The sequence below is a fragment of the Delphinus delphis genome, chromosome 14, assembly GCF_949987515.2.
Source record: "Delphinus delphis chromosome 14, mDelDel1.2, whole genome shotgun sequence".
Lineage (NCBI taxonomy): Eukaryota > Metazoa > Chordata > Mammalia > Artiodactyla > Delphinidae > Delphinus > Delphinus delphis.
Genome location: NC_082696.1, coordinates 27,708,876 through 27,976,598, shown reverse-complemented (window position 1 = coordinate 27,976,598; position 267,723 = coordinate 27,708,876). Strand labels below are relative to the sequence as shown.

General features: G+C 37.5%; 1 protein-coding gene across 1 annotated transcript; it reads right to left on the bottom strand.

Annotated features, from left to right (window-relative positions):
* Positions 1-46,669: 46,669 nt before the first annotated feature.
* On the bottom strand, positions 46,670-265,563 carry AHI1 (Abelson helper integration site 1). Its single transcript, XM_060029925.1, has 33 exons — positions 265,457-265,563; positions 265,013-265,075; positions 260,291-260,358; positions 258,279-258,403; positions 245,682-246,253; positions 242,220-242,398; positions 234,615-234,834; positions 233,461-233,653; positions 229,930-230,025; positions 225,389-225,574; positions 224,102-224,254; positions 220,190-220,322; positions 216,498-216,621; positions 212,332-212,561; positions 210,637-210,743; positions 207,963-208,081; positions 205,509-205,639; positions 203,846-203,986; positions 192,022-192,218; positions 188,007-188,033; positions 174,272-174,389; positions 161,021-161,077; positions 145,526-145,581; positions 113,067-113,229; positions 109,376-109,476; positions 81,154-81,203; positions 72,312-72,414; positions 58,089-58,261; positions 55,122-55,386; positions 53,795-53,875; positions 52,994-53,255; positions 48,539-48,773; positions 46,670-47,495 (listed from the first exon to the last, which is right to left on the bottom strand). The coding sequence occupies exons 3-28, from the start codon at positions 260,298-260,300 to the stop codon at positions 58,259-58,261; spliced, it is 3,594 nt and encodes a 1,197-aa protein (XP_059885908.1). The 5' UTR covers positions 260,301-260,358; positions 265,013-265,075; positions 265,457-265,563; the 3' UTR covers positions 46,670-47,495; positions 48,539-48,773; positions 52,994-53,255; positions 53,795-53,875; positions 55,122-55,386; positions 58,089-58,258.
* Between the last annotated feature and the right edge of the window lie 2,160 nt (positions 265,564-267,723).

Sequence of the window (267,723 nt, the reverse complement as noted above, 5' to 3'; positions counted from 1 at the left end):
GCATGATGCACTTGGTGTTCCTAGAGCCGAGGATTTGTTGCCCCTAATTATTAGTCTTTAAGATCGCTTAGTATTCTTTGATTGTCTTTCTAATAGATAATAACACATCTCAGTGTTAGGAAGCTTATTACATTCACACACCCGCAGAGTCTTTTCGAGGTGCTAATTCTGCCACTTGCTAGGAGCTTGAACTTGAACGAGTCATTAACCTCTCTGAGCCTTTTTTCTCCATCTGTAAAATGAGTTCATTCCTACAATGCACTTTTGTTAAATAATGCACTATACGAATGTTCGTTATTACATAAGCTGTCCATAATTAAGTGATGCATGCTGTGTGGTGTGTCAAATGTTCATCTCATCGATAATGTGCATTGCCAACTGCAGAGTTCAACTTAGGGGTCATTGAATATCTATTAAAATAAATTAATGGCAAGAGTGAATTCAGCATTATATAGAACCAAAATATTTACTTTCGAAATAAGCACATAACCTAATAACTAGAGACTAAGCACCTAAACTAATGAAAAGAAGTGTAAATTTAGGTTTTATGTATAAATACCTTAATGTAGCACCCATTTCACAAGCAACTCTAAAACCTTTATCTGTCCTGGACATTTTTTTAATCCTCCTGCTGTCTACCGCAGAGATTCCAGTACTAAAATAAATGGAAACAGCATTACTTACTACCCAAACAATGGTTGTCCTTTTGAGTCACTATGTGTAAAGTCTGAGTCCACATGTGCACATCCGGAGAATAGGAGAGACACAGAGAATATCCTAAACTGTCTCTCAGCCATTAATAGGGCTGATAATCCAAGGTGAATAAAATGTACAAGGAAGAACTTATTCTCTTTAGAAATTATACAACAGTAGAACTGCAAGGGACCTTTAACAACATGAGGGGCTTCCAATAAGAGGTTCTCCACACTGCTTTATTGAAAGAAAATCAGTTTTGGAGCCCAAACAGTCTTGTTTTAAGTTCAGACTCTGCCCTTTACCAGCTCTGTGACTTGGTAAGAGTTTTACTTAATCTCCCTAAACACTACTTTACTTATATTGGAGATAAAAATACATCTCAAGGTTGTGGGGTATTGTGAAGATTATATGAAATAGTAAATGCATTCTTGCGTCTTTGTGAAATGTTGTCATGCTTATTGATGACATAAGTCACTATAACGACTATCGTCAAAGAAAAAGCAGGTCTGTAACCTAGCAATGGAGAAGTAAGTACCACTGAGGCCCACATCCTTGATTGTGTGTTAAATCTACTCTTTGTATTAAAATTAACTTTAAATCTAAATTATATCTTTTCAAAATACTCCTAATCATTCAAAATATTCCTAAACATATTTAAATATATGTTTCTCCTTCTTGTACAACTGTATGTGGGAAATATGGGGCATATTTTCCTTAAACGCATGGGTTTCTAATTCGAAAAAGAAAACTATCTAGTAGATAAAATGTGACGGGCAGATCTGTTACACTGCACTTAAAATACTTACAAGTTTGGTGCTTATTTTTCTCCTTTAATCTTGCTATTATAAAATAAGGTCTTCCTTATTCATCATTTTTAGAGGGTAAAGGAAAGAAATCAGCCAAAAGGCAAAACCTCTTAAGAAATGAAGTGAAATTGTATACAATTATACGTAGTAACTTTGGGAATTACAGTAAGAGGAAGCTGAACTATAAATCTTAGGGAAATTAGCGTTTGGGCAACAAATAGGTTAGAATTCTTTTTAACTAACATTTGACACAAATGTTCTTGATGCTAATGTGGAAACTGGAGAGACTGATGTCTGCCTTATGGACCATGTTTCTCTTATTCAGCTAGTATATGTTCAGCACCTACTGTATGCTAAGTGCTGTGTTTGAAGTTGGGGTTAGAACTCAGAACAACATAGATTAAAAAATCCCGGGACTTTCCTGGTCGTCCAATGGTAAAGAATCTGCCTTACAATGCAGGGGACGTAGGTTCGATCCCTGGTCAGGGAACTAAGATCCCACATGCCCGGGGCAACTAAGCTCTGGAACCCGTGCACCACAACTAGAGAGAAGACCGTGCACCTCAATGAAGATCCTGCGAGCTGCAACTAAAACACGACCCTGCCAAAAATAAATTTAAAAATAAAATAAATAAAAATAAATAATAAATAAATCTAAAAAAAAATTCCCTGCCTTCTGTGAGCTTATGTTCTGATGGGAGAGACAGATGCATAAGTGGACAATTATGGTATGTTCATATAGGGGTAACAGTAACCACTGGAGAGGACCAGATCTAGACTTGGGGGAGCCACACAAGTTTCCATGGAAGAATCTAGCAGGACTGACAGACAAAGCCAATCTAAAGAGGGGGGCAGCAGGGTGAGGGTAGCAACTGAAGTTTACTGGAGAAAAACACCCAAATATAATGACTTGCCTTACTTTAAATTCATGATGACAAATTGCAAATGGACACTTAGGCAATGGTACTGCCTGGAGATATTCTCTAGTGTATTTTTCTTCCCTCCCTCTGGGCAACCATTTCACACCACTTTCTCTCAGCCCTCTCCATCCCATCTCCATCCAATTCCCAACTGATAACCTTGACTCATACACATCCATGACAAAATATAAGTATTCACCATCCCACACCAAAGCCACCCACAGACCAGCACATGTACTGACATCCTTGCCTTCCCTCTTGTTGGCATGGATGAACACTCCTGGCTGCAAACAAGGGCTGGCCCTTCCATTTGGCCTCTGCAACCTTTATATCCTCCAGGCCTCATCCTGCAGATACTATCTTTCTCCTTTATGCTAGTGTCTTCCTCTCTCCCAAATCATTCTTATCACATTAACATGGTCTACATCTCCCAGCAGTAAAAAGTAACACTCTCTTTATCCCATATCACCATCATAAAGCCCCATTTATCTGCTCCTCTTTTCAGCAAAACTGCTTAAGGGATCTTCTATGGTTTTGGTCACCACTTCCTCTTGTTGCCGTCCTCCCGCAGCCCATGCCACATGAACTTTCATCGCCCCTACTCCATCATGTTCACCCTCGTCATTGTCACCAATGGCCTCCATGTTGCCCAATCCGGTGGTTACTTCTTAAGCCTCATTTTACTTCACTCATTGGCAGCCTTCAACAGAATCGACACTCCCACTTTTTTTTGTTTTTGTTTTCGGTTTTTTTTGGCCGAGCGCCACGGCATGTGGGATCTTAGTTCCTGCGCCCCCTGCGCCCCCTGCATTGGAAGCACGGAGTCTTAAACACTGGACCACCAGGGAAGTCCCACTCCCACTTTCTTGAATCACTTTCCTCTCTTGGCTCCAGGGTACCCTCTTCTGGCTTTTTTCCCTTCCTCACTGGTTTCCTCTGCTTGCTACTCCTTCTCCCTTTGGCCTTGGAAGTGGTCCTTTCCACCTTCTCTCTACATCATTCTTTCCAAGGGATTTCAAGACTGCTGTTGCTTTAAGTACCATGTCTATCTTCAGCTCTAACCCTGTTCTGAAAGTCCAGACTCCTGTATCCTATTCCATGTTAACATCTCTCCCTCACCCATAGGTATCTTAAACTTAGTATGAACAAAACAAAACTTGCAATCACTCAGTGCTTCTTTTTTTCTCATTTGCAGTAATTAGGCCTAATTTTTAAATTAATTTCTTCATTTCTCAAGCCAGAAATTTAAGTATCATCCTTGATGTCTCACCCCTCTTACACCCAAGGGCTCAGAAAGACCTGACTACTATTACCTTGAAAATATATCTTAATGTGTCCACTTTTCTCCATTGTCAGTAATGAAATTATTAGCAATAATACAATATGTGTTAAGTGCTGACTACATGCTGGAGAAGAAAGGAGAAAGAGGGAAGGTTCCCAGCAGAGAGAAGAAGACTAGTGAGATCTGAGAGGTCAGAATGAGGAGAAACCGAATGGGAAACTTGGGGGAAAGACATGAGGCTGGAGAAGGAAGTCATATAAATATTCTGCAAGCATTTGGACTTAGTCCTTAGAGATATGGGGGGTCACTGAATGATTTTAGTTCAGGGAAATAAAATGATTAATTTACCCCTGATTTATAGAAATAATTGTGTTCAAATCCCTTTTTTATACATAATATAAACTTAAACCTCATGTTAGCAGGACCAAATGATTGCAGTCTGAATTTTATATCCAGTTAATTGGATTCTACACAGTGTATTTCCTACCTCTTCTTAATTTCAAAAGAATATGCTTTAACCCCAGAAAATCTTATTGAAAAATATCCTTTGATCTGAAGTATATCAAGGCTGTTTTCAGAGTTTATCTTAGGGCTTCCCTGGTGGCACAGTGGTTGAAAGTCCGCCTGCCGATGCAGGGGACACGGGTTCGTGCCCCGGTCCGCGAAGATCCCACATGCCATGGAGCGGCTGGGCCCGTGAGCCATGGCCGCTGAGCCTGCGCGTCCAGAGCCTGTGCTCCGCAACGGGAGAGGCCACAACAGTGAGAGGTCCGCGTACCGCAAAAAAAAAAAAAAAAAAACATAGTTTATCTTATATAAAGTAATTAGTTAAGGAAGAATTGTTTGGAAGAATCGTTTGCATAAAACACTCTTCCCCTTTAAGAGCAGAATATTTTAAACCAATAATTTATCTAAAATGCTCCTTGTTGTTTTCAAACACCAAATCTTCAACTGACTTTTTAAAATATGGCATAGTCCTTGATTTGCCTGGTGTTTTGCCTGTTAAGGAATCCTGCCAGTATTGCTCTCGAGGGTATCTTCAGTTACTTTAACATTTCTTTTATTACACTCCTTAATCTAGAACATATTCTTATATTCCAGTGGTTTTCAGACTTTGGGGGCATCAGAAACACACTGAGAACTTACTTAAAATGAAGATTCTTGACCTCGCCCACAGGGATCTGATTCATGAGTCAGGTGTAGACCTAGAAATATTTCAACAAGCTTCCAGGTGATTCCAAGGCAGGTGGTCTTAGGGGATCACACTAAGGCCTTAGGAAAAGCCTTCTAGTCCCCCAACCCTGTGCTTTCATTCTAACCCTCCCCATAGCGTTCAATTCCGGTGGAGCCCATAATTCTTCATTAAAATGCCCACGGGTCTATAGAATATTTGAAAAATATTAAGCCCATAACTATAACAAGAGTTTCTTAAATCCAGAGAATTACTATGTGACAGATATTGTTAATTAACGCTAACCTGGGCCTTCAGATCCACCTTTTGTTTGATTTTTACAAGATGTGGGGAAGCATAATTTTATACACCGTGTACCTGAATCTCTTTAATAGTATGATTCTATTGCACATGATCTATCAAAATGGATTTTAAGCTCAAGAAGTTTAGCATATTAACACAACAAAACAACACTATTTTAATCCAGAAGCCCCTGGTTCTAAACCAGTCTCTAATCAACTTACTGAAAATCCTTGTTCAAGTCACTTTACACCTCTGTGCTTTGGGATTTCTATTTAAATGGAGGAAGTATTTAATCCTGTATATAGTTACAAAGCACACAGAGGTCCTCAGATCAAAGACAAATGAAATTCAAAGAAAGCTTTAGTAACCCAAAGACACTGGAGTACTTAAGATTGTTAGGTTTTCCTGAAGGAAAACATCCTCTGAACTGAATTTGAAAATTAATAAATCACCCTTAGCCTGTGTTTGGGAGCAGATGTTAAGGACAGAGCTACGATTTTCTTTTATTCAACTAAAGAATGTAAATTCATCCACCTATTTTTTATTGGTCCCAATTACCTAATGATGGGAAGACTCTTTCACCTTCCCTTCCTTGGTCAATTTCTGAGTCAGTGCAAGCAGTGAACAATGACCAGCCTGAAGCACACTGGAAAGATGGTTATTGCATAAGGTCATAGCCACTTGGCTTTACTCAGATCATCCCAAATCCATTTCTCTCCCCTATTTCAAATCTTCCATAATGAAAAGACATTAGAAACATGCATTCTGGTTGAACATAGTGTATTGAAGACATGAATTAATGACACTCCATCAGGAAACTCCACCAAATGACAATGAGGAGACAAATAAGGGGCATAAATATACAAGTCAAAGAGAATAGAAAACAACAGGTAAGAGATATTTGCCAAGAATCTAAGTCACTTATCCAACAAATGTAATATTTGTTGAATATTTATTGAGCACTTCTCATGCAAGGCAGAGTTCAAAACTATACATAATCTGATATACATAAATTTCAAATAACTGGCAGAGCAATATGGTCTTGGATACCCCCAAGTACTAAGAAAATGGTCTATTTCACATTTTTCTCTAAATCTTCATAACCATAACCATATTTCTCCAAACCTAAAATGTCCTTTTTCATGTTTTAACATTTTACATCAGGATATGTCTTTAACATGGTCTGATTTTTTTCTTTCTTTGAAAATTGCTATTAAATCTGTACAGCCATAAAATTGATGATACCATAAAATAAAGGAAGAGCGTGGGATTCTTGGAAAGCCGGAATTTCAGAAAGAACTCCTCAGCTTTTTTCTTTTTTTTTTAAATTTAATTTTACTTTTTTTTTATACAGCAGGTTCTTATTAGTCATCCATTTTATACATCAGTGTATACATGTCAATCCCAATCTCCCAATTTATCACACCACCACTACCACCACCCCACTGCTTTCCCCCCTTGGTCCATATGTTTGTTCTCTACATCTGTGTCTCTATTTCTGTCCTGCAAACCGGTTCATCTGTACGATTTTCCTAGGTTCCACATATATGCATTAATATACGATATTTGTTTTTCTCTTTCTGACTTACTTCACTCTGTATGACAGTCTCTAGATTAATCCACGTCTCTACAAATGAGCCAATTTCATTCCTTTTTATGGCTGAGTAATATTCCATTGCATATATGTACCACATCTTCTTTATCCATTCGTCTGTCGATGGGCATTTAGGTTGCTTCCATGATCTGGCTATTGTAAATAGTGCTGCAATGAACATTGGGGTGCGTGTGTCTTTTTGAATTATGGTTTTCTCTGGGTATATGCCCAGTAGTGGGATTGCTGCGTCCTATGGTAATTCTATTTTTAGTTTTTTAAGGAACCTCTATACTGTTCTCCACAGTGGCTGTATCAATTTACATTCCCACCAACAGTGCAAGAGGGTTCCCTTTTCTCCACACCCTCTCCAGCATTTGTTGTTTGTAGATTTTCTGATGATGCCCATTTTAACTGGTGTGAGGTGATACGTCACTGTAGTTTTGATTTGCATTTCTCTAATAATTAGTGATGTTCAGCAGCTTTTTATGTGCCTCTTGGCCATGTGTATGTCTTCTTTGGAGAAATGTCAATTTAGGTCTTCTCTCCGTTTTTTGATTGAGTTGTTTGTGTTTTTAATATTGAGCTGCATGAGCTGTTCATATATTTTGGAGATTAATCCTTTGTTGATTCGTTTGGAAATATTTTCTCCCATTCTGAGGGTTTGGTCACCACTTCCTCTTGTTGCGTCCTCCCGCAGCCCATGCCACATGAGCTTTCATCGCCTGTACTCCATCATGTTCTTGTTTATACTTTCCCTTGCTGTGTAAAAGCTTTTAAGTTTCATTAGGCCCCATTTGTTTCTTTTTGGTTTTATTTCCATTACTCTAGGAGGTGGGTCAAAAAAGATCTTGCTGTGACTTATGTCAAAGAGTGTTATTCCTGTATTTTCCTCTAAAAGTTTTGTAGTGTCTGGTCTTACATTTAGGTCTTTAATCCATTTTGGGTTTATTTTTGTGTATGGTGCTAGGGAATGTTCTAATTTCATTCTTTTACATGTAGCTGTCCAGTCTTCCCAGCACCACTTACTGAAGATGCTGTCTTTTCTCCATTGTATATCTTTGCCTCCTTTGTCATAGATTAGTTGACCATAGGTGCGTGGGTTTATCTCTGGGCTTTCTACCTTGTTCCATGGATCTATATTTCTCTTTTTGTGCCAGTACCATATTGTCTTGATTATTGTAGCTTTGTAGTATAGTATGAAGTCAGGAAGTCTGATTCCTCCAGCTCCGTTTTTTTCCCTCAAGATGCTTTGGCTATTCGGGGTCTTTTGTGTCTCCATACAGATTTTAAGATTTTTTGTTCTAGTTCTGTAAAAAATGCCATTGGTAATTTGATAGGGATTGCATTGAATCTGTAGATTGCTTTGGGTAGTATAGTCATTTTCACAATATTGATTCTTCCAGTCCAAGAACATGGAATATCTCTCCATCTCTTGGTATTGTCTTTAATTTCTTTCAACAGTGTCTTATAGTTTTCTGCATACAGGTCTTTTGTCTCCCTAGGTAGGTTTATTCCTAGGTTTTATTCTTTTGTTGCAATGGTAAATGGGAGTGTTTCCTTAATTTCTCTTTCAGATTTTTCATCATTAATGTATAGGAATGCAAGAGATTTCTGTGCATTAATTTTGTATCCTGCAACTTTACCAAATTCATTGATTAGCTCTAGTAGTTTTCTGGTGGCATCTTTAGGATTCTCTATGTATAGTATCATGTCACCTGCAAACAATGACAGTTTTACTTCTTCTTTTCCATTTTGTATTCCTTTCATTTCTTTTTCTTCTCTGATTACCATGGCTAGGACTTCCAAAACTATGTTGAATAATAGTGGAGAGAGTGGACATCCTTTCCTTGTTCCTGATCTTAGAGGAAATGCTTTCAATTTTTCACCACTGAAAATGATGTTTGCTGTGGGTTTGTTGTATATGGCCTTTATTATGTTGAGATAGGTTCCCTCTATGCTCACTTGCTGGAGAGTTTTTATCATAAACGGGTGTTGAATTTTGTCAGAAGCTTTTTCTGCATCTATTGAGATGATCATATGGTTTTTCTTCTTCATTTGTTAATATGGTGTATCACGTTGATTTATTTGCATATATTGAATAATCCTTGCATGCCTGGGATAAATCCCACTTGATCATGTTGTATGATCCTTTTAATGTGTTGTTGAATTCTGTTTGCTAGTATTTTGTTGAGGATTTTTGCATCCATATTCATCAGTGATATTGGTCTGTAATTGTCTTTTTTTGTAGTATCTTTGTCTGGTTTTGGTATCAGGGTGATGGTGGTCTCATAGAATGAGTTTGGGAGTGTTCCTTCCTCTGAAATTCTTTGGAAGAATTTGAGAAGGATGGGTGTTAGCTCTTCTCTAAATGTTTGATAGAATTCACCTGTGAAGCCATCTGGTCCTGGACTTCTGTTTGTTGGAAGATTTTTAATCATAGTTTCAATTTCATTACATGTGATTGGTTTGTTCATATTTCCTATTTCTTCCTGGTTCAGTCTTGGAAGGTTATACCTTTCTAAGAATCTGTCCATTTCTTCCAGGTTGTCCATTTTATTGGCATAGAGTTGCTTGTAGTAGTCTCTTAGGATGCTTTGTATTTCTGCCATGTCTGCTGTAACTTATCCTTTTTCATTTCTAATTTTATTTTATTTATTTTATTTTTTAAAATTAATTTTATTTTATTATTATTATTTTTTGGCTGAGTTGGGTCTTCAATCCTGCATGCGGGCTTTCTCTAGTTGTGGCGAGCGGGGGCTACTCTTGTTGTGGTGCGCAGGCTTCTCATTGTTGTGGCTTCTCTTGTTGTGGAGCACGGGCTCTAGGCACACAGGCTTCGGTAGTTGTGGCACGAGGGCCCAGTATTTGTGGCTCATGGGCTCTAGAGCACAGGCTCAGTAGTTGTGGTGCATGGGCTTAGTGGCTCTGCGGCATGTGGGATCTTCCCAGACCAGAGCTTGAACCTGTGTCCCCTGCATTGGCAGGCTGATTCTTAACCACTGCACCACCAGGGAAGTCCATCTAATTTTATTGATTTGAGTCCTCTCCCTCTTTTTCTTGATGAGTCTGGCTAGTGTTTTATCAGTTTTGTTTATCTTCTCAAAGAACCAGCTTTTAGTTTTATTGATCTTTGCTATTGTTTTCTTTGTTTCTATTTCATTTATGTCTGCTCTGATTTCTTTCCTTCTGCTAACTTTGGGTTTTGCTTGTTCTTCTTTCTCTAGTTCCTTTAGGTGTAATGTTAGATTGTTTATTTGAGATTTTTCTTGAGGTAGGCTGTATAGCTATAAACTTCCCTCTTAGAACTGCTTTTGCTGCGTGCCACAGGTTTTGGATCATCGTGTTTTCACTGTCATTTGTCTCTAGGTATTTCTTGATTTCCTCTTTGATTTCTTCAGTGATCTCTTGGTTATTTAGTAACGTATTGTTTAGCTTCCATGTGTTTTTACGTTTTTTTCCCTGTAATTGATTTCTAATCTCATAGTGTTGTGGTCACAAAAGATGCTTGACATGACTTCAGTTTTCTTAAATTTCTTAAAGGCTTGATTTGTGACCCAAGATGTCATCTATCCTGGAGAATGTTTCGTGTGCACTTGAGAAGAAAGTGTAATCTGTGGTTTTTGGATGGAATGTCCTATAAATATCAATTAAATCTATCTGGTCTATTGTGTCATTTAAAGCTTGTGTTTCCTTATTAATTTTCTGTTTGGATGATCTGTCCATTGGTGTAAGTCAGGTGTTAAAGTCCCCCACTATTATTGTGTTACTGTTGATTTCCTCTTTTAGAGCTCTCAGCAGTTGCCTTATGTATTGAGGTGCTCCTATGTTGGGTGCATATATATTTATAATTGTTATATCTTCTTCTTGGATTGATCCCTTGATCAATAGGTAGTGTCCTCCCTTTTCTCTTGTAACATTCTTTATTTTAAAGTCTATATTACCTGATATGAGTGTTGCTACTCCAGCTTTCTTTTGATTTCCATTTGCATGGAATATCTTTTTCCATCCCCTCACTTTCAGTTTGAATGTGTCCCAAGGTCTGAAGTGGTCTCTTGTAGACAGCATACATATGGGTCTTATTTCTGTATCCATTCAGCAAGCCTGTGTCTTTTGGTTGGAGCATTTAATCCATTCACATTTAAGGTAATTATCACTATGTATGTTCCTATTACCATTTTCTTAATTGTTTTGGGTTTGTTTTGGTAGGTCCTTTTCTTCTCTTGTGTTTCCCACTTAGAGAAGTTCCTTAGCATTTGTTGTAGAGCTGGTTTGGTAGTGCTGAATTCTCTTAGCTTTTGCTTGTCTGTAAAGCTTTTGATTTCTCCATCGGATCTGAATGAGATCCTTGCTGGGTAGAGTAATCTTGGCTGTAGGTTCTTCCCTTTCATCACTTTAAGTATACATGCCACTCCCTTCTGGCTTGTAGAGTTTCTGCTGAGAAATCGGCTGTGAACCTTATGGGAGTTCCCTTGTATGTTATTTGCCATTTTTCCCTTGCTGCTTTCAATAATTTTTCTCTGTCTTTAATTTTTTGCCTATTTGATTACTATGTGTCTCGGCGTGTTTCTTCTCGGCGTGTTTATCCTGTATGGGACTCTCTGCACTTCCTGGACTTGGGTGGCTATTTCCTTTCCCATGTTAGGGAAGTTTTTGACTATAATCTCTTCAAATATTTTCTCTGGTCCTTTCTCTCTCTCTTCTCCTTCTGGGACCCCTATAATGCGAATGTTGTTGTGTTTAATGTTGTCCCAGAGGTCTCTTAGGCTGTCTTCATTTCTTTCCATTCTTTTTTCTTTATTCTGTTCTGCAGCAGTGAATTCCACCATTCTGTCTTCCAGGTCACTTATCCGTTCTTCTGCCTCAGTTATTCTGCTATTGATTCCTTCTAGTGTAGTTTTCATTTGTTATTGTGTTTTTCATCTCTGTTTGTTTGTTTTTTAATTCTTCTAGGTCTTTGTTAAACATTTCTTGCATCTTCTCGATCCTCGCCTCCATTCTTTTTCCGAGGTCCTGGATCATCTTCACTATCATTATTCTGAATTCTTTTTCTGGAAGGTTGCCTATCTCCACTTCATTTAGTTGTTTTTCTGGGGTTTTATCTTGTTCCTTCATCTGGTACATAGCCCTCTGCCTTTTCATCTTGTCTATCTTTCTGTGAATGTGGTTTTTGTTCCACAGGCTGCAGGATTGTAGTTCTTGCTTCTGCTGTCTGCCCTCTGGTAGATGAGGCTATCTAAGAGGCTTGTGCAAATTTCCTGATGGGAGGGACTGGTGGTGGGTAGAGCTGGCTGTTGCTTTGGTGGGCAGAGCTCAGTAAAACTTTAATCCACTTGTCTGCTGATGGGTGGGGCTGGGTTCCCTTCCTGTTGATTGTTTGTCCTGAGGCGGCCCAACACTGGAGTCTACCCGGGCTCTTTGGTGGGGCTAATGGCAGACTCTGGGCGGGCTCACGCCAAGGAATGCTTCCCAGAACTTCTTCTTCCAGTGTCCTTGTCCTCATGGTGACACACAGCCACCCCCCGCCTCTGCAGGAGACCCTCCAACACTAACAGGTAGGTCTGGTTCAGTCTCCTATGGGGTCACTGCTCCTTTCCCTGGGTCCAGATGAGCACACTACTTTGTCTGTGCCCTCCAAGAGTGGAGTCTCTGTTTCCCCCAGTCCTGTCGAAGTCCTGCAATCAAATCCCACTAGCCTTCAAAGTCTGATTCTCTAGGAATTCCTCCTCCCGTTGCCAGACCCCCAGATTGGGAAGTGTGATGTGAGGCTCAGAACTTTCACTCCAGTGGGTGGACTTCTGTGGTATAAGTGTTCTCCAATTTGTTGAGTCACCCACCCAGCAGTTATGGGATTTGATTTTATTGTGATTGCACCCCTTCTGCCATCTCATTGTGGCGTCTCCTTTGTCTTTGGATGTGGGGTACCTTTTTTGGTGAGTTCCAGTGTTTTCCTGTTGATGATTGTTCAGCAGTTAGTTGTGATTCTGGTGTTCTTGTAAGAGGGAGTGAGAGCACATCCTTCTACTCCACATCGTGAACCACTATCCTCCTCACCCTTTTATTAGTGATGAAACAACAGGTATTCAGCATCCCTACAAACTTTTTATACTTTTCCCATGCACATCAGCACCACATGCTTAACTATGGCCCATGGGTTGGTCCATGTCCAAACCACTCCAGGGCAGGAACCCCCTTTTATCTCTAGCATCTAACCCAATTCCAAACATGTGGTAGGTGCTCAATAAATACTTAGAAACTCCATAAAAGAACATGAATATCCCTGCAACATCTTACCCTTGCCCTATCGGTATGACTGTGGTCAACCACTTCATCTCTCTGGGTCTGTTTGCTCAGCTACAAAATGAGCTTTGGATGAGCTAAGCTGTAGACTCCTTCCAGCTCTAACCATCTCTGAGTAGGAGAGGTCATTCATTAAGATGTTGCAAAGGGAAACTACAGTGATTTTAGAGGACTTATTTGACGTGTGCATTGTTTATGAAGGTAATGCATTTAATAACTGTTATGGGCTGAATTTATACTCCCACCCCCATGTGTGTGTTGAAGTCCTAACTCCCAGTACCTCAGAATGTGTCTGTATTTGGAAATAAGACCTTTAAAGGGGTAATTAATGTTAAATGAGGTCATACCTGTAGATCCTAAGCCAATATGACAGGTGTCCCTACAAGAAGAAGAGATTAAGACACAGACACACACACACAGATCATGTGAAGACACAGGCAGAAGATGGCCATCTACAAGTCAAGGTCTTAGAAGGAACCAACCCTGCCAACATCTGGATCTCAGACTTCCAGCCTCCAGAACTGTGAGAAAATAAATTTCTGTTGTTTAATACAATCAGTCTGTGGTACTTTGTTATGGTAGCCCTAGCAGCCTAATACAATAATATCTGCTCAACATTAATTGTGTAAGAAGGGAAAAGGAGTTTCCACACTTTGGGACTCCTCCCATCTCTGTCCCCAAGGCTCACAATTGCTGCTTACATGGGAGTCCTTCTATTCCAAGGAACTCAACAATACTACAGCATATCACTTGAAAGCTACTTGACATATGGAAGCTCTCTTTGTGTCTTATGGCTGATTTGTATAACTTTACTTAAGTCAACTGGCAGCTGTTTCATCATGCAAAAGTCTTAGGCAACTCATATCTAGCACTCTTATGGAAAATTCATAATGTAGAACAGGGGTTGGCAAATTATGGTCCCTGGTCAAATCTGCCTGTTTTTGTAAATACAGTTTTATTGGAATACAGCCATGCCCTTTCATTTGCATATTGTTCTGGCTGGTTTCCTACTACAATGGCAGAGTTTAGTAGTGGCAAGAGACACCATGTGGCCTGCATATCCTAAAATATTTATTATCAGGCCCTTTGCAGAAAAGTTTGTGACCCCAGCCCTTGAGGAAAAGTAATCAAAAATCACAATAGCAGCTCTTTTTTTTGGGCTGTGCCACACAGCTTACGGAATTTTAGTTCCCCAGACCAGGGATCGAACCAGGACCCTGGCAGTGAAAGCACCCAGTCCTAACCACTGGGCCGCCAGGGAATTCCCAGCAGTTTCATTATTAGTGGTGAAGATAATGGATTTTGCTTCAGTTAAACAGATTGAGTTTATATAATTTCTTCATTTCTGGGCCCTTTTGTTGGCTATATGCCGTGACCGTTTTTGTTTGGGAGTTGAGAGCATCTTATATGTTAAATCATATATAACTGCCGACATTCGACAGAGTTTGATCTATAACTATGGTAACTTCATGTGACTCAATCTAATACTTCAGCCTCCTTCAGTGTGCTCAGTTTCCTTTTGTAGCCTTCCAACTATCTCAGTCGTTCTCAGTCTTGGCTACATATTAGAATCACCTGGAGAGCATTTAAAACATTAATGCCCAGGCCACAGTCAGAACTGATTGAAGCAGAACCTCCAGGAAAGGAACCCCACATTTGGTATTTTTAGAAAACACCCCAGGTGATTCCAATGTGCAATCGGGCTCGAGCAGTTCTGAGCTGAGCTTCTGGCAATACCCAGGTGATGTGTGTTAAGGACTCCCTCCACCGAGATAGCAGAATGAGGGCAATTGTAATGAACGACTGAGGTCATCACTACTGCAAACCTAAACCTGAGTTAAATCACCTGGAGGGCTTGTGAAAACACAGATGCTGGGCCTTATCCTCAGAGTTCTAGATTCTGTAGGTCTGGGGCCAAGCCCAAGAATTTGTATTTCTAACAGGGTCCCAGGTGATGTTGATGATTTTGCTTCAGGATCCACACTTTGAGAACCACTATACCATTACTATCTTCCATGGGCACAGTGCCTAGCTCAAAGTAAGTCTTTCATGAATGCTGTTAAACGAAAAATGGGAGAATTGTGACAGAAGGTACAGCTGGTGATTTTCTCTGTGCTAGGTGCTGGAGATACAGCAATGAACAAGACAAAAAGCCTCTGTCCGCATGGAGCTTATGCTCTAGGGAAAAATACAAAACTTTAAGGGTGAATATGAATACTACAAAAGGGAAACATGGAATACTGTAGCAGCACATAGAAATCCCCTGCCTAATGGTTCCTAGACCTCTGAAAAGCCCCTTTTAAATTACATGTTGCCAAGCTCTGTCATCACTAGGTCAGCTAGAATCCAAGAACACAACACTTACTTGGGAAAATGGATGGAGAGGGAGAGAGAGAAAGTCAGAGAAAGAGAGAAAAGAGAAAGAGAGAACAAGAATGAACGAGAGCCGGTTGATATATTTAAAAAAGAGCAAAAATGTATTTGATCAGGAGTCAGATCTAGGTTCCTATTTTGGTCTTGTTACCACTGCGTTAGTCAGCTCAAGCTGCCATAACAAAATACCACAGACTGTATGGCTTAAATGTATTTTGTCACAGTCTGGAGGCTGAAAATCTGAGATGAGGGTGCCAGCATGGTCAGGTTCTGGTAAAGCTTCTCTTCCAAGCCACCTTCTCACTGGATCCTTCTATGGTCTTTCCTCAGTATGTACATGTGGAGAAAGCAAGAGATCTCTCTTTCTCTTCCTCTTCTTAAAAGGCCACCAATCCCATCAGATTAGGACCCCACTGTATGACCCCATTTAACCTTAATTACCTCCTAAAAACCCTACCTTCAAATACAGTCACATCATGGCTTAGGGCTTCAACATATGAATTTTATATAAATTTTGAGTGGACACTCAATATTTTGTTAGTCAGTGGTTGAGTTCATAGCAACCACTGACTACAAACATAGGTTTATTTAATCAACTATAAAATTATATTGTTTCTAATATAGCTGAGATCCTAATACTTCCTAGGAGGAAAAACATGGAGGTGTGAGTAAAGATGAGATGGCTCATTTCTCTGCTTCTCTCACACGCACAGAGCTTCTGGAATGCTGGCACACCTTATATGAGAGAAAGTCATCATTTTCAGTTACTTGAGCTGCTTAAGACTATAAAGACCAAAGACATACTCAGACTCAGGAATGCAGAGAGCTAGATGGTTGTCTGGGATATCAAGGCAGTTGTGATGGCCCAATTGCCCCAACTAATCTTCCATTCTCATGGGTCAGTTGCTGTTCTCTCCCAGCCACTCTGGTTCTATAGCCCTTCTCACCATGAGTGCTCTCTCCAAGTCCTGGTCCATTTCTCTCAAAACAGATATAGCCTCATGTTATCTCCATAACCATAAAATGACACGACTGGCTTTGTCCTGGGCTTAATTTTTAAATTCTTTTTTGCAAACTGTTATCAGAAACCCTCATTTTTCAAGCAAAGTTCCAAGTAATCTTGTGCATAGGGAAACCCATAAGTAATGTACTACATCAATAATAGACTTAGGTCAAGTAGATTTTTTCCTTACCCTTCATACTGCAATACAGTTGTCTAAGTTCCTCCAGAATTCCCTCTTTCTATTCCTCTAAATGCTCCCCTCTGAGTGCTCTCCTGGTAAGCAGTGACGTTTTGTTTAACTGCATATCCCTGAACAGGATGGTTGTGGTTTTAGTAGCGGGAGGACTCAACGGGCTTCACTTACTGGAGAAATTCCCAGCAGCCAGGGCACGCAGCCACAGAACTTCCCACGTGATTTACAAAAACTCTCGGCATACACTGGAATTTCTGGGGCTCCCAAAGCCATAAATTTCAAATCCATTTGTAAGACTGGTTCTCTTTGGTTCAATACTTGTGTTTAGTGAATGGAATAAAGCATGAAGTAGCATGTTCCAGGGACAAAAAATCAGTTATCAGGCTATGTGGGCATTATGGTTTTAAAACAGTAGTAGATGGAATATTTCCAGGGCCCTTCCTCCAGACCCCTGGTAGCACGTATTGACCACTTTTCCTTAACATCTAGCTGTGTCACTCTTCTGGATTTGCCTTGCCTCTTCTCTCCATCATTGTATATGTTGTTTAGCTTTTTGTGTTCAGTGAACTTTACCCCTAATCTCAGGCACCTGGCCCCTTTGGCAGAGTCATAGGGTGTTCTCCTGTCCTTCTATATCCTGTGATTCCATGATTCCTTTCCCTGTCCTTTATTTTTGTTTATATCACTATTGAGAAGAAAGTCCCAAGGGTAAGAAGAAAGAAAGACAGAAAAGAAGGGCAAAAGGAAATAAAGGAAGAGAAAAGGGCCAACATATGACTCAGAATTAGAGCTGCAGTAAAGGAACATCCTCTAGGCCAGTGGGCAGGAGTTGCATTCTTGCCAACCCTTCCCATTAGCAGGCAGGCAATGCCTCCATTCAGACCATGTAAGTCATTTTGAAACTGATTGCAGCTGGAGCTTTTATTGGCATCCCTCTTTTGAAGTTGACTTTCAGATCATCAGTGGTTTTGTCTGCAGACCCTGGTGCCAAGGTGAGGTGACAAACCTTTGTCCACAAAGCAATGTTCTTAGCAGTGTTTTGTCCTGGGCTATGGAGCTGTCCGATTAAAGGTGAATATGAAAAGATTGGTTGGTGGATGGATAGGAAAGGATAAATGAGTAGGTGATATGATACAGCAAGTATTATAAAATGTTAATTATAGAATCAAGGCAGTGGGTGGATGCGTGATTGCTTTAAAATTGTGTCAACTTTTCTGGATGTTTAAAATATTCACAAATCAAATATTGCCGGGGAGGAGGGGAGATGAGCACAAAGCTAGCAGTGAGGTTAGTAGTAGACTATAAATACTTGAAAGCTGAGCCTGCAAGTAGGACTGTAGAGGTGCTTTTTTTTTTTAATTAAATGATATATTGTTATAATTAATCATTTCCCTACTCAGTATTTTCCAAATTAAAGACATGGGTGTTATGCAAGAAGAAAAGTTATTACCACTTTAAAGAACTTAAATGAAACATACTATCAAATTTCAAACAACTGATCATTCATTAACACAAAGAAAAACTATGGGTTTTGGTGTCAGCTGGTAATGGGAAAATGCCATGACTCTACCATTAAGTCAAGTGACAATCTCTCTGAGCCTTGGTATTCTTGCGTATAAAATGGGCTGGGAGGGCAGGAGTGAGGGATGATGCCCACGTCTTACAGTTAAAGAGTTATAAATGTTACTTAGAAAAAGAAATCAACTATTAGAATTACAAAGACTAAAAAGACTTTTATGTTATTCGGATGTTTCAGACCGTCCCACCCCACACTGCACCCACCAATTTGCCCAACGCTATCTAATAGCATTGCTGGAGCATTTTGAAAGCTTAAAAGTTCAGGAGACTCTCAATTAAACTTAACCTTTTTTCTTCTGAAGCACCTGGAACTCATAACACATTTAATGGTTTTTTTTCACTCAGAGAGAAAAAAATAGATGGAAATAAAATATTGTGACTTTTAACTGTAGTTCTTAAGTAATTACACAAAATCTATGTGTACCTATCACAGAAAGAAATTTTGCCCATTATTGAAACAAATGAAATACACTTGCAAAGTTCCTGTGAGAAATCTTTGTCCCAGGTCCCTATTTAATGTTGCTACTAAGGAATAGGGTGGGACTTGCCCGTTTAACCTCCCTCAGAAAAGAAATGGAACTGTGATAGTATAACAAAGCAACCCCAAACTTAGTGTCTTAAAATAACAGCCATTAACTTTTTCTTGGGAACCTACACTTCTGCTTATCTCAGCTGTGTTTCCTCAAGTACCTGAAATCCAGCTCTGCTTCTGGATTTGGCTGTATGGGGTGCTGGGTTTGTTTACCTGGTGGCTCCAGAGAGTTCCAAAAGAGCAGGCCGGCAGGCACAGTCTCTGCAGACCAGGCATGATGTCACATCTTTTGCATTCTGTTGGTCAAAGCAAGTCACAAGGTCAGTTGAGAGTCAAGGAGAGCAGAAATAGGCTCCCCCCACCTCTTGATGGGAAGAGCTATGAAGTCACATTGCAAAGGGAGCCAAATAATTGTAGCCATGTTTGCAGTCTATCAAAGCAATCACCACATTCATCACTGTTACCGGGAAAGATGCTGCTGAAAGTGTCAGCACATCCTCTTTAAAGCAATCGTGCAGTCGTGGACCAAATCCTCTGTTTCAGGACTGACCGTCAAAAGGTGAGAGGCCAGGCTTCCCTGGTGGCACAGTGGTTGAGAGTCCGCCTGCCGATGCAGGGGACACGGGTTCGTGCCCCGGTCCGGGAAGATCCCACATGCCGCGGAGCGGCTGCGCCCGTGAGCCATGGCCGCTGAGCCTGCGCGTCCGGAGCCTGTGCTCCGCAACAGGAGAGGCCACAACAGTGAGAGGCCCACGTATCGCAAAAAAAAAAAAAAAGGTGAGAGGCCTGAGCTATGAAAAACCAATGTGATTACACCTGCCAGAATGGCTATTGTCAAAAAGACAAGAAAACAAGTGTTGTCAAAAATGTGGAGAAAAGAGAACCCTCATGCACTATTAGTGGGAATGTAAATTGGTGAAGTCACTATAAAAAACAGTATGGAAGTTCCTCAAAAAATTAAAAATAGAACTACCATATGATCCAACAATTCCACTCTTGGGCATAAATCCCAAGAAAATGAAAACACTGATTTGAAGATACATGAACCCCAATATTCACAACAACATTACTTGCAACAGCCAAGATATGGAAGCAGCCAAACTGTCCATGAACAGATGAATGGATAGAGAAGATGTGGTGTACATATACAATGGCGTTTTACTCAACCATAAGAAAGAATGAAATTTTGCCATTTGCGACAACGTGGATGGACCTGGAGGGTATTACGCTTAGTAAAATAAGTCAGACAGAGAGAAACAAATACTGAATCTTTCTCACTTCTATGTAGAATCTAAAAAAATAAAACAAATGAACAAATATAACAAAACAGAAACAGACACAAAAATACAGAGAATAAACTAGCAGTTACCAGGGGGTAGAGGACTAGGGGGAGGGGTAGGATAGGTGAAGGGGATTAAGAGATACAAACTACTATGTATAAAATAAATAAGATACAAGGATGTAATGTATACCACAGAGAATATAGCCACTATTTTATCATAACATTATATGGAGTATAATCTATAAAAATATCAAATTACTCTGTTGTACACCTAAAACTAAGATAATACTGTAAGTCAACTATACTTCAATTTAAAACACCAAGGCGATAATATCTGAATCTTTTATAATATTACTTTGGACAGAGAATAAAAAGCAATTGATAACCTGATGGCTAGTCTCTGAGTCTCTTGATGTCAAGAAACTGATGTCTTGATGTTATGGTTTATCTTTAAATATCAAAATTAGACCTCACGCAGAAAACAGAGTTATACCTGCATTAGACACAAAAGTATCTTTAGTAGTTTACCAGCACATTAACATGCATGGTACAGAGGGCACTCCAGCAGGATCTTGAAAAATGGTTTTTCTCTAGATGAGACTGAAAGGCCTGGGATGCCTGTTTTCCACCGGTCTCACCTCAGGGGCTGTATTCCCATAGAATATTCTGGATTTCTTAGCTGGAAATAATCTTTCTCCCCTCTTACACAAAGCGTTTTATCTCTCTTTTAACGCTTAAACTTTCTCCATTATCTTTTATACACATAGCTCTTCTTCCTCCCAAGATTTGTTTGTCATATCTTCTTTTTTGTGTTCATCTTTGTGTCTCTCGTAGCACTTTATAAAGTGCCTCTTTGATATTGGAGCTAGCAGGGCCGCTCTTTAGTTGTACTGGGCATTCATGGCTGGTGTCCATTCTGATTGCTCAGTAGCCATGCTGTATCATTCGTAAGGACACACACACACACACTCTCTCTCTCTCTCTCTCTCTCATTTAATTAAAGAATCGGTGGGCATTGAATGCATCATTGTAGGGGATTATATACTCCAAAATGCCTTCCTATTACAACATAACGAGATCCTATACAAATTTCCACAAACATACTTTCTAAAGAATATTTTTTAGCCTCACAAGAAAGTAAAAGGAATCTCTAAACCCTCCACCCAACTCAACGAAGACAAAAATAAGATGATGAAGAAGTAGCAGACAACATCCAAACAGTAAGCAGCAAATAATTCCAAAAGCTGAAGTTACCCTAGGAGAAAATACTCACCCCAGCTATGGAATGGGGAGGCTTCCACATTAATCCAAGACCCTCAAGGGGTACTAAAATGCTTCTAAGTTGGTAGCCATGGTAGACAAAATTCTAAACATGACCCCTCCCACAAGATTCCTGTGCCCTAGTTATTCAGTCAAACACTCATCTAGGTGCTGCTCTGAAAGGATTGCAGATGTAATTACAGCCCCAAGTCAGAGATTCCATTGGTGGGCCTGAGCCAGACAGGTAAGCCCTATAAAAGCAGATAATTTTCTCCAGAAAGTAGCAAAAGAGGAAGTCAGAAAGCATCATGGGGATTCACGCCCATCGTTGGCTTTGAAGATAGAGGGGGCCTTGGGCCAGGACCAGAGAGAAGTCTCTAGAAGCTGAGAGTTGCCTCCACCTGACAGCCAGCAAGGAAATGAGGACCACAGAGAAGAGAATTCTGCCAACAGCCTGGACGTGCTTGGAAGCAGGCTCTTCCCCAGAACCTCCAGATAAGAGCTGAGTTCAGCCAGCACCTTCAGCCTGTGAGGCCCTAAGCAGAGAACCCAGCCAGACCTTCCGAAATTGCTCACCACATAACTGTGAGCTAATAATTAGGTGTTGCTTCAAGTTGCTAAGCCTGTGGTAATTTGTTATGCGGCAACATATGACTGCAGTTTAAAGGTGTGAAGTTTAAAGAGGAGAGGGAATATGAGTAGTCTATTCTTGAGAACTGGTCATAAGGAAAACTGTCATTAGGCAAAACCAAGTTTCAGTTAAGGCACAGAAGTGAGGGCAGCGTTAACGTTTGCCATGTGCTTGTCAAAATGAGAAGATGATGCGTTCAACAGAAAGATGCTGACAGATACCATTATCAAGTGTAGGGTCTGGCTTACTTTCTTTTCCTCTTTCTTATTTTTTCCTTTTGTCTTTCTTTCTTTTGTAAAATCAAGGGATAGCTAAATATAAAGTTACATTTTATAAAGACAGCTTTTCTTTTGTATCCTTTCAGTTTTATTGAGATATAATTGAAATACAGCACTAGGTTTAAGGTGTACAGTATAGTGATTTGAATTCCATACATCATGAAATGGTTACCACAATAAGTTTAGTGAATATCCATTGTCTCATATAGATACAAAAGAAAAGAAAAAGAAAAAAATATTTTTTCCTTATGATAAGAACTCTTAGGATTTACTCTCTTAATAATTTTCAACTATAACATATGGCATGTTATATTTAGCATGTTGTATGTTACATCCCTAGTACTTATTTATCTTATAACTGGAAGTTTGTACCTTTTGGCTACCTTCATCCCATTCACTCTCCCCCCACTCCCAAGATGGCTTTTCATAAAGCAGAAGATAACACAGTCAGAGGGAAATAAAGTTTCCCAGGTCTCAAAAAGTTCCCCAACGTCTGTTGACAGGGATGGAATTAACTACCTGAACCACAGCTTCTATCTCAACCACACCTTGGGGGTGTCCTGAGATGCCTCAAGGACAGCTGGAGGTGGGGACTGTAGCATTTCAGGGTTGTCTCCCCAGCTTTCTGTGGGTCAGCTTCAGACTCATCTTGACAAGCTTTCTACCTCCCAACTCCAGGAGTGAAAATCTCAGGGAGAGAAACTCATGGACCGTGCAGGAGTCAATGCTGGCTTGGGTCAGGTTTGCTAGGAGCAGAGCCTGTGAAGGGGCTATGTGTTCAAGTCATTTACAGTGAAAGTGCTCTCAGGAGAAAAGGAACGAGGGAGCAGGGACAGGCAAGGGGAAAGAAACCAAACAAGGGAGTGATTTCAAGCAAAATTCCAGCTTCAGCCTGATCCTACTGGGAGCTCTGGAATGCAAACGGCGCTCAAAGTTTGTCCAGATACAGGGCAAGTTTGTGGCACTTTTCAACCGACCAGCTGGTCATTGGCTAAAGGTCACCCCATTCCAGATGCTTCTGACTCTCTGCACTTGCTTGCAAATGTGTGAAAGCAAAGCATCTCCAGTAGCCCAAGACAGGCCTCAGAAGAGAGTCACAGATGCAAGCCCTTAGATACAAAGTACATCAAAGCCAGGACACAGGTACATAAAAATAGGTACCAGAGGGGATCGGTGCAAAACACCAAGAGTGTCTGTTACATGTGGCTTTCTCAGGATCAAGTGCTACGGTCAGTGCCTTGGAATTTGATGTAACTTCATTTGATTCAGGGACTTCCCTCTTGCACAGTCACAGTGGCCAAGTATATGAAGTTACATAAATGATGGCTGCTGCTATATAGATCTCATGATTAGAGATGGGGAAAGGAGAAGTTCCCCCAAAAGAAATATGATAGATAAAATATAATCTTTTGCCATAGCTACTCCCCAAAGATTAAGAAGAGTGAAGCACTTTCCACCAGAATTCTGCAGATAACTTTGAAGCTTCGAAGAATTTCGGTATTGAGGTCTAACACAAGGATACAGAATTATAAAGGATGCAACATTCTGTTCTTTATAATACTTGTTCCTTTAAATAATATTTACTTATGGAGATGTCATTTAAAATGAAGAGTTTCTAATGGAAAGAAAAAGCTCTGGAAAAGGTCAAAAAGCATTCATAAATAAAATGTATTTGCACTCATAACAATGTGTGAGTAAAGACTGATTTCTGGAGAACTGATCTGGCATATTATTTTCGTTATCTTGATCTACATTTCAGGAAATAGAACATACGTGAAATTTGTTGCTGAAAGTATTTTATTTCCTAGAAAACAATGTTTATAGCTAAGAGGGTATCACATGTCTTTCTGATTTTAAAAAAGGCAATTTTGAAGTTGGAAAATAAAGACAAATATTATGACTTACAGTTGATTTCAAAAGAGTACACATTTCAAAACAAAATATTGCAGAACATCACAAAGTAAATGTTCGCTTGGCTTACTCAAAAATCTGTAATAAGGAAACTGCAAAGGATTCATTGAGAATTTATGTAAGATTCCTGCAGAACACATCAAATAGTATGGAAATCTAACAGATGCTTGGATTTTATTGAGACAGTTTTCACAAGATTATAAGAGCTTCTTTCTAGTTTATAAAATGCATGGCCAGGCTCAGGATGACACTGCTAACACAAAGGGAAATTCAGTGGAATTCTAGAAAAGTACCAAGAAAAAACCAAGAGTTTGGTTAGGTCCCCATGGTTATGTTAAGTCCGTTTTCTGATTTATTCTTGCTCTCCTGGGTTCTAGATTTCCCAGTGCCCTTTCTACTTTTCAAGGCTAACTCACTCCCTGTGGCCCTGATTCTTTACATTTCCCTCAAATATGGATCTGGAAGCCTCTCCTTAGGTATACTTTATATTGGTCTCTTAGTTCATGTCTTCTTCAGGTTGTTCTGAGTAAAAATTCACCTAACCCAGTTTGGTTCAGGTCTTCTGTTGCTAAAATACCCCAGTCATGACATGCCGCCTTATCTTAAGGATTACAAGAAAGAATTTCTCAGGTGTAAAGAAATCCCAACAAGATGTTTTTAAATTCGATAATATGATTTTAAATTTTCTTTCAAAGAAGGAATAGGTAAAAATATCAAAGAATATTCTACAAAAGAAAAAGACTAAGAAGGGGAGCCAGTACTGCCTTATATTAGCCACAATAAATACATGTGTAGAGCTGGGCTGGGATAACTTCACAGTGATAAGAATTTAATATATCATAAGGCAAGCCTCATAAAATGACCAGGAAGAAAAGGGATAGTGGTTAGTGATTAATGACTGGAGCAGAAAATCCATGTATATCTGAACTGTACACTGTGTAACACAGTAAAAACCTAAATATTTTAACGTATAGAAAAAGTTTAATATTTATCAAATATCTAAATGCTGGATTGCTTTTGATTACCTTAGAAGTAAAAGACAGAATCTAAAAACTAGAAGTCTATAGATTTAGCTAAAGAGACTTTGCAAATCTTTACATCTCCATAAAAACATCTTCCTCAACCAAAGTAAACAGACATACAAAAGGCTGTGAAAAGATGGATAGAGCACATATGATAAAGACAGCACATTCTTTACGATTGAAAGACTTTATACAAATTGGTAAGAAAAAAAAAAATCCCAGTAGATAAATGAATGATTTGAACAAGAGGAAGCATAATTAGCAAACAAAAAGACTTAAAATTATGAACCTTGTTAAAAACTTAAAAGATACATAAAAATAACAATTAGGATTTTTGAACTACTTAAACATACTGTCAGAGGAGGCTTATGGAATTTGGTACACTCATCTACCACTGCTGGCAGTGGGAATTGCTACAAATATTTTGAAAAACAAGTTAGCACCATATATAAAGAACCATAAAAATCATCATTTGCCTTGACACAGTAATCGTATTTCCAGAAACTTGGCATAAAAAAGACAAAATAAATAAGAAACAGTGGGACTTGTGACGGGCAGAAAGGAAAGAAGAAAAGAGGGTAGGAAGTTAAGAAGTTGGAAGGAAGAAAAGAAGGAAGAAATAAAGGAAGAAAACACTAGGGCATTAATTAAATTGTGGAACAAGGCAGTTTATGACGTACTATGTAACCTACAAAAAGCAAGTAAAATGCTTACTATGCAATGTTCAGTAGAAGAAAGCAGGGTATATTCTTTGGCAGATACTAAACTAGCTATCATGCAAAACCTGAGCATGTGTATCATTAGCATTAGAAGCGAATTTTAAAAAGTGAAAGTAGTTGAGATTTGCTCTATCTTCCAAATTTTCTTTACTGTTACTTTATATTTCCTTAATAAAAGTAATAAAGCATAGGTAATGCTGAAGAGAAAGCTGATGCAGTTACCAACTTTTCATTGTTCAAAGAACAGCTTTTAATGGACCCTAGAAATTTCTGGAATAGGGATAACAAAGAAAAAAATAGGAAAAAAAATTTTTTTAAAATAGATTGATTTATTTACTTATTTTTTAAGCCAGGAGATGCGTCGACTTTCTATATATACATGAGAAAATTATTCAGGTTAATGATTGTTCTCATTTCCATGCAAGCTTCAAAAAATCCTCCAAATAGGGATTGAGTATTGAGTCACTTATTGGCACTTTGTTGTATGAATCATCACCATCAAATAATAAACTATTTATTTTTATAAATAATAGTTTATTTAAAAATAGTTTATTTATTATAATAGTTTATTTTTATAAATAATAGTTTATAATAAATAATTTATTTATTAGTCATTCCATTGTACATGCTACTTCACTGGCCTTTATCTGATAACTGTGCACTTTACCCTAGTTACAAAGATACTTTTTTCTAAGAATATGGGAAAATCTGACCTTTTGGATACGCTTTGTCCCACCTCTCAACCATTTTACACTTGTCTGATTGCTTTAGTTCCCCAGTTTGGTCAGAGGGGAGGGAGCAAAGGGATTGACTGCCCTGCTGTAGGTTTTTCCAACTGGTATCAGGGAACAGGCTTTCCTTTTTAAAGATTAATAATAACATGGTGGGATTTTTCTTTTGTTTGGTTGACATTTCTACACTTTCCATTGTTGTCAACCTGGCAGCCCCCAAAAACCCCTCGAACAACCCCGAAACCACTGCTCTGGCTTGGGATCAATAGGCAGCAGTGTTTCCAAGCTGACAACTTTAGGTGGAAGAGATGTCAGAGTCACAACCCACCTGCTTTTGCCTTCTCCACTGTGAAAACTACAAGTGCCCATCTCCGTTTAATACCAAAGTCCAAAACTACAACACAAGAAAGAGGTTTCTAGTTCCTGCCTCTTCCTCCTGTAGTGGCAAAACTGTCTTTCTGACGGGTTATTAAAATCTTTGAAGTTGAGATGTGGGGTTTTTTTTTGAAGTGCTCACATTCTTGGTTTTCGAATATCTTGAAAGACCAGGTACAACTGAGCTTTCTGAAGACAGCATAGCTCCAGCCCTGGTCTCCCAGAATGCCACTGAGCCCTGAGGTGGCGATTCTAGAAAGAAGCCCTGGAGAAAGCAGTGGCTGTTAGCTAGCAAGGTGTTACTGCAGTAAGAATTTCATAAAAATAACTACCTATGGCCTCAAAAATACTTTCAGTGCAGTTCTTACCCAAGACTGACAGATCATTTGCTCTTCTATATTACAGAGCTGATATGACGTGGCTCTTGGTTATTCACTCCCTTAACGAAACTGATATGGATAATAAACTTAGGGCAAGACACCTGACTGTCAATACAGTGCTGCGGCCAGGATCAATTAAAATCCATGTACACAACCGGTCAAAAAGATGCAAAATTGTGTTTCATATAAGGAATATTGGATGCAATTCCTTACCTGCCTCACCGAGGCCATTTTTTTTATACAGGTGCTTTTTTCCCATTATTTTAGTTTTTTTCCTTATCCCATTTGTAAACATATCACAACATACCAGGTACATCTAGGAAACAAGAAAAATTTCCAAATGGAATCATGACACTAAAGAGAATTAAAAGCAGTTTTAAGAAATCTTAATAAATATCGTTGCAATTTTAGAAAAAAGAAGTTCAGTTCCCTAGGACTGACCGCAGGATGTCCCTGTGACATCTTGGCAGGTTTTACTGGTGGCCTCTTCAGCAAGGGCTGGCCCATCTCATCTTCATTCGGGACCCTGAGAGTTGACACATGGGCTTTCCTGGCTCCAAACTCCCGTGCCCGGAGTCACTTCCACCAAGCTCTCCCTGAGGGAACGGCAGAGAAGAGGCCACAAAAGGCAGGAATCCCCTGGATCTTGAAATGTTAGGGCCTGTTTCATGATGGATTTATTTCTTTTCTTGTTTATGTGTTTTCCTTGATGTAGCTGGGCCTCAGTTTCCTCTTCTGTAAAACGGAGATAATAACTCTTCATGTGATGGCTTTGAGGAGTAAAGCGGTTCCGATGAATAAAGTACCTGGCACAGTTTATGGCCAATGCAAAGGACTAAACAAATGACAGATAAAAATAATGAAAAATTTAAACTATAAGCTGGTTGTGAATAAACAGTTCAGTGGGAAAATCTGCTTATTTCCTACATGCGATAGATACCATTATAGAAATCTTGACTCTTTTGCAGTAGGTTCCAATACATGAATTTATTTTTATTTCATCTACCTAAACCTAAGAGCCCTTGAATTAACATAAAGATGATGCAAAAATATCTTTTATTACCAGAGCCCAGATCTCTTTTTCTTTTTTAAAACTAGAGCTGCAGGATCCAGGAAAAGCTTAAAAAAAAACCACAGAAACCTATTCATTTACTCCCACATATATTCTATTTCTTCCAATTCCATCCCACAATAGTCATACAGCTTTTGTGTGAATAAAGGAATAAGGGAGCACCCTCCCTGATAATCTCCCTCATGTCTGGTCTTGGCTCTGAATTATGAGAGTTCTTTGCCAGTAAGTCTGACCTCTTTCCTCCCCTCTCATTTTTTTTTTTTTTTTTTTTTTGCGGTACGCGGGCCTCTCACTGTTGTGGCCTCTCCCGTTGTGGAGCACAGGCTCTGGATGCGCAGGCTCAGCGGCCATGGCTCACAGGCCCAGCCGCTCCACAGCATGTGGGATCTTCCTGGACCGGGGCACAAACCCGTGTCCCCTGCATCAGCAGGCGGACTCTCAACCACTGCACCACCAGGGAAGCCCCTCCCCTCTCATTTTGCTAACCAAAGCTTAGTCTCATATCCTCACTGATAATTTACAAATTTTACAGAGCCTCTGGCATTTAGAATATCTCATTCTTTGATGATCATCTTGCTATCAAAGCTAAGTTAGATTTAACATAAATAAATTTTGTAATTAGCAGTTCTGTGTTTTTAAACTCCTTTGGATATTTTATTTTCTCCAGAAAAGTATTCTTTGGTTCACTGTCATTACATCTGACTTTACATTCAAATTCTCTCAATAGTTAAAACTTAGCAGAGAGTAGGGCGAAGACTTACAGAATGTTGAGAAGTAATTTATTAAACGAATATTCTTATTTCATTGCGCTAGTTCTAGAAAGTAAAAAGGGGTTAATTTGTGTTCCCTCACATTTATGCAGGACCCACTGTAGGCAGAGTTCTATTTTGGTGACTGTGGGAAATCACCAAAAATGTGGAAAATATGAGCCCTGCGACTCATGTAAATTTTAAAAGATGGGAATTTTCAAGAGATCTATTTGTCCAGGTTCTCTGTTTCTAGGTATGTTTATGGTTGTGTCAATAAATAAGCAAATGTAGCTTAGTTTTCTCCTGTCTGTGGATTGGGGGATGCTAATATTCAATCACCACAGAGGGTTGTTCTAGAGTGAATTAAGAAGAGTAGTGTGTGTGTGTGTGTGTGTGTGTGTGTGTGTGTGTGTGTGTGTGACACTTAACCACGGGGCTACATAACTTCCAGCATCTTTCGCAAAGGAGCCTCATTCCACCTCTCTGGCCTCTGACCTTAGAATTATCTGTGTGCAGGCCTGCCTTGAATCAGGAGGTAGACACGCTAGGGAATTAAAGGATATGTTTGCCAATGTCTGACACATTGTGAAGAAATTTATCGGCTGGTGAAAAGGATTTGGTCTTCTAGGAGTTCCTTAGTGGGACCAGCAGGCCTATGCGGGTAGAACCTGCATAGCCAGTTCTGGCCATCAGGCCTGAGAATGAGGAGGGGGACACTCCCAGCAAATAAGGGAAGCCTCCCATAATGAAATGTGACAGTGTTCCCACTGGTGGGAGGCCGCGGGGGGTGGGGGGGGTGGGCCAAGGGAGTGCTGGTAGTTAGGGAGGGATTTGCATAATTACATTCACCTGAGGGACTCCATTTACCCAACAATGGGTCTCATTGTGGTAAAGCCAGCAGCTGGCCACACGGTTAGAACAATGTGAGCTGTGGCCTTGTTCTTCCAAAACAAATGCTTGGACTCTGAAAAATGACAATTAGCATTTGGAATGATACACAGTTATTAATAGTACAGATCTTAGCATGATGTGTAACAGTCCATATTATGAGGCATGTATTTATATGTGATACATGTATTACTCCATCCTATAGCAGAAGGATTACATAGCATTAATAATATCACATTTATGCCTATACTATCTACAGCTTCCATATACATATATATATATATGTATGTATATGTTTGAGACCTATGTGTTAAAGTACCCATGAACAGAGTGAGATGACTCTTCTAGTAGAAGTTTTCTCCTGATGTTTGTAAAAGAACGATGTATTGAAGGCTTTTCCTGTGTAAGGCAGGTACTGTTTTAAGTTCCGGTACAGTCTCTTTTGTTCTTTGACTCCGAAAGATTGCCATGGATTTGAGAGATGTTAATCAGAATTTACAGGGGAGGTGCCTGACGGTGGAAGGCTGCGGGGCTCACACACGGCTGAGCTCCGTGGCTGGGGGCATGTTTACCCAAGACTCCAAATAGAGGAGTGGAGATATGAAGACAGCAAATACTGTGCCCGGCTTGTTTCCTGGTATTGCCCACATGTACATTAAAAAGGGAGGTGCAGGGGGTGGAGGCTGGGTACATTTAGACATAATTCCTTTTATTATGCCCCGTAATTGTTCTGTCCCTCACATTTAGAGCACGGGATGCACTTCTAAGGGGAAAAGGAACCCCACAAAGGTTTGCCTTAAGACTCGGCTTTAATTAAGGACACATTTAAAATATCATTTTGTAAGAACAGCAGCATCCGCGTTTCTTTTCAGCATTTTACTAAAAAGTAGGGAAATACAGAAACCCTTTAATTAAGGAAGGAGCCAGGTTCCTCTTTTGAAACTCAAGCTGTGCCCAGCCTAATGCAAAAAGCAGGTATTTGCTTTAGCAATTTCCTGACTTTCTGATAAGATACAGAAACTAGAAGCTAGCAGGATCCCAAAGCCAGGAGTAGGTCTGTGTGGCCTTGACTCTGTCCCTGTCTTTCAGAGATGGCGTCCTGATGAAAGACAAACACGCCGCTCTTTATCTTCGTTCGACGACAGTGGGAATTCAAGTGAAGACACCTTGCTGCCAGGGAGAACGCTCACTCCCAGGGAGACGATGAGAATGCAAACCGGCAGGACGGATGGTGGGAGCATATACAGGGAGCCTCAGGAGGGCCATCACCAGGTCTCATGACCCGGCCTTCCACCCGGTCTCTGCCCCATCATTCCACCACCACCCTGCCACCAGACTGAGCTTTCTACAACAAAAACCACACTTCCTTGAAATGGTCCTGGTCCCCATAGTCTATGGCAGTGGTCTCCAAACCCGGTGCTCCATCAGAGCCATCTGGGCACGACCCCACCCCAAACCTTCAGAAACAGAATTCTCGGGGACAGACAGACACAGAAAGGAAATCTGTATTTATATTTTACTTTTCCTTCAGCCTTTCGGAATCAAAGAACTAATTCTAACCACCAGAAAGAACTCAATCTCCCATGATATATATTTCCATGGGAATTTCATTTTCCTTCTAAATGCCTCTGAGGATTCCTGGGTTAAAGGGAAAGAGATTCTGAGATTTTCCTTGTTTTTTCTTTTTCCTACTACCCCAGCTCCTGCCCTTTACTTTTTCCTTGATCAGTTTGGTGGTCTTGTAACAGGGAAGAGCCAAATCTGACTACATGTTGGATCTGTTTCTTTTACTTTTTTTTTTTTTTCGCGGTACACGGGCCTCTCACTGTTGTGGCCTCTCCCGTTGCGGAGCACAGGCTCCGGATGCGCAGGCTCAGCGGCCATGGCTCACGGGCCCAGCCACTCCACGGCATGTGGGATCTTCCCGGACCGGGGCACGAACCCATGTGCCCTGCATCGGCAGGTAGACTCTCAACCACTGCGCCACCAGGGAAGCCCCTCCTTGTCCTGTCTTTGTTTCAAATGATCCCCACCTCCCTACTTTCCCCAGGGTATCACCACCACCAGGCTGACACTAATTAGTGGATAATAAAGCTTACCTAATGACACAGGAAAGACTAAAGGCAGAATAGGAAACAAGGTAATATTCAATATGACACCACTTCTCCTAGAAGGACTTAACCCTTCCCACCATTAGAGGAGTAACAGGATGGTTATTGCTGTCTTTATGCCCTGACCTTATCTGCTCCCTGCCCCAGAGTGCCCTCTTCCCATCTTCTCTCTCCTCCCCTCCCCCAGGATCAGGTTCCTACCTGCTATCAAATGAATGCTTGTATTCCCCCCAAATTCACATGTTGAAGCCCTAACCTCCAAATGTGATGCATGTCTATTTGGAGGTGGGACCCTTGGGAGATGATTAGGTTTAGATGAGGTCATGAGAATGGAGCCCCACGATGGGATTAGTGCCCTTATAAAAAGAGGAGAGACCAGAGTTTCTCTCTGTCTCTCTCATGTGAGAACATAGCAAGGAGGTGGCTGTCTACAAACCAGGAAGACGGCCCTCACCAGGAACTGAATCCACTGGCACCTTCATTTTAGACTTCTCAGATTCCAGAGCTGTGAGAACTAAATGTTTGTTGTTTAAGCCACCCAGTCTACAGTACTCTTTAACAGCAGCCCAAGCTAATAAGTCACTGCCTCTCCTCTCCAACCCTCCAAAATCATCTCTTATTCTGGGTCTTCCTCTGGGAACAACCCAGAAGATGTCTGAATTGGAGGCATCTTCCTCAGCCTCTGAGAGGCCCACCTTTGGTTCACAGAGGAGGTTAGTCCTTTTTGCATCAGTCTCCCCCTCCAGCCAAGCTCCTGGGCCTTGTATTTAAAAAACAATATTAATGTGTGTCCACCCAAAAAAGAAAGAGCAGTGTTCTCTACAGATAAATTCTGTAATATTCCATACACTGTCAGATTTTTTTCATTGCAAATATCTCCTTTGCTGATACCTTAAAACTCTCTCCAGATGATTCTCCTGACCGTGTCTGGGAACTACGGCCTTCCCTTCTGTGGAAGATCCTTCTGGGAACCCTGTCCGTCTTGGGGATTCCTGCTAACGCCAGAAGACTCTCTCTGCCTTTTGCTCCCTGAAGCTTTCTGTAAGTCTGCCCAATGTAGCTTTTCTTTTTCTCACACTGCTATACTTTGCACCTATCAGTTTGAAATCATTCATCATGTGATAGTGAGGTTTGGGGGCTGTCACTTCAGACTTGCCTACTGATCTGAGAGCAACTTGAGGGCAAGTCTTGCTCATTATGGTGTTCTTGGTGTCACAGAGTGGAGTATTGTGTGTTTACTGAATAAAGTAAGAGGTGGATTGATAAGTATCAGTTGGATTAGGCAATTAAGAGGTCACTGATGACCGTGGGCTTCTGCCTATGGTTGTGCAGATGGGGACCTGCACACAAGTGCTTTACTGGTGGGGGTGGCTCGATGGAATCTTACCCACAGTCCACTCTCCTAGCAACACCCTCTGCCATGCATGCTTCCGCCCAGTGGAAGGATGTCATTTACTTATTAATCTACACAGAGATCATGTTTTTGCAGGTTGTCACCTAGAAGAGGCACTTTGTGAATTTACTCAGGGGCACTGAGCATGCAGTAGAGTCCCTGGGGCTGTGTGGCTCCCACCTCCTGAGATTAGAGTCCATGGTTGCAACCCCATTGAGTCATTTCATTCCTTTTTCTCTGTGAAGGGGGAAAACCTATCACAAAGTTAAATGAATACTTTACAATGGCCATCTTTGCCACATATTTGGAAAATGTTCAAAGAGCCCAAGATGTTTCCACAGGCACCTCAAACTCAACATGTACAAAACAGAAGTTATCACCTCTCCTGTGTTTCCTTCAATGGGTACATCTGATTGCCCAAGCTAAAAGCTTTCCTGCACCAACACTCTCCAGTCTACCCACAAGTCCTACTGGGTCAAACTCAAAAAGTGAATCTGATTCTCTACCCTCCCTTCTTTGGCCACTGCCCTGCCTCAGTCCCTCATCCTCTCTTGACTAGATTATGTCAGTGGCTTCTTGCCATCTCCTGTTATATCTGGTCTTTCCTCCCAAGTTCATCTGCCAGATATCTTTTTAAAACCAGGACCTTGTTCTCTTGCTAAAATCCTTGTAATGTCCTTGTTTTACTCTCAGCCCACTGGATGTGTTCAGATTCTTTAGCTTGGTATACAAGTCCATTCACTTCTGTGCCAACCTACCATTCTGCCCTTTTCCAGCTGCTCCACACTGTGCATTAGCCAGTTTCCTGAGGGCGCCATGTTCCATCACACTTCCTTGGCTTTGCACATGCTGTTCTCTAAGCCTGTGCCTTCCCACCTTGTCTGTCAAGTTTCTTCCTTAGATGAATCTAAATCTCCCTCTTGTTCTCTATCTCTTCTCAGTATAACTGTACACCCCTCATTGTAGAACTTTGTGTTCACATGAAATCATTTGTTTAATCTCTTCCACAGGACCTTGACTTCATCAAAGGTGATGCATTATTAATTTTTCTCTCCCCAGCATTTATCAAAGAGTCTAGCATTTATTTTGTGCAAAGTAAATCTTTGTTGAATTGACCGTCTATCAACAGAGACATCAAGAGCTCTACCATTAAATAATATACAACTACTAAGAAGAATGAGTTATATTTATGCATACTGATTATAATTTCAGAGTGATATGTATGGAACACCCCTATTATTTGTAAAAGGTAGACAGCAAATAACTCTTTGCATTTGTTTTTGTCTATCTGAATGTAGTGAAGTGGATGAAAGAAATCCTAGGTGCAATCCTCGGTTAACCCAGCAAGAGAGGTTGGAGAAAGGAGGGGAAGGGTGATTTTCTTTATAACTCCATTGTTTGACTTGTCACAAAGAGCAGATGTTGCTTTTGTAAAAATCAATTAAGAAAAATAAAGTAAATGGTTGATAAATGAGTAAATAGGCTTCAGGAAATATGTTTTCAGAAAAGAAGGGATAAGAAATTCTGAAGAAGAAATCAAAATCCCCAGAACCTACAATTAGGGTATTATTTTCACTCCCTGAAGGATTTTTCTCTCCTCTGAAAGAATCTCCACAGGCTTCTTTTTTAAATGGCAACTCCATTAAAGCTCTTATGCATTTGTTAATAGATCATTAACTGCAGTGGGGGACACAGGGGTGGGGCCTAGAAGGAGAAAGTTTTAGGAGTTGGTGCCAACTGAAGATCAATCAGAAATAAAGATAAGCTCCAGCGATATTATAATGTAATTATCAGGAAAATTATTACTTCGAAAAAATTCAAAGTTCACACAGTTTTTCTAGAGAAAGGGCAACGGGTAGCTCAGGTGGAAGAGGAAGGTGCCTGGCTTCTGGGAATGGGGAATGTGCAAGGTCAAGGCTGTAGTGAAAGCACTGTACCCATCCAGCAGGTACTGTATCCAAGTTCTACTTCTCACTAAGAAAGAAAATACTTTTCAAGTGTCTGCAATTTGTCAGAGAGGAGTGGGTGGTGGTGTGCAGAGTCTAAGAAAGCTTTTTTTTTAAAAAATAAAGGCATAAAAATTAGATAAAGTGACCCAGCAGTCACCATGAAAGTAGAAGAAACACCAAGAATGTTTCATCATGAAAATGGTGTGGCCCTGTAACGCAGAGGATGATGAGAGCGACCGACTCATTTTTAGTATTTGATTTAAAAAAAGTCAATCAGCATGCATTATTGATTTATCCCAAACTTGTCATTAAGGAATAATTTTAAAAAGAAATTTTCTACCAAAAGAAAGAAAATCCACAGGTCTCTTGGGCTCCCACCCACAACAGTTATATGATAAAAGCAAGTTAAAAATAATAAGCAAAAAAAAAAAAAAAATAATAATAATAAGCACATACAAATGAATCTATATACAAACAGAAACAGTCTTACAGACATAGAAAACAAACTTATAGTTACCAAAGGGGAGAGGAGGAAGAGGGAGGAGGGGAAGGATAAATTAGGAGTATGGGATTAACAGATACAAATTACTCTACATAAAATAGATAAGCAACAGGATTTACTGTATAGCACAGGGAACTATATTCAATATCTTATTATAACCTACAATAGAAAATAAACTGAAAAGAATACATATATATATAAAACTGAATCACTTTGCTGTACACCTGTAACTAAGATAATATTGTAAATCAACTATACTCCAATAAAAAAAAAATAAGCACAGCCTTGAGGGTGAGAGGAAGAGAAGACACTTTGTGTCAATACACTGACTCCTCTGGATCAGGTAAAATAGGGGTGGCAGTCTTTTTCTATAAAGGGCCAGATAGTAAATATTTTAGACTTTCTGGGCCAAAAGATAAAAATCAGAATTTTTATGACAAGAGTGAAAAATAATTTTCTACAACTGTTTTTGTTGACCAAATTCAAACTATTTATGGACAGTGAAATTTGAATTTCATATCATTTTCATGCTCTATAAAATAGTATTGTCTTTAAACATTTTTTCAACCATTCCAAAATGTAAAAAGCATTCTTAGCTCATGGGTTATACAACAACTGGTGGTAGGCTGGATTTGGCCTTGGGCTATAGTTTGATGACCCCAGACATAGAACATTTCTGGGTCATGACAGGGGTCCTTAATCAGTCAAGGCCCTACCGGCTCAACTTGAGCTTGGGCATGACTTCAGAATCCTTCTCAACACAGCAGTGCTGCCAGTGACAACCAGAGAAGTGGGGAAGGGCAGCCTGCCTGCCATGCAATGGCCATCTCCATAGTGAATGCTTGAAGAATAGTTATCCAAATATCAGCTGGATTCTTCCTGCCCTTTCAAGATGTGGGTACAACTGATTCAGTCCTCTATCCCCAATGTCAGGAAAGTCAAACTCCAAGATTCTGGTTATTCCCCAAGGAGCCTGCATGCTTGTGTTCAAGAGCAATTGCTTCTGCTACATTAGGTCAGTTTATGGATTTTCTTGCCCTTGTTTTCATTATTACTTCAACCAGAATGGGAAATTCAGTTATTAATATTTTAAATATTTTAATATCAAATTCATAGACTTTTAATTGAAGACTTGGGGACGCAATGATGATCTACATGGCAGCAGTAACAGCACCTGTTCAGCATTGCTGTTAACATCATCATCATAGCAACATTTCTAGACAACTGGCTTGTTTTGTCAGACATTTTTCATATATTATCTTATTTAATCCTTCAGTAGTCATTGGATATAGGCTTTTAAAAAAACAATTATTATCCTATTTTACACAAAAAATTGAAAATAAAAGAGGTTAAGGAACTTGCCAGTTGCAGAGCTAGTTAGTGGTAGAGCTGAATTTTGAACAGTCAGCAACCCGCAGCCAGAGTTCCTGAACACTATGCGTTCTGTCTCCAGCGCTTTAATTTAATAGCATACATTTCTGTTCTTGAATGTCCTTCCCCTACCTCCTTAGGAGTTCTCATTGGCCAGACGACCTCATGAAGTATCCAGGCTTCCAGTCATTCTCCTGGTCCTTCTCCTCACTGGTGCCTTTCTCACCTCTTCTCCCAGACTGCTCCTGTGAACTCCCACAATCTTGATACAATTATTTAGAGTAACTTAGTTTCGCCCGCTCATCTACCCAAACTGAGCTGTAGAAGAAGTCCTCTTTGGGAAGCAATGCCATTTCACAGGAAGAAAACCATGATTGGTCAACTGGATGTGGAAACATAGACAAGGTCTATAATGAGAGGGTGGAAGAAATGAAGTACATTAGAAAATTGAAGAATTTTCTTTCTGAGAGAGAGCAGGGCAGTGAACGGACAAGAAAGGATGAAATCAGGGAGACCTGAGCAGCATGGCAGAGAAGATACAGGATTTTTTTTTTTTTTTAAGAACTTGCTTACACTCAACTGTTCAGTAAGTTCTTCTGTGCATAAAAAGGCCTTGTGAGAATATGCAGAATGTGTGAAATCAAGAAGTGAGGAATTCAGCAGAGATGGAAGGTAGAAAATAAATGTAAGCTCCTTGAGAATTTAAAGAAATTTTATAGATTTTCAATATTGGATTTTTAACATCACACTTCCCAGATGATGTGCTAACGTTACCTAAATCTTTGGGAACAGGGTCAATCTATACAGTAAAGTGTGATGTGAGCTCACAGGGAAGAAGATAATTCTATCTCGGTGAAGAATAAAGAATGTAGAAAAATAAGTGCACAAGGAGGGTGAGTTGACAGTGATCTGAAAACCATACTAGAGAAGGCAGAGGAGAGATTAAAAAGGGGGACTGAATTAAGAACAGGATGGTAGCACTGGAAGGGACAGGATGAATATGTGAAGGATGATGGCATTGGTCGGGGTTCAGGTGCAAGAAGCAGTGACCTCTCTAGGTATTTCAACCAGAAAGGAACATAATATAGGGAATTTAGTTTTCTCCAAACTTTTTGGAAGGACAAGAGAAGCAGACTCTAGGTCAATCTCTAGGAATGAACACAATTGCAGAATGACCCATTTGGGAATTGTACCCCTGCCTCAATAAGAGAAGTGGGGAATCAAGAGGACACCTTCAGATTTCAGGAAGAGTTTCCCCTACCTGTGGCAGGAGCTGCTGTCACTGCAAGTAGTGGCTCTAGAGCTTTGCTGTGCTCGTTCCATCTGCAACAGCAAAATGTACATGCCCCAGCCCATACTTTGTAACCCTCATTACAGCAAGAGATGGCATGCTGGAGCACAATTAGACTTGCCAGCAGAGACTAGCATAGAAAGATAACTTCCACCTCATTTCTGCCTTCCAGGTATCACATGAGTGCATCTCACTGATGAAACCTAATTACATTAAGAACCAAGTACCATGCCAAGCCACACTGGGGACAAAGGCAAAAGACAACAGTAATATTGCATTATATTTTAATTTTTAAAAATACTTCATTAAGATTATTTATCTTGATTACTAAGGTTTTCAATACCCCCTTAAATATTGTGCCTGAGCTGCCTTACCTAGCTGCAAGGGAGTCATAGAAATATAATTTTTAGCTTTCCATCCTCTGCTGTCCTGAAAGCACCCCGGAGTAGGTTGGGATGGAGGCAGACAGTCATCTGTGACCATTCATTTTATGTGTCAACTTGACTAGGCTACGGTGCCCATTTTTTGGGTCAAAAACCAGTCTTGATGTTGCCGTGGAGGTATTTTTTAGATGTGACTAACATTTAAATCTTTGACTAAAGCAGATGACCGTCCGTAATGTAGGTAGCCTCATCCAATCAGTTAAAGGCTTTAAGAGAAAAGACTGGGGTCACCCGAAGAGGAAGGAATTCTGCCTCTACAATTTTGTGAGCCAATTCCTTAAAATAAATCTCTCTCATATATTTATAATATAAAAATATATTTATATACATACACATACACACACACAACAGCAATCTCTCTAGGTATTTCAGCCAGAAAGGGACATAGCGTAGGGAGGTGGGTTCTTTCAAATGTTTCTGGAATGGCAAGAGAAGCAGACTCTTACACATATGTACAACACATCCTATTGATCCTATTAGATCTGTTTCTCTGAGAAACTTGACTAATATACTTGGAGGAGGTGGGGATGGAGGCAGAGAGCAGGTTCACTAGCTCTACCACTACTGAAGTAGAAGAAACAATACTCAGTTGTAGTTTCACTGTAGAGGGAGGGAAAGAGAGAAGGGGGAGACTATGTTGATTCCAGGTTCCCAGTATGGGTGACCAGCTGGTGGCCCTGACCGTGATAAGGAAGATAGATACACCAGATAAGCCCATGAGAAAACAGAGCACATGCTCATCATCCTTAGAAGACACAGTTTAACATCTTCCAAATGTAGCCATGTTCCACCCCACTCCATGATCCACCCCATGCATGTCACAGGTGGCCTGGAACAGGTAATTTGGTTGTTTGATCACTTAATTGTTTCTTATTCCTTCAATAAATATTTAAGTGTCCACCAGTGTCAGGTACTATTCTAAGCTTTGGAGGTACAATGGTGAATGAGAGATGAGTTTACTTCTTTCATGATGTATTCATTCTAATTTAGGAAGAGGTGATAAACAAATACACAAATGAACAAAGGAAACAATTCCAGATAGTGACATATGCAGTGAGGACCATGAAACAGGGAAATGTGCTGGAGAGTGACAGGAAGCGGGGGTTACCCCGGACGTGGTTATTTAACTTGAATACACCTGGAACCCTTTGAAAGTAGGGACCAGACAGCCTCAGGATGAGGGGAGAGCTGAGCTGCTGTGTTCGTCTCCAAGCCAGAATGAAAGAAAAGAGCTCCAGGCCCATGTGATGAGTTATTACAGGGACCCAAACCACAACAAAAGTGTCTGTGATGCACTCTTTGGTTCCCCAATGCTGAAGAGGAGAAGATCGTAACTGAATGAGCCTGTGTAATGGAGATGCCAGCTGGATGGCAAGGCCTGGGCGCAGGGCTGGGTCTAAGAAGAGCAGCATGAGGATCCCCCTTGAGACCAGAGGCTCCCTAGGGTGAGGGTGATGCCTGGAGGTAGTTGTATTCCCAGACCTAGCACAGTGCTTGGCACATGGTAGGTGCTCTATAAATATTGGCTGATGAATCAAGGAATCCCTTGGCTGAAGAGGGAGGGAGTGACTACAGCAGAACCAGGGAGCCTTAGCATTCTGCCAGATCTGTTCCTTTTTATTTTTTCTAATATTTATTTATTTATTTGGCTGCGTTGGGTCTTAGTTGTGGCACACGAGATCATTGCGGCACGCGGGCTTCTCTAATTGTGGTGCGTGGGCTCTAGATCTCGTGGGCTTAGTTGCCCAGTGGCATGTGGGATCTTTGTTCCCTGACCAGAGATGGAACCCGCAACCTGTGTCCCCTGCATTGGAAAGCAGATTCTTAACCACTGGACCACCAGGGAAGTCCCTCTTCCAGAGTTCTTCACACTTGGGAGCAGTATTTGCCTCTCTCCATAAAACAAGTCCCAGAGTCTCCCAGGTGGGAAGTTAACTGGCCAATTGACTGCAATTTTGTCCCCTTGATTTCAGCCCTTGCTGTCCCCTAGGGGACTTGCTTTTAATGCTCCTGCCGAAGTATGGTCCCAAATCCTTTCCTTAGGTTTGTCACCTTGGCACAGCTGAGAATTCACAGGCCTGGGCATTCTTGAAGGTTCATTAAATGCTCTGGGAGTCATATGATGCATAGTTTTCTCATCTTTCTAACCTGCTGACTCTGGTGCCACATACTATGCAGAAAGGCTACTCAGTTCCAGTCCCGAAAGATGGGCACAGTTTCACAGATGACATAACCCAGCTCTAGGCCCAGCTCCCCAAACAGAGATGACTGAATCTTACTCTCCTTCCACAATGAAGCTAGTATTTGCCATTAAGATAGCATTGCCAGATTTAGCAAGTAAAATACGCCCAGTTAAATCTCAATTTCAGAGAAATACCATTTTTTAGTATGTTTCAAATATTGCATGAAACATACTTACAATTAAAATGATTTTTGTTGTTCATGTGAAATTCAGATTTGACTGGAGGATCTTATTTTATCTGGCAAAATAAGACCTACTTAAGACCGAGAAAGAGATTTTTAACTCTGTCACTTGCATAAGTTTTTTCCATTAGATCCTTTCTCTGGGTTCCAGCCCGAGGTCTCCACACCACCCTCAGGGCTGTGGTGGTGTTTTTACAACTGTGAGTTCTCCCTTTATCTGAGACCCTACCTACTTCCAATTCTACACACACAAGGGTCCTTGCCTGTCTGGACAGAATCACAATATCTGAACATACAATGAGTATATCAGCCACACAACAGAAAGTATACATTCTGTCACAGTTTTCTCTAGTCAGCATAGGAGAACTTTGTACTTTTCATTGGGTTAGTAAACTCAGTCTCCCAATGACCATGTCCCCCAAAATCCCGAGAAGAGTAAAGCTTCATGGACAGTTGGCAGATATGCAGACGAGAACGCTTCCATTTCTCGTACATATCAGGGGATTAAATAGTCAGCCAACCATATGACATGCCTAGGAGCTATTTTTAGCTCTGTTTTAACCTGTTGAACTCCGGATAGCAGCTTCTGTATTTTTATCTAATGTTATGCTTCCTTTGAGGCAACAAGTATAGGGCAGTGAGGTTAAAAAAAAAACAACAAACTAACAACGTTCAAGAAAACAATCTAAAATAAGCACCTGCGTAGTGATTATAAAAATATACAGATTTCCTTTCCTTCTACTGGTAATGTTGAAGCCCACACATCTGTGATGTGTCTGCATGTGATGCTCATCTAGGCACATGCTTCTTTTCCATTTAACCTTTTAGGTCGTATCTGTTAGATTTCTCCCCTCCCCCTGTCACGTGATCAGTGCAGGATTTGTTGCTTTCTCATGTTGAAGCACAGTAATAATTCTGTTTAACCCTTAATTCAAATATAAAGGGTAATGACCATAGGTGTCATAATGAAGTATGTCCAAAGATTAGCTGGAATTCCTGGTCCTGGTTCTCTTACTAAGTCAGGCTCGCCAGGCAATGCCTAAAAGTGCCCTTAGTCACTTTCTCCTCTGCTTAATGGGCATGACATTGTCGGTTCTTCAACTGATTGTAAGTTCAGTGAGGACTTGGACCTGGCTTTATTCACTACTGTAATCATCTGCTCAGCCGCCATAACGAAACACCACAGAGTGGGTGGCTCAAGCAACAGAAATTTGTTTTCCCAGAGTCCTGGGAGGCTGGAAGTCCAAGATCAAGGTGTCGGCAGGTTGGGTTTCTTCTAGGTCTCCCTGCTTTGCAAGCAGATGGCCATCCGCCTTCTCTCTGTCTCCTCACCTGGTCTTTCCTCGGTGTTTCCTTGTGGGTCCAAATTTCTTCTTCTTTTGAAGACACCAGTCAAATTGTATTAATGCCCACCCTAATGGCCTCATTTTAATCTAATTACCTCTTTAAAGGCTCTACCTCCAAATACAGTGCTGGGGGGTTAGGACTTCAACATATGAATTTTGGGGAGACACAATTCAGCTCGTAACAACCACTGTATGTCCAATAACTAATTTAGAACCTGGCACATGGTAGCAACAGGTGTTTGTTGAATTAATACAAGAACCTTGAGAATGTCTTTGGTGAGGCACATCACTTAAGCTTCTTGTATGGGTTAGTCCAGAGCATTCAATTTTTTTTTATTTTTTTTGCGGTATGCGGGCCTCTCACTGCTGTGGCCTCTCCCGTTGCGGAGCACAGGCCCTGGACGCGCAGGCTCAGCGGCCATGGCTCACGGGCCCAGCCGCTCCGCGTCACGTGGGATCCTCCCAGACTGGGGCATGAACCCGTGTCCCCTGCATCAGCAGGCGGACCCTCAACCACTGCGCCACCAGAGAAGCCCATAGAGCATTCAATTTTTAAGCTTCTTTTCTACCTACACATTTTGCTTGTCATTGATTGTGCAATGGAAAGTAATCCAACCCATGTAAGATTTGTGACATCCCGCTTCCATAGAGATGAGGCTGCACGGAAGCACAACTCTCCCACTGGCAGGCGCAGAGACTGTCACTTCCATGTCGCATTTGCCTGCTCCTTGTCAGGCTCACGATGGTGGCCGACTGTAAACGTAGTGGCGGTAACGAGACTTCCCCAGCTGTCATTCCCCAGCCCTCCTCCCAGCAGATGCTTAACCTCACCCTGTGGAGGCATGCATCTCTCTGCTTCTGTTAGTTTCTTCAAATTGGGAAGAAAAAAACTATAACCCACCAAAGATCTCCTGCTACTTCTCTGGGGAGAATGGGCTTCTCAACAACATGTCCATTGTCTGATCTGAGCTTTGCTCTACTAGTCTTTCAGGGAAAGAAAAAAAAAAAAGAGCCCCAAAACTTTGATCCCTGGGGAGGTGAAGCGGAAGTTGATCTTCACCATTAAATTTTTTTATAGATAGCAAAGTCCATGCTTCCACCTGCATCCAAAGCAGAGGCAGCTGGCAGAACAAAGCACCAGAGAAAAATAGCTGACCAGAATCTCTTAAATTGCCCATGTACAGGTGCAGCTTGTTTTTCATCTTGGTGGCAGTCACTAGTGATTGACAATGTTTTACCCAGAGGACTTAACCCCTTTTTCTCCTGAATGAACCAGAGTCAAGCCTTATGGTTTAGAAAACAATTCCTACCCCTACCCCTCTCTCTGTTCTAAAGAAGTTCAACACAAATGAATGGCAATAGTACTTCGATCCAATGTTAACCTTCAGTGAAAGAATGAAACAGTTTCAGACAGAAGTTTTGAAAAATTATCCCTAAGCCTTTCCAGCTTGGATGTCAAGGCTGAGACACTCCTTTTGTATCGATAGACCCTCAGAGACGGCGCTCCATGGACGCTCCTCCAGAATGGGGATGATACTGTGTGTTGGATTCTCTAGGTGTTCAGTAAGTCTTAAAGTACCTGACCTAGAAAACCAATTCCTGTTTGCCCTCAGCTTTTTTTCCATCACCATCAAACAAGTTATTTTAGAGACTGTGCAGCAGAGAGAAGAGATACTGAGACACAGCCCAATTTTAAAATTTCCAAAGATGGTGAACGGGGCAGCCTCGCCTCACCAGTTCTGTGCTGTTGTGTCTGTTTCCCCCAGAATAACTCGCACTGTACCTCACATGGAGTCACTTTCCATTCTTGTGCACAAGGACATTAGCCATTTGGGGAGTCCCCCAGGAGGGTTGAATTTGTGTAGAGTCCAGACAGCCATCTGCATGGTGCTCTCTCTGTCAGTCTTTGGAACTTGCATGGTGGATGGATTGAGGGGTCACATGGGGACAAGGGAGTCTTTAACAAACAGATGAGCAAGCATCAGCAGGGCTGCATGAATAGCTCTCAGAACCTCCACAAGAAGTTCTGAACATTTGGAATGAGGCCAAGTGCCAAAGAGAAATTACCTCCTAAACATTGAGCCCTCCTAGTGAGAAGGGAAGTTTATTACTGCTGATTATAAGTTCACATTTCAGGGGAAGGCTCCAGAGCCCGGGGGTGGACCCCTCTTGATCCTCAGCAGGGCCCTGAGCCAAGGGAAAGCGACTGTTAATAAAGTGATGGTATATGATGGATCACAGAGCTTCACGTTCTGGTAGTTGCATTATGAATCACCTCCTCTTAGCACAAGAAACCTCACAGATGAATATTCTTGATCATTTAAATGCCTGGAACACACGATAACATGAACACAGAGCATGCCCTCAATAACTCTCACAGCCATGGAGCAATAATGTGACTTCTGAATGGAAAAAATGACATGCAGACAAGTCTGGCACTTCCTTGAGGGTCTTAGTAAATTTCCAGTTATCACATGCCCAAGAGGCTTCCCACTCTGGGTCGTTCGCCTTTGAAATGAGTGAATGCTAGGTTAAGGGCATCTGTCCAGATGTTCAGGTCTCCATACTCAAGCCAGTTAATCTGGAAGTAAAATAATCAAAGGGAACTCTGGGGCCCGGGAAACCAATCTATCTCATTCATAAATCAAAACTTTTGTATGAGTCTTGATATGTCGATGTGGCCAAAAGCTACTGAGTTTAAAATTTTTGAATTTTCATTAATTGTTTTGATCTTAGACATGGATAACAGCTGCTAGCGATTGTGCATGAAATAGAACACCAAGATTATGCAGAAATTATAGCCTCAGCACCATGGAGATAATCTAATGAGGCAAAAGCTTGGATGCATGTCAACTTAATCGGAACAATAGGTGCTGTCAAGCAGACAGAGATACTGCAGGAAGTAATGCCTTGGAAATGGCCCAGTCTACAATCAGGCGGCCTAACTCCTCTCCTTGTGAGTTGATAGCGGGCACATGGAACATGCTGCTGTTTCAATCTAATTCACAGAAACTTCTGTGTCAGCGGTGAGAATAAACGCTAAATTCTACTTCATAATTTACTCCGTTCTTTTGGACTTACATCACCACTATAATCTGGAAGCAGAAACCACACAGGCCCAGAGTGATCCACGGGGCAGCTAAGCGCTGGTGACCATCTTTTCACTTTGGACATTCATTCCACGAGGGAGAAACTCTTTCTCATTGCCATACAGATTCTAACAGATTTACGCACAAGGGGTTACATAGAATGCTCTAGACTTTGGATATTCTTGGCCTTGGGAAAGAAAAAAAAATATCTTTTTTAAGTTTGTAAAGGTAATTACCATTATTTACAGTACTGAGGGCAAAGCCCCACCCTGGGCTTGAGGCCAAGGGATCTCAGACTAGAGTGTATTGAGGTGAGCCAACTCCAAGACAAAAGCACAACTATGCTCACATAAAAACCAACATTGGTGGTAGTGGGGTGAAGGAAACACCCACGCAAGGGGGAGGTGTGTGTAGGGAGGGGCTTGTTTTGAAGTTTTGCATAAATCTTATAAATTTTTTCCTCCATGGTCCTGGGAATGAAGATTCTGCAGAGGTTTTCATCCTGGGTCTCTTGTTAAGCTGTGCTACAAGGAAAGGGACTTCCTTCTTACTTGATTTGCTAATTTATAAAACTGAACTCTAAATAAAAGCATTTCGGTAGAAAACGGGAAATGTTGTGTAAGGTGTTCCGAAGCTTTCTTCATTTCTTGGCAGAAAGGAACTCAAGCAAATCGAAAGAAGATATCTTTATTTTTTAAGCCCACCTCACTTTACCCTCCTTTCTGATTCACATCCATTTGTCCACTTAGGAAAGCGTTAAAGCAGTGGGGTTAGAAACAGCATTGCCACAGTCTATCTGGTTCTCCAGTCAGAAAATAATTAGCGACTACCTAAACACTCACACACATTACCTTCTTGTTAAGCACGCCGTGTTATCTTTTTCTTCTTGCCAGATGATTATTTGGCTGATGCTGTAAATCAGTGACGAAGAAAGCCTGTGATGGCAGTTTAGACATGCCTCGAGGTCCACTGGCACTGCAAGGAAATGGGAAGCAGTGACGGGGAGAACTGAGACCCACCAGGCACCCACACCTGGCCTGGAATGGCTGAGCACCCTGGTCACCAGAAGGCAGGCTCCCTAGCTCGCCTGCTGCACACGCTAGTTCAGGAAGCTGGATTTTCGCCTTCAGTCCGGAGGAAAATGCTCTTTGGGAAATGGATGGGGACACGTGAGGTCCTCGGGCTGTGACCTCAGTGAAGCGCAGGCTGAAGACGTTTTGGAGGATCAGCCTGCCTCTTGCCACTGCACGTGCCAGAGGCTGACACCTGATAGAACTCGAGTCACCAGTTCTGCACACCCAGCTCTTGACTGCCTGGCAACCTTGAGGAAAGGGGAATTACAGGTGGGCTGGGCTTGAAACACTGCTATGGTCCCACCTGAGTTTCAGGTGCCCCAGGGAGTCCTTTCAACCACCTGGAATTGAGGCTGTTTCAAAGTACAGATGCAGTGTGTGTTTGTCTTGCTTTTGTTTGTGCCTGAATACAAGAGCCAGCTGGAAGTCAGGTGTGGGGCACTGCAAACAATTTTGGCTGTAAATAGAGAGAAAGTAAGAGTTTAAAAGCCAGGATGGGTGTGGAGGGGAGGGAGTGAGAGGGGAAAGGAAATAGATTTACTAGAGGAAATAGAAAAATACACAGAAATTTGGATTGGTGTAATACTGCTGCATAATTTCCATGATCTGTTAATATCCCTACCTACATTTCACCTCCAACTTATCGATATACAGAAAATAAGCCTTTGGACCTGTGATCTGCCTTGTTGAGTATTGAATGTGCCTATTATGCACCAGGCACTAAAGGTAACATTGGGAATAAATGATAAAAAGATATTGTCTCTCTGCAAACGGCAAGTTAACACTTATGAGATGGTTGCCATGATGATGTACACGGGCCATGATGACATAAAGGGCCAGCTATGTCTCCTGAGGGTGGTGAACGGAGACTAAAGAGGAACCACAAGAAGGAAGACCTTACACAACCCTCTTCTTCACCCCAAACGCAACCCTAATAGACACAATTCTTACAGGGATGTGAAATGCATTGGTGATGGTATTTTATTATTTATTTCTTTTAGACTAGGGTAACGTCTCCGTAGCACATAAAAATTGGAAAGAAAACATTTTTCTTAAATGCTAAATGTTGGTGTGACTATTTCAATATGAACCTTTGAGATTCCTTTTTTCATTTTACTTAAAAAAATTTTCGTTTTATGCTGGAGTACAGTTGATTTACAATGTTGTTCATTTCAGGTGGACAGCAAAGTGAGTCAGTTATACATATATCCATTCTTTTTTAGATTCTTTTCCCATATAGGTTATTACAGAATATTGAGTAGAGTTCCCTGTGCTATACAGTAGGTCCTTGTTGATTATCTATTTTATATATAGTAGTGTGTATATGCTAATCCCAAACTCCTAATTTATTCCTCCTCCCACCTTTCCCGTTTGGTAACCCTAAGTTTGTTTTCTATGTCTGTGAGTCTGTTTCTGTTTTGTAAATAAATTCATTCGTATCATTTTTTAAGATTCTACGAATAAGTTATATCATAGGATAGTTGTCTTTGTCTGACTTACTTCACTTAGTATGATAATCTCTAGGTCCATTCATGTTGTTGCAAATGGCATTATTTCATTCCTTATTATGGGCGACTAATATTCCATTGTGCATATGTACCACATCTTCTTTATCCATTCATCTGCTGGCGGACATTTAGGCTGCTCCATGTCTTGGATATTGTGAATAGTGCTGCAATGACTATTGGGGTGCGTGAGATTCATTTTTGATCAAACTATTTTGTTGAAGACTGTTCTGCAAAACACATTAGAAATTTGGAAAATATTAAATGTTTAACTTTCTTACGCATTTCTAAAATAACAGAAAGTCACTTTTTTCAACTGTGAGGGGAAGAAGCATTTTAAAAAGAAGCCATTTCATTTTAAAAGAACATACAGTCTGTAGTTTGGCAAACTCAAGGGCAGTAATTTAGTAATTAAGAGGGGAATTTTGGAGTCAGACAAACCAGAGATATAAATCCTGACATCCCGACTTACAAGCTGTGTGATCTCCGACATACAGTGTTACCTTTCTGAACTTCAGAGTTTTTGTTTTTAAACAGGAGTAATGATAATGGTATCTACCTTGTAAGCTTATTTTGAAAATTTAATGAGATAATTATGCACATAAAGCCCCTGACAAGGAGCCTAGTACCTACCCTGTGCTCAGCAAATGGTAGCTATTATTAAAATTAGTCTATAATCATGAATAATTATAATAATAAATACTTTCCCTTTCCCTGCTAAATTATGACTATGCATAGGACAAAGTGAATTGGAATAATGATCATTTTTTGTGAGTGAACTTAATGGCTACAGCCTACTAAAAAGGTTAAATAAGTTTTTGAGTGGAATGATCTGATAGTGCTGAAGAATGATTTATTTAAGAGGATAAATGTCAAAATCACATTTCCCTGGCTGTGTAGATGGCATGAGTGTCACAGCAGGGTTACCACAATGGCCTGCATTTCTCAAGAAGCTGACCAGATTAATGTTTATATTCAGGAGTAGCTGCACTAATCCTAAGGAGAAATAGAAGATCCAAAGTTGAAAGCACATGAGTAAAAGTTAAGGGTGTTCAATAACATCTGTAACATCAGTCCCACAGAAATCTGGATGCAAAGTGTCATGACTCTCAGCAGAACCCAAGCTGAGAACTGTCGAGCCTCATCCCTCTACACCAGGCAGCCAGGTCTATGTGTGAATCATAGACCTCTGCCTTGGGGGCTCTGGGCGGCTCCTGAAACTTTCTGTGTAAACACTGCTGGGCTGGATATTGGTCTTGCTTAAGACCAAATAAGGTCAAAGAATTGTTTGAAGTTTTTAGATATTCTTTAGGTGATAAAAATATAGGGGATGAAAATGACTAGATTCATTTACTGGCATAAACACATATAGCGTGAGGTGGTGAATTCTTACAATTAGATGCTTACACTCAGGCATTGTGATATCGTGGAATTTGTTTATGAATCTAGGAATCTTTTCTCCAGAAAATTATTGAAATTTTAAGAAAAAAGTGGTAAAGATATCAGATTCACAGGCAATGGGGTTAGATATACAAATTTTAGAAGGCTTCTGGAGGATTTTTACCCTCAGATGAATGGGAATGTAAAATATTATGCAAATCAGATAGATACTCTTCCAGATAGTTTGCCTCAATAAAAACAGTTAAAGACATGAAAGGAAGACTACATCCACATTTAAAGATTGTGTTTTTATGTAAATAAAGTGTTGCTCAGAGGGCACTGGGGGCTTGGATAGAGGTAGCCAAAGTCACTGTCAGGATGGATCCTCCATCTTGGATTCCCAGTTTCAGGAGCAGACTGAGATGGGTCAGTGATGGTTTAATGGGGAGTTCAGTGAATGCCACTGCTGATGTCAAGCAGAGAAGAAGGAAAAAGGGAGCCAGAAAAGAAGAAGAAAAGGGGAGCGTGTGAGAAAGAGAAGAGAGAATGAAAAAAGACAAGACAGTTGTGAAGGCGCGGTAGAATGACTAATGACATTTTCTTAGATTCCTTCCTAAATTCCCTAGTCTTACTGGGCATTCAAGATTTTTAAAAAGATTAAATTCCATTTGAGAATATCCTTTGATATTGAGCACAAGCACAGATTTATAAGAATATATATAAAACAACTATATATATATATATATATATATAAGAACTATACTTCAGTTTAAAAAAGCGTTATCTCAGGCACACAAGAAATGTTAAATAATACATTGATCAACAGACTGTCAGTTTCAATGTCATGTGCTAAGTAAGTGTCTTTATAGATATTAGGTATAGGACACTGTGAGAATACAATTATCCATGGTTAGTAATTAGAAAAGGAATCTTAGTGCATGTGTTATTTGAGATGAAACTTGAATGGAAATATACTTGGCAGAGGCTTTGGGAAAAAGGTGTCTTCAAGTCAAGAGAATAAGTCAAGGGCTTGAAGCAGCAATGGTCCCTGGAGGGCAGTAGTATGGTCTCGCTGCAGTGTGAACAGAGGCACCTCCACACGCAGTCATGACATGGATGAACAGAGGGGACAGATCAGGGAGGTCTGTGCTGTGCTCTGTGGTTTGGACTTTCAGATATCAACCAAGTTTCTTACTTTTGCTGTCACTTCCAAGGTGACTGAATTTCATTTGAGAGTTTCCTGTGATATCAGAGAGCACAGGACTGAATTTCTAGGAATAATTGTTAAGCAAATAGGAAAAACTCACTGGATTTAGTAAGAGTGGATGGGAGTACCAGTGAAGAGTTTTAAACGGGGTGTGACGTGGTCAGGTTTGCATTTAATGAAAGGTTCTGTGGTACCTCCAAGTTAGTTGATATAATGAAGTTTTACGTCAAATGGGAATTTACTGCCCTTTAATAGAAAATGTAATTTATTTGGTAACTTGAATAAAAACTATTTGGCTTCAATATACAATGCACAAAATGATTTTGTTTTACTTGATTTGTGAAAAGGTTTTGAAAAGGGATTCTGGCATTTTCTGCACATCTCCTTCTTACTCTGTCTACAAAATACAATAAAAAAATTTTTTTACATGTTTTTATTTGGCCTCTGTTACAACTTTACATTTTAAGTTCTTGTATTTAAAAATATATTTAAATATAGGATGGCAGCAAAAACAAACACTTTATAGCTGACTACAGGAAGAGATCATAAATTGATCCGAAAAGACCCACATCCAAATTAGTGTTATTATATAATGTTGCCTCTTGTACAGGGAACATATTGGCTTTCCATATAACTTATTTCCACAGTTTTCAGATGTCAGTGATGGGTTTTCCTGGTTGGAAAGAACACAGCCCTGGGAGGAGGACAGCTGGATGCTGATTAACAGTTATTGGGCAAGTCACTCAACCTCTTTGCGATTGGTTTGAAAAATGGGGGACTTTTCTGTTTAACAAAGATTGTCATGAGGCTCAAGTTTAGTAATGTATGTGGAAGTCCTCTGAAAACCACTGTGGGGTGATGGTGGCAGTAAACATGTGGCAATTTCAAGGTGAAACACAGAGTAGAAGAGTTGAGGCTCCTGGTTCAACTGTCCACTCAGCTCCTGCCCACTGCTTGACAAACAGGCTTTCAATAATCAGCTGGTGAATAAATTGAAAGCGATCATACACGCTTTGAAGAAACATGAAAAGTGTTAAAGTTATTGATGATCTTTAACTATAAGGATATATTTAGGCAAGCTATCAGTAACTCCAGCTATTGATACATAAATAGAATCAGTCCTTATCTGTATCCAATTGTCAACATAGTAAAAAACCAAAAATCAAAGAAAACGACCTCTTGTGCGTGCACCGAAATGTCTCTCTCTGGACTCTCTGCTATCACCTTATACTTTTCCTACTTTCAACCCTCACTCATTCAAATTCACCACTTATCACAACCTAGTGTTAAAGGGGAATTTACCTGAATGTAGACCTGAATGTAGACGCTCTATACGGGATGTTATTCTTAGTTGTGTAGGAGGTTGAAGAAGTTTAGGATTTTTCAAGAATTAGGATTGAATAATTCAGCTTTAAGGTAACTGAGAATGTTACCTAGTAAATAGCAGTAGGAGTAGGAGGTGGGGTCCTGGCCCTGGATTCTGTGACCCTGGACAAGTACGAAAAAGAAGGGTCTTCCTTTTTATGTTTTGATCTCTCTCTTCCATTTCCAGAGTTTTACATAGATGAGCTCTGAAGGGAGCTTTTCCAGTGGAGAGGAGTGGAAGGATACAAAAGCATTCTTACATGGTCTCTTGCTCACTTTTCCCCTTGGGTTATTCAGTTTGGGATTCTGTGGTTGCTTTTCTCTAAAACGTAAGCCCAAGCAACAAAGTTCTCTGGTCCTCTGAACAGAATACATTTTCAATAGCAAGGATAAAGGGAAAGACAATCACTGGAGAAAATACAAAGAGCATCAGGTGTTTACAGTTAGCCTTTGGCAACTGGGCTGAAACCACTGCCCCTTGCCTGCCTGGCTTCTCACCTCTGTTTCTGCTGAGCAAGACCCATCCTATTCTTTACCACCTGGAACCTTTCCCTTCTCATGAAAACTTCCAGATTCAAGGTTCCCACTCTCCCTTGTGTCCTCTTGTTTGTAGTCCGAGGAACTCCGACCTTCCAAAGGAAATGCGCGAGGCTGTGGACATTGATATGCTGATTTCATTTTTAGGGGCAGAATCTCCACTCCCCCAGCAAGAAGGAGGCTTGCTTACTAAGGTCCATCCTTAACACCAAACACTTAACACCTGTATTAAATTACACACATCAGGTAAAGAGAGGGTCATTCTTTCACATCGATATGAACTGACAAAGAACTTACTGTTATACAGGAAAATCTATTTTGGCAAAAAAAAATTTACATTTTTTTTCTTTCTCTGTGTTGCAGCAGGGATCATTTCTGTATTTATCTGTGCTCTAAGTTTGCAAGATGGCAGGATTATGGGTTCCAGGAGAGAATGACACACAGATGGAGAAGGTGGTCTTGTGAGTCTTGCTTACAGGGAGAGGATGTGTTCGAGAGAGAACTGACCTCAAATCTCCCAGGAGAGAATCCCATCATAGCTACAACAGGCATGCATGCCAACCTAACGATATCATCCCCTACCCAGGGCCGTCCCTCTTCAGGGAAAGACTGCGCAACACAGAGAATAGATTAAACACTCAGCTCAGGATCTTTTCTATATTCTAGACCTTCTTTATTTTGGAATTAAAAAGTGACAAATTTGTCCTTGGCTACGGGACACTCTAAACAGAGCTATATTCATGTTTGAAAGAAAAAAACTACCTTCACTTCATGGGACTGTAGGATTTGCAGCAACTCTAGTCTGTCTGTCGCAAGTGTATTGGATGTTTCAGTTTGCCAGACCTGTCATGAGAAATTAATTACAGGATGTTGCAGAAATGGCAAAGCTCCAGCAGCATCTTGCATAGTTTAATATAGCCCCGTTTCCCCATTTCAATGTATTTGTGGTTAGATAAATCCTCAGAAATTTACAGCTGCTATAGACTAGCTTATTATGTACTCTGCCTGCACACATGATAAGTATAAGAATTTGATGTTCTTAAAGTGCATAGATTTCACTGACATTTCTTTACCACGATGGAAATATTTAGTTGCTAAAAGTAGCATGGCAGATACTTCTGAACATTAACTTCTTCTGTATAACAGGCAGGGATGTTAAAAACATCACCGTGCTTAGCCATCTTCCACTTACTTTAAATCGAATAACTGTAGCTCCGGAAAAAGTTGTGTGGAGTGTTTACATAAAATGGTCCCATGAACAAATTAAACAGAAAAAAAATTAACTACTGATTCTCAGTTGAAATCACTGAAAAACTGAACCGTAGCGACCACGTTTTTCTCCAGGGAACCTTCTTCCTTTGGTCTAGCGACTGCTTTTTCACAAGCTTCAGTTGTTCATTTTTGCTCCAGCAACAAGCTATTTTCCTCGCCTTCTTGCCTTTTCCTCCTTTTGTATTTTTTTTTTCTTAACTATAATTGTTCCCTCTCAACAGTAAATCAGCTCGTTCCAAGCAACTTTAAAGATTGGCAATATATGTTTACTTATATAATTGCTGTATAAAAAAAAAAATCCTACATTTTCCTCTACCAAATTCTTTCACAATTCTTCACAAGGATCCAAGTGATCAGTTAAGAAAAAGTGAACTAGAATGAGTAAAAATCAGATTGTTTAGTACTTTTAGAGATGAATGACATTGAAGGATATATAGTTGGACCATTCTGACACAAGTAATAGAACATGTGTTATGCATGGTTATAGATGTACTTACTTATGACACCCTTCCCCTCTTTAGATTGTGAGTAGATAGTAAAACTGTAGATTCTTAGCAGCTTCATCCTCCCTAACTTTCTGAGACAATCAAAATAACCCATCCACAATCAGAATGAATTTGAGGTGTTAGAAGAGCAACTTTCGAAAACAGGGGGCTCACAACATATGCTTGATGTAGATGTGAAGAGATCATTAGAAAAAAAGCATTCTTTGTGTTTACAAAACAGATGTTTTTATGTTATCCAGTTCCCGCCTTAAGTTAAAGTATTCCCTATTCACTTTAATAATTAGAGCAGAAGGATATGATGAATGAAGTACCTCATTACCAAGTTTGCTTTCCGGGTCTCTGCAGAGAGTAGCTGTCTGCTTTTGCCTAGCTGGTCCATTGTTAACCCTAAATGATGCTGACATTCAGTTCGCCTGCAGATAATTGGGTCCATCCACAGACTGAGTTTGCCACTCAACAGAGCCTTTTGATTGACGTGACTCTTGATGTTTTTATTTTCTCTTATGTGACTGGGATACTGTTTCTTGAATAAAATGTTACTGTCCATGTGTTAGTTTGAGTCCACAGAATCGATTCCTTAAAAAAATGTAAGAATTAGAGTATGGAGTAAAGATTTTGCAAAACAAATATGGGGTAAAGACATTATCAGTTTTTTTAAAAAAAATTCACTCAGATATGGTATTTCATTTTATGTAGGTCACGGCTGCATGGAAGACATATGAGATGTTTCTAGTCTCTGAGTGTGGTTGTACGTTCATCAGGTTGCTTCCTTACTCTGTGTGGGCTGGAGACCAACTCTAGGTGCTATTGGCTCACTGCACCCAGCACCTGAGGTGGGTGGGGACCTTTGAGGTGCCCCAGTGGAGTATGACAAACCTCCATGGACAGCAAGCAACACACTGACTGACCGTGTGCACTTGGACAAGTTGCTTAACTTTCAAAGCCCCGGTTTCCTTATTTGCAGGGCAGGGTAGATTTTATCTTCCTCCTGGGTTTGAAGTGAGGACTGAATGAGGTCACGTACATAAAGTGAAGATTTGGGGAATCTCTTCTGTAGTCAAGTCCAATGAGGTAGAAATCAACAAATATAGAGCTTCAAAAGTTGGACTAGTGAAAAATGTTCCCATAATCTACTTAACAGATATGGACCTCAGATGGAAATCATTGAAATACGTATAAAAGTATAAGGTCATGAGTTTTTTATATAGTTTCTAGAACTTTCTAACCCTCTGAAAAATAGTTGTGAGTTAAATATATGACTAAAATAACATGACATATAAAGTTATAAAATGATAAGTTATTTCCCAGATAGTCTTGCTGAACTTCCTAAAGAGAAAATATCTTTCTCTAATAAAACTTTTCTGTAACTGAAAAATAAAATTAATGTCAAGTATCCATTTTTTTTGGAAAGAAACCTTACGAAAGGTTTCAAAAGTAGCAAGTGTTAACCATTTAAAACACTGATTTCATATTTAAAAGGTGCATCTTAAACATGAATTTGCATTCATGGTGTAAAATATTTCAAGTTTTAAATCTTTTTAAAACTTGCTTTTTATTCTAGCTTTGCAAATCCTATTCATTGTATAGTTTTGATACCGAAGAAACTCGAATCTTCAAGACAGAGTAGAATCAATAATTGGGAAATTAATTTGTAAGAATGACATTATTTATTATCTAGAAAAGATAGTGTCAAATTGCTACTTGTTTGTAGAAAAGAGACTATAAAATGGGATAGAATTCAATAATTTTAGGATAAAAATAAAACAAAGTTAATTTATTACTAAGTAAATAGTCTGATTTCTCTGCTTGATTATAATTTGGACTTATTACTTGGAGGGCACTCTTATGGTCTCCCCCACCCCATCTCATCTTAGAAGGTGGTGAAGATTATTAATTAATAATAATTAATCTATTCACAAACATAACCCAAATCTTGCTTTGTCAACAGGACAAAAAAGAAAAGAAATGGGCTTTGAGTAGAAACAACTTTTCCTGGTGTTTGCCTCAATTGTTTTGCCTTCAGTAGTTACAATATAAAAATAACCCTTTATTTTTCATATGAACATTGGGATTTCAGCAAATGTTTAGCTCCTCTGACATATTATTTTATTATTGTCTTGATTTAAAATCATTTTGCAACTTGCTGAAATTCTTTGTGATTAAAACCAAAATCAGAGAATCTACACACATCTCAAAACTATGAGCTGAAACTGCAGAGAGTCACATATTTTTATTTTTTTCATTATCAAGTGCATTAACAAGAAAGAAAAAACAAGCCTGTACAAGGGTGACTCAAGCTGGCTGGGTCCAGCTGTACCTGAAGCACAGACGTGTGCATCTAGAACAGGGGAGCTTGGTACTATCGGAACACATTTCTGTGCTAATGGCTGAGGGCTTCAGCAGTCATCAATGCCACTCACCACTTTCAAAAATACCCCCCTCCCCCCAAGTGCTACACAGCACGGGCAAGTTTACCAATTTTCATGCCTCTACAACATGTGCAGGGGTAAGAGTCAAATATATTTCTACTAGAAGATTTTTCACATCCGGTATACATCTGGGCAAAATTTACACCTCAATGCCCAACACTGTTTTTCTCACTTCTTACTTTAATGGAATCAATTGTCTAATTTGGTAAATAAGTTTTCTAATTTTATATTAGTTTTGACCTTCTTGAAGTTAAATATTTTATTGACAGACTTAAAATCACACAGTTTTAAGAAGAGTCAAGTGAGAAACAAAGAGATGAACTTTCCCATTTTATAACATCTCACTTCAAAATATATGGTCACATAGTAATGACACTGTTACTCTGGAACTAAAGAAATAAATAATTCAATGTAAAAATTTAAAAACAAATTAAAAAATTTAAAAACAAAAATTTAAAAACAAGGTAAACATTTGTTACCTTTTAATGCCTTTCTTACTTGGACCATTTTGAATACACAAAATCCTGAAGCTGCTTATCTTTATTTTAAATAAAGTTAAATTTAAATAGCAGATATTTCATATTCTGAGTATATCATCACACACAGAACCACATTACAGATATAATATTAAATGATTACTTTATGGACATCCTAACAATGCAAACACTTTTTCCTCATATTTGCTGTGTGGCAATTATGGTTTTTCTTTATTGATTTTTCCAAGAATGGTAATGTAATTTTGATGCAGTTACTAATAAATACAAGTACCAATACTTTGATCAACAGCAAACACAATGGTTTATAACAATTAAGCTTTTCAAAAGGCCACATTTATTTTTCCACCCATACCTTGCTTCTGATTTTTCTAGATTCTTTCATAAGGATAAGAAATAGTAGAGCCTTCCTTTCTTCCTGGCCATCTGAAATTTCTGAACTCTGAAGAGAAATTCCATTTGGTTTAATTTGTCATTTCATTTCTGTATATTTGGTTCCTTGCCCCTTCATTCTTCTTCAGCTCTTTACTAGAAGAAAATGACACAAAATGTACTAAATGAACTTAAACAATACCTTCTAGTTACAACAAATCTTGGCATGCCCAGGCAACAGCACAAGTAATAAAACACACACACACACACGACCAAAATACTAATTTGTCTTCTTGAACGTACTTCTAGTTTAACTTCTAGAATTAACTTCTAGCTTGCCTCTTGAACATACAGTTAAATTAACATCTTTTAGTGTCATCAGCAGTTGCTAAAGGCCTGATCCAGCACTGACTAGTTAACTTAAGCAAAAAAGAAATACATTTCTCAAATACAGACAATAAGCACTGCAAACCCTCAGTAACTTCCAGAAATTAAGTGCAGGCAATCAGAGTTTATAACATTCTTCATTCACTGGAAAAAAAATTGTCATGGAAGATGCTTCAGGTTAGTGACTGGAAAGCATATAGGCCATTTTATTAAATAGCACTCTTTCATTTAGTCTATGGCTATGTCTTCTTTCAGAAGTGAGTAAACTATTATAGCTTTTCAAATAAATCCAAAAAATGGTATGTGGCATTTTTGACTGACAAAGGTAGTGACGGTTAACTATGTATCTAGATGCAGCTTTGAAATAAAACAAATTATACCATGAATAAAAGTCAAGAACCAATAGGCAGATGAAACAAGATGTTGCTTCTTTAGAGACCATGTAGTAAGTACACCAAAACTAGAGGGTGATAAACTAGGGGTTGAGCCTGAAATTTTTTGATGCAATTATTTACATATCAGTGATGAGTATCTGGACTTACACAAAACTGTTGTTGTCCTTCTTCTGAACAGAAAGGGTTTAACATTTGGTTGCTCTTAGAAAACAACTTCACTCTAAGGATAATGGCAAGCTGATTAGGTGGTGGTCAATTCCATTGATCACTCCTGAGAAAAGTAGAGGCTAGAGCATCATGGCAAAAAAGGATGTGCTGATAACCATTCCCTAACCCTAAACCGGAAGGTTAGGGAACATCTGTGCCTTTAGGGACAGGCCCAATCTTTTACTTTTTAAATTTATTTTACTGAAGTACATTTGATTTACAATGTTGTGTTAATTTCTGCCGTACAGCAAAGTGATTCAGTTATACATATATTGTGTGTGTGTGTATACATATATATATATATGGATATATATATATATATATATTACACACACACATTCTTTTTCATATTCTTTTCTGCTATGGTTTATGGCCCAATCTTAAATAAATGGTTGTACTGCCTTTCCATATGAGGGAAAAAAAATCCTTTGTCAGTCCTTGTTTTCTGATTTTAAAATTTTTAAACCAGTATTATATAATATATAGAAGCCCCAAAATGTTTCAAGTGAACATGCTCACAAACGCAACTAAGGTAGACTATAAAATGGTACAGCTATGGTGAGGTAAGGTACAATCTCACCAGGGGCAAAAAAGGGCATCATACTGTCCTGGTGTGTATATAGGTACAGCATATAAAACTTGCCTCAAATTAGGGTCTGACAAAAGTGGGGAAGGAAAGGCTCAAATGGATGCTGAGCTCAAGTCCCCCAGAGACCCTATAAACGTCTGCAAGGAACAGCGAGGAAGGTAAAGGACCTCAGAGGAGTAATGAGACAAACAGGGTGAGAGGAGGAGTTTATGAGAGCGGTAGGACAAAACCAAGGAAGAAAAACAGAAAAGGGAGGGAGAGGAAGAGAACAGCTGGAAACGAGTGAGATGGATCCTGCACAAGACAGTAGGACAAGTTAAATCAATCAGACTGAGGCTGCATTGTGAGAAGTAAACACAGGAGCCAGGAGGACCCTCAAGAGGGGGAACCTGAAGAGAAACTTAACTGGAAAAAGCTAAAGTAGGCAGTAAAGATAACATATTTAAGGGAAATGACTCAGACTAAGAAGAGGAAGGAACACTGAATACAGAATGACAAAGACTATCTATGAAAGGGAGAAAGGGGACAGAATAAAAGGAAAAGGAGAAGAAACTTCCAAGTGCACACCTTGGACAAGGAACAGCCCCCTTCTGACAACAGGGAACGAGCAAGAGGGACACAGCAGCACGATGATGGCTGCTGACAGCACAGGGACCGAACACCTAAGAGGCAGCAGAGACTTGCTGACAAGGGAAGAGATGTCATCTAAGTAAGACACCAGCAGGAAAACAAACCCAGGTTTTCTCTGTGGTATCTCCTCATAAAGTATCCTCGTAACGTAACAGAGGGAGAGAGTAACAGAGTGAGGGCCGATAAAGGCAAATCATGTGAAAAGAGAAAGGAAAATCTCACAGCAGGATTTTGAAAATGAGTAAGAAACCAGGTTAGTGTTTGTGTGTATGGTATGTGTGAAAAATAAGACTCCTAAAAATACTGGGCCCTACTCCACAAGAAATTCAATCCAATGAGTATTCCCTGAAGTTTTACTATGTGGCCAGACACCAGGCTAAGTACTGGGGAGAGAAAATGTGAGCATGCTATAGCCCCCGCCCGGCAAGTACTTACCATTTAATCAGAGTTAAAAGGCAAAGCATGAGGGACCTTCAAGATGGCAGAGGAGTGAGACGTGGAGATCACCTTCCTCCCTACAAATATACCAGAAATACATCTACATGTGGAACAATCCCTACAGAACACCTACTGAACGCTGGCAGAAGACCTCAGACCTCCCAAAAGGCAATAAATTCCCCACGTACCTGGGTAGGGCAAAAGAAAAAAGAATAAACAGAGACAAAAGAATAGGGACGGGACCTGCCCCAGTGGGAGGGAGCTGTGAAGGAGGAAAGGTGTCCACACACCAGGAAGCCCCTTCGCGGGCGGAGACTGCGGGTGGCGGAGGGGGTACCTTCGGTGCCGCGGGGGAGAGTGCAGCCACAGGGGTGCAGAGGGCAAAGTGGACAGATTCCCACACAGAGGATCGGTGCCAACCGGCACTCACCAGCACGAGAGGCTTGTCTGCTCACCCGCTGGGGCGGGCGGGGGCTGGGAACTGACGACTGGGCTTGGGTCGGATCCCAGGGAGAAAACTGGGGTTGGCGGTGTGAACACAGCCTGAAGGGGTTAGTGCGCCACGGCTAGCCGGGAGGGAGTCTGGGAAAAGGTCTGGACCTGCTTAAGGGGCAAGAGACCACTGTTTCAGGGTGTGTGAGGAGAGGGGATTCAGAGAGCCACCTAAATGAGCTCCAGAGACGGGCGCGAGCCTCGGCTAACAGCGCGGACCCCAGAGACGGGCATGAGACGCTAAGGCTGCTGCTGCCGCCACCAAGAAGCCTGTGTGCAAGCACAGGTCACTATCCACACCCCCCTTCTGAGGAGCCTGTGCAGCCCGCCACTGCCAGGGTCACTGGATCCAGGGTCAACTCCTCCGGGAGAACGCACGGCGCGCCTCAGGCTGCAGCAACGTCACGCCGGCCTCTGCCTCCGCAGGCCCGCCCCGCACTCCGTGCCCCTCCCTCCCCCCCAGCCTGAGTGAGCCAGAGCCCCCGAATCAGCGGCTCCTTTAACCCCGTCCTGTCTGAGCAAAGAACAGACGCCCTCAGGTGACCTACACGCAGAGGCGGGGCCAAACCCAAAGCTGAGCCCCAGGAGCTGTGTGAACAAAGATGAGAAAGGGAAATCTCTCCCAGCAGCCTCAGGAGCAGCAGATTAAATCGCCACAATCAACTTGATGTACCCTGCATCTCTGGAATACCTGAATAGACAATGAATCATCCCAAAATTGAGGCGGTAGACTTTGGGAGCAACTGTAGACTTGGGGTTTGCTTTCTGCATCTAACTTGTTTCTGGTTTTATGTTTATATTAGTTTAGTATTTAGAGCTTATTATCATTGGTAGATATGTTTACTGATTTGGTTGCTCTCTTCCTTTTTTAAAATATATATAGACATATATATATATCTTTTCATTTTTCTCTTTTTGTGTGTATATGTATGCTTGTGTGATTTTGTCTGTATAGCTTTGCTTTTACCATTTGTCCTACGGTTCTGTCTGTCCGTTTTTTTTTTTCTTTTTTTTTGTATAGTTTTTGGCACTTGTTATCATTGGTGGATTTGTTTTTAGGTTTGGTGGCTCTCTTCTTTCTTTTTTTTTCTTTTGTGGTACGTGGGCCTCTCACTGTTGTGGCCTCTCCCGTTGCAGAGCACAGGCTCCGGACGCGCAGGCTCAGTGGCCATAACTCACGGGCCCAGCCGCTCCGCAGCATGTGGGATCTTCCCGGACCAGGGCACGAATCCGTATACCCTGCATTGGCAGGCAGACTCTCAACCACTGCGCCACCAGGGAAGCCCCTCTTTCTTTCATTTTTTTTAAATTACATTTTATTTTTTATTTTAGTAAATTTATTTTATTATATTTTCTTTTCTTCTTTCTTTCTTCCTTTCTATCCCTTCCTTCCTTCCTTCCTTTCTTCCTTCCTCCCTCCCTCCCTCCCTCCCTTCCTTTCTTTTCTTGTCTCCCTTTTCTTCTGAGCCGTGTGGCTGACAGAGTCTTGGTGCTCTGGCTGGGAGTCAGGCCTGAGGCTCTGAGGTGGGAGAGCCGACTTCAGGACACTGGTCCACAAGAGACCTCCTGGCTCCACGTAATATCAAACGACAAAAGCTCTCCCAGAGATCTCCATCTCAATGCTAAGACCCAGGTCTGCTCAATGACCAGCAAGCTACAGTGCTGAATACCCTATGCCAAACAACTAGCAAGACAGGAACACAACCACACCCAATAGCAGAGAGGCTGCCTAAAATCATAATAAGGCAACAGACAACCCAAAACATGCCACCAGACGTGGCCCTGCCCACCAGAAAGACAAGATCCAGCCTCATCCAGAAAAACACAGGCACTAGGCCCCTCCACCAGGAAGCCTACACAACTCACTGAACCAACCTTAGCCACTGGAGCAGAAACCAGAAACAATGGGAACTACAAACCTGCAGCCTGCAGAAAGGAGACCCCAAACACAGTAAGTTAAGCAAAATGAGAAGACAGAGAAATACACAGCAGATGAAGGACCAAGGTAAAAACCCACCAAACCAAACAAATGAAGAAGAAATAGGCAGTCTACCTGAAAAAGAATTCAGAGTAATGATAGTAAAGATGATCTAAAATCTTGAAAATAGAATGGAGAAAATACAAGAAATGTTTAACAAGGACCTAGAAGAAGTAAGGAGCGAACAAAGAATGATGAACAACATAATAAATGAAATTTAAAATTCTCTAGAAGGAATCAATAGCAGAACAACTGAGGCAGAAGAACAGATAAGTGACCTGGAAGATAAAGTAGTGGAAATAACTACTGCAGAGCAGAATAAAGAAGAAAGAATGGAAAGAATTGAGGACACTCTCAGAGACCTCTGGGACATTATATGTACCAACATTCAAATTATAGGGGTCCCAGAAGTAGAAGAGAAAAAGAAATGGACTGAGAAAATATTTGAAGGATTATAGTTGTAAACTTCCCTAATATGGGAAAGGAAATAGTCAATCAAGTCCAGGAAGTGCAGAGAGTCCCAAAAGGATAAATCCAAGGAGAAACACGCCAAGACACATATTAATCAAACTATGAAAAATTAAATACAAAGAACAACTACTAAAAGCAGCAAGGGAAAGGCAACAAATAACATACAAGGAAACTCCCATAAGATTAACAGCTGATCTTTGACCAGAAACTCTGCAAGCCAGAAGGGAGTGTCAGGACATATTTAAAGTGATGAAAGGCAAAAACCTATAACCAAGATTACTCTACCCAGCAAGGATCTCATTCAGATTAGACGGAGAAACTAAAACCTTTACAGATAAGCAAAAGCGAAGAGAATTCAGCACCACCAAACCAGCTTTACAACAAATGCTAAAGGAACTTCTCTAGGCAGGAAACACAAGAGAAGGAAAAGATCTACAATAACAAAGACAAAACAATTAAGAAAATGGTAACAGGAACATATAAATCGATAATTACCTTAAATGTAAATGGTTTAAATGCTCCAACCAAAAGACACAGACTGGCTGACTGGATTCAAAAACAAGACCCATATATATGCTGTCTACAAGAGAACAACTTCAGACCTAGGGATACAGACTGAAAGTGAGGGGATGAAAAAAGATATTCCTTGCAAATGGAAATCGAAAGAAAGGTAGAGTAGCAATTCTCATATCAGACAAAACAAACTTTAAAATAAAGACTATTACAAGAGACAAATGACACTACATAATGATCAAGGGATCAATCCAAGAAGATTGAACAACTGTAAATATTTATGCACCCAACATAGGAGCACCTCAATACATAAGGCAAATGCTAACAGCCATAAAAGGGGAAATCGACAGTAACACAATCATAGTAGGGGACTTTAACACCTCACTTTCACCAATGGACAGATCATCCAAAATGAAAATAAATAAGGAAACACAAGCTTTAAATGACACATTAAACAAGATGGACTTAATTGATATTTAAAGGACATTCCATCCAAAAACAACAGAATATACTTTCTTCTCAAGTGCTCATGGAACATTCTCCAGGATAGATCATATCTTGGGTCACAAATCAAGCCTTGGTAAACTTAAGAAAATTAAAATCGTACCAAGTATCTTTTCTGACCACAACACTATGAGACTGGATATCAATTACAGGAAAAAATCTGTAAAAAATACAAACACATGGAGGCTAAACAGTACTCTACCAAATAACCAAGAGATCACTAAAGAAATCGAAGAGGAAATCAAAAAATACCTAGAAACAAATGACAATGAAAACACGACGACCCAAAACCTATGGGATGCAGCAAAAGCAGTTCTAAGAGGGACGTTTATAGCAATACAATCCTACCTCAAGAAACAAGAAACATCTCAAATAAACAACCTAACTTTACACCTAAAGCAATTAGAGAAAGAAGAAGAAAAAACCCCCAAAGTTAGCAGAAGGAAAGAAATGATAAAGACCAGATCAGAAATAAATGAAAAAGAAATGAAGGAAATGATAGCAAAGATCAATAAAACTAAAAGCTGGTTCTTTGAGAAGATAAACAAAATTGATAAACCATTAGCCAGACTCATCAAGAAAAAAAGGGACAAGACTCAAATCAACAGACTTAGAAATGAAAACAGGAGAAGTAACAACTAACACTGAAGAAATACAGAGGATCATGAAAGATTACCACAAGCAACTATATGCCAATAAAATGGACCACCTGGGAGAAATGGAGGAATTCTTAGAAAGCACAACCTCTCCAGACTGCACCAGGAAGAAACAGAAAATATAAACAGACCAATCAAAGCACTGAAGTTGAGACTGTGATTAAAAAACTTCTAACAAACAAAAGCCCAGGACCAGATGGCTTCATAGGCGAATTCTATCAAACATTTAGAGAAGACCTAACACCTATCCTTCTCAAACTCGTCCAAAATATAGCAGGGGAGGAACACTCCCAAACTCCTTCTATGAAGCCACCATCACCCTGATACAAAAACAGACAAAGATGTCACAAAAAAAGACAACTACAGGCCAATATCACTGATGAACACAGATGCAAAAATCCTCCACAAAGTACTAGCAAACAGAATCCAACAGCACATTAAAAGGATCATACACCATGATAAGTGGGGTTTATCCCAGGAATGCAAGGATTCCTCAATACACGCAAATCAATCAATATGATGCACCATATGAAAATACTGAAGGAGAAAAACTATATGATCATCTCAATAGATGCAGAAAAAGCTTTCGACAAAATTCAACACCCACTTATGATAAAAACCTTCCAGAAAGTAGGCACAGAGGGAACGTACCTCAACATAATAAAGGCCATATAAGACAAACGCACAGCCAACATTGTTCTCAATGGTGAAAAACTGAAACCATTTCCACTAAGATCAGGAACAAGACAAGGTTGCCCACTCTCACCACCATTATTCAACATAGTTTTGGAAGTTTTAGCCACAGCAATCAGAGAAGAAAAAGAAATAACAGGAGTCCAAGTCAGAAAAAGATGAATTAAAACTGTCACTGTTTGCAGATGACATGGTACTATACACAGAGAATCCTAAAGATGCTACCAGAAAACCACTAGAGCTAATCAATGAATTTGGTAAAGTAACAGGATACAACATTAAGGCACAGAAATCTCTTGCATTCCTATACACTAATAATGAAAAATCAGAAAGAGAAAATAAGGAAACAGTCCCACTTACCACTGCAGCAAAAAGAATAAAATAACTGGGAATAAACCTACCTAAGGAGACAAAAGACCTATATGCAGAAAACTGTAAGACAATGATGAAAGAAATTAAAGATGATACAAACAGATAGATATACGATGTTCTTGGATTGGAAGAATCAACACTGTGAAAATGAGTATACTACCCAAAGCAATCTATATATTCATGCAATCTCTATCAAACTACCAATGGCATTTTTCACAGAACTAGTACAAAAAAATTTCACAATTTGTATGGAAACACAAAAAGACCCCAAAGAGCAAAAGCCATCTTGAGAAAGAAAAATGGAGCTGGAGGAATCAGGCTCCTGGACTTCAGACTATACTGCAAAGCTACAGTAATCAAGACAGTATGGTACTGGCACGAAAACAGCAATATGGATCAGTGGAACAGGATAGAAAGCCCAGAGATAATGCCACACACATATGGTCACCTTATCTTTGATAAAGGAGGCAAGAATATACTGTGGAGAAAAGAGAGCCTCTTCAATAAGTGGTGCTGGGAAAACTGGACAGCTACATGTAGAAGAATGAAAATTAGAACACTCCCTAACACGATACACAAAAATAAACTCAAAATGGATTAAAGACCTAAATGTAAAGCCGGATACTATAAAACTGTTAAAGGAAAACATGGGCAGAACACTCTATGACATAAATCACAGCAAGATCCTTTTTGACCCACATCCTAGCGAAATGGAAATAAAAACAAAAATAAACAAATGGGAATTAACAAAACTTAAAAGCTTTTGCACAGCAAAGGAAACTATAAAAAAGATGAAAAGACAACCCTCAGAATAGTTGCAAATGAAGAAACTGACAAAGGATTAATCTCCAAAATATACAAGCATCTCACACAGCTCAATATCAAAAAAACAAACATCCCAATCCAAAAATGGGCAGAAGACCTAAACAGACATTTCTCCAAAGAAGATATACAGATCACCAACAAACTCATGAAAGGATGCTCAACATCACTAATCATTAGAGAAATGCAAATCAAAACTACAATGAGGTATAACTTCACACCAGTCAGAATGGCCATCGTCAAAAAATCTACAAACAATAAATGCTGGAGAGGGTGTGGAGCAAAGGGAACTCTCTTGCACTGTTGGTGGGAATGTAAATTGATACAGCCACTATGCAGAACAGTATGGAGGTTCCTTAAAAAACTAAAAGTAGAACTACCATATGACCCAGCAATCACACTACTGGGCATATACCCTGAGAAGACCATAATTCAAAAAGCGTCATGTACCAAAACGTTCATTGCAGCTCTATTTACAATAGCCAGGACATGGTAGCAACCTAAGTGTCCACTGACAGATGAATGCATAAAGATGATGTGGCACATATATACAATGGAATATTACTCAGCCATAAAAAGAAATGAAACTGAGTTACTTGTAGTGATGTGGATGGACCTAGAGTCTGTCATACAGAGTGAAGTAAGTCAGAAAGAGAAAAACAAATACCGTATGCTAACACATATATATGGAAGCTAAAGGAAAAAAAAGAGTTTTGAAAAACCTAGGGGCAGGACAGGATAAAGACACAGACGTAGAGAATGGACTTGAGGAGATGGGGAGGGGGAAGGGTAAGCTGGGATGAAGTGAGAGAGTGGCATGGACAAATATACACTACCAAATGTAAAACAGACAGGTAATGGGAAGCAGCCACATAGCACAGGGAGATCAGCTTGGTGCTGTGTGACTACCTAGAGGGGTGGGATAGGGAGGTTGGGAGGGAGACACAAGAGGGAGGATATATGGGGATATATGTGCATGTATAGCTGATTCACTTTGTTATAAAGCAGAGACTAACACACCATGGTAAAGCAATCATACTGCAGTAAAGATGTTAAAAAAAAAGGGAAAAAGGCAAAGCATTTGTAACAGAAATAACTCTGAACTTGGAGCCAGAAGATCAAGTCCTAGTTCAGGCATTTTTTAACTCTGACTCTCAGACCTTGATTTCTTTAAATGCATAAAGAATGGGCTGTAGTAAAAAATTTCCAAAATTACTTTTGTTTTAAAAGAAATGATCAAGTATAAACAGATAGAGAGATATACCATGTTCTTGGATTGGAAGAATCAATATTGTGAAAATGACTATACTACCCAAAGCAATCTACAGATTCAGTGCAATCCCTATCAAATTGCCAATGGCATTTTTTACAGAGCTAGAACAAAAAATCTTAAAATCTGTAGGGAGACAGAAAAGATCCCTAATTGCCAAAGCAATCTTGAGGGAAAAAAACGGAGCTGGAGAAATCAGACTCTCTGACTTCAGATTATACTACAAAGCTACAGTAATCAAGACAGTATGGTACTGGCAAAAAAAAACAGAAATATACATCAATGGAACAGGATAGAAAACCCAGAGATAAACCCACACACCTATGGTCAACTAATCTATGACAAAGGAGCCAAGGATATACAATGGAGAAAAGACAGTCTCTTCAACAAGTGGTGCTGGGAAATCTGGACAGCTACATGTAAAAGAATGAAATTAGAACAATCCCTAACTGTATATACAAAAATAATCTCAAAGTGGATTAAATACCTAAATGTAAGACCAGATACTACAAAACTTTTAGAGGAAAATACAGGAATAACACTCTTTGACATAAGTCACAGCAAGATCTTTTTTGACCCACCTCCTAGAGTAATGTAAATTAAAAAAAAAAAGAAACAAATGGAGCCTAATGAAACTTAAAAGCTTTTACACAGCAAAGGAAAGTATAAACAAGACGAAAAGACAACCCTCAGAATGGGAGAAAATATTTGCAAACGAATCAACAAAGGATTAATCTCCAAAATATATGAACAGCTCATGCAGCTCAGTATTAAAAAAACAAACAACAATCAAAAAACGGAGAGAAGACCTAAATAGACATTTCTCCAAAGAAGACATACAGATGGCCAAGAGGCACATGAAAAGCTGCTCAACATCACTAATTATTAGAGAAATGCAAATCAAAACTACAGTGAAGTATCACCTCACACCGGTTAGCATGGGCATCATCAGAAAATTTACAAACAACAAATGCTGGAGAGGGTGTGGAGAAGAGGGAAGCTTCTTGCACTGTTGATGGGAATGTAAATTGATACAGCCACTATGGAGAACAGCATGCAGGTTTCTTAAAAAACTAAAAATAGAATTACCATATGATCCAGCAATCGCACTACTGGGCATCTACCCAGAGAAAACCATAATTTGAAAAGACATATGCACCCCAAAGTTCACTGCAGCACTATCTACAATAGCCAAGTCATGGAAGCAACCTAAATGCCCATCGGCAGACGAATAGATAAAGAAGATGTGGTACATATATACAAAGGAATATTACTCAGCCATAAAAAGAAACGAAATTGGGTCATTTGTAGAGACGTGGATGGACCTAGAGACTGTCATACAGAGTGAAGTTAGAGAAAAACAAATACCTTATATTAACGCATATATGTGAAATCTAGAAAAATGGTACAATGAACTGGTTTGCAAGGTAGAAACAGAGACACAGATGTGGAGAACAAACGTGTGGACACCAAGGGGGGAATGCGGGGGGCAGTGGTGGGATGAATTGGGAGATTGAGATTGCCATATATACACTAATATGTATAAAATAGATACGTAATAAGAATCTGCTGTATAAAAAATAAATAAAAAAACAAAAAGCAAAGAAAAAAAAGAAATGATCAAGTGTATATATATATATCAATATATGCTGAGTAGAAAAATTAGAAAATACACACAGTAAAATGAAGGAAAAAAAATCACTACAATTCCACCACTTAGTGATAACTACTGACATTTATTGATGTATATTGTTCCATATTTTATGCATATGTTATATAAAAACTATTTTATAATCATCCTCTTTTAACTTAAAAATTTTTCATCATTCCTTCCACATCTATGAACATACTCCTATAATATTTTCACTATTTGAAATAGTCACATGGTGTTCTCACATGGTGTTCTATTACATAAATGCTTCATAATTTAATCAATCCTGGGCTTCCCTCGTGGCACAGTGGTTAAGACTCCGCCTGCCAATGCAGGGGACACGGGTTTGAGCTCTGGTTCAGGAAGATCCCACATGTCGTGAAGCAACTAAGCCCGTGCGCCACAACTACTGAACCTGCGCTCTAGAGCCCGCAAGCCACAACTACTGAGCCCTCATGCCACAATTAACGAAGCCCGGATGCCTAGAGCCCGTGCTCCGCAACAAGAGAAGCCACTGCAATGAGAAGCCCGCGTACCACAACGGAGAGTAGCCCCCGCTCGCCACAACTAGAGAAAGCCTTGCACGCAGCAACAAAGACTCAACTCAGCCAAAAAAAAAATGATAATAAATAAATTTTTAAAAAGTAAGTTAATCAATCCTTTATTCATAGAAATTGAATTTTTTTCCTTCTATTTTTAAAACACTGCTTGAAGGAGTAGCCTTTTAACTGAATCTCCGCATGTATACTTAAACATTTTCCTACAGTAAATTCCTGGAAGTAGAATATTCAGGTCAAAAGACATGAACAATTTGAAAGCTTAAAATAAACAAGTATTACCAAGCTATACTCCACAAAGGATTGTTTTAATATATACTATTATCAGCAGCATATGAGGAAACCCACCTCCCCATACTCTCATCAACACAAGGTTGTATCAGTTTGAAGCCTGCTGCCATTTTCTGAGGGAAAAATACCATCTCATTTATTGTTTTAATTTCTATTAATTCGATCACTGTAATTGGACATTTTTCGTATGTTCACTGTTTTATATATATATATATATATATATATACACACACATATATCCCTTTAAGAACGTCCTGTGCACCCCGTTTGCCAGTTCTCCTACTGATATACTTCTTTTCCCTTTTGACTTTTTAGAGCTTTTTATAAGTTAAGGGTATTAACGCTTCGTCTGTCACATGTTTTGTGAAATTCTTCCTGATCCCAGCTTATTGGTTGTTTTTAGATTCTGCTTATGGCATTTTTTTCTCTCTGACATAAATGATTTTAAAGTTTCTATTATTTAGAGCTAAAAATCTGTTTCAAAATATGTTTTCCGATTTTGGTATCAGTGATAAAAAGTTATTCCTTAACACCCATGATTATAAAACTATTGATTTATAAACTTTCTGTATAATGAGATTTTATTTTTTGCCATCCAAATCTAAAAATACTTATGAAAAATTTGAATCTAATTCTCATTAAGTATCAATTTCATAAAAGTGTACGTGATAGAGCTTAACATTTTCACTGTCAGCAGACAAACTTCACTTCTAGTAATAGAGAAAACGGAGGCCGCCTTCTTTAGAAAGTCTTTTCCTGTCCTTCTTATACTTTATCTCTCACCAGAAAACATCATCATTCAAACTCATTTTGTCTCACTTACCTGTCTCAGTGGAGAAAGTAGCGCCACCTTCTTGTTTCAAATTCTACTCTTTTAATTATTCTCCTTATCCTACACCTTGACTGGCTCTTCTCAAGGGGCTCTTTGCTCTGGGGTTATAAATATTCCTGTCATTCCCTCCTGTATAAAGATCTTCCTTACATCCTGTGTTTTCCACTAGTTTCTGCACAGCTTTTTCTTTCCTTTGAAGTCCAACTTCTGGGAGAAGCAGCCTCTCCTGACAGGCCTTCTCTCTACGGGCTGGAGACAATCTGACTCATGCTTCCAGGACCCTCCATTCAAAACCATCTTCTCCCAGGTCACAAACAGCCTCTTGGTTGCAAATCCCAAAGGCATTTTTCAGCCCTTATATTACTTCTGCTGTCTTTGATACTTGTCCTTGTTGACCATGCCTTTCCTAAACCTTCCTGTTGACTCCGTGACATGACTGTCTCCTGGTTTCCTCTTACCTCTATGAGGGTGACTTTCCGGCCAGTTTGCTCGTTCTTCTTCCCCTGCACATCCATGATGTGTCTGTGGTCCTCAAGGCTCTGTTCTCTGCCCACCTCAGAACTGCAGGAGGGGAAGATTGGAGACAAGGAGCCAGTGAGAAAGCTGATGCAATAGCTCAGATGGGGCTCGGACTTAGGGAAGTGGCAGTGGGAATAAAAAGGGGAGATAAAGGGGAGGATCTGAGAGAAAAATATTCGACAGATGATATGAGCGATTATATATGTGGGTGGGCAGCAGGGAGTCACTGAAAATAACGTAGAGACAATAAACCTTAGCTGGTTTGGCTCCTTTTTACTGTATCAAGGGACAAGAATAAAATAGATTTTACTTCTTTCAGAAAAATATTAGCTGCCTGGGAAAAACCAGGAAGATTTTATCAAATTAAATAGAAGAAAGTGTGTGTGTGTGTGTGTGTGTGTGTGTGTGTGTGTGTGTAAAAGAGCAGGAGATTCCTTACTGACAAAGAAGGGGTGAAGGGGTGAAAGAAGGGGTGAAGTTTATGCATAAGAAAACAGTGATATCCTGACCTGTGAGATGGGGAATGCAGCTTTTCAAATGGTGTAACAGTAACATAGAAAACAAATATTTTGTGGATGAGTGTTTAGTAATTCAAGTTATGTTAGAAAAAAGAAAATACAAAAACAATGAAAAAAGGGAAATTCAGAGAATGGAAGGCAGTGTCCCCTTCCTAGGATGTCTAGGAATGGTGGGAGACATCACAACAGAGCTTGAAAAAGGTACAAGAATTTCAAAATCAGGCAATAAGAGGACTGAACAGTGACTGCTGTGGACTGAATTGTATTCCTTCCCAGGCTGAAGCCCTAACCCCCAAAGTGAATATATCTAGAGATCGGGCCTTTATGGAGGTAATTAAAATTAAAGGAGGTCATAAGGGTGAGACCCTAAGCTACAGGACTGGTGTCCTTATAAGAAGAGGAAGAGACACCAGAGAGCTCTTTCTCTCCACACATGCACAGAGGAAAGGCCATGTGAGGACACAGCAAGAAGCTGGCCACCTGCAAGGCAGGAAGAGAGGCCTCACCAGAAACCAGCCCTGCTGGAACCTTGATCTTGAATTTCCAGGCTCCAGAACTATGAAAATAATATTTACATTGTTTAAGCCACCCAGTTGGTGGTACTGTTACAGCAGCCCGAGAAGACTAATATGGAGATGTCTAAGTAAGTAAAATGAAGTCAGATGACTGAGAAGGAAAAGGCTCAGAAGCCACAAAGATGAAAGAACAAATAAAGTACGTCTAGAAAGGAGGAAAATGATGAGAGAGAAAGGAAAAGTTGAGTTCTGAAGCAAAAAGCATCGATAACTTACTGCCTATCTCCAGGGAACCTACAGCTTAGCATTAAAGTAAAAATTCAAATGTCTGTGGATGCCAGGGTGACAAGGAGAGCGAGGAAAGCAAGCCAGGAATAATACAGCAGGACCCTGGTAAACTGGAGAGTGGATGACTCATCTTAGGGAGGAGACCACTAACTCAGCTCCAGTGGATGGAAGCCAGCAAAGAATGTGGAACTGTGGTCCAGAACTTCAGAAGAAATAAGAAATCTACATTTATGTGAAATCTTTGTATTTGGGCAACTGGTAAGATTACAGACACAGTGGACCTGGACTGTATCTTGCTGGCAGGCCCAATTTAAAAAGTATATATATATTTTTGGTCTGTGCATTCCCCCACCCTGTAGAGTACCCTGCTAGTCTCAGGGTATTCCAGGCACTTTCATGCAATTGTGCCTTAGCTCCTGCCATACTTCTGACTTCTAGGTCCTTTTCTTTTTGTTCACACTGTCTCTACATGGTTTTTAAGACTTAAATGCTATCTTACAGCTTTGGCTTTCCCTGATCACTGTGGGAAAATCAGACCGTGTGATCCTCTCCACCTTTTCTTTCTCATAATGTACATATGATCTAACAGAAAGCTACCCTGAAAAATACAACATCTGGACTTTTGCTTGCATCCAAGAATAAGTAACAGGGACCAGATTTACTGCTCACCTAAAACAACCAAAAAAATTGGGCAAAACATATGAAATAATTTTCAAGACACTGAATCCTAAGCAACAAAGGAAAGTGATACCCAAGAAATGGAAAATAAATGAGATGAGCCCTATGACTGCCCAGCTTACTGCCTTGAGAGCTTCCAGGCCACAGCACAGGGGGATGGGGACTGTGTGGAGCCTGGTGGGCTCCCTGAGTGAGTGCTAGGAGTCTGAGGAGACCAGGTAGGCTATAGTTCACAGACTACCAGAGAGGAGACAGCTTCAGAGTGAAAGAACTTGGAGACTTGCAAAGGTTCTCTTCAAGTATTCAGCAGAGTACAGGTGAGAATATACAGCGGAGGAAATCTCCCGAGGCCAGGGACAGTACCTATTCCCATCAGCCAGGATGGAAAACCTCAAAACTCAGAACGCATTGGGTAGAATACCCAAAAGGGATTTGTATCAGTAGTGAGGAATAATTAGCCCTAGATTAAACACACTTCGAGTCCCACCTAACAAATCTAGAAAAAGAAGCACAAATTAAACCCCAAAGAAGCAGAAATAAAGATCAGAGTGGAAATCAATGAAACAAAATAAATAAACAATAAAGAGAAATCAACAAAACAAAGCTGTTCTTTTCAATAAAATTGATAAACCATTTGCCAGGCTGACTGAGGAAAACAGAGTAAAGAAATAAATGATCAACACTAGGAATTAAAGAGGCAACATTATTACAGATTCTTTCAATATTAAAAAGATAATGGGGGAATATTATGAACAACTTTATGTCAACAAATTCAACCACTTGGATGAAATGGACAAGTTCCTTGAAAGATACAAATTATCAATGCCTATATAAGAAGAAATAACTTTAATGGCTCTACTTCTATTAAACAAATTGAACTTGTAGTTAAAAATCTTCCATAAAAGAATACTTCAGGCCCATGTAGCTTTACTGGTGAGTCTACACAACATCTGAAGAAGAAATAGAGTGACATCAGTAAAAACGGTGGTATAAGGACTTCTGAAAAATGTCTGCTCCAAATAGGCTATGAGAAAACTGGCAAGTATAGTTAGAATCAACTTTTTTAGATTCTGGAAATTAGCCAAGAGCTTGTAGTAACCTGGAGAATGTTTATTCAAGAAGAATGGTTGACACTTGGTAAGAACAGTGAGCTTTGTGGCATTTTAACTTACCTTATCCCATCCCCACTGTCTGGCTCTGTGGGTACCTTGAAAAAGAAGAGCCTACGTTTATGGTGAAAGCCAGCAACCTGGCATCCACTGGAAGGAGCAGAACAGGGCTGGAGCTCTTTCAAATCCTCATTCCCAAGGAATTGTCATTATCTGACCTGTTTGGTGGTTTCCTGGAAGATACCACTTGTAAGGCTGTCTGCATTTGACTTATCTTAGAGCTTGCCTTTTCCCTGGGAGGCAATTACAATTAACTTCAGGGCTGCATGAGTGGTGGATAACAGTAGGCAAACAACAGACTAAAAACTTCAAAGGAAAAGCTGGGGGAATAAGCTGTCCGTGAGGGTTTTGAAAAGCTCAGACTTAGTCCTGGGAGTCTAGAAGGTCTTACACATGTGTAGGGCTGTGTGCATGCACAGGAAAGACCTGAGAAGGCCTTCAGCCCTCACCGCTGGCTGACCTTAACACTCTATGCTAACAGGAAGTGAAGGCTAAGACAGAGGTGTCAACTGCCTGGCTGGGTGTTGAAGGTGTGCACAGCACACACAGAGCCCCTACCTGGTAAGACTGGGGGACCTACTGGTTCCAGGTGTTTAAGGAAATCGGTTTCCAATTATTAGCTGATCACTAATCTAACTGAGCAAAGACTCCTGTGGACAAACACATTACAACTAAAGAATTAAAGAATTTGTTCAGAGACGTTAACAAGCAACGAACAACTACAATAAGTAGCAACAACAACAAACCCCGGGGAGGGGGAAAAATCTAATTTCCAGAGTTGTCACATTATAGCATTCAAAATATCCAGTTTTCAATAAAAGGTTACAAGGCATGCAAAGAAACAAGAAAGTACGCACCATACAAGGGAAAAAGCAATCAACTGAAATGGTCCCTTAGGAAGCCCAGACATTGGACTTTCTAGACAAAGACTTGAAATCCACTATTATAAATACATTCAAAGAACGCAAGAAAAACATACTTAACTAACGGGAAGTATGGGAACAACAGCTCATCAAATAGAGAATATCAATAAATAAATAGAAATTACAAAAGGAAAAAGTAATATCATATCCTCACAGACTCTTCCAGAAAACTGAAGAGGAGAGAATTCTTCTTAAGAATGGCATTCCATGAAGCCAGCTTACTCTGATAGCAAAACCAGACTAAGACAGTACAAGAAAATAAAACTACAGACCCATATTTCTCTTGAACAAAATACAAACAACTCTAAATAAAATTTTAGCAAATCACGTCCACCAATTTATAAAAAGGATAACACGCCATGACAAAGTGGGGTTTATTCAAAGAATGAAAAGTTGGTTTAACATTTGAAAACCAATGTAATTTACCATATTAGCACATTTAAAAAGAAAAATCATATGATTATCTTAGTAGGTGCAGAACAAGCATTTGACAAAAATCCAACATCCATTCCTGATACAAACTCTCAGCAAACTAGGAAATGAAGGAATAAAGGGCATTTATTAAAAAACCTATGATGATGTACTTAGTGGTGAAAGACTGAATGCTTTCCCACTCACTTCCCTTCAGGACAAAAGAAGATAAGAATATATACTCTCATCATTTCTATTCAACATTGTACTGGAGGTTCTAGCCAGTGCAGTAAGGAGGGAGGGAGGAAAGGCATCCAGATTGGAAAAGAAGAAGCTAAACTGGCTTTTATATGTATGACTGTCTATATAGAAAACCTGGTGAAGTCTACCAAAAAGTTATTAAAACTAACAAGATAGTTTAGTAAGGTAGCATGATACAAGATCAACATACAACAATCAGTAGTATTCCCATAAATTAGCAACAAACAATTGCAAATTGAAATTGAAAAATAGTACCATTTACCAATGAGATATACAGGAATAAATCAGCCAAGTATGTGCAGGACTTATACGCTGAAAACTAACAATCAGTGTTGAGAGAAATTGAAGAAGGCCTAAATAAATGGAGAAATATTTCATGTTAATGAGGCAGATGACTGAATATTGTCGACATGTCAGTTCTCCCCAAACTTATCTTTGGATTCAAGGCAATACAAGTTGGGATTCCAGAAGCCTATGTTGTGGAAACTGCAAAACTTATTCTAAATTGATGAGGACATACAAAGGACCCTGAATAGTTAAACCGACTTTAAAAAAGGACAAGACTGGAGGACCAATAATACCTGATTCCAAGACATATTATAAAACTAAAGTAATCAAGACCGTGTGTTACTAGTGTAAAGACAGAAGTAGATCAATGGATAAGAATATGTCCAGAAACAGACCTACCCTTATAATGACAATTGATTTTCAATGAAGGTGTAAAGACCATTCAGTTGAGACATGGCTATTTTTTCAACAAATGATGCTAGAACAACTGGATATCCAAATGCAAACAAAACAAAACAGAATCCTCTGATCCAAACCTCACATCATATACAAAAATGAACACAAAACAGATCATAGACTTAAATATGAAACCAATTTGAATTATAAAACTTTTACAAGAAAACATAGGAGAAAACCTTTGTAACTTTGGCAAAGGTTTCTTAGATACTATACTAAAGCATGACATATAAAAGAAAAAAATTGACAAATTGGACTTCATCAAAATAAAAAAAAGTTTGCTTTTCAAAAGCTACTGTTAAAAGAATGAAAAGGCGTAACAGAGACCGGGAGAAAATATCCGCAAATCATGTATCTGATAAAGAACATATTTAGAATATATAAGGAACTCTGTGATGTCACACTCCTGACAATGGATAATTCTGATTTCAGAAAGGGCGGGGAATGGGAGGAGGAGAAAAAGGCTGAAAAGTGAATAATCAAAAGAAGAAATTTAAAAAAAAAGTTGCAAGTAGTAGGGTATTTTAGGGGAAAAAGGTAAACTAATTTCTTCTCATGAAAAGAAGAAGAAATTGAAGAAGTCTGGAATAGGATTATTATAAAGATGGAAAAATATATAGTGGAGGAGAGATCGGATACTTGGAGTTAACACTTATGGCTGCACTACATTAAGAAGAGATTGCATTCATTCATTCATTCAGTTCACATATGAGTGTTCACAAATAAAGGCCTTTAATATTATTGACCATCTGAACTAACTTCTCTCTGACCAAACCTGTTAATGAAATAAAACATTCTATGTTTAAAAAAAAAAACCCAACGAACTCAAGATAAAATATATTAGTAACTAGGGAACACTAATACTAATACTAATGGATTATAACATATTTGTGGAAGCTTCGTTACAAACTCTGACTTGGGCAGCAGATCATAACATCATAGGGGCATGAGATATAAAAGGTAAAAGTTTAAGACTTTCAAGAAAATGCCTTTAAATTAACCTATAGAAGTTTCTTCTTGGTATCTTTTTAAGATAAGAGAGTGTAGCTTTATTAAAATGTGTAAAAACTGTTTGCACAGAAGTGATTGACATTTCTGAAAAAAATTAAAAAGTATAAATGAGACAAGAAATTCAAGTGGAAAGTGGTGAGAGGCAGTCCTATGTGGCTCATTTACAAAGTTTGGTCAACCAACTAATGAGCAGATGTTAGTAACTGAATGGCAAGGCTGCAAAGAAACAAAAAAATTAGCCTCTATCCATTTACTTGGGTACAATGGACTCATTTAAGTAAATTAGAGAAATAAAGAAATGACATACTGGGCTATAGTATTTCCACCTTCAACTTGCCTACAGTTCTTAAGTCATGAGAAATGTATCTTAATTCATCCTTACTTCTAAGAAATTATGAGTACAGGGAAAGCCCAAAGGCTTTAGATGAACTTGAGCATTTAGACATATCTGAACTTCTCATGAAAATTTATTTTCAGAAGTTTCTTAAGCGCTCTATGTTCAAAAAGAGAAGCCAAGCTACCCTGACAGCCTTAGAAACAAGCTGGGATGGTTTTTGAGGCTTTTTTGAATTTTAATCTGGAGAGCATTATGTGGATCTCTCTGTCACCTGAAAATACGTATCCAAAGTAGTCAGAGTGACTACAGAACCTTTCATTCACATATTAGATAAAAGTTCTAAAAAATTTTATTAAAATGTTCATGGAGAGGACTGTTCCCATAATGTATTAAAATATGGTCATTTTTGATTGTTGAAACGGAGTTTGTCCTCACTGATCCAGCGTATTTTTTTACGTGGGTGATCTGTCACTGAGTATACTCCTCAGAGCCAGTTATTATGTGATCAATTATTATGTAAAATTTCAATTGTTCAGAGATCGGAACTGAAAACATACCTGGCAGATATAACAAAAACAAAAAACTGAAAGACCTGGGATGTGTATTTGTGTCGTGTGATAGGCAGAGAGAAAGCATGGAAAGAACAGCAGATTGGGAAACACAGGATCTGTGTTCTGGCACTGGGTCTGCCTCTTACTACCTCCCTCAGATCATGGTTCTCCACGTGCAAAAGAGGGGTCAGAGCAGTGGTCTGCAAGGAAATGGGGAGACTCAAATGTGATAATGTGAGTGACTGTGCTCTGATGTAATACAGGGCTATATATAATCACATAATCATCAATATAATTTTATCTCTCAAAAAGAAAGATTTTTTAAACTTACAAAAAGATGACATCTTACCAAGGAGCCTAATAACTCTGAATATAGTATAAAAAACAAACACACACACACCCTGGTAGTCTGAGAATCAGGAAACTTAGGTCTTGCTTGGTTCAAGCGCTGACATAAATGTGCCTTGTGATATTTGCACAAGGTCTTTCCTCTTAGTTTTCCTGAATGTAAAACAGAGGGAATGTAGAATTTCTAAGGGATCTTCTAGGTCATGATTCTGTGACTCTTAAAAATACCATTTAAAAATTCTATTTGTCTTTCATCTGTAGAATGAAATATTATAAAATAATGCACGGTTTTATCTGATAATGCCTGTAAATTAGAGTGTCATGTAAATCGGAATTTCTGACCTGGAAGAGACATATTCTAAATGTCAAAGTGCATAGCAGGGTTAACGAATAAATATGGGGTTGGCCCAAAAGTTCATTCGGGTTTTTCTGTAAGACATTATGGAAACCCCTGAACACTTTGGCCAACGCAATATTTTCCTGAAGGACATTCAGCAGGGATTCTCTGTGTGCACATGTGTGTAGGCATGCACCCAATGTGGGGACAGTGGCGGTGGGATGGGAGGGCACAGCAGACACCTGAGCTGTTCAAGGTTGTTACACTCATGTGATAGTTTGCTAGTGACGTGTGAATATGAAGTCAGGGCTTCAGATTATGTACAAACTCATCTGCAATGATAAAAATTGAGAAGTGCTTTGCAAAGGTTTTCGGTGGTTTTTTTTGAGGTTTTCTATTTATGTTATTAAGTAATATAGCAAGTATCAAAAAAATATAAAAACTTCCTAGAGATCTTTTAAAATAAATACTTCAAAACTTGCTCATCTACCTTAGGCATTTCTAAGACATATACAATGATAATGTTTTGGGTATTAGCTTTTTTTCTTTAATGCCTCGAAATAGGCATTTCATAATTTTTTTTAGTGTGGTATTATGAAGAGGGAAATGGATAAATTGTCCTTAAAAAAAAAAACAAAAAAAACACAACTATTTATCACTGCAAATTATTTAGGAGGAAAAGCTGCTTACTGTGTCATAGACTCTGAGCCCGGTCTGAAATCCTGGGACTTGAATGACTGCTGTGAAAGAAGAACAAAGAGTAAATCACGAATCACAGAAGGCAACACAGGCAATATTCACACGCTGAAAACCCACCAACTAGATGAATGAGGAGAGAGCATGCCTGTTCTGAACACAAGTGTCTATCGGCATGTCTATCACAAGTGTCTATTCACGCCCATGGAAAACCAAGGAAACAGCTCTCCAGATTGGTTAAGCGCTCTTCATAAAGAAAGTGAGCTTTCAGGTGTGTGGCAAAAAGAGTCAGTTGTGAGTCAGCCTAAATTAATTCGGTAATACTATGTTATATTACTTAAGTTCTAAATTTACCTTTCAACACTGCATCTTTCCTTTGTAATCCTGTCAGTACACTGTATTTTCATGGTGTTACTCACTGAACTATGTGTAAAATTTTGAATCTGCAAGCTCTTTAAATCTTCTACAAAATTTGCTTAGTATGTCTGTTTTATTAATGGCACCTCCATAAGAAAATCAAATAAGCACTTTCAGCGGTGCCAGATTACACTCTGAGTGTTAGACGGTTCCTCTAGAGTTTGAACATTAATTCCAAATGAAAGGATACTGTGGAAAATGGTGGTTGATATGAGACAGTAGTTTAGAAATCAACTTAATCTTGCTATAAGACAGACTTGCAATTTTTTTTTTTTACAGATAATTACATGTTATGGGAAGGATCTACTTAAAATTCACATAGAAAATATAAATCACTACTATGTTAAAGTTTTGAATTACATACAAATGAAAGAGATATACCATATCTACCTAAGTAAAATTTTAAAACCCCAGAAAACAAAAAGCCAAAATGAACTGAAAGACAAGGAGTACAACTATCTCTTTCAGTCTTAACTTCTTTGAGTAACTACTGCTTTCCCAGTCTTATCTCTACTGAAACTTGTTTGCCTTTTTGGATTTCCTCCTTCACAATCAGATTTCAGCAAGATTTGGCACTGAGTCCCTTTAAACAAGTATTACTTTTCTTATCATAAAGATTTCAAGAGGATTTTGTACTTTTCTGGACCATAATTATGTAATATTATTGCCGGCTATAGACCTTTAAATCAAGCATGTAATGAAAACAACAGTTAAAGGGCAAGGAGACTTAGTGGCAAAACCTGAATGTGGTAGTAAGTGAGCCTATTTCAAAGAACAACAAAAGAACCAATCTCGGATTTTTCTCAACTATTTGAAGATGATCTGACTCAGTTAAAATGTGTTTGGGGAAAAAAGTACAAACACATAGAAAATTTAAATTCAAGGACTAATGTAGACTGCAGAATAGTCTACCTGCCCTCAAACCCATAGAGCAAAAGAAAACCATCAAAACCTCTCAGAGAGCATCAACTGTAACTGAATTTCTTCAGTTTTTTCCCCAGACTTATGAAATAAATTCCAAACACAGCCAACAGATTAAAGGTCAGATGCTTCTTTTACATGGTCTAAGTATTACTTCTCTCTCTTTGCCCAAGGCAAGAGCAACATGTTACCTTAAATACATGTATGTACAGTTGGCCCTCAGTATCCAAGGGGGATTGGTTCCAGGACACTCCCACCTGCACAGATACCAAAATCTGCAGATGCTAAAGTGCCTCATATAATGGTGTAGTATTTGTATATAACCTAACAACCTCCTGTATACTTTAAATCATCTCTAGATTACTTATAATACCTAATACGATGTAAACGCTATGCTAATAGTTGTAAATACAATGTAAATGCTATGTAAATAGTTGCCAGCATGGCAAATTCAAGCTCTGCTTTTTGAAACTTTCTGGATTTTTTTTTCCAAATAATTTCGATCCCTGTTTGGTTGACTCTTTAGATGTGTAGCCCGTGGATAAGGAAGGCCAACTGTATATGAAATGTTGTAAAACTACTGGATTAAAAAAACCCAACATAATGGCTCTAATCAGAATATAAGTCTACTCCAGAGGTTGAGGGAAGGGAAGTCAGACTGAATTATACATCACTGTTACGTCAGCGTTACTTTTCCTTTCTTGTTGTGACCCTGACTAATGAGTAACAACATATTACTACGTGCAGGTCTTACCAAACCTGCTTCTAGTAGCCTCTTCATATGAAATGGGTGCTGTGATGTCTTAAGCAGGTTAAACATGGTTCCTGCCCTGTTTCCTACTGTATTACTGCATTACTGTAGCGGGCATATCCAAGTCCTTTTTCATGATGCAAAGGTTGGCTTAACCTATGTTCAAATGCTATGAATCACAAATTAGTAGGAGATCCACATTACAAAGTCTTGACACTGATTTATAAAAGGACACCACTTATTTCTTTAGGACCAATACTTCACTTCTCAACACCTTTACTCACTCATTCCTTGGTCTCAGCAGCAGCGCGCCATATGGGTATGGAGGCAGAAGGAGAGGGAAGAAGGAGGTGTCTCTGTGAGCTGTTTTGTTTCACTTTATCTTTAAACAAAAAAGCCCAAGGCTATGAGACAATCAGCCCATAAGCACCCTCACCCCCCATCAAGGCCAAGGAGTATGATTGCCCTTCTTGCCCTCTTGTCCCCACACACCTCTCAGCTGTTTTGTGAACTTCATTTCCTCTTCATGGATACCCTTGATTTGGAGAGGAGGGGATAGAGAGAGGAAGATGAGCAAAGCAAAGGAGTTGAATGAAAGGATCAGAATCCGGAGACTCTTGCTTCCCAAACCCTCACAACTTCATAGTGATATTTTTAAGTTTAGATGCAGTGAGACAAACGTGAAAGGAATGATTAATGGAATGATTTTCAGTGCCTCCAGCGATTACATGGAGATTTACCAAGAAGAAACAACTCATAAATAACTTTGGAAAAGAGAAATGGGCCATGCAAACAACTCCCCCAAATATTTCTATAAACTTGAAGCATGAATGTAAAATTAAGTAAATGTTCAATCTATGTTTGTTGCAGCAGCACACCAGCTTTAAATAAGGCAAATTTATGATATACTAGAACTCTATTTTTAAAGCTATTTATATACCTCCTGATATCTACCTTTTCCAAAGAATTAATATCTGCAATTGTTTTATATCCACTTTGTAGGAATTTTTATTTAAAAGAAAAAAACCCAACAACGAGGGCCGTCGGTTAAATTCTAATCCTGGTTCTGTCATTAACTCTCTATGGCCTCAGTAAGCCACTTAACTTCTCTTGAGGTCTGTTTTTCTTACTTGAAAATGTACAGGAGGTGCTCAGAATAAAAGCATGAACTATCATAGCACCATTCTTATATTTTACAGATGAGGAAATGGAGGCCCAGAGTCAGCAAGATTACAGAAGTAGCCTGAAGGTTACAATCCTGTTTTTCAAACTGGTTTAAAAGCAAAACTAGTTTTCAATACAATTTTGTTTGAAAGCCTCACATACAAACACTGAAAAGTAGAATTTCTCTAGGTGAAGCTAGGTTTGGTGGTCTGGCAAACCTGGCCTCCCCAGACCTACCCCACAGAGCCCTGAGGAACAGGGCTCTACAGAGGAGAGAGTTTACAAACCACTCGACTAGATAAGCTCTTTCAGGTTTTCTCTGTTGCTAAAATTATGTTTCTGGGAGCATAATTTTATGACTTTAAATATTCATACAAGTTTGCTGTTGATTCTTTGATTTTAGAATTTATTGTTGATTATTTGAGTTGTATTTGACGCTAAATCCTCCAATTATGCTTTTCCTTAAGGACAAAATATTCCTCTGCATTAAGATGCAGTTTCTATAAGTATATTAAAACAAAAAGTAAAGGCCTTCATCTTGATTCATGATTTGTAGTTTGGGATACTAATTATGCCAATTAAAAACGACAACAACAATAAATACTTAACGGAAAGCCACTCTAGGGGCAAGGCACCGCGCTACGTGCCGTGGAGATACAAAGCTATAGGCTCCGAGAGCTTATACTCTAACAGGGGAAGGCATGGAGACAACCAACAAGGCAGAGGGAGATCCACATTATGATAAAGGAAAAAAATGTGCAGATATAAAGGAACAGAAGCCTTGAATTGCAACTGGAGGCTTTTGAGAAGGATTCTCAGAAGAGGGAGCATTTAGCTGTCTCCTAAGGGATAAACTGAATTTCTGATAGTTGGCGTAGCACAAAAACTATACAGCTGGAGAAAACAGGGTAAGCAGAGGTTTGAGGTTTTGCGTCTGCAGGGCAGCATACTCGGGAGGGTGATTTGGGAGATGAGGAAAAGTGGGTCAGAACTTCTGTTCAATCTCTGAGGGATGAGAGCTAGATTAAAACCTAAGAGATTTGGACTTCAAAGACAAATACAGCATCAGCTAAGATGTCTGAGCTGGTAAATCACAACTTGATTTCTATTTTAGGAAGGTACCTCTGGTAGGCAGGTAAACGGTGCAGTAAAGACTGGAGAATGGGAGCGTGGAGACCTCCACAGGTAGGGGCTGGGGGGCTGGTTCCAGCAATCTCCTTCCCAGGTTCCTCCCCCTCAGTGCACTCTTTAAAAAAGCTGGTGCTCCTTAATGTCTTCTACCCTTTAGTTCTGTACACTCCTCTGTTCCCATGGATTCGACAGGTATGTTTATGCTAAAGACTTCCAAATCAATACCCAGAGCCTGGATCTCCAGTTTTCTTCAAAATGATTTGGCAATCGTTAGTTTTCAGCAAATCTTGTAAATACGGTCGTTTTTCTGAACATACACTTGGAACCATCCATCTTCATCAGAACTACCTCGCAAGCCTGAGTTCTCAGCAAATCTCTCCCGAGCCCCCTGGCTGCTGCACAGGTGCTACACACAGCGCAACTTATGCTGAAGTGCCCTTCTGCTTTTACACACTGATGGTCACGTTAGAAACCTAGGTTGCTCCTTTTCCTTCACATGGATTTCCTCACCAAACCCTACTTTCGCATTATGGCTGCCTTGGATTGCTGCAACCGCCTCTCCTGGTCTTATTTCACTGCTTTTTTTTTTCCCCCCTTCTCAGAGCTTAGAGAATGAGCTTTTGAAACAACTGATTTGATCATGCCATCCTCCATGTTTTAAATCCTCCAATGGCTCCCCAGTATCTTCAGGATCAAATCCAGCTCCTTAACATGCCATACAAGGATCTTCTTGATCCCATCTCCTCGTTCAGGTTCAGCTTTCTCTCTTTTTAACTTTGCAGCCTAGGCTCCAGCCATGATGAAATATTTGTGGTGGCCTGTGTGCCATGTCTTCATATTTGTTCAGTCTGCCTGGAATGCTCTTCCTCCCATAAAACTCAATTTAGAAATCAACCCCTCTGGAAAGCCTTTCCTGACCTCATTAAGCTTGGGTCAGGGGCCACTTCCATTTGCTCCCCTGCATTTCATATAGAACTCTACCAAAACAGACTTTTATGCTGTAAAACCCCCGATATTTGACTGTTCTTTCAAGAGAGAAGTCCTTAAAGGTGAAGGTAGATGATGATTCCGTAACACACTGGAGTAGAGAAGAAAAAAATCGGGTTTTTAAAAATTGATTTGGTTTTGGGCACACTGGACCAGAGATTCCAGAATGACACCTTCGTGAACGTGGAAATTTCTAGTAGGCGGTTAGAAATACACTTGGGGAATTCAGAACAGGAGCCGAAGTTACGGATGTAGACTTTGATACATCTGAAATACCAAAGTAATATTTGAAATGATAGGGGTAGAGGATAATCCAGAAAAAAGTGCTAGAGAAAAATAAAAGACATATAGCATGTAGCTTGTAGAAGGCTGGTATTACAGTGGCAGGCAAAGCCAGAGAACGAGAGAGAAACAGGAGAGGTAAGCGCACTGTTACAAACATTAAGGAAACAGAAAAAAGCAGGGGTGTTAATGACCCAGAAAGCTGGCATACGGAGGATTTTTTTACACGGTCTGTAAACTGCTGGAAACAGTCCCTCCCTCCATCGGGTGCTTTATCCCTTATCCCTTCCCCTATGACCAGCTGGTTTTTCAGTTTCTCTGATGAGCACTTCTAGCTACTTGAGGGCTTCTGCACAAGCTGTTTCTAATGCCTCAAATGTATCCTCCTGCCCCCCACCCCCTTACAAAAACCACCCCATCCACTTCTCACCACAAGGCCTCACAGCTTCCCTTCACTGTCCTTTCACTGCTTATGTTTTAGTTTTATGACTCATTAATTACAGTTATTTTCACTCATTAGGCTGTAAGTTCTGTAAGTGGAGGGACTATTTCTGTTTAATTCACCATTACACCATCCAGACAACATTCTATCACAGTGCCTGGAAAAACAGCAGGCATTCAATATATATGTGTTAAATGAATAAACTATAAAGACACCAAAGGGGTGGAGGGGTGAGGATGCAGATCATTGGTTGAGTGAGGCTAGAAAAATGTGGGAGGGGAAAATGACCAAAAATACAAGTGGAGAGATCGGCCATAGAAAGGAGGGCACTTCTTTCTATGATCTGAAAGCAGCTGGAGAAGGAAGGGGAAGTAACAGAAATACAGAGAAAGCAGGGAGACAAAGTCAGCCTGGAGTAAGAGGTTACGTGGACCTTACCATGACCAGGCACTGTAAGGCATGGGGTAGGGAGTCAGTCAGGAAGAACAAAAAGATGATCAAGACCACGGGCCTCACTGAGGCTGGGAACCACAAGTAAGACACAGAGACAACCACCACAATTCTGTGCTTTTCTTTAGCAATGATGAATTCCAGAGTAGAAGTGAGAGAAATGGACAACTGGTTTACCCCCAGACCTGGGGACTGGTAAGACCTGTATGCCAAGTCACACCAAGTGCCATATGTATACGACATCAAATTGCTAAATAAGTGCTGCTTCCATGCATTTATTTCCTGGTGATCTAAGTGAGCTGGTTTGGGGAGAGTGAAAACTGATGGCAGATAACCAAGAAGGCAGGAAACATCAGAATGCCACCACTCCCCCTTTTGAAAAAAGATTTCTGCAAACTAAAGAATCATTTGGGTCACCCACTGCCTCTTTTGGGACTGGACTATTCCCTAGTGATGGGCGATAAGGGAAGGAAACTGGAGAGACTGAAGGAGACGTGGCAATTTTACCAAGCCCACTGCAGCCCTCTGCACACTGTTGACCATCTGCCCGTGAGCAACACCATCACTGCTGACGTTCGACAGGGTCAGGTCTGATTTGGAAGGTTAATACACACCTTAGTACAGCTGCTCCTATTTCTTTGCCTGATCCTTCCTTCATTCAGTAAACGTTTACTGAATACCTGCTTTGTGTCTGATGCTGGGGATTCAATTTTAAACGAGACACAGTCTCTGCCTTAAAGAAGTTATGGCCCTTTTATTCCATCCAAAGACAAAGAAAGGAACTGAAGAAAAAAGTCGTGGGCTTCCCTGGTGGCGCAGTGGTTGAGAGTCCGCCTGCTGATGCAGGGGACACGGGTTCGTGCCCCGGTCCGGGAAGATTCTACGTGCCGCGGAGCGGCTGGGCCTGTGAGCCATGGCCGCTGAGCCTGTGCTCCGTAACGGGAGAGGCCACAACAGTGAGAGGCCTGCGTACCTCAAAAAAAAAAAAAAAAAAAAAAAAAAGTCGTATGCATGAGCCATGCTAGGAATATAGTAGGTTACACTTTCGATCCAATTTCCTATGCCTGACCTTTTCCTTCTTCATCTTTACTATAAAGACTTACAGGTTTTATAAAACGACTGTGTACTTTTAATAGTTTCAAAATACAGCTAATCCTCATTATTTGTGGATTTCCTATTTGCAAATTTGCCTACTCACTAAAATTTACTTGTAACCCCCAAATCAACGCGTGTGGTGCTGTCACAGTTGAATACATGCACTGGCGCAGAGTGGTGACACATCTGAGCTGCCCAATGCACATATTCCCAGCTGAGGGAGGAATGTTAGTACCTCCCAATGTCTTGCAATGTTTCTCATGCTCCGTCTTATTGTTTCAGCTCTCAAACAGTAAACAAGTGCCCTTTTTATGATCTATTTAGTGCCATGTTTTTCACATTTTTGTGCTCTTTGTTGGTGATTTTGCTGTTTAAAATGGTCCCTAAGCATAGTGTTGCAGTGTTGTCTAGTGTGACTAAGTACAAGAGGGCTGAGGTGCCTGTCCCACAGATAAAGTATGTGTACTAGTTAAGCTTTGTTTAGGTGCAAGTGACAGTACATAAGTTCAATTTTGATGACTCAACTGTATTAAATTAAGTGTCTTTAGACAGACATACACGTAAAACAAGGTTATGTATTGACTGGTTGATGAAAATCTTGTGACCAGAGGCTCTCAAGAACCTAATCCTGCATTTCCTCTAGGAGCATTGGTTTAGAATTCATTAATTCAGTGTTCATGGTGAATTTATAAACATAATTACTGTAAATGACTAAAATTGACTGCGTATTTTTAGGCATGGCTTCTGTGCATCCACCATATTACTATTTTACTGTTCTTACTTGCTACCTTTCCTAATCTTATTCCTTGACAAATCTATGAAGTTTTGGGGAGCTCTGTCTCAATCGAATTGTAATCATTCATAGAGAATATCCTACACGTCCAGTACTAAGGTGGGAACTCTGGGGGGAATATGAATGTTGGAAAGTTGATTCCTGTTGGTTTCACATGGCTGTGTGTAATGGCTTATAGACTCATATTTAGTCAGGTCAATTGGAAGTTTATAGCCTGAGATCAAAGGGCCTGAAGTAGATATGTTATTCCTTTGATGAGGCTGGAAGAACATTCTCTAGCAAAATTCCATAACTCTGTGTCTACAAAGGAGCTTTCACAAATATAAAGGAGTATCTCCCAAAGAGTAGCACGTTTAGGGTAGAGTCTGGGCACTGATATTTTCACACAAGTGCCCAAGGTGATTCTAAGGCCTAGCTGTTTGAGAACTCCTACTCTGGCATATAACAAACCAATAAGCTGTGGGGGTTGGAGAGCTCAGGACTGATTCCTGATCTCTGTGTGTGAAGCTGACTTTGCTTAGTAGCTGGTAAGCAGGGAATGGTGTGGTCCCTGTCAACTCCTCCCATTCCTGCTTTCTCCCCTTCCTCTGGTTTGAATCTCAATTCTTACCAGCACTATCCATCAAGGATTTCAAATTCCCTCCCAACAAACAACATTAAACAGACACAGTAACTCTCAGGCTCGTAATTTATGGAGGGCAAAGATATGTATAGGAGAAGTTCAAGATGGCGGAGGAGTAAGACGTGGAGATCACCTTCCTCTCCACAAATACATCAAAAATACATCTACATGTGGAACAGCTCCTACAGAACACCTACTGAACACTGGCAGAAGATCTCAGACTTCTCAAAAGGCAAGAAACTCCCAACGTGCCTGGCCATGTGGCTGACAGAGTCTTGGTGCTCCAGCCAGGTGTCAGGCCTGAACCTCTGAGGTGGGAGAGCCAAGTTGGGACATTGGTCTACCAGAGACCACCGGGCCCCACGTAATATCACATGGCAAAAGCTCTGAGATCTCCACCTCAGTGCTAAGACCCAGCTCCACTCAACGCCCAGCAAGCTACAGTGCTGGACACCTTATGCCAAACAACTAGCAAGACAGGAACACAATGCCACCCATTAGCAGAGAGGCTGCCTAAAATCATAATAAGGCAACAGACAACCCGAAACACACCACCGGATGTGGTCCTGCACACCAGAAAGACAAGATCCAGCCTCACCCACCAGAACACAGGCACTAGTCCCCTCCACCAGGAAGCCTACACAACCCACAGAACCAACCTTAGCCCCTGGGGACAGACAGCAAAAACAATGGGAACTACGAACCTGCAGCCTGCAGAAAGGAGACCCCAAACATAGTAAGGTAAGCAAAATGAGAAGACAGAGAAATACACAGCAGGTGAAGGAGCAAGGTAAAAACCCACCAAACCAAACAAATGAAGAGGAAATAGGCAGTCTACTGGAAAAAGATTTCAGAGTAATGATAGTAAAGATGATGAAAAATCTTGCAAACAGAATGGAGAAAATACAAGAAATGTTTAACAGGGACCTAGAAGAACTAAAGAGCAAATAAACAATGATGAACAACACAATAAAATTAAAAATTCTCTAGAAGGAATCCATAGCAGAATAACTGAGGCAGAAGAACAGATAAATGACCAGGTAGATAAAATAGTGGAAATAACTACCGCAGAGCAGAATAAAGAAAAAAGAATGAAAAGAACTGAGGACAGTCTCAGAGACCTCTGGGACAATATTAAACACAACAACGTTTGAATTATAGGGGTTCCAGAAGAAGAAGAGGAAAAAAAAAGGGGACTGAGAAAATATTTGAAGAGATTATAGTTGATAACTTCCCTAATATGGGAAAGGAAATAGTCAATCAAGCCCAGGAAGCACAGAGAGGCCTATACAGGATAAATCCAAGGAAAATCACACCAAGACACATATTAATCAAACTATCAAAAACTTAAATACAAAGAAAAAATATTAAAAACAGCAAGGGAAAAGCAACAACTAACATACAAGGGAATCCCCATAAGGTTAACAGCTGCTCTTTCAGCAGAAACTCTGCAAGCCAGAAGGGAGTGGCAGGACATATTTAAAGTGATGAAAGGCAAAAACGTACAACCAAGATTACTCTACACAGCAAGGATCTCATTCAGATTAGACAGAGAAATTAAAACCTTTACAGGCAAGCAAAAGCGAAGAGAATTCAGCACCACCAAACCAGCTTTACAACAAATGCTAAAGGAACTTCTCTAGGCAGGAAACACAAGAGAAGGAAAAGACCTACAAAAATAAACCCCAAACAATTAAGAAAATGGTAATGGGAACAAACATATCGATAATTACCTTAACTGTAAATGGATTAAATGCTCCAACCAAAAGACATAGACTGGCTGAATGGATACAAAAACAAGACCCGTATATATGCTGTCTACAAGAGACCCACTTCAGACCTAGAGACACATACAGACTGAAAGTGAGGGCATGGAAAAAGATATTCCATGCAACTGGAAATCGAAAGAAAACTGGAGTAGCAATTCTCATATCAGACAAAATAGACTTTAAAACAAAGACTATTACAAGAGAAGAAAAGGATACTACATAATGATCAAGGGATCAATCCAAGAAGAAGATATAACAATTGTAAATATTTATGCACCCAACATAGGAGCACCTCAATACATAAGGCAAATGCTAACAGCCATAAAAGGGGAAATCGACAGTAACACAATCATAGTAGGGGACTTTAACACCCCACTTTAACCAATGGACAGATCATCCAAAATGAAAATAAATAAGGAAACACAAGCTTTAAATGATACATTAAACAAGATGGACTTAACTGATATTTATAGGACATTCCATCCAAAAACAACAGAATACACATTCTTCTCAAGTGCTCATGGAACGTTCTCCAGGATAGATCGTATCTTGGGTCACAAATCAAGCTTTGGTAAATTTAAGAAAACTGAAATCATATCAAGTATCTTTTCTAACCACAACTCTATGAGACTGGATATCAATTACAGGAAAAAATCTGTAAGAAATACAAACACATGGAAGCTAAACAACACACTGCTTAATAACCAAGAGATCACTGGAGAAATCAAAGAGGATTCAAAAAATACCTAGAAACAAACGACAATGAAAACATGACGACCCAAAACCTATGGGATGCAGCAAAAGCAGTACTAAGAGGGAAGTTTATAGCAATACAATCCTACCTTAAGAAACAAGAAACATTTCAAATAAACAACCTAACCTTACACCTAAAGCAATTACAGAAAGAACAAAAAACCCCCAAAGTTAGCAGAAGGAAAGAAATCATAAAGATCAGATCGGAAATAAAAGAAATGAAGGAAACGATAGCAAAGATCAATAAAACTAAAAGCTGGTTCTTTGAGAAGATAAACAAAATTGATAAGCCATTAGCCAGACTCATCAAGAAAAAAGGGAGAAGATTCAAATCAACAGAATTAGAAATGAGAAAGGAGGAGTAACAGGTGAGACTGCAGAAATACAAAGGATCATGAGGGATTACTACAAGCAACTATATGCCAATAAAATGGACAACCTGGAAGAAATGGACAAACTCTTAGAAATGCACAACCTTCCGAGACTGAACCAGGAAGAAACTGAAAATATGAACAGACAAATCACAAGCACTGAAATTGAAACTGTGATTAAAAATCTTCCAACGAACAAAAGCCCAGGACCAGATGGCTTCATAGGCGAATTCTATCAAATATTTAGAGAAGACCTAACACCTATCCTTCTCAAACTCTTCCAAAATATAGCAGAGACAGGAACACTCCCAAACTCATTCTACGAGGCCACTATCACTCTGACACCAAATCCAGACAAAGATGTCACAAAGAAAGAAAACTACAGGCCAATATCACTGATGAACATAGATGCAAAAATCCTCCACAAAGTACTAGCAAACACAATCCAAAAGCACATTAAAAGGATCATACATTATGATCAAGGGGGGTTTACCCCTGGAATGCAAGGATTCCTCAATATATGCAAATCAATCAACGTGATACACCATATTAACAAATTGAAGGAGAAAAAGCATATGATCATCTCAATAGATGCAGAGAAAGCTTTCGACAAAATTCAACACCCATTTATGATAAAAACCCTCCAGAAAGTAGGCATAGAGGGAACTTTCCTCAACATAATAAAGGCCATGTACGACAAACCCACATTCAACATCATTCTCAATAGTGAAAACCTGAAACTATTTCCACTAAGATCAGGAACAAGACAAGGTTGCCCACTCTCACCACTGCAATTCAACGTAGCTTTGGAAGTTTTAGCCACAGCAATTAGAGAAGAAAAAGAAATAAAAGGAATCCAAATTGGAAAAGAAGAAATAAAGCTGTCACTGTTTGCAGACGACATGATACTATATGTAGAGAATCCTAAAGATGCTACCAGAAAACTACTAGAGCTAATCAATGAATTTGGTAAAGTAGCAGGATACAAAATTAATGCACAGAAGTCTCTTGCATTCCTATAAAATAATGATGAAAAATCTGAAAGTGAAATTAAGAAAACACTCCCATTTACCATTGTAACAAAAAGAATAAAATATCTAGAAATAAACTTACCTAAGGAGACAAAAGACCTGTATGCAGAAAATTATAAGACACTGATGAAAGAATTTAAAGATGATATAAATAGATGGAGAGATATACCATGTTCTTGGATTGGAAGAATCAACATTGTGAAAATGACTCTACTACCCAAAGCAATCTACAGATTCATGCAATCCCTATCAAACTACCACTGGCATTTTTCACAGAACTAGAACAAAAAATTTCACAATTTATATGGAAACACAAAAGACCTCGAATAGCCAAAGAAATCTGGAGAAAGAAATATGGAGCTGGAGGAATCAGGCTCCCTGATTTCAGACTATACTACAAAGCTACAATAATCAAGACAGTATGGTACTGGCACACAAACAGAATTACAGATCAATGGAACAGGATAGAAAGCCCAGAGATAAACCCACGCACATATGGTCACCTTATCTTTGATAAAGGAAGCAAGAATATACAGTGGAGAAAAGATAGCCTCTTCAATAAGTGGTGCTGGGAAAACTGGACAGCTACATGTCAAAGAATGAAATTAGAACTCTCCCTAACACCATACACAAAAATAAACTTGAAACAGAATGTAAGGCCAGACACCATCAAACTCTTAGAGGAAAACATAGGCAGAACACTCTATGACATAAATCACAGCAAGATCCTTTTAGACCCGTCTCCTAGAGACATGGAAATAAAAACAAAAATAAACAAATGGGACCTAATGAAACTTAAAAGCTTTCACACAGAAAAGGAAACCATAAAGACGAAAAGACAACCCTCAGAATGGGAGAAAATATTTGCAAATGAAGCAACTGACAAAGGATTAATCTCCAAAATTTACAAGCACCTCAATATCAAAAACCAAAGAACCCAGTCCAAAAATGGGCAGAAGACCTAAATAGACATTTCTCCAAAGAAGATATACAGATTGCCAGCAAACCCATGAAAGAATGCTCAACATCATTAATCATTAGAGAAATGCAAATCAAAACTACAATGAGGTACCATCTCACACCGGTCAGAATGGCCATCATCAAAAAATCTACAAACAATAAATGTGGAGAAAAGGGAACCCTCGTGCACTGTTGGTGGGAATGTAAATTGATACAACCACTATGGAGAACAGTATGGAGCTTCCTTAAAAAACTAAAAATAGAACTACCATGAGACCCAGCAATCCCACTCCTGGGCATATACCCTGAGAAAACCATAATTCAAAAAGAGTCATGTACCAAAATGTTCATTGCAGTTCTATTTACAATAGCCAGGACATGGAAGCAACCTAAGTGTCCATCGACAGATGAATGGATAAAGAAAATGTGGCATATATATACAGTGGAATATTACTCAGCCATAAAAAGGTATGAAACTGAGTTATTTGTAGTGAGGTGGATGGACCTAGAGACTGTCATACAGAGTGAAGTAAGTCAGAAAGAGAAAAGCAAATACTGTATGCTAACGCATATATATGGAATCTAAAAGAAAAAAACAAAAAAAGATCATGAAGAACGTAGGGGCAAGATGGGAATAAAGATGCAGACCTACTAGAGAATGGAGCTGAGGATACGGGGAGGGGGAAGGGTACGCTGGGACAAAGTGAGAGAGTGGCATGGACATATATACACTACCAAATGTAAAACAGACAGCTAGTGGGAAGCAGCCACATAGCACCGGGAGATCAGCTCGGTGCTTTGCGACCACCTAGAGGGGTGGGATAGGGAGGGTGGGTGGGACGAAGATGCAAGAGGGAAGAGATATCGGGACATATGTATATGTATAACTAATTCACTTTGTTATAAAGCAGAAACTAACACACCATTGTAAAGCAATTACACTCCAATAAAGATGTTAAAAAAAAAAAGCAAACAAAATACAATAAAACATGAAATTTTATTTCATAACTTAGATATTTGGGCATATAATTACTTTCATGACCAGTTTAAGTCATATAGTCTTCCGTGTTTTATGTCTCTACAATAAAAAACTAAATCAAACTAAATCAACTAAAAAAAAAATGTGACCCATATACTAAGATTGTTCATATGGAAAAATTCAATTTGAAATGTAATATAGACCTATGCCTGCCAGTGAGTTTAAGGACAGGGCAGTATTCAGCCTTTATGGTCCTGGCCCAGGCATGTTTTCTCCTGTGATCTTGGGAACGATATTGCTTTTCCAGTCAGTGACTATGCAAGCAGGCAGACATGGTCAAAACATTTTCTCACAAGGGAGATGCCAACATTTGGAGGTCTATCAAACATTCTCTCTCCTTCGTGTGAGATACAGCAGTGGGTAAGAGGCTGCTGCTTAAACACACCCACAGTAACAGGGAAGCAGAAATAGGGGTAAAAGAAAGAAAAGACTCATCAAGTACGAAAAAGTTTAGTAAAAGAGTGGTAAAAACAAAGCTGTTCCAGTATGTTCAGAGATCTTGCATTGTGCACATGGTTTATGAGGATAAAAGAGACATTCAAATAAAAAAAGACTTCCTTTTTTATGTCAGCTGAAGGATAACCATGTTAAAATCAGGGACAATTATGACCACATTATTGGGATTGCTAATAATAATAATAACATTAGCATACCGTTAATTTTCCATGGTCTCTGTGAAGATTTAGCATACAGCTAAGTTTCTTAAGCAAAGGAAATAAATGGTAGTCAGGAGATATCTGAATCTGATTAAGAGACATCTTAATCATATTCATCACATTGAGCCTCACATAGCTGGATACATCTTTACATGAAGCTGTTGTTTTTAAGTAGGGTAGTCTGTAACTCCAACATCACTACTTATATATGTGCACGTAATGGGAAAATGAAAGCAAAGTTTCCTTAAAATAGAGCAGTAGTTCTCAACTGTGGGGTGTGGGTGGGGTCCGTTTGACCCCCAGGGGAAATTTGGCAACGTCTGAAAGACATTTTTGATTGTCACAACTGGAGAGGGTTAGTGCTTCTGGCATCTAGTGGGTAGAGGCCTGGGAGGCTGCTAAACATCCTACAATACACAACATATTCCCCGTCAACAAAGAATTATCAAGCCCCAAATGCCAATAGTGCCAAGGCTGAGAAACCCTGGAGTGCCTGACAAAACAAGAGGACAGCAGAGTTAGGGTATCAGAGAACTTATGAAAAAAGGTCATGCTGATTGTCAAGTCAGAAGACAGGGGGACTGATAACAATCAATTCTGCCACTATCTAAAGGGCAATTTATGACTAGGAATGACTGGTGGGAAGCTTTCCCAATAACATGGTTCACATTTTAGATTTGTAATAGCTTATAGGAGGGATATTACTGATATTTAGGTTAACTTGCAAATATCATCATGGAGAGCAAACACTGTATTATTCTATCAAACGGCCCTTAAAGTCACTGTTGGAGAGAGTATGGACCAAGGGGAATATTGGTTTAATCCAGTACAGCATCACTTATTTTATGCTTTCACGTATCTCATCGTTCAAAGATTAGAATCCAAACTTGCCTTCTCAGAGTCATGAAGGAGTCCTACAAATACTTATCAATGGTTTATTGAAACAGTTACCAAGTCTTTACTGAGAATTTATATTATTCTCTAAACTGAGTTTTCATGGAAGATTTGTGTAAGAAAATGAGACGTGATGGAGGATGGGCTCAGAGACTCAAACCAGCTGAATAATCAGTGGGTTGCTAAACTGGAAAACAACTTTGCCCTTATGTTATTCTGTACAAATCTTAAGTAATGCGAGTTAGGAAGACATCAAGAAAATGAAACATTCCCCAAACCTAGTTTTGCGGTAGAGACTATGGGGGGATTATCTCACAGTCCCTTTATTTCAGAACCACTGGCAATGATCTAGGTCCTGCTCCCAGGAGAGATAAAGTGAGAAGACAAGCAGTTTGTGGGGTCTAACTCTGTTGAGGGTGAGAGGGTCTTGGAAACATGGAGGGGCATTGCCCAAAGTAGCAAGAAAAATAGCTGCGGGGGAAGAGACAAAGCACAGGCTGAGGTACACTTGGCATGGACAATGGCTGAGGCAATGGTGTAAGAGAAGAATGAGTAGTAAAACTTTACCAGGCCTGTGATAGAGTCAAAACCTTATGGGTTCCTTGCAGGGCAGGAGAGATTCTGGAAGCTTTTAGAGTTCCTCCTTGTAGAACGTTTAGGGACTTTATTGTTGGGAGTGGAATCTGTGCGTGTGAGGTGACTCACACTGGCTTTGCTGTCGTATCATCGGGGTCCCACTCACTCTCTAGACTAAAAGATAGTTTTCAAATGTAAATAACGTTTTTTTTTTTGAAATTAACATTTTTCCTCAAAATATTTATAAATTACTGAGCCAAATTATGGAGAAAAAAGAAATACGTATCAGTGTCATCTGCACTGAGGGACACCAATAAGCACTTTAGCTTTAATTTACTTGTAAGATAAAATATTGCCTTAATTCTCTTCAGATAAAGAAAACTTCACATATTCCTGGAATTTTAAAGTGAATCTAAGCATATATTAATTTTTATCTATTTAACATAAATTAGCGATTAAATCAACTGTATTTTCTTTGATAAATGAATTACTAAAGTAAAAAATATATAAATTGATTTTATTCTTTAGCATTAGGAAGAAGGCAATAATAATTATGATTGTATTCAATGATTTAGTGCACATGAACTTTTAGGTAGTTGGAAAATCTGCTAAAACTGTCTATTATAAATTTGCTGTTGGACTTTAACACAGTAATAAAATCATATAATTCCCATGGTTAGGAATAATTCAGATGCACTCCTGGTACATGGAGAAGTAAACGGGAAAAATTTTTTTCTATATGAAGTGATTTTTGAAAATAGTGATATATAGCACAATTAATCCAGGCTTCAATAAACTGTCTACTTTTGGGATGAAGAGGGTAAATAAAAATTAGATGTTTTTTAGAATAAAGCAGACACATGCACACTGAAGGCAACTTATTCATTGCCTACTGTCTTCCTGATAGGTTGACAGAATTATCAATGTAAAATTTTGTGTGCATGTGTTTGGCTGGAAGAGGAACCACAATGGAGTTATCTGATGCTTTGGGGTTCTGTGCTCTTGTTTTGGACTAAACAAGAAAACAGCTGTTTCTGAATACAACTGGAGTATGCAGTTTAGTTAGGAAGCCAGCTCTTTTGAATTAACCCAGCCTGCTCTTACTGACTTTATATGCTAAGCAAAATACTGAAAATAACAAAAACACTTTTCTCAAATGAAGAGATGAGCTATAATGGATATTTTAATAATTATCTTGGAATAGAAAAACTAATAACTATTATTCATTTAATGAGTTTTTAGAGAAAGAAAAATAAAACATCACAGTTAATCTCTTCACATTCACAGAAATAATCTAACATTCTTGTTGTAATTATTACTATACACCTGGCATTTATACAAAAACATAATTGGCTGTGTTAACACTGAAAAATTTATTGAAGGTAGAAAGTACTCTTCTATCATGGGTTTCATTTTTTAGAAATTAAAAAAAGAAGAAAACCAAGCATTTTCAGAAATTTAAAAAGAACCTGGGCATTTTAGGTATTAAGAAAAAGACAATAGGGCATCTCAGTACCTTGAAACTATGAAAAGAATAGAACTGTCTGTGCTAATAAGAACAGATATCCAACATATACAAAAATAAACTCATAATGAATTAAAGACTTAAAGGTAAGCCTTGAAACCATAAAACGCCTGGAAGAGAACACAGGCAGTAAACACTATGACATGGGTCTCAGCAATATTTTTTAGATCTGTCTTCTCAGGCAACAAAAACAATAATTAACAAATGGTACTACATCTCACTAAAAAGCTTTTGCACACTGAAGGAAACCATTAACAAAATGAAAAGGCAACCTATTGAAAGGGAGTAGATAACTTGCAAGTGATACATCTGACAGGGGTTAATATTCAAAATAATGTATGCAACTTAATATCTAACAAACAATCCAACTGAAAAATGGGCAGAGGATCTGAACAGACACATTTCCAAAGAAAACATACGGATGGCCAACAGGTACATGAAATGATACTCAACATCAGTGATCATCAGGAAAATGCAGATCAAAATCATAATGAGATATCACCTCACACCTGTCAGAATGGCTATCCTCAAAAAGACCAAAAATAACAAGCGTTGGCAAGGATGTGGAGAAAAGGGAACCTTTATGCACTGTTGGTGGGAATGTAAATTTGTACAGCCACTGTGGAAAACCAGTATGGAGGTTTTAAAAATAGAACTACCATATAATGCAGCAATTCCACTTTTGGGTATTTACCTGAAGAAAACACAAATTCAAAAAGACGTATGCACCCCTATGTTCACTGCAGCATTATTTACAATAGCTAAGATATGAAGCAAGCTAAGTGTCCATTGATAGATGAATGGTTAAAGATGATGTGGTATATATACAATGGACTATTACCCAGCCATAAAAAGAAAATGTTGCCATTTGTGAAAACATGGATGGTTCTAGAAGGTATTATGCTAAGTGAAATAAGTCAGACAGAGAAAGAGAAATATCCTATGATTTCACTTACATGTGGAATCTAAAAAACAAATGAACAAACAAAACGAACCAAAAACAGGTTCATAGATACAGAGAACAAACTGGTGATTGCCAGTGGGGAGGGGAATGAGGGATTGGGTGAAATAGGTGAAGGGGATTAAGAGGTACAAACTTCCAGTTATGAAATAAATAAGTTACAGGGATGTGATATACAGCATAAGAAATACAGTCAATAACACTGTAATAATTTTGTATAGTGACAGATGGCTACTAGATTTACTGTGGTGATCATAATGTATTTATTAAATGCTGAATCACTATGTTGCACACCTGAAACTAATATTGTGTGTCAACTATACTTCAAGAGATTAAAAAAAGATGTCCAAGATATATTGGCGAAATAAAAATATTAAGTATGATCACAGTTTCATCAAAACAAAGAACAGACATGAATAGACATGTATGTATACATATGCAGAGAACATTTTTAACAGGATATGCAAGAAACAGAGTAAACATGATTAGTAGCAGGACAGAGGAGTTTTATTTTTCATTTACACTATTCTTTATTGTTTGGATTTTTAAAACTATGAGTTTTAAAATATATAAAAGTAATATAAAAGTATATAAAATATAAAAAAGTATAATATATAAAAGTAATATAAAAGTATATTACTTTTACCGAGAGAAATGGAAATAAAAATAAACAAATGGGACCTAATGAAACTTAAAAGCTTTTGCACAGCAAAGGACACCATAAACAAGAAGAAAAGACAACCCTCAGAATGGGAGAAAATACTTGCAAATGAAGCCAGTGACAAAGGATTAATCTTCAAAATTTACAAGTAGCTCATGCAGCTCAATATCAAAAACACAAACAACCCAATCCAAAAATGGGCAGAAGACCTAAATAGACATTTCTCCAAAGAAGATATACAGATTGCCAACAAACACATGAAAGGATGCTCAACATTACTAATCATTAGAGAAGTGCAAATCAAAACTACAATGAGGTATCACCTCACACCAATCAGAATGGCCATCATCAAAAAATCTACAAACACTAAATGCTGGAGAGGGTGTGGAGGGAAGGGAACCCTCTTGCAGTGTTGGTGGGAATGTAAATTGATACAGCCACTATGCAGAACAGTATGGAGGTTCCTTAAAAACTAAAAATAGAACTACCATGAGACCCAGCAATCCCACTCCTGGGCATATACCCTGAGAAAACCAAAATTCAAAAAGAGTCATGTACCACAATGTTCACTGCAGCTCTATTTACAATAGCCAGGACATGGAAGCAACCTAAGTGTCCACTGACAGATGAATGGATAAAGAAGATGTGGCACATACATACAATGGAATATTACTCAGCCATAAAAAGAAATGAAATTGAGTGATTTGTAGTGAGGTGGATGGACCTAGAGACTGTCATACAGAGTGAAGTAAGTCAGAAAGAGAAAAACAAATACTGTATGCTAACCCATATATATGGAATCTAAAAAAAAAAAAAAAATGGTTCTGAAGAACCTAGGGGCAGGACAGGAATAAAGATGCAGATGTAGAGAATGGACTTGAGGACATGGGGAGGGGGAAGGGTAAGCTGGGACGAAGTGAGAGAGTGGCATGGACATATATACACTACCAAATGTAAAACAGATAGCTAGTGGGAAGCAGCTGCATAGCACAGGGAGATCAGCTCGGTGCTCTGTGACCACCTAGAGGGGTGGGATAGGGAGGAGATATGGGGATATATGTAAATGTATAGCTGATTCACTTTGTTACAAAGCAGAAACTAACACACCGTTGTAAAGCAATTATACTCCAATGAAGGAAAAAAAAAGTATATTACTTTTATAGTGTAAATCCTCAAATTAATTAAAATTTTTATACAAGGAACTTTAATGACAATTTTCCTCCCCAAATAAATGAATGCTACAGATTAATGCTTAGGCTATCAAAAATAAAGAGCCTAAAAAAGAAATGGTCCATGATACAAACACAAATAAACTAAGACTGTCAGCACTTCTTTTTTCCCAAACCTTCTGAGTTTCTTTCCTCCCTGATAGCAGCAATTTTCTTCCTTTTAAGAGATGCAAATTTACAGCACACTGTGATAAAAATGTTCTGGAATGAACTTGAGGAAAACGTTCTCCTATACCCCTGTGGTACAGGTTAATTTGTCTGGGGATTCTCTAGCCAATTGTGGAGAGTAACGAACAAGGCCCGTCCCCTCCTCTTGCAGTGGAGAAGTCAAATGCTGCCATCACCCGCTAACACTTCAATGACCCAGACGAAATGTTAGAAGGTACCTGGTACATTTAGCGACAGACAGGTGTGTTCCACTTGGAAGGACTTAGGAGATTCAGCAGCTACCAAAAGGTATAATTTTACTTCTTATTCTATAGTTTGAATAGAAATAACTTAAAAAAGAAAAAAAAAAACTACTGAGGAGGTTTCTTTCCTTTTTTCCTTAAGAAGTATAGACAATACAATTCTAAAGACCTCCACATGAAGAAAGGGTACAATGAAACAAACATAAAACAGGGAGGTAAAAAAGCAAAACGTGGCTGGCTGTGCAGGTAACAGCTGTCTACCTGTGTTGCTGACTAGGTGGTAGAGGAAAAAGGGCACCAGCCTGAGAGCATGGAGGCCGAGCTCCAACCAGGAGGGTCATTCTGAACAAACCCCTTATAACCTTCCTGGATCTACCCTGATTTCCTCATCTACAAAGTGAAGGAGTTGACTAGAATCACCAGGGTTGATCTCTAAGGTTCCTTCCATGTCATCAATTCTATAATTCTACGAACTTAGGACCCACCCCTCCCACGCCCCAATTCTAGTCACTTATCACAGATCACTTTTCATGCCCTTCTTTTTTTTAAAAAAAAAACCAAACCCTTATATATGATAATAAAAATAAAACTTGCACATGAAATTAAACATCTGATAGAATTTGTGGTAGGTTTATAAGGCAGGATCTTGATAAAAATCAAACCATAACATATTCTGATAAAGAAACTAAACTGAAGAAATACAACTATGCCAGGTGCTAAGGAAGCCCAGTTACACATTTCTCAAGGGCTGGCTGTTTGTGTCATGACTCAGAGTGTACCCAAGGCATTTTGGTTACCTGGGATGACATTAACGTTTCCCAGGGACTTCTTACGTACGTGTAGGTCATTCTTTACACTTTCTCCCACAGGGAAGCAAAATACTGTCTAACTATACATGTGGTACATTCCACATGTAAAGTTAAATACATATATGTAAGATTCTACTTTAACACATGGATTCAGATAAAGCAGATCAAATCATGTTCTTCAACAAAAGAAATCCTTGCATCTTAAAACTTAAAGCCTTATTCGAGCTCCATCTTCTCCATGAGAACTTTTCTACTTCCTTCCCTAAATGTATTCTTATCCTCTGCAACTTCCTTGCTTTACCTATTTTATGTTTTTAAATGTTTTACTTGCATATCTACAAGTTCTTTGAGATCTATTAGAATTAGGATTTGGGAAGCAGTGGGATAGCCTGAAGCAGACCTCAAGGGTCAAGTTGGATATCTGAAGAATTGTCTGTTGGAATATGAATATAAAGGTCTATTTCAAGCATGGAGATCAGTCTGTGAGAAGAAAAGGCACAGAGAATTAAAAAATCGATTACAGTCTAAACTAAGACTATGATGCAGTGAGTTCTGCTAAGTAGAGCGTGGCACAGGCAGTGAGAACTGGGAGTCTTAGAAGCAGGTAAGAGGTTTCCATCCACAGGAACACAGGCATGTCAGGAAGAGGCAGCCAGAAAGACACTGACAGAGTTCCTTATATCTCCTCTGGCTGAGGCAGAATGAGCTCGAGGCTGTTGGACAGGAATATACAAAGGTGGGGGGTAGGTAACCCTAATTTCAAAGGTCAGCATGATGCAGAGTTGGGAATACCAGTAAGCCAGTAAGCCACTACAAGTAAAGGTTGTGTCTTTCCTAGCATCTCACACAGTTCCTGACATAGACTACAAGTCTTGTTAGCTGTCACAACGACTCTATGCCGATGTTATAAATGCTTTCATTGCATTATATGTCTTTAGGTTAAATTTATATTAGCATCTTCCTAAATTCTTAAATCTGGTGAATTCCAAACAATGGATACTAATATACATGCAACATTTACTCACAGCCACATTTCATGCCAGTCCTTTCAACTGTATCCCTTGTAGTCCCATACTGTTATAGGCAACCATCACCATAAATCCTTGCTGGATTTGAAACTGGAGTTTTACCAAGAATTGTTTTTGTTTCAGTTCTTTGCAGCATAAGCTGTTCATTCACACAGAACCCAACCGTGAACCATGGGGGCTGGAATTAATACTGGCCTCCTCTTAGCTCTTTGCTGCTGATTTTAGGCTATTATACTTTAAGAGCGCTCCTCCTTGGGTGCCTTGACATTGGCTATAACACCCTCTATTTATCTTTGCAGCTGTTACCTTTGGACCTTGTGGTCACTCTAACACAATGCTTCTCAATGCTGGCTGTACATTACAATCACCTGGAAAGCTTTTGCAATCTACCCATGCCAAGGTCCCATTCCAACCCACTTAAATCAATTTGTGGGTGTGGAGACAGACATTTATTTATTTATTTTAAAAAATTTCTCATGTGACTTCAATGTGAAGCCAAGGTTGGCACATCTGCTCTAACACAAGAATTAAGAACTTCAGCTCCAGGTTCACCTGTGTTCTCTTCATCCCAACTCTTGCAACCATCCTCGAATTTTAATGTCCAAGAGAACAACCTGCCCGATAGTCTGGGTCCTAATTCCTTGACCAGCTCAATTCTAATAACACGTCCTTTGATTTCACTCCAGCTCTTATACACAACTCTGTGGATTTACCATAACTTTGGGTTGCTTGACATCTGATACATAATATTAAATAAGTGAAAGAATTTCTGGCTTTACAGAATTTTTTCTTTTTTTGGAACCAAGCAAATAAACCACTTTATTTTCAGCTAGTGGGAGAAAAACCTGGAATTACAGGCGAGCCCCCATTGCAGCAGTTCACACTGTCGTGAAAAGTTGGCTTACAAAGTCCTTTAATGAGTTCCTGCCTTCTTGCTCTGCATAGTACATCGGTATCTTCTCCATAGATGGGAAGGTAACCATGGCTCCTGTTCTCCAAAAAATTAGGTTTAAGTTAATGGTATGACTTAAGGAGCTCAAGCCCGTCTAGCTTTATCTGGCTTTACAGGCCGTAGCTCCAGTCTGTTAACTGCTTTCTCGTTTGACACTTTCCTGCTGCCACTTGGGCGTGGGTGGCTTGCTGCAAGCTTGCAGAGAACCCTGCTTTCTAAGTCTGCTGGTCTTCTCCCGACTGCACGTCCTTTCTGGTCCGGGTGACCCTCCATGGTGTGTCACTCCAGTGACTTGTCTGACCAGTGTTACTGAGCCTCTTATCCTCTTCTTCCCCATCACCACCCCCCAACAGCTCCAGTTATGCATCCAACTAAATCTGCCTTCTCCACTGCTAGGCCCTAGATGCTAAGCGCTACTGAGAAAAAACCCAACTGCACATTCAATCCAGAATGACGTCACCTGGATTTTTATGGCATCCAAATAGCAGCTCCCAGAACTACTCAGGAATCTCCTTATATGTCCCGCATGAGCCCCTGCTCCTGCTGTCCTTACAGGTATTCTAACAGTCACTACTCTTCTTCCTATCTCACTCCTATCACATTTGAAGTGGACCTTCCTTTCAGTTTTGGAGAACATGAAGATATCCTCAATTTCGAGACTTCCACGCTATCAACTTACCTGCATCCTCTTCCACATTTACCTGTCTCGGCGGGGGGGCTGATGCTCTATGCTCAGCACAGCCAGACAATCTAATCCTTCGCTGAGGGGGCTGTCCTGGGCATTCTAGGATGTTTAGCAACATCTGTGACCTCTACCCATTAGATGCCAGTAGTACCCCTCTCCTTGCAGATATCTGCAAAGATTTCTCCAGGCATTGTCAAATGTCTCCTCGCGACAAAATCACCCTCAGTGGAGAACCACTGCTCTAGGCCAAGACTAATCTATCAACCTGTCCTCCCAATGAAAACCTCCTGCTTCCTCTAAGATCCATGTGTGCTTTCTTTATCTACCTTCAACCTGAACCTGTCCTACTGGCTTTGACTCCTTAGGGTATCATTTTATGTCATTCCAATATTTAAAAAGTCATTCCTGGAACCAGGTCTCCCTCCAGCCACTGCTTGACTTTTTTTTTTTTTTTCTTCCTTCCTTCAAGTGAAGAGGCTCTGGGAATGACTTCCACGAGTTCACTTGCTGAGGCCCATTCTACTCTTCGATCCTCCTACTAGTATGAATCCATGACACTAGTGCAAAGGTGTCAGGATCCTCCTGATGTCCACATGCTGAGACCCTAACTGCCTGTTTCTGACACTCCTGTCTGTACCCTCCTGGAACCTCTATTTTCCCCTGGCTTCCAGGCCACTTCTTTCCTTCCCCTTTGATTACTCTTTTTTTTTTTTTTTTTTTTTTTTGCGGTACGCGGGCCTCTCACTGTTGTGGCCTCTCCCGTTGCGGAGCACAGGCTCCAGACGCGCAGGCTCAGCGGCCATGGCTCACGGGCCCAGCTGCTCCGCGGCATGTGGGATCCTCCCGGACCGGGGCATGAACCCGTGTCCCCTGCATCAGCAGGAGGACTCCCAACCACTGCGCCACCAGGGAAGCCCTGATTACTCTTTCTTAATCTTCTTCCCTTCACCTGACTGTCCCTTAGATATTGAATACCAGTAAGTGTTCCACTGGGATTCTGTCCTTGGCCGCCTCCTCTCAGAACTCTTTCTCCTGTGCTCTCTCCTTCATTACAAGCTTCAACTTTCCTGATATAATACAATGGATACATTAACTTCTCCCACTGTATTCTGAAGCCCTATGTTCTCTGAAATTCCAATCCTGAATTTCTGGCCTCCTAGTGAATATTTCTACCTGGGAGCCCTACAGACACCACTAACAAATCAGGATATCTAAAACAACTCATCACATCCTACTCCCACCATTCCCTGTCTCTATCTCCCCAAATCTTCCTTGCTCTTTTATTATTTCTGTGGTACCGTATCCATGCAGTTGTATAATAAAGTCAGGGCCCTTAGCACACGCCTAGATTCCAACTTCACTAACCGCATCCACTCAATCACAAAATCCTGTCAGTTTTACCTTATGACCACAACCCTCCACATCTGCACTAGTTCAGGCTTTTGTATTTTATTTCAATGGACTCATAACCAATTTCCCTGCCCCAGGTCTCAGCTACCTCTAACTCAACCACCGTGCTACCACTAGAATGGCATTTTCATCCTGTAAATCTGTACATGTTACTCCCCGGGCGACCTTCTCCAGGAATCCCCTCTCTCTGAGGGCTACCGTCTAAGCATCTGAGCAGAGCACACTAGGCCTGGCTCCTGTATTTCTCTTATCCTTCTTTCCATCAGACCCCATGCTCACCAAACACAACCATACTATACCACACCTTACTCAAGTTATTCCCTTTGCTAGAAAGTTTTTTCCTATGATCATCTACCTAACACATACTTTTTCATCCTATAAGCCTCAGCTCAAGCCTGACCTCCTCTGGGAACTTCCTGGACTCCCCGGAGAAGATTTAGAGTGTTTCTTCCTGTGTGTGTCCAAAGCATCATGCACAGATCTTCATGACAGCTCCTACCATAGTGTGCTGGAATCACCTGCTTGTAGGAGTCTCACCTACCAGCCTGTAGGCTACTCAAGGCCAGGTGCATTGACTACTCAGTCTTTTTTCAGTGAGGACTAATAGTGTGCTTAGCATGGAAGTGAGCACTCAACAAATACAGAATGAATGGCAGGATGATACATGACAGGTTCAACTGTCAAAAAACTCTATCACGACATGGTATTTGTTAAAAAAAAAAATATATATATATATATATATATATATATATATATATATGCCTGCTAGTTCATGGAGTCAAAAAGAACTGAAGTTATTCAGTCTAAGGTAAGAGCTAATGTCACATAATAAAATAAGTTAAATAAGGTAATATATATGGTGGTACAGTGCTTATAAACTTTTCTATCAAAGCACTACCAACATCAGAATTCTGCCTGATATCCTTGAGGGAGCTGATGGCATAGGGTGAAAAAACATGACATTTCTCTGGCTAATAACAGATCCATATTTATTTTAACCTGAAAGCATTTAAAATTCCTAGCAAGTTAAGAGGAATGATCCGGGAAGATATGACATCTTTAGTCTATGAGCCCCAGTCATTGTTAGCATAAATGTGGACCCTTCAGGTGGGGCTGAGGACAGTGTCAGTATCACAGTTACAGAAACGTGGAGAGTGGAAATAGCGTCACACTTAAAGTTACAAGTTCTACTTTGGGTTCTCGTCCCATCACTTGGGCTGTGACTTGGGGTTTATTTTAATTTCTCTGAGCCTCCTCAGTTTCCTTATCTGGAAAATGGCTATAATAATATTTGCCTTATATATTTCAAAATGTTGATGCCAATATTAGAAGAAATAATAATGTAAACAATGAAGGATGTAAACATGAAAAATAAAGTAATATTTCATCCAGAGAGAGTGAAAATCAAAGTACGTGGAATACATAGTCTTGCAAACATTTACCTTTTGTGGAGCTGAAAAAGCTTTTTCCGTTTTGGCTTTTTCCTTAGGGGTTAAAGGAGGGGATCGCTCCTTTACCTCTGGAGGCTGTTCTCGATACAGTGCTGGAATTGAACAAAGAATTCATGCAATCAAATCGAGCACCGTTCCACGGGGCAAAACAGCAATGGGGGGCAGACAGGAAACTAAACACACCGATATTCACACTTCCTTGGTGTAACAATAAGCTACCCAGAACTTATTGTTAAGGCGATTTGTAGTCTTACACATTCCTTATCCAAAGAACACAACTTATGATTGGCAACTTTTGATCAGCAGGATTTCAGAAATGCAGAAAGTGTCATTTTCACTTACTATGTATGTGGTCATGCAGATGCTTATTTTACCTTAATCCATATTTACCAAGAACCTGCTATATGCAGGGACATCAGCTAGGTACCACTGGAGGAGATACGAAGATGACCAAAGACAGTCCTTGCTCTCAAGGAGCTTACAATCTGGTCAGAGACAGATATGTTCACAATTAACTGTAATATAAAACTGACTGTGACATTATTCTGAAGAGAGATAATAACAAAGACAAGTTCTGATGTGGGGATAGCAAATGCTTAATGGAAAAAGTGGTAGGTGTGTCAGACTGAAAAATAGGGAGGATTTTGCCAGGCAGAGGTGTGGATAAAGGATAATTTGTGAAGATGGTATGAAACAAGTAAGCACAGGGCTGGGACTATACATGACACAGGATCCACTCAGTGTTGGATCTAAGATTCTTATAAGATTATAATCTGTATAATCTACTTAATCTACATGTGGTGTTGAATCTAAAAAGTTATGTGGGAATTTTAAAGGGCTAAAAAGGAAATCTGTTCTGGTTAAATAACTTGGGCAACTCCGAATTGAGAGAAAGTGATAAAATACACCTGATCAAAATTCTAAAATTATAAGCTACATTAATGGGCTTTGTGTGTGGGCGGACTTTATCATTGGGTTTATCTCTTACTGGAAATGTTAGATGTGATTAAGGAAATTGATCAAGTTTTCCTTTCCAGTGGCTTAAGATACAAAGGGAATGTCCTTTGTGATAACAGGGTACCAATGTCTTCTATTGGGTCATTCTCTTAAAGGACATGGCTTTCAACTGAACAGTTGATAGTGATTATGTATGTATGTATAGTATGTACACACACACACACACACACACACAGTCCCTTAGATCATTTGCTTTGCATATTTGGCTTCAGATAAAGGACAATTTCTCCTACTATTTTCAGAGCAGAATATGCTGCTGACAGTCATTTTTTCTCTAATGTTAAAACTGGGAAGGTGAGTTTTTGTTAAATTCAGGTAAAAAGTAGGATAAAAGGAGAGGAAAAGGCCTTCCCTGGTGGTGCAGTGGTTGAGAGTCCGCCTGCCGATGCAGGGGACACAGGTTCGTGTCCCGGTCTGGGAAGATCCCACATGCCGTGGAGCGGCTGGGCCCGTGAGCCATGGCCGCTGAGCCTGCACGTCCAGAGCCTGTGCTCCACAACGGGAGAGGCCACAACAGTGAGAGGCCCGTGTACCGCAAAAAAAAAAAAAAGAAAAAAAAAAAAAGGAGAGGAAAAGAACCCCTGATGAACTGAGAATTCGATCGTATTCTCAGGTTTTCTGAAAAATTTTTGTTTTTTCTGGCTTTTGCAAAAGCTTTTTCAACAAGCAGTGACTGATGCCAAAAGAAACCATCAATTATTCCGGGGTACAATAAGGAGTCACGGCAACTGAAGGATGGCCACCGCCTGAGACACGGAATTGATTTCTGTACTCGGCCACCAACCATGGTCACTGCAGTATGCTTCAGAAGTCCCACTTTGGTTCTTATGGAAGAAAACCAAATTTTATTGAATCTTTAATCCCCTGTGGATCAAACATCTATAGCCTCTCAATATTTGCAAGCCTAAGAGGTAATTTCTGCAAACTAACTAGATTCTAAAGTTAGCACATAACACCATGTTGCCTGGAAATACACAATCTTTTTATACTGTCAAGTTTCCACTTGTATCTGAAAGAAACAACAGATTGTAATAGCTAGTTAAAATGACAGATATACTCCAGAGTGACTAAGACTGTGCAGGCAGCTCTTGATTTAAAAACAGAAGCTACCGCTGCAGAACTCCAGCTGCTGGTCCAGAGAGAAGCCCTCACTGGGAGGGGAGGGAAGCAGCCTGGATATCTGAGATGACCTGCAAGTGAGAAGTGCTGAGTTTACAGGAGATGACTGGGAATTAACCTGTCCCCAAATTTCTTCCTTCCACACTGCCTTAACTTTTCTCCAGTCTGCATCCTCCTTTAAACATAAAACTATACCTCAGATAGAGTTTAAGAGCTATTAGTCATTTACTGCTCAGAGAATAAAACCATGGCACAGAGGAAATTAAGAATTTTGTTATGAGAGAGAAAGAAGTGGGTAATTTTCAAGACAATTAGCGCTTTGGAGGGGAGGAGTATGCTGAAAGTGGCAGATAAGCTGGGGAAGGAGCTGCAGTGAGATCTAGAGCTCTTGGGGAGGGAGCCCTGAGAAGGGCCGGGTGCAGACCTGGAAGGTGGCCCAAGAGAAATAGTTTTATCTGGGCCTGGCCCAGCACCCAGGATTCATGGAAGAGATTCTTTCTTCTTTTCTTCATCTCTTTTCCCTTCAAAGTTCAGAACTTAGGTTAGAAATCAATCGTATTTTTGTTCAACCATAGTTCGGGTTGAATGGGGTTTCAGAGACTAGCCTGAAAACCAACTACCACTTATAATAATTACTTTGCAGAAACAAAAGACTTAACAGTAAACATTCAAAACGTAGCGTGCTCTCAAGGCTGCTTCTACTATATTTTTAAATCGGAACTATACGATTTTAGTGTTTCTGGAAGAAAGCTTAGAGATGATGGAGCTCAGCTCCCTCATTCCATGGGAGGAAACGGAGGCATATCACTATTAGTTGTCAAGCTAGGATTAGCAGTCAGTTCTCCTGACCGCTGGGCATCGTGCTTTTCCTACCACACACCAAGTTAATGGCTGATGGGAAGTGTTCTTCTGAAGAAGCACTGCTATACTCCTCTCCTTTCTTCAGTCTTTGAACTCTTTTATTTTCAAACTCTCTGTGTTAGTTCTATTTTCTCCTCTCAAGGCCTGGAAGCAAATCTACAGCTTTCAGAAACTCAGATTTAGAATTTCTTCTCGGGCTCCTTTCTTTTACCTTTCACAAATGAGGGCTTAATTTACTTGAGAGTGGAACAATCTATTGCAGTTTTCTTTGAGCAGGGACCAGCTAGGCCTGGGGATACAAGGTAAAAAGAATGGGAGTTGGGAGCTAGAGGTTCTTAGGTGTCTGTCAACTGAGGAGTCTCTGCGGCAAGAGGAGAGGTGACGTCAGTGTGTGAGCATCAGGTGGCGGGGAAAAGGGGCTGAAGAAGGGTGGTAGCTAGACGGGCAGGTCCCCTGGGATGGGAAGTCCATGAAGTGATATTCCAATCTCAGAATGTAATAGCTTTTGAGTGTACTAGTGCCCCCCTCCCCTTTTATTCTTTTGCAACGTGAGAATGAAGAGCAATACCCATCGGTAAATGTATGCAAAAGTAACAAGACAGCAAGTTAAAGCGTAGAAAATGATAAAATCTTGGACTATCAGTTATACCATATTAGTAAACCAGGAAGGGAGCATAAAACTTACTTTCACTAGCCACATGATTAGCTGGAAAATAACCTTCCTGTCCCTTTCCTCTGCTGCCATACCACCAGTCTTCATTATCTTTGAAAAACACTCGGATAATGTCTCCGCGATGGATGGTTAGTTCATCTGATCGATTCGCTGTGTAGTCATAAAGGGCCACTACCTAAGAGAGAGATAAGACCACCACAGCTTTATCACAACTGTACCACAGAGAAAACCCCCAACATTCACTTCCTCTTGCAGAAGAGCAGCTGAAACCAAAGCAGTACTTTGGTGAGTCTGAGGCTGTCTCAAGGTTTGCTAATGGGATCAGGGGTGGTGGGAACACAGCAGGAGAAGCAAGATAAAAGACTGTGGGATTGAGAAATGGTTAAGATCATTCAATACACTAAGATTAGCTTCAAAATAGCAGATGTTAATTTTTTTTAAAGTAAATTACTTGTGAGGCAAATAAAAAAAAGCTCACACATCATTCACTTTCTTAAAATTGTTTCATTCCACCTTTGGTCCCATTCCCTGTGCTAAGCAGACGCATCTGAAAAAAAAAAAAAAATTCTCCAGAACGTCGACACTTTTACAAAAAGGAAAAATTCAATGGAACAACCAGTTTACATAATTTCATTGTGATCACTTGGGTTTATTGTTAATGTCTCTTTTTGAGATGTATTTCTATACAAATACCATTTTTGGGGTATTTTATATGACTAATCTAAATCTTCCCATACTTTAAAAATACCTTTATAAGCTTATACAAATTTAAGAGGAAAAACCCTTCTATGAGAATCCTCTTTCTCTGTTTTGTTACAGTAGTCACTATATGTATTTTTTCTTTTGAAAAACCAAATTCAAAATGAATGGCTGCATAGGAATCTACAAATCCCTTACAGCAGTTACAAGAAGGAAGCAGACCTCAACCCACTTTAGACGTGATGCAGTGTATAAAGTAGGACATAATACATACACTAAAGAATAAACTACTTCTACTTTTTTTCCTATGTAAATGGAATTTGAAAATCTACAGGTTATACAACTACATACGCAATGGAAAATTATCATTGCAGTCCTCTGCATTTAGGCTGAGTACTGATTTATTCACTTAACAAGTATTTACTGAAATCCTAATGTACCTGGTACTGTGTTAGGGACTGAACATACTGTGATAAACAGGATAATTTCTAGAAGGGGTACCTCGCTTAGGCTTTGCAGGTGAATGAAGGATAATCAGGAAATAGCCAGCTGAAGAGATGCAAAGTGTGTCTCAGGCAGACTGCACCCCATGTGTGAGAGTCCCGGGAAGAGAAATCCCCAATAGTTCAATATGGTGGGAGCCTGGCATTAGAGGTAAGAGTCTAGACAGAAGGTGGGAGAAGCTGAGGCTTCAAGAGTCAGTAGGCACCAGATCATACACGCTGAAAGGTTCAGACTCAGAATATGGGCAACGGGAAGCAAGGAATGCCATAACAGTTCTCAGTTCTCAAAACTCTTTGTGGTGCCTTGAAATTAATTTAAAATCTTTATTAACACATTAACCAGAAGACTTTAATGGATAAATCTGGAATTAACTGCTGTCACTATACAATATAAGGGCAGTAATGATAATTTAAGTGGTAAAAATACAATTCTTATTGCACTGCTTAGCACAGTCCCTAGTTTACAACATGCTATGCAGGACGCTGTTTAAAATTTACAAATCTTTTGTAACTCTCAGTATATTGATGCCAACTCACTTATGTAAAAGTGGAACTTTTAACTTTTCCCGTGCATTCTTCCTTCTCCAAACCTCTTCTCCTGTATTCTCCTGCATGGCACCAGCACAGAACAGGAAAGCCAGTAAAAATGTGCTGAGTGCCTGCCATGTTCTGGGTCCCTTGCTAGTGGCTTATGTGAGTTATCTTACTCAACCTTTGTGACAATCCTGTGAAGGCAGAAATTCTTTTTTTTTTTTTTTTTTTTTTGGCAGTACGCCGGCCTCTCACTGTTGTGGCATCTCCCGTTGCAGAGCACAGGCTCCGGATGCGCAGGCTCCGGATGCGCAGGCTCAGCGGCCATGGCTCATGGGCCCAGCCACTCCGCGGCATGTGGGATCTTCCCGGACCGGGGCACGAACCCGTGTCCCCTGCATCGGCAGGCGGACTCTCAACCACTGCGCCACCAGGGAAGCCCCAGAAATTCTTATTTCAATTTTACAAATGAGAAATTTGATACACAGGGAAATCTAGTAACTTGTCTAAAGTAAACTACTAAGTGGTAGAATCAGGATTTAAACTCGTGGTTTTTTTCTTTCATTGTTTTTTTAAAATGAAATACATTTATAGGCCATCTTTACCTAGGATCAAACATGGGAAAGCAGCAGAGAGGAAGGGAGGAGGGACAGAGATCCTAATCACTCATGAAAGATAAGACACATTTTTGGACAGCAAAACTTGGGCAGCTGGCTGTGCTGAGAAGATTAGCTCCCCTGGGTCACCTGCAGGCCCCATTGTGCCCCTTTCCCGACACCTGAAACCCAGTCCGAGAACCTGCGTGGGGATTTGTTCCCACTGTTCTTCATCCTGGTGTTCCTATAAAAAGAGGAAGAGATACCAGGAGCATACGTGCACAGAGAAAAAGGCCGCTTGAGGACACAGCGAGAAGGACACTGTCTGCATGGCAAGGAGAGAGGCCTCAGAAGGAACCAACCTGGCCGGATACTTGATCTTGGACTTCCAGCCTCCAGAACTGTGAGCAAATAAACTTCTGTTGTTTAAGTCACCCGGTCTATGGTATTTTGTTACAGCAGACCTGTCAGACCAATACATAATACAGCCTCCCAACCTGATGGTGTCAGGTGAATCACGTGTTCCCAGCCTCTTACGCTATTGCAAATGGGCAATGCCTCATTTGCATCCATCTTAGGTCCTTCCTGGCTTACAGTACTGTGTTCTACACTCTCATGCTGCTATCTCCTGATGTAGAAATAATGTCCTTGACACCAAACTCCACAACTACGATCCTTAGGAGGGAGACTACACCCCCCAAAGCAGTCTTGCTTTGTCACCATCACACCATTACTGACATTTAGGCACAAAACAGCTTCACAATGAGGAGTCAGCGTGTTTCACGTGCCAACAGCCCACAGGTTGGCGGCAGTGGAGCTGTGACCATTCTCTCATCATACTGAAGACACGTGACAAAATCCACACGGCTCATGAGAACCTGCTGGTATTCCAGTGTGTGTTTTTATCAAAATGTTCTCATCATTGGAAGACCGTTACTCTCTTCTGAGCATCACAGTACACACAGTAAACTCTGCTTGTTTTATTCTGGTAGTGGATTTTGCATAAGTCACGTCTTCCCTGTCTCCAGTTAGATTTCATTGTCATCTCGCTGTTTTAGGATAAAGTAAAGCTCCATTGGGAGCTTTATTCCCCAAGTGCTGGAAGACACAGTCCCATGCAGAGGTTTGTGCTGAATTAATACCATTTCTATTTTCCCCTTATTTTGGTAGGTTTTGTCACAGAAAATCTGTTTTGACCATTCTCTTGAGAAGTATCTTCTACAATGTACCCTTCTGTGCACACGGTGGTCTGGCACGTGGGTATGACAGAACATCCTCAGTACTATGATCCAGATCTTGAGCTGACAGGGCGGTTATGAAATCTTTCAGTAATCTTTCTTTTTAGATGTAAGTTTAAAAATAGGTGCCCATGTGCCCATGTTGGTAATGATAGGTCTGGGAAATAAAATGTTCCACAAAATCCACTTGGTCACATTTGACCACTATCCACATATTTGAAACAGAGTTCCTTCCTTTTCTCAAAGCTTGCCGAGTTGCTTGGGCACAATCACTCACGGTGGAAGTGCCACTGGCAAGCTTTTTTTTTTTTTTTTGACATAGTTTTCGGTCTTCATAGCAGTGCTTGCCAGATACTATTTCTTGGTTTAAGCAGAGTCTGCCAGGCTGTTATAAGACATTTAGGAGAATTCCTTTTTGCATTATCTTCTGAGAGATTTTTCATTATTACAGTTGTCTCTCTAGAATTCTCAGTGGTTCTTGAAACCACTGTACCTAAGGAACATTAACCACTGTACTGCTCGGCAGCAGCAGATGTTCCTTGCAATGTTATCTGTGATGCAATCCAAAAATCAATATTCATGATGACCCCAAGTCATTCAACAAGCTGTGCTGAATAAGTCATACGCTTGAGCACTTTCTCCTCCAACAGGGCTTCTGCTGGCTCCATAATCGTTGGGGAACTTCTTTGCGCCGACCTGCAGCCAATGAAGCATCTGGATCCCACCCCCTTCCCTCTGCTTCCTACTTGCTTAACTTGATTTCAGAATTCTGCCCTCCAGAACAGTGAAGGAATACTTTTCCGTTGTTTTAAGCCACACCATGTTTGTGGTAATTTGATATGACAGCCCCAGAAAACTAATACATATGACGTTTACTTTCGTGAGTACTAGATTCTTTCTATTCCTTTAAAGAGTATTGGAGGTTTTTCTGGCATGTAGTTACTTGAGATCAGTTTGACCCCTTCCAGGTTTGCTTTTAAGTTGTGTTAGAGCAGATGCAGGAAGACTTTAGGACTCAATAAACTCCACTACTAAGATATGATTCTCCTGAGAATTCCCCCTGATGCCCCACATTATTAGGAGGTTTTTCCATTCTGGCTGGCAGGACTGTGAATTATTCCCATTCTGTTGTGTAGGCTACTAATCTCTGATAGTTCTTTCCTTATGGAGTTTAACCCCATGTAGGTGCAGATCAGTACTCAGCCAACGAGTTATTAAGGGTACTTCTTATGGTTACTGGCAGGATTATTACCAATTAATATGAGGTGAAACAAAAAGAAATGTCTTAGTAATTATTTTATTTTTTGTCAGAACTCTTGTTACAGGTATTTAATGCACATTAACTAAAATGTATACATTTTCAGTTTTCATAATAAATGCAATTATGATTTATTACACATCTGGTATTCTTAAAGAAAAAGCACATCAAGCTTTAATATAGAAATATTTAGGCTACACTTAACTTCTGGCTCAAGTGTAATAAAACTTCTGTTCTTTTTTGATCTTATACATGTTCCCCTCAGGGATGGCCCATCTCTTGTAGGCTTGGAGGGACCTTTGGCTACGTGGTTGGCCTTGTTGTTTCAACACTCTGGATATACTAAAAGAGAAAGCAACTTACATACAAGAACAATTCATTGGAGCAAAGGGAGAAGATGCTTCTTCGTGCAGATTCCATAAGGACTATGCAGAAGTATGGATGGTCTAAGCCAGGCAGTTATATTGACAGCACTGTTTTTCACATAGTTAACAACATGGTGTGGTTGTAGCTTTTTAAACTATGAAAGCCCAGAGAGATTGTACTTTCTAGTTGAAATAAAGTTATTTAGAATAGATTGTGGCTTCAGATGCATTTGCTGCTTTTTCGACCTTGGAGAAACATCCTTAATGAATTTTATAGAATTCTGATGGCAGGGTTTTTAAAAAAATCTCTTTCAAGTTTTAAACTGATTCATTATTTGTAAGAGGTCTGGGTACAGCTGTAGCATTTCATATGCTTTCTGAGAGAAATGGACCGTTTTCTTGGCCACTGGAGATGCTTCTCATGTAATCAAACAACAGTTTATACATCTTGATCCTATTTTTTTTTTTAACTGTGTGTTTCTTTGGAGTTAAAATGGCTGTGATAGCCTCACCAAACACTTCAATCCCTGATGGACTAAAGGTGAACATTCCACATAGCAGCATGCTCCCATTTCTTTTTTTTTTAAATTTTTTTTAAAAAATAAATTTATTTATTTATTTTGGGCTGCATTGGGTCTTCGTTGCTGTGCGCAGGTTTTCTCTAGTTGTGGTGAGTGGGGGCTACTCTTTGTTGTGGTGTGCAGGCTTCTCATTGCGGTGGCTTCTCTTGCTGTGGAGCATGGGCTCTAGGTGTGTGGATTTCAGTAGTTGTGGCACGTGACCTCAGTAGTTGTGGCTTGCGGGCTGTAGAGCGCAGGCCCAGTAGTTGTGGTGCTTGGGCTTAGTTGCTCTGAGGCATGTGCGGTCTTCCCGGACCAGGGCTTGAACCCGTGTCTCCTGCATTGGCAGGCAGATTCTTAACCACTGCGCCACCAGGGAAGTCCTTGCTCTCATTTCTTTTGCTAGTTTCCACCCTTGTTCCAGACACAGGTTCTTCTTTCATATCTTTCAGTCTTGCTATAGTTTTGGGGTCACCTCGGAGATCTGAGTTCCTATTAATACAACAGGTATATTTAGTGTGTATTCTTTAAGTTCTGTTACCCACTCCTCTTTCACATTTTGAAACGAGGCTACATTTACCACAGAGGAGCATACAGGGAGGACATCAGTCATCGGATAAGATAAAAGTCTCAGATGATCACAGCGTTCTTGTCTGCTCTTAGTCTTTCTGTTTGGCCATGTCACAGAGAACCAGGAGGTACTAACTGTCCCCTAAGGTGACACTGGCTGCGTAGCAGTTGAAGATGGCAGGCATGTAATCCTCCAGGAAGGCGTCGCTGGCATAATTCATGGGTAGGCACATCTTGCCCGCCTCCCAGTCGCCAACCACCATGTACCTGAGCATCACTGCACTGGCCCATGAGCTATGCTGGGCATGGTCTCCCCACTTCCACCAGTCCCTTCCCTGGCTGTGCCTGCTTGCTGTCCCCCAGTAATATTTAACAAGTGAAATAAAATAAGCTTTAGGAAAGTCTCATTTCTCAATTATGTCGAGCAATGTTGGGTCTTTATTACTAAAATAGAAAAAAAGAGCAGATAAAAAAGGTAGTAGAAAATCAAATTTAACAACAAATTCTAAATTGTACAGAAGTACATTACTAAACATTCAAATGACTCCTTTACTAATAGTGACACTGGGACTATATTTTATTCCATAAGAAGAATGGAAAAACATATAACCCTACTTCTAGCACCATGTGGTAGAAATATATACAGTCTCTTATAATTATTTCCATGAACACTAAGAAAGACAACTCTACAGATATTCATAAAAAAAAACTAAGGTCCTGTTATTTTTAACTGATCTTATCTGGATAATAATAGATTAAGAAAACAGAGATAAAGTAAATAATTGCACAAAGTTTACTGTCTCTGTACCAGACAAACTATCTGTTCTATCCTGCTACATAATGCTAGTATATATGAACCTTAAACACTTCATCAAACAAATATTTGAAAATATTTAATTCCAAATACCTTCTGGTAAAGTAACTACTAAGGGTAATGGAAAAAAACACGAAACGAGGAATCAAGACAGTGAGTTTCCAGTCCTGCCTGGGCCTCCAAGGCTAAAACATATCTTAAAACACTCAAGCTGGATGTCTGTAAACTAAGGGGTTTGGACCAGATGCTAGGTGGTATCCCTTCCAGCTTAAAAATTCTATCATATCAGGTATTCAAATAACTATTCCAAAAGAATGGCATTCACAAATATTAATGTAAATTCAAAATATTAATTTGTTGGATAACAGTGTGCCTGATTATTTGTGATCATACATGAATTAGAAAAGCTTGTTTGTTTGCTGCAGTACTATACAGGAAAAGCCTCTTAGTCATAATTAAAGAAGAACAGTGATAAAGCATTTCTTTGGAATTTACTGGTTGGAAATACTTCTTTCTTCTTTGATGAATAGAAATGATTGAACTTTTGGACTTCACAAATGAAGCTACTCATTTTATATGATGACTGGTATTAATTAAACCTCTTCTTACTGGAAATCACAATTCACATACTTTGTTACAGTGAATCATTAGTGCTTCATTGAAAAAGGCTCTAAAATGTATCTGTGTGTTGGTTATTTCCTAAAAAAACAAAAAATATCAAGAGAATGATGAAGACCTTTATAGACTGGACTACAGATTTTTGTTCTGTTTTTTGTTACTGAAGAAAGATGACAGTGTACTTTAATTATTTTTCTTGGGAGGGATAGCAAAAGGAGAATTATGAATCATTGGTTTAGACATGGGTGCTCAAAGTGTGGTCTCTAGATTAGCAGTGGCAACATTACCTGGAAACTGGTTAGAAATGCAAATTCTTGGGCCCCATTCCAGACCAACTGAAATATTCTGGGGATGGACCCAGTAATCTGTTTTAACAAGGCTACAGGTGATTCTGATGTACCTTAAGGTTTAATTAACTTTATTTCGATGACCTACTTTATAAAACATGTACATTTATTTTCTGCACATATCAAGTATGTGACTGAATGGTTAAGAAACATAATTTAAAATATAAAACCAAATCTTATAACAAATTGTTAACAGGCAAAACTTAAAAACGTAAACCTGTTCCTCCTTTCCTATTTTACTTATGTTTCTTAGTTTCCCTCGTAGCACTGACATGCTGACTAGGTCCAGATTTGAGTAATATAACATCTACTTCATCATTTTTTTCAACAAGCTCATGCTCAAACTGCAACTAGGAGTTATAGTAAACATTTCTTAGGTTCCCCTACCATCTCTTAAGGATTAGCAAAATTTTTAAAATAGAAAAACAAGCAAAAATTGAAAGATTAAATCTGTTTATCTAGCAATAATTATTAGATACATATTGTGTCTGAGGTACTCTTATAGGCTGAGGAGACAGAAGTGAACACAGTTCCTGTCCTTGGGATATTCCGTTTTATGTTTCATTGTTTTTGGTCTGGTGGCCCTTTTTAAAAACGGGATACCTTTAGTATTTGTACAAGTTACTCTGCTGTTTCTCTACTTTTCAGTTGCCAATAAAGAGTACTAGGGTGCATGCTGATATTGAATATTAAAATAATAATTTATGAATTACTTCAGAAAAGTATAATAAATTTCTTTAAATTCTCTTAGCAAACCATGAGCTATGAGTAAATATAAAATCAGTAAAAAAAGAATCAGTTGAAGATAGTTTTAAACAAAAATAAATTCAAGTAATTGCAAACAACATATTATTCAGTTTATACACAGTTTTAGTAATTATAAATTTTATACTTCACAGTTCAAAGCAGTGGTTTATAGAGATTATATACAGAAATATATCCCTTATGATAAATGGAATATTCTTTTTTTTACCCTGTTGCATTTATAACTTGTTTCTATTTTCCTTAGATGCTACTTTCCTGGCCAGGTCCTTTCTGTTGCCATATTGTTATGCGAGTTAGTACAAATTTTTAAAAAAATACATAAACATACAAATTTATAAATACTAAAATAAAAATTATTGATTCAAGTTTGTTAAGGATATAAACACATGAATATATAAATGATAAAAAATTTAAAAATAAACATATAGGGACTTCCCTGGTGGTGCAGTGGTTAAGAATCCGCCTGCCAGTACAGGGGAAATGGGTTTGATCCCTGGTCCGGGAAGATCCCACAGGCCACGGAGCAACTAAGCCCGTGAGCCACAACTACTGAGCCCGCGTGCCTAGAGCCCATACTCCGCAACAGAAGAAGCCACTGAAATGAGAAGCCCACGCACTGCAATGAAGAGTAGCCCCCGCTCGCTGCAACTAGAGAAAGCCCGTGCGCAGCAACAAAGACCCAATGCAGCCAAAAATAAATAAATAAATATATTTAAAAAAATAAACATATAGATAGATAAGTAAGTTATACAAGGGTCTTCAAATAGACTTGTATTGTTGCAAAACTAGTTTGGAAAAGCCTTTTCTAAAACTGAATAGACACCTACAGGAACTAAAAAATGTTTGTATGAGCTACATTTCCATTTTTCTTTGAGAGTGAGGTATGGGTGCATTTCTCTATGCTTAAATACACATAATAGAGATAACAGACTTATCACTTAAAAATAACGTAAGGTCTGGGGCTTCCCTGGTGGCGCAGTGGTTGACAGTCCGCCTGCTGATGGAGGGGACACGGGTTCGTGCCCCGGTCCGGGAGAATCCCATATCCCGCGGAGTGGCTGGGCCCATGAGCCATGGCCGCTGAGCCTGCGTGTCCACAGCCTGTGCTCCGCAACGGGAGAGGCCACAACAGTGAAAGGCCCGCGTACTGCAAAAATAACGTAAGGTCTGGAGACAAATCTTTTGAGAATGAAATTAAATCTTTTTAATGCTTAATGGCATCTTCAGGATTTCCTGGGCACTAACTATAAGTGCAAAGAGTTACAGTACTTGAGATTTTTGAGAACTACTTAAGAGCACCCCTAAGGACATTTATTAACAGAATTCATTAAATTTATGAATAATTTCTTTTCTTTCTTTTTTTTTTTCCTCGATGCACCATGTAGCTTGTGGGATCTTAGTTCCCTGAACAGGGATTGAACACGTGCCCTTGGCAGTGAAAGCGCAGAGTCCTAACCACTGGACTGCCAGGGAATTCCTATAATTTATAAACAATTTCTAAAAAGATGAATTAACTAGTAACTCATTTATATAATAAATACCTTAGGTGTGTGCTATATATATAGCACTGTACATAGTATGGAAAATATAAAGAAATGCAGCATAAAGTTCTTGACTTGAAGCTGCTTAAGACATAGTTAAGAAAAACATACTATTTCAAATATTATATACTTAAAAATTCTTATCCTGAAAGTTTAATTCACTCATTCTAAAACAAGTATATAAATCTCAGTTTATTTTTTTCTCAGCAACGTATATCTACTGTTATTATTTAATAATCTGCTATGCTATAGATATGTCTGTTTATCTCTCTAGATGTATCTAGAAATATATGTATCTACCAATTATTTAATGCTTGTTATGTGTCAGGCATGTGCTAAGCATTTTACACTATATACGTATGCATGTGTATATGTGTACATACACACAAATATACACACACATATATAGCACACATGTATACATTTGTGTACATACACATGTTCACACATATGTTCATAAACACCCTATTTAGTATTTATCACGCCTTTGTTTCCTTAATTATAAACTAAAAGAATTATTACTTGTCTAAATCACACAGTTTGGCAGATTCTAGATGTTAGAAGGTTTGCTTTTCTCCTAAATCTATGCTCTCAATCACTAAACCTACATATTTAAGTTTGAAGTTAGAGGCCTTCGTGGAACCAAGTAAACGTTAAGTCTGCTTGGTTCACTGCTTATAACTTTCGCTAAGATTTATGCCAAAAGAAGGATCTTTAAGACTTGGTATTTCTATTACAGAAGGCACCTGAAGAATATCATCAAAGCACTTTTCTTCATATTATCTTCTCAGTCACAATTTGTTGAGCCCATCAAACTGGGAAGTTATATGGTAAACTGAAATAAGGCCAAAGTGACGGCAGACGTATGTATACTAACAGGTGTGTCCATCTGATCACTATAGTTTATATTTACACTTATACTGAAATGACTAGGCATTGTTAATTTGGAAAGGCTTTGTGAAGGAATCTTGAGTAATAAATTTAAATGGAAAGGGAAAAGTTTTTTAGGCTGCTGATAGTAAGACATCAATAATTAACTGCTCATCTTATTTAAAACACTGAGGCTTGTCTAATTCTAATATCAATCCAAATATTCTGGGAAAAGCTCATGTGCACACATGTGAGTATCTGGTTTAGTGAGGAAGAAGATAAGAATATAATAGAAGGATAATGAAGAAGCTTGATGGAAAAGGTCTCTATTTTAGTATATAAATATAATTATGATACATACAGAGATGTAGATGGTCAAGTAAGGGGCTCTAAAACCTACCAAACAGTATTTCAAATGGCAAAAGAGAAATCAGCAAATAGAATTTTAAAGAAGCAACCAGAAAACACTGACCTTAAGAACAAATGAGTAGAGGGGAAGCACTTCTGGAATGGCCGAGTAATGAAAATTAGCTCTTCCATAAAATCAAGAAAACTGGCAAAACTGTCAAAATCAACTTTTAAGAACTTGAAAAATTAGCCAAAGGACTGCAATAATCCAAAGAGCATGTATTCAAGAAAAACAGTTGGATCTTAGTAAAAAACATCAAGTTTTGTGGAATTTTAACCTGCCCTATTCCCATTACTCTCTTGCCAGCCCCATGGTAGCTTTAAAAACAGACTGACAACCATGGTTAACTGTGAAAACTATCAGGTTAGCAGTCACTGGAGAAGGCAGAACAGGTTCAGAGTGCCTATAAATCCCCACCTCCAGAGAAGTGCCACTATATGACCTAGGTGGCAGGCCCTGAAAAGCTCCATTCTCAGGGCTTGTCTTTATTTGATGTGACTCAGAGTCAGCTGTTTGAACAGCCATATCCCTCGAGCATTTGTCAGAAAACATCAGTGGCAACTTAGGTGGTGATACATGTTATGACAAGGAACTGACCAAAAAATTAAAAGGAAAAACTGGGAAATAACATGTCTGTCTATAGGGTTTGCTGAAAAGCATCAACAGATTCCTGGAAATCTAGAAGGCCATGGGCATGTGCAAAACTCTGTGTATGCCCAGGAACGACCAGAGAAGGCTCAAATCTTTCATCTCTGCTGACCTTGACAGTCGATGCAAGCAGAAAGTGAAGTCTAAGTATGGTAGGGTTATGAACTGCATGTTGAAGCACTAAAAACATGTCCTAACACACAAATACAGCCCTTTGGAAAAGGTCCTCGGCATTTAAGGAAATCTTAATACAATCATTAGCTGACCACTAAGCTAACCAAGCAGACACTTTAGTGGTTGTACAACACAAAAAGTACAGTCTTTAAAGAATTACTCCAGGAAAGTCCCTAATTAAACAAATAGTAAAAGTAATAATAACAAAAATGACAAATCATAGGGAAGTGGGGGTAGAAAATCTGATTTTTAAGTTTGCCACATTATATTATCTCAAGTGTCCAGTTACAAGACATGTAAAGAAAGAGTAAAGTATAACCCTAATAGGAGTCAAAGAGGTCAATAGAAATTGTCCCTGAGAAAGTCCAGATGTTGGAATTACTAGACAAAAACTTTAAATTGGTATATATGTGTGTGTGTATATATATATATATATATATATATATTCAAAGACCTAAGGGAAACCATGTCTAAAGAATTAAGAGACTGGATATATGTATATGTATAACTGATTCACTTTGCTGTACAGCAGAAACTAACAAAACATTGTAAATCAACTATAGTCCAACAAAAATTTTAAAAAAGAATTAAGAGAAAATGAGAATGCTATCTCAGCAAATTGAAAACATCAATAAAAAAAAAGAATTAAAAAACAAACAGAAATTCTAGAGTTGAAAAGTACAATATTCACTAGAGGGGCTCAACAGTAGATTTGAACTGGCAGAGGAAAGAATCAGTGAACTTTTTCACTGATTAGTCTGAGGAACAAAAAGAAACAAGAATGAAGAAGAATGACAGAGCCTCAGACACCTATGGGCTGCCATCAAGTGTACCAAAATATGAATAATGGGAGACCCAAAAAGAGAAAAAACAGAAGAAGGGGAGAAAGAATAGTTGAAGAAATAATGACCCAAACTTCCCAAATTTGATCAAAAATATTAATCTGCACATCCAAGAGCCTAAACAAATACCAAGTAGAATAAACTCAGAAAGATCCACACCTAGACATATCATAGCCAAACTACTGAAGCCCGAGAATCTTGAAAGCAGTAAGAGAAAAACAACTCATCACATAGAAGGATTCTCAATAAGATTAACAATAAATTTCTCATCAGAAACCTTGGAGTTCAGAAGTTAGTAAGATGATGCTTTCAACAATAAGTGTGGAAAGAAGACTCAACCTACTATTCAATATCCAGCAAAACTACCATGTAAAAAAGAAGAAATTAATACATTCCCAGATAAATGACAACAGAGAGTTTGTTGCTAGTAGACCTGCCCTTCAAGAAAAACTAATGGGAGTCCTTCAGGCTGCAACAAAAGGGCACTTAACAGTAATTCAAATCCACATAAAGAAATAAAGAGCACTGATAAAGGTAATTACATAAGTAAATACAAAGGACAGTATAAATGTACTTTTTGGGAAACTCCTCATGTAAATTAAAAGACAACTTCGTAAAGAATTATAAAACTGTGTTGATGGGCTTACAATGTATAAATAAGAGAGTGTCACAGACTTATGTATACTACCAAATATAAAATAGATAGCTAGTGGGAAGCAGCCGCATAGCACCAGGAGATCAGCTTGGTGCTTTGTGACCACCTAGAGGGGTGGGATAGGGAGGGTGGGAGGGAGACGCAAGAGGGAGGAGATATGGGGATATATGTATATGTATAGCTGATTCACTTTGTTATAAGGCAGAAACTAACACACCATTGTAAAGCAATTATACTCCAATAAAGATGGTAAAAAAAAAAAAAAAAGATGTAATTTGTACAACCATAATAGCACAAAGGAGGCAGAAGGGAAAATAACTGTATTAAAGTTTTTACATACTATTAAAATTAAGTTGGTATTAATCCAAACTATATTGTTTTAAGTTAAGATGTTAATTGTAATTCTCAGGGTAACTACTAAGAAAACAACTCAAGTAAATACACAAAAAGTAAAAGGGATTTAAATTGGTATATTAAAAATATTACTTTAATCAAAAAAGTGAGTAATGAAAGAGGAAAGCAGCAAAAAAATACATCAGACATAAAGAAAACAAAACCAAACTGTAGACTTAATTCTATCTTATCAGTAATTAAATTAAATGTAAATTGATTAAGCACTCCAAATGGAAAGCAGAGATCATCAGAATGGGAAAAAGACATGATCAAACCATCTGCTGTCTACAAGAGGAACATTTTAGATTAAAGACACAATAAAGTTGAAAAGGATGAAAAAGATATGCCATATAAACAGAAACCAAAAGAGAGCTGGAGAGGCTATTCTGATACCAGGTAAAATATAATTAAAGACAAAAACTGTCAGTAAAGATAAAGAAGGACATTTTAAATGATAAAAGGGTCAATCAATCAGGAAGCTATAAATAAGTATGAATATATATGCACCTAAAAAGCCTCAAGATACATAAGGCAAAATGGACAGAATTGAAAGATGAAATAGATGATTCAACAATAGTTGTTGAGACTTCAATACTCCACTTTCTATAATGACTAGAACTAGGCAGATCAACATGGAAACAGAAGACTTGATCAACACTAGAAACCAGCTAGATCTAACAGACATCAATAGAACACTCCACCTAATAAAAGTAGAATACATATTCTTCTTAAGTGCATGTAGAACATTCTCTAGTATAGACAATATGCTAGGCTATAAAATAAGCCTTAAAAAAAAAAAAAAAACCCTGAATGACAGAAAGTATGTTCTCCAACCATAATGAAATGAAAATAGAAATCAGTAACAGAAAGACAATTGGGAAATTGTGTCAAAATTAAACAACACACTCCTAAATACCAATGGGTCAAAGAAGAGAACACCAGGGAAATTTAAAAAAGATAAATGAAAAGATAAACACAACATACCAAAATGTATGGGAAGCAGCAAAAGCAATGATCTGAGGAAATTTTATAGCTGTAAATGCTTTAATTGAGAAAAAACAGTCAAATCAATAAGCTAACCTTATACTTTAAAACTAGAAAAATAAAACTAAATCCAAAGCAAGTAGAAGGAAGGAAATGATAAATATTAGGATGGAAATAAAAGATAACAAATAGAAAAAGAATAGAGAAAATTAACAAAACCAATAATTGGTTCTTTGAAAGATCAAGAAAATTAACAAAACTTTAGCTATACTGACCAAGGGTGGTGGAGCGGAAGGTAACACCCAGATTAATAAAATCAGGAATGAGAGAGAAGATATCACTATTGGCCTTAGAGAAATATAAAGGATTATAATGGAGTGCTATTATCAACTGTATGTTAACAAATTAAATAGCCCAGATGAAAGGGACAAATTCCTAGAAAGAGACAACTTAAATGTGACTGAAGAAGAAGATGAAAATCTGAATAGACCTTAAGAGTAGAGACTGAATTAACAATTTAAAAAATTTCAACAAAGAAAAGCCCAGGTACAGAATGCAGCATTGGCAAACTGTACCAAATGTTTAAAGAAGAAATAATGTCAATTTTTTACAAAACTCTTCCAAAAAATAAAAGAGAAATGAACACTTTCCAACTCATTCTATGAAGTCAGTATTATCATGATCCCAAAGCTGGACAAGAAAACTACACACTTCTTATGACTACTGATGTAAAAACATCAACAAAATACTAGTAAACAGAATCTACAACATATAAAAAGGATTATACACCATGACAAGTGGGATTTATCCCAGAAATGATAGTTTGGTTTAACATATAACAATCAGTCTATGTAATAGACCATATTAATAGCATTAAGGACAAACCCCATATAATCATCTCAATAAATACAGAAAAAGCATTTAACGAAATCCAACATTCTTTCCTGATAAAAACACTCAACAAAGTAAGAATATAAGGGAACTGCTTCAACCTGATAAAGGTTATTCACAAAAGCACACAGCTAACAACATACTTAATGGTCAAAGAATGATAGCTTTTCCCCTATGATTAGGAGCAAGAGAAGACACAGACACTCACCCTTGCTATTTCAACACTGTACTGGAGATTCCAGCCAGTAAATTAGGCAAGAAAAAGAAAGGAATCAAGATGGAAACAAAGAAGTAGAACTATATTAACAGATGAAATGACCTCGTGTATAGACAATCTCAAGGAATCTACAAAAAATCCTGCAGAACATCTTATAGAAGTAGTAAACAAATTCAGTAAGGTTGCAGAATACAGGTGAATATAAAAAAATCAATTATATCTTTATACCTGAGGAATGAAAAGTCTGAATATAAAACCAATTCCATTTACAACATCAAAAAGAATAAAATACTTGAAATAAAAGTCTAAGACTTACATAATAAAAACAAAATGTCATTGAAAGAAATTAAAGTAGACCTATATAAATTGAAAGACCCATGTTACTAGATTGGAAGACTTAATATACTGTTAAGATGAAAATCCTCCATTTTGATCTACAGATTCAACATAATCCCTATTAAAAATTTTGCAGAAACTGAGAAGGTGATTTTAAGATTCATATGGAAATGCAAGGGACCTAGAACAGAAAAATAATCTGGAAAGAGAACAAAGCTGGAGGACAAGCTCTGCTTTTAAAACTTACTACAAAGCTACAGCAATTAAAACAGTGGATTACTGACATAAAGATAGGCAAATGAATCAATGCAATAGAATTGAGAGTCCAGATATAAGCCCTTACATTCATGGCCAACTGATTTTTGAAAAGGGTGCCGAGACCATTAAATGGGGAAATAATAGTCTTTTCAATAAATGGTGCTGGGAAAACTGGATAGACACATGCAAAAAAATAAAGTTACATCCCTAACTCACACCATATATAAAAATTAACTCTAAATGGATTACAGACCTAGGTAAGAGCTAAATGTATAAAACTCTCTGAGAACACATAGAAGTAAATCTTTGTGACCTTAGATCAGACAATGGTTTCTTAGATATGGTAACAAAAGCACAAGTAACAAAAGAAAAGAGTAGAGAAATTGAACTTCATAAAAATTTTTTAAAAATGTTGTGCTTCAAAGGACATGATCAAGAAAGAGAAAAAGACAACCTACAGAACAGGAGAAAATATCTGCAAATCACGTATCTGATAAGAGACTTGTATCCAGAGTATATAAAGAACTCTTACAAGTCAATACTAAGACAAACCCCATTAGATATAAATAATATGAATATATCTATATTATATCTATATTTATGTATGAGTTACATAATTTATACAGTTGATTTTATATAATATATATTTATATGCTATATTCCTGGCACATGGTAGGTATACAATATGTGTCAGGTATAATTATTATTATTCAACTCCTAGAGTTCTTTGAGTTATCACAGAGGAATGGTGTTTTAAAATAAAAATATTTCTATAGGACACCCGCAACTATAAATGTGATCCTATTTTCCAAATTAAATGTAGATGTGCTAACTTCAACCCCATGTCTAAAAACAAAACTGTATTGCTACCCTTGGTATAATAAGATCTGATTCTCATATATACATACATACATAAATACATAACACAGTCATTAAAATATATCCTATTTATACAATTATATAGTAGAACATAATTTGCCCAACTAGAAAATGGGCAAAGGATTTGAATAAATTATCCAAAGAAGATATACAAATAGCACTGCAAAAGATGTTCACATCATTAATCATTAAGGAAATGCAAATCAAAATCAGGAGATATAAGAGATATAACTTTTCACTCAATAAACTGGCTATAATAAAAAAGACAGTAACAAGTGTTGGTGAGGATGTGGAGAAATTGAAACTCTCTTACTTGGCTGGTGGGATTGTAAAATGGTTCAGGCACTTTAGAGAACGTTTTGGCAGTTCCTCAAAATGTTAAATACAGAGTTACCATGTGACACAGCAATTTCACTACTAAATATACACCCAAGAGAACTGAAAACCTATGTCTGTCTACACAAAAACCTGTATGTAAATGTGCGCACAGTATTATTCATAATAGCTAAAAATGGAAGCAACCCAAATGCTCATCAATGAATTAAAGGATAAATAAAATGTGGCATATCCATATGATAGACTATTATTCAGCCATAAAAAGGAATGAGATTCTGATGCATGCTATGACATGGATGATCTCTGAAAGCATGCTAAGTGAAAGAAGCCAGATACAAAAGGTCACGTATGATATGACTGCATTTATACAAAATGTCCAGAATAGGCAAATCCACAGAGATGGGAAGTAGATTAGTATTTGCCAGGGGCTAGGGAGAGAAGGCAATGTAGGGGGGTGGGTGGCTACTACTGAGTATGGGATTTCTATTTGGGGTGAGGAATATGTTTTAAAATTAGACACTGATGATGTGTACAAAACTATGAATATACTAAAACCCAATGAATTGTAGACCTTAAAAGAGTAAACATTTTGCTATGTGAATTATATCCAAATAAAGCTGTTATAAAAAAAGAACATCATAGAAATTATGGTTATGGAAGGTGAGGTTAGTCAGAAGAAAGGAACAGATACAAGCAAAAACACAGAGGTGGAGACCATAGCGATTCACGTCAGAGAGGGGAGTCTTGATTCTGGCTATGGAAGTGGACAAAAGAGGTTAGACTGTGGAAATATAACAGAAGAGGAAAGCAATACATGTGGTACATAAGAGAAATAGATAAGCTTAATATATTACCAAGGTTTTGTCAGTAAGAACTAAGCAGTTGGTAGCACCAGTGACAGAAGATTAAAGTGGAAAGGCCCAATATAAGTCCCAGGAAAGACAGGAATTTTATTGAGCTGTACTCATTTTCAGGTTCTTTGGTTCCCAAATGGTTAACAGCCTAAGTATTTATTATGAAGATTTTTCTAGTAGAATGGAGAAAGAAAAGAATAATTAAGATTAGAAACATCAACTGAGGAGTCAGGTACCAGCTGACACTTGGGTGTGTACAGTGAGTTTTACAAGTAGGTCTCAAGGAAGAAGGGACAAAGCCCAATCACCTCATTCTTGGGTGATACAATTACCTTTTCATTCCTGTTCTTTTTAGTCCTGTTCTTCAAACAGCTGTCTGTGGCATGTGGGTAGCATAGTTTGAAGTGTAACAGGTGCTTGCAATTTCCTTTCTCAAGGTCACAGGTGACTCTGCCAGTGCACTAGAAAAACCACAGCTTCTGGGCCCCTTTCTTCCCACCAAACCCCAAGATCCCCTTCTCACATCCAGATTACTCTCTGTTACTTATGTGTCTTTAACCCACCCCACAGCTTTGAGAACTGAAGTGCCACTATTCTGAGGAAATCTAAGACTCTATCCACTAACCCCAAACCATATCTGATTAAAACTCCTTGGTGTGTGGATGGGATGTTTTCCAAGAAAAAAATTCTGCAGTTGGCTTTCTTAGAAAACATCCATGGTAGATGGTGAAGAGGGAGGAATCTGTATTTGGCCGTCCTGTCCTCAAGGTCTTCATGACCCTTCTTGGCTGTCATTCTGGTCAGCCCTACCAGTGTTGCTCAGTTGTCTACTCTCTTCATTACCACCCCTGCCTAATGCCATTACAAGATACAGTGATGATACAAAGATCAGATGAAATAATACACACCATGAAGCAGGGTTTTTAAAACTAAAAATTGTCTTTATAAGTGTTAATTGCTGTTAATACTATCTGAACTGCTCCCAGTTTCCACAGAATCTGCCTTGTGCCACTGAGTGACACTTGAGTTTAATGGTTTACTCATATAAACTTATTCTGCTCTTAATATTTTTGGCTCATCTACCATAATGCATTAACACATTTAATTTAAATGTTTCTAAAAGACTCTTAAAGACCTTTTATGTTTCAGTTTCCCTACTGGCGAATGATGATGATGATGGTGGTGATGATGATGATACTTTTATGATACAGAATTATGATATTCATGAGATATCCTACATAAAACACTTTGCACAGTGCCTGGTACATAGTGAGTGCTCAATAAATGTCAGAGGTATGATTGTTATTACTCAACTCCTAAAGTTCTTTATCAAAGAGGAATGGCGTTTTGTAGCAAAATATTTCTGCAGTACTATAAACGTAACCATATTTTCCAAAAAAAATATAGATCTACTAACTCCAACTCCATTCTGAAAAGAAAATTTATTTCTAGGTTTGGCAAAATAAGCTTTGAATCCATAAAGTGCCCTCAGAAAAGTCTGCTCATGTTGCCATATTACCAGGCAGAGATATGGTGACAAGAAAAGTTTATGAAGTTTAATTAAAAACACAGAAGTTTCGTTCCCTCTAGGGACTTATCTTACTTACTCTTTATGCATTAAACTAATCTGTGACCCAATAATGTGGTTATACCAAGACGTGTCTGCATTACTGGCTGCTGCACTATGATCTCTGCCAAAGATTGATCCCTGGGGACGCTGAGAAGATGGCAGGATAAAGGGCATCACGGGAAGAAGAGACCTGGTAAACTCGTGGATATTTATCAAGGTAAGAAAAGAATCTATGGAACATCTGGAGTGGCAGATGGCAAATGCCCATCTAGGCAGGAAGAATAGAGGACTAGTTTGATAACTTTTGATTAAATTTTCCCAAAGTGGAAAATAAAATTCCATAAAATGATGAGTCTGAAAAGTTTTTCTAAATAATTGCTTCATTTTATGGCATGATCAACTCAAGTTTTGGTTTCTGTTATGTACTATATTCAATGCTTCCTTACAGGGATCAAATTTTATATTGATTAAAAGGAAAATTTCAAGTAATCACCAAATCTTATTTTTAAAGACAGGTAAGTAAATGCTTTGCTAAAGGACAATGCAATGTAACATTGAAATTGCTTTTAAACAATAACATCCCCCCCCAAAATGACTTTTATTTATAAGGCATTTTGTTGATAAATAAATACTTAAATTGACCACATGTAAAGAAATTGTTGCCTTTTTGATTTTGTTCATTGTTCAATATTTTCCTCATGTTGTGAATAAAGACAATAAATAAGGGGCATTATAAAATTTGTTCATGTTACAGAGTTCAGGAGTGAGTGACCATGGCTGAAAAAAATCAGCATTCAAAAGAAAAATGAGTCAAAAATAAACTGATGAAATTCAGCAAGGATAAATGGACCACTGCACTTAGGGTTAAACGGTAATAGTGGAAAGCTGAGAGATTACTGTGTGCTAGACACTGTACTCAGTACTGGAAACAGCACTAATGAGGAGGGTACTATTATTATCTCCATTCTAGAGATGAGGATACTGAGGCACAAGTAGGTAAATAACGGGCAGACAGGTCTTGACAGTAAATCTTTAAAATATCAAGAAGTTATGGTAGGTCATAATTCAATATCAAACACAGTATGCAGATTATAGAAACCAATAATATCACTATTTTTCGTATCACAATTAGAATATTAAATCTAGTTCTGGATGTCACTTTTCCAAAGAATATGAACAAACTGGACGGAATCAGTATAGATTAAGTAGAAGAAAATGGATAGAGTTAGTCTAAAGAAGAGAATGTCAAGATGAAACAGACACTCTCAAGCATCTCAAGAGCTGTGTTTATAGCAGAGGAAATTGATTTGTTCTATAACGATCTAGAAGCAGAGTAAAATCACCTACAAGAGTAAAATCACCTACAGAGTAAAATTACCTACAAATGATTAGAGTACTAATCATTTGTAGGTAAAGCACAAAACTTGAGTAATTATGAAAACACAGTGTTTCTAAGGCAGAAGTAGTTTTTTGTTTTCCACGAAAGACCGTATCCACAAGCAAGGGGACTTCTTTTTGTAACCAGTGACACATCCTTCTCATACGTTGAAGCTAAACGACTAAAAATGTGTAGAGATTAGAAACGTCTCAATACACTTATCAAAATATCCCATTATTAGCAGATAATGTAGTCTTTGGCAAATATCAAGAACTCCAGAGGCTCTTAGGTAACATGTTAATTAAATAGAAAAGAATTTCCTGGCTCTATATTTACCATCTGTGTGACCCTAGTGAAGACTCTTCACTTTTCAGTGCCTCAGTTTCATAATTTATAAAATGGGGATAATAATACCTATCTAAGATTATACAGATGAAAAGAAAGTAGATATAAAGATACACTGGCAACATAGTAGGTATTCAATACATGTGTATCATTGATGCTCACAACAAAGTTAAATAAGTTTGATATAATTATGATTAACTTATTCTTAGAGATTCAGGATCATTATGAATATCAGTAATATAATAGCTAGTAATATTATGTGTAAGGTATTGGACAGTGCTCAGACTGCAGTGCTGAACAAGAACATGGAAAACCCCTCTTTTAGCGGTGTTTACATTTTACGAGGGGAGACAAAATTCCATAATTTTTTATAGGCCTTTCTGCTATAAAGTCTTGCATTCTGTAGAATGAGGCTTATGAAATAAAAATGCAGTTGTTGCAGACTACTTAAAATCTATGGAACTTGTAACTAGGGTGCTGAAAGAAACTAACAATCCTAATCAAAGTACTAATGTGGTATTAAATCTTTGCTGGCATCTGTACCCAGCATTACGGGTAAGTCAGGTCCATGAAAGAATTTCCTTTCAATAGAGACCAGTTTATCAAAATTAAAAACCCAATCAGGTTTTAGATTTCATCAAACAAAACAATTCTTCATTTGTATTAGCAGTTCTTGAAGCTACTAAATTAGACATTAGCAAAAGGCATTTCAGCTTTTTTCTAAAATGACTCAGTCTTTCCATTTGATTATGAGAAAGCCTGCCTCTGATGGGTTTAAACTTGTAACATGCATAAATACATCTTCTGCAATCTTATTGACATCATTCATCTATTTATTAACTGCACGTTGCCTAATTTGCATTACAGAAACACAGACTGTACTTACAATGACAGTAAGTACTACTCCAAAGAAACAGGTTAGGGGGTGAAGTAAATGTTTTGGGTGGGGCATATCACCACCTCCCCTTATGGCATTTAACAGAGCTCCTGCTTTCTGGCTCCTGTCTTCCCAGTTTAAGCTCCTGAGGAAGCAGACTCCCTTCCAGCACTTGCTCTTTTTGCTGCTCTCAGGGGAAAAAATGACCAAAATAATTCCTCTGGAGTCAGGTCTCATGGGAACCATGTGTTCATACTTCTAGACATCTCACTAGAGCTTGAGTAAGGAAGTACTTCAGCTAGAGTCTAAAATGGAATGATTTTAATTTCTTTAGTTTTTTTAATGCTTCAGATGTACTGTTTTAGAATATTTGTGCACTTTTGAATTGTTCTTGATTCACAGTTTTGATTAGCCAATTCCTCAAGTTCCACCAGTTTGTGTAACTGAACACGACTTTATTTGTGTTGGGAAAGATAGTGAAAGAGATTGAAATGGGCAAAAAAGATTACTGGTTTCTCTTTCAATAGAATCCTAGGCAGCCAGACCAGTGCCCTTCCTCTTCCCCACTGTACTGCACATGCTCTCTAACCCCTGCTGGCTAAATTACACCAGTTACCTGAACACCATAACCTACTGCTTGGCATCATTTCACCAAGCCCTGGGCTTATGAAGGTGGAGAGATTTGGTCTGTAGTGAAAGGACTTAGTTTTTGATCTACTGAAGACAACTAACCCACGTCTAGTTTTTGATCTACTGAAGACAACTAACCCACGTCTACTAATTAAGCAGCATGAAATTTCCAATAGCAATGGTGGTGATAGGCAATCTGTTAGTCAACCCAGTGGACACGACTGCCCTGCGTATAATATATGGGTGAACTCTAACTGAATCCTGAGAATAGGAAGAATGAGAGAAATGATGAGTGAGCATTCAAGAGATGACTATCAGAAATTTGCTTAGTTTTTCTTCTTTAATATGTTGTCCTGGAACAGTAAGAGCAGATGAAAAAGACCCAAAGGAGACCTAAAAGATCAACTTCTTCAACTTTCCTCATTTTACCAACTAGAAAAGTTTTAAATACTTAGTAAGGAATCTTGCTACAACTGCCTAACTCTACTCCTTTGTCTAATGCTAAAATACAGTGTGCATCCTTCTCCCCATTTATGTTCCTGAATTTTTCCTTCCATCTGAGAAATTTTTTGAAAGTAATAATGTTGCATAAATACTAAAGCTTAATTTTTCACTTTTGAAGAGCACGGAAAAAGAAACATTTACTTCATATTCTACATAGATTCCTTTCATGGCAGCCCTATTGGCAAAACATTACTTTCTTTTGTGAAATGAGTCAGCAATATACACACAAGGCTAAGTTAACTGCTATTCTATTTTCCATACTCCTCTCATGACAGGTTTCCCGAATTGCTTCCAGTTCATCATGCCTCCTAATGTTACCATCTAGCTTCCTTTCTCCCAAACTTTTCTGACTACCTATGATGGCACAAAACCTCCAGTTAGACTCCCTTGGCTTCCAAGATGCTACACTATTCCTGACTTCCTATGTCTCTCTTTTCTGTCTGTTTTCTGTGAGGGCTCTTTTTCCAACCTTCTGAATATGGACATCCCCGAAGTCCAGTCTAGCTCTGTGCTTTTTTATTTCTATAGTTTCAGCCTATATTCATTGATTCATTTAAGCTGTATCTACTGACAGTCTATAAGCAATGGTGACTCAAGCAGACATGGTCCCTACTTTCATGAAACTTACATCCATTCTATCGAGGAAGACAAGAGATAAACATGAAAATAACTGAACAAAAAAATTACAAATTGGGATAAGTATTAAGAAGGAAAAAAAAGGTGCAATAAAAAGACTAAGTGGGGAGTATCTACTTCAGATAGAATGGTGAAGGAAGATCCTCTGAAAAGCTGACATTTACTGGGATCTAAAGAAAAAGCCCATTATGCAAAAGGGGGTGTATATTCCTGGCAGAGAGACCAAATGTTCAAAGCTGATAGGTGAGTAGGAGAAAGGCTGGCTGTGTTCCAGAAACTCAGAGCAAAGAGTATCATAAGGTGATGCTGAAGAGGTAGGCAGAGACCAGATCAGGCAAGGCCTGGTAGGCCCCAGGAAAGGGTTTGGGTTTTATTCTACAAGTAAGGAGAAGTTACTGAAGAGTGTTAATGAGGAGAGGGATAACCCATTCTGACTTATATTTTAAAAAGATCACCCTGGCTGCCACGACTTACAGAATCGATGAATAAAGGGATCACACATTTAGGACTGCCCAAGACAATCCCAGTTTATATGCTTGTTGTCTTGGTGTAACTGGATTTCTGCATCGACAGCAGGAGACAGTCACAATATGCAATAAATAAATAAATACATAAACACACTTTAAAAAATGAAAAGAGAAAAAGAAAGAAGGTTGGTCAAGAGACACGCAGGTCATTGCGGCAACCTTCATCAGATTCCCTTGTTCCCAGTATCCCTGCCCTAGCTGGGACCCCGGCGTCCTCCCTTTGATTCTTGACCTCAGGCTTGGGATATGTTCTTGTCCATATTATCTGGCCATCTCTTGTGGTGAAATAATATTCAATATCTGGTATACAGAAAAATATTGAGTGGAATGTGTCTCAACTCATTTATCCCTCACAACAATCCTTGAGGTAGGTATCACTCCCACTTGCAGACAAAGAGGTAAAGAACCCTGCCTGAAGTCATATGGAGTAAAAGTGGCCAAAGCAGGACTTGAAGCCAGGTCTGGACTCAGTGTTCTTAAGCCCTCTTCTAAAATTACTCCTCAATGCGAGAGACTAGACATGTTTAGGGAACTACAAGTAGCTCCGAGTGGCCAGCATTGAGTATTGGGGAAAAGTTTGAAATAAGTCTACAAAGGTAGCAGAAGGCTTCCGAACACATGCTAAATAGCTTAGCTTTCAACTGGTAGGAGATGGGGTGTACCACAAGATCTTTAACATATGATCACATTTATGCCTTGGATAAATAACTCTGCGGAGAACGAATTTGGGAGGTGAGTCAGAGGAGACTGGTTCCTGACTGAGCTTTTTCTAAAGACTGGGTATCTGCCCCTTTCCTGGATGGGGCCTTTGGACACCTGTTGTGAAGAGTTTGCTTGCTTTCCGCTTATAATGATACACAGGACTTCCCACAACCGAGGTCTGAGGCTTCTGACCACTGGATCTCCCTTCAGGACCCCAGAGCTGTTCAGTGTGGCTCTATCAAGCACAACAAATTTAGATCTTCAAACTCATCCTCTTTTCTGAGGTTCAAGCCTATATGCTCAGTTCTCTACTGAACATTTCTACTTGTTCATGGCTTCTGGTTACCTGAAATTTAACATGTCTAAAATTGAATCTATTATTCTCTAAAAATCATCCTTCATCCCTATTTTTTTAAAAATCTGTTAAAAGAGTCATCATTTTCTCAGTAACCTATGTCTCCAGCCATCATTTACCTCTTTTTCTTTTGAATTTCTATCATCAGTTCCAATTTCCAAATCTTTCTCATAAAGATTTCTCATTGCCCCTTCCTTATCCAGACGCTTAGCACCTTGAATGTGGATTAATAGTAGCTTCACAGATCATTTACTTTCTTCTAATCTCCATCTACCTGCAATTTCATGAGCTGCTTTTATTTTAATTTTTTAAAAACATTACCCCTTGATCATCTTATTCTCATGCTCAAATGCCTTACTGTTGCTTATATTGATAAAGTCTTAATTTTTTACCTAACATCCAATGATCTTTATAAATCATGCCCAAATTACCTTTTCTTAATCTATCTCATGTTCTGAAATGCTCTGCTTCAGGCAAACTGTCTCCATCTATAAACTCTGTGTACTTTCCTTCTGTGATCTTCTGTCACACTGTTACTCTGGTCTAGAACATCCTATTCCTTTTAAAATCCCATCTGTCCTTTATGATCCAGTTTAGCACCTTCATACTCTAAACAGCCTTCCCAAATCACTACAGCCCTGGGAATTCCTAAAGCACTCAAGGCCCATCCCATATTCCTATACTTGAGTACAAGCTGCCTTGTTGACATGACATCTGTACTATATTGCTCTGAACTTTTATCCATTTCATGTATTGAGATTTAACTATTTACAGTTCACTTTTCTAATTAGACCAAGAGCTGCTCAAAGACACAAAGCATGTGTTATACTTTTTTGTATTTCTGCTTTCCCCCATACCACTCCCACACCTACCCAGCACTTGATACTGTACTGTCCTATGGGCACCGTACACCTAATGTTTGCTGATAATTTAGAAAATAAATTCCTATTATGCCACTCTTATGTTATAGTCCTCCAGTAATATGATACTTTCAGAACTTTAAAACTTTCTCAGGTAGAGAAATTTAGCAAAGTCAAAAGAGAACTGGTGGAAAAAAGCCTGAGAAAAACAAATGTCAGCAGAGTATGCTAACAGGAAAAATCAACATAAGCTTCATAATTTACAATATCTGGAGAAAAATCAATGTGCAAATACTTAAGAAAAATATTATATTATGGATAACTCACAAGTGGTCTTAAAAAAGAATGAATTTATTGCATTTACATTTGAATTTCAATAGAATTGCTCTGAATTGCTACTTTATTGATAAGTGAAAACAGATTCTTTTATGACAAGTTATAAAAGCTTATAGTTTATCAGTTCCCTCTCCACCCTACAATTGCCTTCAGGAAGAGATTGGCCATAGGTTCTATTTTATGAGTTTTATAGGGGCACATTCACCCTAGTTTACATACTATGAATTCCCGGAAAATTCTAGATTGGCTGTCCCCAACAGTATGTTAAAATGTGAAAGACATATTTTATGTAAACATATGTATACATTTATTAAACTAATGTGCAATATGTAGCAATCTTGTGAACCTAGAGTGGGCTAAACAATGATAATAATCTAACAGCAGAAACAACTCAAAATGCTGTAGAATGAATATCATATAATCCATAATCATATAATCCAAAAGAGGCTCAGAATAAAGTTTAATTTGTATGTACATTTATGAATAAGTTTACTATTAAGGGCAAGCAACACCACAAACATCTCAGATATATTTTCATAATAATAAAATACTCTAAAACACAGTAAAGTTTACCATTGACGAAAAATCATGTGACAAAAATTTATCAATCAAGCCCTTAGAAAACCTAGAAGGAGTGTAACCGCAGAATGAATGAACAGCTTGTTAAACTGGTCTTATAACAATGAAGAATAATGAACCAACATTTAAATTTCCAATCAAGCTAGGATATTTTAATTCTTAATAATTTATGCAACACTTTAACAGATGGCAAAAGTGTTCCATAACTAGTATAATTCTGATGAGACAGGCAGGAGTTTGTTTCAACCTGCTGTGGTAGATGTGTAGACCTCTACGAAAACATAAGCTGTAATTTTATAAACTGACAAAAAATCCCTTTGTTAAAAGAAAATTCGTTCTCATTAGTGGGGGTTGTGGGATCACTGAATAAAAGAAGAAGAAAGAAATAGTATAAGTTAGGGTTACAGGTTTGGAATGCAGAAGCTTTACAAAAATGATTGACTACAATAGGCCATGTTGATGTTATTTGAATTTTATCATACCAGTTTTCACTGGAAGAAATTCAAAAACAGTTCTCCTCAAATCACTAAAAATACTTTATATATTCAACATGGCTTACCATGTTTTAATTCCACCAGAAAGTAGGAAAAGCTATGGGAACTGCTGTGCATATGACTGTACACTAAAAGGCAGGTATGTTTTAACTAAGTCCTTTGTGTAATAACCTAAAGTAAGAAAAGACCAGACATGTGGGTGGAAGACTTCCTTATGCTAGCTGCTATTTCTCTTTGGTTTGCAAATAAGTCCTCCACTTAAAGTAACTACGGGACTCAAGCCTATGCTGATTTAACTATTAACTTACTTTTACACCTGCCTTTCAGGGTTCAGACAATGACCTCTGATTAATCTGAGTCTGATATTATCCTTAACTTGCTGGAGGCTATAAGCAGGTGCAGCAACCAGCTCTTAAAGTGGCATGATCTAATTATCTTCATGTAATCTAATATTATGATTGTATGATGTCTTATTTGTTTTTCCTATAATAGTAACACGTCTGAGTGAATACCATTTAGTCCAAAAATCAGTGAAAAGAAAGCCACACGTTTATGCATCAAATCTGAGCTAAGACGTTACATATAAAGAAAATAAAAGAAAATCTGTAATACAGGAACAGGCAAAACATGCTACCTATACAAAGGAATAACTATCAGACTGATTTGAATGTCTCTCCTGAAATACTCAATGACAGAAGGCAAAATGATGATCAATTTCCACAACATTTTGAAGGGAAAAGGTTATATTCAAATAATTAAAAGCCCTGGCAAGCTGTCTTATGCAAAGACAAATGAGAGCTATTTTAAAATATGCAGATTCAGGTAATATAATTCTCAATTTATATTTCTTGAAAAAATAACTTGAAAATATACTCTTAGATATGAACAAAATTCAGAGCTCTGAATGCAAAAAAAAGTAAGTAGTGATTATAGCCAGTTAAGCAGGAAGGTTTGATTCTTTTTGGTAGAGGGGGTCATGCCATGGGGGGATATTCTGTTTTGCTTTCTATTGAAGGAACCTCAAACACAGATATGGTATTATTTATGTCAAAAAGAAAAAAAATTCCAAACAAAAAATTAAAATTCATGTAATAAATGAAAAAAAAGGGGAACAAGTAAATTAAAAAGAGAGTGAGAAAGAACACAGAACCAAGGGACAAAAGGGGTTTTGTTCTCAGGCTAACCTATATTCACTTAAAGAACACTACTGCATCCCACTATAACGCTATAAGATCAAACTATCATAACCATATATTTACAGAGAAGTTCATTCCAGCCTGAAACGTCAAGAAACACATCTTTCCCTGTCACAGAGGCCTAAGAAAGTCTTGCTTCCCTCCCTTGCTGAATTAGTCGTAAGTAGCATCTAGCACTCTCCTAGACCCCAGCCATTCACGGTAGGACTTAGAGCCAAAGGAATTGTAGAGAGGTAGGCTGGAAACTGGTGGCTAGGTATGAGGACAAGAGTCATTCAGAGCCTCAGTCATTGTGAAATCCTGGCCCACTCCCCTTCTACTTTTTTTCTCAGGCCCAAAGAGTCTCTCTCCTTTTTAGCCAGTATAGTACAAAGTTTGAACTCACAAACATCCCACTTTGTAAAACTTTTAGACTTTTTCCTATTTCTTTTATCTCTAAATATTTTCTTCTCTTAAACCCTTTAGGGAAAATAAGGGCACACTGACACAAAGGATGAAAATTAGGTAAAATTATATTTCTGTGAAAATCAGACTTTATCTGTCCTGGGGCCCAGCAGAGATTGGGTAATGAACAGACCTGTGATTCTATTTAGAGGTTATGGAGAAAGGGCCAAGGTTAACTGTCAGCAAGCTGGGGAACTATGGGGGAGAGGAGAAAGGTTGTTGAATATGCTTAAGCTATAGTAAAGAGACAGAAGGAGAACAGCTCAGAAAAAGACATCAGAAAGGAAGATTGGCTCAAGTCAAACCTGGGGATCTAATGAGTGTTACGGGAGCATCTGTATAAACCAAGTATTTTAAAACTTATCAACTATACAGAGTAGAAATGTTATTAATATATTAGGAGCCACCATTTAATAATCCAACTGGGAGAACATAACCAAAAACCAACAATACCTAAACTATTATGCATTAAATTTTGTTCCTAATTCATAGGAGTAATGTTGAGATCAGGGCACTACTGTAAAGTTTGTTCATGCCATTATTTCTCATGATTTCATGAATATTTGGTTCTATTATTTTATGATTTAATTCACATGGGAATCTGCCATCAGCCTACAGGGTGAAACAAAAAAACCTGGCAGGTTACACTTTTCTGAGCTCCAAAATGTACAAAACACCCAGAATGCAAACAAGGTGCTGCAGGAAAGCCTACAGGAATAAAATAAATTTCAAAAGTATATAAAATAGTCAAATGAGTAGATTATTCAAATACCTTAAAATAATTAATTTTCCATAATTGCTAGCCTTCCATTTTTAATATTAATGAATAAAATTTACATAATGTTATGGCTATTCTTTTAGCATACTTACTAAAGGATAACTGGAACACACACACTATATCCATGTACCTTTTTATGACTATGCTAATGATAATTCCTCAAACATCAGTCGTTTCTGAAGCCCCACGTATTAAGTTACCAAACATGCTGAATCAATTATATAGATTTATAACAAATAGAAAAAATGGAGTCAATTTGTCCGTGAGGAAAATATTAATTATCAATAAAATTCAAATATAGTTTAATACTTTTTTATTTTCTTAAAAAAGATATTACTAAATCTTTCTCACAATAGGAAATGCTGAATTGTACGGAGTACTTGAAAGATTTATTATATAGAAAGGATAAGAAACAAGAATATGCTTAGTGAAGAGATATACTCTAGTCTATTTCTTGTGAATCTTTCAAGTGGGAACCAGCGACTGAAGTGTATTTCATACATACAAATACTATATACAGAGATTAAAAGGGAAATTTATTTGTCTTCCTTTTATATTATTTTCTATAATTATTTTTAATATAGTAAATAGATACTATAATTCTTAAATGCCTTTTGTTATCTGGTAGTAATAGTAGTGGGGTAAAAGATTAGATTTCACTTTTATAATAATAAGGCATAGTAGTCTACGAGAGAAATGAAGCATAATGGCTTACTTTCACTATTACAAAACATTCACGCTAAATAATGATGCTAGTGCAGAAAATAATACTCATTTTTACAAGGGTGTAAATCAATTTGCATAAAGACTTACAGTACTTTATCAAAAGTATAAAGTATTTTAAAATTAAATACCATTCTATTCATAACATTAATATAAAACAAGTACTTGTAAAAATGATACAGCATCTTATTTTCCTATATCTTAGTAAAAATTGATAGGTTATCTTGATTAATTAGAAAACATAAGGTTAATTTTCTTAAAGGGGTATAACTCTTGGCAAAAGGTAGGTTACAAGAGTTTTCTACAATGGCATTTTGTGTCACTATAACCAGTATTATTTTGTGCCTTCTTAACAGTTTTAACAATGTAGAAATAGATTGCCTTACCGTTGGTGCTGTATCTACATGGTGGTTACAAGGCTTTCTTTCTATACTGATAATCCCTGTGAAATGAAAAGATTGTGAATATTTGCTTATTATACCTATACATTTTATTTTGAAAACATTTATGTCAGCAAGACATGACTCCTACAGCTTACAAGAAAAAAGCCTCCTTGGATGGCAGAATCCTTTAAAGTGGTATCATGAATTCTTTGGTCAGAAACAGTTGGAGAGTTTAGCTAACTAAGAGAGCTGACTCAAGGTGAGCTAAGCCAATTTCCTCATTCAAGTGGCATCCAGCAATAGCAGGAGATGTGCTCTTATTCTGCTCTCAGCTCAAAAATTATACCATTATCTCCCTCTGCTACATTTCTTCAATGAAAGTTTTGCTTCTGTCTTGAGGTCATCAAGTTTTCATAAAGAAATATCACAAAGTCTATGAAAAGAATCGCTTCCTTATTTTCTCAAAAACAAAAAGTAAATCTATTTGAATTTCTCTTTGATCATCTGATTTCCTACTATGATACAATCGGCTATTTATTCAATCACCACAGAGTACTGAAGAAAAAAAAGTTCCCTTGATTCTCTCCTTTAAAATGACAATATAGACTGCTAACCTTGAGAAAAATCATTTTATCATGTATACATTTATCTTTTTGTTCCCCATGTCCTCTACTGCATTTCTTTGTAATAAACAGCTTCTAAGGATGTAACACATTGCATCTCATCTGAAAGATACTGGTTCAAAATCAAGCGCAAGTTTAAAATGAACACAGGTGTGGCTCTCATTTACTTTTCAATCTCTGTCAATCAGCAGACCAACATGTGAATAGTTAACATGTGAGTAGTTTAACAGTTTGTTAAATAAGGCTAAAAGCTTAACCACGCAGGGGTGGTTAGAAGTGAGAATTGCAATGCACTGTTAAGAGCAAATAGCACAATTCCTAGTTGAAACAAAACACTAGTTCCTCTCATTTATAGGCATTTAACTCATTTTTTATTCTTAGATAACACTGGCCTTGAAAAGTTTTTTAAAACCCAAGAAAAATATTTTTGAAAATATTCAAATAATGCTGATTCTTATTGTAAGACTTTACACTGAAGTATACAGAACTAATGGTGAAATCCTCACCTCCTCAGCCCTCATGCTCTCACAACCCTCTCTAGCTGCAACTGCTAAGAATAGTCTGGCACGACACACTGGCTTTAAAATGAGAGTGGTCATACCACGGGGTTCAGGAATTAGCAACATCTTACATACGTGTTCTCACTACTATAATCTGACTGCCATAAAATAGGCCTAGGCTGACTACTGATTTTAAAATTCTTATCCAATTAGAAAGTAATTTCAAAATGATGAAAATAAAAAAAACTAAAAAACCCCCAAATCTACATCCTTAGCTTATGAAAGTACAAAGAAAAAAATTACATGTTTTACAGTTTCAACTTCAGGATAAGAATGTGTTGAAAACTAGAATTTTAAAATGAATTTTCTAAAGATATTGGGTTGGCCAAAAAAATTTTGTTTGGGTTTTTCCATAACATCTTATGGAAAAACCTGAACGAACTTTTTTTGGCCAACCCGATATAAGCTTAATTTTAAATTTAGATTGCTACTGAAATAATATCATTTAGAAATACAATCATACATGTTTGTTTAAGCTTTCAGTAGAGAATATACAGAAAGGAATAAGCTTAAGGAAAAGCATCCCCAAATATTTTGCTATTTTAAGTAAATTTTACCCAAAAAAAATCTATATTTTATTTCACTTTTATCTGATCAAACATTCCAGATGTTTCTGGATGGGACTGACATTTAAGTTAGCAGACCTTGAGTAAAGTAGATTGCCTTCCATAATGTGAGTGGGCTTCATCCAACCAGATGAAGGCCTGAAAAAAGACTGACTTCCCCTGAAAGAGGGAATTGTGCCAACAGACTGCTTTCACCAGGGTATGTCCAAGTGTGTCTTTGTTATTATTAATCTTTCTTGGGACTTGATAGCCCTTTAATCTGCAGAATCTTATCATTCTCCTGCTCAGGGAAGTTTTATTCTGTTATTTGTTTAATTCTGCAGCCCATTTTATTTTTACCTTCATAATTTTTTATCTTTTGATAATTATGCCACTTAATCTTCTAGGTGAGCATCTTCTTTTTCACTTTGTCTAATGATTTTAGAATCTGAAATCATGTTTAGCTCCTTTCCAGAGGCCTACAAAGACTAAGGCAAGAGGGATGGCAAACGCTGGACAGTATCTCAGAAGATGAAGTTTTTTTTTTTTCCCTGGGATCTCAGAGCCAGTGTGTCAGGCAAGGTGTGGGAATGGGAGGGCTGTGTCTTCCTCGGTGCTGAGCAAGGAGCTGTGCACGGAAAACAGGCCTCTTCTCAAGGTGTGGGCAGAAAATGGGTTTTCCAGAGTTCACTGAGGGCTCTCAGCCAGCAGAAGCTATAAATCCTCTGGGTAACTGGCTATTATCTGTCAGTTCAATGTTTGTAGTACATTAAGGGCCTGGCAGATCCTATGGACCACAATGGTCCTTAAACAGAGGCCTTATACGCCCATCCACCTGGAGGAGTTTGCTTCTAGGACCAGTTACTGGGAGATGGCTGTAACCTGCAACTGACGAGACTTGAGAGGAGAAGCTTAATCCTGTGCCTCAGCACAGGGGTAAGAGTTGCACAGGTTTGCTTTCATTTTTTTGCTGTAGTTCAGACCTCCAGCAGAATAGTTGGGACCACAACCATGAGCATGCAAAGAAAATAAACTCTGGTAAGGAGTTTCAGTAACTTGAAGATCAGCAAATAACCTTATACGACTGGTAGTGCCACTGATAACAATGGAAAAATTAGAGAATCTCTTAAATTAAAATAAAACAAACAAAACTTGACAACTATTAAGAATTTTAAGACAGCTAATTAATAAACAACAAAGATAACACCATTTTAAAGGGAGGAAATAGCAGCTTTCAGAAAGTAAGTCAGAAGATGGGTCACACAACCAAGGAGCAGCAGTACCATTACTGAAACCCATGCATCTAAGTCACAAACCTCCAGACCCATTTGTGTGTTTGTCTAGCCCCTGTGGTCAGGATCTGATTTAATTCACTTTTGTATCCATAGTGCCTGGTCCAAATGCTCGAAACACAGAAGGCCCTCAAGAGTTAACTCAAATATTAACTGAATGAATTAATCTATGCCATAGCCGCCGGCTTCATATTCTACAATGCAGTGTTAACTGTGTGTATTAGTCATCAGAATGTTTGAATTCATGTTCTAGGACTCTTTTTAAAAACATTAATTAACTACTTCCTTTGGTAATGTTTCTAAACCTACTAAAAAATTGAGATGTATTGTTTTAAAATTTTCCTAATTTTCCAGACATTAATACACTCTGGAGAAGATAATGAAGAAATTTTATGCTTCTTGGGAGATGCTTTGGGTATTTTACTTTGTGGAAAATCAGAACATGACATTATACCCCACTTGTACCTGACTGATTGGAACAGCAGAATTATATATTTTTTAGTTTCCTTAAATTCTACCAATCTTCAAGTCAGGACCATGATCAAAGGAAAGAAAGAAAAAAGATGATCAGATTTATTGCAAAAACAAAGCAGGCCAAACAAAGTGCCAAATTCTGAAGCCAGAACATATACCCAGCAACCTTATGTATCATCATCAAATGATTATGGGCAACCCACCAAGCACAGGGCACTGTGCTAAGGACAGGAGAACCTCTCTCCTCCATTCTATGAAACTTTCTAAAGAGTTATTTGTTTTAGGCAACACTATAACTATGCATCCTAGTTGAGTTTTGGAAATTGCCATTAATCTCTATATGGGGCACAGGGAGAATTATGCTTTGATTATCTATGGCTAAGAGAAATGAAATACAATTTATTATATTACAGTAAAATACAGTATTTTAGAAGGCAAAGATCTTTCCTGCCAAATTCAATATAAAGACGTCTGTATGAAAACTGCAAGCCCTTCTCAAGAATTGGAAAAGAAGTAAATCTGTTACTCAGATAATATAATTTATACCCAGAAAGTCCAAAAGAATCAATGCTAAAACTAACACAACCAATAAGAGAACTAAAAAATCAGAAAGTCAGCATAATATAAAATTTAATATATAAAAATCAATACCCTTTATATTTTCAAACAACCAGTTAGAAGATATAATTAAAAAGCATACCTCATTTATAAGATTATCATAAAAGAGAAAATACTTGAATAAATACAAAAAATACATAAAACAGTATGAAGAAAATGTAAAAATACTTCTGAAAGACATAAAAGTAGTCTTGAACAAATGGAAAGACATCCCTTGTTCTAAGACAATGTAACATCACATAAAGACCAATTTTCTCTGAGATCATGTATGAATTTAATGTGATTTCAATAAAATAGTTTTTGCCCCAGCACTAGACAAGTTGATTCTAAAATTCATATAGAAGACTATGCAAGAATAGCTAGAAAAATCCTGGGGAAAAAAAGAGTGATGACTGAAAATAAATACTAAGTATCAATATATATTGTAAAAAGTCTCTGTAATTAAAACAATGTGGGGATGACACACGAGTAGACATGTAGATCAACAGAATGTATTAAAATGCTCAGAAAAAGATCCAGGACTAAATATAGCAACACCAATAGTGGGGCAACCTGACATTATATACCACCTGATGTGATGCAAAAAAGCACACATCACTTACTGTATTATGGCCAAAAAAAGTCTGGCTTGGATCTAATCATGATAAAATAGACAAAATCAAAACAGTGGCTATTCTACAGGACAACTGGCTCAGGCAGACTCTTTAAAAAAGTTAATGTCATGAAAAACAAACAAAAAAGATTCTAGATTTTTGAAAATTGAAAAATCTTCCATATAAGCAGAGTAAACAGGTTTAAAATTCTCACTGAAAAAATTTCTCAGCATTATTTAAAACAAAGAGCCAACAGAAAATCAAAACACTCACTCTGGATTGATTAGAACACCTTCCTAAAAATGAGAGAAAACTCCACAATTAATGCATGAATGTATTTATATTTGACATGTTGATAGCACCACTCAATAAATCTACTATGTTTATTAAAAAAATTTTAAATTATAACAATAATTATATTATATTATACATAATATTAATATTATTATATATAATAATAAAATTACCACCCTGTTCAGAGATATGAGTTGTTTATAATCTCTACTATTAGACTTTGTTCCTTTATAATCAGGGAAAAAATCCATTCCACAGAACAATTTATTTGTATAATATATCCTGACTCTGGAGCCGCTCTGTAATGTATTCAAAGACTGGCTCTGGCAACTATTAGATATGTGACTTGGGCAAGTTATTTATCCACTCTGTGCCTTCATTTCCTTATTCAGTACGGGGGAAGCAATATGCATCTCACTGGCTGATGGGAGGGTTAAATTAGTTAATTAACATAAAAAATACTTCAAATTATACCTGGCCTACTGAACGCTGAACATAATTGATATATATATTCAGAATGTTTATTTTGATTTTAATGTTTAAAATATCTGATCCAGAAGGAGATCAAGATGGCAGAGTAGAAAGATGCTGAGCTCACCTCTGCCAATGAACACATAAAAAAACCCATCTACACATGGAGCAATTCTCACTGAAAACAAATGGGAGACTGGCAGAAAGACTCTCCTACAACCAAGCTTGTAAAGAAAGATCAGAGTCGAGTAGGAAGGGAGGGGAAGTGATCAGGTTGGGACCTGTGCTCCAAGGCGGGGACACAGAAGAAGAGGGGGATATCAGGGGCTCAAAGATCCTCCCTGAAGAGTGAGGGGTTTGAACCACATCTTGGACACCCCAGCCCTAAGGTTCAAAACCAGGAAGATGAGTACCCTTAGTGGGTTTGCAAACCAGTGGGACCTAAAGGAGGACTGTAAGAAATCGAGACTTCACTCATGCAGAGTGTGCACGTGCTTGCTTACTCCCTGAAAAAGGCAGAGGAAGCAGACTGAAACTGCACGGGGCTCTGGCCAGTTTCCCACAACTGGCTCAGTGCATGACCCAGCCTGCACCAGGTGCCTGCTCCAGCCCCTCTTGCTCTGGTGCAGCTCCTTCTAGGGCAGAGGTGCTGATGCTGAGGAGAGTGGGCTCTTGTAGGGGTTGGAGCCGGCTTGGACCTGGCACTGCATGTGAACAGGGTGAGGGCAGCCATGGCTGACACTCATGGAGGCAGCAGATCAGGAGTGGTCTGCAACTCTTGACTGGTGTGCCATGACCATCCCAGCATGTGCCCAAGACTGCGTGTCTGCTCTGGCTCCTCCTGCTCCATCACTGTTCTCCTCTGGGAAGAAGGTGCCATTGCCAGGAGTGGGGAGAACACATACTTAAAGTGAATGGAATAAGCTCGGATCTGACCCTCAGGGCTTCTGCTCCACCTCCTTGGGACCCACCCCCACCCCTGATATGGTGGTGATGCCTAATGAGCACAGGAAAAGCCCAGGCTCACACTTGGCTCTAGCTCTAGCCGCTCCATCGCTAGCCCCTCCATCTCTAGCCACACCTCCCACCAAGGTGATAGCTGCCAGCACACCCTCGGGGAAGGCATGACCCTTGCTCATTTCAGATCCAGCTCTAACATCAAAGCCACTGGGCACATTCAGACTACATAGGATGCTCCCACACAAGAACACCTCTTCAAGAGCACAATAGTTAACTGTTTCACCTAATTTCATAGAGACATAGAAAGGTAAACAAAATAAGAAGACCGTAGTTTTTGTTTCAAATGAAAGAACAAGAAAAAAAAACCTGAAAGAACAACCAATGAAACAGATAATTTACCAGATAAAGAGTTCAAGGTATTAGTAATAAGAATACTAACTGAACTTGGGAAAAGAACAGATGAACAGGTGAGAATTTTAGCAAAGAACTAGAAATCATAAAAAAGAACCAGTCAGAGCTAAAGACTAAAATAATTGAAATGAAAAACATATGAGAAAGAATTAACAGCAGACTATGTAATACAGAAGAATGCATAAATGATCCAAAAGATAGAACAATGGAAATCATCCAATCAGAACAGCAAAAAGAAAAACAAATTTTAAAAAATGAGGACAGTTAAGGGACCTCCAGGACAACATCAAGCATATTAACATGCACATGGTAGGGGTCCCAGAAGGAGAAAAGAGAAAGGGTTTAAAAATATATTTGACAAAATTATGGCTGAAAACTTCCCAAAGCTGAAGAAACAGATTTCCAAGTACAGGAAGCACAGAGTCCCAAACAAGATGAACCCAAAGAGGCCAACACCAAGACATATCATAATTAAAATGGCAAGAGTTAAAGATAAAGAGAGAATTTTAAAGGCAGCAAGAGAAAAATAGTCATATACAAGGTATTAAGCTTTCAGCTGACTTTTCTGCAGAAACTTTGCAGGCTGGAAGGGAGTGGTATGATATATTTAAAGCGCTGAAAGGGAAAGACCTACAGCCTAAGATACGCTACCCAGTAAGGTTATCACTCAGAATTGAAGGAGAGAGAAATAACTTCTCAGACAAGCAAAAACTAAGAGTTCATCAATACTAAACTGATCCTACAAGAAGTGTTAAAAGGTCTTCTCTAAGTGGAAAAGAAAAGGCTACAACAAGAAAAGAAGTAAGAATTTATAGGAAAGGAAAAATCCCACTAGTAAAGGCAAATATATAGGAAATGCTATGGATCAACCACTTAAGCTAGTATAAAGATTAAAAGACAAAAACTGTAAAATCAACTATAACTACATTAAACAGTTAAGAGATAGACATGAAAATGTAAATATGATATCAAAAACACAGAACGTGGGGGAAGGGAGTAAAAAAGGAAGATCTTGTAGAACGTGTTAGAACTTTAAAACAAGTAGATATAGTTATAGGTCAACATATACGAACCCTGTGGTAACCACAAATCAAAAACCTACAACACATACACAAAAATCAGAAAGAAAGGAACACAGAATAACACTAAAGAAAATCATCAAACAAGAGAAGAAACTAAAAGAAGAAAAGAAGAGAGAACTACAAAAACAACCAGGAAACAACAAAAAGGCAATAAGTACATACTTACTAATAATCACTTTAAATATCAGTGGACTAATTGCTCCAATCAAAAGACATAGCGTGGCTGACTGGATATAAAAAGGTGCATCTATATGTTGCTTATAAGAGACTCAATTCACAGCTAGAGACACACACAGACTGAAAGTGAGAGGATGGAAAAAATATATATCACACAAATGAAACAAAAAGAAAACTGGGGTGGCAATACTCATATCAGGCAAAATAGACATTAAAATAGTGTCTAAAACAAAGACAAAGAAGGGCATTATATAATGATAAAGGGATCAATACAAGAAGAGAATATAACATTCATTAATATATATGCACCTATACAGTAGTATCTAAATATATAAAGCAAATACTAACAGACTTAAAGGGAGAAACTGACAATAATACAATAACAGTAGGGGCTTCAACACCCTAATGACATCAATGGACAGGTCATGCACACAGAAAATCAATAAGGGAACAGTGGTCTTAAACTACACTTAGACCAGTTGGACTTAGTAGATACCTTGCAGGGTATTCCACCAAAAAAGATGAATACACATTCTTTTCAGGTGCAAATGGAACATTCTCCAGAAGAGATCACATGCTAGACCATAAAACAAGTCTCAATAAATTTAAGAGGACAGAAATTATATCAAGTATTTTTTTCCGACCACAACGGCATGGAACTAGAAATTAGAAAGAAAAATGGAAAAAACATAAAAACATGGAGACTAAACAACTTATTACTAAAAAACCAATGGGTTAACAAAGCAATCAAAGAGGAAATCAGAAAATATTCTGATATAAATGAAAATAAAAACACAACTTTCCAAAATCCATGGGATGTAGCAAAAGCAGTTCTGAGAGAGAAGTTTACCATAATACAGGCCTACCTCAAGAACCAAGAAAAATTTCAAATAAACAACAGAACCTACTATCTAAAGGAACTAGGAAAAGAACAAAATCAAAGTCCAAATTCAGCACAAGGAAGGAAATAATAAAGATCAGAGAGCAAATAAATGAAATAGAGACCAAAAAACAATGGAAAAGATCAGTGAAAACGAGAGCTGGCTTTTTGCAAAGATAAAATTGGTAAGCCTTTAGTCAGGCCCATCAAGAATAAAAAGAGAGGACCTAAATAAACAAAATAAGAAATGAAAGAGGAGAAATTACAACCAATATCACGGAGACACAAAAAAATCATAAGACAATACTACTAACAGTTATATGCCAATGAATTGGACAACGTAGAAGAAATGGATAAATTCCTAGAAACATACAATCTTCCAAAACTGAATCAGGGAGAAAGAGATAATCTAAACAAACTAGTAGTGAAATTGAATCAGTAGTGAACTGAATCAGCAAACAAGTCCAGGACCAGATGACTTCACAGGGGAATTCTACCAAACATACAAAGAATATATGCATTATCCTTCTCAAACTATTTCAAAAAACTGAAGAGAGAGGAACACTCCCAAATTAATTCTGTAAGGTCATCATTACTCTGATACCAAAATAAGACAAAGATACTAAAAAAGAAAATACAGGGCAGTATCTCTCATGAATATAGATGCAAAAATCCTCAACAACATATTACCAAACCAAATTCAACAATAAATAAAAAAGATCATACACCATGATCAAATGGGATTTATTTCAGGCATGCAAGTATGGTTCAATATCCACAAATCAATCAATGCAATATACCACATTAACAAAGGTAAAAATCACATGAGCACCTCAATAGATACAGAAAAAGCATTTGACAAAATTCAACAACCATTCATGATAAAAATTCTCATCAAAATTAGTACAGAGGGAACATATAGCAACATAATAAAGCCCATTTATGACAAACCTACAGCTAATATCATACTCAATGGTGAAGAGCTAAAAGCTTTCCCTCTAAAATCAGAAACAAGACAAGGACGCCCACTCTCACTACTTCTATTTATTATTGTATTGGAAGTCTTACCCACAACAATCAGACAAAAGAAAAAGAAAGAAAGAAAAGAAAAGAAAGAAAAGGCATCCAAATTGGAAGGGAAGAAGTAAAACTGTCACCATTTGCAGATGACATGATACTATATACAGAAAACCCTAAAGTCTCCACCCAAAACAAAAACTATTAGAACTAATAAATGAATTCAGCAAAGTTACAGGATACAAGATTAACATACAGAAATCTGTTGATTTTCTATACACTAATAATGAACTATCAGGAAGAGAAAGCAAGAAAATAATCTCATTTAAAATTGCCTCATATAGAATAAAATACCTAGGAATAAACTTAACCAAGGAAGTAAAAGACTCTAAAAACTATAAAACACCGATGAAGGAAACTGAAGATGATACGAAGAAATGGAAAGATACTATGGATGGATTGGAAGAACTAATATTGCTAAAATGTCTATACTACCCAAAGCAATCTACAGATTTAAAGCAATCCCTATCAAAATAGCCATGACATTTTTCACAGAACTAAAACAGATAATCCTAAAATTTATATGGAACCACAAAAGACCCTGAACAGTCAAAGCAATCTTTACAAAGCTAGAGGTATCATACTCCCTGACTTCAGATTATACTACAAAGCTACAATAATCAAAACAGTATGCTACTGGCACAAAAACAGACACATAGATCAATGGAATAGAATAGAGAGCCCAGAAAAAAACCCACACACTTATGATCAATTAATCTACAACAAAGGAGGCAAGAATAAACAATGGAGAAAAGAAAGACTCTTCAATAAGTGGTACTGTGGTAACTGGATAGCTACATGTAATAAAATGAAATTAGAACATTTCTTCACACCATATAGGACAAAAAAATCAAAATGGATTAAAAACCTAAATTAAAGAAGGGAAGCCATAAAACTCCTAGAAGAAAACGTAGGTAGAACACTCTTTGACATCAATTGAGCAAATTGTTTTTTGGATCTGTCTCCTAAGGCAAATGAAGCAAAAGCAAAAATAAACAAATGGAACCTAAACTTAAAGGTTTTGCACAGCCAAGGAAACCACTGACAAAATGAGAAGATTACCAACTGAATGGGAGAAAATATTTGCAAATGATATGACCAATAAAAAGTTAATATACCAAATATGTAAACAGCATATAAAACTCAATATCAAAAAAACAAATAACCCGATTAAAAAAGTGAGCAGGAAACCTGGATAGACATTTTTTCCAAAGGAGACATACAGATGGCCAACAGGCACATGAAAAGATGCTCAACCTCACTAATCATCAGAGAAATGCAAATCAAAACTGCAATGAGATATCACCTCACGCCAGTCAGAATGGCTATCACCAAAAAGACGACAAACAACAAATGTTGGCAAGGATGAGGAAAAAAGGGAAATCTAGGACAAAGTTGGTAGGAATGTAAATTGGTGCAGCCACTATGGAAAACAGTAAGGAGGTTTCTCAGAAAATTAAAATTAGAACTACCATATGATCCAGGAAGTCCACTCCTGGGTATGTATCTGAAGAAAACAAAAACAGTAATTCAAAAAGATACATGCACCTCCGTGTTCATTGCAATATTATTTACAATAGCTAAGGTATGGAAGCAACCCAATGTCCATCAACAGATGAATGGATAAAGAAGGTGTACTGTGTGTGTGTGTGTGTGTGTGTGTGTGTGTGTGTGTGTGTGTGTAATGGAATATTACTTAGCCATAAAAAAGAATCAAATTTTGCCATTTGCAACAACATGGATGGACCTGGAGGATATTATGCTTAGTAAATAAGTCAGACAGAGAAAGTCAAATACTGTATGATATCACTTATATGTGGAATCTAAAAAGTAAAACGAACTGGTGAATATAACAAAAAAGAAATAGACTCACAGATATAAAGAACAAACAAGTGGCTACCAGTGGAGAGAGGGAAGAGGGTAGGGGCAAGATACAGGTAGAGGATTAAGAGGTACAAACTATGTGTAAAATAAATAAACTACAAACATATGGTGTACAGCACAGGGAATATAGCCAATATTTTATAATAACTTTAAAAGGAGTGTAATCTATAAAAATATTGAATGACTATGTTGTACACCTGAAACACAATACTGTAAATCAACTATACTTCAATTTTAAAAAATTCTATATTTTTCATATGCTTTCAACAGCCTTTAAATACATGTAGAACTAAAGTTTAAAGGAAAAAAGAGATAGTAAGCATTATAATTAAATATTTATATGACAAAGGTTAGCTATTCTAACAATGAGTTCTTGTTAGAACTCAAGGGCTTCTCTCATACAACCTGAGGTGAAAATAATGACTTTATCATACATTTAATAAAAAAAATTATAAAATATGCACACATACATATATATGTGTGTATAGATATATGTATACACACATACATATATACATATTTATGTAAAACCTGCCCCCTCCTCTCTGTCTCACTACTAAGTTTGGATGCTCTCTCATCATTTGGACTATTGAAATAGCTTCCTAATACAACTCTCTGATTTGCTCCATGAATCTTCCAATGACATCCCCACTGCCAGAGAGACTCTTCTGAAGGGAAAATTGTTACCTTGTCCTTCTACAGCTTAAGCTTCAGGATACACATCATCCTCCTCAAGTATTTAACTCAAACTGCTTAACTCAAAATGGCACGCAAAGCTATTTGGACATCACTTATAGTTCAGGTCAAACATTCTGTTCTTTAGGAAGCACTATGTGATTTTCTTCCCCTCATCCCACTTCTGATTTAGATACGCTTCCCCATCTCTCCTTCCCTTAGTATTCCTGTGCAATCCTCTATCACAGCATTTTCCTCACTATAGTTATTAAAACTTTAGTTTCTTGTCTCAAATAGTTCATCTTCAATAAATGCTTGTTGAATGACTGAATACATGAGTAGAGAAAATGAGAATTATAAAAACATCTTGCAGCAGAATAGGTTACAGAGTCTCCACAGGTACAGTCATCCCATATTCTACATATTTTTCTAAATATTCATCTAAAAGTGAATTTTTAATAAATGTGAATCTTAAAGTGGTGTATCCTTATTTAACCTGGTAAAATGTTAATATTTATTTCATATTGGATGTTTCTGGATGCTATGGAAAGTCCTCTACATATTTCAAAGATTTCAGAAAGAGAATATTCTTTGAAAACTGTACTTTTCATATATTATATGAAAAAACTTCTCCAAACTCAGAAACATCAAAGGCTAAGGGCCTTAAGTCTACAATGTCTGGGGGTCTATACAGACCACAGAGGTATAGCAGTGAATATTCAAACCACAAATTAGTAGGCTTTTCTGTGTTAGTCATGGAATCAGGTAGTGACCGGGAGTATGTAAACATGAATGAGTATGTAAGACACTAGGAAGTGGGGTAAGGGGTCCCTAAATTTTGAGACTAGTAAATTAGTGCTTATGAAAAAGTATAAAGCAAGCAGGGAGAAGTGAGTAGCTACATGGTGGACAATACATCAATGAGACAATGTGACTCCTGATTTCAGCCCCACCACCAACAGTGAATACAATTCAGTCTTTCTATGCTTCAGTTACATCTCATACCTTCTGGGAAGATTTCCTGGCTATGCTAGTCTCTAATGATCTGTGCTATTTATTTCCAAATATTAGTCAAAAAATTAAATTCACTGATCCAATGAATATATAAAGTTAGCATTTCTTTAACTGGCTCATAAACTGATATCCAAATAATTTAATTGTGCTAACCAATAACTGGTCAAAATCCTAGAGTACTTATTTCTATTTAAAAACTACCAAGAACTGCATACAATTTTTAGTGTTTGATCAATTTCCTCTCACTCTAACAAGAGACTGAAGTCTGTTCAAATCACATCTTTTGTGACATGCTCTAGATATTCAATCTGAAGACAGGTATGTTTCTAACAAAATTGTGACACATATTTATTATATAGACAAGGACAAAATTATTTCAATTCTGTGTGTTCAATCCTTAAAATATAATTTAGCCTAAGTCTTTAACACTGATATTATTTGAACAATGTCACAGAACTCTGCAAATCACAAGTACAGCTGCAAAAAAGATGAAGGGTATACTCATATAATTCAGGTATTTCTTTTTTATTCAGATTTGTTACTGCAGTGACGAATTAACAACAAAAAAAGACATTTAGCACCAACAGAAGCTTTCTGTATTTGCCTGTATTTTCAATTGTTTCCTTTACTGCCTTTTTTAGGTAGCAAATATCCAAGATATCAACCTCATAGTCATCCTAATGGTTCTGTCTCTTCAATAGCCTCTTCAAGCTTATCTCCCTTACTCCTGTGGATTCAAAGACTACACATATGCCACTGACTCCTTAATCTATACTTATGCTCCAAGCCTGTATTTCAAAGTATGTAGTCTAGTTCCTAGCACAGGGCTTGACTCATAGTAGGGCATTTAATAAATAAGGTTCAAATAGATGTGTAAGTTATTTGATGTCTTGCTCTAGATGTCTGCCAGGCATCTCAAACTCAATATATCCAAAACACTGTATACAATTCATTATCATTTTCCCAATATTCCTATATGCCCCTATTTTTGTTAATGGATTGCCATCCACTCCTTCACCGAAATTAGAATCCTTAGTTATCCTCAAATTCTACTTCTCTATCTCTTACCATTCACATTCCAAATTTCTAATACCTTAATAACTTAACATCTCTAGTTTCTTACTTCAGTCCAGTTCTCCCATCTCAATTATTAAAATTATATTTTAACTGGCCTTCCTAGCTGGGATGCCTTAATACTTTTTATAATTGACAGTCTTCTCATCTTGCAACAATTACTTTAAATATTGCTTTCTCTACATGGAATTATTCGTCATTACGTCGTATCTGCTCTCCTGTACACTTTGTTCATATTTTTATTTATAGCAAGTATTAAACTGTACAATCCCATCCACGTCCCCCTTTTAAAAATACATCTCTAGTGAATAACGCCAGTGTTGGGGATAGGACGGTGCTTTGCACTCATTTATATAAGGTTCTGTATGATCTGGCCTCTCGCTACCCCTCTGACTTCTATTCTCCCCCTCATTCCTCCACACCAGACATATTAGCCTTTTTGCTGCGCAAAATGCACACTAAGCAAATTTCTGACTTGGGATCTTGGTTGGGTATGCTATTCTTCCTAACATGGCTTTCTTTCTTCTTCAAAATTTTGCTCAAGTGTCACCTTCTTTGTAAAGCTTTCCTTTACCACCCATTAAAAACAGCAACCTAACCCCATTCCCCAGTTCACCCTATCCCCTTTCCTTGTTTTGTTATTTATTCTGTATTTATTTGCTTATTGTCTGTCTCTCTCCACTGGAAGTAAGCTTAAACAAGGACATGGATTATTATCTGTTCTGTTCACTGATACATTCACATAACACTTTTAACAGTGCCTGGGACAAAGTAAGTACTCACTGGGTACTTACTGAATGTATGAATGAATCTTGCATTCCCAGAATCTGTATATGCAGGAATTAAACATCCTTTAGAATTAAAAACAAAAACAGAAGAAAGTTAACATGAGAAAGGATTGAATAAGGGAAAACAGTATTGAGAATATAAGAAAGTGAGAATTCATTTTCCCGGGTCCATCCATAAAAGATCCAATTTAAATTCTAGACAGAGACAATAAATTTAAATTCTGAACATAAGCATGGTAATTTAGAAGACGTTTTCCACAACTCAAAGCAATGAGAAGTCATTTTAAAAATATGATTATGCTATATCAACTTTTTCCCTGTTAAAGTTCACTGAATATTAAGTACATTAATTTGCCTAACTGCTATACTATGCCTTTACACTGCCTTTAACATTAGTTTTTAAAGTGTTTTGCTTTCAAACTTGAAAATATACAGATTGAAAAGACTGAGGAGACATTAAGTATCAAGCCTCATAATATTACTACAAAAATAAAAGAAAAAAGAAGAAAGAGAGGAAAATGAGACTACCCTCTCCCCAAAAAACCTCAAACTTTGTTGATTCTGAAGTGGCCAAAATAAAAAACCTGCTCACTGCCTACTTTGCTCGGAAAAATTTAATAGCTGTGAGATGTGAAAGACTGGATTCCTTTCAAAAGAAGGGCAGGTATACACAATACACACCACACACACACACACACACACACACACACAGTGTCACTCACACACATTAATATAAAAGAAACTGGAGTGCTTTTTATGTATTAACTCACTTATTCCCAGAATACCACTGGGAGGCACGTTTGAAAGATGTAACACAGTAATTAAGGCTCTCACATGACTTGAGACATGTTAGTGTCCTAAAAGGCCAGCAACAAAATCCAGATTCCTCATTCTAAACTGCCATTTAGAGGAGTCTTAAATGGACAATATTGTTCTGTATTGTAAAGACAACACAGAATTAATACATTTAATCGAACGGATTCCTTTCTCTGCGCTCTCTTAGTGTTTTATGCTTATCTCCTGCTGAACTCATCCCCAACATATTATACCTATTTCTTTTCCTGCTAGACTGGGAGGACTTTGAGAGCAGTCTTTCAGCTTCCATTTCCCCAGGGCTTAGCACAGTCCCTAGTGCATAGTAAGCTCGCCATAAACATTGGTTGATAACCTGTATGAATTAATTTTTGATCAAGTATAAAAAGGTTTTTATTTTTTAAACTAACAGCTTTTTTGTAGGGTGCTTCTACTAAAATACAGTATTTCTGGTTTGATAAAAAAGAAAAAGATGGACACTAGTCAAAAATCATTCTCAATTTTACTCCTTATGAAATTATAGTTGAATGTTTTTACAGAGGAGAAAGTTGAGGAAAAAAGTAAACTGACTGAAATTAGAACATTAAAATAATGTTCTACTTTTTACTTATCAAACATTTACACTGAAAAAACTACTTAAATTATTTTTTAAAAATGACCAGTCATTCCACTTAGTCATTTCTTAGTTTCCGTATTTGTCATCAACTTTGCTCTCAAGACTTGCAGAAAAACACAGAGTTATTCTTTACATTTTCATTCACTTTTCACTAAGGAAAAAGTTTCCTGAAAATACATGTTTAAAATTCTGGAAAATACAAATCAGCATTATCTAGACATCTCTATCATTACCAGAAGGTCTGGTTCCTCAACCTAATTTCCACTGTTAGTTGGCATTTCAATAAGTGATGGATATTCATTTCCAGAAAACATTACCAGTAAATTCTATGATATCATAGTCTCTTCACTATCTAGACCAAACTGACTAAACCACAAAATGCAAAAAGTATGCAGTTAGCTACTCTACACAAAACCTTAGGGCTATTCTGAGTACAGTCTTAGAAAAGTATAATCTAACTGAGTAAGAGTAATTGAAAACTTAATTTAGATAGCCCTCGTACTCTGAATTTCCAGGGCCTTCAGTAGACACAAACCAAAATGTTTAAAAACTAAAGTATTTCTTATCATAGACTTAATTCACAAAAAAGTTAATTTGGGACATAGAAATTTACAAAGGAAATAAAAATTATTTTTATGATATAAATAGTATTTCATTTTTTTCCCCATGACCAGGGGAGTGGAAACATAAGGAGCTGCTTCCTTGGTTCTAAGCAGTGCCTACCCTAAGCAAGATTAGTAAATAAAAAATAATTACTGATTTTTTAAACTCATAACTTTTCAAAGAATAACAGAACATAAAGACTGAAATGGATTGTGATGTGAAATCTGTGAAAATGCTAATGTGTAGATATATAAAGGGAAGGAATGAGTATATGTGATTCATATGGAATAAAATTTATTCTACTTTAAACATGAATTAAAATACTTTTCATTATCATAGATGTGGTCAACATTTTGATATACAATGTATTCACTATAATACTGAAAAACTAAAAATATTCATAAGCTCTAGCAATTGAAAAAAGGCTTCAAAATTATGGAATACTTTTTCTTTAAGACCAGGCATTAAGTTTATTATCAGAAAAAGTTACAGAAAACCAAAGAAGTACATATTTGGGAATACATTCCACATCTTTTTGTATGCCTAACTGCCTTAACAATGGAAAAACTGTCATTTCAGTTTAAAATTATAAAATAGTAAAATGTGTCTTATGGTTGATATTAAACAATGTTAAACATAGTCTTTCTCAAACTATAAAAAACAAACAATAAAGTTATGCCTGGTCAAAAATAATTTTGCCATTTTATAACCTGTCCTCTCACCTTGCCTGTTGCAGTCAATATAAAGTTGTTGTAATTCTTCCTCTAATCCTCACTTTGAGTGGATTGGTTACTGATACTAGCAATTTTCCCTGGAGGCACAGCAGTAAATTATAAAACATTCACTATCTTCACCATGATATAAATTATGTTCTGATAAGGAGGCTGAAACCTTCAAAGTCTCCTACTTCAGGATTATATAAGGAAAACTACTTTTGTCTTGGAAGTGTTTTAATCAGTATGCCTAGAAGTTGTATTTTGAAAAAATACATACTGAAAGAATATGGATTTTTAACGTAAGACATACACTAAGTTTAATTCTAAGAGCATAGTGATTTCTCTTTCTAAAATTTAGTGGGAAGTTAAGTAAATTTAAAATCAAAAGGTTCAATGATTAAAATAGTTCTGGATATAGTCATAAAGATACTATCTATAACTCTTACTGCATTGTAAGTCAAACATAGGCTGGTATTTAAAAACTTTCACTTGCAGTAAACAGTTTCCTATCCTCTATTTTCAAATGACAAGTCACTAAGATGAAATCACTTGCTCCAGGTCACAGCATAAGAAACAGAATCTGAATCTAAATTCAGGTGTCTCTGACCTCTTGGCTACGTGCTACCAGAATATGTGGTACTAATTTAAATATGAAAAATAAGAAACTTCTGGAGTCTCTATTAAAGTTAATAACGCACAATCGTGATGATGAAATATCATGAAATCTTCAGGATAATACTTTCAGGAAAGTTTTAATATTAAAAGCATTATTTGTATTTAATTTAAAAAATGGGTAATCCATTCTTTATATTGTAACACCTGATTTGTCTGGTGTCAGATAATGAAGATTTACATCAAAGTAGGTTTTGTAGATCTGTACTGTCCAATATGATAGCTACTGACCACATGTGGCTATTTAAATTTAAATTAAAATGAAGAAAAATTAAAAATTTAGTTCCTCAGTCACACAAGACACACTTCAAGTATTCAACTGCCACATGAGGCTGAAGGTTCCCATACTGGACTGTGCTGGTCTAGAATTCAGGAAAGAGGTCTGGGCTGAAGATAGACATTTGAGAATCACTGGTGTGTGGGCTTTACTTAAAGTCATGAGTTCATCAAGGAAGTGAAGTACAGGGAATAAAAGAGGATCAGATTGCAGTGGAACAGTCTAAAAAGACATGGAAGAAAAGAGGAAGAATCAGCAAAGGAGAATGAAGAGCAGTAGCTAATGAGATAAGAGAAAAAACCAAGAACGTGGTGGCCCAGAAACCAATGTATTAAGAAGCCATCGAGTGTGTCAAATGCTGCTGATAGGTCAAGCAAGATAAGGACAAAGAATTGACCATTGGAATCAGCAATGTGTATAGGTCACTGGTGAGCCTGAAAGAACAGATTAGAAATTTCAACAAATTTACGGAAGATGAAAAGTGATTAGAAACATCTGTCTGAAAACATTACGGTGGGCTGCTGTAGACACAGAATCTGACAGTGAAACTCAGAGGAGCTGAGAACACAGAATCAGCATATTTGGTAGGGAGCAAAACAAAACATAATCCAGGAGAAATAATGGAAGGTTCACATATAAAACACTTGGGCCAAATAGGCTGCAGATCCCACATAAAATGGATGCTGCTGAGCATCAACCACAAGCAAAAAGAAAAAAAAAAGTCAATGGCATTGTCTCTAAAAATAATATTGAACAAACCATCTGGACAGAGTGAAGACTTCTAGAGCCGATACTGCTGTCCTACTTATTCTCTTTCTGACAGCCTGACAGGTGGGCTCATGTATCTTACCTGTTTACTGCCCTAAATATAAGCCTGCCAGTTAATATGTTTTAGCCATATATACAAAGTTCTCAATAGACTTTCTGCTCAGGTGACAAAACAGTTAGATTATAGAGTTATGTACACAACAGAAGAGGGAGGGACACCATATTTGTATCCAGTCATTCATTTAAAGAAAACCAGATACCAAGGATCATCAGATATAAAGGAAAAATCATTGGCATAAAAGAAAAACACAGGATACATTAGCAGATGAAAAAACTGAACATAGAGGAAATATCAATTCAGAGAAGAGAACTTAGAGATCTAGGAAGATATAATGACATCCACAGAACTTTGATACTAGGAAAAAGGAACAAACAGGACAAGAAAGAAACCATAAAGATCAAATGGATGATTGGTGAACTAAGAAAGACTTAGAATAAAGGAATGAGAGGGCTCTGAGACTGACTAGGTAGAAAAAGGAAAGGAGAAGGAGTCCATAGTTTCTACCTGAAAAACAGTAATGCTAACATCAAGAGTAAAATACAGAAACTCCTTTCAGGAAACTCAACCTCACTCATGGCAATGATTACATTTCTGTCACATACATGACAAAAAGTGGTTAGCTTATATACCTTGCTACACAAGTTTGAGGCTGAAAATCTTTTCTGAGATTAGATTTCATATTTCAGAGCCATATATACTACAATAGCTCTGTTTAACTTTGCCTAAACTCTCAGAAATTTCATATTTGATCTTTTAAAAAAGATGCCATATGCAAATAACTTCTATAAATCTTTAAAATATAAAAAAGACAAATTAAGAAGTTGTTATTACATCAATTGGAAAGCTTTGGAAAAGGTAAACATCAGAATCTCTGTAAAATATAAATTCAATGATCTGGCATGTACTCTGGCTATGTTAGAAAGAAATTATGTATTTTTCATATTCATTAAATCAGTAAGACATTTTAATTTCTCATAGTTTATGGTTTTCTGTTTTTTTCTTGTTATTTTTCACTGTTAATTATTTTACTTTAAAAATTAATACACTGGGCAAATGTCACAGTATAATTTGACAACTAAATTTAGTAGGTTCTTAAACAAAACACACACACACACAAACACACACACACACACACACACAGAGAAATGTGACTGAAAAAGAAGAAAAACTTAAAGTAAGTTTTTTACTGTTAACAGAGGGAAAAGGTTTAAAATTGTAAGGTTAGAACCATATACACCATATAAATATTCTATAAAACAGCTTCTTACAAAATAAATGGCTAGGAAATAGTGCACAAATTTAAGTTTATTCAAATCATCAGATTCATATGAGGAGAAATGCTTGCATTTATATTCTCCCCTCAGAGGGTGTTAGGAGAAATTTCCTATCTCAATGAGGACCATGATAAGAAATTTCTTATCTCAATGGGGACCAAGTGCATACCCTTGTGCATGAAGACCATTCATTAAGTATATTAACATTTACTAGAGTTCATAAAAATGATGTTTAAATTAGGAAACAATAAATATGTAGAATACACTTTAAGTTATCGACATGGTTAGAAACACTTCACTAATTCAAGTGACATTTATTATTCAGGAAATATAGGCACTTTTATTACAAGTAAGGATAAGTTTCAACCTTCAACAAGTAGATTAACTCAGATCACTGGAGAACTAGTAAAATCCTGATATTGGTTACTAAAATAGCACCTTATATCTTTAATGTACCAATCAAACAACAATTTTAGAGACTGATAACAAAAAATATCTAACAAATAAACTCTCTTCTTTGTGGAAGGGAATATAAAATAGTGATGTGTTAAAGAAAAAAAGCCATGTGATCAAGGTCTTTTTCTCAGTGTCCAGAAAAATCCAAATATTAAAACATTCCCACCTCCAGGGGTTTTGTGTTGGCTAGTACTTACGTGGAAAGCCAAAGTTTCAAAAGTTAAGTGGGTTCTGGTGGATTATTTATATTTGAGATATTTGTTTGAAAACCTGTCTTCTAATTACTTCATCTTAATGTCTTTTTTGGCATGCTTCTCAAAATTCTCTTTTGAGAATCCATGTTTGCCTCTCTGACATGTTCTTTTTTCTGTCATCATCACTTCTCACATTTATTAAATCATGTCTTAAAATAAGATTTCCTCCATTCCTTTGGCCACAATGCAAACTGCATGATTTCAAAGTTAAAAAAATAATAATATAAAAAGAATCTCCCCAAAATTTCATGTTGTTTATTCTCACAGTATTTATGGATTTCAAAGTATCTCATCCTCACAATTCTATGAAGTAGAAAATTCATCTGAAGTAGAAAGTAGAGACACTGTACTGGCAGAGAGAAACTACCCAAGATAACAGCTGGGAAGTGGCAGAATTAGAGCTCAGCCCCAACACTTCTGGCCTTCTGACCCCAGGTTTAGTACTTTTTTCACCAAAACACACAAGTGCTGATTTCAGAAGACTGGTTGGTTAGCATCATTAAGCACATTTAAGGACATGTGTCTACAGATAATCAGTTAATTCTGCAGATTATCTTTGGTAGTGAATTAATTCCTTTCATCCCACACCTGAACTGAAGTCTCGTAATTCTGGAGGTTTGAAATCAGAATTCAATGAAACATTCTTTTTCAATTAATAGTTTAAAGTTCATTAAGTAATACTAACAGAAAACTCTGCCAATTCTGATAGTATGAGGAAGTCTTTGAACTCATTTTGCCTTCCTTAAAACGGAAACCCCCTTTTACCATCACCTGTGTTTGAGTTATTCTAACCTAATTTTTGCCTAAATGTTTTCTTTTTCTCCCTTTGAAATATAAGAACCATCATATTTCCAGCTTACATGTAATCTACCTTCTACAATGGGTTTATATAAGGATATCACAGAATCTCTGGTGAAATTATGATACATAAATAATAGATTTCAGTTACATTATTTTAAAAGTTTTGCACTTCTCCATAAAAAGTTGAAACCTTAAGAAATACTAACACTGTGAAAACAATAAAACTAAAATTTGACTGGAAAAATAGCTCCTAATTTTAAGAACTGGTCAAGGGAATAAGTGTATACTTGGCAAAGACACGCAAAAGAAACGGAAAGATACAGTTTTTCAAATATTATCCAACATGTAGAAGCACAAAAGTTAACTTGACAGACCTCTCAACCAATACTGAAGTCATCTGAATTATTTTATATTTTTGTTTAAGTCAAATATCTTGACTGTTTAGGATATGGAAAAAACATTAGTATATGTTTACATGATCTAATGGAGAGTGCAAACAAAATATGGAGAAGACGGAAGCTATTGATCACTTTTAAAAACCAAGTCACAATCTGCCACCCCATCAAACTCCAAGTCTACAATTTAAAAAGAGGATATAGGACTTCCCTGGTGGTGCAGTAGTTAAGAATCCGCCTGCCAATGCAGGGGACACGGTTTTGTCCAGGAAGATCCCACATGCCGCGGAGCAACTAAGTCTGTGTGCCACAACTACTGAGCCTGCACTCTAGAGCCCGCGCGCCACAACTACCGAGCCCACGTGCCACAACTACTGAGCCCGCGCGCCTAGAGCCCGAGCTCCGCCACAACAGAAGCCACCTCAATGAGAAGCCCGCGCACCGCAATGAAGAGTAGCCCCTGCTCGCCCTAACTAGAGAAAACCCGTGCACAGCAACGAAGACCCAACGCAGCCAAAAACAAATAAATAAAAATATTTTAAAAAGAGGATATAAAGATTACATTAATAGTCATATTAATAAAAATGAATCATTTTATTTTGCACGCCTCTACTTACCTATTAATATGAATTAAATTTAGTGCAATGCTGTGAAAAGATAGACTAAGTACACAAAAATGAATGATGCTGTCCTTCAAATATAGTCATACAAAGATGATAAGCACTTCCTCTAACTTCCACCCTCATAACTGTGATTGATTTTATTACTGAATAATCCACATGTTAAAATTTACTACTATTAATATAATAAGGACTCTCAAGATAGTTGAATGGGATCTGGGATTCAGACCAACTATCTCAGAACAAAATTTCTCTGCAGAGAATCTCTTGATTTCACTGGCAACTAAATACCACAATTTCACTGGAACTAGGCTTTAAGTAGTCTAATAACTGGTGAACACAGAATTATATTTAAAGATCAGATAAAAAGATAACTTCATTAATTCTTAGAAAATACCTTCGTGACACCTCAGTTTTAACAACTACACCTATTCCAAATAGTACTGTCCAGGTTATTACTTTGCAATATATCACACACCTCCAATGCTAGTAAGAAAAGTACACGCCCGAGGCCAGAGGGACCTCTGGGCAGAGTGGGAGGACATTGGGCCAGGAATGAAGGAGTGGCTCTAGGCATAGCCTCACTGAGGGTCCACCTCACTTCTGAACTAGTGCCCTCCTCCAGCCAAAGGCAGAGGCAGCGTGGGATGGTGAGGGTAAGTACTGAGCTAGGCACGATGAGATCTTGCTCTAGATACCAATGCCACTAGCTATGTGAACTCTGACACGTCAGCCCTTCTGCTTCTCAGTTTCACGGTAAAGGGATTGACAGTCAAAGATTTAAGGTCCTAGCAGCTCTCAAGAGTTTACACTCTATGATTTTAATGTTTACCCTACTTCTCAGAGGGTTTTGTTGAGGATCAAATGAAGATGTATATAAATAGATTTTGATACGAATAGAAGTTACTGTTGTTGTTTTATAGATTTTCTTCATTATACTAAGGAAGTTTGCAAACAGTTTTGAGATGCAGTACAACATGTTCACCATATGGTGAGACATTTATGAACTATAACCTACAATTTAATCTAAAATGTTAAAATTAAAATGTCCTTTTTTCCCAGCTTTATAAAGGTATAATTGACAAATATAGTTTTATAACTTTCTTTCTTATACAAATTACTCAGAAAAGATTTATGGTTTTAATTTTAATAAAATTAGCTGATTTATTATTTTGTTCATTAAGAACCTAGAGCAAAAGCCTAATGAACAGTTCCTAAATAAGTATCTCATAAGAGTTGTATCCAGCTCTTTTCCTCTCTAACCCATCCCTCACTAAGACATGAGCTGTATTTTTTATTTTATTTTATTCTATTTATTTATTTATTTTTTGCGGTACGCGGGCCTCTCACTGTTGCAGACTCTCTCATTGTGGAGCACAGGCCCCGGACGCGCAGGCTCAGCGGCCATGTCTCACGGGCCCAGCCGCTCTGCGGCATGTGGGATCTTCCCGGACCGGGGCACGAACCCGTGTCCCCTGCATCGGCAGGCGGACTCTCAACCACTGCGCCACCAGGAAAGCCCGAGCTGTATTTTTTAGAAACATATTTTATCATTTCTCTTTCATCCTCATACCTTTGGATAGCTCTATTTTATCTAGAGAATAAAATGTGAATTCCTCAGTAGGGCACAGTTTGACCCCAATCTACTTTGCAACTCAGTTCTTCCCAAACACTTCCATCTCACCATTTCCTCCAGCTAACCTAAGATTCAAACCACTGCCTGGCCAAGTCAAGCTCGCTTCCAGTTGTTTGTTTAGCTGCCTGCCTCTCGGCTCAGCGTGCCCTCCTGCAGCCCCATCTGCTGATGAGGCCGATGACAAAGACAGAGGCGAGACCTTGGAAGGTATGGTTTTACCTTCCAATGAGTATGGAACTCATTCTGACCGCCACAGAAACCCATTTAAGAGTTTTAAGCAGGGAAGTAACAGGATCTAATTTATATTTCAGAGAATCACATTGTCTGCTGTGGGGAGAATTAGCTAAGGGACAGGAGTAAAAGCAGGGAAGTGGAGGGAGAAGAGGGATCCCGAATGGCTTCCGGTTCAACCTAAATGACTGGGTACATGTGCCGGAGTGCTGGGTGGGAAGACCTGGTGTGGGGCAGGGGAAGTGGAAGTGGAGGAACAGTTTGGGGGCAAGAGTTCTGTGTGAACATGTAAAGTACGAGAAATCGCTCAGCTGCTTTATCCCTCTATATTTCAGTGACACTTTGTTTATACTGTGATTTTAGAATTTATCACACTCTGACATAATTTGTTGCGTGCTCATTTGTCTTCCCAACCAAAGTTCCTTGAGGGCAGAGACTGCCATATTTAGTCCATATCCTTAAGAAAGGGACTTAAACAAAGTAGCCACTTAAAATGATTTTAGAATGAATAAAGATAGTATTCTAGAAACTCTGAAGAATACAAACCAAGGAAGAAACTCTTACTTTTCCAGCAGTCTCCATTACCCAGAACTCACCTTGAATAAGGTCAATAGAAGTAAATGCAGACCGTAAATGCACTTCTGGGTCTTGTCTTCCAGCATATAAACTCACTTATATATAATATATATCAAATCAACCCTTCCTCTTAAGCCTCTTGCATGAAGGCCAGTGGGCCCATATTGACTAGTTCTGTGTAAATAGTCTTCCTTTACACTGTACAAAGCCAAAAGCTGATAGCTTTTCAGTAAGATTTTTATTTTTAAACATCCTATCTACATTGTTTCCATAGTCCTTTATTTCAGATTCTAATAGATTATTTATACAGTCAAGAACACTTAACTATTTATCCCCTTTTAAAACTGGTTTGAATATTGAATAGACTCAGAATTTTTAAGACAGAAACTCACCAAATCCAGAGCCCTCATTAACCTGCAGGGATGAGAAAACTGAGGCCTGAAGAAATTACTAAAGATTCTATAGTCATTCAGAAGTGAAGTCAGGTGTAGAAACTAGTTCACCTGTTTCCTAGGGCAGGATTTTTTCCACAAAGATTGGCTTCTTAATGAATAAGATGGATTTGGCCATTTTGCAAAGGACTACATAGTCTGCTTTTATAACTCTTCTATACAGCAATATCTCAATAAATTTTATAGGAAGGATATGCCTTAAAATGAGGTCAGGCATATTAATAACTAAAACTCAAGCAAAGCATTCTTACCACGTATTACATGGCTTAATGGTAATGCTCTTGCGATAGTGCACACACCAAGGGACATGCATGATTTAAAAGGCCCACTCAAGGCCTACATGGCCACGGAAAGCTGAAGGTAAAAGGAGCCAATCTTACGTATAATTGTGAAGTTTGCAAGGCTTGCCTTTATCATATCGGGCTTTCCTTTTTTTCTTTATCTTTAGTCTTTATCTCGCTCTTCCATTTCAAAGGCCTTCCTATCTATCCTCTCTGCTCTTTCCGTTTACAGAAAAAGAATTTTATATCTATTATCTACACCTTGTTGGTTGATAAACTTAAGACACTACTTGAATGAACTTTAATCAATCTGCTAACTCAATCAGACATTTATGTTCTATCCCCTTAATCCTGAAATGTGGAAGGAAAGATTTGTTCCTGGAAGCATTTTAGACCTCAGCAGAAAGATAGGGATCAAGTGGTGGAGACAGGTTCCCTCCCTCCTAGTCATTAAAATGATGCGGTTTGAAGGCAAACCAAGTATCGAGTTAGGTGCAGAGAATGTGTCTACAGGAGCAGCCACGGTGGGCCCCCCACTGTACACAACAACAAAGCTGTTCCTCTAACTTCTAGCGGTATCTGAAACACTAGAAATTTTAAATTTCTAAGGTTTGGGATAATTGTTAATTATTACAGTGATTTAAAATTAGAACTCAAAGTATTTTCAAAGCTAATGTACACACTCATCCTGTTTACGAGATAAGTATGTTACACTCATATAGTACCTTATGCTTATAGAGTGCTTTCATATGTGCTTCGTGATTTGAACTTCAACAATATATAATGCAAACATCATTTCTAGTTTTAAAATGAAGATTCTAACATTTGCAGGTAATAAGGATAATAAAAGGCACAGCCAGACTGAACATAAGAGTTCCTGAACCAAGTATTTTCCCACTGTAATACGTAACTCAGCGATATTAAAATGTAGCAATATTAAAATAACTTGCACAACTCCAAATACCTTCAAAGTAGAAAAGTAATATTGTTCCTAAATTTCTAAATAAAGTATGTTGAACTTTTCAAGCTCAAGTTTCTTCTTCTTCTTATGACTCTCTGTCAAAGACAACTGTTTTGTTATTCTCAGCTGTCTCATCTTTCTAAAAGACTTCAATAGCAGAAAAAATACCATAAAAAACCTAAAGCTAATGAATAGAAATAGTCATCTTTCAATACCAAAAATACACATTTCTCACCTAGATGCTTTTTCTTCGATATCCTCTGAAAACCTTATTCAAATTAATTTAAAACATTAGCCTAAAAATTTGCAGTTGTATAGTTCAACTCTGTGATTGATATACATTTTAATAACTAGTTTCTTTGCATATTTTCTAATTTTAAAGAAACACGATAGTACTGGCAGGATGTATTCTGTTTCTGCCAAAATGCATTTTATGTAGGCTTTCCTTGAAATGAATTACAAAATGTGATTATCCATAAACTATGGTTCCTTTACCCAAGGGAAACTGAATCAGATTTCATATTATACATGTTTAAAACTCACACGTTTTGCTACCTTTAAATTATTATCTGCTCAATAGAATAGAGGTTGGGAGTGTCTACTATTAAAATTACCAAATTCAAATTTGCTTTTGAAATAATTTAGAAAGAAAAAATGCTGGAATATAATTCATCAGGTGTGAAAACTGACCATTACAATGCTATGAGCCAGATTTCTGAAGTGAAATAAATGATATCCATTAAAAAACAGAATCTGAACATTGAAAGAACAGTCAAAGCAAGAAAGGGGCTCACCAGTTTGAGTGAAACCAAACTGACGCAGAATCTGATGAGCGTCCAGCACGTTTGATTGTTTTGACTTCAACTGTTGTGAGGAGGCTGATACTGAAGTAAATGAGAGATTTTTGTTAACCTGTAATAGGAAAGGCAAATCAGAAACGAAAGCGTAATTTCCTGGGTTACTGATGCAAAAACTGGATGAGAAATAGTTGCTTACGATGCAAACCAGGACACTTGTCAAAAGGAGTGGCAATGATTTATATGCTTAGTTTTTAAGAGTTTACAAAACTTTAAAGATTTTACAGAATAGTTTTTATCAAAGAAGGAATACAGTGGTAGTGAAAGCGTAACTATATTAAAGTCGATCTGCCTTACTTTGAAAACAAGTTTGCTTAGCATGGAATTGACTTTATTAGTAACTCAGAGTGGTCTTAAAAGTTATGCCAAACAAAACGTGAAAAATAAAAGTGACTCCTTGACTGCTTTCAATTAAGAAAGGGTTAAAATGTTTCACACCCACATTTCTTTAGCATTTTTGAAATAGCAGGTACTTCCTTTTCAGAGACTGCACAGAAAACACCTGTAATATTCATGTTTATATACATCATGGTGACATAGATAACACAGCTGCAACCTAACTTGCCAAGTGAAATAGTTTCCACTGCATCAAAAAATCTCATTCTTAATACAATGTCAAAGAACAACTAAAATAATGAACAAGCAAAATTTCTGTAAGTAAATACAATGTTCTACAACACAAAAATCCTACTATAGTTGTCTGAGTACAATAGTTTCACAGAAATGAAAATAACAACAAGTGCAACATTATAACTACAGCTACTGTAGAAAAATACATGTCACAAAAAAAGTTTTAAATGTCTAGTAAATTAGTAAATTCATTTTGTAGCTCAAACAATTTCAGCAGTGATCTAGTCACTCATTATTAATAAATCATTCATTTATCTTATTATTTTTATCACTTTCAAAAAGCACGATAAAATATGATCTAATTTTGAAAAAATTTGAAACAGTTTCAAAAGTAATCTGTGAATTAACAAACTGTTAAATGATAGTTTATGGTATGTAAATATCAGTAGATGAAAACAGCTCCTTTCTCTCTCTTTTTTTGCAATAATCAAAACTACACAGAGGACTTCTACTGTATTAGTATTTAAAAATTCCCTTTTGGTGTTCTGTATACAGTAGTACTGGGTTGTGGTTACATGCCCTTTTCTGACTCAGTATTTACATAATGTTTGTAAATGCTTCCCTTCTTTCAAACAGTGATAGTAAATGGTATATCTTAGATTAAGTTTTTCTCTTGAAGGAAAGATAATTTGGTGAAAAAGTCCATTAAGACCAGATGATAATATAGTTCTAAAGTTCCTAAACTGTTGTGGTATCATCTTATAAAAAATAAAAATATTTTTCAAAGTAGTTAGATGGGGTCAAATACTACATCAATGCTAAGAAAAATTATCCAGCCAGAAAAATTCTGTAAGGAGCCATTATTAAACATTGACCAAAATTAAAGTTGACTATATTGATACAACAGCTAAAGTAACAATGCTATCACTTAACATCATTGAACTTCATTTTCCATCTTTAAATGGAGATAATAAAAATAGTACGTATGCTTCAAAGGAAATGTACCTGAAGAGCAGTAACAATGAACTGGTATTATAAAGAGCTATTCACATAGGCTAACCATAAAGCACTAAATAACATATTAAATATGAAATAGATTAAACAAAGTACGTTGGTAAAGGGAACCTGAAGTGCTATACAAATCAAGCGCCACATAAAGATTAGCTATCATTAACATCACTACAAGTAAGCGTAATTAAAAATATGTAATGCAGTACGAAGATGCAGATTTTTCAGAATGCTATGCTTTTAAATGGAAGTACTATATACAAAATGACATATTTATCACTTAACTATTTAATCCACTTCTCTTTTTAGAATCATTTTTCAGTTTTACTTCTGTGTTCTTAAAAATTTTTATCCTATGTGTCAAACAAAGCATTTTGAAATCTGGTGCAAAAGAACAGGTGTATGCTGGACACCACACACAGACACACAGACACACACACAGACACACACACACACACACACACACACACACACACACCCCATCTGCCTTAATTTACTTGTGTTAAAACAAAAATGGATACCAAGAAAGCTAGAAGAGGATACTTAAATGCCTCCACTCAAACAGAAAGACTTGCCACTCTTTTTAAGTAAAATGCTGTTAAAAAACCTCAACTATAATCTACAATTACATGTTTTTCCTAAGCATTTTTATAATTTGCTCTTTCTGGACGCATTTCTTTTCTTTTCTTTTCTTTTCTTTTGTGCTATGCGAGCCTTTCACTGTTGTGGCCTCTCCCGTTGCGGAGCACAGGCTCCGGACGCGCAGGCTCAGCAGCCATGGCTCATGGGCCCAGCCGCTCCGCGGCATGTGGGATCTTCCTGGACCGGGGCACGAACCCGTGTGCCCTGCATAGGCAGGCGGACTCTCAACCACTGCGCCACCAGGACACATTTCTTAGAGACTATTCGAATGTCCATGAAGTGATAAGTGGCAACCTAACAGAGCAGAGGAGTCAGTTTCTAAGGCTGGGATAATTGTTAATTATTATAGTGATTTGAAATTAGAACTCCAAGTATTTCCAAAGCTAGCTTACACATATTCACTACTTCATTTAAAGGAAGAAAAATAATAACAACCATTAAATACAGTGAAGCAATATCTATTTTTGAAATATATGCTGTGGAAAAGAATTGCTTAATAATTTTACAACAACAGAAAGGTTGGCTAAGATAGTCTACCCTACAACAATCTATCCTCTTTTTACAACACACTTTTCTGCTTGCTTCATGCAAAAACCACAGTCTGCCAAAGTCAGTTTAATACCTCCATACTGTGTAAAAAGAAAAGCATAAAAATTTAAGGAAATTCATAATAGAGAAAAAGAAAAAAAAACACACCTAGAACTGCCAAGTTAATCACACAACTGTTTTGCCTACTCTTTCTGGATATAAATAGTTTTGTGTAAAATATGCAAATACTAATTCTCTAGGAGGGGGTTAATTTTCATGTTAAAAAAGTCATTGCTCTAACCTAAAATTGAATGCACAAAACTAAACAGGCCATCAATAGTTTACCTTTTAGTGACTAAATTGTAAAACCACTGGGAGGTATATAACACTGATTTCCATATACTTAAAAGTCTTATCATTTCAGCTGACTTTATATGCTATATTCACCTGAAGAACTGTTTTTAAAGTTTCAACTTGTGAAGACACTTCAAATGGTTTTAAATGATAACGGAAAAGATATTAATACTGTCTGTATGCGTATGTTAACAAATTTGTCCCACGTCCTCCAGACAACTGTCTATTTTTTGAACTAAATTTGAACAACGCAGATAATACTTTAATTTGAAAACAGTTCAAAACCCTAGACAGTATGTAGGAAATGTTTTGTTGCAAGTTATATGTGTGTTGTAAAAATTAAAATCCCAATATTACAAAACAAGTTAAACAGGAAACTTGAGCCAAAGTGAGATTCAAGTTATCTGAAGTAGGTCTCTTAACATCTCATAATATAAGTTCTAAAAGCAGCTTACATTTCTGTGATATCTAGGTTAGTAAAACCTAAGAAATGAGTTGGCTATGGTGTCATAAAGAGAAATACAACATGATCCCTAGGCCCCAGATAATTTCCTTGCAAGTTGGGACAGTGAAGTGAGGGATTAGAAAGAAACACTGTTACTATTAAAGAGAAATTTTTACAGTGAGGTAACGTGCTAGAAAATCTCCCCCAAATCAGTTCACCAATGCTGTATTAACTAAACTAGAATTCTAATTGGGATCAGCCATAACAAAGTTTTACTTTGTAATATTTAATCAAGATTTTTTGAACCCTTGATACATATACCAAGGACTGGTGGTTCAAAAAGTACTGATATATTCCTCTGTGAGAAGCTCAGAGTTAAGATCTAGTCCTGGCTCAAACCACTTATCCAGCAGTAATATGCCTTAGGGAAAGCCAATTTACCTCGATGCATCTTGCAATAACAAACGTTTACCTCCTTTCTCTCTTAGTATATTTCCTTACTCCAGAGAGAAAATTTGGTGCTGGACCCCCCGAAATCCTCACTTCTAAGAACATACCTCTTGCACCATTCAAGATTAATCCCGCCATCTGTCCCCCTTGGGGATATCCTTAAAACTCTTCCAAATTCTACTTCCAAATTCTCTACTGGCTGTTTGTCTAAAGGCTATAAGCATAAACTTTTCTACTTTACTATAAAAATAGAAAACAAATTCTCACTGTGATTCCATAATTTCCTTATGCTTCACTGAAAGTTAAATTTCTTGAAAAATAGCACATAACTGCTATCCATATACCTCAACCATTCACTTTCAAGCAGCTACAACAAAGCTTTTATCCATCAGAGCACTAAAACTGAAGTTAAAGTCATCGTGGACTTCAAATGATCAAATTTAGCGGATTCGTTGAGGCCTCTGAGATAGCTGACACTGTCAGTAACTCTCCTGTTTCTGGGAAACCATTTTTCTGTTGGTGATCCTGCCACTGCCTATGAGTGTTGTTTGCTAGACCCCCTGGGCCCTCTTCTTCCCTCACAACACATGGTTATCCTGGGCAGTAATGTTTGTTGTCACTGCCTCATCTGTCTTTTATGCTGATGATTCTTCAATATATTGGGTTGGCCAAAAAGTTCGTTCGGGGTTTTCCGCACGATCTTATGGAAAAACGCGAACTTCTGGCCAACCCAGTAAGACTCTTCTGATTGGTAAGTTCAAAACCAAATTAACCTTTCCCCTGCTGTTCACTTCCTCAGGGAAAGATATCACCAGCCCCCCAGCTGCCCCAGCCAGACAGATGGGCATCACCTTGGACTGCTTCCTCTTGCTTCACACAGAGTCACTCATTAAGTCAATCAGGTGCTCTGGCATCAGATGCCCCTCCTCCACAGTTAGTGTTACTGTTGCAATAGTCTCCTGATTTGTTTTCCTATCTCCTGTCTCTTCTCTAATTCTTCTTCTATACTGCTACCAGGATGATTTTTCTAAAATGCTAATTTTATTGAGCAATACTTCTGTTTAAAACCCATCATCAACTGTTCCACTGGATAAAATCCATACTTTTTAGTATGGCATACAAAGCTTTCTATATTATAACAACTACCTAGCTTTCCCACCTTACTGCTCCATCTCCTATGTTCAAGCTACAACAAATTGCATACAGCTCCCCAGACGTGCCAGGTTGTTGCATGTCTCTGTGACTTAGTTCATGCTGTTCCTGTTTCCTGGAATGGGCTTCCTTCCTGGCTCCATCTTCCTTGTGGATACCAACTCCTTCTCCAAGCTTTCCCTCAAGTATTATATCATGTACGAAAAGCCTTTCAGACTCTCCCAATAGAACTTACCTCCCCCTCCTTTGTCTCTCCACTAACCCCACATCTTCTAGTACTATGGCACTGGTAACACTTTAGTACGATTACTTACATTGTTAGTTATCATCCATCAGACTGTAATCTTCTTGAGGGTAAGGAACAGGTTTCATCTACCTTTCTTTAGTAAGTGGCTGGTGTAGCACTGATAAGAACTACACAGAAGCCAAATGCATTAATACATATGAAAACAGTGCATGTTTTAAAACCTTCCCCAAATTTAAGGTGGTATTTGTATTCAAGACTTCTCAAATGTAAGTAACTTTTTGATGATAAGAATTACAGAATAATGGGCTTAAAAGTAAGAAACTCATTAATTTACATGGTTTAATACTCCTATGTAAATCTAGAAACAGGAGTGTGAAATAATAGAAAAGAATATATACATATAGGTCTCTGCCCCCGGTTCCTGGCACAGAGCTCCTGAAACCCTTGTGGTTTCCTAAGTGATAAGAGCACCGGGAGCATCTCTTGTCCTCATATTTTATCTTTGACTCTGGTTCCTGAAGCTGAGCTCCAAAATCTCTTGGAATTTCCTAGGTGATAGGAATGTCTTTTGTTCTAGAGAAGTGACTCTTGGTGGGCTTCTAGATGGCACTGATCACCAGAAAGACCAAGAAATGATGAGAAGCTTAGAATTTTCAGACCCACTCTCCATTTTCCAGGGGGGAGAGAGGGGCTGGAAATGGAATTAATAACTGACCATGCCTACCTGAAGTCACCATAAAAATCCCGACAATATGCGGTTCACAGAGCTTCCAGGATGGTGAGCACAGGGACGTGCTGGGAGAATGTCACACCCAGAGGAGGGCAAGGAAGGACCACGCCCTCTCCCACATGCCTTGCTCTACGCATTTCTTCCACCTTTATCATATCATTTTATAATAACCTGAGAGATAGCAAGTAAACTGTTTTCTTGAGTCCTGTGAGCTGCTTCAGCAAATCAATCAAACCCAAGGAGGGGGTGGGTGGAATCTCGATTTATAGCTGATTGGTCAGAAGCACAAGTAACCTGGACTCGCAACTGGCGCCTGAAGGGGGGTGAAGGGGGCAGGCTTGTGCGACTGAGCCTTTAATTTGTAGGATTTGATGCTATCTTCAGGTAGACAGTGTCAGAATTAAGTTGCAGTTCACCCAGCTGGTGTCTCAGAACTGCTTGATGAGGGAAACCCCGCCACCTCTGATGCCAGAAATGTCGGAGTGTGGTAGGAGTGTGAGAGTGAGGGAGACGGGAGGAAAACTGGTTTTTCCTAAAACAAGGGTTCTTCCTGTTTTCTAAGATATCCAGTAACAAAAGTCCATAATTTCTTTTCGTGGCCTATTGTAGCTTGTACTACTCCTACAGCCAAGCCAGTCTTCCAAATACTGTCAAAATACTTTTTTTTTAAGAAGTTTTAAAAACTTATTTTCATTGGAGTCTCTAATTTTTTAAACCTTTTTATTTTTCAGTGAATAATATGCTCCAAGATAGTTTAAACTATAATACAGACTATTACTTCACCTTTATAGCGTTCTTCAATAAGCTTTAGCTTGGTTACATTTACATTCATTTAGGGTAGATGATATCAATAATTGAAAAAAAAAAGATGAAGTCCCCTGGCTTCCAGAAGCTTACAGAGGCGTGTGGAAATTCAGACGTGTAAAGATTAGAGGTGGAAGCAATACCATGTAAAATTTAAAAAGAAGGAAAGATGGAAGGGAGAGAGGGGAGGAGGGGGAGGGAGAGGGAAGAAAGAAAAGCGTTGTTCCTCCCTGAGGGAATTCATAATTTAAATCTGGAAAAGACAGGCAAAATTAATTACAATTTAAGGCAGAATAAGCCCAATTATATAACATGCCAGGTATGAATAAATATGTCTGAGAACATGAGAAAAACAGACTAATTCCATTTGTGAGGAATCATACAAAGCTTAATGGAAATAGACTCATACCATTTCTGGTATGCTTCAGTCCACTCCTAAACAAAGGAAAGTGCAAGGAAATTTGTAAATTATAAATTTATGTGTGAGTAGTCCAGGGCTACTGAAATTCAGAGCAATGTAACAGACTTCTAATACCAATTACTATCTCAGAAGTAATCAGATGAGAACTCTTTTATCTTCCCATCATCAAATCTGTATCTGAGCATCTACCCATACTTTCTACCTATTTGCCTACCAGAAAGGATGAAAACGCCCTTCTCTGAAGGCTAGTTTCTCCATTGGTATTCAGGATTACATCCCCTTTCACATTTTCTAGGACTTGAGTCCAGCAATTACCACCTCCATGGGACATTATCAACTTCTCCATCACCACTGAATTATTCCCATCAGCAAATAAATATGCTTTAATATTGTCCATCTAATGTTCCCCTCCAGTTGCTGCTTCTCTGCTCCCCAGTTAAAATGTCTTAAAAGAATGGCCTACACAGTCTCTGCTTTATATTCTCCCATTCTGTCTTCAACTCACTTCAACTGTGCTTTTGTCTCAGCCACTTACTGAAACAGCACTCATCTAGGTAACCAGAGGACACCACCGTGCCTGTTTTCTGTCCTCATTTTACTCTTTCTCTCAGTAGCATGTGACTGTTTATCACTCCTCTTTCTTAAAATACTTCCTCTGGGATTTTCTGACATACCCTCTCCTGGACCAGGACCTCAGGTATTTAGCTATAATCTCTGCCCAGGTGATCTTACCAAATCTGACAGTTTAGAACAAAAAGGACTTTAGCCCTGACTTCTCCCCTGAGCTTAAGACTCATATATCCAATTGCCTACTTCTCAGCTATAGTCATATTGAAAACTCCACTCCAGTATTCCTCACCTCATTAAAAAGACTGCTACCATCTACACAGCTGCTGAAAGCAGCAACACAGAAGTTATTTCTAATTTCTTTCTCTTACACCACATCTAATCCATCACCAAGTTTTGTTGAATCTACTTCCAAAATATACCCCAAATCTGTCCATTGCTTGTATTTCCATTATTATCATTGTTAAGCTAATTAATCAAGGGGACCATTAGACTGAGGTGGCACTAATGCCAGGGCAGCCTATGACCACAAAATCTAAGCCTGTAAATACTTCAAGGTTGCAAAATTGAAACCTAAGGACAACTAATCACAACAGCCAACTAGGCTTTAAACTATAGCCTATCAATAATTTCCTTGTTTTGCTTCTGCCTTTTCTCTATAGAAGTCTTTCCCCAGCTCCTGTTGGTGAAATGCTTCTAATGATTTCTGGCTTGGCCCTGCCCAATTCGAATCATTTTTTGCTCCAAAAACCCTCTTAAAATGTTTAATATGCCTCAGTTTATCTTTTAATACCATCCTAGTCCAGGCCACGATCTCCTCTTTCTTGAACTGAGACCCTTACTCTCCTTTTAAAATCTATTCTCACATTCTCTCTAGTTTAACATCTTAATCACTTGTTTCTCTAATTAAATCAACATCCTAAACTCCTTACAGAAGGATAGCAGAATATGCCACCCCAAAATATGTCTCTTTGGTATAAGGATTACTTTGAGAAACTTTAGACACAGGAGTTCTGAAAACAGAGTGGAAGTTACCCTTTTGTAAGGGAAATATACTGGGCTGGCCAAAAAGTTCTTTCGGGGAACTTCCCTGGTGGTGCAGTGGTTAAGAATCCGCCTGCCAATGCAGGGGACACGGGTTTGAGCCCTGGTCTGGGAAGATCCCACATGCCACGGAGCAACTAAGCTCGTGTGCCACAACTACTGAGGCTGTGCTCTAGAGCCCGTGAGCCACAACTACTGAGCCCGAATGCCACAACTACTAAAACCCGCACACCTAGAGGCCATGCTCCGCAGCAAGAGAAGCCACTGTAATGTGAAGTCCGCGTACTGCAACGAAGAGTAGCCCCTGCTCGACGCAACTACAGAAAGCCTGTGCACAGCAACAAAGACCCAATGCAGCCAAAAATAAATAAATAAATTTAGTTAGTTGTGTTAAAAAAAAAAAGGTTCACTGGCCTTCCTCAAAAAAAAGAAGTTTGTTCAGGTTTTTCCTAAGATGTTATGGAAAAATCTGAACGAACTTTTTGACCAACCCAATACATTAGAAAGGGGATCGACTATACCATGAAAAGAGCTATCATCAGGGACAACTTTTTCACCTGAGAGACTTATCTGCATGGCAGGGTAACCTTGTCTACTAACCAGTTCCTCCTCTCACCTTCCCTTGCATTGCATTCTGCCTCTGAAGCCCCAGATCTCTCCATCCCTTTTCTAGGCTCAGGATGGTATATAAGCCTCAGCTACCTGGCAGCCTTTGGAATACCATAACTCCGTGGAGCTCATATATGTATGTAATTAAAATTGTATTTTTTCTCCTGTTAATCTGTCTATGCCAACTTAATCCTTAGACTAGCCACAGAAACTAGAAGGTAAAGTTTTTCCTCCCCTACATTACCATGCTTACAAGGCCCTTTAAAAGGCACGCCTGATCTCCTGATTTTCTCTCCAATTTGTCAGGAAACACTGTTCCTCCTTGCTTGTTCACTATCCCACTTAAGCTTAGTGGTGTTCTTTCTGCTCCTCCAGCATGCCAGTTTTATTCCTAGATGAGGACTTCTGCAGGACAGGACTAGCTCCTTGTCAAGTATTTCTCTCAGAGAGGCCTTCCATGATCATCCTTTAGAGCATAACTTCCCCCAGTCATTCTTTGTCCCATGGGCCTATTTTATTTTCTTCACATCACTTCTTGCTGAAATCATCTTATTTCCTTTTTTATTTGTCTCCCTACAAGAGAATGTTCTTATTCACTGTTGTATTCTCCATGTGCGCACATGGCCTCTCTCTCACACACACACACACACGCGCACACACACACACGCGCACACACGCTTGGTATGCATTCAATAAATATTTGTTTAAAGACTGTTAATGGAAAAAAAAGGAATAAATCTTCAACAATATAAAAATCTAGATGGGATTTAGGGAAGAAAAAACTTAGGTATCTGGTAAAAATTTATTATTCTGGATGTAACAGATGAGAAATGACAAATATATTCTGCTTTTAAGAGTAAAGTCTTTTGACAACAGCGTAAAGACCATTCAATGGGGAAAGAATACTCTTTTCAATAAATGGTGCTGGGACAACTAGACAGCCATATGCAAATGGAATAAAATTAGACCTCTACATCACATCATATTAAAAAAAAACTCAAAATAATCACAGACCTAAATATGAGTTAAAAATATAAAGATCCTAGAAAACAGAGCAGTAAATCTCTGGAACATTGGGTTAGGCAATGGTTTCTTATATATGACATCAAAAGCACAAGTGACAAATGAAAAAAATAGATTAACTTAATTTCATAAAAATTAAAGCCTTTTTGTTTTAAAGAATACCATCAAGAAATTAAAAGGGCAACCCACAAAATGGGATAAAACATTTGCAGATCATCTATCTGACAAGAGACTTGTATCCAGAATATATAAAGAACTCTTAAGGTGAACAATAAAAATAAATAATTCTTTTTTTAAAGAACAGGTAAAGGAGTTGAATAGACACTTCTCCAAGGAAGATATAAAAACAGCGCAACAAAAATACTCAACACCTTTAGTCATTAAGAAAATGCAAGTGAAAATCACAATGAGATGCCACTTCCCACCCACTAGGATGGCTATAAAAAAAAGACAGAAAATAGTAAGTGTTGCCAAGGATGAGGAGGAACTGGAACCACTGCTAGTGGGATTCTAAAATGGTGCAGCCACTTTGGAAAACAGTTTGGTAGTTTCCCAAAATGTTAAACATAGAGTTACCATATGACCCAACAATTCCATTCTTAGATATATACCCCAGAGAAATAAAAACATATGCCCACACAAAAACTTGTACACACATGTTCATAGTAGCATTCTTCTTAATTGCTAAAATGTATAAACAACACAGATGTCTGTAAACTGATGAATGGATAAACAAAATGCAATATATTTATACAATGGAATCTTATTTGACAATAAAAAGTAGTACTCATACATGCTACAAATGGAGGACCCATGAAAACATTATTCTAATCTGCAGAAGCCAGTAACAAACAATCACATATTCTATGATTCCATTTATATAAAATGTCCAGAATAGGCAAATCTATAGAGACAGAGAGTATATTAGTGGTTAGCAGGAGTTTGAGTGTTTTGTGTGTGTGTGTGTGTGTGTGCGCGTGTGCATGTCCCTACCCAGAAATGGAGAATGATTGCTAAGAGATACGGGGCTTCTTTTTGGAGGGAATGAAAGAACTCCAGATGGTAGTGATGGTTGCACAACTCTGTGTATATAATAAAAGCCAATAAACTGTACACTTTAAAAGGGTGGATATTATGGTATGTGTATTATATCTCAATAAAACTGTCATAAAAAATAACTAAATACACTAGTAGGTTAATCTTTCTAGACCTTGATTAATTTCCAGAAATGTCATATTTTCAATGACTATGCTACTTTTGTTAAGTACTAGGAATACAAAGATGAATGACATGAACCTCCACCCTCAAGAAGTTTTCAGAATAGCAGAGGACGTTCTCCATAAAGCCTTTTGCCAAATATGTGCAGAACACTTTACTCTTTGGACATTCAGACAGCATTACAAAAGAGGGGTACATAATACATGTGTTAAAATAAAGAGAAATAGCTCTGAACTGCTAATCAAGAGGATAAACTACTTTTTTGACTCCAGTTTTATATTCTATACATACTTAAGAAGATTTAGTAATCTTAGAGCTACAATCATTACACCAATCATTGCTATCAGGAACAAGTTTCCTGAACATCTGCAGCCTAAGTCAGAATATAGCTTGTTCTCCTTTTTCCCCATCTTCCTTCCCCTTGTCTATATTCTATTTCCTGTTGACTTGTGATAATTAGGTAAAAAAGTGATGGGTCCTGACTGATACTGGACAGCTCAGTGATGGGATAAGCCCAGTGTTTTCTGACACATTTCCTCCATAAGATGCCCCATGTGGAACGAGACAATAGCCTACTTACTGCTGTATTCCAAGCACCTGCCACATGGTAGGAGGTGTCTACTGAGTAAAAACAGTATTTCCACTGCACTGACATTATATAAAGCAGTCTCTGAATATACTAATACCACTTTAATTCTTTCCCTTCTGGAGGTCTCACCTTTCACTTTGTGACATATATAATCATATTTGATAAATAAATGGATGTCTAATTATTCAGCTGAATTTTGGGAACAGACAGAAGAAAATAAGAGGGAAGGACGAACATGTGGTGTTATTCCAGCTCTTTTAAATAAAACTTATTTTCTTGACAATTGAGTTAAAGGTTGTACATAAAATAACCTTGCTTGTAGAAGGAAGAAAGCTGTTGTGTTGATAGCATCCCAGATACAATTTAGCTGAAATTGATTAATAATCAAGGGCCTTTTTGTATACCTCCATCTTCAGACCAACTTTGGGGTCTTGGGCACATCACTTAACCTCTCTCAGCCTCAGCTTCCTCTCTTCTAAAATTGGAATAACAATAATATCTAATCTGTCTCTCAGGATTGTTATACAGTTAAATGGGAAAGGAAGTATGAAACACGGTATAAATGATCCAGAGCATTATCAGCACAATATATCATTGCCGTTTATGTGTGGCTTACGTTCATTTCAAGGCTTATACACTTTACTCAGCATTCACCCATTGGAACTGTATTGCTGTCTCTTACCTATAAAGTATCATATAATATTTTTCTCAGAGAAGGAAATGATCTTGCTGGCCCTTTACTGAAAGTATAACCCAATCACTTAATATTTTTAAATCTTCAGAAATATGAAGCTACTTGCTGAATTCTCAGGTGCCAGTATTACGATTCCTTGATAAATCCGAGCTCAAATGCAGAAGATATGTATCAGATGAACTTTGTAAAAGTTCTATTACAACCATGAATGGTACATTTCAATTCTTTGGTGCATCACAATGAAAACTAAAGTTATCTTCCTGGTAATAAAAACCACTCACTCTAGAGACTGTCATACACAGTGAAGTAAGTCAAGAGAAAAACAAATATCGTATACTAACGCATATAGAAACCTAGAAAAATGGTACAGATGAACGGGTTTGCAGGGCAGAAAGAGACGCAGATGTAGAGAACAAACGTATGGACACCAAGGGGGGAAAGTGGGGGAGGGGTGTGGGATGAATTGGGAGATTGGGATTGACATGTATACACTAATATGAATAAAATGGATGACTAATAAGAACTTGCTGTATAAAAAAATAAACAAAATTCTAAAACAACAACAAAAACCACTCACCTTTGCAGCACAGGCTCGTATCACCTCCTAAAAGAAATAGGATAAAATAAGTAAAGAAATACTCATAATTTCATTTAATAAAATATCAACTCTTTTTAACACATTCAGATATTAATCTCTTAATAACCAAAATCAACATTTGGGAGAGTGTTTTTTAATCTATCACCTGCAGGTGTCACTCTGCACTGTTCCAATGAGCTGGAAAGAGTATAAATTAAAGAGACTCAATGACATGATTTTGGTTTGCCAAAGCAAAACGCACTGACAAACAAGACTCTGGAGGGCCCACATGTAACTGCCTCAAGAAAAATTTGCCTCCTCAGTAAACTTCGCATAAACACTAAAATTCTGTACTGGGCCACTAACATATCTAAAAGACACACTCTGAACTGCAGTATATAATTATCTCTATAAATAAGAATATCCATACATATAATTCTCAAATTAATAATTTACTTCAGAGGAAATCTAATAGTAAACACTTCTGAGGAGTAAAGGATATGACTGGAGGAGCAACAGAAGGGGACTGCCTACAACTCATGGGATAAGGCCAAGAAAAAGTCACTTTTGAAGAAGAAATTAGTCAAAGGCAACACAAAATAGATGACTTGTAAATTTGCTGCTAGGGAGACACAAATAATATTCTAGTCCAATTAAGGTTGTTAACCAGCATATATCATCAGCCTAGTACAGCACTAGGAAAAAATGGTAACAATCAATGTGGAGTTTAGATAAAAAGAACTGAAAAAGAAGAGTGTCCTTTTTTTTTAATCTGAAATTTCTAAGGGACATAGACTACATCTAAAGGATATCAGTCATTTCAATCACTAAAAGGAGACAGTAAAACTGACTGTGGGCATGAGATTCTGATTGCCTGGACTGAATCTCAGCTCCAATGTTTCCATCTGTGTGACCTTGGCAATATTGCTTGACCTCTGTAAGCCTCAACATCATCTTCTGTAAAATGGGGATAATACTAGCATCCACATTATAGGATGGTTTTGAGGATTAAATACAGTGAACACGTAAAACACTTAGCACAGTACCAGGAATTCATTATGTCAGTTTCTACTCATAATTAAACAGATGTTAATCATCACCAATTATTATACGGTGATATCTCCTGTGGGGTAGAGAAAATTAATCTTTTTTTTTTTCAAAATTGGCATAAAACATTTAAAAACCCATTCAATCCCTATTCCTATGACTCTGCTTAACAATCAGCTCTGTGATCACTGACCCAGATATCACGTTAATTTTTAAAAGGGCAAGTGGTCTTGAGTGCTCAAGCAGCTGGAGAGGTATACCTTCCATTATAAGATGTTTAAGTTTATAAATCAACTTTTTGTGGAACTCTTTACTATTACCAGGTACCGCAGATTCTGAGCAGCTCTGGATACACTAATAAGACCAAATTTCTGGGTTTGAAACCTTAGAAAGAGTTGTGTCACTGCTCTCAAGATACTGTCTACCTGTGAGGTCTTATCTGGATTGCAGAGCCTTTTAGGTATTGCTGCAGTAGTAGCACAAAGTCGGCTCTGTTAAGTACGAAACAGTTAAAAGAGTTTTATTATGAGTAAATGATAAAGCTACCAAGAACAGAAAATTGTCTATTTATGGCATCCTTTTCTCATTCATGAGTAAACACCTATGAAATACCTGAGGAACTGAATTTATTATGCAATTCACACACACACAAATCACACCCTAAACTTGAACTGTATTTTATCAGAAAAGCATTCCTTTTGTGGTTACAAAGAAAGGAGTATCTCCAGGGATACAGTCTTCTACAATATAGAAGTAATATAGTCTTCTCTATTAGACTTCTACATAGAAGACCAGTGACAGAGTCTTTTAGACTAAGTAACAAACCTAACAGGAAAAGGAATTTAGGGTCTACCAAAACACAGCTCAGGAAACAAGAGAAAAGGCATTGTGACAAAAGGTGAGAATCCAGTCAACCTAAATGCTTGCAAAACATAAAAAGAATGGCGCTTCCGTGGGAACAAAGATGACATTTTGTTTTGATTCCCATATATGCTACATACATTCTCAGAGAAAATACACTGCAGATAGCATTTGAAAAAAAAGTTCAGAGAATTCTCTTAACACGGGAAATATATGGTTTTTCAAAAACCACAGCAAATAGACAAAGCTTTCATTTCCAAAGGCAGCCTCAATCTACCACAATCCCAAAGCATAATTTTTAAAAGGAAAAGTTTAGTAAAAGCTAAATAAATCAATGATTCTATGAGAAACAAGTTTTTCTCTTATAATAAATTATCAATTTACTTTCCCCTTGCCTTTGGTTTCATATCTTAAAAAATATTTTTCTGATTTTATTTTTCTTTTACATCTACTTTCCTTTCATTTATCTGAGGATGACAGCTATAAAAAATGATGCAGGAGAAAAGCTACAAGCCCAGGGTGATTCCAGGATGTTAAGTTTCACAGTGTAAAGACTGATAGATTGTAGGAAACTTGTGTTTATATATCTATCTGTGAGTTGCTCTTTAGTCTGTAGATGAAATCATCTTGCAATGCAAGGCTTTAGACATGGGCCATTTTTTTTTCCTAGCGAATAAATATTTTTCTCTAATTTTTAGAACTCCATTTATCTATTCATACTTCCTTTTAAAATCTGGAACACATTCATTATTCAATTATTTTAAAATGTTAAAATATAAAGTCTTACAACACTGAAATATTAATTTATAGTCATATTATTCTAAAATTTATACTGATAAATATAAAAAAATTTCCCCCATATTCCAACTAAAGCTGAACCCATTGTCTGAGTGATCTGCACTCTTGTATACCCCACACTCTCTAACTTCCTGAAGAAAGGAAAGGAGAGAGGAAGAAAGTACAGTCAGAACTAAAAGATGTCTCACTGTAGTTCCTCCTATATTGGGTTTAAAACTGGTCAATATCCCTATCAAAGGAGGAGGGGAAAGGATGATATTTATTAAATGCCAGGCACTGTGCCACAAGGTGGAACACAACAAGCCCGCAAAGTCTCTCTCTTCAAGGTGCTCAGGCTAATTCTCACTAAAAGAACTATTAGGGTCAAAGAGCCTAAGTATTTTTTTTTGTTTGTTTGTTTGTTTGTTTTTTGCGGTACGCGGGCCTCTCACTGTTGTGGCCTCTCCCGTTGCGGAGCACAGGTTCCGGACGCGCAGGCTCAGCGGCCATGGCTCACGGGCCCAGCCGCTCCGGGGCATGTGGGACCTTCCCGGACCAGGGCACGAACCCGCGTCCCCTGCATCGGCAGGCGGACTCTCAACCACTGCGCCACCAGGGAAGCCCAAGCCTAAGTATTTTTAAGGATGTTCAAGCTTCTCAATACCTTTTACCACTTATCTTTGAGAAACACTGTATAGTAATTTACCACCAACAGAATACCACACGACTTTTAATCAAGCATCCTCCTCCTGATTTTCATCATCTCTTTTCCAGTTTTACAGGCAATATCTGGTTTCTGTGGCACTACTTTTCTCTGAAGTGAGATAGAACTTTAAAATACGCTTATGAGACATTTGTACCTACTCTTTTTGAAAGTACATGTTTATATCTTTTATCCATTTCTTTGTTGAAGTCTCACTATTTTCTTTATTTTTTAGTTCTTGCATATTAAGAAGGCTGTTCCATTTATATATTTTGTGTAGACATTTTCCCAGGTTGGTATTTGCTGTGTGTGCGTGTCTGCATGTTGTATATATGCATATACACACATATACACACATATATTTTAAAATAGAGAAACAAGTCCTGGGCTGATCTTTACAGAGATATCAAGTCAGAAAAGCCTAATAGATTATCCTAAGTTCAGTTTGTTTACTGCAGTTAAGTGATTTTAGAACAAGTACCAGAAAGGAACTATAAATGTATAAGAAAGCCTAGATTTAAGTAACTACTTCGTTCAGTTAATATTTATTGGCATGGCAATGGAAAACAGAACTGAAATGGTTTTAAAGTTTCCAACTTCTCAACTGCATAAAATAAGTAAACATACTGTGACAGAATCGATCCTCTGTTTCACTTGCTGCATCTTCATTGAAGAATTTTCAGTGTGGACATAGTCATCAATCTGAAAAGAGCCCTGATGAGGCAGTCTAGGGCAGATGCATAAAGCATCTTGATTTTGGTGTATTCCAGGTAATGGAAAGGTTCCATTGTAGCGTTTGAACATTTCAGCCTCCTGCTGGGCAACTGGAAAAATTAGTCCATAATTAGTTCAAATTATCACAGCAAAAGCATAATGAAATAATTAAGCTATGAAATTGTAGCATTAAAGGAATGATCAGAAAGTACATAATACATTTTAAATACTGGGTAATAATAATACAACATGATGAACAAAATGTGAAATTATTAAATACTGTAAACCATAAAAAAGGAAATATAATAATTTCATAGATAACTTCATGTCAGGTAGTATAATTGAGCCTTGAAGGCCATGCAGTATCTTGGTCTGGTAAACATAACAAATTGGAAGGGGATTCTAACTTTGAAGAGATGCATACAGAAAACACAATATAAAAAAATCAAAGGCATAATATAATAAAGAAAACACAAAAACAATAATTATTCACAAACCCATTTCCTTAAAACAACTGTTTTCGTATCTTCATACCTCTATCTTTATTCATATATACATTTTATGTAAGATATCATAGTGTAAACACAATTGAACAGTTTTTCAATTTAAATGTAAGTTTTTGCATATTTCTACAACTATGTAATTACCATTTATAAATGCTTTACAATGTCTCATCTAAGGAAGCGCCATAGTTTATTTATGTATTCTCCTATTGCTAAATATTTACAATGCTTTCTGTTTTCCCTCATTATAGGCTATGCGTAAGTACTTTCATAATTTATTTTTTAAAAGAATCCTTTCTTTGGATTTAATACCCCAGAGTGGAATAGATGGCTCAAAGGGTGAATGTTTTTGATGATGATGATGACGACGACAACAAGGGTATTAGCACCTGTATTGTACTTTATGATGTTTAGGATGCTTTCACATACATTATCTCATTTGATCATTTAAATAAATGAATTTGAAAATTTTTAAATGCCTGTAAGTACAAAGGAGAACAAATAAAAAGTAATCATTTAAAATAGTATTTTCTTGATTATACAATTATATAATTTAAAAATCCATAAAAGAAAAAATTGACAATTTTGGACTTCAAAAAAATTTCAAACGTCTGTTTTTTCAAACTCTTAAGACAATTAGAAGAAAAGCCAAAGGCTGGGAGAAATATTTGCAAATCATATACCTAATAGAGCATCACCTGTATATAAGAAACCTAACTCTCAAAATTCAATCATCAGAAAGCAAACAAGCCAGTTTTACAAATGGGCAAGAGATCTGAACACATGATTCAGTGAAGAAGATACATGGATGGTAAATAAGCACATGAAAAGGTGCTTAACATCATTAGTCATTAACGATAAGCAAATTAAAACCACAATGAAATAGCACAGCATACCTATTACAAGGGCTAAAATTTAAAAGACTGGCCATTTCAAATTTAGCAAGGATACGGAGATACTGAAATACAGACTAGTGGTGGGAAGGTTAAGCAGCACAACCACTTTAGAAAACAGTCTGGAAGCTTCTTAAACATATGTCTGCGCTGGGATCCAGCTCTTCTATTTTTAGGTATTTATTCAAGAGAAATAAAAGCATATGTTTATACAAACACTTGTAAATGAATATTCACAGCATCTTTATTTGTAATAGCTAAAAACTGGATAAAACCCAAATGCCCATCAACAGGTGAATGGAAAAACAAACTGTGATATATCAATACAATAAAATAATACTCAGAAATAAAAAGGAACTATTGATAAACTTGAACACACAGATTAACTTCAAAGTAATTATGAGTGAAAGAAGACAGATCAAAAAAAGTACGTGGTATATACTGTTGTACTCATATACAATTCTAGGGAATGAAAATTAATTAATTCATAGTGTTTGTCTGGCAGGAGGGGGAGGTAGGGACAGATGACCAAGGAGTACAAAGTAACTCTGGGGGATGATGGATGTGTTCATTATCTTGACTGAGGTGATAGTCTCACAAGTATATAAATATGTCTTATCAGGGTGTACAGTTACAATATATGCAGTTTATTATATGTCAATTATACCTCAATAAAACTGCTCACAAAAAAGTGATAGGAGTTAATATTCAAAGAGTCCCCATAAAATCAATTAAAAATAAATAATCCAACAGAAAAATGGGCAAATGACCATTACAGAAAATTCACAAAAAGGAGAACTATATATTCAACTTCACTACTAATTAAGGAAGAAATAAGAGGAAAAAGGCAAATTAGAAAGTGATGTTTCTTTTATTGCTTGTTCAACTATCCCACTGTACCTCAAGATATTTGTTCCCACGGAACAAACTGAGTAAGTGTAGCCAGATGTGTACTGAAGTGTTCCTTAAAATACTGAAAAACATTTAATAGTGGAATTATGCAACAACAGTCGTTTAAATTATGGTGTATTCATTTAAAGAAAGAGAATTCAGCCACTAAAATTATGTACAGATGTATAATTATCATGTTAGAAAATTGTTCATAATATATTATTAATTGGAAGAAAAACATTTATAAAGCAATAAAATGAATATACAAAATGATGATCACTTTCTTTTTTAGTTACCAACCTTGGTTTCATGAAGCATGAATTTGAAAGAGCGCCTACAAAAAAATTTAGGTCTCTGATCTTTATATTCATGTACTACTTCATTCACATGTTCTAAGTGAAGAACAGCTCAATGATAACTGGGGCTCTCTCCCTGCAGACCTTGATGGTGGTAAGAACCAGGGGATGTAATTAAGGGAGAAGACCTGCTTACAGCCCACCCTTGCTGTGATGCAGGTTCCTTAGTACCAATTACTGTTTTCAGATGGAAGTGTAGCTGTGTCTACACTTAGATTTTTGTGGGTTTGACTACTATTTTTCAGTATATAGTTTGGACTTTTCATAGCACTCAGAACATTTATTTACCTCAAATAAAAGATTGTTTAAAGAACAAAGAGAAACTTTGAAGCTGTAAAAGAAGAGTGCTCAATGGACTGGAGGTTTAACTTTAGTAGATGGGTCAGCAATGAATGAATCAACACATAAAAATCCCGTTCCATGATCTTTGCCTGATTTGCTTTTCAAAATTGTCCTCTTAACATTTCATTGGTTTTTGCTACTATGAATGGAAAGTAAAACTGGGTTTAATTATTTAATGGCATTTTCTGACTCCCTATGTTTTTGTACTTGCCAGATACACAACTACAATTTCACCTCAAGCCCTGAGTGGGTGAGTATGCGTTAGAAGCACAGAGGCTGATATAAGCAACAGTTATAAGGGACAGTAGGATTTGGGTATTTACCTTACTCTTTTTGCCAAACTGTATTTTCTAAGTTTTATGCTGTGCTAAACATGTATTATTTTCCTTTTTTAAAAAAGGAATTTATTTAACTAGTAAAAAATAACCAAAGGCAATTGCCTGCATATTTATCTGTTTATTTTTCCAGGCATTAAGGATGCCTTTCAGAAAAGATTAAAATGGCCTAAACGGATGCAGATGACAAAAACAAACCCCAAACAATTATGAATACTTGTTTCTGTTGTCTAAAGGGAATTTTCTATACGAAAGCCATCTGACTGGATTTCAAGGAGGCAAATTAACACCCTACTTTACCTTTAGCACCTCTAGTTCTGTGAAGACAGCCATAAAAAAAATCTGCAGAAATATTCATAAAGACCTAGCTTCTCAGATACCACAAACTACAAACAAGCTGCGATCAAGGTCTTGCATTCTTTCCCTTCCCCAGCCCTCCACAAATACCTATTTGTGTAAGACTATACAGATTATTTCCCTGTAAAATAGGTTAAAATAGATGATTTCTGAAACTCCTTCAAGCTCTATGCTTCTAACAGTTCAAAGGTTTCTAAATCATTTTCATAGAGGCCATGGTTAGAGAATGATGTTGCAATTAGGTAACTGTATTTCTTCACTTAGTCATTTTCTCTTCCTTGTACTAATTTAACTTTGTATGTTTAAAACTTAGCTCTAACCTAACTAATACGTTTAAAACTCACAATTTTAAGTCTCATCCCTATCCTTTCATGACTCTTAGAGGAGTGCACTAGAGCAGCCTCTGGGAATACAAAAACACTGCCCCACTCTTGGGGGGTCTGAATTTTTGGAGGTCAACAAGAAATTACTGCTATGTGCTAAGTGGTACAGCAGAGCAATGGACATGGTGCTGAGAACACAGAGGTGGCAACTACATTTGCTTAAAGGAAATGCAATTTCCTTTCCTTCCTATATCCATCAAAATACTTCTAAATTTACCTACTATCACCTGTAATTTGGGATTCTAGACTTTACACAATTAAAAAAATTCTTAAAGTGTTTTCATAACTGACCCTCTTTCTTGATTTATATAGTAAGTTCTGTGCTTCTGTGTATGTTCTGGCCTTAAACAATTATAAAAAAATAATGTGGTTTTCCTCAGGAGATCTTTATCTTTATAGGAGGAAGAATGGAGGAAATAAGATATTTCAATTCTGTGCCCTTTGCATTTGAAAATAATACAAGGTTTGTTATTATTAAAACCTATGTGTACTTATATTATTGACTTTACAATAAAGTACAACTAAAAACTGGCATGGTCTTTTTCTTACACTATATTAACAGTAATATTTCTTTGTGGTTCAACATTTAATACCTTTGGTCAAGATCTGCTATTACACATACCCCTGTTACTGTGTATAGTCATCTTACTGGATACCTACTTTACTTATCAACATTTCTATTTCTAATTATAATATGATTACTGTAAGCTGGTAGGTCTACTGCTCTAGTTTCCTAGCATTCAGCAGTTATGCAGCATCCTCCTTCTCTTCCTCTCACACTTGCGGTGTGAAGAGAATCTCTGTGGTCTGAATGTTGTGTTCCCCTAAAATTCCTATGTTGGAGTCCTAACCCCCACGGTGATGGTATTAGGAGGTGGGGCCTTTGGGAGGTGATTAGGTCATGAGAGCAGAGCCCTCATGAAAGGGATTAGTGCTCTTATAAAAAAGACCCCAATAAGGTCTTTAGCTGTACCATGTGAGGGTACAGCTAAAGGTGCTGTTTATGAACCAGAAAGTGAGCTTTCATTGGACAAAGAGTCAGTGCTTTGATTTTGGACTTCCCAGACTTCAAAACTGTGAGAAAGAAATGTCTGTTGTTTATGAGCCATCTAGTCTCTGGTATTCTGTTATAGCAGTCCAAACTGACTAAGACAAGAATGTTCAAGGGCTTATAATTTTTTTACTGTATTTCACTGGGCCTGACTTGTTCCTGCTTCAGTGAATCTTAAGAAACTGCGTCAATGGATCAAAGAAGTTCTACTGAGTAATACTTCAATTCTAGTAGCCTGAGTGTATTTCAGGGCCTGTTCATAATCTTGTATTTCTTTTTTTTTTTTTTTTTTTGTGTGTGTGTGTGTTATGTGGGCCTCTCTCGTTGCGGAGCACAGGCTCCGGACGTGCTGGCTCAGGGCGTGCTGACGTCCATGGCTTATGGGCCATGTGGGATCTTCCCGGACCGGGGCACGAACCCGTGTCCCCTGCATCGGCAGGTGGACTCTCAACCACTGCGCCACCAGGGAAGCCCCATAATCTTGTATTTCTTGAAGTATTTTATGTCATGTAGAACTTATAAAGTGTCACCAATAAAACTTCAAAAAGCTATACAAGAAAGTGTAAAAGACTCATGTCTCATAGCCAACCAAATGGAAGAGGGTCTACCATCATTCAGCAAATCTGTTAGTTGAACATCAAAAATATAATAAACTATCTCCAAATCCCCTGGAGCACATGCATTGTAGTTTTGTTGGTTTCCTATTCCATTATCAATCATCACACATCAAGCTATTCAACTGAAAGTGTGGGACATATATACTGCTACAGAAAATAGCTAGCATTTCCCTACCGCAGCCTGCTTCATATATCTATGCTCCGTGCCTTGCTTTCTAGTTTCATTTTATCCTTTGATAAAATACTGAGGTAAAATAGAACAGGTATTATTTTAATTTTTCAGGTGAAAGAACAGATCCAGAAATGATAAAATTTTTGACCAGGGTCAAATAGAAGGTGATGGCATTTTGTCTAGGACCAAAATGCTCTAATTCCTACTTCAGTCTTTCCCTCCACACTGTTGTCTATTTGGAACTGTACCATTTTTTCTTTTTGGGGGCACTGTATTTTTTTTTAATTAATTAATTAATTTTTGGCTGTGTTGGGTCTTTGTTGCTGTGCGCAGGCTTTCCCCAGTTGCAGTGAGTGGGGGCCACTCTTCATTGCGGTGCACATGCTCCAGGTGTGTGTGCTTCAGCAGCTGTGGCACGTAGGCTCAGCAGTTGTGGCTCACGGGCTTCAGAGAGCAGCCTCAGTAGTTGTGGCACACGGGCTTAGTTGCTCCACTGCACGTGGGATCCTCCCGGACCAGGGCTCGAGCTCGTGTCCCCTGCATTGGCAGGCGGATTCCCAACCACTGTGCCACCAAGTAAGTCCCCTGGGGGCACTTTAAAAAGCACCAATGTAAGCATAAGAAAATGCCTGGATGAGGAATTCAGGGCTCTGGTTTGTGCTCAAAGGCATTAAGTTGACTATGTTTTCCATACGTCCTGAATCCTTGAATGACATAAGCTTTCAATGAGAGTATCCCTCATGTGTGGAATATTAAAACAGATGCTTCAGGATATAACCAAGAAATAGGTAGCTTCAGTATCTCTTAAAATTTGGCATTTCTATCTCAATTTCTCCTACTAAGCTAATAATAGATATCTAAAACTCTAACCTACAATCTGTTATATATGTTACTGCTTAGTCTTATCCAAGTATGAGGATTACAACATCTGAGTTTGCTTTTGAATCAGTCATAATTAGTACTTCAAGAACACGATTAAATTATAGAGACAACTACAGATGTTAAATTTATTTCAACTAGACATTACCTTACTGCAAAAATATTGTAAAAGTAGTTACATTAAAATTTGATATTACATAAAGAAAAATCATATTTTGGACTATATTGAGAATATAATGGCTTAATGCATTATAATTACCGCCAACATTTGTAAAGGAGTGAACAATTAATAATGATACTAGACAACCAAAGCTCCTTTTACTCTTAAGGGGTCTTCCTAAATATTAAAATTGAAAACAAACACTACATTTCACCACAGGTATATTTGGCTACCTTCTTAAGTTACTTCATGAAATAGGAAATGCAAAGACTAAATAAGTAGCTGTGGCAGATAGCTTAATGTTTTAAGAGCATGGGCTCTGGAGTCAGACAGCCTGGCAAGTGTTGTCATTTTACCAATTGTGTGACCTCAGGCAAATTACTTCATGCTCCCTGTGCCTCAGTTTCATCTGCAAAATGGGGATAATAATGGCAACTGTCTTGTGGGGATTTGGGAGAACTGTATGAGAAAATGCATGTAAAATACTCATGAGAGTACGGGGTACTTAATAAATAAACAAATAAATGCTTGATAGCATAAATACTTGATAAATATTACCTACTACTACTACCACTATCATTATTAGCCCCAAATTTACTAACGGATCATGCCTTTCATTCTATATTTTTATAAAATGTAAGGGGAAAATGCTATTCTATGGGATTTTAAATTCTTATTTCAAGTATTTATTGCACATCAGTAATATAACAGGTAGGATGTTAGACATAGGGCCTTGTAAACACCATGGGCTTTTTGTTACTGAGCAAGTTATATAGGAATGTAAAGGTATATATTGCCCTGAATTCTGGTAAAACATGTCACAATGTGAAAAATAAACCTATCAACAATGACGATGCAGCTGATCATTAATAAATATGAGTTCTATAAATAAAATCATGTTTAGTGTCAATGGTAGACTGCTTTTCAGTTTAACTAAAATTCTCCCAGAGGTTTAATTAACTACTTAGGAAGCACAAAAGATTGGAAAAGAGCATGGTTCTGACTCCTGGGTTTCACAGCACTGTTCAACTTGGCACACAATAAATGCTCAATGAAGATTTGTTTTACCTAAAACACTATGACTGAAAAGCACTCCAGAGTTAATACTGATTCACAGGAGATACTGCCACCTAGTGAAAAATTAGGTTCATTACCTGGGATTACCGTATAATGCTGAGAACTTCCCAAATTAAGACTTGATCCTGCTTAAAATACTACATGTATATTCAATATGTGCCAGTATTCAGACTAGGTACCAGTAATAAAAAGACAAATAAACCTCCAACTCTGCTTCCCACAAAGTATAGACAATATAAAGAAACTGCATACTCCACAGAGAGGCATAAAATAAATAGTTTTGTAGAAAAAAAAAGTTTGCATATTACACAATCAAAAGCTAATATTTCAGGAAATCTGCTAAAAAGGCAGTTTAGTGTAGCAAATGAGAGCATGGACTCCAAGTCCAGCCTGTATGGATCCAAGTCCTGGCTCCCATAATGGGAATAATTATAATACCTATCTCATAAGATTATTGTGAAAACTTTAAAAAATATGGGTAAAGTGCTTAAAATAGTACCAGGAACATGGAAAATGCTTTGTAAGTATTAGACATAATTATCATTACATGTAGAACAGGATCCTAGAGATTGATTAATAACAGAACATTAATTGCTGAAGTCTAGCTTCATACATTTAATTCATTAGAAGCCGTTTCTCTGACTAGTACTCTGTTATTATGGGAATCCTAAAAGTACATTATTTGTGGTACACTGTGACTAAATTTTGTATTACTAGATGATTAACCCTTTCAACATCAGGCAAATAAAACTGCCTTCTGAAAGTAAAAATCATATTTCTTACCAAAAAAAGCAAAAAGTCAGTAGAATGAAAGACCCAAAAGACCACAACCTGAACACATGCTTAACAGGGAAAGACGCTTGCTGACTCTTCACAGATTTTGCTAGAACTGAAAGATGGATGATACATTTAGCTACCACTGTGGTCTCATTCACAGCTTATTTAACTGATAAAAAAAAATGAGCTTGCTCCATTTTCCTTAAAAATTGCCTAAATGTATCAGCTGCTCTGATAAATACTATCTAAAAAATCATGTAACTGTTTTGTATCTTTCAAATTTTTTACCATTAAAACATTTATGTAAAACTACTTATAAACTTTATTTTCAGACAAGAAAGTGTGAGCAAGGTAGTCCTGTGTTAAAAGATAAATAAAATATAAGGCAAAGGTATAATAGGTCAGTAATAAATGTTATAATTTTCATTGAAAAAGTTTAAAGCCTTCATGATTCTGGCCTGTATCTAATGAGCAAAATATTTTAGAGTCTGAAACAACTTTTCATTTTTTCATGGTTATATACCATTCACAAGAACTGTGCTATATCTTGGACTGCTTGAGATCACATAACTTTTTCCTAAACTGCTTCTTTTTAAAAACAGGCAGCAAAGAGTTGGGAAAATGTGTTGAAACATTTTGAGTTTTGTTTGTAAAGGTGTGTTAGTATATCAAAAATTGTGTTCGAAATACACTGCACAAAATATTTTTATTTAATATGTGTATTAACTGAACGTTTAAATTTCTAAAACACTCATGGAAATCCCTCATTTACATTAAGATACTGTGGACATAACATAATGTTCTTAACTTTATGCATTTATTTTCTAATACAACTGACCTAGAAAGGTACACACTCTAATAAATAAAAGGAAAGGGCTGACCAACAGAAAGAGTGAAAGAAAGGGAAAAAAACCTGTTTTTCCATTTCATTCCACACAGAGAGGCTTATCAGCATATTAAAACATAAGTTCCCATAGAGTCAAGTGTATACAGGTTGGATGAGCACAGTAACAACCCACTTTATCTTTTTTGTTTGTTTTAGTATAGTGCGTATCAACTTACAAAGTACTTTCACAGTCCCTGTCTCATAGCACCCTCGCAAAAAAATCTTAGGTAGGACAGATATTAGTAGTTGTAGGACCATTTACTAGATAGGGAAATGGAGCTTCAGGAAGGCAAGAAGCTTGTGCAAGGCCACTAAAGAAACAGAACTGAGCCTAAAACTAAATGTTTTTGAACTCCTGAACACTTGGCTCTTTCTACTTATGCTTCTAGAATGGACTTCTTAGTCTAAATGTCTATTGTCACAAAACCAAATGGACAAACCTAACTGGTCTAATCTACTGATGAACTATTATCAAAGACAAAAAATAAACTAAAGAAGAAAGATGAGACTGGAGCTTTCAACTGCAGTTTGTAGTGAAAATTTCAAAAGCCTAAAAAGCAAAATAGAAATTCAATGAAAACTGTGGTGAAACTTCTGAAGAGTTTGAGGAAATTAATTGAGTGCCTATTTCCTATATAACAGTTCCCATTACAAAGTAAATAGGTATAACTCTTCTTTCTGTGAAGATTTAAAGTGTATAAAAGAGAGACCTGCTTCAGGACATATGTTTGAACTAGACAACAAACTTGGACACTGGATGATTTGAGAAATCCACTTGTCTTTTCCCATAGTCAGGCAGTGTTTACTTTTGCTAAATTTGTTTGTAATAGTAAGTGGTATTGTGTTGTTTAACAATTCCACCATCAGTAATACTGTTCTGTAAATCTGAATATGTGTCAGAGAAATTTATTATTTATTCTTTGTAAAATTCTTTAAAACAGGATAAATCTCAATTTTACACATTATTTTCTTATATAATTCACCTGTAAAGGCACAATAAAATCCATACTATGATCAAGAACTTCAGGTTTAGAGCTTAACTCAATTGTCCAACACTTAGCACTTATCACAAACATTAACCAATTCACACTGTATTAATGCAGTAAGCTTAACCACTTGCATTTCATTAACTTAAAACACTCTGTCTAGATAGTTCCACAGCAATGTTACCTGTATACATATTTGCATATTTATGCATTTATGACGTTGTGTGGAAGCCATCTTAGCTTAGCAAAAACAGTGAATGATATCATAAACAAAGCAGAGAGTAATAAAAACCATTTATTTTTGTACAATAATTAATATATGAAAAAATGGAACTGCAATTTTGAGAGTGTCAGCACTATCAATACCATGCAGAACACTGAAATCCTAATTTCAGGACAAAAATTAAAGAAATATATGAAAAATAGCATAAATCCAGATAATTCTAATAATGCCATACTATTTCTGAAAAATGTGTCCAAAGTCTTTATTTCCTTATTATTTTCCAAATTTATAGAATAGTGTAATTTTACTGTAGAAAAAGACGTTAGATTTCTAATTCCAGATCTCATTTTCATTGACGCTTGATTTTTTTGCCTTCTTTTATGTTAAGAAACTCTCAAAATTACAACTTATTTAAACTATATGCTTTAGTAAAAAAGAAAAACAAATAGGAAATTAACTCAATATTCAACTAAAAACATTACAAATCCATATTTCCTAAATGTTATTTATCTTTTAATTTAGACATATTCCCAAATAATTTTTAGGTGAATTTTATTTATTTAAATTGATTTACAAAGGAAGTGATGACTACCTTTCTGTGATTACAACGTAAGAGCACAACCATTATGTGTACTTGTGATATTTAAACTCCATAATAATAGTGCTCATGGAAAAATAAAATGTTATAATAATAATATGATCTTTTTAAGTTGCTTGGCTTTCATAGTATATTCAAGAGAGCTTTGTTAATACAAAGGATGACAGTTTTCACAGAGTTCATAATTTCCGGTTCAGTCTAAATGTAAAGGTTACTCTAAATATTCTCCTCTTATCAAGTGGTGGACTTACCATGGAAATCATAAATATATAGAAGAATTGGCTCATTCTGCCCAAACGCACAAAATGCAACCATATTTTCAAGTGGATGATAAGCAATATCTCGAATGGGTGACTTGAATGGCAGGTCAGAATACATTGCTACTTGTTCTCCTAAATAAGAAAAGACATTCAATAATTTGTACCATCTCAGATACTTCTCATTAGAAGATTATTCTGTAGCTTATTAAAAAAGATTTATAGTAAGTAATGATAAAGCTCACGTTATTTATATGAACACCTTAAAAACTTATAAATATTTGAGTACCACTATATTAAATAATTATCTTTATTTTTCATTCTGTTGGCCCTCCTTTTTCTACTTCTCAGTCCAACCTCTCCACGGAGGTATTCAAGGCATGAAATAAAGACAAAGAGCTTGGAAGTAGAGAGACCTGACTCTGAGATCTGACAGAGCTGAGCAAATGACAACTAACAAAGAACTCCAGGGAGAACTAGGGGAGGAATGTCAGGATTAAAACTAAAGACACTCTGGTTGGGAGAGGTTTAGTGAGGAATTAATTTTTTCTATATTTCTTCCAGAGGCTGTTTGACGTACCATCTGCTTTAAAGATGCATATGATTATTAATGACTAAAAGAGGCCTACAGCAGAAGTTTAAGTTTGAAAATCAGAACTCAAAAAGCAAAGAATCCAGTTCCACGGATTGCTGGGGAAAAGAGATTTATGAACACTTCTGAACTGATGCTGAAGTATCAAAATATAGTAAGAAAAAAGAAAAACTATAAGTGAACTGACTAGTCAAAAACGCCTAAAGGGAAAGATGAAGAAAATAAAAAGCTGAAGTCAAATACTGCTCCTTAAAGAAATTTTAAAGTAACTTTTATAAAATTCTTTCTACTGCTAAAAAAAAATGTTTATGTAGTTTTGGCTTTTCTTTTAAAAAGCAAGGTGAAGCACAAATGAATTGCCCAATATAATAGCTTATGTTATTCAAAAAAAAACTGAATTACAGGGCTTCCCTGGTGGCGCAGTGGTTGAGAGTCCGCCTGCCGATGCAGGGGACACAGGTTCGTGCCCTGGTCCGGAAGGATCCCACATGCCGTGGAGCGGCTGGGCTCATGAGCCATGGCCGCTGAGCCTGCGCGTCCGGAGCCTGTGCTCCGCAACGGGAGAGGCTACAATAGTGAGAGGCCCACGTACCACAAAAAAAAAAAACAACAACAAACAAACCTGAATTACATTAAAATTGCTATTAAGTTTCAGACATCCAAAACTGACAGAAGTATGTTTGTTTCTAATAAAAATGTAGATGGTTAACCATTTGTATACCTAGTTGTACTCTAAATTCAGTTTATAATACTGTGTTTTGTATTACAGTCATCATTAAACACTTCTCTAAGTTCAACAATATCTCATTACCAGCAAGGAAAGAATACATCTTGAATTACAATGTGAAATTCTAAATCCATGAAGATATCAAAACCATAAAGAACAGAATTTAATATAAATTTAGACTGCAGCTGAATTCCATTATCAGCTTTCCAATTTTGAAAAACATAACTGAGAACCTGAAATCAGAATTTCCTTGAAAATTACACCATAAAATTGTAGTTTTTATACTTCATCAAAAACAAAACAAAACAAATGTTTAAGTTCGATGAAATATTATTTACCTGTTTCTGGGTTCCAAACATATACTATACCATCCTCACTTCCAGCAAAGAGAAAAGTCCCACATGGTGTCAAAGTACTGTGAATCTTCTCTCGATAATTTGCTGCACCTACAAATTTCCTTGCTGCTAATCTAGGAACCAAAAAGATTTTACAAATGAAACCTGTCTTACCCATTTAAAAGACTGGTGGTAGGAAAACTGTTAAATACTTCATTTGCATTTAACAAACAACTTGTGAGAATCTGTTATGCAGGATACATTCTATGATGGATGCAGCATAAAGAAGAGATAATCCCAGAGCTCAGGGAGCTTATAATTTAGCAGGAGAAAGAAGAAATGCATTAAAGTAAAATAGAAAGTGGATGTGGAAAGTGCCACAAAAGAACAGAAGGAGTACTTTTCAGATTTGGATAGGAGAGATGATTTCTAGCTATGGAGCAAAAGACTACTTTGGAAGTAGCATTTGTATTGGTTACTAAAAAATGAACAGAATTTTTATATTCTTATATTTTCTCCATGTGAAATACTTGATCATTGCAGAAGTATTAGACAAAACATTATTGAATCATCTATTAAATATGGTATATAATCTTCCAGGCTTTTTAACTTATGAATAATAACAGCTAACACTGTTTTAGTGCTTATTATGTGCCAGGTAGGTACTATTATCATCCCTGGTTTACAGAGAAGATATTACATATACTGCTCTGTTATCTGCTTTTTTCAGTCAACAATGAGTCATGAATAATGGCCACCATGTCAGAAAATAAAGATTACGTGTTATCATTTTAATAGGCATATACTATACCATTGTCTAAATGTATCTTAAGAAATTTTCTATCGTTGGATAACACTTAGGATGTTTGCAGCTTTCCCCTACCATGAATATGATTTCTGTGAACAACCTTGTGTATATATATATATATTTTTGCACTGCCTCATAATTATTTTCTTAACATAAATAACTAAACCTAAGGTTACTGGGTCAAACACTTCTGCTATGTCTGTTAATGTTTTAAGTACTTTAAATGTATAAACTAGTTTATCCCTCACAAAACACTTATGAGGATGGCATATTATTTCTTCCATTTGAGTGATGAGGAAAGAGAGACACAGGAAGATTAATCAGCTAGTAAGGGGTGGAACAGGCAGTATTTGACTGTAAGCAGTTTTCTTCTAGAGCCCAAGCATGATCATAGGCTGAATACTATACTGCTTAAAAAGAGAACAACCAAACTCTGCAGGCCTGGTCTTCGAAAGTCTGGCTCTAATTTCTGTTGGATTCTCTCTCAGCATTCCTTAGCAAGAAACCCATGCTCATACAGACTAACTCACTCTGCCCTGAATACAGCTTCTATTATTCTACCTCCAAACTTTATTCCAGGCTTTTCATGTTTTCCACCCTAGTGAGGACGCTGCCATCTTGTCTAAATTCTACCCATCCTTCAAGATTGAGCTCAAAGACCAGTCTTGCCACAGAGCCTTTAACAGAAGACTATATTATAGCTATCAGCTTTACCGTTGCCATGAAAAATACAATCCTTTTATTATGTATTTATACTCATTAAAAATACTTATTGAGTACTTGCTATCTGTTAGGTATGACGTGGGTACGATGTATAGAAAAAAAGAATAAGCAGATTCCAGTCCTTGAAGATCTCACAATGTAGCCTAAGTGTTTTGTATGTTATTTTTGGAGGTAGTACAACTAGATTATAAATTCCTGATGAACAAATTCTGCTTATCATTCTCCTACAGCACCCATGCCAGTGTCTCAAACAGTTCTACATAAATACTGAAGGGCTTAATGGTTAGCCCTAAATTGATGATTGCAGAATAAACTAACCTGGATTACCACATTTGCCTTCCTAAATACAATAATGAAATTTAATAAAATAGCTTTCTCTCATTTGTTTTACAGGAACTTTTAACGGCAAAACCAAAGCACACCAGAAGTCCATGCTGGTTTTCCTAGAACTCTGCTTCTGCCTTTTACATTAAAAATATCTCTTTTCATTTGCCTCTTTTAGAAACAAAACAAAAAGGAAAAACAAGGATGTATGAATCAAAAGCCCTCTCATTCAGGCATGATGGATCATAATACTATGTTAAACCAATATCATAAAGATAAAAGATATGTGGTGGCAGTAGTTTCTTTTTTTTTATTGTGAAAATAAAAAACAGTAGACTACATCTCAGCCTAAGAACTATTCACATTTTGGGTCAGATAATTGTTGCAGAGGCCTGTCTCATGCACTGCAGGATGCTCAGTGATATCTCTGGTCTCTATCCACCAGATACTGGAATAAACATTCAAGTGTTTCTAGACACTGCCAGAGGTCCCCTGAGGGACAAAATTCTCTAGTTGAGAACCACAGCTGCACTTTATAAATATGAGTTAAATCATTACTTATTCTATGAGCACTTAACCTGCAAATACTGAAATATACTTACATTCGGAGATCCATAATTCTCAAAGTACTGTCTTTGGTATGAATTAACAAACGTTTTCCATTGGGATGAACCTCCAAGTAACTTATTGGAATCCCCTTAAACTCACTCTCTTTAATTTCCTAAAATGATTTTAAAAAAGATTATAAAATATTACCACTGTAAAGTTTGTCTAAAGTTAAGCCCATTTAAGTGTACAAATTTAATTTTAAGATGTCATTTTCAATTGCACAATACAGGATGTTTAAAAACTGTTAGCAAAATTATTCCAAGTAACTTCAGGTTAAGGATGAAAATAAAGCTGCTAAAATGTATTTTTTGGTTGTTATGTAACACCATATTTAATTAGTGTTTTTGTAGTATATTCCCAAACAAGAAGCACTTTCTACAAACACATCTTCTAACACTACACTGTCTGTTTATCATCAGATAAGAAACTTTCCAATTTTTATAAATTCAAAATTAAGTATAGAATTAGCTCTCAAGTTCTATTTCAGTCTCAGATTATTTCTTCATACATCTATTTCCACTTGTCCTGAAAAAGGTAAATTATCAGCATCTTATTCTGAAATAATTTAGTTTAGATTGTAATTTTTTTTTGATACTTAAGGCAGCTAAATCTTCTACTTATAGAAGACTATAAATAGACCTGATTAATGATGTCAAGAAAGACACAAACACTGAAGGAGAATCTGCCTGAACAAGCCGTGTATAAGGACAATTTCCAAAGGTTCTTGTTTCGATTACCAGGAGAAAGAAAAAAACTGCAAATGCAAAACTGCTTAAACTAAAGTCTAAAGAGTCAAGAGAGGGTCTGCTTTAACCTGTAGGCAGAATTCTGAATTAGCCTTCTTCTCCCTCGAAGACCCCTTATTATTCTTGCTCGCTTCTCTTAGAGGGTCTCCTCTTCAGAGGTGGGTTGGCACCAGCTGAGGTGGGGTACAAACTGCTACAATCCTAGTATCAGCAGCTGAGCCCCTCCTACTGCCATTTGGTGCTAAAACCTGCTGTCAGCTTTTTACAAGTTACAGAATAAAGTCAAATACTGATACCATAGATGGGGATTTTACTGAGCCCAACTACAATGATTTGGAGGTGGAGATGCACTGCTGAAGGTGTGAGCAATTGGAGCAACACTTACACAGATGCAAATGTGCAAAATCAAAACCAAGGCTGCGTAACAAGTTAAGTGTTAGGTACAGGTTTGAGAAAGCTGCTGGTAGCTTCAGTGTTTGTAGTATCTGTTAATGAGTTCCTTCATATTTTTATCATATTCATGCTCAAGCCCTAGTTCTAAAGACCACGCCCTATATCAAGGAGTGTGTGCAACAGCACATGGACACCTCATCTTAAGGGACAGATGTGTATAACCCAGCATCCTTCCCCCCACTGTTGGTTGAAGAGAACCACGTAAGAAATCGCAGTTTCCCATCTGTCCTAGGACATAAGCTACTAAAAAGACATCCCAGCTCATTTCCTAACTTTCTATTTTCAACTGTCTCAAGTAACCACCAGGAGGCAGATTTCCAAGGTATATTTGCCTTTTGGTTACTATATTGAGGTAAAGAAACACATGATTTTTAATACAAATAATAGACTCTGCATTGTAGACTCAAATGATTAGAAATGGTGCCTTCGGAGCCTTGCCAATCCTTTAGGTATCAATATATAAGTAATTAGAAAGTTCTTTTCGAAGTGTGTGAAATTAGGCTACAACATGAATCCCAAGCCATCATTCATTAATCTGACAGACTAGATGAGAATGACTAAAAATAGAATAGACTGGTTTTTAAACAGATCTGACAGACTCAACAGATTTAACTAAAGTTCCTGGAAATTCTTTTTCATGTAGAATGTCTTTTTTCAAACAGGGACAATTATAATCTATTATGAAGAAGAACAAAACCGAAGAACACAGGTATAGCATATAAGACAAAAATTATATCAATACATATAAAAACAACTCAGGTTTAATGATTCATTTTGTATTTTTAACTTAAACATGCTAAATATACACCAACAAAGTTGCTTGGTATACAAGCCATCTTTAAAACACTCTGCTTCAAAAATGAGATCATTCATTTGTTTCTGCCAATTTAGTATATTTCAAATGAAACAATTACTGTGATTAAATGATAGGCCCTCTCATACTTATATAATCTTGATCACACAATTTTGAGGGATAGCACTGTTAACAAAACCTTGAGCACAGTGTTTTTAGTGATGTTATTAGACCAAGAAAAAAATAATATGAATAGCAGAAAATATAAGTTATTATGTACAGATGGTGATATAACATATACCTCATTTTGCATAAATTTCAGTAATGGATCCCTGAATACCATAGGGCAAATTAGGGCTCAAAATAAGAAACAAAAGCCTGGCCAAAATGAAGAAAATTTCACTACGTCACTATATTATCAATTAGCCATCAGGAAGACATGATAATTGACTTCTCAGGGACTGAGAAAAACTTAATTTCTTTGAAAAGAACGAATGGAATGTCCTGACATCTTTTTTTTTTTAACATCTTTATTGGAGTATAATTGCTTTACAATGGTGTGTTAGTTTCTGCTTTATAACAAAGTGAATCTGTCCTGACATCTTAAAGTCATGTGGTTCAATTTTTTTCCCCCATTTCTTTAATTAAATCCCCAAATATGAAATGGTTCTATACCTTATTTACACTCCAGTGACGCACTGAGTGTTGCACATCATTAACTTTGACATACGTACTCCAAACAACAATCACCCCTGTGCAGTCTCCTGAATACATGTGATGACCTATTTAAAAAAATAAAATTACTTACATATAAATGTCACACAGAGGTTGAAACAAATATTATGAAATTGGGAAAACACATCCCAATAAAACAAAGAATTGAAGGGCTAGTAAAAGGCATTACAGTTTTTAAAAAGTCCAAAAGGCAGTCAGATCCCAACTATCTTTAAATGAATTCTTCACCCTTTTGAATTATTTTTGATGATTTATTTCCCTTTGTCACCTACCTGAATTTGAATACAAAAAGAAATGAGCATCTCAGTTTATGTGTACGTGGCTCAAATTCCAAAGCTAAACAAATTATTTGAAATATCCAATATGATCTGTATTGCTCACCTTCATTAACCTATATAATCTATTTTATATTCCTGGAAAAACACCTATACTCTAATATATACTGTTAGCATAATACCTGAGACCTGGTAGGAACTCAATAAATGACCAGGGAATGAATAAAATAATAAATAACAGGTGCTTCAGTTCAGCATCAATTTCTTAGAGTCAAACCATCTTACAGTTGAATGGGACCTCAGAGATCATCAGATTCAACTTCATAACCCGTCAGGAATATCTTACAAACCATTATGAACAGATGGTTGTTCAGCAACTGTGAATGTAATATTTTACACAAAAGTAGCTTATTCAACTGATGAAATGCTCTGTATATTAGAATGTTCTTTCTAATTTTGAGCAAAGAAAATCTGTTTCTTGCCGCTTTGGCCCTACTTCTACCTACAGAGCGACGTAGAAGGACTTCTCTTTTTTCCACATCTTAACCAAATATTTGAAGAAATTCTTCATCTCTCTTTTATGAGCTACTTCTATTATGACAGAATTTTCAGACGCCTTTCTATCCTTGGTTGACCTTTCCTGAATGTGTTCCTACTTATAAACATCCTTATGGTTGAACGGAGTACATTAGCAGTATTATCATCTTGATCTGGATCCCATACCAATTTATTATAGCTATACACACCTAGTATCTGAAATAATAGAAAATGTGACTATTTAATAATGAATTTCTTTATTATTCCAGCTGACAAAATAACCTATATTTTATGTCCTTTAAACACTATCCTTAATACTCATATTCTAAGATTAAACCTTTAAATAATTGCAAATCTCCCTTCTATATGTTTCTGTACTTAAAAAAAAATCCTGTTGCTACATTTAAAATATATATTTTCAATATTCCTCTGGGATTTCCACCCCCCATCTTCCTCATTTTTACCCTTTACATAAAACGGCCCTTTAAAAAACCTACTAAGGGAATAATCACCAATCCAATGAAATATATTTTGCAATTTGGAACAGGACTGGTTGTTACAGCAAAGATTAGTTGAATCAAAATGTTTAGAAATTTATTGACTTCAAAATTAACTAACAATTCCCTCAGTGCCAAATTTATACCAAGGTCTATCATATGATCTTCAAAATATGCATAAATCTAAATATGCACAAACATATTTAATTTTATCTGATACATAAAGTCACCCTCAAGCTTAAATAATTATTATCCTAGTGAAACAGAAAATTTTTCAAAATTCTTCATGTAACTAGCCTTCAACTGGCATATATTCTTGGACATACCTTCAATATCAAAACAGAGAGAGTTGATAAAACTCTTGTGAGCGTCAAACTGTCGGATTAATATGGCAGGATCCTCTCTCATATCAACTTTCCATATACGTATCACAGAATCATAGCATCCTGTAACCACCAGCTCTTTTACAGCTGGGTGGAATTTAGCCGTGTAAACAAAAGAAGGATGAGGTAAAACTCTGAAAGTATTTGTATTGTTTATTTCATTTTTCCATATCCTGGAAAAGGATAAAAAAGTTACATATTGCTTCTGAAAGGCAGACATTTCTCTAAGAACCAATATGAGCAATGGACTTTATAAAAGTAAGCAAGTGACAACAACCAATGGTAAATTTTGTAACAGTAAAAATAATGTGATGACATTATATGATAGCCAGAGTTCTTTCAGTTTGACAAAGCTATTTCTTATAGTTATTTTCAAGCATAATGGTTAATTCCTCTACTAATTGTAATCTATACTGTAAAATGAAAAAACTGTACTTGTATATGTCTGTACTTTTTAAACCTACCTATTTTTGGCATTGAGTAAACACATTGGATAGTTGGTAAAATACTGCATTTAATACAATATAAGTAAAAAACAAAACAGAGGGAGAAATTTCAATGATTTCCCATTTAGGCTGTGTATATTGTTTTTCCAAAGTGCTTACAGTTGAGGGTTTAGAGAAAAGGGTACTCTATTAACTTTATATTTGTAATTTCAAAGCATAGATAATGAACATAAACATCTCAAAGACTTAGAAGGCACATTGAAATTACTATATAAATACTTGAGTAAAATAACATTAAAATCATTACAATATTTTATAGAAAACAGGGTATCATCGAGCACTCACTTTATGTTTAATACTCTTGTTATCTCTTCCTTTATATAATAGGTGATTTGAAAGAAATTAATATTGTTATTGCTACAGTCTTGACAAGAGTAAACTCTAAGAGTTAGATACTCTGCAAGTCAATATGCAAAAATAGGCAAAATCTAGGAACAAACAGGTGCTTTGTGAGTGTGAAGCACTCGATTTTTAAAAATTTAAGTTATCAGAATTAGAAGAATTTATTAATTTTTTAACATGGGGATTTACAGTTCATCCTTTTAATTACTGTCTAAGAACTGAAGCAAATTAAGTCTTTTTCAAAATTATCTATAAAAAAAATACAGTTGTTATTCAAGAATAACATTCTATAAGTTTTCTCAGCAGCTGCTTAAAATACAGGATATGATCTTTAATTACTAAGAATTCAACCTAATAAATGAAGGAAGTGAAAGAACATGTTTTCAAGTAAAAGTAAAGCATGTGTGTCACTGCATAAACATTTTTACCACAGTGATACTTTCAATGAACATATGTAACATGAAATATAGTACGTATAGAAAGAACAAAATCACTAATTTGGAGGGAATATTAAGGAGGATGCTAAAAGATAAAAACTTCAGTGGCCTGCTAATAAATCTTAGCAGCATTATCTGAAATACTATACAACAAGAAGAAATGAAGCAACTGTACCTTAAAAACAGCTCAATATAATTAGAACAGACACAATATCTTAAAATAAAAACGAAGCATTTTACATAAAAGCGGAATCGGTACCAATGATGGCTTTCATCACCCAAGCAATGGTAGAATCCAAGATCAAAAGAAATGTATTAATGGGTTTGTGAAAAAAAATCAGATTGACCGTAGACAGAGAAGAACAGTGATATACAAATCTGTAAAGACCAGATGAACACAAACAAAAATTATCAGAATTAGGAAAGAAAAAAGACATTCCAAAGTTAAAACAGTATATGTGAAGAGAGGGCAGAGTGGGGCCTTATGTGTCTATCTGGGAGCCATTACACATGGATAAGTCTTTCTGATTATATTAGGAGCTGCTGAACTGTAGTGTTCTCAAATTATACTGAAGATAACTAAAGACGGAGATTTAGGTTAAGCCCATCTGGCAGAGAGCTAACCAGTGGAAAACAGTTACTCAGGAGACACTAACAATAAAAGGTGACGGTAACCCCAGAAGATAACAGAGGACCTGGGCAGAAACCCGAACTCCTGCCACTTCTGAGCATTAGCAACTCTGGTTCTCTTCCTTTTGACTTTAGCTCATTCAGTGTAAGTATTCTTCACCTCTTTCAAAAACCCCACTGCCTTTTTTGTTCTAGCCACAGCGTTTCTCTCTTCACTCAGTTAATCCTTCACAACAGTATTTTTAGGATGTAAAGAGTCCTAAATTAGTATCAACTTCCAAGCTACATAAAGAAAAAAATATCCTTTACTACAATATATGCTGTGCGAGGAAACCCAAGTTGACTTCAAGAAATGGTAAAATCTGAGCTGGGTTTTAAATGATGACTAGGAGCCCACCCTGGCTTACAAAAGGCATTTAGACGTGTGTTGAGTGAATGAGTTGGGCAGGAAGGGGAGGAGAAGGGCATGTCAGCATAGGAAGAGCCCACAGGTAACATGGAGATGCCAAAGAAGATAAGATGCTAAAGGTATTTCAAAAGATTGTGTGGGTGAGGCAGAGGGTACATGGGAAGTGCACAAGGGACGACAGAAGGTCAATGAGGGTCATGCCTGTCATGCCACGCTAAGGAACTGGAATATTTTCCAAAGCGCAAAGATTTTTAAAGTCAAGACATTATGAAAGATGGTTTTGGAAAGAATTTTAGCATAGCAGGGATGGAGGAGCTAGAGGGTGAACACTGGGAAAGCTTAGCAGCAACAGTTTAAGCAAAAGATAACAAGGACTTGAATTAACGCAACAGCAGTGAGGATAGAAAGAATGTGACAGAATGTGAGACTTTTAGGAGGCAGAATTAATATACTTGAGAACTACCTGTATGTAGAAAAGAAACACGAGTACTACTCTGAGTTCCCAGCTTGGGAGACAGGGTGGATAAGGATGCCATTAAAAACTATATGAGGGCTAAAAAAGGAAAACAAAATTTGGTGATTTCCGTTATGGATCTGAGGTGCCACTGGGCAATCCAGGCAGAAGTGTGTAGTACAAAGTTGAATTCGGAAAAAGAGAAGGAGCTCCAAGTCATTAGCATGTAAGTGAGATTCAAAGCCAAGGAGATGAGAGAGACCAGGATAAGCACACCAAACCACAGAAGACATCGAATAAAGGATCTTGGGGATAGCATGTACAGAGAACAGGCAGAAGAAAGGGAACAAGAGAATGAGAATTGGTCAGACTGATAAAAAGAAAACAGAAGAGGTTGTCAATGAAAACCATGACTTGAAAATATTTCAAGACTGGTCAATAATGAATTATTGCAGTGAAGGCACTCAGGGTAAGGACTAAAACTAGCCAGTGGATCCGAAAATTAGTAAGAAACTGCAGCTCTCTCAAAGGAAGTTTATATAGCACGCTTGAAGTGAAAGCCAGACTAACTGGGGGAAAGTAAAGACAGTGTGTATAGGATGCTTCTTGATGGTGTAGAAAGAAAAATAATGTGGTAGCCTGAAAGGCAGGAGGAGTTTAGAAAAAGATTTCCTTAAGATAAGGAGATTTAAACATACTTCTAAGATGAGAGGAAAAAATCAATAGAGAAAGATACTAAAGAGACAACAGAGGTAGGAAATAAACGTAACAGATTAAAAAAGTAACTTTTAAAATATTTTATTGTGATACTTATTAAATTGGAAGGGGCTAAATTATTTTCAAAACTGACATTTTGAACAGTGCAAATAGTTGACAATCTATTAAGCTCTTAAAACATAAGGTGCATATTCGTTTACTGACCCTACACTGTGCATTGAGCAGCACCATGTCCTGGCCTCCGCATCCAGCTAACAGTGGAGGCAGAATCCCTGCCATCAAGAGTTTATATTCCAGGAAAAATCTCAGTTGTTTAAGAACTTCATCTCAAAATATTAATCAAAGAGTGTACAAAATGATCATTTAAAGACAGTGAGGACTAGAAACATTATATATTACATAAACGAAATATATTTAACAGAATGCCTTTAGAAAAAACGTTTTCATTACTTCTTATTTAATCAGTGAGTCTGTATGATGCATGTTTATGACGGTTCCTTGATAAGCAAAACATCACTGAAGCATAAGAGTAGTTATATCACTTTATATTCATTCGCTCTGCTTTCTTTGAGGGCAAGCAGCATACACAGCGAGTACTTCTCAAGGATACTAACCTGGCAGTGCCATCAGATGATGCAGTAAGAATATAGCGATCATCTTTTGACCAGCAAAGATCATAAATGATATTGAGGTGGCCACACAATTCTCTCATGAAACGTCCAGAAGGAATTTCATATACTAATGAAAATATTCGAAAATTAGTATGTTTCCAGATAGAGGATTCTTAACCGAATAACATAAAAATTCATAATTTATAATAATTTGTATACCAGGTAAGCACTGTCTGTAAGAATATTATCACCAAAGACATTTTCAGTATTAAAAAATTTCAAAGTCTAGGGCTTCCCTGGTGGAGTAGTGGTTGAGAATCTGCCTGCTAATGCACGGGACACGGGTTTGAGCCCTGGTCAGGGAGAATCTCACATGCCGTGGAGCAACTAGGCCCATGAGCCACAACTACTGAGCCTGCGCATCTGGAGCCTGTGCTCCGCAACAAGAGACGCCACGATAGTGAGAGGCCCGCGCACAGCAATGAAGAGTGGCCCCTGCTTGCCGCAACTAGAGACAGCCCTCGCACAGAAACGAAGATCCAACACAGAAAAAATAAATTAATTAATTAATAAACTCCTACCCCCAACATCTTGTTAAAAAAAAAAAAAGTCGGGCTTCCCTGGTGGTGCAGTGGTTGAGAGTCCGCCTGCTGATGCAGGGGACACGGGTTCATGCCCCGGTCCGGGAAGATCCCACATGCTGCAGAGCGGCTGGGCCCGTGAGCCATGGCCGCTGAGCCTGCGCGTCCGGAGCCTGTGCTCCGCAACGGGAGAGGCCACAACAGTGAGAGGCCTGCGTACCACCACCAAAAAAAAAAAAAAAACTCAAAATCTATTTAAAAGTAAGTTTTCACTTGCTTTAGACACAAGAATTTACATACCGAAAATTTTATAATGGGCTACAATTAACAATTATTCTTATCTCTTCAAAGCAATCCTAATAATCTTTGATAATCAATTTATTAATCTAATAACTTTAAAAAAGTATTTATTTATTTAGGCTGTGCCGGGTCTTAGCTGCGGCATGCGAACTCTTAGTTGTGGCATGCATGCGGGATCTAGCTCCCCGACCAGGGATGGAGCCCAGGCCCGCTGCATTCGGAGTGTGGAGTCTTACCCACTGGACCACCAGGGAAGTCCCTCAAATAACTTTTAAATTGCAATTCACTTCAAAGATTCTGTAATTTGGTCTTTCATGAATAAGGTATTATCTTATCTGAAAATCAATCAAATTCCAACCAAAATTTAACTATTCGAAGCAATGAGAAATTTAAACTGTGCTATTGTGAGAAAAAAATTCTAATACTAAAAATGATAGACACTACTGTGAGAGAATGAACAGAGATTTAATCTGATAAACAAGGCATTGTGTTATGGCTATGGTATATATATATATATATATATATATATATATATATATATATATATACAATGAAATCTAAGATAACAACTTAACACAGAAAATACTTTCTAAGTCTCTACTTCCACCTAGTGGTAAAACCAACTGCTCTTTAAACTATCAAGCAGTACACAAGAACTTCTGTAATAGCAAAATAAAGACCTCGGAAAATCTGCTTCCCCATAAAAGCAACGAGAACACTGGCAAAAATTGTCAAAATTAACTTTTTCAGAACTCTGGAAATGAAAGGCTTGCAAAAATCTGAGGAGCATTTATTAAAGAAAACAGCTGAATCTTGGTAAGAACACTGAGCTCTGCAGTGTTTTAACTTGTCCTGTTCCCATTCCCCTCTCCCAAGCTCCAAAGTGGACTTAAAAACCAACAGCCTTGAAACTACGAAGAAAACCAGCAGCCTAGCAGCTATGGGATGGGGCAGAAGAGGCCTGAAGATCTCCAAAGCCCCACCTCCAAGATTTATCACTGCTGGACAGCTTGGCAGCTCCTGGAAAGGCTCGATTTTCAGGGCTTGGCTTTATCTGACCTGGCTCTGAGCATGATCTGTGTGAAGAGCTGAAACTCTAGGGTACATGAAATAATCAGTGGTGTGGCTATCTGACACAGTGATACCAGGTGGGCCTAAGAAGAGCCTGACCAAAAAATTCAAAAGGAAAAACTGGGAATGAGATGTTCATAGGGCACTTTGAAAAGCTCCAGTACATTCTGGGGAATCTAGAAGGACACTTACACATGAAAGGCTGTGTATATACTGTGCAAGAAAGACCTGAAAGGCCCTATCTCTTACTGTGACTGCCCTGAGGGCTGTGCAAGTAAAGGCTAAGGCAAAGTTGTAAACTCCCTACTTTAGAATTGAAACCATATCCCAACACACACACACACACACACACACACACACACACACACACACACGCACGCACGCACCGCACTTCGGCACAGGCTGGGAGACCCATTCACTCAGGCATTTAAAAATCCCTCTCTAACCACTAGCGGACCACTAAGCTAACCAAGCAACGACTCCAGGGGTAAAACCTGACAAAGGATAAAGACCACAGAATTAGTCCAGGAACATCACTAAACAAACAACAACAAATCCCAGGTGGACAAATGGAGGGGGGTAAAGAGGGGAATCTGATTTCCAGAGTTGCCACATTGTAATATTTAAAATATCCAATTTTCTAGGGAGACACACCCCTAAAAAACCCCCAAAATAGTAAAGTATGGCCACACACAGGAAAAAAAGCAGTCAACAGAAACTGTCTATGACACTGGTTTCCTAGATAAAGGCTTTAAATTCACTTGTATAAATATGTTCAAAGATATAAAGAAAACCACATCTAAAGAACGAAGGTGTGAGAATTATTTCTTACCAATTAATAGAGCATATAAAAAAAGACCAAGCAGAAATTCTAGAGTTGAAAAGTACAATAACTGAAATAAACAATTCACTAGAGGGTATCAACAGCAGATATGAACTGTCAGAATAGTCAGTAAACTTGAAGACAGGTCAATTGAGATTATGCAGTCAGAGGGGCAGAAAGAAAAAAAAATGAAGAAAAATGAATAAAGGTGCGGAGACCTGTAGGACGCCATCACGTGTACCAATATAGAAATGATGGGAGTTCCAGAAGAAGAGAAGAAATAGAAAGGGGTAGCAAGAACATTCAAAGAAATAAAGATGAAAAACTTCCCAAACTTGTGAAAAACATCAATCTGCACATCCCAGAAGCTAAATGAATTCCTAGTAGACACACCATAATCAAAAAACGACAAAGATTCTTCTTTTGTTTTTTGAGATTTAAGCAGTAAGTATATCTAAATTCAACTTTTTCTTTCTTTCTTTTTAAAAAATATTTATTTATTTATTTATTTGGCTGTGCCAGGTCTTAGTTGCACATAACAAATTTGAGGGCTTTCATAATCAAATTATCACTACTATCAACTGACTAAAATTGGATTAAAATTCGTCAAGAGATTTATTAATCCTTCATGTTGCAAAATTTCTATATTTAAAGTAGAAAATGCTTAAAAAATACCTCCTGAATGTTTTAAAAATAAATTTATCTTCCTTCATTTGATCATTTTCATTCTATTTCTGGACCGACATTGTATAGCAAAGTGCAAAATTATTATAAAAGAACTGTTACTTTACTTGAGGAAATCTATTTTAATTTAGTAGTACTAGTGGATGACTCAAATTAAGATTTCAATGAATTTTAAAAACCAAAAAACATCCTGCGTATAGACTACAATCAGCTTAAACAGAAGGATCATTACTCACAAATAATTGGATACCCATCCCGGCTGGCACAGGCTGCTGCTAATATTCTTCCATTGTGGGAGAAAGCAAGACAAAAACATCCTCGCTCTCCTGCATTTAGTGAGAAGAGGTGCTTGTTTGGGATACGGCAAGCCTGAAAAACATACATTTTACCAATATAGATGAAGAATATAGATATATAGATATATAGATATTTTACCAATATAGATAAAGATGAAAATATGAAAGCTAGCTGTTAACTTCAATTATTGTAGCTGTTGCAGTTTCTGGTTTTTTAAAAAGTCCCTCTACTGTGATGCAGAGGAAGAAGCAAGTAAGCAAATGATGGAAAACCATAGTAAATTACTTTCAAAGCAGAGAATCACTTTCAATTCTCCAGAAAATTAAATGAATTTATACTCCATGCCTAATAGCACTATTCACCCAAAATATGAATAGAAAATTTCAATATCTGATACTCCAAAGCTGTCACTACCACATTATTTTTATACAGCCACAAAAATGAATGTATGTTACACCCTTATTTCATGACAGCAACTAATAAGTGATTTTTGCTGAACCATAAACTTGTTCTGAGTCTATAAATGCCATATAGGCCTAGCTGAAGTCCATGATGTATGAATATTCATTCTCTTTCTTTTTTCTCTCTTAAAATAACCACTATTTGTACTGCCTTCCAAAATGTATTTTCAAAGTAAATCAATCACCTCCTATTGATTTCTCATTCACTAATTTTATTAAAATTCCTTCATAATTTTTATGTTTCATTCCTTATTATCAGATGAAACCAAAACTTTCTGTACATTATTATCTGCTGTAGAAAATACTACTTTTTTTTTTTTTTTGCGGTACACGGGCCTCTCACTGTTGTGGCCTCTCCCGTTGCGGAGCACAGGCTCCGGACGCGCAGGCTCAGCAGTCATGGCTCACGGGCCCAGCCGCTCTGCAGCATGTGGGATCTCCCCGGACCAGGGCACGAACCCGTGCCCGCTGCATCGGCAGGCAGACTCTCAAACACTGCGCCACGAGGGAAGCCCACTACTTACTTTTATTTGTCCTAATTCTCTCTTTCAAACTTTTGTGAGCCTTAGTTCCTGTGTTTCTTATTATTCAAAAAGTTCAACTGAACATATATTGAGCCCTTACTATATGCCAAGAATGTGGCACTTTATTACAAATGTCTTTTTATATATTCATCACAGTAAACCTGTAATTATTATTACTATATATAGCTAATAAGGATTATTCAGAGGGTTAAGCCCAGCTTAACGGGTCGAGTCAAAGACTACTGGTTCAAGGGCCCGCTTTCTAGATTGGTATCAGCTTTTTCATAAGTAGCATCAAGATTTAGCAGCATTATGAAGAGGCAGCATTATGAGCAGCTACTAGAAAGGCGAAAAATTCAACAGACATTTATTAGGTGCCAATAATGTACCAGACACCATTTTCCCTCCATTCTCTATTGGGATGATATAGAAAAGGGAAAGGGGGATAAAAAGAAGACAAAAATTGAAGGAAAAGTTAGGAAGTTTCATAACCACTTGCTGCTGCTCTTAGAGGAGGAGATGTAGTTAAGGAAAACTCTGTGCTTCATCACTTAAGCCAAACTACTAACGGCACCATCATTTTCTTTGTATTCCCAGAGTTTGACACTGTATGCAGAAGAGGCACTTGATGATCGTTTAATAACAGCAATAAAGATCCTCAACATTTTCAACTCTTTCCCCTTCTTCACTACCTTGTCAATCACTAACTCACACTAGGTCTTTCCTTTTGTATTTACCTCTTACTTCTCACTTTTGCCACCAATACCCCAAGGTATTGGGGTATTGGACCCTTCTCAAGGTTGGACCCTTCTCATCTCACACATCAATGACTGCAATGGCTACCTTTCTCTCATTCTGATGTATCCTACCTCAAGATCTACCTGCCATCACCAGCGTTAATCTGTCCTAAAATACAACGGTTATCGTGCTTCCTCCCTATCTGAAACCTCCCATTATCTCTCAATCCCACACAATCAAATATTAGGCTACCTACCATTAGAGCCACTCCACAATGTGGGCCTAATCTATCACACCATTTTTACCTCTTATACAAACTTGGGTTTCCAGCCAGCCAAGTTTTGAGTGCCTGAGGAATACAGCAGGTGCTTTCCCATTTATTTACAACATTGCCACAATATGAAATACTCCTCCCTGTCCTCTTCACCCACTCCTAACTTTGCCATGCTTTAAAGTCTACCTCAAGTTCCACCAACCTGTTGAATGAACCCTTCTTCCACCACTCCAGATCACCTTCTACATAGCTGCAATTCTCAAACTGTTTTAGTTTCAGGGTGCTTTACAGTCTTAAAAAAATTTTGAGGACTCCAAAAAGCTTTTATGTGGCTATATAAACAGATATTTATTATATTAGAAATTAAAATTGAGAAATTTTTAAAATATTTGTTAATCATTTAAAAAACAACAGAGCAAACCTATTAAATGTTAACATAAATAATTTCTTTTTATGAAAAATAACTACATAAAGTGGAATTGTTCTATATTTTTGAAAATCTTTTTAACATCTGGCTTAATAAAAGAGAGCTGGAATTTCATAACTGCTTCTGCATTCACCCTCTTGTGATATCATGTATCATTTAGTCTCTGGAAAACTCCAGTGTATACTTGTGAGAGAATGAAAGTCAAAAAGAAAAACTAAATCATTATGGAATCATTATGATCTTATTATGAAAATAGACTGACTTCAACAGACCCCTTGAAAGTATCTCAGGACTCCCAGCAGTCCCCAAATCATACTTTGAGAACTACTGATCTAAACAATTATTTTTATAGCTATATTTCCTCAAGACTTCTTTGCAGCAAACCTGACTGTGAACAATACTGTAACCACTTCCCGTGTCCCCAACTGACGTGAAAGGTCCCCAAGGCCACAGTCTAAGTATTATTCTCTCCATATTATTATGTCTGAAGTATTTAAAATTGATTTTAAGATGTATCTGTAAAATTAGCCTCAGAAAGAAAGTCAGATATCATGCAAAACAAAATGTGAACAGGTCTAGGAAAATAGTCATTCTTTGTATATACTGAGTATATAAAATGAACCACTCCACTCTTCATGGAAATAAGAGATTTGCAAAACTTTATCAGTAATGCTTCTTGCCACTACAAAATATGCTAACCAAGTAAGAGAACTTTAGAAAAAGCTTAAATACAGCTCAACTTGTAGTAAAGATATATACATATACCTATCTCTATCAAAATGTGACTCAGGAAGAAGCCAGGAGCTATAAAAAAGTTCATGAATCCATAAATTGTAGATTTACGGGCTGAACCGTGTCCCTCCAAATTCATATGTTGAAACCCTAACCCCAGTACCTCAGAATGTAACAGTATTTGGATATAAGGTCTTTAAAGAGCTGATTAAGTTAAAATGAGGTTGCTAGGGTACAGCCCTAATCTGATAATAATAAGAGACACCAGTGATGCACGCACACAGAGAAAAGACCATGAAGACGCAGCAAGATGGCAGCTACCTGCGAGACAATGAGAAAGGCCTCAGAGTAAATCAACGCTGCCAACCCTTAATCTGGGACTTCCAGCCTCCAGAATTATGAGAAAGTAAATTTCTGTTGTTTAAGAGGCCCAGTCTGTGATATATTTTTATGGCAGCTCTGACAAACTAATAAAACTCCCCAGGTCACTAAAGAACTTACGATAGTGTCTTTATGCACATGATAGGCACTCTATTATTATTTACCAAATGAATTAATAGAAAGACAAGAACATGGTTAAAAACAAGGATAATCTGGGAGTTTTAAGTAGGAAGCCAGTTACCATAGGAGCTGTTGGAGTTTTTAAGGTAAATGAGTAAATATCTAAATGAATCCAGTGTCAGAGACCACTTCACCTGCCCAGGCAGTCGTTTCCACTTCACCACTTCCTTTGAATCTTCTAATCCAGGTTCTGTGTCTACTGAACGTGCCTCATGGTGTTGTTCACAATACAATGGTTTACCCTTTTCTTCCTGAAGAGCCATCATAGAACGATAAGATGGCTTTATCTAAATATGTATAGAAAGTGAGAAAATGTATATATCACGTTAATCTTTTTCTCTTTTCTAGCATATATGGTTTTTAAAATATTGAAACAAACATTATAATATGAAAATGTTTTCAAAATGTAATCCAGAAAAAAATCCTACTTTTTGCTTGAAATTACAGTCCTAAACCCAAAAGCCTTAAAAGTGGGAAGGAATAAAACAGAACTCCAATAGTTACATAAAATAGTTTTAGTAACTCTGTCCCTTTGTTTCTGCCTCTTCACCAATACCTACCAGATGTTATATTATGGCTCTGACATTGTACTATGGTATCTCTGGCTTTAGGATCATGAAACTGATAACATAAAGATCTAAAGATTTTTAAATCCTCCATTTCTTAAAATAGGTTTAACTACACTCAAACCAATGAAACCAACCCTATGGTCACATTTTATAAGATCAACTACAGAATATGCAACTGGCCTGAAATGTCTTATAGCAATGAGACAAAAGCAAAAGTTTCACCTCATTTTAGGACAAATGCTTCGCTAAGATATTCATAATTTTAACCTATGTGAAACAGAAGTAGAAATATTACTTACTGATTATTTGAATAATATTGTAAAAAAATGTGCCTGTAATTCATGGGTCTGCAAGCTATGGTCTGGGCCAAATGTAGCCTGATGATGTTTTTGTAAATAAAGTTTTATTTGAACACATCCAAACCCATTTGTTTAGTTATCACCTACATATGTCTATGTAGCTACTTTCACGTTATAAGGCAAGGTTGAGTGGCTCCAACAGAGACTGTATAGCCTACAAAGCCTAAACTATTTACTGTCTGGTCCTTTATGGAAAATATTTGTCAACTCCCACTTTAAATCATTCTCTTATCTTTAATTTTTAAGGATCAGTATTATTAAAAAAATGTATTTTTTTCCTAAAACTGAAATCTATACTTAGTACTTAAAATTCATTTAAGTATCTTTTAAGTATCAGCTATTACAGGCTTAATATATAATCTCTGAAGGTCCCTTTCTATTTCAGAAGTCTATCAAAATAATTCTAAAGACTCTACCTTTTTAGAAATAGAAACATGTCACCATTTAATCTCAACAATGGAAGATATATTTTTTGCATGCGCTATTAACTTACACATTCTGGAACTTTTAATCCTCTTACAGTTACATACAACGTTGATGGATAACGATTTCTTGGACATTTTAACCACCACTCAAAAACCTCAACGACATTTGATTGGGATCGAGGCTTTGTGGGTGGGTAATACAGCTGCAAGCGAAGTTTCGAATTGATGTTTACATTTCCATTGGCTCCTAGAAGCTTAAAATAAGAATTCAAATAAAACGTTACCTTCATTGAAAATACAACCAATAAAGCAATAGTATATAGTCAAAAACTCATTTTAAAAAGATTAACATGGCATGCTGAAATTCTTTAGATTTGTAAAGCAGAGGAAAGAACACTGACACAGTTGGTCAAGCACAGTTCCAGGTCATTTTGACAAGATAGCCCAAATGACTTAAAATATCTTCCCAATGGCTGTGTCTTTTCCCCTATACAACTTCAGACTGTTGGTAAAGCATTTACATTACTGTGCTGGGTGTTACTTTGTTCAAAGGAGGTGATCAATACACATTTGTTTGTAATAATACTGTTTGTAATAAAGATTAAAATGCATATTATTTAAACAGAAACAAATTTCCCATTTGTTCAGCTTCAGTATTTTTAGTGGTAAAATATCATGATGTTTAAATTTTTAAAAAGTCAAAATTATTTTAAAAAAGTAATTAAGATACTTAAACTTGTTTGAGCCCCTTACTACATTTTTAAAATATTTTAGTCTACCCTCTTAAAAAGGTCTATTCAATCAAGAGAAACTATTAAACAAGACAACGTATGTTTCAGCTACATAAATGGAGATTCTTATGAGAAAAATAATGTCACCAACTCAAAATAGGTCCTCTTTCACTAGACTATGACTCAAGTAGAAAATACCTTTGCTAACTTTTGTGCCCTTTACAAATTAGTAGAGACAGTTGGGAGCTTTTGCAGCAGTTTAGGCAGGTGGAGCTGACAAACTCCAAGAGTAGGAAGGGACCGAGTACAGGGAATATTTAATAACTGTTACTGACTCATGCAACTTGGAAAGTAAAAACGAGAAGAATCAAGAAAGACTCTAAGGTAGTGCTATCCAACAGAACTTTCTGTGGTGATGGGCATGCTCTCTATTTGTGCCATGCAAAACAGTATCCATTAGTCACACATGGCTATCGAGCATTTGAAGTGTGGCTAGTGCAGCTGTGGAAATTAATTTTTAATTATATTTAATTTTAGCTAATTAATCTGAATTCAAATGGTCACTTATGACCTGTGGCTACCAAAACAGATAGGGCAGCTCTAAGGTTGTAAACTTGGGAGACTGGACAGATGGTGGTGCTACCAACTGAAGCAGCAGATGTGGAAAAGTTAAGAGATCTAGGGAAGATGTTCAGCATGGGGGGGGTCAGATATCTATGGGTCACCCAAGTTGAAATGTCTGAATTCTGAGGCACACACAAGAAAAGTGGGTCTAAGAAAAGTGGATTAAAGATGGAATCATGAGTAGGATTGATATTAAAGAGATAGGTGGTAGACCAGGAAGGAAACTGAAGGAACTGAAGGAATGGGATAAGGAAAATCAGGAAAGGATGGTGTCGAGAAAACCAAGGTAACAAGAGTTTCAAGAGAGTGATATCATGCACACAGGTGTGATAAAAGAAGAACTAGAAAATGTTCAATAATTTGGTAAATAGTGAAGTCATAGTGATATGTTTGGAGAAGCTTTAGTAGCTGAGGCAAAATCCAGATTGCAGTGTGTTCAGGAATGAGGCATCAATAAAGAAACAGAGCTGGCAAAAAATATAGCTCATCGTTTCCCTACCCCTCTCAGGGGAAGATGTAAAGTCAATGGAGGTCGTAAGCTGAGAGGTGATGTTATGATATAGAGGCGTAAAAAACCAGTTTCAAATTGAGCAACTGAGATGTTCAGTTGTTAAATATTAAACAGTCGAGATTCCCTTCATAAACTGTACTACTATCTGCCTGAAGCTTATCATAAGGGAATAATATCATTTTTAGAAGGTATTTATTCCCCAGATTCTAAATCATACTTTCCATAAGTTGTATTAATATTCACCAGGCAATTTAGTTTATACTAGTATGCTACTTAGTATGAGTAAACAACTAAGATTCAGCCAAGATCCTGCCATTATGATTACAAACTACAAAGTGGAACTTGAATAAATAAGGCTTTATTATTTTTTAGTTTAAAAGATCAGTCATATATATGTGCTAAAAGAATCAAAAGCGCCTCTACCTGAGAATTAGGATAAAGTCTCATTTAAATCTGGACAAAGATCCTTTGGGGTTCATTTGGACCACTATGATAACTTTACAGTTATCTAGGACAGTCCTGGAACCAATGGTATAGGTTTTAAAACATTCACATTTTAATTTGATTCATGCCACTTTCTCAATAGATATTCACGGAGCACTTTCTATGTGCCATTAATATGCGGAGAGTGATGATATTATAAAATAGAGAGTTTGAAGAGTGATATATTAAATGCAAAGAGATCTGGTAAAATAAGGACTAAAATATGTTCAACAAATTGGCCAAAAAGAATCACCAGTGACTTGAAAAGCTTTCAGTCTAATGAAAGAGATACGTGTTCTAATAGAGGATGCACATAGAATAATGTACACTTTATTCCTGACTGCCATTTATATCAATGGCATAAAGTGGATAAATAAATAAAACTTAATATGACACAAAGGTAAAAATGCTGTGAAATACATTGTTTCCCAAGTGCAGTTTACAGTAAATACTGCAGTTCTGCACAAACCATAGCATAAAAGGAATGAAAAGTTTCTAATAAGACCACAAGATGGCAATGTTTACTATGTGAAAGTGACCTTCTTTGCAGTTTTTTTGTTTGTTTGTATTTTTGCCTTTTTCTTTTTTATTTGGTATGAGAGGGGGTCTAGAAAAAGGTATAACAGGTTATAGAAGGGAGATTTTAGAAGGTACAATGGACTAAGTGATTCTTCAGCCTATCAGACTGCCCTTCAGCAAGCAGACTGCACCTCTCCTAAAGCCTCTAACCCACAACATGGATTCAGTGCCCCATCTGGGTCTTCACAGCATCTACTCCATAGCACGTAATCATATAGGTAATACGTTTATACAGAAACTGAACTGGAGGCCAAGGACAATGTCTAATTTATCTATGAATGCCCTATATTTAGCAGAGTACCTGGCATTTCATAGACTATTTTCATAGACTATTTACCATGTACATTTCAAATAGTAAATACTTGTTGAATGGATGGATGCACAAATGGAAAAGTTTTATAATACAAAACAGGTTAATTACTCAAGACATTTTAAAACTCAAATTTATGTTTAAAGTCAGAAATAAAAGAATTATGTAAGTAAAATGTCCCCCTTTTTAAACGTTAATCTATCCACGTCTTTCATCTCTGCTGAAACATCCTAGTCAAGACACCATCATTTTATACCTAGACTACAGCAAGAATTTTCTACCTTGATTTCCAGTACATACCTTTGTACCCTCTCTAATCCATTCTCCACTCAGCAAAGTAATCTTTCTAACAAATAAATCAGATTATTTCATCCTTTTGTTTAAAATCCTTAAAGGGCTTCCCATTACTTTTTTTTTTTTTTTGGCAGTATGCGGACCTCTCACTGTTGTGGCCTCTCCCGTTGCGGAACACAGGCTCCAGACGCGCAGGCTCAGCGGCCATGGCCCACGGGCCCAGCCACTCCGCAGCATGTGGGATCTTCCTGGACTGGGGCACGAACCCGTGTCCCCTGCATCAGCAGGCGGACTCTCAACCACTGCGCCACCAGGGAAGCCCCCCATTACTCTTTAAAGTTTATAATGGTGCCCTGTTGCTATAATGGCTCGAAGACCTTGTATTATCAAGGCCCTGTCTACCTCAGCAAGCTCTTCAGGCACCATTTCCCCTTCAGTCTCTGTCCTCCAATCTTAGTGGCCTTCTTGTGGTTATCTAGGTATTCCTTGTTCCTTCCAACATCAGGGTCTTTGCATAGCCTGTAGCCTCTACCTAGAACTCTCTCTTTCCCACTACTGCCATCCAGCTCATGCTCAGGTTCAATGTCTCTTCTGCAGGAGACCTTTTCCTGACCCCGCAGGATGTTTTCATCATCTACCCCATCCAACTTGAGAGTATTTATAAAAATTGTAATAAATGCTGTTGTATAATCAATTGTTTTATGTCTGTTTTTCTTGCTAGAATATGAAGGCCATGAGGTCAAGGAGTTTATCTTCCTTGTTCACTGACCAGAACAGTGGCTGGCACATAAATAATAAATAATTTGTTGAGTTGAATAAATGAGGTCAGGGCTGTGTGTGTCTTTCTCTGTGCTGGATCCTTAGAGCCAAATAGTGTACCTGGCACACACTAAGCACTCAATAAATATTTAAGAATCTGAATGAGCATCACCTGAGCTTGAATTAATAACTCTTTACCATGGCAATCTTACCTCCTTATCATAACTCCTTATATGAAACCAAACTGACTTGGAAAAAAGTAGCGCATCAGATTTGAAGATTATTTTAAACATTCCTTAAAATGGATGAAAAACATACCTTGAGAAATGCCCAGGCGATTTTCCGGAAGCCACATTCTTGGTTTCGAATTTCAGAGCTGTTCTTAATTTCTTCCATGCTTAAGAAATCAAGAATCTGTAAATAAGCATAACAAATTACTTCACAGTATACTAGGCTATCTAAAATTTAATATTTCCTAATAATGTATTATTAAATTTTTAAAAATCCTCCCTTAGAGAAGAAAAACATTTTTATTTCATCTCACTCACTTTTGAGTTAACTCATCCAGTTAGTAAGGTCCATTTTTTGACCACTTTATCTTTTATCAATAAATCTTTAAGATTTATTTAAAATTCAAGACAAAGCATTAATTACCTCAAATATAGTCCTGGCAAAAATAACCAGGCACAAAATTCTTAAGCTTTGCTCTTTTTTTAATGTATGAGTGCAGACTTCAAAGAATTGTTTGTTTAAAAAACTCATGGCCTTAATCTGTGGGTTTTTCCTTGGATCAGCTTCCTGAAACTGGGTATTTTCTCTTTAGATATATGTTGTCATTAGGCTTCTCAAGAGAACTTCTTTCATATCTCTACCCTAACTGGATATTAAAGCTCATGGATTTGCAACCAACCTGTCACAGAGACTACATGTATTCTAGGTACATGTCAGAGACTACCACTTCCTGGTGCTTATCAAAAGCTCAGCTGAGATAACAAATCTTTATAGAGGACTGCTTAAAACATAATATGCACTCCATTTATTCCTCTTCTTTATATACTTAAACTTGTCTTCAATGTAATACATTCTCAGTGAAAAAAATAATGACAGTATAAGAAAAATATAAAATAAAGTAAAAACTTATAATCCAGACCCATAGCTGATCAACATTAACATCTAGTTTATAGGTATCTAAACCTTTTTGTGTGTTCCAATGCTATCTGCAAACTATTTTCATGTAATATGTAGTGGATAGCTCGAGTCAATACATACATATGTATACCATCATGTTAATGGCTGCCTAGTATTCTTCTGTATTAGAAATATCATAAATTTAATTAAAAAACATAATTTATTTAACCAAACCTCTTGCTAATTGAAGAGATCTGTTTCCTTAAAATTTCTGCTATTATAAACACTGCTTAAATAAATATCCTTACACACACATCTTTGTGCATTTGTCATTTTTCCCTTAGGTGAAATACCTGAAAATGTAATAATAGCTTTAAGAACCTCTGATAGATATTATCGAGTGGTCCTCAATACACCATTAAAAAGTTGAAATCAAAAATTAGTTTTGTAGACAATAACATTTTATGTCAAACCTTAAGAATCATCCAGGCTTCCCTGGTGGCGCAGTGGTTGAGAATCTGCCTGCTAATGCAGGGACACGGGTTTGAGCCCTGGTTTGGAAGATCCCACATGCCGCGGAGCAACTGGGCCCGTGAGCCACAACTACTGAGCCTGCACGTCTGGAGCCTGTGCTCCGCAACAAGAGAGGCCCCGATAGCGAGAGGCCCACGCACTGCAATGAAGAGTGGCCTCCGCTTGCCACAACTAGTGAAAGCCCTCGCACAGAAACGAAGACCCAACACAGCCCAAAATAAATAAATAAATTAAAAAATAAATAAATTTTTAAAAAAAGACTTGGGTTTAACACCCAAAAAAAAAATTTTTTAAAAAAAGAATCAACCAAAAGTGTTTATAATTCAACAACCTAACTTTCTTAAATCTCATAATATTATTAAAATGAGTATAAAATAATATTATGATAATGGAGGACAAATTTCTATGACAAAGAAACAGTACCTTTATATACAAATTATATCATTTTTTTAAAAAGCATGGCTTTGTACAAATCATACAACATAATCACAATTGTAAATGGTGGATTCATACCATAAGCACACTAGATCATCTGAAAGTTAAGGATCATAAAAACAAGTGACTCTACAAAATAAGTTATTGGCTCTGGTCATGCCTTGCTTTTTCCCATGCTAAAATTCCCCATCTTGCTTAAACTGGAGGAGAGGCTTTCTCTCCTTTCCTTTGCTTATGGAGAGATAACATGAAGTAGGGAAAAGAAATGTGATATTTTAGATTCAAATTATCTTTAAATACTAATTACCTTCATCTAAAACTGGAGTAACTCTGGGATAATCACTTTATGCTTTGAGCCTTCATTTCCTTTGCAGTAAAAAATTAGAAATAATAAGTCAGCTAATATCCAAACTATGTAAAAAACTCTTACAACTCAATAGTAAAAAAATAATCGGATTAAAAAGTGGGCAGAAGATATGAAGAGACATTTTTCTAAAGAAGACATCTGGCCAACAGGTATATGAAAAGATGCTCTACATCAAACATCATCAGAAAGATGCAAGTCAAAACCACAGTGGGATGCCACCTCACTCCTGTTAGAATGGCTATCATCAAAAAGATTAGAACGAGTGTTGGCAAGGATGTAGAGAAAAGAGAACCCTCGTGCACTGCTGGTAGGCATGTAAACTGGTGAGGCTACTGTGGAAAACAATATGGAGGTTCCTCAAAAAATCAAAAGTAGAACTACCATATGATCCAGCAATTTCACTTCTAGGCATTTATCCAAAAAACCCACAAAAACCCTAATGCAAAATTGTTCATTGCAGCATTATTTACAGTGCAGATGTGGAAACAACTTACATGTCCACTGATGAATGAATGCATGAAGAAATTGTGGTATACACACACAGACACAGACACACAGACACACACACATACACACACACACACACACACACAAAATGGAATATTATTAAGCCATAAAAAGCAATGAAATTTTGCCATTTGTGACAACATGGATGGATCCCAAGGGCATTATGCTAAGTAAAATACGTCAGAGAAAGACAAATACTGTATGATCTCTCTAATATGTGGAATCTAAACAAACAAATAAACTAACCAAGATAACAGATACAAGAACAGATTGATGGTTGCTAGGGGTGGGGGGTGGGGGTTAAGAGAATAGATGAACTGGTTTGGGTTTTTTTTAGTTTAAATAAATTTAATTCTTTAAAAAAGGTCAGCTCACAGGCGCTCTACTCCATAAAGCTTTCCCTGACTGCTATGACCCTCCACTAACCCTTGACATCTAAGAAGTTCTACTTCATTTTGGTTATATGATACATTGTATTAGTCAAGCGATCTGTGTATTTTCTTCTTTATTTCTCCTAGTAGTATACAAAATCTTAGGAAGTCTGATACAGTTAAATGAGTTTATTCTTTGTGAAGAGGGTTAAAAATGGAAGGCTGCTTAGACATAGATTAGATTCATCACTTCAGTGAATAGTCATGGCATTGTTGTAAGGATTAAATAATACAGAATAAATCAAATGGCTAACTACTTGTACTAGTAAAGGCTCAGCAAAGACACAATTACTTGTATCTCCATAGCACATTACAAATACATTATTCCTAGAGGTCAAATTCTCACACTACTTTGTTGTATTATTGATCTACTAAAATAATAGCTTATATCTGTGCTATTAAAATATTAACTAAAATTTAGTTTAAACTGCTCTATTCAATTCATACCTCAAAGAACAGGATGACTTTAGGACTCTCATCAAAATCTCGAAGCAAATAGGGAAAGTTTTCATTAAATATAATTTGTTCTTCCCACTCTGGAAGTCTTGATTTTAACTGTTTAAAGTCATATGGCTGGGTCATAATAGGAAGAATATAATCCACATTCTCCTTTTCATAGTAAGATGAAACAGGCCGTTCACTGTTCAGAAAAGATACTTCCATTAACACAGTTCTTTACAATTTTAAGGCAAGAAAAAAATAGAGTGATAGTGTTCAAGATGATAAACAGCCATGATACATAAGGAAAAAAATTTTGTCTATCTAGAAAACTACAAATTTTATACGACGTAAAAGTAGTAGTATCTTAGTTTCATCTTGTATTTACATACTATCAGTCAGTTTCATAGAATTACTTTATTATTTACACATAAAGTGAGAGGTGTGATTACACCTTTGGCATACAAAGCTGGAATTAAGTAACACCTTCAGAATCTTAAATGAGTTTGTGATAAATTAGTACATTAGATTTAAATAACAAAATGATCACAACAGGATTGTAAGTACTTTGAGGTGTGTCATATTTTCTTTGTATGCTCCAAGACAAATGAATAAGTGAATAACATTTCTGATAATTTTCAAGTTTCCCAGGCCTGCCATTTTTCCAAACAAACACCTTTTTTTGAATTCTAGTACTGTCATTTATTTTATCAATATTATACTTCCTATTTGGGCCTTCAAACACGTATTAGCTATAGAATTAATATTAGGAAAAATTAAATTCAAGACATTTGTCTCATCTGAGGCACAGATAACATATTAACTTCAAAAGAAAAAAATGAGGTTAGAGACAATTAAAGCAGTGCCACATCAGATGACTTACAATGCAAGTTAAATGCCATACAATGAAAGTTAAGCTTGGGAGAAACTCTCTCAACTCTCCTTCACTTAAAATGAATTACTGAATTAACACATGTTCTCCATTTCTTCTATAAAACATACTGATCAATATCAATGGTTGATGAACACCTACAATTAGTATACCATTCTCTAATACACATCTATATATAGCTCTATTCCCATTGACTGTCAATGGCAGAAAAGAGACTTCTATGGTAGACAGTTTCAATTTCAAGGGTTGGCTGCACAATTTAAAAAATTACCTGTCATCTTTCTTGACATATTGACCAGTATTCTCATCAACCACATGAATTTTCACCATCGGGTGAGAAATCATAAAATCTGACTTAAGCCGATCAGTTCGGTGAATGTAAACTCCCAGGACAAGGTCATCATCAAGCAAACATTTGGGATAAACTGGACTATCTCGGCTTGTTATTTCATGAACACCGTCACCATCAGTGTCTTCATTATCATCTGAAACTACATGCATGGAAGAAAATCAATGTTATAATTAATTGTTCCCATAACAATATACTCAACAATAAACACGGAATTTACAGATTATCTAATCCTAGTGATCCATGATTATTTGTCTTTGTTAACAAAGGCACTTCAAGGAAAAAGAAAGAAAAAGCCAGATAATAGCAGACTACACTCTGAGAGTAAATATTGCATTTACTAATGCACTAAAATAGGGTGAGGTATCTTTCTTTTTTTCCCTAACAAGGACTAACAACACAGAAAGAAAAAAATGAGAGCCAAAGACAAAAAAGTAATTTCATTTAGAAATTTTCTAAGTGGAATATGTATCACTCAAATTTCTGCTTCTGGGTAGGATGCAGTAGGATGTTGCAGGTCAATGTTTCTGGTAACAACAACTTGAAAAAGCCAAATAAATTTTGAAAACCTTATTTTTAAAGGCATCAGAAAAGTAGAGAAACAATGTATAGTAGATGGACTAAAATTCCAGAGAGGGAGAATCAATCGGGGGTAAGCTGATGGACTGGCAACTGTTTCAGTGTCTGGGGACATTTGCTGATTAGCATATGAGCAGAGGACCCAAGAAGAAGGTCACTACTGGGAGAAAGAGTAACCAGCAAAATTTTTAGTGGGTGCATGGGGTTAAGTGATAAAATCAGCCTCAAACACAAGGCCAACGTGAGAGGCTAAAGAGGTAGTAAAATCTCCCAGTCTTGTGGTACTAGGAAACAATGACCCACCAGAGGGAGGGGCCTGAAACGAAACAGGCAAGGAGGAAGCCCTGGAGGGCATGGTCATTTTATGCCTACAGCCACTTTTCACCTGGGGTCACTTACCAATTCTGGGCGCATCTAGAGGTTGAGAATCCAGGCGTACCCCCTGGCAGAAGGCCCCTACTGGGGGACAGAGAAACCAGCAGAGATTTTGGCATTCACGCAGGGCTGGAGTGACAAAATTGGAGACTTCAGGGGCCTCAAACACACGGCCAGTCTCTCCCTCAAGACATTTGCCAAAATTTGAAGTTGCATGGGGCAGAAGGCTAAAGGACTAAGCTGAGACCTCTGAAAGGCAAAACTGAATCTCCCAAAGTCTTTTAGAGTGGACAAGACAAATACCTGCCAGGCTCTCAATCTGAAACACCTGGAAGGGCACATCCTAGGAACAGGGCAAATCAGAGATAGAGTCTTACCAAAACTGCAGCCCAGATCTGACTTAGCTCAGATTAGTTGAAATCAGTTGCCCACCCTGTCTGCCTAAAAGTGGAAAGAGGAAACCCTCTCTAGTGGAAGATAAAATCATCTGGAGCCTCTGGGATTCTATACACCATGTCCAGCATATAATACAAAAGTTACTAGACATAAAAGAGGCAAGATTGTATGACCAATAACCAGGAGAAAACACAGAAAACAGAAGCAGACCCACAGATGATTCAGCCTGGAGTTAGCACAGGAAAGACAGACAAAATTATTTTTAAAAATAGAGACTTTCTACAGAGAATTAAAACTCATAAAAATAACAGGCATTATGGAACTGAAAAATGTCTGAAATTAAGAATTCAATGGATGTGTCTAAAAGCATACTGGACACAAAGGAAGACATTATTAGTGAACTAGAAGAAAAATCAATATAAATATCCAAACCAAAGCATAATGGAAAAAAAAACAAAAGAATATGGGGGAAAAAGAAACATAAGAAACGTGGACAATCTCAAAAGAGTTTGTGAAATTATAATCTAGAAAAACAGGAAAGGATGATGAAGAAGCCATATTTAAAGAAATAATGACTAAGAATTTTCCACAACTGATAAATGATATCAATCAGTAAACTCTAAGCAGGGTGAATTCCATCAAAGCTATATTTAGGCATAGCATGATAAAACGTTGAAACCAAAGACAAAAGGGAAATCTAAAGAACAGCCAGAGGGAAAAAAAAGACAACAGTCCCCTCAAAGGGACAGAAATAAGACTGCAGTTGGGAACAAAAATGATGGAAGCCAGAAGACAACTGTATGATTTCCTGTAACCTAAAATTATATATTAGTAAATATGCTTCAAAAATGAAGGTAAAGGCATTTTAACACAACAAAATCTGAGTGAATTAGCAGGCCTGCACTAAGAGAGAGAATAAACTGAATTCTTCAAGCAGATGAAAAATGGAAAAATGGAAATAAAGGAAAAAGTAAATTTGGGGGTGAATATAAATTAATATCAACTGTACAAAATGGTAACTGTAACATCTGTGAAGTTTAAAATATATATAGGCCTAAAATACAGGATAAGAACCTAGAAGGCAGGAGGGGGGATAGATGCAGAGAAAGAAAGCACCTGACAAAATCCAAATGGAGTCAAACTATTCTCATGTTTTAGTCGTGTCGGGGAAGTGTATTTTGTTAGGGAGTTAGTTTGTATTAGACTATAATAAGTCAAGAATAAACTTAATGTTCTTCAGGGTATCAGACAGTAGAAATATGTGTAATTAATAAGTTAATAAGTTAATAGAGGGAACAAAATTTTTAAAGTGACCTGAAGAATTCAAAAGAAGGCAAGGAGAATAAGGAACATAAAACACTTAGGTCGGGGCTTCCCTGGTGGCGCAGTGGTTGAGAGTCCGCCTGCCGATGCAGGGGACACGGGTTCAAGCCCTGGTCTGGGAAGATCCCACATGCCGCGGAGCAACTGGACCCATGAGCCACAACTACTGAACCTGCGCGTCTGGAGCCTGTGCTCTGCAACAAGAGAGGCCCGCGCACCGCGATGAAGAGTGGCCCCCGCTCGCCGCAACTAAAGAAAGCCCTCGCACAGAAACAAAGACCCAACACAGCCAAAAATAATAAATAAATAAATAAAAATTAAAAAAAAAAACACTTAGGTCATATGGAAAAACTAACAGTGAGGTGATAAATATAAGGACACAGAAAGGTCGCAAACAAGAGGATATTGGGGGAGGCACAAGAGCACTTCACATTTATTGGGCACCTGTCCCCAAGGAGTTCACAGCCTGGGGGCTGAGACCCCACATGTGCTGGAGTAGGAGAAGAAAAAAGGTGAAGTCAAAAAGGAAAGGAATACAGACAGACTGTGGCCCAAACAAAGGAAGTACAAAGAAGGCACACACAGGGAGCCTAGGGGCTAGTAGAGGAATGAAGTACTGGCAAGCCCTGCCTAGACCTGGAGACCATGACCCAAGCACAGATTTGAAGGCTGTCCTTTCTCAACCAGGTTGGCACCACCTAGGGGTACACTGTGGATGATGCTGGAGAAATGAGGAAGGGAAAAAATGTACTATGCAAACTCAGACCATAAGTAGACTTTAAGGGAGAATGGTTACCAGAGATAAAGGACACTGCATAATGACTGCTATAGACTGAATGCCTATGACTCCCCAAAATTCATATGTTGAAATCCTAACCTTCAATGAAATAGTATTAAGAGGTTGGGCCTTCAGAAAGTGATTAGGTCATGAGGGTAGAGCCTTCATGAATGGGATTACTGCCCTTATAAAAGAGAACCCAGAGAGCTCTCTTGCCTCTTCCACATTGAATCTGCAAGGCATCTTGATCTTGGATTTCACAGCCTCCAGAACCATGAATAATAAATGTTTATAGTTTAAGCCATTCAGTCATAGTATTTTGTTATAGCAGCCTGAATGAACTAAGACAATAATAAAAGTGTCAATTTGACAGCAAGATATAACAATCCTAAGCACGTATATATATTCAATAACATAGCTCCAAAATATATAAAGAAAAAAATGACAGAAATAAAAACAGAAATGCAAAATAATAGTGGGAATTTTAATACTCGTCTCAGTAGCCAATACAATAAGCAGACAAAAACAAAAAATCAGTAAGATGAGAACACAAAACTTGATGTGATATACACAGGACACCACCGCACCCAATAACATCAGAATCCATGTGCTTTTCAAGTGCACGTGGCATATTTACCAAATCGATCATAAGGTGGTCATAAAGAAAGCTGTGATAAATTCTAAAGATTGAAATCATTCACAATATGTTCTTTGACAACCATGGAAGATAAAAACCAAAAAAAAAAAAAAAAAAACGATAACTAGAAAATCACCTGCTGCCTGAAACTAAACAATATGCTTCTAAATAATGAATGACCAAAGAAATTTAAATAGAAATTAGGAAATATTTTTATGGAATGATAATGAATATAGAACATATCAAAAATTTGTGGGATGCAGATAAAGTAGTGCTTAGATGGTAACTTAATGTGTTAGATGCATACAAAGGAAGACTGAAATCTTAAAAAATCCACCTGTAAAGCTAGAAATCAACAGCAACTCAAACCCAAAGAAAGTAGAAAAAAGGAAATAATATAGATAGAAGAAATTACCAAAATCATACACAAATGTATAATAGAAATAAAAGCTAGAGGTTGGTCCTTTAAAAGTATTTATAAATTGAAAATCCTGAGACTAATGAAGAAATAGAGGGAATCTAATTACCAATATCAAGGGGTACCCTTTCAGATACTATAGACATACAAAATTTGAAAATCCATATTAAATGGACAAATTCCTCAAAAAATACAGTCTATCAAAGCTGACAGAAGAAATGGAAAATATGAAGAGTCTGGTATTTATGAAAGAAACTAAATCTGATTTAAAATTCTTTCCACAAAGAAAACCTTGGCCTAAGAGGCTTTATTAGTAAATTCTTCAAACATTTAAGGAAGACGTAACACCAATTTATACAAATACTTACAGAGAATTGAAAAGGGAAGTATTTCCCAATTCCTTTTGAGACCACCAAAACCCTGATATTAAAAACTCTGTGTATTTTAAGAAAGAGTAGTACAAACCAATCTCTCTCATGACTACAGTCACAAAAATCCTTAACACAGTATCAGCAAATCAAATCCAGTAATAGATTTTTAAAAAGAGAGCTAATACACCACAACAAAGTGGGTGCCCCCCACCTCTGCCAGAAACATAAAGATGGCTTAATAATCAAGTAACGATTAACCACATTAATAGAAAAAAGGGTGAAAATTAATATGATTATGTTGATAGATGCAGAAAAAGCACCTGATAGAATTCAGTATCTAGTCATAATAATAATAAACTATTAGCTAATTAGGAATAGCCAGTAATTAATCCAATAAGAGGTATTTACAAAAAAACCTACAGCAAACATCACAGTCAGTGGTGAAATAATGGAAGCTTTCCCCAAGGCTGAGAGCTAGAGAAGGATACTTGTTATTGTCACTTCTATTTAACACTGTAATCAAAGTCCTAGCCAGTGTTATCAAGGTAAGAATAAGGAGTAAGACATAAGAACTAAAAAGGAAGCAATAAAACTATCCTTATTAACAGAAAGACCTATTATAAAGCTATAGAACTAAGACATGGTGGTGGTGTTGGTGCAAACCATCTAAGGATAGAGACTAGTGAAAACTGACCCACTTACACAGTCATGTTATTTATGATAAAAGTGACACTGAAATGCAGAGGAAAAGCTCTCTTCAGTAAATGGTACTAGGTCAATTATATATTCATACGAGAAAAAAATGGGTCTGGACCACTACCACTATTAAAAATCAATACCAGATAAACCGGAAATCTAAATGTGAAAAGTGAAACAAAAAAACTTTTAGAAAATAATATGCAGAGAAACATCTTCACGACTTGGGAAAGATCTCTAAAATCACAGAAAGCACTTAACATCGAAGGGAAAAATGGATACACTGGGCTATATAAAATTTTTAAATTCCGTTTTTCAAAAGATACCAGTAGGAAAAAAAATGATAAAACCCAGAGTGGGAAGATATTTGCAATATATATATGTATTTATATCTGAGAAAAGACTGCTATCTAGTTATATAAAATATTCTTACAAATTAATTAGAAAAAGGCAGACAATTCCATTTCTTAAAAAAATACACAGAAGATGTGAACAAATTTACAATGAAGGAATCCAAGTAGTCAATTAACATGAATAAGATGCTCAACTTCACTAGTTACCATGGAAATCAAATCAAAGTCAACAGGGAATAATCACTAAACACTCCTAAGAATCACTAAAATTTTAAAACACTGACAATATAAATATTGGTGAAGATGTAGAGTAATGGAAGCTCTCAAATACTGCTAGTATCAATTGGTAACCCAAGTTTGGAAAGGGAGAAGTGCCTGTTAAAGTGAAAAATATACATACTCTATGGCATAGCAAGAATGCCAAGAATGTGCCCAAGGAAAATGTATACACGTGCTCACCAAAGATGTGAACAGAATGTTCATTATAGCTTTATTTATAATCGCTTAATACTAGAAACTCCTCAAATGTCCATCAACAGAACAGGTAATTAATTGTGGTATATTCACACAATGGGTATCTATACAGTACAAATACAGGACTGATGATGCATAAGCTCAAGTGCATGCAACAACAGTATAAATCTCACAAAAATAATTTTGAGCAAAAACAGCCAGACACAAAGAGCACAGTATTTATTGTTCTATTTATATTAAAGCAGAAAAACCAGGAAAAATTGGCTATGTGTTCGATGAAAAGGCAGCGTTTACTCCTGTAGGATAATGAACAGGAAGGGAACTTGTGGGGGCTTCTGGGTGCTAATGATGCTCTGGCTCTTAATTTGGATGATGACTTTACAGACACGTTCAGTTTGTGAAAATTCACTAAGTAGTATACTTGTAACATGTACATTTTACTTTTTAAAAAATTAATTATGGAACCACAAAACACCATAAATTGCATCATCTAATGAATAAGTACCATAAAGTCTAAAATTGCCTATTTTAGTCCCAATTTTTGGCCAGTTAAATGGGAATTGAAAAGAAAAAAAAAAAAGAAATGTAACAAGCAGAAGAAAGGCAAGAATAAGTAAAGAAAAATAAGAAAAATGAAATGAGTAAAGAGGAAGGTAGAAAGCAAGAGGTAAAATGAAAAGTGGGCAGGAAGGAGAGAAGCTGAATTAGGAGAAATTGTGAAGATACCATGTTTGACAGAGGGATGCAGCTTTAACATCTGAAATGTTTATCGGTTGTTGACCATTTTACAGCTTTCAGTGCTGTAAGTCTTAATTATTTAGGGGCAATAACATAAAGAAGAAATCTTCTATGCCACAATAGCAACAACAAAGTCAATGTCATTCTAGAGGTGAATCAAGTCGTTAATTAGAGATGACTCAAGTAAGACTAACTCATCACAGAGGTCACAGTTAAAAATAAATGTTGTAATCTGGACGAATCCAAGAATAAGTACCAAATATTCTATATTGGATTTTTTCAATTATATCCTTTGGAACTAGATTTTCTTTAGTTTTAAGGACTAACAGTCCTAGAATCAAGTTATTCTTACCAAGGCACACATTTTTCATTTAATTTGGGTAACAAACCTGTTTTAGCCTTCTTCTTTTTTTTCGGTTTGGATTTTGCGTCATCTTGCACATTGTCTTCTACATTTTGTTCCTTTGAGCTTATTTCATCATCTTGATGAGAATCTGAAGTAACTGCTCCAACTGGAGATTCCTTCTTTTGTTCACCTTCAACTGGGTCATCAGAGATGATCAATGTACTGCAAATATAATCCAAGTTCAAGCCATTGGAAATGTACCATTATTATTATTACTGTGCAGCAAAGTAAACAGTGAATAGAGGCAAAGATAATCCTAAAATCAATATTATTTCCTGCTGGGAGATACATATATTTTCTTACACACAAAAATGGTTGGCTGCCAAACTAGGTATTATGTGTACTCAGTTACGCTTGGTGATACATTATATACCCCATAAGCCACATTAAACTCATCTCTAAACTCCAGGGAAAAGTGAAATTGTATTTTATGATTGATGGATCTGTTTTTTTTTTTTTTTTTTTTTTTTTTGCGGTACGTGGGCCTCTCACTGTTGTGGCCTCTCCCTTTGTGGAGCACAGGTTCCGGACGCCCAGGCTCAGCGGCCATGGCACATGGGCCCAGCCGCTCAGCGGCCATGGCGCACAGGCCCAGCCGCTCCGCGGCATGTGGGATCTTCCCAGGCCGAGGCACGAACCTGTGTCCCCTGCATCAGCAGGCGGACTCTCAACCACTGCGCCACCAGGGAAGCCCGATGGATCTGTTTTACATAGGATTGTCAAATCATCCTCACTCTACTGCCAAGTAAATAAACAATGAACAAATTTCTAAATTACTTTATTTAAAAGCAAAAAAAGTGTTCTAATTTTGTTTGTTCTGTTTTCAAGAGGCTTCAGATAGTCAACTTTTGATTTCTATGTAAAAATTAATTTGTGTTTTCCAATGTTTGGTGTGTCACTACATTTTCAGAAGGCTATTATTAAAATTAAAATATGCATCACATGAACTACTAAATGGCAAGGGGTGGCAGCCTAGAAGCATACTGAGTTGTAAAGAGAAACCAGCCTATTAAAGTTTGTGATTTATCAAGTAAAAAAGAAATCTGCATTTAATAATCAAAAATTGACTTCCAATATATTTAGTCATATTTCAAAACAAAGAGGTTGAGAAATAAAGAGTAAAGAAATGTCTCAAACTAGTCATTCCAGAAAGCATGTTATTTTATCACATCATCAAATACTATTATTTAAAGAGAACAATTACCCTTTGTATGCTGTTGTCATGTAAAGCATGGTTTTATTTAAAACTCATGAACTGATCTTACTGAGTATGACTTACACTTCATAACAGATATGGTAGTTATGAGAAGAAATAGGATTTATGGTATACTGTAGTAAGCAGCCTTTAAGGTGGTCCCCAATGATCCCTGCCTCTTGATATTCATATCTTTGTGTAATCTCCTTCCTTGATTGTGGGCTGGACCTAGCGACTTACTTCTAATAGACAGAATATAGGAAAAGTAATTGGTGCTACTTCTAAGATTAGGTTCCAAAAAGACTGTGACTTTGGTCTTGCTTTTTCCCTCTCAGAGCCCTTGCTTGGGGGAAGCAAGTGGCCCTGCTGTGAGTAGCCCACATGAAAAGGTCCATGTGGCAAGGACCTGATGTCTCTGGTCAAAAGCCAGTCAGGACCTGAGACCTGCTAATGGCCATATGAGTGAGTTTAGCAGTGGATCATCCAAGTCTTCCAACAGCTGCATCATTTGGCAGATCTTCCCCAGCCAAGCCTTGAGATGACTGCAGCCCCAGCTGACATCCTGACTGTAGCCTGTGAGACCCTGAGTCAGAGGCACCCAGCTAAGCCATGTGCAGATTCCTGAGCCACAGAAACTGTGAGACAATATGTTTGTTGTTTTGAGCTGTTAAATTCTGGGGTAACTTTTTAATGCAGCAACCGATAACTAATTCATATACTAACGTGTCCCTGTTAGCAACTCTATTTGCCCTCTCTTTGCTACAACTGGTTGTCTAGCTTTTGATAAGAAGGGAATTATTTTTAGATGAGGACATTAAGGGAAACTGACACTGAATGCCAGAGAATAGTCAAATACAGACTGTTCCCACCTCAAGCTGTTTATCCAGATGTAGATTATGAAAAACAAATTTAATCAGAGTAGTTAAAAGATTTTTTTTGTCTTGTTTTCCCCAAGGAGAGACATATAAACATGAATATACTCACAGATGCTCACACTGTATATGTAAGCATATATGTATAAGCATTGTATATAAAAAAAGACTAAAGGAGGGCTCCCCTGGTGGCGCAGTGGTTGAGAGTCTGCCTGCCAACGCAGGGGACACGGGTTCGTGCCCCGGTCCGGGAAGATCCCACATGCCGCAGAGCGGCTAGGCCCGTGAGCCATGGCTGCTGGGCATGCGCGTCCAGAGCCTGTGCTCCGCAATGAGAGAGGCCACAACAGTGAGAGGCTTGCGTACCGCAAAAAAAAACAAAAAACAAAAAAAAAGACTAAAGGAATGCAAAATTGCTAATAGTGATTATCTTTGTACGGTTGGATTACTTTTGTTTTCCTCTCTGTGTCTGTGTGTTCTACAATGAGTAAACGTTATTTGTAAACTAAGGGGAAAATGTTATTTTCATATATCCAAACAGGCATTTGTAGCTCAATAAAGGGGCTACTTAGGTTTCAATTATTTAATAAGCAGATGTGAATAGTTAGGGTAAAGACTCTTAAGGCAAAACTGCCAAGGTTACTCAGCTTCTTACTGGTTCTGTGACTTAAACCCTTCAGTTTCCTCACCTGCAAAACAGGATGATAATATTATTCCTTATAGGGTTGTTATAAGGGAAAAAGCATGTATTCCTTGTAAAGCATTAAGCACACAGGAAGGGGCCACATAAAGGTTAGCCGTTAGTATTGTACTGGCTATGTGTCCAAAAGGAGGACTAAACATTTTCTTTGTGAAAATGTAATAGGGAAGAACCTTTTGTATTCTATTACAAGTTAATCACTAAAGGGATGTTGCCTATAAGCTTAAATTATACATAATAGCCCATCTCTGGGAGCCCTGCTTCCCAGGTAACGAGCATTAAGCTAAAATACCTTTGTTTAGCTCACAGGAAACATCCTGACCAGGCCCACCTGTGAATGACTGCAGGGAGGAAGAAATCAACACATCCCCTCTGGAGGCTGATGGGAACCAGGAAGTGTTTGACTTTACTCCTTCCCCTTCTAGTATGAAAGGAGCCTGAATTCTAACTCAGGCAAGATGGTTCTTTGGGGGCATGATCCCACCATCTTCTCGGTTTGCCAGCTTTCCAAATAAAGCCGTCATTCCTTGCCCCAGCAACTCATCTCTCGATTATTGGCCTGTCATGTGGCGAGCAGTATGATCTTAGACTCAGTAACAAAACTACAGGTATCACTCAAAAGCTGAAAATAATAGTGTTTTTTTAAGAGGACATTTTATATTTATCAATGTAACATACCTTGTTTCAGATTTAGACAGGATTGGAACTTTCTTTTTTTTCTTTTTTCTTTTTTCACCGTTCAATTTGTCATCATACAATGAAGTGTCTGAAGGAAAGGAAGTCTCTGAGGGAAAGTAAGCCAACTGCTCCTTGAGTTTCTTTCGGATTTTCTTCTTAATCTCCTTTGCCATTTCTTCAGCTACTTGGAGCTGGTATACTTGCATCAGTTCTTCGTCATCTAAACTATTTTCTCCTTCCTCGGCCTTCTCACTTTTCTCACGAGTGACACCTGGCAGTGGCTTGGTCCGTGCTTTCTGGGGTGTTGCATCCGCCTTCTTCTCAGGAGTTTCCGGCTCCACTTCTTGTGTTGTCACCTGGAGTGCTGTTTTTATAACCTTTTTATTTGCCTTTTCTTGCTTGTCGTCCTCCACAGTAACATCATTATCTGGATCTTCAGTTGCTGGCTGCGGATCTCTTGGTTTGTTTTTAGTGACTCGCATGTTCTTCCCTGGGTTCTTAGTGTTAGCAGCACTTATATCATCACTTTTAGTTTCTCTGATTTTCTGAAGATTGCTTCTGACTGCATCAAGCTAGGAGAAGACGATACAATAACAAAGTTTCAGCTAAGCACAGTTTAGTTACGTGAAGATAAAAATAATGACAAGTGTTCCACAATGTGTAATACTGGGAGGATTATTTCACTTTTTACTTGAGCACTGTGACACCATTCTATGGCATCTGATGAGCGTTTTCCTAGTTATTCTCCCAGCGTTAGATTAGCAATCTTGAGAATAACTTCAGGTCAAATGAATTAACTAGTTAACAAAGGAAAAAGTACTTAATGACTTTTCAGAAGTGAGTTAACTGCTCAAATCTCAAATGCTAGTTTCCTCTTTGGCAGAATGATCCATACTCTAATCTAGATATTTGTGAAAATGCTAAAAGAGCCATGGTTAAACCATTTCATGTTTCCCAATAGAAAACACACACGGGTCATTTATCTTGCTTCATAATTACATTCAAAAACCAAAGGTTTATAGCTCTAGGATTACTCTGCAATTAGTCCAAATGTATCACTGAAAATGCTGCTAAGTATTAAATATTATCAAGTTAGATCAAATGACAGACTAAGCACGCACCTGTACCTCTTTCTACAAACAAAATTATTTAAAATGAGAGATATTTTTAATAGACAATCAGGCTAGAAATCAAAACCGAATGTTACTAGTAATGAAATAAACATTTTGAGAAATTCCCCAAGGATAAAAAAAACCAGGCAGGATTAGATCTAGTAAACTACCAGAGAAAACCACAGCACATAGGAAAAGACTTCTCCAGAGAAAAGGCTGGTTCTGGAGAAGCTGAATCAAGTAATTCAGGAAGAGGGACAAGCCTGACGATGACCAATTGAGGAGTTGGGAGAGACAGCTCTGTCTTCCTCCTCCGTTCGTGTTACATGGTGACTTTCACCCAGAGACCAAAGCAGCTGAATACAGATATGGCTTCCTGTTTTAGGTAGGTACAACCCTCACCAACAGCAGAAGCAGACTATGTTGAAAACAACCAACAGGCAGGAGAAAAATTTTCAAATACAAAGATGACTAACAACTAACAAACACGGAAGGAAAGCAGCACAATGAAGGAAAAGCCACCAAATCCAATAAAACAGAAAAATTAACAAGGAAGAAAAATAAATAGCATAAATAAAATAATTTAAAAGAAGTGGAATATAACGAAGAAATTCAAAAGTATGAGATTAAAAAAAAAAGTAGATGTTAGAATTAAAATTTCGAACGACAGAAATAAAAGCTTAAGAGATGTGTTCAAAAACAGAAAGGGCGGGCTTCCCTAGTGGCGCAGTGGTTGGGAATCCGCCTGCCGATGCAGGGAGGCACGGGTTTGTGCCCCGGGAGGGTCCCGCATGCCATGGAGCAGCTGGGCCCGTGAGCCATGGCCGCTGGGCGCTCCGCAGCCAGAGAGGCAACAGCGGTGAGAGGCGTGCGTGCCGCAAAAGGAAAAAACAAACAAACAAATAAAAAAACAGAAAGGGCAAAACCGAAGTGCTATAAGATGGAAGCCAATACCAAAATGAAGAATTCTCCCAGAAATGGACGAGCTTACCAGTGAAGACTGAAGTTCAATTTTCGAAAATCCTCATGTTTGAAAGTGGTTAGAAAATATCTAATATATGTGAAAAGGTGGGAAAATGCTAGAAGAACTAGTAACCCATTATATATCCAATATTTTACCATCTCCAAGACTCTTCTGCTTACCTAAAATGTATTTCCAAATTCTATCTATTCTTCAAGGATAAATTCTGAATCCATATCCTCAAAAAAATCTTTCCTAATCAAATCTAATAAAAATATTTTCTCTCTTAAAAAAAAGTTTATTTTCACATGTTCTTTTTCTAGAAGCAATATATGCTTAACTTAAAACAGTAAGAAAACAAAACATTAAAAATAGTAAAAAAATTCAGAAATTACTTAGAAAAAGAAGACCCAAAGTTCAATTCTGGGTTCCCTCACACAAGGAAAGTCATTGCTAATCTCTTCAGAAACTTATTTTTGTTGTTTTTCTATGAACACAGTCATACCTAATAACCTTGAATTTCCATTATGTCAAAATGGGGCAAATGCAAATTTCTCTATTTTCTTGGAACCAGAAACGTAGTGGCAATCGATAAAAACTGTGAGGACACTCCAATAACTGGAAAAAGATAACCAAGAATTAGAAATAGAAAAACGAATTATGGTTTTGAAAACAAAACCCTGGGGAAGCTAAATAGATGAGGCTCAGTTTATTTATTTATTTACTCTCTTCCACTGATCTGTCAACCTTTGTACTAATAACATCATTTTAAATACAATTCCCAGAGCATCTGTGGTAGCATCCCAAAATTCCATTGCACTGAATTGATAGTTTCATTACTTTTTAAATTCCTGTTTTTGTGGTTTGGATTTCCTTTGTCTTGCTAACAACTTCATGAGATAGTGTTTACATTTTCGAGTAGTTTATAAATTTTAAACTTTTGTTACTGATTTCTAGTTTTGTCATACTATAATTTAAAAAGGTCTACTTCATGGTATTTCATATTTCATGGATTATCACTGAATTCTAAAGTGTCCGAAATACGTTTGTTCATGTTCTATTATATCTTTGCCCATCCTTTTATCTTTACCGTCCGTGCCTCATTTAGGATTTTTGCTTTAGTTTGTTTTTTAAATCCACTTTTTGACACATAACAATAAATTATGTGAAGTACAGTAATATTCACCAGTTTTACGTGTATACTTAAATGAATTTTGGCAATGTATACAGCTGTGACACCACCACAATCATGATGTTAAACACCCATGACCCCACATGTTCTTTTACAAAGTAAACTCCTACCCCTCCATGTCCTGGCTCCGCTCAACCATTGATCTGTTTTCTATCACTGTAATTTTGACTTGCCTGGAATTTCATATAAATGGAATCATATAGTATATAGCTTTTTGCATCTAGTTTCCTTCACTCAGCCTAAAGCTTTGGGATTTATACATGTTGTTGAGATTATAGTAATTTATTCCCTTGCATTACTGAGCAGTATTCCATTGCGTGGAGAGACACTACATTTTATTTCTCCATATACCAATTAATGGACATTTGAGTTATTTCCAGTTTTGCATATTATATGTCTTCCTCTCTCTTGAGTGAATACCCACTAGTGGAACTAATATACTATATGGTCAGTACACAGTTAAGTTCTTAAACAACTGTCAAACTGCTTCCTAAAGTGGCTGTACCAGGTCACACTCCCAAATGTATGAGTTCTAGTTACTTAACACACTTGTCAGCAGTCCACATCGTTAATTTTCATCTTTTTGTGTTGTAACAGGTGTATAATGGTATCTCATTTTTTTAAATTGCATTTTCCTAAATACTAATGACCCTGAGAATCTTTACATGTGCTTATTTGCTATCTGTATCTCTTCTTTGCTTAAATGTTCAAATCTTTTGCGCATTTTTGTAAGGTTGTTTCACATCATTGAGTTCTGACAGTCCTTAAAATGTCCTAAATACACTTTATCAGACAGTGTGTTGCAAATACTTTCTCTCAATTTATAATTTACTTTTTCATTTTCTTGGCAATGTTTTGAATTTTCACAAAACCCAGTTTATCCCTTTTTTCTTTTATGGTTCATGCTTTTGTATCCTGAGAAATCTATTTATAACTCAAGGTTACCAAGGTTTTATCCTGTTTCTTCTACAAGTTATATAGTTTTAGCTCTTATGTTTTTTAGGTCGTTGATCCATTTCTATTTAATTTCTGAACATGATATAGTCAGTTTGTAATACTGTATATGTATATCTGATTGTCCCAGCACCATTTGTTGAAAAGATTGTCCTTTTCCTCATTTTGATGTACCTTGGCAATTTTGTCAACAATCAATTGACCATACACATTTGGGTCGATTTCTAGAGTCTCTTCTGATCTATGACTTACATATCCACCTTTATGAGAATACCAGGTTGTCTTGGTTACTAAAACTTTACAGAGAGTTTTGAATCAGATGACAAAATTCCTTTGACTTTGTTCTTCCTTTGCAAAATTGTTTTGGCTATTCTAGGTCTGTTGTTTAAATTTTCAAATAAATTTTATAATTATATTTTCAATTCTTAAAAGTCTGCTGGCATTTTGAATTGAATCAATAGATCAACTTTCAGAGAATGGATAATAATAATCTGTCAATAATTATTTGACAATAATGATTCTTTCAATCCATGAATATGGATATCTCTTTATTTATTTGGTTTTTACTTTCAGCAGTTGGGGGATTTTCAGTATACAGGTCTCACATATTTTTTGATAAATTCTTCCTTGACTGCTACATATTTTTTTTACTACTATAAATGATATTTTAAATTTTAATTAAGTTATTCATTACTGGTATAGAAATACAATTGGTTTATACTTGGACTTTATATTCTGCTAAACTCATTTAATAGTTCTAACAGCACTTTTTAGAGAGTTTGTCAACTGCAGATGAGATTCTTTTACTTCTTCACTTATGATCTTTATGCTCTTTTTAAAAAATTGCATTATTGCATTAGTCAGGGTCACCTGCACAATTATGAATATGCATGGTGATGTGCTCAAGCTTAGGGCAAAAGCTTTCAGTTTTTTACTTTTAAGTACAATTTTACCTGTAGGTTTTTGTAGATGCCCTTTATCAAGTTGAGGAAGCTTCCTTCTATTCTTTTTGTTTAAGAGTTATCAGAATGGGTGACGAATTTTGTCATCTTTTTATTGCATTTGTTGAGATGATCATATGGTTTTATTTAATCTTATGATATGGCAAATTACACCGACTACTTTTTTCAAATGTTGTGATATATTCCTGAGATAAACCCCACTGGTCACAGCATATTATCCTTTTTATATAATGTAAGACTGATTTCCTAACATTCTGTGGAAGATATTTGCTCTAGATTCAAAAGGGATACTGGTGTAGGTTTCCTGTAATGTCTTCATCTGGTTTTTGTTTTAGGGTACTTAATAATTGCCCCCAAAAAGAGTGGAGAAGTAGTCACTCTTTCTGCATAGTCTGAGTTTATATAGAATTATTATGATTTCTTAAATAATTTGGCAAAATTTATCAGTGAAGCCAGCTGAGAAAACTAGCCACCTGGTTTTCTTTGTGGGCAGGTTTTTAACCACAGACACATTTTTTTAAGATATACAATATTCAAGTTATCTGTCTCTTTTTGAGTGAGCTTTGGTAGTTTGTGTCCTTCAAGTAATTTATGCATTTCTTCTAAGCTGCTAAATTTATTGAAATGAAGTTATTTCATACTACTCCCTTATTACCATTTTAAGCTCTTTAACACATGTGCAGTGAACCCCTCTTATATTCCTAATATTGGTAATTTGTGCTCAGTTCCTTTTTTTTCTAATCAGTCTGGTTAAAGGTTGTGCAGAAAAGGGTTAACTCAGCAGCCCTGGTTGCTCAAATCATTCAGATCCCAAAACAGGCCTGTTTTCAGGACCAGCCCGTGGCCGGCTCCTGGGAACTGAGCTCTGAGCCCTTGGAATGTTGTGCTTGATAAAGGTGAATAAATACATAAATCAACTAAAGGATATTATTAACAGCTAGAGAATCTAGAATATTTTCCACCCTTTAAAATTAATTTAACACAAACATTTTCACAAGCTGTCATTCATAAAAGAAGTTATTGCCTCTATTAAATACCAGTTATTAGGATAAAATGAGATAGGAAAAAATAAAGGAATGAAATCAAGGTGATATAAAACTGACAATGATAATGAACAGAGCATGATTTAAATTTCCCCCTTTAAAAGGCAAAAATTCAGATGCATCTTCAAAATTAATAATAGCTACAGTTTGAGTGTTTATTCTCTACTTAGCAATTTATATTTACAGTAAGTCCCCTACATAAGAACGAGTTCCATTCTGAGAGCGCGTCCAATTTGTCTCTTAAGTCCAACAAAGTTAGCCTAGGTACCCAACTAACACAATCGGCTATATACCGCTGCTTTTATGCTTACTTCTAGACATCCTGGGCTTGAAATAAAGATACTGTACTACTGTACCCTATACAGTACTGTAAAGTACACAAAAGCACAACCACTTGTAGAGGATGCACACACGTGACAATATATGCCAGACACGTGAATTAACTAACGTGACTGGACATGAACGCACGTTTGCATCTTTGAAAGTTTGCAACTTGAAGGTTCGTATGTCAGGGACTTACTGTATTTGTTCTACCTATTACTGCTGAGTATCAAACCACTCCAGACTTAGTGGTATAAAATAATAAATCATTCATTATGCTCTGAACCCAATATATTCTCCTTATTCATCATTCCTCTCATCTTTAGTTCCTGATGCTTTGATTCCATAATCCATCACTTCATTCATCACTCACCATTATCATGTACTTTCCATCCATCACACCTGTCTGGAAAAACTCCAGGTACTATTCAAATTAAGTGACTTTCATCTCTATAACTATAACCAGGCTGTTGAATACTGCTGGAAGAACCACTTCAAAACTTGGCACTATTGTAAACATTTAGTCTACAAATTCAACTGAGGCCTCAAAGCTATGGACAATTCTTCTATGCTGCATAATCTGTTCATATGCACTCTTCTGTGGCTATTTCAAACTTCCTTCACTCACCTCTGATGTCCAGTACTGTCACTTATTGACTCACTTTCACAGATAAAAGCCATTAAAAGGGAAGCTGTGGGTTTCCCTGGTGGCGCAGTGGTTGAGAATCTGCCTGTTAATGCAGGAAACACGGGTTCGAGCCCTGGTCTGGGAAGATCCCACGTGCCGCAGAGCAACAGGGCCCGTGAGCCACAACTACTGAGCCTGAGCGTCTGGAGCCTGTGCTCCGCAACAAGAGAGGCCGCGATAGTGAGAGGCCCACGCACCGCGATGAGGAGCGGCCCCCGCTTGCCACAACTAGAGAAAGCCCTCGCACAGAAACGAAGACCCAACAGAGCCAAAAATTTAAAAATAAGTAAATAAATAATATTTTTTTTAAAAAAGGGAAGCTGCTTGGTAGCAACTTTCTGCTACCAAGTCTACAAATTTTCATGCACCCCAAATGACCTTTTTCTTTTCCTTCTCATTATAAAGAGGTGGGTTGAATTATGGTTTTCTCCAGATATATAAACCATAATTTGAAAAGATAAATGCATCCCAATGTTCATTGCAGCACTATTTACAATAGCCAGGACATGGAAGCAACCTAAATGTCCATCAACGGAGGAATGGATAAAGATGTGATACATATATACAATGGAATATTACTCAGCCATAAAAACGAATGAAATAATGCAATTTGCAGCAACATGGATAGACCTAGAGATTGTCACAGTGAGTGAAGTCAGACAGAGAAAGACAAATATCATGATATTGCTTATATGTGGAATGTAAAAAAAGGCTACAAATGAACGTATCTACAAAACAGAAATAGAATTACAGATGTAGAAAATAAACTTATGGTTACCAAGGGGTAAGGGGAGGGGGAAGGATAAATTGGAAGATTGGGACTGACATATACACACTACTATATATAAAATAGATAACTAATAAGGACCAACTGTATAGCACAGGGAACTATAATGGCCTATAGTAATGGCCTATATGGGAAAAGAATCTAAAAACAAGTGGATATATGTATATGTATAACAGATTCACTTTGCTGTACACCTGAAACTAACACAACATTGTAAATCAACTATACCCCAATAAAAATAAAAATAAATAAATAAAGAGGTGGGTCTTCTTGTGTTCTAGAAAACTTTCCTCTCCCGCATCATCAATTTCTCCATTATCTTCCAGCTATCAGCGTTTAAATACCTGAATGCAATCAATATCATCTTCACAATATCCCTTTTTACAGCCAAACTTCCTGAAAAGGTTGTCTATACTTGTTGTACTGCTTCACCTTTCTATGAACCTTATATTAAAACGCTTTGCTCTCTACCCTGCTAATAAACTTTCGAATACTTATTTGGTAAGCAAAAATACCATCTCTGGTTTCCAATCTGAATAGCTTTTAAAGTGTTTCTATATTTTATTAGTCAATGTTATTTTCTCTTGTAATTAGTTTTATTTTTCATGCCTTTTGCTCACTTAGAGATTTAGTATCTTACTATTTATGGCATTTATTTGTGGCATTTCTTTACATGTTAACAATAGGAATGGAACTTACTCATAAGGTTGCTCTGAAGATTGATAGGGTAATAACTATAAAACACTGAAAAGATCCAATTCCAGAATATAGATGTTCAATAAATGTTAACAATTATTATATATTATTGGCTATATAAAAGAGTATTAGATCTGTGGCTATTAAAAAAAATCACATATTTTCCTCAGTGAATTGGCTTTTAGTTGCATTTGTTTCTGACTCAAAAAAGTATTTTCTACATCAGATTTATTCATTCAACAAATATTTAGTGAGTCTTCTGTGTGCAGACAGGGAATATTCTCATTACTTGGGATGTCTCTCATTCCTTTTAAGATCAGAGTATCTTTCTACACTGGAAAACTGAACCAGTCCATTTCTATTTTCTTATTTAGGTATTTGTCTACTAATTTAGATTTTTACATTTACTTTTTTAAGATGTCTGAAGTGTAATTTAATGTGAGATAAAATGAGACTGTAACTGACCTTTTCCCCCAGAAGCTAAAGCAACTCTATCAATACTAGTTCTTGTGTCATAGCGTCTTGAAACACCTGGCCTAAGAAACTTCTACATATTTAACTGGTTTCAAGGCTCAACCAGATATATATTTTTTAAATCCTTCATTTTGATTCATGTCTCTGGAAATGGTACTACACATTCAACTAATCCATCTTCAGTAGTTTTCTTGTTTTTTTCAGGGAGGGAACACTAGAGAAATTCTTTGCTAATTCACATGCTCGCTATTGCCCTCACAACTGACTGACAATTTAGGCAAGTAGATACCTTGGAACACAATTTTCCCCTAAATATTGTAGAGATATTGCTCCATTGTCTTTGGCCTTAGTGTTTTTAGAGAGAAGTCTGAAATGCACTAGATATTTCTTCTTCTGTTTAGATGTTCGCAAAATTTATCTTTTTTTATTACAGTTTTCAGATATAGTTCTCATCTCATAAAATTTATCTGAAATGCAAGATGTAGTCATCTCTTCCTAGATGTTTTTTTAACCTCAGGAATGTTTCCTCTTCGTGCTCTTTTTACTGTTTCTGCTCCGCTAGTGCTGTCTGGGAACACTTACTTGTAGGTCAAGTATTTCTATACGTCCTTGTTATTTCTTACAGCTTTCATTTTAGTTTCAGCCATTTCTTCTCATGAACAATGCTTCATATTTGTCTGACACATTATTAATTAAATTCTTCCATGGTGTCAATTCTATTACTTAGGCCTGAGATATAGTTTTAAGGAAGCAATGAAGAGAGAACGTGGAGCCTGTGGTTTTAAATCCTTATTCTACAATTCTTACACGATATTAAAAAATATGGCACAAAATTCGTATATGTAGGTTATCCCTGAACAGAAGGACTGCAGGTTGTTTTGATTTTACTCCAGTGTAAGAAAGTCTTTGAAATCTAATGAGTGAAAGTTAGCTCATCCATTCTGGTTATTTCTGCTTCACTGTCTTTGACTATTTTACAACTCAGTAGAGAAAGAGGGTTAACATGTAGAAAATTGATAGTAATACAGATGTTTCCTGTCCATAGCTATGTAAATGATTTCTATTAATACAATGCAACTGAATTTTGTCTGTTAGATAAATCTCTGTAAATTAAACCCATCTGAACTGGTTATAACATCTTACTGGTTCCCTCATTAATTAATGATTTAAATAAAATCTTTGTTATATGTTAAAAAAAATTTTATATATATATATATATATATATGTGTATATATATATATATATATATAAATATATATAAAATAACTCCTACTTACTCTATTTCTGCCTATACAGCCCTGGCAAAGATGGTAAGTCGTTTTCTGTTCAGATGTTCATAAAATTTCTCATATGCAAAATAAGAGCTCTAATATCTATTTTCATGATTAACATAAAAATCAGAAATAATATTTGTAAAACTCTTATCAGAGTGCCTGATAGGCAGCTGAAAAACAGTAAAATGAACCTGCCATTATTACGAATTTTATGGCTTTCTCTTTGCCTAGTTTTCTTATTTCAGCTTGCTTCCTTTTCAGTGTCAGCCTGTTCTGCACATGGGAGTCCTTGTTCTTGTTCTGAAGAGATCCCATCACTTCATGCCTTATTAAAAGGGGTCCTATTGGGTTGTGGTTAAGAGAATGGATTCTGCAGTCAGACTGTCAGAGTTTGAATCCTGGTTCTACCACTAACTATGCCACTAACTTTGGGTAAGTTACTCAACCTCTCTGTGATCTAGTTTCCCCATCTATAAATGGATATAAAACTTCGTAATTTTATTGTTTGTATTGAAAATGAGTGAATATACATAAAATGTTTAGAAGAGTGCTTGAAAGATAGAGAGCACCGTTATCTAGTAAATAAAAGCAGGTATTCCTCCTCTGTTTGCTAAAGTAAATCATTTCAAAAATAGTTTGTTTTCTAGGAATAATCCTCTTCCATTGAGCTGAAAAATCTCTTCCTAAATATTTTTTTTAAGAATACTTATCTCTGAATTAAGAGAGACCTTGAATGGCCTGGTGTGTGCCAAAAGAGGCTGAGTAGATTACATTTAATCACCTCCCACTTGTGTGTCCCCAACATCTAAACTGGACCTTGGATAAATTAACATATCTTCTGCCCATTTTCTAGTTATCCATTTAATTTAGCATTCCTGGCCTAAACTGCACCTTGTTCATGCACAAAAGGCCCAGTTCTGACAGTGAGAAAAGTATGAGTTTCTACTTTGACTGAGTCCATAAAAATATTCTGCAGACAGTTGTGTCCAGGGTTCTTTCTGCTTTTGCCAAATGTACACCACCTTACTCAAGGGGAGGGCATATCCCAGTAAGCAATGCTGCATCGTCCGTATGCCACTCTTCCCTACCATGCTGCACACTGGTACACCAGAAGTGGCATATTCTATTTTAGAGCAGCATCCACTATGGGAGACCTAATCTGATCCATTCTGTCAGCAGTTCTTCATTAGTATGCAGTAGTACTGGTATACTATGAACCCCTCACATGTGTGCAGCTGCATTCTAGCCAATGCTATAACTTTTTTTTTTTTTTTTTTGGCCTCACTTGAGAATATAACTATTACACTGATGGCTGCCAGACTATTAAAATGAACAGGTCTCATGACAAATACAGACTAGGGTAAAATATGCTACAAGTAAAATGTAGGATGCATATAACTCATAAAACTCCTGCCAAAGAAATGTATGTATTCTTTGTATCAATTACCAGGACATGCATTAAGTTATTTATTTGTGTGGAGATTATGGTCAAAGAGGTAAAAGGTGCAATGGAAATAGCGAGATAGGTTTGAAGAGTGAACAGTGCATTAACTGGGATACTATTACAGACTCTATAATACCTTGGGAATCAGGTTGTAGTTAATTGCTGATTTGTTTAGTATTGCTTTGAGTTCTGTATTTTCAATCCCTTCAAGGGTGCTACCAAAAATTCTATCATTTGAAAGTATACCTCAAGTAGAAAAGGATAAGTATTTCTTTAAGGTTCCACTGATTTCTCCTGGCTCTGCTGGGTAGAATCAGATGAATAAGTCTAAATAAAGATAAGCCAATAACTATCCAAAGTAAGATATTATTTCTTAAGTTCTTCACAATTCTGGGTTAAAAATCTTGGTTTTCTTCAAGAACGTGTAATACGTCTAGTTTTGCGTTTCCCTGTTATCCCTAATCACTTTAACCAGTTGGTCTGTTATTCTTGTAGGACAGCACTCAAGAACTCAATACTCAAAGAGTGAAGAGTGAGGCTGATTCTAATGCAAGCTTAGCTTTACCATGTTATTGACCACAACACAGATTTACTGTTTTTAATTTCCAAAGTTCCTTGGAGTTTTCATATGAAAGTCATAATTTTATGCAGATATACAAGACACCATTACCAAATGATCAGTTACTCACTGAGATTTTTTCTCCAGATTTGCCAATTTTTTTCTTCAGTTTTCTTCTTTCACGTATTAGATCATTGTGGGCCTTAAGCAATTCCTCAAAGCGAACTTTGGTCTTCACCTTTGCTTCACTCTCAACTACAAATGATAATGACTCATGTCATTTTCTATGCAACTCTATTATCACACATATTATGTTAAAAAATAAAACCCCCACAGCCTTGTAAATACCCGAATGAGTTAAAAGGATTAGTCCTTCTTTCTTAAAAACTTTTCTTTTGGCTTTGGTGACACCACACTCACCTATATCCATCTTACCTTTCGGGCTACTCCCTCTAAACGTTTCCTTTGCTAAGTTAACTCTTTACTTATGATGCACAGTAGCACCTACGACTGTTACGTGGCCTTAAACAAGTCACTTAACATCTCTAAACTTCATTTTCCTTATGTGTAAAATCGGAATAATCCTATGTCAAAGATCATTTTTTCATGAAAAATGACTAGTGCTTTCCTGGCCAACAATCAGCCTTCAACAGATATTAAAAGCTGAAAGTTGTTTTCCCCTTTAAAACATAAATCAGATCATGCTAGTACCTTGCTTAAGACCCTGTAAGTTTCCCAGTTCACTTAGGACAAAATAAAGCAAGTTCTTCACATGCCCTACATGGTTCTTACTTCCTGGTCTGTCTACCTCTACAGCTTCAATTAAAACAAATATCCCTATAGGGAGGATGGGAGGGAGGCTCAAGAGGGAGGGGATATGGGGACATATGTATGCATATGGCTGATTCACTTTGGTGTACAACAGAAACTAACACAGTATCATGAAGCAATTATATTCCAATAAAGATCTATTTAAAAAAAACAAAAAATAAACATCCCCTTAGATCCCTACATTCTAGCCAGACATCCTTGTTTTTAGCTCTTCTGCCAGAACAAGCAATCTCCCATGTGAAGCTGCTTCCACCTGGTGCAAACTTCCTCTAACTCCTCACAGCTGGCTGGTGTTAAGATACCTGTTTAGTAAGGTAGATAGCTAGTGGGAAGCAGCCGCATAGCACAGGGATATCAGCTCAGTGCTTTGTGACCGCCTGGAGGGGTGGGATAGGGAGGGTGGGAGGGAGGGAGACGCAAGAGGGAAGAGATATGGGAACGTATGTATATGTATAACTGATTCATTTTGTTATAAAGCAGCAACTAACACACCATTGTAAAGCAATTATACCCCAATAAAGATGTTAAAAAAAAAAAAAAGGATACCTGTTTAAATGTTGCCTCTAAAGCGGAACATTTCCTGACAACCTCATCTAAATTTCTGTTTCTCACAAGACAGACTGTTCTTTTCCTTCACAGCACTTAACCCAACTTGAATTTGTGTAATTATTTGTATATCTATATACATAAATATACTGTGTCTCTCCCATTATATGAGGTAGTTCATAACTACATCCCTAGCTACTATCATGGGGTCTAGCACAGAGTAAGTACTCAATAAACATGTTTCAAATAAATAAATGCTCAATGAATGAATGCCCAAGAGCAGGTATTGGCAAACTACTACCTGCAGGCCAGTCACCTGTTTTAATAAATAAAGTTTTATTGAAACACAGCCAGGCCCATTCTGTTAAGAACTGTTATGGCTGCTTTTGTGCCTCAATGGAAGAGCTGAGGAGTTGTAGCAGAGACCAAACCTAAAATATTTACTAGCTTGCCTTTTAGGAAAAAGTTTGCCACAGTCTACTCTAAAGTGAAAAATCCATTTTGACAATACAAAATAAAAACTAACCATATGTTGTTATCATTTACCTTGCCCAGCTGAGTCCCAAATTGCCAGCCAATGAATACATATTAACTTTAATCACCAACATTACATAGAAAGCTAAATAACAAACTATGAAATATCTCTAAATGTAATTTTCGGTTGATGACATCTACTTCATTCCTTAATTGAAGAATCCCTTAAAATAATCCAAACTTTAAAATAAATAATATGTACTGCATAGATAAATTTCATAGAAATCTTACCAGTGGGCATATCTCAGCTTCATGGAGAGCATTGAGTTATAGTGTAAAGCACTGATTCAATAAGGATCCTATTAAAACAAAGAGGATTTATTTGTAATACGGAATTTCCAAATAAAAATTATAAAATACTCTTCACACAAGATTATGTGATTGTCTACTACCTCATCAGGTTTATACCAATAAAACTAAGTTCTCTTATTACAACCTTATGTAAATGACTTAAATACATCTGAATCAGTTTAGAGTCTTAAAGTAAAGCAAACTGGATCATAATTGAGTAAAATATTTATATATCTGAAACAAAAAATTTTTTAAATTTTTGAAAGGCAATAAACATCTAACTTAGTATATTAATACATCTTTTAAAGTATTTTAAGTAAAAAAAAATGAACACTTCTATGTACTTTTGAGAAACCAAACTCCATATCAGAAGTGACTTTCCCAAGCACATACACTATTACACTAGTAAAGTATGCTTCTGGGTAGCACATTCACAGATAATTTAAATATTTCTGTACCTGCCACTGAAAATGCTGCAACAGAGAAGGTTAAGCACAAGCATTCATTCCATCTTCTCAAATAAATACCTGGGTGTGTTTCACTGTGTATCAAAACCATGGATAAACTCAGTATATATACTCTTAAATTTCCAGTTTTTGTAAAAGATGAGGGTGTGTGTCCAAAACAGACATTAATTCTCACATTAGAACACAATATGCATACATTTTTAAGAATAAAAATGAAGACTGTTAAAAAAAATTGATTTGACTCAACAATTATCAGTTAAGGTTGCAGATCCCTGGGGATCCACATTCGTGTTCCTTTAGTATTAGGAGTAATTTGGACAGAAAAGTCTGATAACAAATGCTAGAAAGAAAATAATGATTATACAAATACACTAATTATGTGAGTTAACTTCTGTAACAACTATCCGGTATACAGACAAAATAGACAACATTAAATACACAGAGTAAAACCTCCTATTCTTTATTGATAGGAAACAGCATTAACTCTTTCTAGAAGATAACAGATCCAATAAGCCTGATCATCTTTCCAATCTACCCCAAATTAGAAAAGAGAGAGGCTGCAAAGACAACTGTATCAGTAATTGAAACCTGACAGCACATAAGTAGAAAAAAAAAAAATAAAGCAAATAAGGATTTAATATTTATAGTATTCCATGGTGATTCAATATATAGGAAAATAGCTGAACTATATTATGACTGAGTCATCAAGAAAAGGTTTACTTATATTCTTCTGTTTTATCTTGAGCAGAAAATGTATGACATTTTAGACAGATTAAATAAAAACTACTGAAGAGATAGAACAAAGAGTCAAGGATGATTCTCATCTTTTTCAAAAGGAAATAATTAGACCAGTAGTATCATTAATTGGAATATAGTGCAGTATAGCACAAGTGTAGTGAAGTAGTTTAAAACACAAGTCCTGGAATTACTGTAATCTCCCACGGTTACTTGCATGGGCTGGGCCATGTTTCCTCATCTGTAAAATCAGTCTAACAGTGACTATTCAAAGGGCTGTTATAAGAGTTAAATGATTAAAAGGTTAAAACAGTGCCTTAGAACAAGCATCAATAACATTAGCTACAATTATAATAGATACTTCTTATGGGTCGCTCAGTGAGCTTTAGCGGGGCATGTTGAGCTGGATATCTGACGGGTATTAAGCAGCTATAAGCATTGGCTCTATTGTCAGATTCCTGGATTCAAATCTCAGTTCTACCTGTCAGTAGATTAATCTCAATTTCCTACTCTTTCAAAAGACAATGATAACAGTAAATCACTTACAGTGTTTTTGTAAAGATGAAATAAGAATATGCAGGTAAAACACTAGGCACAATGCCTAGAGCATGGCAAGCTCTCCAAAAATGATAGCTATTATTACTGTATACACATAGAGAGTGCGTGTGTGTGTGTGTGTGTGTGTGTGTGTGTGTATGGAGATTCATATAAATATATATATATATATAAAATCAGTTTATGTTTGGTAGGTGATATAGTAATCCAGCAAGGAGATAAGAGTCTAAAGATTTGGGCATCATTTATTTATATTTGTGATGGTTGCAAGAAAAAAAAGGGCCAAACACAGAATTCCGGGAGCCCACAAAATACACTAAAAAGACATCAGGGAGATAGATGAAAAACTGGGAGAAGTAACCAAAGGAAAAAGAGTTTCAAGAGAGAAGTGGTCTACACTGTGTGGTACCAAGAGTTCTTGCAAGGTTTGAAGAGTGTCCACTGGATCTGCAGTCAGGAAGTCACATGTGCAAAGCTTTTTGTGGAGGGACAGAAACCTGGCAGCCACAGGTGGAGGAATGAATGGAAGGTAAGACCTGTAGAAGAAATGTGTAGATAATTCTTTCTACAATTCTGCTTCCAACTGTCTCCCTCCACCCTGCACAGGCAGTGACATGAGGCAGTAGCTATGAGGTACAGAAAGACTATGGAAGGATTTTGCTGTTTGTTTTAAGACTGTTTCCATGCCTCCATCACACTACCCTTAAAAAATAAACCACCAGAGGAATTTTCTGAAATACAAATGTGATGGAATCATTTCTTTGTTTAGAACTCTTCAGTAGCTCCCAATACTGGAAAACATGAGGTCCTTCCCATTGGGGTCCAAAGCTACTAGTGAAATGACCCCTTGCCTTTCTCCACCTCCCCTTCTCCAGCCACACTTCCACACTGTGGGCTCCAGCCCTGTGAAACCACTTGCAGGCCCTCAAACATGCCAAACTCTTTCTTGCCTTTGTACCATTACACATACACCCCTCTCTCCTGAAAAATGCCCTTCCTCTCTTGTCTCTCTAACTCCTAACTATCCTTTGACACAGGCTAAGACCTGGAACCTGGGTCCCTTTACAGGTGTGTCTGCACCTGGACAAACATAAACTATAAGGGACTAAAAACAACTGCATGCATGCAGTTGGGGCAAAATCATGAACAGTAAGATACAAAAGGGCTAAAACCCAACTTCTGAGGTGCTGGGAACAAAAGCAGCAGCATACTGTGCAGGATCCCTGCACACAGCACCACCAATGGGGTGGGCAGAACACCTAAGCCACGCCTCCAGCCCAGCCCACAAATCTGGCCCCAACCTCTCCCCATTTAAGGAACCAGCTCTGCCCCACATCCCGACCCACCACCCCGCTTCCCGTTTTCACTCCCTCGTGAAACAACGGAAGTCCCAATAAAGCCTCCCCTAAACTTCTTGTCTGCCCTCCTATCAATTTCTATTGATTAAAGAGTCCAAGGACCCAGGTCAGTATCAGTATCTTCTCTAGGGAGCTCGCTAACTTTGAGGGGTTAGAGACAGTCTCCATAAATAAACAAGATTCTGAAGATGGTTTTAAAAACTTTTGGTATTTGAATTTCTTTCAAATGTATATTTTTTAAATTTCCCACAGTCCTAATAACAAGCAATTTTCTTCCTGAAAGCCCAAGTAGTAACAGCAATCGTTAAATATGTCTCCTCTGTGCTCCGACAGCACCTTAATCTTCATACCTCCTACCTAGGCCTTGAATTTTCCCTCTGGTAAAACCTTCTGTGACCGTTCCCCACCAAACTGCTAGCTTGTGGAGCGCTAGGCCTGTGCTCTCTTCATCTATGTATCCCATTTTAAAAGTGGGGGGGGCAGTAATAATGGTTCTAGGGTCAAAATGAGTCAGGCTTAAGCTTTTTTTTTTTTTTTTTTGGCCTGGGAAATTAAAACGGCACCTACTTTATTGTAAGGAGAAAAGGAAATACTGAAAAGCAAAGTTATCAGCACAGTGGCCGGCCCATTACTTTATGTCCATTATTATAGTATTAAAAATAAACAATTATGCGATAGACAAAAAATATTAAATAAATTATGTATTTACATTGTTTACTACTATTTAGTAGTCTAACGTACAATCCAATTAGTAAACACTAATATTAATTTAATGATAAACATAGCAAATACATTACAGAAATGATCATCTCTAAATGGTAATGTGTACTATGGCAAATACATTATAGAATGACTAATATTTGATAAGATCATCAGCAAAAATTAAGGTCAAACTTAAAATGACATCTGTGAATCTCATATATGTCATTATATTTAAAAGTTTCTCCCTCACAAACCCTTTTAAAGGACCTGCTAAGAGATACAAAATAGGGAAATTAACTACATTACATATCATCTCATTTTATGTTTTCTCTAAACGCCTGATTATCAGCCAATAAATGACTAAAGATCAAGGGAAGAAAAAGCAGAGGCTTGGATGATTCGCTCCTTGACCGAATTTTACAGCACGGGATAAAAGGAAACAAACAAAACCCGTATACATAATTAAACTAATATATCAGAATAGTCTCCATAAATATATAAGTTCTAAATACGATTAAAAAAACTTTTGGTATTTGAACTTCTTTCAAATATATATATATATATTTAATTTCTCAGAGTGCTCAAAATAAGCAATCTTCTTCCGGAACGCCCAAGCAGTAACAGCAATCGTAAACGCAACAGGTGGAAAAACTGTTAGCATCCTTTTCTCAAAAGAAGGAGAAGCCATATGCTCCAGTCAGTAGATGTTTCCACAGTAATGCGGAAATGTAGCACAGCCATTTGGCAGGGATCCCTAAATAGTATACGTTTTCTTCTATTTGTATACATATCGAAACGACCCTGTTAATGTAACTATACTCTTAGAAACGTAACACATCGATCACCTTTTCTCAGATGTAATTAAGAAGGTATTTCACGGGTTCAAGATTCAGCACCAGGTTGACACCCTAAAAGGAAATAAACGTACGTACTTAGTGTGCATCTGATTTAAACGCTGTTAAACCAGAACCGGGAATAGGAAAGGCAAAGATTGCATTCACTCTTTCACGACACCACGCTCAGCGTTCCGGAGAAAAGGAGCCCAGGAATGGGAGATGAAAAGTTAAGTACGAAGAGGTAACTCTCGGAAACCCCATCCCTCCACTCTGCCGCGCTCGGCGGGTCAGACTGCAGTGGTGCAGGGCAGCCCCCGCCCGGCCTCCCCGGCCCGCCGCCCCCGCGCCTTAGGACCCGAGCAGCCCTCCACGCCACTGTCCCCGAAGAGGGCCAGGGCAGGCCGAGCGCCCGAGCCCGGGCTCCCGCCACCAGCAGGCCTGCAGGGTACTCACGAAGAGGGCGCAGACCTGCCCAGGGTCCCTCCGGAGTCGACGCCGGGACCGTGCGGGGTGGGCTGAGACCTAGACGGCCGCACCGCCTCCCCAGCCGCCAGACACTCCGGCTCTGAGCGCCCGCTGGGTGCCGCAGTGCGGGCAGCGCGCCGCCAGTTGACGTCAGCGCCTGCCTACGCCGCCGTTCCCATGACAACCGATGCGGCGTCGACTCACCGCCGGGACCTCTGCCGGACCTCGGCGCCCCTCCGCGGCCCCGCCCCCTCCCGCGGCCCCGCCCCCGCGCTACCTAAGCCTGGGCCCAGAGGCGCTGCGTCGCGGCGTCTGCGGAACGGAGGCCGGGCGTGCACGCGCGCGCGCGCCCGCCCGCGGGCCCTCAGGCTGCGGCCGGGCACGCGCTCAGGGGCCGAGCGCTGGACTCCTCGCGCCCGCGCGGGAAGCTCCAGGCCGACGCCCTCCAAAGAGAAAGAATGCGTTCCCTCTGGAGCGCGAAGGGACCATGGAAATGTTCAGGTGCTTCTCGGAGCCTGCTCGTGTCCCCACTGTCGCCCCGAAGAAGCGCTCTGCTCCTCAGAACTATAGCCAGCGCTGGGAAAAACGGGAGGTGGCAAAGCGAGATGGAGGCTGTGATGGAACCCGCCAAAGCTAGGAAATATGAATGAGGCAAAGAAACACTCTCGTCACCCCCCAGGCGATCGCGCCCACGAAATGAAACCTCCTTTTAAGCGTGGAGAATGCAGAGTTGTACTACAGACCAAATCTTAAGGAAAAAATTGTCCACGATTCATCTGGTGCTGAGTTATCTCACTATGTGTTTAAAGCAGAACAGCAACCCCCCAAAAGTCATCTTTTGCTACACCCAGTGCCCCCTCCCATCTTCTAATTTTTGCCACAGCGCCATCTTTAGCTCTGAGTCACCAGGGATGGAAAAATACTAGTCAAGTCACTCCCGGACTCTTGAATTTTCTGCAGTTGTAGTCACACACTAAAACCTGTTGCTTCGTTTGTACGGTAAGAGCATTATGCATATTTCTTTGGAGGCCTGCTTTTCCATTGCTATTAGCATCACCACACCCTACAAAGCATATCTCATTTGTTTCTCTAAATCCTGTGAGAAATTTCTCAAGTCAGTGAGAAATATTACCAATCCAATGGATGTTCATCTTTCCACTTAAAATCTAATTCTCTTTCTGGATCTCTGTCTTGGTTTTATCCTCCCAGTGTTCTAGTTAAATGCCTGTAGACCAACCTAAATGCCTCTTAACATCAAATCAGGTCCATTCTACCTTTTTAACACCCCCCCCCCCCAGGGTATAGTCTGTCCATCTTAACTCTACTGCCTCCTGCCAAGTTTCATCACTTCTCACAGGGATTATTGTGAGCTGGCCTCTTTACCAGTCTCTTGACTCCAGTTTTGATCACTGAATTCCATTCTGCACACTGCTACCAGAATGACCTCACTAAAAATGTAAGTCTGATAATACCACTCTCCTGAAAATTATTCAAAGATGATCTGTAGGAGAAAGTCGAGTTACTTTGCCTAGGATACAAGACACTGCATCTCCCTGACTAGTTTCATCTCTCATTGCATTGTTTCAATTTTATGCTTTAGCAATATTGAATTACGTTTACCATGCAAAACAATCCATACCCTTTCATGCCCCAGTTCTTGGGGCATGAAGGATTCTCTGAAGAATCCTTCCTTGTAAACTCCTGCTTCTCCATGTCTCAGCCCAAATGTTGTCCATCCTTTGAATCTTAACCAGGTTGACTGATTTCACCAAACATTCCTGCTATATATCTTGTTATGCATTGGATACTGATTCTGTAAGTTATATTTTAATTGTTTGCATTATACCTTAACTTTCCAAGCCCCAGTATCTACCACAGTACATATCAAGTAGTTGGTACTTCATAAACATTTGTTGAATGAATAATAGATGACATATATTGGCTTTGCATTGTAGGTGTTTTATGTACTTTTCATCTGTCCTCACAACTGTGATGTAAGGACCCACTTTACAAAGAGAGGTTATAACTCTAGCTGCTCGTTATTAGGCATTTTAATAACACATTCCCCAGTCTATCAGACTGGATGAGATGTACACCTGCTATCATCTCTTGCCTGGACCTCACAATAGCTTATAGAGGTATGCGTGTGTGTGTGTGTGTGTATGTGTGGTCAGGGAATGTTTCATAGCAGAAGTGACATTTAAGTAAAGACCTAAACAATGTGTAGAGTTGTCCAGGTTGGGAAGGGTTTCTGG

Coding starts and splice junctions, on each gene's coding strand:
- AHI1 (XM_060029925.1), bottom strand. Junction 174,390..188,006: donor TACGAGCCTGTGCTGCAAAG/GTGAGTGGTTTT, acceptor TTCCTATTACAG/GTTAACAAAAATCTCTCATT. Junction 109,477..113,066: donor TAATCATGTGGCTAGTGAAA/GTAAGTTTTATG, acceptor GTTCAATTCCAG/CACTGTATCGAGAACAGCCT.